This window comes from Trachypithecus francoisi, unplaced genomic scaffold (assembly GCF_009764315.1).
Source record: "Trachypithecus francoisi isolate TF-2019V2 unplaced genomic scaffold, Tfra_2.0 Lachesis_group14, whole genome shotgun sequence".
NCBI classification, from domain to species: domain Eukaryota; kingdom Metazoa; phylum Chordata; class Mammalia; order Primates; family Cercopithecidae; genus Trachypithecus; species Trachypithecus francoisi.
In genome coordinates, this window is record NW_022681459.1 from 38,098,511 (window position 1) to 38,385,103 (window position 286,593).

Below are 286,593 nucleotides of genomic sequence, written 5' to 3' on the forward strand. Positions count from 1 at the left end.
GCCATCATCACTAACTCCTTTGAACTATGAAAAATGGGCTTAGAGAAAGGAAGAGACCCAGAGGGTGCACACTGGAGGTGCTAGAAAAGGCACACTGCCTCCAAACACTGACCAGGCATATTTTACTTCATCTATAGTGACTGGTCACTGATAGCTCCAATCTGGGGTGTAGTGGCTGCTGGACCACACACCACCAGGAGGCTCCCAGGACCAGCATACATGGGGCTTCCTGGCGTTGTCCCAGAGCAGAACTGAGCGAAGGTAAGCTTCAGAGCCTCTTCTTGCCTGCCTGGGTTTCCCTTCAGTGCATACAGCCAGCTTAAGGAGTTAAGTTTGCTGCCCATGCTATCTGCCATGAACCACCCTGAGAACGACAAGCCAAAAGGTGGCTTAACTGGTTGTAGAAAGTATTTTCCTCTTTTTTTTTTTTTTGCAATGATGGGGAAGACAACCACCCTCTTGCTTTTGTCCTACTGTTTCCAACTACGGCCAGTCTGGGAAGGGTGTCTTGTTCCAGCAGGAGGAAAATTTCACCTCTCTTTCTGTTTGGCACTCTTAGGCAGGATCTGCAGGTTGAACTGCAACATGTTCCGACGATCTTTGTCTCTGCGGAGGTTCCTCTAGGTATCAGCAAGAAATATCCGTGTTAGCATCTTAGAGATTTGGCTCACGATAGGCAGAAGGTGCGGGAGGTCTTTAGAGTACATTTAGGATATGCCAAATCCCAAGTTTCACATCTTGCTCTGTGCTTTCACTCTACGGCATCAATAGCTTGGGGGTGTTAGGGGGTAAGTACTTGGGCTTCGCTTAGACTTATATTCCCATGACATATTTTTCATTGAAGTATGTTTACTGGGTCTTATTAGAGTTGCTGAGTTTGCCTCTTTAAGTAATAATACGCAACCTGACTGGACTGTCTACTTAATAAAGTCTGCACACACCAATTACGTGTGGCAACAGGCACGGGTGCACCTTCTTATCCAGCACAAATGCTTTTAGCATACAAGTCTGATGTCCTACCTACTGGTAAACAGAAACACAAACTATTTAAATGCATCCCTGAACCTAGTTCAAGTCTACCTTGGTACCTCTTGTTATGGAACAGTGACCTGAGATTCACCTGAGAAGACCTCTAATATGCTTCCCTCTCTCATGAGGAGTCACAAGGCAGCACTTTTAGGCAGGTGATCGCCAACAGTAACAGCCCCTAGATGGTGGTTGCTGGTTCTTGGCCTACCTGGGCAAATCTCATCCGATTCCGCTGGTAGGCCGTCTTCTGTGTGCGCGCTGTATCCACCAGCTGGAAGCTACTTTCATCCTCCTCGTGGAAATAAGCATATTGACTTCCACCACCAAACTGAGAGGAGTACTTATCTGGAGGCAAAGGTGACGGCAAGTAGTAACTGCACTCACAGACTTCACCAGATACGCATCAGTCTAAAGCCTTGCTATTTCAAGGGTGCTCTTACGACCTGTAGCATTGGCTGGAAGCTTGTTAGACACACAGACTCACAGTCCCACCCCATACCCACTGAATCAGAACCAGCATTTTAACAAGATCCCCAGTGATTCACATGCACACTCAATTTTGAAAAACTCTGGTCTGAAGAACTTTCTAAGCCAAGACTCTGAAGGACTCAAGCTAACCCACTTCACTCTCTGCTTTATTGTGTGAGAATCTGAGGTATTTATTGCTAACCACCATCTCCATTCTCAGGGACCCACGGCAGGTATGTCTAATAGATCACGATATACTTTCTTGCCAATCTCAGCCTCAGCTATCCTAACTTAGTTCTCCAGGCAGCCACCTCCAACTATCTGAAATGGCACAGAGAAAAAAGCCTTTTTATAGTACCAGGATCTTAAAACCAGGGGTTTTAATTTTTTTTTTTTTGAGACAGGGTCTGGCTCTGTCACCAGGCTGGAGTGCAGTGGCATGATCTTGGCTCACTGCAACCTCTGCCTTCTGGGTTCAAGTGATTCTCCTGCCTCAATCTCCCGAGTAGCTGAGATTACAGGCGCATGCTACCATGCCCGGCTAATGTTTTCAACAGGTTTTTAAAAGGGCCCCAAACCCCATTTTAATAGGCTAGACCTCTTTAATGAACAGACTAAGTTTTGGGGGCGAGTTCCAAAAATGTGGTTACTGTTAAAGTCCAGACTACATCCTTAAAAGCTATGAATTATTGTTGCCAGTTCCTTCCCATTCCCAAAAAGCTTTCAGATGAAGGTCATTAGAATAAAGAACAACTTTCCCAAGGCCCTGATTGGGGCATTCAGCCGCAGAAACACTTACTTGTGTACCTCTTATCTTGGTACGTGGCTCCTGTCCAGTCTGCAACCTATGCACAACAAGACAAGACAGAGAATGCACAGGTCAACCAGGCAAGCTTCTGCAGACCCGGAAACCCCTGAAAGCGAGAGGACAGCGTGGGAGAGTCTCAGATTTCGTCCACAACACCTCTCTAAGTGCCCAGCTCTCCTATCACTACACCCAGAGATGATAACCTTTCTCAGCTGCCATCCCTATAAAAAATTCACGAGTTAGGATTTTGAGACAATAAAATGTAAACAGGGACTCGAGAGTAGCAGCCACAGCTACAAAGATTCAGACTCCTGCTGACAGGCAAGTACCTTTCCTAGCCGATCTCCTTTGCTGAACGGCTGGTAGGGCATATCCCGAAACTGCTCGGGAACCGCACAGGGACCCCAGCCGGAGGGGTTGTCCTGGATCACGGGTGTCATGAACTTTGCCATCTTCCAAAACCAAAATCTGAAAAATATAAATCACGTGAGTAGCGGCATGAACGAAGGCCTCAGAGTACAAAAAGCCCTCCATATGAAGCAAAGACATAAATGACAGAATTCAAAAAGCAACACGCAAACTGGAACCCTCAACTGTTGAGCGACTACTACTGTTTGTTAATTATACTGTGAATATGTACTTAAAACTGAGAAGAATGCAAACAAAACTGATCGACCCTATGTCATTAATTTCATGAAACTCTTTCACTGTAACATCTTTAAAAGGAGGCTGTACCTTGTGCTTGACAGCGTGTCATATTGATTGGTAGTTTTTCTTTTTTTGTGTTACACAATGCAAGTGTTTGAAAAAATTCAATGGTGTCACAGATTTGATAAAATGTACTGTTTTTTCAAATATAGTAACCTTGTTTTGGTTCTGAGATGTATCTTCACCAATTCATACAAACTCAACTTCCCTAAGACTTAGTAGTCTTTTTCTTTGTTTTTGGAGACAGAGTCTCACTTTGTCACCTATGCTGGAGTGCAGTGGCATGCAACCTCCGCTTCCTGGGTTCAAGTGATTCTCCTGCCTCAGCCTCCTGAGTAGCTGGGATTACAGGCAAGCGCTGCCTGGCTATTTTTTGTGCTTTTAGTAGAGATGGGGTTTCACCATGTTGTCCAGGTTAGTCTTGAACTCCTGACCTCAAATGATCCTCCCACCTCCGCCTCCCAAAGTGCTGGGATTACAGGCGTGAGCCACCACGTCCAGCCGTCTTAGTCTTTTTCATCTGCAAAACAAACAAGATCCTTGTTTTAAGCACTTTGTAAAATGCCACACAAGTATTCGGACTTGCAAAAGTACATTTATGCATACAGAGTGCTGAGAAAAAAGTATCTTTAAGTATATCCTGAAATTCAATTTTCCTTTCTTATTGTTTCAATTTTCTGCCATCAACGCAAATCCTGTGTGCAGAGCAAGCAGACATAAAGCCAGGCAAAAGAACTGCCAGAAGGCCAAGGAGGTCCCCATAGACCTCAGGCCCAAAGTGGCCATGTCAGATGTTCATGAATACTGCCAGGCACTGTTCTTAGTGGTTACCACTCATTCATTCATTCAATCCTGCCAACAATCCTGTGAGGTAGGAGCCAATGTTATCCGCACTTTCCAGATAAGAAAACCAAAGCATAGAGAAATGAAGAAATTGCCCAAAGTTGAAATGCTAGTTGATGAAAAACGTGAACCAAAGCAGTCTGACTACAGTGTCTGCACTCCACATAACGCTATAGCTCTCTCAGGGGAATTAAAAAACCAGGGCTCTACAGCAGATGGTTGCCTGACACTTCCTATAAAAAAACCTATGCATTTATCTTCCGTTGTAACCTTCTGAAAATGCTTAGAAGGCCTTCACTACACAAATATTTCTCGGAGGCTGGGTGCAGTGGCTCATGCCTGTAATCTTAGCACTTTGAGAGGCCGAAGTGGGCGGATCACGAAGTCAGGAGTTCGAGACCAGCCTGGTCAACATGGTGAAACCTAGTCTCTACTAAAAATACAAAAATTAGCTGGGCATGGTGGTGGATACCTGTAATCCCAGCTACTCAGGAGGCTGAGGCAGGAGAGTCGCTTGAACCTGGGAGGGAGAGGTTGCAGTGAGCCAATATCGTGCCATTGCACTCCAGCCTGGGCAATATAGCAAGACTCCATCTCAAAAAGAAAAAATCCAGTATTTCTTGGAGGCTGGAGAACAATCAAAATAACAGGTATGCTGAACTTAGTCAACTCTCCCCAAAGCCCCATGCTGGGGAGATTGAGGCTTCCTTCAGAGATGACATTTGGGTTACAGCAACACAGAATAAACCTAGAAGCTTCATCTTCCTAATAGGAACTATAGGAAGAGGACAGAAGAAAAAGGGTGGTGGTCTCAGAACAATTCGTATTAAATAAATATTGCTGAGCTCCTACGTGTCAAGAACTATGCCAGATACTTTAACACCATTAACACCCCCTCACTCCCACTTTAGAGGCAAAAATTTGAAGCCCAGCCTAGCCAAGCAGCTGACGTCATCATTTCGAAACAGATTTGATTTCCAGGGGTGCCTGCTGTCAGTCTAGCTTTCTTTCCATTATATTATAGCTGGGCAGCAGCCCGCAAAGATCGGGGATTTGAGACCGTACCTAATAATACCAAAAGTGAGTCTCAAGACACACTTTTAAAAATCGGGTTCTGTCAGAAGCTCAAGAAGGGAAGAGGCCCGAGGCTTGACCTGCATCACCTCTCTGGAAAGCCAGGAGTTTGATACCTTGGCTTTAATACATGGCTTTTTTTTTTTTTTTTAAAGGAGAGCAGAGAGTAACCAGGAGGAGAAACTGAGCTGCTCCGTAAAAACGAAGTAACAGCTGTATTGGTTAGAGGGGCAGGATAGGGAGGCTCCAAGGCACTCAGAAGGGGCTCTGTGGCTGGCAGGCCACTACAGATCATACGCCGTCCATCGCTGAACAGGGGGTGGCGTACCTATCCTAGCCTCCAGTTTCACGAAAAAGGGAAAGTAACCAATGCACTGGGAATTCCTAAGAACAGGGGCCAAACACCGCTCAACCTGGCACCCCTAAGATCCCACTCAAAAAGTCAGGGAGTCTTCGGCCACTTCAGAAAGACCTTGTTGTTACCCCTCCGCCTTAACCCAGATGGGTTAACTGGCAATCAAATTCACCCAGCCCATAGGCAATGAGCAGGGCCTAGGGCCAGGAACCTCACCCACAAGGTCTTGTCCCGCGTCCAGTAGTGTGCAGAACGTGGGGCCCCCGAAAGTGGATTCCTGCCCCGCCCAGCGGAGGAACGGCAACAGCAGGAAGGGACTAAGAGAGGTCTCTTCCGTGAGGCCCCCGAAGGCTGGACCTAGTCCGAGCCGGCTCCAGAGGTCCGCAGGAACCTATGAAACATGCCGCTCACCTGTAACGGCCTCGGCCGGCCGGGATGGCAACAGATGGTGCTATCCGGGCACCGCGTTAGCAGGAGCACTCCAAGAAACCAGAAAAAAAGAAAACATGCGCGCGCAGCGGACGCCGCCGTAAACACGAACGGCGCTGTCGTAAACTGCGCTCCCGCTTCCGCTGGGTTGGGCGGAAGAACTTACGAGCCGTAAAGCGAAGGTCCACCCGGAAATCCGTTACTGCGTTTCGCCAGGCGTCCTTATTAGCCTCTGAGGCGTCGAGGCGCGAGAGATGTGATTGGTACTACGTCAGGCGGTATCCGGGAACACCCAAAGAGGGCGTTCGTCACTGAAACGTGGCGGCCGCGCAATCGAAGCTAGAGGCGGGGAGCGGCTGGCGCCCCTCTGTGTCCCACAATGCTTCGCGGCACGCCTTAACCCCCATGTATCCCACAGTCACCCGCGACTCCCCGCCTGCTCTATCAGCCCGCTTAGTGTGAAGCTCACCGCCGGGAAGGTGGGTCGGGGTCTTCGGCGGACTTTATTGTTACCCCTCCACCTTTATAGTTGTGGAAACTGAGGCTCAGAGGTGCCAAGTGACCTGCCTAGATCAGACTGCTAATTTAGGGTCTAACCGCCAGAGTTCAAACCATACTTACACGATTCTCAAACTTAATTGTAGGACAGGGATTTCTGGAACACTGTTTTTATTTGTTTTTATTTATTGTTTGAGACAGGGTCTCTCTCTGTCGCCCAGGCTAGAATGTGGTGGCAGGATCACGGCTCATTGCACCGTCGACTTCCCAGGTACAAGCGATCCTCCCAGCTCAGCCTCCCGAGTAGCTGGGTTTATACAGGCACACACCACCACGCCTGCCTAAATTTTTGTATTTTTGGTAGAGATGGGGTTTTGTAATGTTGCTCAGGCCGGTTTCAAACTCCTGAGCTCAAGCAGTCCACCCACTGGGACTCCCAAAGGGCTAGGATTACAGGCATGAGCCGCCGTACCCGGCCAGCTAATTATTTTAAAAAATTTTGTAGAGACAGGGTCTCACTATGTTGCCTGGGCTAGTCTTTAACTCCTGGTCTAAAGTGATCCTCTCGCCTTAGAGTACGGATTAGCTGAGGCTACAGGTGCATATCACCATGCCTGGCTAATTTTTTTATTTTTAAATATTTATTTATTTATTTTGAGATGGAGTCTCTGTCATCCAGGCTGGAGTGCAGTGGCGGGATCTCAGCTCACTGCAACCTCTGCCTTCCAGGTTCAAGTGATTCTCTTGCCTCAGCCTCCCAAGTAGCTGGGATTGCAGGCGTGTACCACCATGCCGGACTAATTTTTGTATTTTTAGTAGAGACGGGGTTTCACCATGCTGACCAGGTTCGTCTCGAGCTCCTGACCTCAGGTAATCTACCCACCTCAGCCTCCCAAAGTGCTAGGATTACAGGCGTGAGCCACTGCACCCAGCCACCTGGCTAATTTAAAAAAAAATTTTTGTCCACACGAAGACTCATCATATTGCCAAGGCTGGTCTTGAATTCCTGGGCTTAAGCAGTCCTCCTGCCTCGGCCTCCCAAAGTGCTGGACTTACGGGTGTGAGCCACCACACCTGACCAGGATGGTATTAAAAAAAATTCAGATTGTGGGTCTCACTTGGATAGATTGTACGGATATGTTTATGCTGGAGCCCAGGAGCTCCGCATTAACTGTGATTCCAAAGTGACGACTCACGAACTGCTTTACTGCAGTAGATGACAGTGCTGTCCTCTCAGCAACTCCCAGGCTATGGAGTTCCTCCTGGTGTCTTTCCTTTAGAATTTTAAAAAAATGAAAGATAATCTGAGGGCATGACTTTATTCAAACCTCAGATCCTTTCTACCTGACATAGGTTTTCTTAGCCTCCTAGCATGCCTCCTTTATTAGAAATTATTAGACATATCTGATGTCTAGGCTCTGCCAGTTTTTTTTTTTTTTTTTTTTGGAGACAGGGTCTTGCTCTTTTGCCAGGCTGGAGTGCAATGGCGCCATCTCAGCTCACTGCGACCTCCACCTTCCGGGTTCAAGTGATTCTCCTGCCTCAGCCTCCCGAGTAACTGGGAACACAGGCACATACTACCATGCCTAGCTCATTTTTGTACTTTTAGTAGAGACAGGGTTTCACCAGGTTGGCCAGGATGGTCTCAATGTCTTGACCTTGTGATGTGCCCGCCTTGGCCTCCCAAAGTGCTGGGATTACAGGTGTGAGGCACCGTGCCCACCCAGCTGTGCCACTTTCTAGCTATGTGTGGCCTTCACATTCCTGGCCCTGTTTCCTTATTTGGAAATTGGAGATGATAATTAGAGGGTGCTGTGAGAGTGAAAATAAATGTATGTGAAAGGACCTAGTAATTCCACTTATCATTTGGGTGAACTTGGACAGATTATTCAACCTCTCTCTCTCTTTTTGTTTTGAGACAGAGTCTCGCCGTGTTGCTCAGGTTGGAGTGCAGTGGCATGATCTCAGCTCACTGCAACCTCCACCTCCTGGGTTCAAGCAATTCTCCTGCCTCATTCTCCTGAGTAGCTGGGATTATAGGCGTGTGCCACCACGCCCGCCTGATTTTTTTGTATCTTTAGTAGAGATGGGGTTTCACCATATTGGTCAGGCTGGTCTCAAACTCTTGACCTCGTGATCCACCCACCTCGGCCTCCCAAAGTGCTGGGATTACAGGTGTGAGCCACCGTGCCCCGCAGAATGCTCTCACTTTTTATCCCCATTTCACATCATGCTTGGATACACTCCTGCTGCTCTAGGGTTTCTTCTCTATATGGTAGTCAAAGGAATCTGTCCACAACCTTCTGGTAGCTTCCTATTATATGCTTAGAGGGAAATATGAATATTTTTTTGTGCCCGGTGTGGTCCCTATTTCCCTTTGTTATTTTTTTAATTTTTATTTTTTTGAGATAGGGTCTTGTTCTATTGCTCAGGCTGGAGTGCAGTGATGCGATCATGGCTCACTGCAGTCTTGACCTTCCAGGCTCAAGCAATCCTCCCACCTCAACCTCTTTGAGTAGGTAGGACTAGAGGCTCATGCCACCACTTCTGACTAATTTTTAATTTTTTATAGAAATGGGGTCTCACCATGTTGCCCTGGCTGGTCTTGAACTGCTGGGCTTAAGCCATCCTCTAGCCTTGGCCTCGCAATGTGCTGGGGTTACAGGTATGAGCTACCTCGCCTGGTCACCTGTCTACCTCTAGCCACCATATTCTTCTTGTGCCTTAAATACACCAAGCTTCTTTCTTTTTCTTTTTTCTTTTCTTTTTTGAGACAGAGTCTAGCTTTGTCGCCCAGGCTGGAGTGCAGTGGTGTGATCTTGGCTCACTGCAACCTCTGCCTCTGGGGTTCAAGTGGTTCTCCTGCCTCAGCCTCCCAAGTAGCTGGAACTACAGGTGTGTGCCACCACACCTGGCTAATTTTTGTATTTTTAGTAGAGGTGGAGATTCACCATGTTGGCCAGGCTGGTCTCAAACTCCTGACCTCCAGTGATCCATCCACTTTGACCTCCCAAAGTGCTGGGATTACAGGCGTGAGCCCACCGTGCCTGGCCCACACCAGGCTTCTTTCCATCTCAGCAGGGCCTCTGCACTTGACGTTCTTTCTGCATGGCACACTCTTCCCCCAAATTTTCTGGTGCCTGAATTGGTCTCATCAGCTATGCCTCTGCTCGAGAGTTAACTCCTTATGCAGGTCTTTTCTGACCATCATTTCTGAAATAGGTGATTGTATTAGTCCGTTTTCATGCTGCTAATAAAGGCATACCCCAGACTGGGAAATTTACAAAAGAAAGAGGTTTAATGGACTCACAGTTCCACATGTATGGGGAGGCCTCACAATCATGGCAAAAGGCAAGGAGGAGCAAGTCACGTTTTACATGAATGGTAGCAGGCAAAGAGAGAGAGCTTGTGTAGGGGAACTCCCGCTTTTAAAACCGTCAGATCTTGTAAGACTTATTCACTATCACAAGAACAGTGTGGGAAAGACCTGCCCCATGATCCAATTGCCTCCCACTGGGTCCATCCCACAGCATGTGGGAATTCAAGATGAGATTTGGGTGAGGATACAGTCAAAGCCTATCACTGGCATAGAGTAGGTGCTTAAGTAGGTGTTCATTGACTGAGTTAATGAATAAAATAATCTGGCCAGTGTTTTTTTCTAAAAGTTCCTTGAAATTGCTGTGGACCCTGCCATTCATGCAGGTGGGGAGAAAGAGGCTCAGAGCAGTTGAGTACTTAGCCCAGTGAGTAAATGGTGGAGCCAGGATTTGAAAGCAGTTTTGTGGACTCAGAAGCTTTTACCCCTTACAGGGGTGGTGAGGAAGGCCTTTCCGAGAGGCCAGGGAGGCCCCAGGGCAGAACCATCCAGCCAAGCCCACCCCAAATTCCTGTCCCACAGAAACTAAGAGCGATAATAAAAAGAGAGTTGCAGGGTTGTGTCGCTCCTCCTCTGTCTCTTGCCTGCTCTCTCTAAGGAATTCAGAGTCTTCCCATCTTGAATACCAGCAGCAGCTCCAGAATTTCCCCATGGGACGGGCTTACTGAGAGCCCTCTGGTGAAAGGGGCAGCCCTGGGCTTGCCTGGGAGCTGTGTCTGTGTAACAGGTACCCTGTTTTCGAGAGGATGCAGGTTTGTTGGGGGAGAGCATTCTCGAGACTGTGAGGGGACTGAGCCTGCTCCTAAAGCCATCTCTTTTTTAGTCTCACTCTGCAGTGACAAGATCTCCGCTCACTGTAACCTCTGTCACCCAATTCAAGGGATTCTCCTGCTTCAGACTCCCGAGTAGCTGGGATTACAGGTGCCCGCCACCATGCCCGGCAAATCTTATTTTTGTTTATTTGAGACGGAGTCTTGCCATGTCAGCCAGGCTGGAGTGCAGTGGCGCTATCTCAGCTCACCGCAACTTCCACCTCCTGGGTTTACGCCATTCTGCCTCAGCCTCCCGAGTAGCTGGGACCACAGGTGCCCGCCACCTCGCCTGGCTAGTTTTTTGTATTTTTAGTAGAGATAGGGTTTCACCGTGTCAGCCAGGACGGTCTCAATCTCCTGACCTTGTGATCCGCCCACCTTGGCCTCCCAAAGTGCTGGGATTACAGGCGTGAGCCACCGTGCCTGGTCAAATTTTTGTATTTTTAGTAGAAATGAAGTTTCACAATGTTGATCAGACGGTCTTGAACTCCTGACCTCAGGTGATCCACATGGCTTGGCCTCCGAAAGTGCTGGGATTACAGGCATGAGCCACCGCACCGAAGCCATCTCTTGGCAAAATACTGCTGAGCATTCAGACAGAACAGAATTAGGAGAAAGAGGAGGAACGAGCATCGATTTCTTGAACACTCTGTGCTAGGCACCTCATGCATTTCAATTATTCTAGGCGGTGAGTGAAGAGTTGTTGCCAGAATCTGAAGTGTGTGCTGAGAACTTGGCTAAATGTAGGGTGACCATATAATTTACCATTTAAATTGGGGCACTTTGGGGGTGAGAAAGGGATTACTATCATTAATTATGTCAGATAAAAGGTGTAAACTGGGATCGTCTCACTTAAACTGGGAGGTATGGTCACCCTAGGCAGAAGGGAAATAAAACAGTCATTAACAAATCACACCAAAATTTAGTGGCTTAAAACGACAAGTCTTTTTATTGTATCTCTTAGTTTCTGTGGGTCAGGAATGAGGGGAGTGCTTGGCTGGGTGGTTCTGACCTGGGGTCTCTCATGCATTATAGTTTGGTGTGGGTGAAGCTTCTCTTTCTCTCTCTCTCCATTTAGTCTCAGGGTCACTCTGTGTAGTGAGTCTGTGTGAGGAGTTCAGAGCAAGCACTCTGGCGAGCAAGCTGGAAGCCACATTGCCTTCTGTGATCTAGCCTCAGAAGTTATGTGATATCACTCCCATCCCTGTAACTTGTTGGTTCCAAGTGAGTCACAAGCCTGCCCAGAGTCAAGGGGGAGAGAGGACAGAGACTGAATTTTTTGCTGGGTAAGGCACAAAGTTATGGAAAAAGTATGTGGAGTGGGAGATACTGTCGTGGCCATCTTAGGGGTATGAACTCTGCCATGGATGCAGACTAGCCTTTTCTTTTTCTTTCTTTCTTTTTTTTTTTTTTTTTTTTTGAGACGGAGTCTCGCTCTGTCACCCAGGCTGGAGTACAGTGGCCGAATCTCAGCTCACTGCAAGCTCCGCCTCCTGGGTTTACGCCATTCTCCTGCCTCAGCCTCCCGAATAGCTGGGACTACAGGTGCCCGCCACCATGCCTGGCTAGTTTTTTGTATTTTCTTTTTTTTTTTAGTAGAGACGGGGTTTCACCGTGTTAGCCAGGATGGTCTTGATCTCCTGGCCTCGTGATCCGCCGGTCTCGGCCTCCCAAAGTGCTGGGATTACAGGCTTGAGCCACCGCGCCCGCAGACTGGCCTTTTCTGAGAGTCATCAGTTTGGTTATCTGCAAACATGACTGAAGAGCGTGGGGTACATCAATGCCAGGCAAAGTTTCTGAGGGAGTCTGTCACAGAGGGACAGGCCTGGACTACGATCCTGGTTTATCAAGGGGAACCTGGTCAGTTACCTTGCACCCTCTTTGGAGGAAGAGTGAATGGAAGAGTCCCTCAGTAGAGGACAAATAGGAAGGAGATGGTCACAGAGCCAGGGCTGGCATTGTTCAGGGCACAGGTTCTTGGTTGCTCTGACCCAAGCATCGTCTCCATTTCCTGGGCAACACTGTCCTCCCAAAAGAGAGGGGGCTTCAAGCTGCTCTGTGATAAAGGCTTTTTTTTTTTTTGAGATGGAGTCTGTCGCCCAGGGTGGAGTGCAGTGGTGCAATTTTATCTCATTGCAACCTCTGCCTGCTGGGTTCAAGTGATTCTTGTGGCTCAGCCTCCTGATAACAGGTGCCTACCACCACGCCTGGCTAATTTTTGTGTTTTTAGTAGAGATGGGGTTGCACCGTGTTGGTCAGGCTGATCTCGAATTCCTGAGCTCAAATGGTCTGCCCGCCTCGGCCTCCCAAAAATCTGGGATTACAGGCGTGAGCCACCATGCCCAGCCGATAAATGCTTCTTTTTTTTTTTTTTTTTTTTTTTTTTTTAATTATACTTTAAGTTCTAGGGTACATGTGCATGACGTTTATATCATGTATAACTCCCCAATGCAATCCCTCCCTCCTCCCCCCTCCCCATGATAGGCCCCAGTGTGTGATGTTCCCCTTCCCGAGTCCAAGTGATCTCATTGTTCAGTTCCCACCTATGAGTGAGAACATGCGGTGTTTGGTTTTCTCTTCTTGTGATAGTTTGCTAAGAATGATGGTTTCCAGCTGCATCCATGTCCCTACAAAGGATGCAAATTCATCCTTTTTTATGGCTGCATAGTATTCCGTGGTGTATATGTGCCACATTTTCTTAATCCAGTCTGTCACAGATGGACATTTGGGTTGATTCCAAGTCTTTGCTATTGTGAATAGTGCCGCAATAAACATACGTGTGCATGTGTCTTTGTAGTAGAGTAATTTATAATCCTTTGGGTATATACCCAGTAGTGGGATGGCTGGGTCATATGGTACATCTAGTTCCAGATCCTTGAGGAATCGCCATACTGTTTTCCATAATGGTTGAACTAGTTTACAATCCCACCAACAGTGTAAAAGTGTTCCTATTTCTCCACATCCTCTCCAACACCTGTTGTTTCCTGACTTCTTAATGATTGCCATTCTAACTGGTGTGAGATGGTATCTCATTGTAGTTTTGATTTGCATTTCTCTGATGGCGAGTGATGATGAGCATTTTTTCATGTGTCTGTTGGCTGTATGGATGTCTTCTTTTGAGAAATGTCTGTTCATATCCTTTCCCCACTTTTTGATGGGGTTGTTTGTTTTTTCTTGTATATTTGTTTGAGTTCTTTGTAGATTCTGGATATTAGCCCTTTGTTATATGAGTAGGTTGCAAAAATTTTTTTCCCATTCTGTAGGTTGCCTGTTCACTCTGATGGTAGTTTCTTTAGCTGTGCAAAAGCTCTTTAGTTTAATTAGATCTCATGTGTCAATTTTTGCTTTTGCTGCCGTTGCTTTTGGTGTTTTAGACATGAAGTCCTTGCCCATGCCTATGTCCTGAATGGTACTACCTAGATTTTCTTCTAGGGTTTTTATGGTCTTAGGTCTAACATTTAAGTCTCTAATCCATCTTGAATTAATTTTCGTATAAGGGGTAAGGAAAGGATCCAGTTTCAGCTTTCTACTTATGGCTAGCCAATTTTCCCAGCACCATTTATTAAATAGGGAATCCTTTCCCCATTTCTTGTTTCTCTCAGGTTTGTCAAAGATCAGATGGCTGTAGATGTGTGGTATTATTTCTGAGGACTCTGTTCTGTTCCATTGGTCTATATCTCTGTTGTGGTACCAGTACCATGCTGTTTTGGTTACTGTAGCCTTGTAGTATAGTTTGAAGTCAGGTAGCGTGACGCCTCCAGCTTTGTCCTTTTGACTTAGGATTGTCTTGGCAATGCGGGCTCTTTTTTGGTTCCATATGAACTTTAAAGCAGTTTTTTCCAATTCTGTGAAGAAAGTCATTGGTAGCTTGATGGGGATGGCATTGAATCTATAAATCACCTTGGGCAGTATGGCCATTTTCACGATATTGATTCTTCCTATCCATGAGCATGGTATGTTCTTCCATTTGTTTGTGTCCTCTTTGATTTCACTGAGCAGTGGTTTGTAGTTCTCCTTGAAGAGGTCCTTTACATCCCTTGTAAGCTGGATTCCTAGGTATTTTATTCTCTTTGAAGCAATTGTGAATGGAAGTTCATTCCTGATTTGGCTCTCTGCTTGTCTGTTACTGGTGTATAAGAATGCTTGTGATTTTTGCACATTAATTTTGTATCCTGAGACTTTGCTGAAGTTGCTTATCAGCTTAAGGAGATTTTGGGCTGAGACGATGGGGTTTTCTAAATATACAATCATGTCATCTGCAAACAGGGACAATTTGACTTCTTCTTTTCCTAACTGGATACCCTTGATTGATAAATGCTTCTTAATGCAGTTGTTTATTCTGACTCCCTCCCACCAAGCAGTGCTGTGACACCGTGGATCCTCACGGAACTTGTGCTGTAGGGAAGCCTGTGCTGGTTGGGCTGTAGGAAGTGCTCCATTCTGTTGGTGGGGTATTTACTGTGCTGTCCAATAATAAGTGGATCTTCCGTTATGCGTCAGCCTTGTAAGTTTGGTCAAAGGGAGTCTGCCCCTGCCTTGCGTGCAGATATATCCCGGATATCCTGTGGTGGATTCACCTCGTTGGGACCTGTCAGTGTGGCCAGCCTTTCTTCCAGAGTGGCAACCTGCATTTCCTTGCTTATCTTTTAAGAAGCACCATAGGAATTATCATCCCATTTTACAGATGAGAACACTGAGGCTCAGAAAGGAGGAATTTCTTGCCCCAGGTGGGCCAGCTGGTCGGGATGCAATTGGAATGGAAACGCAGGTGTGGCTGAAACCAAAGCTGGCACTCTCCATGCACAATTCCCAAACCCCCAATGCTCTGAAAAGCTAAAGCTTTTTCATGAGATTGGGGCAAGCATCTGATGGCAAACCTGATATGAATTGGATGTGAGGTTATTTATAGTCTTTATTTAGTCCCACTTAGCGTGAATATCTATACATTTTGCTGCAGAAAAATGAAAGGGTTTATGGAATATTGCTCCAGAGCTCACTGGCATGTCACCCGATATACAGTAGATCCACTTGAAAACCTTTCAGGAAGACAAAGAATTCCAAATTAGAAAGCACATTGAGGCCGGATGTGGTGGCTTCAGCCCTGTAATCCCAGCACTTTGGGAGCCTGAGGCGGGCGGATCACCAGAGGTCAGGAGTTCGAGACCAGCCTGGTCAACATGGTGAAACCCTGTCTCTACTAAAATAGAAAAATTAGCCATGCGTGGTGGTGGGTGCCTGTAATCCCAGCTACTGGGGGAGGCTGAGGCGTGAGACTCGCTTGAACCTGGGAGGCAGGGTTACCTTGAGCCACTGCACTCTGGCCTGGGTGACAGAGTAAAACCATGTCTCAAAATAAATAAAATAAAGTAAATAAATTGATAAAAGCACATTGAGCCGTGAGGATTTCAGATAAGAAATTGTGGGGCTGTTCCTCCTGTACCAAACTTTTCTGTCTCAGTTAGGCAGAGATCACTACCCCCATTTGGCAGATGAGGAAGACTGAGGGCAAGGAACATGGTGTCCCAGGTAGAACGGCAGCCATTTTATCATCCTGTTGGAGGGTGTGCCAGCAGGAAAGGAAGCTTTTGAGTCACCAGCCCACTGTAGCCTCCCAAGAACCTTGCTGTCTCAGCAAAATTTCAGAACTAGAAAACCTGGAAAGATTAAAGCCCCAAAGAATGCCGCAAGTCCCCCGGAAGAAAGGGAGGCTTGCTGTACGTTCCAGTGGTCGGTATTCAAACTCATTTTTTATTTCAGCTGCATATACACTCACCCATCACAGGACCGGTTCTCAGAATAGAGAGGTACCTGTTGAATCATCCACCCTACTTCCTGCCTCGTGTGGGCATGTCTCCAAGTGCTGAGCCATCCGCTTCGCTACCGTGGCCTGAGATATATCAGGATTTGCAGGCCTGGCGACAGGAGACAAAATAGATTCCCATTTCCTTCGGAACCATTTAGCTAGTTTAGAGAGTGTTTGACTGTTTCAATGGGATGAGCAATAACCAGGCCTCTCCTTGGCACCTTCTCTCTGCCCCATATATTTTCTTCTGTTGGAAGCTGGGACTTGGTGTCTTAGGGCCCTTTAAGATAAACACTGATTTTGGCTCAATCTGGCTGCACAGCTGTGGGCTAGTAGGTGCCCCTCTCTGAACCTCAGGTCCCTGCTTTCTGCAGCACAGTGTTGTTCTCAGCTCTGTTTTTTTTTTTTTTTTGAGACAGTCTCACTCTGTTGCCCAGGCTAGAGTGCAGTGGTGCGATTTCAGCTCACTGCAACCTCCATCTCCTGGGTTCAAGCAATTCTCCCTGCCTCAGCCTTCTGAGTAGCTGGGATTACAGGTGCCTGCCACCAGGCCCAGCTGATTTTTGTACGTTTTAGTACAGACAGGGTTTCACCATGTTGGCCAGGCTGGTCTCGAACTCCCGACCTCAGGTGATCCACCCGCCTCAGCCTCCCAAAGTGCGGAGATGACAGCCATGAGCCACTGCGTCAGGTGTCTCATGTCTTCATACCACATGCCTTGGTTCCCACTGCCCTGGCGGGTGCCTGGAGAGACTTGTGGTTGGGGCCGAGTGACTGCAAGGTGATATTTAAGGTGGTCTCCTGAAGCAGTCTGACATCACTGTAATGCAAGCAGACATCTGGGGAGTCAGACTGCCTGAATTTGAATTCCAGTGATTTAAATTTTTACCACTGTTGTGTGACCTTGGGCAAGTCGTGTGACCGTTTGAGCCATAGCTGCTTCATCTGTAAAATAGATGGAATCATAGTATGTACCACTTTAGGAGGGAGGGATAATAGAATTAGGTCAGACTATGTATGTGACATGCTTAAGGTAGTGCCTGGCATGCAAATAAGCCCTTGATATGTGCCAGTGGGGTTCATCTGGTTACCAGAAACTTGGAGGTAGGGGGCGTTGGCTGGGGCAAGATCTTGCAACATTTAAAAAGCAATCACTGGTCACTTGTGAGGTTCCAGGCCCTGGGTTGGCCACTCAGCATTCAGGACGAGACCTTGCCATGCTATCAAGTAACCTAGAGTCTATTTTTTTTTTTCTTAAGATGGAGTTTCACTCTGTCGCCCAGGCTAGAGTGCAATGGCACGATCTCGGCTCACTGCAACCTCCGCCTCTGCATTCAAGCGATTCTCCTGCCTCAGCCTCCCAAGTAGCTGGGATTACAGGTGCCTGCCGCCACACCCGGGTAATTTTTGTATTTTAGTAGAGACGAGGTTTCAACATGTTTGCCAGGCTGGTCTCAAATTCCTGAGCTCAAGTGATCCACACGCCTTGGCCTCCCAAAGTGCTAGGATTAGAGGTGTGAGCCACTGTGCCCGGCCAAATAACTCAGAGTCTGATGGGGCAAGTAGATGTGGCTAATCCAGGGGCTGAATACCTATAAAGTCCTTAAATATATTTTGAGTCTATGTTTAAAAAGCAGATTTCACCTAAAAATCCAGTTTTCTGGCTTCTCTTAAGATCTGGCAACACCAGGCTGGCCTTCCTGTAATATGAGAAGAAGCTGGAGCTGAATAGGAGCTGCCCCCTTGGCCAGGGGCTCTCTACTTTGCCTCAGTCCCCACTACTCCCTATTGCACCAGATTCGACCTTCTTCATAGTCATGCACGTTTGCCACCTGGGCCTGTGGGAGTTTGCTGATAAGTTGCAATGCAACGCTTTGGGTGCTGGGAGAGCATGATGAGCAATAATAACTCAGCCTTGGGCAGTCAGGAAAAGCTTCCCGAGGGAGGCGAAGTCACAGCTGCTTGTCTATAAAACCTGCAGATGCTGCTGAACACCCTCATCTTTGTGGCTCAAGGACATGAATAAAGGACGCAAAGTCAGAGCTCACGAGGAATCTCTGGCAAAAAGCGACTGAGGCCCAGTGACTTGTGTGGGGTCATACAGCCTGCTGATGGCAGAAGTGGGGCTAGAACTAGGATTACCAACCAGCAACATTTCTGGACTACTTTCCCTAGAACCAGGGCTGTCAACCAGAAACAGTTCCGGGCCACTCTACCTCCCCTGTCTCTGGATTCCTCGGGAGTTAGGAGGATACGTACTCTGGAATCTTAGACTTGAGTCCTGCCTCTGCCACTTACTTGCAGTATGACCTCAGTTAAGTCATTTCTTTTCCTTGAACCTCAGTTTCCTCATCTGTAAGGTAGGGCTAAGGATTCTGACCTCAAAGGAGTGTTCTGAGGGCCAAACATTGAGAAAGTGGACAGGGGGCAATCTCAGACATCTCATTAGCTCAAGAGGACTCTAGATACATGAGGGTCATTATGATTGTTGACAAATAGCCACTTCTCCCAACAAATTTTGGCATCATCTGTTTAACAGTGACCTTGAAGGGGAACCATCCCCCACTTTGCCCTTGCCAGTCCCTTAAAGGAGCACACATGGCCTTTGGTCAGGCTAGGACCCTGGAAGGGAGAGCTTTGGGATTCTCTGACTTTGGGTGTGAGCAGGGCCCTGGATGCAGAGCCCAAGGGTTCCCCTCTCCTGGGAGGCTCCAAGGTCACAGCAGGTACTGGGGTAGAGATGGGAAGGAAGCAGAATTTCCTGGGCAAAAGAGGAGAAATGTCAATAATTCTTTTGTTTTCTTCAAGGCACCTACCTGCCTATCAGGGGCTCCCCTTAAATCCCATGTCTGTGGCTGGAACTATTGAGACTCCTCTACTTTGGGGAGGTCCCACTGTCCTGAGTTCAAATCCTGACTTTTCTCCTTATTAGCTGAGTGTGACTTTGGACAAGATTTCAAATTCCTCTAAACTCCAATGTCCTCATCTACAAAATGGGCCTCTTAGAGTACTTATTTGGTAAGGTTTAGTGGGAATTAAGTGAGATTATGTGTGAAAGCGTTTAGCACAGTGCAGAGCTCAGTCAATGCCCGTTATTACTGTGATTGGAAATTAGAATGATTACCACCCATCGTGTTTGTATAACACTTGACCATTTCTAAACTTATGCTTCTCTTAGGCCATTTGATCTATGCAATGACTCTTTGAGGTGGCCAGTGCAGGGATCATGACCTCATTGCATAGATGAGACAACTGGTGCTCAGAGAAGGCAACAGTCTACTCAAGGTCACACAGCTTGAGCATGGCAGAGTGGCAGAGCCAAGTTCAAGTCTTGTTCTTTTGTTTTTTTTGAGACGGAGTCCGGCTCTATTGCCCAGGCTATAGTGTAGTGGCACGATCTTGGCTCACTACAACCTCTGCCTCCCGGGTTCAAGCGATTTCCTGCTAATTTTCGTGTTTTTAGTAGAGACGGGGTTTCACTATGTTGGCCAGGCTGGTCTTGAACTCCTCACCTCAAGTGATCCACCCGCCTCAGCCTCTCAAAGTGCTAGGATTACAGGTGTGAGCCACCACACCTGGCCTCGAGTCTTCTGAGATGAAGAATGAACAGCACTTTCCACAGGGCCAGACCAGACCAGACCAGACCAGGCTTCGACCACGTGGTTGGATTGTTCACCCGGGGCGCTTCATATCTCCCAAAAACTCCTTGATAGAGAAATAATCCAGAATGCTGTTTCAAACCCTTGTTGCCTCTGTTTGTACTCTGAGCCTGTACCACCTCTAGGGACACAGAAACTTCTCCTTGCCCCGTGGTGTCAAACGGACGTTTCCTTGCATTTGTCCTAAACGGATCTCAGCAACCCCCACTGGGTCCATCAAAGCACTCTGCCAGAAGGTCTGTGTGCTCTGCACTGTGGCCATGGGATGGCGCTGTTCCACAACTCATGAAAAATCAGGCCCGGTCCCCGGACTGCATTTCAACGCATCAAGATCATTTAAACACCTACTATGTGCAAGTCACTGTGCCTGCTGCGGGGAGGGCTTCAGTTATTCAATACTGTTATGTTAAGCTATATTAATAATTGCCGTAACAACATCGGTCCAGGTCTTCATAGTTTATTGAGCAATTTACGTGCATTATCTGGTTCTATCTGCAAGTAGTCCTGATGCATTAGATTAGGTGGGTCTTTCCGTCCCACTTGAGGAGGAAACTGAGGCACAGAGGGTGATAGAACTTATGTAAAGGCACGGAGGAGAAAGGCACATGATAGACATTTGATGAATTATAGGTGGTGGATAGAATGAGGCAGACCTAGGCATCTGTCTCCTCCAGGCTGTTACTCATCCATGGGGGCAGGGATTGTATCTTATTTGTCTTTCTGTCCCCCCTCCTAGCACGGCTTCTGATTGAGGGCTTCCGCAGACCTCTGTGGCAGACAGAGGAGAGGCAGGGGGATGCCCTGCAGGCTGCAATGCTGAACAGCTCCTGGAAGGCTCTCTGAGGGTGTGCAGGCTGAGAGAGGCGGCTTCTGGGCTGGAGATTGCAAAGAGAGGAGGTCACTACCTCCACTGTGTAGCATTTGCAGGCCATGAATGGCTCACCATAATTCAGCCCCTGAAGGCGCCAAGTAGCTGAGTGGTCAGGAATGATTCATTCATTCCACAAACGTTTTCTGAGTTCCTGTTACACGCTAAGCATTAGGAATACAGATATGCAAACACAGCCTCTGTCCCCCTGGAGCTTCCAGAGCAGTGGGGGAGATGGAGGGCAAAGAGCTAGCAATGCGGTTTGGTTTGAATTGCCTAGAGGTCTGTACTGAGTGCCACGGGGTAACCAAGTCTAGCAGGCGCAGGGTGAGGGCTACAAGAGGAGGAGACCTTTTGCAGCATTTGAAGGATGAAATGAGTTTGCAGATTACCAGACAAAGAAAGGCGCATGAGGACTGGGGGAAGGAAAGCATCAGGGACAGTGGGGTGTGTATGGGCAGGAGCTGTCAAAGGGCGTCCGTCAGTCATGCGTTTGAGGATGGGTAACAGATGTAGTAGGAAAGACAGTGGGACCAGCAGGGAGGGCCTTGAAAGCTGTATCCTGAGGACTATGAATTGCATCTTGTATTTGTCAGGGAATCACCATGGTGGGAGCTGTGCTAGGAGCTCACAGTTCCATGGAGAAGGTGGGCAAAGAGAGGCCCATCACTCATGTTTACTGAGCCCTGACTATTTCGTGGTGCTAAACACTTCTTGGGGCTGGGTTTACTGTCTGTCTTACAAGGCAGGTACTGTGATCATCCCATTTTATAGACGAGTAAACTGATACTAGGGATGCTGACGTAAGTTTTTCCCAAGGTCATAAAACTGGTACTAGTGGAGTTGGGACTTGTCTTTTTTTTTTTTTTGAGACGAATTCTCACTCTGTTGCCCAGATTGGAGTGCAGTGGCATGATCTTGGCTCACTGCAACCTCTGCCTCCCAGGTTCAAGTGATTTTCCTGTCTCAGCCTCCTGAGTAGCTGGGATTACGAGCACACGCCACCATGTGTGGCTAATTTTAAAATATTTTTTAATAGAGACAGAGTTTCACCATGTTGGTCAGGTTAGTCTTGAACTCCTGACCTCGTGATCCACCCGCCTTGGCCTCCCTCCCTCCCCAGAGGCGACCACTCTTACAATCTCTTGTGTTTTTTATTTTCTAGAGACTTTACCTATTTGTTTTGTAAGAGGTGTTTTATATAGACCCAAGCACAAAAGGCAAGACAAGTGCCTGTTAACTACAGACGTGGGCTTTGGGAAGAGCCAGTGTGGGTTTAGATCTTGACTTTTTTTGAGAGCTTAACAAGTGTCACCATTAAATGATGGTTTGGGCAAAGAGTGGGCAGGCTTGGAGGGTGGGATGAGGATGGCAGGGGCAGGGATGTGGACATCAAGAGGTCTGTGTGCACAAGTGTGACAGTGTGGGCCTGGACTGGGGATGAGGTGATCAGATGGGGACAGGAAATGGGGACCGCCGGGGCCTGGTGAGAGACCAAGCAGGGACGAGGCAGGGCAGAGCGGCTGCTGTGGGGCTGTCATAGCTGGCAGGTGTTTGGCAGGGCAGAAAGCACAGTAAGAGGAAGACAGGTAGCCTGCGGGCTTGGCTTAGGACAGTACCTCTCTAAGGCTCATGCTGACTCTGGAGCAGTTCCAGCCCACCGTGCCATGCACACGAGCCGGGAAGCTAGGTGGACTGGGCCCGGAAGGAGGCCATGGGCTCAGGAGCCCGGGAGGTCTGGCCCCAGTGCCTGGTGGGGATTCTGGACAAACCAGTCCCTCTCCAGGCATCCGTGCAGGTCAGCACCACACGGAAGCCCCCTGTCCCTGTTGGTCTTCACTACGGAACGAGAGGCAGGGAAAGGCTTTGGAGATGCTGAGCTGGGATGCGCCGGGGGCTTGGAATTCCTCCCCAGAGGTTTTCAGGGTGGCATCTGAGCAAGTGTCCACAATGTGCAGAGCTCTCCCAGGCAGGATAGGCACCTGTACATGCTTGCATATGTGTACTTTACATGTTATATGTAATGCAATGTAATACACGTTATTTTGCTTGGTTCTTACTTCCCCTTTTAGAAGCCAGTTGATATATGATGAGTTGTTGTCCTCTCATTCTTTTTGATGCACAAACGGCTCGTTGAGGATCCTTGCGTTGAGTCTATGCCCCAGTTCCTGTAGTCTGTTCGCTTCCTGGCTTCCTGGAAGAACAAGATGCCCCCATCTCCTCTTGTTCTGTCCCTGCCCCACTCCCAGAATCAGCTGTTTTTCGAAGGAGCCCGAGTTTTCTTCCCTGAGAAATGCTATTTGGGTCGGGGACAGGGCGAGAAGTGACAAGCTGTGGGGGAAGCGCCCCGATCTGGGCAATCCCTTTGCTCTTGTGACCTTGAGCAAGTCCCTTGGGGAATTAGGGGACCAGTTGCGTCCTTTCTAGACTCATCTGAGGCCAAGAAGATGTGGGAAGCACTCATCCTGTGTGCCCGGGAGCTGGAATGGCACAGCCCCAGCTCTGCCCCTGTGTGGCTGTGTGATTCTGGGTTCCTTAACCTCTCCGAGCCTCAGTCCTCATCTGTGAGATAGGAATGATACGAGGCCACTCCCTCTTTTTTTTTTTTTTTAGAGACAGGGTCTTACTCTGTTGCCCAGGCTGAAGTGCAATGGCATGATCATAGCTCATTGCAACCTTGAACTCCTGGGTTCAAACGATCCTCCCGACTCAGCCTCTCAAAGTGCTGGGATTACAGGCGTGAGCCACTGCATCTGGCACGTGGACACTTCTGACATATCTCAACTAGGGAAGGTACTCAATAAATGCTAATTCCCTTCTTCCTCCGCTTCATCATTTGACTTCAGTACCCCAGGAAATGAGGACTGGGATATTGAATCGTTTGGGAGAGGAGGAAAGGGGTGTCCAGGGAAAAGGAAGAAATTGGAAAATAGAAGACCATGGAAAAATAAAAAAGGAGGGGTTAATTCAGAATAGGGAAGACGGGCCGGGTGCGGAGGCTCACGCCTGTAATCCCAGCACTTTGGGAAGCTGAGGTGGGCGGACCACGAGGTCAGGAGTTCGAGACCAGCCTGGCCAATATGGTGAAAAATACAAAAATTAGCTGGGCATGGTGGCACTCACCTGTAGTCCCAGCTACTCAGAAGGCGGAGGCAGAAGAATCGCTTGACCCTGGGAGGCAGAGGTTGCAGTGAGCTGAGATGTGCCACTGTACTCCAGCCTGGGTGACAGAGTGAGACTCCATCTCAAAAAAAAAAAAAAAAAAAAAAAGAGTAGAGAAGACTATTTTAATCATCAATAAAGGAAGGCTCTGGCTGCTTGGGGGAGGTTGAGAGCCTCTTGCCATTAGAGGTATGCAAGTAGAGGCGAGGGATTGTGAGCCATACAGATGTATTTGTGAGGACTCTCATTGGTCAGGAGGTAGATTCCTTCACTCAGCAAACTTTGGGAGAGGGCTATCCTTGCCTGGTCCTGTAATGGGGCAGGGGAAGCCAAGGTGAATAGGACACCATCCCTGGCCCCAGAGAGTGCCCAGCCCAGGAAATAAGCTGGTCACTGAGATCCTTATACTCTGCAGTTCTGTGCTTTGAAGCCTCCAAGCCTTGGAGGGAGTTGGCTGGGGATTTTCAGTGTACGCCTTTTGGTATTGATCCACTGGAGTTGGAGCTGGCTGGGAAACGGCAGGAGGAGGACGCCGCAGTGTTATTAGTGCGGAGGACACGCTGTAATCTGTCAGTGTCACCCTGGTTGCAGCTGGCCAGGAACCATCCTGCTGTTAACGCCTCCCTTCCCAGCAGCCATGGAGCACACAACTTGTACAGCACCCCCGAGTGCCTCCACCTCTCCCTGTAGGAGGGAGAGTGTGGGTATTCTTTTCTGCATCTCACTGGCATGAGTCCTCTTCTCCAGTCACACTAATTTATTCAGTGTTTTCCAACACACCTACCTCTGTACCTTCAGTTACCAGAATTCCCTACCAGCGATGGTCACTCCCGTCCATTCAGCCATCCACGTGTGCACCCATCCAATCATCCATCCATCCACCCACCCATCCATTCAATCATCCATCCATTCATCCATCATCCATCCATCCACCCATTCATCCATTCAATCATCCATCCATCCATCCACCCACCCACCCACCTTCCATCCATTCAACTTTGCAATCCGCTTCAGTTCAATTCGATTCAATTCACCTTCATTCAACTCATGAGGTTACTGGGCTTCACCACGTGCCACACACATGTGATAAGTGAGGCATACCTCTGCCTTTAAGGAGCCCATGGGAAGAATCCTCCCTGTTCTCCATGATCAGCTTTCCATCTCACCTCTGTTAATCCTTTGCCAATCCCTTCAACAGAAGCAATGGACTCTGAAGGGCTGTCCTGTGAGGAGAGGTCAGTTCTGGCTTTCATGAATTGCAGAGGACAGAGCTCAGACAAGGAGAGAGGCAAAGGGTGGGGAGGAGGTGAGAGTGAGATGAGCTAGTGGGACGGCGATTTTGGCTCTGTGGAGGGAATTGCTTCCATTTAGCTGTGAGCACTCAGCAGTGTATTGGGGGATGAAGGGAAAGAGAAGGAGGCAAGGAAACCACTATTGGAGAAGTAGGTTAGTGTGGCGGTGAGGAGGTGAGCTCTGCAGCCAATGGACTGCCTGGCTTATTGTCTCAGCTCCACCATATTCCTGCTGTGTGAACATGGGCACATATCTTAACATCTCTGAGCCTCCATGTCTTCATTTGTAAAATGAGGATAATAAGACCTATCTCACAATGTTGCCTTTAGCATTAACACATGAGGTGCTTAAATTAATACGTGGCACAAAGGGAGAGCTTAATAGATTCCAGCTGTGGTTATGACTGCTCCTATTACGTACCAGCTACTATGCCAGGAGCTTTCATTCCGGTGTGTACTCTGGGCTAACCCTGTGCGGGGATTATTGAACCCATTTTGCAGATAAGGAAATGAAGACCCAGGGAAGCTATTTCTTGAGCGCGTCACGCAGCTGGCGAAGGGTGGAGCAGGGCTTCCAATGCAGACCTTTCCAACTCCACTGTCCCTGCTCTCCTGCGTGCCCTTTCCTGCCTTTTCTCAAGGGGTGAGTGTTTTGAGATGCAAAGATTGTAAGACTTCCATCCCAGCTTCTGCTTAAGGCACCCTTTTGGCCTTCTCCAGTTGTAGCCCTGAATTGCTAATTACTGTTTTATGTGTGTTTTCTCTGTTCCCCAGAGACCATGAGATCAAGAAAAAAGATTTTCTTCTCCACGGCAATTGAAGTGTTGACTTTGACAATGAAAGCTACTGAATGTATGACGTTTCCCTTTTGGCCTTGCTTGCCAAGAAGCTTGTGCTTTTTGTCAAACTGTTTCCTTCCCCTTTCCATGGTTTTGGTCTTCTACCTTTGACAGCCTTTTATTCACGTGTCTTTTACTGTAAGCTCTTCTACTCATAGAATAAGCTGAATATTTAAATAGAGATTGAATTGAATGGAAAAGGGTGGGTTACAAATTATAAGTAAATAATTCATTTTATATTTAATTTAATTCATTTATTTACTTTTGAGACAGGATCTCACTCTGTCACCCAGGCTGGAGTGCAATGTTGCCATCTCACTGTAACCTCCGCCTCCTGAGTTTAAGCGATTCTCCCGCCTCAGATTCCCAAGTAGCTGGGATTACAGGCGGCCATGGCTGGCTAATTTTTGTATTTTTAGTAGAGATGGGGTTTCACCATGTTGGCCAGGCTCGTCTCGAACTCCTGACCTCAGGTGATCTGTCCGCCTTGGCCTCCCAAGTACTGGGATTACTGGTGTGAGCCACTGTGCCCAGCCTACAAGTAAATAATTCAAATAAAATCACGAACTTCAGGAAAGAAAAATGCCTTTCTTATATCAGTCTATTGCCACAGTGTTTAGCCCTGAGCCCTGGCTCTGGCTGGGTGAAGTCTGCATGGAAAGCCCAGTGATGATTTTCCCTGTTGTGTCTGGATCGGTGGCTCTCCTTGCACTTACAATATAACCCAAAGGCCTCCCCTTTGGATTAGAGCAGCAGTCCCCAACCTTTTTGGTACCAGGGACCAGTTTCATGGAAGACAATTTTTCCACGTACTGTGGAAAAATTCCCACGTACTGGGTGGGAAACTGTTTCTCCTCAGATCATCAGGCATTAGTTAGAGTCTCATAAGGAACATGCAGCCTAGATCTCGCTCATGCACAGTTCACAGTAGGGCTTACGCTCTTGTGAGAATCTAATGCTGCCGCTGATGTGACAGGAGGTGGAGCTCAGGCGGTAATGCTCCATCACCTGCTGCTCACCTCCTGCTGTGTGGCCCTGGTCCGTGGCCCAGGGACTGGGGACGCCAGGATTAGAGGACTGACCCCTGCCCACCTCTTCCACCTTATCCTGTGTAACTTGTCCCCTTGCTCACCCAGGATAACTACTTGAGTCATCTTTGAGATGTTCTCACAAGCCAGGTGCTTTTCCTACCTCAGAAAAAGAGGCTTTGTGGCTAGGCGTGGTGCCTCACACCTGGAATCCCAGCACTTTGGGAGGCCGAGGCAGGCGGACCACCTGAGGTCAGGAGTTCAAGACCAGCCTGACCAACATGGAGCAACCCGGTCTTTACTAAAAATACAGAATTAGCTGGGAGTCATGGCACGTGCCTGTAATGCCAGCTACTTGGGGAGGCTGAGGCAGAAGAATCGCTTGAACCTGGGAGGCAGAGGTTGTGGTGAACTGAGATTATGTTATTGCACTACAGCCTGGGCAACAAGAGCAAAAACTCTGTCTCAAAAAAAAAAAAAAAGATGAAAAAGGAAAAGAGGCTTTGCGTGTGCTGTTCCCTCTGCCTGGAACCCTCTGCTCTCTCCCATCCCCTGCTTCTGTCTGGCTCATCCTTCTTGTCCTTCAAATTTCTGCTGAAAGTTAGCATCTTACGGAGGCCTCCCCTGACTGCTCTGTCTAAAGGGGTTGTGGTAGCTGGTCTGCAAAGACAGCTCCCAGTGCTTCCTGGCCTCTCCTGTGTATGCTGCTGATCCCATCGAGAAATAGACTCTATTTCTCCTCCTCTTGGAACTGGGCTGGACCCTGGGCCTGCCTTTGGCCAGTGGAATGTGGCAGAGGTAATTTACTGACGTTTCCGAGGCGAAGCCTTCAGATGACTGGCAGCTTCTCCTTCCTGCCACCTGGAACCCAGCTGGTATGCTCTGGGAGGCACATATCACATAGAGAAACACAGCGGGAGAAATGGGGTGTTCAGCTCAACAGCCCAGTTGAACCCCCAGTCAACAGTCAGCATGGACTCCAGCCATGTGCATGAGCCAACTTGACTGCTCCAGCCCAGTTGAGCCCCTGAATGACTGCAGGTCCAGCTAACATCATACAGAACAGAAGAATCACCCAACTGAGCCCGTAGAACTGTGGGAGACAATAAAATGGTATTGTTGTTTTAAGCCACTAAATGTCCAATAATCTAAAGAGAGGTTAATCCCTGATACATTTCTCTCTTTCTCTCTCTCTTTTTTTTTTTTTTTTTTTTTTTTTTTGAGACGGAGTCTCGCTCTGTCGCCCAGGCTGGAGTGCAGTGGCCGGATCTCAGCTCACTGCAAGCTCCGCCTCCCGGGTTTACGCCATTCTCCTGCCTCAGCCTCCCGAGTAGCTGGGACTACAGGCGCCTGCCACCTCGCCCAGCTAGTTTTTTGTATTTTTTTTGGTAGAGACGGAGTTTCACCATGTTAGCCAGGATGGTCTCGATCTCCTGACCTCGTGATCCGCCCACCTCGGCCTCCCAAAGTGCTGGGATTACAGGCTTGAGCCACCGCGCCCGGCCTTTTTTTTTTTTTTTTTTTTTAAAAGAGACAGGTTCTCACTATGTTGCCCAGGCTGGAGTGCAGTAGCTATTCTCAGGTGCAATCATAGCGCACTGCAGCCTCGAACTCCTAGTCTCAAGCGTTCCTCCTGCCTCAGCCTCCTGGATAACTGATATTCTAAAAATCATTGCCCCAATGCACTTACTTCATAGCATTCACAATAATCCATAATTATATAATTATTTGATTCTTAACTTGCTAATTTTCCCTTTTTTCTTTTCTTTTCTTTTCTTTTTTTTTTTTTTGAGACAGAGTCTCGCTCTGTTGCCCAGGCTGGAGTGCAGTGGCGCGGTCTCAGCTCACTGCAACCTCCACCTCCCGGGTTCAAGCGATTCTCCTGTCTCAGCCTCCCAAGTAGCTGGGATTACAGGCATGCACCATCACGCTTGGCTAATTTTTTGTATTTTTAGTAGAGACAGAGTTTCACCATGTTGGCCAGGCTGGTCTCAAACTCCTGACCTCATGATCCATCTGCCTCAGCCTCCCAAAGCACCGGGATTACAGACGTGAGCCACCGTGCCTGGCCAATTTCCCCCTTTCTCCTGTAGCACATGGGTTACAGAAGGCTGGGACCATGTTTGTCTTGATTGCGGTGATCCTCAGCATTGAGCACAGTGAATGGCATGTCGTGGGAGCTGAATGAATGAATGAATGAATGAATACAAGGCATCACAGTGGTCTTGAAGTGTTCCCAGGAGCCAGTGTAACTCTCTGTGGCTGGAGCCCAGGCTGAGATAGCACCAGAAGGGAGATGGGTATGGCCTAAGTCTCAGCTCTCTAGGGCTTTCATGACTCAGAACTGTACGACATTCCCTGACACCACCTGTATAACCCGGACCTCCACACCCCTGCCAGGAAGAATCACCCTTTTCCTTTGCCTTACACACTTCTGCATCCTGCACAGCTCTCCATTAGGGGACCTGGGAGGTCTCTGCGCATGCTCATGTGTATAGATGATGGAGGCAGGACAGAATAATGGATATGAATGAGGGCTCTGGGTGCAGAGACTCCCACCTTTGAACCCCAGTCCACCACATTCTAAGGATATCTTGGTATCATGGCTACAGATATTGAGTGTTCACTCATGTAGGAAGTGCTGTGTAGGTGTGAGCTTACATTACTGTTGCCATGTGCCAGGCACTACACTAACGTCTTGAATTCATTTACTTCATACAACCTTATAAGGTGGTTACTGTTATCATTCCCCTCTTACAAATGAGGCAACTGATGTGTGGATAGCTTGCCCAAAGTTGTGGATCTGAACCCTGCCAATGTGGCTACAGAGCCCACCTTCTTTTTTTTTTGAGACAGGGTCTCTCTCTGTCACCCAGGTTGGAGCGCAGGGATGCAATCATGGCCCACTGTAGCCTTGAACTCCTGGGCTCAAATGACTCTTGCACCTCATCCTCCCAAGTAGCTGGGACTACAGGCATTCACCACCATGCCCAACTAATTTTTGTATTTTTTGTAGAGACAGGGTTTCACCATGTTGCCCAGCCTGGTCTCAAACTCCTGAGCTGGAGCGATCCACCCAGCTTAGCCTCCCAAAGTTCTGAGACTACAGACTTGAGCCACCACACCTGATCCAGAGCCCACCTTCTTAACCCTCACACTACCTCTCTCGTTCTCAAGGTAGAACCCTCGTTCTGCCTCTCTGAGCCTCAGTTTTCATACCTGTAAATGGGATAATAATGCCTGTTTAATAGGGCTATGATACCATGATCTGCCAGTGCCTGACACATTGTAGAATCTCAATAAATCCCAATTTGCTGTGGCAAGATAGATAAACAGACTTCCAACCAGGGAGGGCTTTGCAGGCCTTACTGTGAGGGTGCTAGGGAGCCATGGAAAGTTTTTGAGTAAGACAGTGACATAACAAAGCTGTGGCTTAGCTCCGATCCTACCTTTTCCTGCCTCTTCCTCCTGACCCAACCAACTAGATCTATGCTGCCTGAGGTTGGTATCTGTGTTTCACATCCCTGTCTTACCTCCCCGTGAGGTTCTGAGATTTGAGCTGTTTCAGGGCCGTGACAGGTCATCCCAGGCCTGGAATCAATGGGGTGGGAGGGATATTCTTGGTCTCAGGGGTCTCATCTCAAAGGGCTGCCTCAGAGATCCCGTCTAGGGCCCCATTTCTGTCTCCACCTTCAGCCCTACTGACTGACAGAGGTGCCTGGGTTTCGCATGACTGACTTCATATTCCCCTTGGAATCCCTTCTGCAGCAGGGTGGATGAGGTGAGACAGGCTGGTAACTCGGTGGAAGAGGGAGGAGGGAGAAAAAACAAGGGAGCCAGAGCAGAAGAGAGTGGGAGACAGGGGGACAGAGAGAGAGAGTGTTGGAGAGAGGGAGAGCCAGAGTGAGGGAAAGATGGGCTCACTGCTTCAGGGCGGGGCGCACCTCGTGGCAAAAATGGGCCACCTGACCTTGTGCTGTGTTCCCTTGTTCTGAAAGATATGGTGAGGTCATCTGACCTCGTGCTGTGTTCCCTTGTTCTGATGGATGTTGTGAGTCTGTGTGAGTGCACACACATGCACATGTGGTTGGTGTGTCCACATAGACGTGAGTGTCTGTGACAGCATGTACCCCGTCTGCTGGCCCATGCATGGAAGTGCACAGATGGGTCTCCAAGGACCTAGGGACTAAGCATGTGGAGAACCATGTGGAGTGGCCAACGTACATCCTCAGCCCCAGTATAACCTCCTCCATGTGCCTTGCCCCCCATTCGTTCACCCTCCTCCCTCTGTGGTGGTATTATCACCTTTCTTGGCCAGTCTCTGTTTACCTGTCCCTGTCTCTGCCTCTATTGAGAGCTTCCTGCAGAGAAGTCCAAATCCTTGTCATCCCTGTACTCTTGGGAGCAAGATCAAGGCTTGGTGGGGCAGGTGATCAATAAATGCTGATGACTGATTGAATATATTTGTGTGAATGGATCTACTTCCAGAAGTGTGTGTGGGTGTATGTATGTGCATGCACATGTGCACACATGGGAACATGTATGTGGCCATACACACATGCACATACACTGTGGGGTGTGGATGTGTCTCTAAGATGTCCATGAGTGAGCCTCTGGGCACACACCATGCCCACAGAGGATGTGATGCAGTGATATGCTGGCAAATGTTTAACAACTGGCTCTTCATTGAAAAAATAATAATAATAAGCCCTGGGGCCAGGCAAGGTGGCTCACCCTGTAATCCCAGCACTTTGGGAGTCCAAGGCAGGCGGATCATGAGGTCAAGAGATCGAGACCATCCTGGCCAACACAGTGAAACCCTGTCTCTACTAAAAATACAAAAATTAGCTGAGTGTGGTGGCGCACACCTGTGGTCCCAGCTACTAGGGAGGCTGAGGCAGGAGAATCACTTGAACCTGGGAGGCGAAGGTTGCAGTGAGCCGAGATCGCACCACAGCACTCCAGCTTGGCAACAGAGTGAGACTCCACCTCAAAAAAAAAAAAAAAAAAAAAAAAAGGAAAGGAAAAATAAGCCTTGATTAGCAGCATTTGCCCATTGCTGCAGTGTAAATGTTCCCACCATGGCCGACTTCAAGCTGCTGATGTGGCGTCACGGTATATGGAGTTAGCTGGGAAGGGATACACATAACTAGCTCACATGAGCCCATAGGAGTTAGGAGTTGGCTTCAGTACACGAAGGATTCATGTCTATGGCTGCCCAGCCTGTGGTGGGTGGGGGAGGCAGGGCAAACTTCCTCCGGTGATGGTAATGCTTCTTTCCAGAGCTGTGCCCTGGGGGAGCAGGCAGTTGGTGGCTGCCAGCCAGCTTTCACCGAGTGGCCTCAGAAGTCAGTCTAAACCAATACTCCTTGTTAGGCAGGTCTAGATACTCACCAAGACAGAAGGGCCTTCCCTCACTCCCTGAAGATGCTTTGAAGTTTTTGGATTTGGTGAGGTCAGCATGACTGCAAAGAGGAATTGCTAAGCCTGAAGCATGAATGGAAGAGGGGGAAGGAGGAATGCTTCAAACCTCCATCTGAGGCAGGTGACCAGGGATGCTGGAAGGTCTGGAGGCTTGGGCCTAGTGCCTGCTTGAAGCCGATTCACTGTGCAAGCCTGGACACATCGCTTGCCCTTGCTGGCCTCCAACTTCGACTTTCTTCCATGAAGGGAGAGGTCTTCCGAGCTCCATAGCCTGTAACTGACTCTCCGGGAGTTGGTCCTTAAACTGGGCTCTGAGTGTTAAAATCTACATTCAAAAGCCAGAGAGAGGCTGTGTTGGCCTTAGACAAGAGCAAGAGGGGATCCTACCCTGGCCCTTCTCAGACCAAGCCCTTTCCCACGTGGGGAGGAATTCACAGGCCAAGGCGATGTGCTCACCCCAAGCCCTACCCTCTTCTAGACACTTGTCTGATGCTTGTTAGTTTAGAATTTCTGCTCCAAGAGTCCTGCCAAGCTGGCTTCCAGGGCTAGCTGCCATCTGTCCTCCTGAGGATCTATGTCCTCCTGCCTTAAGCAGTGGTTTTGGGGAAGCTGGGTGTGCAGCCTGGGATGGGTGCCCACTTTGTGGGAGATGCCCTGAACGTGCTGAGTGGAGCTGGAAGTGGGAAAGGAAGAGGGGTGGGTCATGGGCAGGGAGTTGCGGTCGAGGCTTCCAGGGTGGGCTTGCCCCATGCTGCTACTTTAAGGAGCAGAATGCAGAGGAGGTTGAGAATTTTAAATTCAAACCTAACACTTTAGGTTGTCACAAGGACATATTTGCCAGGACAGAGGATAGGCCATATTTTTAAATTTTATTTTATTATCATTTTTTTGAGACAGAGTCTTGGTCTGTCACCCAGGCTGGAGTGCAGTGGTGCCATCTCAGCTCACTGTAACCTCCACCTACTGGGTTCAAGCAATTCTTTGCCTTAGTCTCCTGAGTAGCTTGGATCACAGGCGCCCACCACCACGCTTGGCTAGTTTTTGTATTTTCAGTAGAGATGGGGTTTCACCATCTTGGCCAGGCTGGTCTTGAACTCCTGACCTTGTGATCTACCCTCCTCGGCCTCCCAATGCTGGGATTACAGGCATAAGCCACTGCGCCCGGCTGATAGACCATGTTTTCAAGGTGGTTAGTTTGATGTGCAGCTGTTAAATCTTCAGACTTAAGTTATGGAGCGTGAGCCTCCCTTTCTACTCTTGCCCTGGACCCCACAAGTGTTAGGGGGTGAGGCTAGAGAGGGAGAGATAATTGAGATTGATGGGGGCTTGGTGGTGTGGCCCCAGCCGACTGAGGCTGAGTTGAACAGGAAGTTTTGAACATTGGACCCTTTTAGAGTAGACTTTTCCGGGCCGCGTGGTACAGGGCTTACCTTCTCTTAGGTCTGTGCAGTGTGCAGGTGTCATCTGCTTGCCATCTCCTTTCTCTTGAGCCCCAGGAGAGCTGTACAGTGAGTATGCTTCCCCCCACCACCGCCCGCATCTTAGATAGCGCTGTTATCTTAGACAGCTGTTTCTGGGCATGACAGGTCATCCTTCCAATGGGGCCTTTCTCTGATGTCAAAGGTCACATCCTCCTGTTAGCATCCCATCTTGTCTTTCTCATCTCTTCAAGTTAAGAGAGTCCCAGGGGCCCTCCCTATTCTTCTGCCACTCCATGGCTCCCCTTCTCCCTGAGGAGCACCCCTCTGCAAGGAGCCCCCCTGAGTAAACTGGCAGGGTCATGTCCATTCCAAACTGCACACTTTCAGGGGGAAAATGGAAATGCTGGAGTGTGATTGGGATGTTGAGTAGGGCTGGTTTATTCTAAAAGAGAAAACTCAGGGACGTCATGCTCTCTGTCTTCAAATATCTGAGGGGCTGTCATGCTGAAAAGGGAAGGGATTTATTCAGTGTTGTTGGAGTGTGAAGGAAGAGGTGGATTAAAATTCAGTGTGCAGAGAAGACTTTTGCCAAAGAGTGCTGCTCAGTGCTGGCTGGTGCTATCTTTGGAGGGGGTGAGCCCTCTGTCACTGGAGGCGTGCAAGTATCCCTAAAGGATATTTAATAGGGAACTCATGATCTAGAGGCTGGGGGGACGCCCTACTGCCCAGCATCCAAAGCTCCCATCCCCAAGAATCTGCAGCTTTAGGATTGTTTTAAATAGGATGCCAGGAGTTGGGGAAGGAATTAAAGAAATTCACTGAAGTGAGGACCAAAAGCTATAAAAAAAAATCTTTATTTCATGTACCAGGATTTTTTTTTTTCAGTTTTCTGCTTTTTAAAATTTTTTTTCTGTTAACAGTCTGAAAAAAAAAAAAAAAAGACCCACCAAGAAAATAAATGGAGGTTAGTTTCTTGAACTGGTCTGAGCTGGACATGAGCAATCATCCACACCCTGGGAAGCAACACCCTTGCAGTTCTGGTCCTGGCTCCTTCCCTCTGGACCCCCTAGCCCCCTTCTCAGCCACGATGATGTCACGCCACACCCCAGTGGCTTTCTTCAAGCAGACCCAGAACCCAGGCCTTGCACCACGGAAAGAAGCACTGATTGCCTTCCCAAACGCAATGTTGGAATTCAGAGAATCGGAGCTAGTTTTTCTCTTCAGACAGTACCCACTTGGGTGCTGTTTCCTTGGGGCCTCTCCATTCTCCCTTGGCTCTTGTCCTTGATCCCTTTAGATCTGGAATCTGGCGCGGTGGCGGGCAAGATTGGGGTGGGAGGGGGTAGAGTTGAGTTTCTGCCTAGACTGAGGACAACTTGGTGGTTGTTACCACACCTTGAATTGTCTCCCATCGTTCTGCCCCAGGGCCCATGACCTCCCCATGCACTTCTGGGCTGGGCTGGCCGATGTTCTGCCCTGTGCTGACCTGGAAAAAATAACTTTCCTTTCCCAGGCAAAAGACAGGAAAGGCAGGTGAGATGTGCAAGCTCAAAAAGCCTTGCGAGCCATTCTCTAGAACTCCCCAGAGAGCTCAACCTCAGGAAATGCCAGTGTTAAGAAAGATGCAAACCGAGGGAGACTCGCAGGCAGAGGCAGGGGCCTCACCTTGACCTTCAGTCACCTGGGAGTGACTTGCAGCCTGTTCTGAAATTTCCAGTTCAGGAAAGTTGTTGGATTTCTGACAGTCTGAACTGGCCCTTGTCACTCTGGGGAAGAAAGGGGAGAAACACAGGATGCCCCTGGCCTTTAGTCTGTGGTGCAAGTTTAACTTTTGGGGTTGGTCCTTACACTGGGACAGAACTGCTAAAATTTTCCTCTCCATCCCCTCAGCCTTAAGCCCTCCCAGCAAACCTCAGAGGATCCTCTTTTTCACAGATCCCCAAAGATACTGGGAAAGCTCTGGTGGCAGATCTCTTCTTCCAAGGAAGCCTCCTTAACTCTCCATGATCGCAGCAAGCGGACACAAAGTGAAGAAGGCCTTTGGGGACCTCCATGTCTTTCCCTTCTTTGCCTGAACAGCGTTATGTTTGCTCACATGTGTGTATTTTTGCTTTGACATTGGATGTGGGGCAGGGGTTTGGGGAGCACAGTGAGGAGGTATATGGTGTGTGTGTGTGTGTGTGTCTGAGAGGCTGACTGATGATGAGCCTGGGGGCCTGGTGGCAGCTGTCCTGGTCATCCCTGGCATATCCTTGGGGCAGGTGGCAGATCTGAAGTCACAGATACATAGAGCAAGAATGGGCCTTTAGTTCTTAACTGGGTCAATCCACATGCTTACATTGGGGGAAAATTAAGGCCCAGAGAGGCCATGCAGCAAGGAATTCCGGAATCCAGTCCTGGATTCTAGACGGGTGCCCTTCCCATGCATGCGAGTGGTGTGTGTGTGGGCAGGTGTGTGTGTATGCGTGCATGTGTGTGTTCATGTGTGTGCTGTGTTGGAAGGGCGTGAATGAACGCAAAGGCCAGTGTGGAGTTGTTGTGGTCCATGGCTGTGGAGGGCATGAGTCAATTTCCTTTGAGCCACGCCCCTGGCTATGTATGGGATGGAAGGGTGAAGACTGAGTGTATCCCTGTGAGTGACTGCGGTGCTGGGCTAAGTGGACTGTGTATGTGTGTGTGGACGTGCATGCATGCGTGCGCGTGGGGCGTGTGGTCTCTTTCTTTGTTGGATTCTGTCTTCCCCCATTCACAGCACCTTCCTGGTCTCAGGAAGCCACCTTTCCATCAGAGAGACCTCCTGCAGCTCACTAGGACCTTCCCCTACTCCCTCCAACCTTCAAGCCCAGCTCTCACCTCTCACCACGGTTTTGCTTTGTTTTTGTAAATGGATTTGTATATTCGTTTTCTGTTTTTTTTTTCTTTACAAGTTCCCTGCTAAATTTTAAGTCCCCCACCCCACCCCATTTTTTGTTTTCACAGTTTAAAGCTGGAAAAGAATTAAAAGAAAAATACTATCTGATTTTCTTGCAAGTAAATCCACTTATTTTATATTTACATTTATTTATAGTCTGTGGTTTTTTTATTAAAAAAAAACACCACTTGTTTTTCTTTTTTCTTTTGTAAAAAGAAACCTTTTTGCAGTGTCGTTGTTGAACCCGCTGGGCCCCAAGAGGGCATCAGTGAGTCCAAGGACCCCCAAAGGGTCAATGAACCCCCTTCCCAGGGAACTGGGGGGCTTATGAGTCTGGGGGTCCACCATCACCCCAAGGTCATCAGGTGGCCCTGAGGTGAGGGGTGAGGAGGGAGAGCTGTTTCGTGTCCCCCGGGGGTTGGGCGTCTCCTGACCCCAAGGACAGGAGCTTGGGGACATGACCCCAAGAGGCTCACCCTGAGGACTCCGGGGTTTCCGGCATCTTGGTAAGCCACCGGCAGCCTCCCCTCTCCTTCCCTTTCCTAAAGGCCTAGGAAGTCATCACAGTGGGTTAAGGACCATTAAGGACTGGGAACCTGGGGCCAGGCAAGCCCCAAGTGTACCCCCCTCCAGGCACCCTAACGGAGAGGAGGGACAAGGGCTCGGTCACCTGGAGGCCTACAATTGCCCCATCAATGCTGGGCGGAGCCGGCTCGAGCCCTGAACCTTCCCGGCATTCCTGGGGCACCCACCCAGGGGCTCCAGGGACCTGGCAGTGACTGCAGGCTCACCTGGCCCCGGGGCCCCTGAGTCTCACCCCCCACTCTCCCAGGGAGGCAGGGCCCGCTGGGGGTTAAAGGGAACAGAAAAGTAACTCTCCCGGCGTTAAAAAAAAAAAAAAAAAAAAAAAAAAAAAACCCTGAAAAATACAAAAGACATCCCCTTTCCTTTCTGTTCACATTTTTTTTTTGCTTTAATGTTATCTTGGTTCCCTTTTATTTTTTCATTTAAATTGATTTTTATTAAATGTTAAAATAATGGTACATGGGAAATCATGCATTTTCTTTTAGATTTATTTTCTATTTTTAATTTTTTATCCCTCTCGCTTTTTTTTAGTTTATTTTTCTTCCTTCGTTTATGTTTTCCCACATTTCCTGTTGTTTTGCTTCTTTGTTCCTCTTATATTTTGTTCTTTTTTTTAAAATTTACTTGTTATGTTTTTCTCTTTTTTTGTGGTGTGTGTGTGTGTGTGTGTGTGTTTTGTTTGTTTTTTTGTTTTTTTTCTTTCGCTTTTGGGAGGTCTCCCCGCGGATGGTCTGGGTCCCCCTGCCCCGCCCCGCCCCCGGGGACCGCGCCCTCCTCCCAGCTCGGCCCCGGCGCTGGCGAGGCCCCGCGGTTTTCATACGGGGGTGGTCCGGCGGTTGGCTGTGTTGGAGTGGAGAGAGTCCTTGTTCTCCTTCTGGATACAGTTGTGAACCTGGAGGAAGCTGTTATCCCTGTCGGAGTTGTAGGTGGCGGTGGGCGTGGTGGCGGCCTTCAGGGGATCCCTGCTGAGCGTGTACATGGAGATCTCCGTGGACGGCAGGGTGTTGAAGCCCTTGATACCCACGGGGGAGGCGTCCCTAGAGTGTGAGGGCTCCGTGGAGCGCGAGCTGGAGCGGCTGCGGCGCTGGTAGCGGTAGCGGTAGCTGGGGATGCGGGTGATGGCAGAGGCCTGGAGGTAGTCCGTGGCGCGGGCCGTGGCCCGCAGCTGTTTGTGCCGGTCGATAAACATGTGCACCGCCAGCACCCCGACCATCTCGGCGATGATGAAGGACAGGGCCCCGAAGTAGAAGGACCAGCCGTATGAGTAACTATTCTTTTTGGAGTCGCTCTTGGAGGGGTCTCCGGCATTGGCAGATATGTACACTATGATGCCAATGATGTTACTGAGACCTGCGGGGTGGGGGATCAGAGAGAAGGAGGTTAGTTTCTCAGGAAGTCGGCCACTGGGCAGCCCTAAAGGTCGGGGACAGCTCTGTGGGCCTTCCCGGGTCCGGTGTTTTCATGAACAGGTGGGGCAGTGTAGAGGGACATCTGCCAGCTTCCCGTTAACATTTTCTTTCCATTCAGAGACAGCCACAAGGGAAGCATTGATGGAAACAGACATGGGCAGGGTGGGAGAAGGGAGGCATTTCACAAGGTGCTGAGTAACTAATACTAGATATTGTTCATTGAGTCTTCACTACCTGCTTTCACTGCTTGGTGCTTCTCAAGCAGGAGCAGGGTACAGATGAGGAGACAAACACAGAGAGGTTAAGGAACTTGCTTAAGGCTGCACAGGGCTTTGAAGCTGGTGCAGCAGCGGGTGAAGGCGGGCTCCTGGAGCCAGGCTGCCAGCGTTCAAAGCCTTGGCAAGTTAACCCTGGTTTGAGTTTCCAGATCTGTAGAATGGGAGTCAGGTTAAGCCTTACTCTTTAGGGTCATGGAGAAGGTTAAAAGGGTGAATACATGTGAGTACTCTTAGATGTTGGTGGTTCTTTTTTTTTTTTTTATAGATAGAGTCTTGCTCTGTCACCCAGGCTGGAGTGCAACGGTGTGATCATAGCTCGCTGCAAGTCTCAAACTCCTGGGATCAAGTGATCCTCCCACCTCAGCCTCTCTAGTAGCTGGGATTATGGATGTGCCACCACATCCAGCTGATTAAAAGAAAAAAATTTTTGTAGAGACACGGTCTTGAGGCCTCACTATGTTGCCCAGGCTGGTCTTGAACTCCTGAGCTCAAGCAATCCTCCTGTCTCAGCCTCCCAAAGTGCTGGGATTGCAAGCCTGAGCCACTGCACCCGGCCTGATGTTGGTCATTCCTATTAAATGGCTCAGGCTACACCCAGGTTCTTTTTCTGGCATCTGAAGTGAGTGTGACTCATCTGTCATGTAACTGGGCTCAGACATCTGGATGTGGGTGCCTGCCTGCTCCCACCTGGCTGCAACAGTGAGGGGAGAGTCCACCCTCGGTTTCCAAGGTGAAGCTGAGTATCCCATAGGGGTTGGAACAGTGAGGTACTGGGGTGCCCTCTCTCTAGCCTCCTCATGGGTTTACTTGCACCAGGAGGGAAAAGGGCAAGTGGCAATTGGCCAAGTACCCTGAGAGGAAGCGGGGATTTGGGCCTTTTTCCAAGTGGTGGGAAGAAGATGGGCCACTGGGCCAAGGGATGGGGTATGGGGATGCTCCTGGAGGATTTGGTGGAGGCTCAGGCATTGCTACAGGACCGAAGCCCCCACCACAACCTTTCTCCCCTGCAACACGACCTAGTGCAAGTCCTGGCGATTCCTCTCCTCTCTCCCCATCTCTCTCTGCCAGGCCCTCGTGGCCCCTAAGCACCCAGACCCCAGCCTTCTTCCCAGTGGTAGGCCTGGAGTCCAGCCCACTCAGATCCGTGGCTGTTACCTGCAGACACGAAGAAGATGCCGGCACTCAGGATGATGTTGTGTCGAGTTTTGTAGAACTCGCTGGCTGCAATGCAGAGGCCACCCATGAAAAGCAGAATCACACTCAGGATTGGGAAAATGCTTGAGGCCCTCACGGCACCTGTGGAATACAGAGAGTCAGGGAGAAAGAGAACGGCATGGCTGTGAGACTGAGGCACACAGAGGCAGGTGGGGAGAGCAGCCCCGAGGCGCTGGGGGTTTATGGACACAGCCTTAGAGGAGAGGCTGCTTTGCAATCCCAGGGAGAGACAGACAGCGGGCAAGCCACTGCCCAGCTCACAGCCCTGTAGGAGCTCCCCAGTGCCTCCAGGGCCAAACTCCAGCATGCCATCAGGCACACAGGGCCCTGTGTGACTTGGCTTCTGCCCTCTTCCAGCTCCCACGGCTCCCAGTCCTCATGTTCTCTTTTGTCCCATCACAGCAAACTTCCCATGACATGTCATTTCATGCTGCTGACTTTTGAAATACAGAGCTTCCTACTGGAATGTCTGCCCTGTTCTTCAGTCAGCAAACTCTTCTTCATCCTTCAAAACCCAGCTCGAAGTCCCTTCTTCTGTAAAGCCTTCCCTGACTTCCTTAGGCAAAATGACGAGCTCCCTCGTCTGCGCTTTGGGGCCCTTGGGCACGTTGAGAGGCGGTGTGGTACAGTGGTTAGGTGGAACCACATGGCTTGGATTTGTGTCTGGCTGCAGCATTTATTAGCTGTGCAATAAAAAATGTATCTCACCTCTGTGTGACTCAGTTTCCTCATCTATAAAGCAAGGATGGTAATAATGCCAAGCTCCTATGATTGTTGTGAGGATTAAATGAGTTGGTTTAGATAGGTTTAGATAGGTAGGTTTCTGGCGTCTATAATAAACATTCAACGCATGATATTATAATAAATATTTGTGTATACATATGCTTCCACCAGGAACCATGGGTCATGAGGCAAGGACTGGGACTTTACAAAGAAAACATTTCTTCTCTTTATCCTCTCTGTCCAGCGACACAGTAGGCTGCCGATAGAAGCTCATTAAGTGAATAAATGTGGGGTTGTGGTCCAGAAGGAAGGAACAGGCACATTGCAAAGAAAACAAAGTAAGAAGAGAAACCCTTCCGGATAAGGACTGACAAACAGGACCGGAGAAGAAAAGAATATGGTAATGAAAAGGGAGAAACAGAAGGCGAGGGCCAGGGCTCCTATAGTTGGGGGTGGATGGGGGAAAAGTGGGGCAGGCAGCTAAGGGCAGAGGCCAGGGTTACATGTGTTTGTGGGGGGAGCAGCACCTGAACGAGGACCCAGAGGTGTTGGGGAGCCCTTCACAAAGTGTCTTTACGAAGTAAAACATTTTTTTTTTCTATTCAAATTCAAATAGGCAGCTAGTGACCTCAGGACCCAGCTCTGTGTCCTGGGAGCCATGGGCCAGGCAAGTGGCAGAGCCGGCTTGAGGCAGGGGTGAGGGAAAATATGTCTTTTTTATTATTATTACTTTTTGAGACAGAGTCTCCCCGTCACCCAGGCTGGAGTGCAGTGGGGCCATCTTGGCTCACTGCAACCTCTGCCTCCTGGGTTCAAGTGATTCTCCTGCCTCAGCCTCCCAAGTAGCTGGGATTACAGGCGTGCACCACCATGCCTGGCTAATTTTTGTACTTTTAGTAGAGAAGGGGTTTCACTATGTTGGCCAGGCTGATCTTGAACTCCTGACCTCGTGATCTGCCCACCTTGGCCTACCAAAGTGCTGGGATTACAGGTGTGAGCCACTGTGCCCGGCCAAAGATGTCTTCTTTAAATGTTGCTTAAGTGGCTTCTAAGGAAGTCGAGTCCTGATAAATTACAGGGCGCTTTGGCCAAGCCCAAGGATTGGTCAGGGAGGTTGGTTTTGGAGGGGAAGGTGCCAGGAGTGGAGCTTCCTCTTATCCCCATCCCCGTCCCCACCCCTTTGGGTGGCAGTGTGTTCAAGAAGGATCCGTGAGAAGAGAATTTCTCTATATATAACTGTAGGGATTTTTCTTTTTCTTTTTTAAAATTTATTTTTATTTTTATTTTTTGAGATGGAGTCTTGCTCTGTTGCCCAGGCTGGAGTGTAGTGGTGTGATCTTGGTTCACTGCATTCTCCACCTCCCGGGTTCAAGCGATTCTCCTGCCTCAGTCTCCCAAGTAGCTGGGACTACAGGTGTGCACCATCACACCCAGCTAGTTTTTGTATTTTTAGTAGAGACAGGGTTTTGCCATGTTGACCAGGCTGGTCTTGAACTCCTGAACTCAAGTGGTCTGCCTGCCTCGGCCTCCCAAAGTGCTGGGATTACAGGCATTGAAAGGGGATTTTAGGCAGTTTGCTGAGATGTGTGTGATGTAAAAACCCTTCTTCTGTCCCAGTCATGGATCTGCAGCATAGTCTACGCTGCTCACAAATGCGTGAGTGGGTTGTCTGGGGGGACTTGAAGAAGGGCAGAGCTCTTGGGGCAAAAGAGCTGCGTATAGGGAAGCAGGGGTGGGAGGATGGGGGCCTGAGACGGCTGGGCTACAATGTAGCCTCAGCACCCTCCTTCTCTTGGGCGGGATGGGGTTTCTCCCTCCCCAGACCCAGGGAGGTGTTCTCTCCTTGCAAATCATTGCTAAGACAACACACTGTGTCCTCAACCTGATCCCCCAGCCCAAACACACCCACATCCACACCCATGCATGCACAGACATGCATGACTAAAAAGTCACCTCAACTTGCATCATTATAAGCAAGTGAGGATGGTGAGAGCTTACTGAAAACCCAGGAGAAGAGAGAGAATATTTGTTAAGCATCCACTCTGGGTTGGGTCTTGAGCGGGTACCTAACATATATGATATAATTTCATCCTCATAACAGCCTGGCAGGGTGTGTTTTTTTTTTGCCCCAATTTACAAACAAGAAAACTGAGTTTCAGAGAGAGAAACTCCCCTGCCACCAGCTAGTGAACCAGGATTCATATCCAGACCAGCCCAACTTTGGGAGCACCCTGTAGTCTCCCTAGGTGACTTCCAAGGAGCCCAGAAAGGGTGGGTGCCACAGAGCCTGGAGAACTGGGTTTGGGTCCTAGCTGTGCCACTCACTTGCTGTGTGGCTAAGGCACGTGACTCACCTCCTCTGTTTTTCCCCTGTGTAACATGGGGTATGGACCGTTAGATGGTTTCTTTTTGTTTGTTTGTTTTAGAGAGAGATTCTTGCTCTATACCCCAGGTGGAGTGCAGAGGCATGATCTCGGCTCAGTGCAACCTCCGTCTTCTGGGTTCAAGCAATTCTCCTGCCTGAGCCTCCCAAGCAGCTGGGATTATAGGCACCCGCCACCATGCCTGGCTAATTTTTGTATTTTTAGTAGAGTACAGGTGGGTTTTCGCCATGTTGGCCAGGCTGGTCTCGAACTCCTGACCTCAGGTGATCCACCCGGCCTCCCAAAGTGCCGGGATTACAGGCCTGAGCCACCACGCCCGGCCGTTAGATAGTTTCTAATAGCTCTGCCCTTTCCATGTGGACATGGTCCTGGCCAGCCGCAAAGGGGAATGACAGAAGAAAGAAGGAAAGAAAGAAAGAGGCCGGTATGGTTTCCGAGGGGCAGCAGCAGCAGCAGCTCAGAGGAACAGGCAGAAGAAAGGCTCTGGCCTTCCCCCTCCAAGAAAGTGGGCTCTTCCTACCCACGGGATGCCTGCAGCTGGCCGACCCAATTGTGTCCTCAGAGCAAATGGACTCACAGCAGCCCAGGGCTTGATTTTTCCAGTTGAGCCCCATCCACTGTGGGAACCCGGATGCCCCAGCTGAGCCTTCCTGCCAGCAGGGGGAGGGAGGGTCGGCTGCGGAGGGAGCTGGGATGCATGCGTGTGTGCAGCCAGCGGCCAGGCATGTGTGGACAAGATGGAGGGCGGCAGGAGAGGAGGGAGGGGTCTGCTGTGTTGCAGCCAGCAAAGAGCAATGTGGAGGAATCAGAACGGCTTCAGAAGCCACTAAGGCAGAGTATGACATGCTCTAAATAATGGCCACCAGCGAGGAATACAAACAGAAGCTTCTTCGGCACAGCAGAGCCAGCCCCAAGCTCTGGCCTCTCTTGGAAGAGGCCCCTTTGCCCAGAAAGAAGGCAACAGGCCGGGTGCAGTGGCTCACACCTGTAATCCCAGCACTTTGGGAGGCCGAGGTGGGTGGATCACCTGAATTCAGGAGTTCGAGACCAGCCTGGCTAACATGGTGAAACCCCGTCTCTACTGAAAAAATACAAAAATTAGCTGCGCATGGTGGCGCGTGCCTGTAGTCCCAGCTACTAGGGGGGCTGAGGCAGGAGGATCGCTTGAACTTGGGAGGCGGAGGTTGCAGTGAGCTGAGATTGTGCCACTGCACCCCAGCCTGGGCGACAGAGCAAAACCCCATCTCAAAAAAAAAAAAAAAAAAAAAAGGCAACAGTGGGCAACTAACAAATAGCACCATGCTTAGGCCAACAGACTTGGCAGGGCCCAGATCCAGCTGGGAAGGAAGCTGATTTAGGAGCAAGCAGGGACTCCTACATTGGAGAAGTTTCTTGAAGGAGGTATTTCTGACTGGGTAGTGTCACAAATGGAATGGGGATTTTGGAGTTAGTCACACTTGACTTTGAATCCTGGCTTTGTCACTTATCTACCGTGTGACCCTTGGGCAGGAGTCATTACTGCTCTGAGCCTCAGTTTCCCCATCCTGTGAAATGGGAATAGTAAAAATAATCTCTAGCTTATAGAAATGTTTTAAGGCTTTGCTGCTGCAAGTGCGGCCTGAGGCCCAGCAGCACTGGCATCTAGTTAGAAAGGCAGTCCTGCCAGGCGTGGTGGCTCATGCCTGTAATCCCAGTACTTTGGGAGGCTGAGGCGAGCGGATCACCTGAGGTCAGGAGTTTGAGACCAACCTGGCCACCATGGCGAAACCTTGCTTCTACTAAAAATACAAAATTTAGGCAGGCATGATGGCGGGTGCTTGTAATCCCAGCTACTTGGGAGGCTGAGGCAGGAGAATTGCTTGAACCCGGGAGGCGGAGGTTGCAGTTAACTAAGATTGCGCCACTGCACCCTAACCTGGGTGACAGAGCGAGGCTCCATCTCAGAAAAAAAGAAAAAAAGAAATGCCGCCCCTCAGCTCTTTCCCCCAATTGAGTCATAATCTGCATTTTAATGAGATCACCAGAGCAAGATTTGCATGCATATGAAAGTTTGAGAAGTGCTATTATAAGAATTAAATTGGGGCTGGGCTCGGTGGCTCACCGCTGTAATCCCAGCACTTTGGGAGGGTGAGGCGGGTAGATCACTTGAGGTCAGGAGTTCAAGACCGGCCTGGCTAGTATGGTGAAACCCCTTCTCTACAAAAAATGAAAAAATTAGCTGGGCATGGTGGTACACGCCTGTAGCCCCAGCTACTCGGGGGTGCTGAGGCAGAATAATCAATCACTTGAACGCGGGAGGCGGAGGTTGCAGTGAGCCGAGATCTCACCATTTCACTCCAGCCTGGGCGTCACAGCGAGATTCCATCTCAAGAAGAAAAAAAAAAAGAATTAAACTGGGTCCTACCTTTTACTGGGTCTCACACTAGAAGGTACATAGTAAAAGGTAGCAATTTTTATTTCTGAGGTCCCTCTCCCCGAAATGTCAGTTCAGACATAACTTCCCTATAAATCGTCCTGATTTTCCACAAAGGCAGGCCTGGTCTTGGTGCCAAAATCTATCACAAGGGGCAGAAAATATCTGATTTACTTAATGAACAAATATTTACTGGTCTCCTATGAGTAAGCATATGGCTCTTCACATTACCTGCCAGCATTATGGAGCCCTTCCCCTGTACCAGGCCTTGTTCTAAGAGTGGTATAAGCCTCATACCAACCCCGTGAAGCCATGGGCTTTGGCTTCAAGGAGATAACACATGCCTAAAGCTGACACTGGCAAACTTGTTCTGTAAAGGGAAAGATAGCAAATGTTTTTGTCTTTGCTGGCCATATGGTCTCAGTTACAATTTCTTAACTTTGCAGTTGTAGCACATAAACAGCCATAAACAATATGTAAACAAATGAACGTGGTTGTCTTCCATTAAAACTTTATTTACAAAATCACTTTGGGAGGCCGAGGTGGGTGGATCCCCTGAGGTCAGGTATTCGAGACTAGCCTGGCCAACATGGCGAAACCCCATCTCTACTAAAAATACAAAAATTAGCCGGGGGTGGTAGCGCATGCCTGTAGTCCCAGCTACTCGGGAAGCTGAGGCAGGAGAATCGCTTGAACCCAGGAGGCAGAAGTTGCAGTGAGCTGAGATGGAGCCACTGCACTCCAGCCTGGGCAGTGGGTGACAGAGTGAGTGAGACTCCATCTCAAAAAAAAAAAAAAAAAAAAAATCCGGTGGTGGGCTGGATGGGCTGGATTTGGCCTGCTAGTCATACTTGGCCAGCTATGGCTAAGAGTATACTCTGTATTGGGGAAAAGACCACGTGGTCTGGAGCAGGGAGATGCTTTGCTCTAGGCTAGCTGTGAGTCCAGTGAGCAAATATGGACTAAGTGCCCACGACTGTGCCAGGCCTGGGCTTGGCATGAGAGACATGAAGGGTGCAAAATAGGCCTGGTTCATGTCCTTATAGAGCTTACACTCTCATGAAGGACATGTATGTCATCAGATAATCATACAACCTGGATAACATACTATGAAAGAAAAGTACCTATATGGCACCATGATGGTGTGTGACAGGCTAACGTCACATGTAGACAACTATGTCCATAGAGAGCTTAGAGTATGCCGAGGACCGTTATGAGCACTGCACATACACGAGCTCGTTAGTTCTGATTACAACTCTATGAAGTAAGTACTTTATATTATTTTTATTTTTAAAATTTATTTTAGTTCTACTTGTTGCATTATCTTAAGCAGCGTAATGTTAAGCCTCTGAAATGTGATAGACCTGGATTCAAATCCAACGCTTTTATTTTTTAATTTTTAATTATTATTATTGTTTTTTTGAGACAGAGTCTCGCTCTGCTGCCCAGGCTGGAGAGCAGTGGCGTGATCTCGGCTCACTGTAACCTCCGCCTCCTGGGTTTGAGTGATTCTTGTGTCTCAGCCTCCCAAGTAGCTGAGATTACAGGCCATGTGCCGTCATGCCTGGCTAATTTTTCTATTTTTAGTACAGACGGGATTTCACCATGTTGGCCAGCCTGGTCTCAAACTTCTGGCCTTAAGTGCTCTGCCTGCCAAAGTGCCGGCAGTACGGGCGTGAACCACCACACGTGGCCTGAATAAATACTTTAATTATGCCCATTATACAGAGACCAAACTGAAGCAAGGAGAGTTTAAGCCATTTATCCAAGGTTTGTGAATCCAGGCAGTCTGACTTTAGGGTCTGTGCATCTAACCACTGCATTCCCTTCCCTTCTTTTCAGGCTCTACACTTTACTGCCCTTCAAAGCATCCTCTGAGCTTATGTGGAGATCAGGATGGGCCTCCCTGAGGAAGTGGTGGTGGATCTGACCTCTAGTGAATAAGGAGCAGCTAACCAGGCACAATGAAGGCAGGGCTGTGGGAGGGAAAGCAGCAGGAGCTGGGGTGGAGGAGGCATGACTTGTTCAGACCTAGAAGGAGGCTGGATCACGAGGAGCCAGTGGAGGAGTGTGGGGAGCACTAAAGGAGAGGAGGCAGGCGAGTCCGGGCCACGTGGGACCTCATGGGTTGAGCTAAAGAGCTTAGCTTTATCCCGAGAGCAATGGGAAACTTTAAAGGGCTTAGAACAGGCAGGTTGTCATGATCTGATTTGCATCTTAAGAAGCAAACGGATTATGAAGGGGTCAAGGCTGGCTGCAGGGAAGCATCGAGAAGGCTGCTGCAGCTGACCAGAGAGGAGTGATGCCAGTGCTCGGGCCAGGGTAGGTACAAAGGGCATGGGCAGAGGCAGATGTGTTTGAGAGATGTTTAGGAGGTGAACTGAAGCTTGATGGATGGATATGGGTAGTGAAGAGGGTGGCATTGAGGATAACTTCTGGGTTTCAGACTTGCCAGCTGGGTGGAAAAAACCACTTGGAGGACTGGGAGAAGACCCAGCCTAGCAGTGAGCAGAGAGAAGGGGAGGAGGCTGGGCGTGGTGGCTCATGCCTGTAATCCCAGCACTTTGGAAGACCGAGGCCGGTGGATCACCTGAGGTCAGGAGTTCGAAACCAGTCTGGCCAACATGGTGAAACCCCATCACTACTAAAAAAAAAAAAACAAAAATAGCCGGGGGTGGTGGCGCATCCCTGTAAACCCAGCTACTTGGGAGGCTGAGGCAGGAGAATCGCTTGAACCTGGGAGGTGGAAGTTGCAGTGAGCTGAAATTGCGCCTTTGCACTCCAGCCTGGGCGACAAGAGCGAAGCTCTGTCTCAACAAAACAAAACCAACCAAACAAACAAAAAAAGAGAGTAGAGGAGGAAGATCAAGGTTTGGTTTTGGACATGCTGAGTTTGAGATGCCTTGGGGATGTGCGCATGGAGTGTGGGTGGGGCAGTTGCATGTGCAGACGTGGAGCACAGGGGTGCCATCTGGGTTGAAGCTGTGTCACAGACACTCAGAAGAGCCTGCCCATGGATGAGGAGAGGCTTAGGCCTGAGGCTTGGGGAGCCCCAGTGGTTAAGTGTTCCTGGCCCCCATTTCCTTTTCTGTAGAATGGAGATGAAAATCCTAACTCTATCTACCTTACAGGGTTGCAGGGATTAAGCAGGAGGAGGAATGTGGACGCTTTAGAATATGCAGGATGTCAGTGAACTGTGAGCAATTTATTATTTTCTGTGCTGGTGACAGAAATAAAGAGTATCCTAAGTGCCCAGGAGGCAAGTGACATCTTGCCTCCTGGAAGGGGTGGCCTGAGCTATCCGTTCTTTGCAAATCCGCTTTTTGGCCATACTCCCTAGACAAATCATTTGGTGATCTTGTGCCTTGGTGGGCCCCAGCCTCTGTGGCCATCACGCTGTGACGTGGTGCTTCACGGTGGGCATAGCCGGAGGCCGGGCCAGACAGGGCACGCAGGGCCCCGAGGTTTTCTAACTGTGTCTGGCAGCGGAGGAGGGTGGGCTGGTGGTCAGTGCGGGTGGGGATGTGACGACTAGGGTAGGTCAGGAGACCTGGGCCTGCTGTGCACTCTTTGCCTGGCTCTCCACGGGACCCGAGCGTGTGTTATCCCTCCTCTGCCCTCAGATCTGCACTCTGATGGGGTTGGAGTACATGATCTCTAAGGCCCTGTCCCTCACTGATGGTCCTGTGCTCACTGAGACCTCTCTCCAGGGTCCACACAGCCAGGCCATGCTGCTGCCTTACCTGTTCCCTGTGCGAGTAATGACCTTGAATCAAAATAGTCACCATAATCAGGTATGTAGCGGGGGCAGGTTCCTTATTTTCTGTGCCTAGTGTTAAGCTCTTATCCCATCTGGGCTTTGATTCATCATTAGGATGAATTAGGATCATGAGGATCAATCCCCATTAGAGGATACAGTCTACACTCACAGACCTGCACAGACCTGCTGGGTTGCAAGCAGCTTTCTAGTCTCTTGGGCATCTCTTCTCATCTTCTCCTTCCACGCTGTGCTGGCTGGTGTAGCCAATGGCCGTGAGAAGGGATGCGTTTCAAAAAATACCTGTGTGATGCATGTTTATAGCAGCACAGTTTGCAGTTGCAAAAATGTGGAACCAACCCAAATGCCTATCCATCAATGAGTGGATAAAGACTGTGGTATATATACGGTGGAATACTACTCAGCAATAAAAAGGAATGAACTAATGGTATTTGCAGCAACCTGGGTGAGGTTGGAGACTGTTATTCTAAGTGAAGTAACTCAGGAATGGAAAACCAAACATTGTACGTTCTCGCTCATAAGCGGGAGCTAACCTGTGTGGATGCAAAGGCATAAGAATGATACAATGGACTGGGGATTTAGGGGGAAAGGGTGGGGAGGGGGTGAGGGATAAAAGGCTACAAATTGGGTTCAGTGTATGCTGCTCGGGTGATGGGTGCACCAAAATCTCACAAATCACCACTAAAGAGCTAACTCATGTAACCAACCACCACCTCTTCCCCAACAACCTATGGAAATAGAAAATTAAAAATAAACAAACATAACGCCCAAAATGCCTCTGTGTGTGGGTGTGTGTGAGTATGTGTTTGTGTGTGTGTGTGAGAGAGAGAGACAGACCTCAGAGAAGGAGGAGAACAAAGATGGTGGGTGAGATGGAGAAAGAGAAGTCAAATGCTATGGTTTGGAGCATGGGTTCCAGAGGGAGCCCACTTGGGGTCTCCTCCTGGACCCCCACTGGCTGTGTAACCTCTGTGCCTTGCTTTTCCCATCTGTGTGATAGGGACACTGGTCATCTCACCTTCACAGGGTGGTTGTGAAGATGAATTAAGATAATGTTTCAAGTGTCAGGGCTGGCACATCGTCAAGTGTTCAATGAATGTGTGCTATATATAATAGCACATGAAAAGCATTTTGGGAGCCCAGGGAGCTAACTTGGGGAGTACCATCTGTGCAGGATGCCAGATACGTCCCTGCTTCCTGCTGTCAGTAGAGATTGGTGACCAGTCACACAGGCTCAGGAGAAAGGCTGCCTGAGTCCATCTTCCTAGCTGTGACCTGGTCCCCCGGGGGCCTCGGCTGCCCCCTCTGCCATATGGAGATCACAAGCACACCTAGCTCACAGGATGCTATGAGGAGTAACTGAGTACACACACTTGAAGCGATGAGAATAACGACTGGTACACGAGGAGCACCAGCAAATCGTAGTCATCATTCCAGCGGAGTAAATTGTTGCTGTCTCTGTCATGGGGCTTTGGGTTATCGAGGCCGCTGTTTATTAAAGTGCAGGTTGTGACTCATTACTAGTCACATCAGTGTAGTGGTAGCAACTAGCCCTTAAAGAAATGAACAGGGCCAGGCACGGTGGCGCAAGCCCATAATCCCAGCGCTTTGGGAGGCCAAGACGGGCGGATCACGAGGTCAGGAGATCGAGACCATCCTGGCTAACACGGTGAAACCCCATCTCTACTAAAAAATACAGAAAACTAGCCGGGCGAGGTGGTGGGTCCCTGTAGTCCCAGCTACTCGGGAGGCTGAGGCAGGAGAATGGCATAAACCCGGGAGGCGGAGCTTGCAGTGAGCTGAGATCCGGCCACTGCACTCCAGCCTGGGCGACAGAGCGAGACTCTGTCTCAAAAAAAAAAAAAAAAAAAAAAAAAAAAAAAAGTCGGCCGGGCGCGGTGGCTCAAGCCTGTAATCCCAGCACTTTGGGAGGCCGAGGTGGGAGGATCACGAGGTCAAGGGATTGAGACCATCATGGCCAACATGGTGAAACCCCATCTCTACTAAGAATACAAAAATTCACTGGGCGTGGTGGCATGCACCTGTAGTCCCAGCTACTCAGGAGGCTGAGGCAGGAGACTTGCTTGAACCAGGGAGGTGGAGGTTGCAGTGAGCCGAGATCACGCCACTGCACTCCAACCTGGCGACAGAGTGAGACTCCGTCTCGGAAAAAAAAAAAAAGGAAATGAACTAGGATAGAATAGAAACTGCCGACCAGTGTGCATTCAGGAAGGTGGCTTTTGGTGATCATTTTGCTCTGGTTCTGCAGAGGTGATTGAGTACAAGTGGCAGCTTAGATGTTTCCTCACCATGGGATGGGGTCACAATGGTTTTAGTCACATTGGTTGCGATGACTTCTGGAGATGTCTCTCAGAAGCCCCCTTACGGCAATGCTTTCCAGAAGGGGCCGACAGCACTGGGCAGTGGACAGGTAGCAGGATAATGGACCTGGATAACACTCCCAGGGTGCAGTCCCAGAAAGTGTGCTGGGCTGGGGCAGGTCATTTTCCCTCTTGGGCCTCCATTTTTCCCTCATCTGTAAAATGGGCGGGTGGGGCTGGGTGATCCTAAGGGAGTGTCTCACTCCAGCATTTCAGAAGCTAGGATGATGGGCTGGGTGTGGTAGTTTATGCCTGTAATCCCAGCACTTTGGGAGGCCAAAGCTGGCAGATCACTTGAGGTGAGGAGTTCGAGACCAACCTGGCCAACATGGTGAAACCACGTCTCTACTAAAAAATACAAAAAATTAGCTGGGTGTGGTGGCGTGCGCTTGTAATCCCAGCTACGGAGACAGGAGTATTGCTTGAACCCAGGAGGCGGAGGTTGCAGTGAGCCGAGATGGTACCACTGCACTCCAGCCTGGGTGACAGAGTGAGACTCCATCTCAAAAAAAAAAAAAAAAAGCCGGAATGATGCATCACTACACTTCTAAAACTCTGGGGGGGGTGAGGCCTGGTGGACACCCCTCATGCCGTTCCCCTGGAGCTCTGGGGAGACCTAAAAAAGCACTCTTCACGGGAGGCTCAGAGAAGTTGTGTAACTTGCCAAAGGTCACAGAGTGGAGCACCCCTTGAATTCAGGCCCTTTTATTCTAAGTAACAAACTTGGGACTTGACACCTGGTCTCCCCACACCTCCTTGGCTCATGCTCCCTGGTGGGACTGCAGGAGCTGGGGAGAGAGGGGCAGTGGGGACGAGGGACACTGTCTGAGGCAGGGAAGGGTGACTGTGGCCCAGCTTGATACCCAATATCCTCCTCTGACCTCATTCTGGGAAGAGGGTGAGCATGCCAGCTGCTCTAGGGCGGGCGGTACCTTGTTTATTCACTCAGCAAACCTCTCCTGGGTCTGATCCTGGGAAAGGCCCTGTGCTGAAGGGGGTGGGTGGGTGGGAGGAGGACACTCTATTTGCAGCCACTCCTTGTGGTGTCCTCAAGCTGTTCACAGTCCGTGGGGAGAAGATTCCGTAACAGAAACCAAGATGAAACAGACTGGCATAGAGTGGTCACCTCCCCGCACAGCAGCCTCGTCCTACATTCCCAGCCTCAGAGAAGGGCAGTAATGTTCGCCCCATCTGCCAGCCGGAACTCCTCGCCGTCCACAAGACCTGTCTCTTACTTCCCCAATCCAGGCTGTCAGTAAAAGCTGCCAGCTCGGCTGGGCATGATAGCTCACACCTGTAATCCCAGCACGTTGGGAGGCCGAGGCGGGTGGATCACCTGAGGTTAGGTGACCAACAAGACCGGCCTGACCAACATGGTAAAAACCCGTCTCTACTAAATACAAAAAAATGAGCTGGGCGTGGTGGCAGACACCTGTAATCCCAGCTACTTGGGAGGATGAGGCAGAAGAATCACTTGAACCCAGGAGGTGGAGGTTACAGTGAGCTGAGATCATGCCACTGCACTCCAGCCTGGGCAACAAGAGCAAAACTCTGTCTTTAAAACAAAACAAAACAAAAATAAACAAACAAAAAAACTGCTGGCTGTCATGTCAAATACATCTAGAATCAAACCCCTTCTCAGCCACCTCTCCAGTACCGGGCCTGAGCACCTGCCTTTTGAGCCTGGAGGATAGCCGTGGTCTCCTAGGTGGTCTCCCTCTCCTGCAGAAGCTGGAGTGATACTGGTAGCCTGAACATCAGACCATGCCTGTCCCCTGCTCAGAACCCTCCCATGGTGGTCTCATCTCAGGGGAAAGCAGAGGCTCCTGAATCCTGGTCCCCACCCCTTCTCCCACCTGCCTGCCCCTCGTCTGCTTATCACAGGGTGTCCTGGCTGTTTTGAACCCGCCAGTCTCAGATACTTTGCACTGGCGGTTCCCTCTGCCTGAATGCTCTTCCAGGATATCTGCACCTCCCAAGCACGCCTTCACCTCCTTCAGGCCTTTGCTCCAATGTCACCTTTGCTGCAAGGACTTTCTGACCACCCTGTTGCAAACTGAAACCCTCCCTGGGCGCCCAGCACTCCTCCCTGTTTCCTCTTTGTTCTTTGCACTCATCGCTATGCAATGGGACACAACAGTGAGCACAGATTGTGGTGAATGCCTGCTGCATGCTCACTGGCTCCGGGCAGGTGTGAAGAGCTGTCCAACTCTAACTCCCTTAATCCTCATGGCAATGCTAGGAAGATGACAATGAGCATCGTCCCCACTGCGAGGAAACCGAGGCCCAGGGAGGTTCACCGGGAAGTGGCAGAGCTGGATTTGAAGCCCCGAGTGTGCCAAAGCCTGCCTCCCACTGGTGTCCAAGTTCTGTAAATTCACCCCCCAGATGCCCCTCGCATGGGTCCTCCCTGCCTCGGCTGCCTTCTGCCTCCCTCCTCCGTTCCACTCCTGCTATTGGCTTCCCCCAGGCTGCCTGTCATCATCCTCAGGTGGTCAGTGAATCCCTGGGGAGGTATCAAGTTTAAAGGCAACTGGGCGTACATCTCTTGTGTGTGTTGGGGGGAGCTGAGTGGGGCATTGGCTTTGCAGAGGGCTCACCTCCCTTCCCCCTTCTGTCCACTTCTGGCTCTGGAGTGTGGCCTGGTGATCCACCAGTGGAGGCCTGTCTGTGTCTGTGGCCTATGACATACTCCTTGGAGGGAGTGCGTCAGAGACAGCAGCCAGCCCTGGGCCCCTCACCCCCACCTCCAGCCCCAGGCTCTGAATATGGAGTGGGGAGACCTGACCATACCCCGCAGTCCTGGACTATGAGTGGTCACAATAGAGTGGATTTTGGGGTCTTGCACACAGTAGGTGCTTAATACATGACTGTTGGAGGAAGCCAAATTCCTCTGATTCTTCTTCCCTTACTCCAAATCACAATAGGACAGCTAGGAAATGTCAACTCCTATCTCCTGGACACAACACGCACACATACACACATACACACAACACACACGGACCCACATACACACAGACACGTGCAAACACACAAGTGCTTACACATTCAGACACAGACACTCAGACGCACAGACATGCAGGTACCGGAAGACACGGAACACAGCATAGACTCATGCCCTCATGCACAAAGACAGATGCACGGATGCACGCTTGACATTCAAGAGAAGTCACACCCTGGTCACCACCGCCTCATTCCTCACCACGCTCCTCAATCTTTGGTTAATGAGGGAGGAGGATATGGAGGCCACCACAGCAGACACATTCGATGGGCCCACAGCACTGGTTGGGAGAAACAGTCCAGTCACCATTCATTACTGGATAAGCCAGTGATAGGTGGGGCTAAGTCCATGTTGGTCATGGCTTTATGGAGCCCGGGATGTTGACCAGGGGCTCCTATAGCTGTTTCTCTATCAGTGTGTTTCAGGAGAGGCTGGGGGACTCCTCAGATACTCATAGGCACTGGGGAGTAAGAGTGTCCATTCATTCATTCATTGGTCCATCAGATATTAATTGAGTGCCTTTCTTCTGCCAGGCCCTCCAAGAGGCTGGGAAACCTCTTAAGCTTGGTCTGCTGGCTTGAGCGCAGTGAGCCCCACCGTCCTTTTCACCCCAGGAGATGAGCTCTGAATTGCTGTCCAGCCATGCCCTTCTGGCATTCTCTGTCCTCCCTCTCTGCTCTACATCCCCAGTTCAGCTGGTGTAGCAAGGATGGTGGGAGTTACCCCAGACACGTCACTGGCCACTCTTGCTCAGCCCCCTTTCCTGGAGTGTCCTCATCTCCCTGGCCCCTAAGCCTTCATGGTGTCCTGGAGCTTAGTGTCTGGGCCTCTCCCCTTCTCTCTCTGTGCCACTCCCTTGGTGAGTTCATTGAGTCTCATGGCTTTAAATATCACTTACATGCCAACAACGTGAAAACTCACTATCTCTGGCCAGGACCTCTCCTGTGAACACTGGCCTCAGGTTCATACCGAGCCCATGACATTGCCCCAGGAAGTCCCACAGGCATCTCTAACTGAATATGGCTAATATTGAGCCCTAGTCTCAACCTGTTGCTCCCCCATGGGCACGAGCCTTGGCACCATCCTTGCCTCCTTCCTTTCTCTCAAAAATCCACATTCAGCCTTTCAGAAAATCCTGTGTGCAGCGCCCTGGAAATATTTTCAACATTGATCCTATTTTACCCCCTTCACTGCTACCACTCTGGTTCAAGCTGCCATCACCTCCTGCCTAAATTATAGCAACAGAGTTGTAACTCTTCTGTCAGCTTCTGCCCTCATCCCATTTCAGTCACTTACGAACACAGCAGCCAGAGCCTGTTCAAAAATGAGATGGTGTCGGTCAACCAGAGCAAACCCCCAAATTCTTGCTGCAACCCACAGGGTCCTTGGGACTCTCCACACGTGCTCTTCCTTCGCCCTTCCTTGCTCACTCCATTCTTGTCTTACGGGGCTCAGTCCTGTTCCTCAGATGTTCCAGGCATGCTCCCAAGCTAGGACCTTTGCACTTGCTGTTTGATCTTCTTTTTATTTTTATTTTTTGAAGCAGAGTTTCGCTCTTGTTGTCCAGGCTGGAGTGCAATGGCACAATCTCGGCTCACCGCAACCTCTACCTCCCAGGTTCAAGAGATTTTCCTGCCTCAGCCTCCCAAGTAGCTGGGAATACAGGCATGCACCACCACGCCTGGTTAAAGTTTTTTGATATTTTTAGTAGAGACGGGGTTTCTCTGTATTGGTCAGGCTGGTCTCGAACTCCCGACTGATTTGCTCCAGATGACCACCACAGTAAGTGCCAGAGAACAGGCAAGTAGGCAGGGTAAAAGAAAACTTTATTAACTAGCCAATGTGAAGGAGGGGTGAGGTTCACCAGTCTCCGGCGGTGGAGGCCGAGGAAGTCGCTCTGGCACGTTCTCGGGCGAGGTTCCTAGGTCCGCATAGGAGCAGGGGCGGAGGAAGTTCGTGCCGCGCGCCCACCGGGAGCGGCTTTTATGTCCTGGGCTGGGAGTGGGAGGGCAGTGGGCGAGACATAGGCGGGTCGGGGGCGGGGCGGTAGGCGCGGCTAAGTAGGTTTTGATTTTCTCGGTCCAGTCAGACGTCAGACTGCGCCTGCGCAGTCGACCTGTGTCTTTCCCGGGCGTGGGAAAGTTGACAATGAAGAACCTGGAAATGCGCCGTTTTAGTCCCTTTGTTCTTTTGTTCCCTCCCTCCCTCTGTCCAGACACCAACCTCAGGTGATCCGCCCGCCTTGGCCTCCCAAAGTACTGAGATTACAGGCGCCTGCCACTATGCCCAGCCGCTGTTCATTCTTGATCCCATCCCTACTCTAGAATTCCCCATCCCCTGTCCCTGCTTGATTTTTTTTCCATAAGGCTTATCTCAGTCTAACATATTACATCATTCACTTGTTAGTTTCATTTTTTTGTAGATTGCAAGTACCCTGAGGACCATAACCTCAGTACCTTGAAAAGGACCTGGCATACAGGGGGTCCACTCCAGAAAGATCTGTGGAGTGTATGAATTGCTCACACTTACAAGTGAAGGAAGATGCTACATCTGTTTCATGGACCATGTGACTTCACAGGAAATTTAAGGGGCCCCAGCGATGTGTGTTCCTGGTGTGGCTCAGCTTTGTCCAGTTCTTCATTCTGCAGAGGTCTTGGGTTTAGGAACATTCTGGTGGCTGGATTGTGCCCCATCCAGCTCACACCTCTGCTTTTCCAGGAAGAATTAATTTAGGGTTGGGTGTGGTGCCTCATGCCTGTAAGCCCAGCACTTCGGGAGGCTGAGGTGGGTGGATCACCTGAGGTCGGGAGTTTGAGACCAACCTGGCCAACATGGCGAAATCCCATCTCTACTAAAAATACAAAAATTAGCCAGATGTGGTGGCGGGCGCCTGTAATTCTAGCTACTCAGGAAGCTGAAGCAGGAGAATCGCTTGAACCCAAGAGGCAGAGGTTTCAGTGAGCCAAGATTGCGCCACTGTACTCCAGCCTGGGTGACAGAGCAAGGCTCCGTTTTAAAACAAAACAAAAAAAGAATTAATTGAGCTGTTTGGGAACATCGAAAACAAGCCCCAGGTCCCTTAGGAGATGCTTTACATGGGTTGAAATCTGCTCTTCGGGGAGAAAGAAGAGTTGCTTGACTGCTTCTTCCCTCTCCTTTCACCTCCGTCCCTATCCTGAAATCTGTCCCCTGCCCCATGGCCCATGCTCCATCAGTGGCCACCCCTGCTGCTGTCAGCTCTGTCTCCCAAACATCTTCTTCTTTCTCACCATCACCATGGTTACACTCTGGTTTCCCCCCACCCCCCAACCCCTCAACCTGGGCTCCCTGCCTCCGTTTCCAACCATCACTACCACAGCAGCCAGGCTGACGTGTCTAAATTGGTCATTCCCATCACACTTAGAATGAGAACTGAGGTCTCCCCTGGGTCCCAGGCCCACATGACTGGGTTCCTGTGCTGTCTCTGCTGTAGGACCTCACTCTACCCCTGCACTGGACTCCTGCAGGACCAGCCACACCGCTGATCCTCAAACATGATGCTCTGTGTCTGCTGTAAGGACCCCACTCTTGCTGTTCTCTCTGCCAGCTACTCTTTTCCCTAGAAATCTTACCTGGTTCCCTTTCTTCTGTGGGACCACCTTATCAAAGTGACATGCCTCCAGGACCCACTGGTCCCTCCCCCATCACTCTCCACTCTCCAACTCCTCCCAGACCACTAAGAAACTATCTCAGCTGGGGCTGGGCATGGTGGCTCACGCCTGTAATCCCAACACTTTGGGAGGCCGAGGCAGGCGGATCACCTGAGGTCAGGCATTTAAGACCAGCCTGGCTTACTTGGTGAAACCCCATCTTTACTAAAAATACAAACAATTAGCCAGGCATGGTGGCACATGCATGTAATCCCAGCTACTCGGGAGGCTGAGGCAGGAGAATCACTTGAACCCGGAAAGCAGAGGTTTGGTATCACTTGCACTCCTACCTGGATGAAAGAGCAAGAGACTCCATCTCAACAACAACAACAACAACAACAACAAAACTATCTCAGGGTGCAGCGGGCAGGGAGAGGGTGTGTCACACTTGTTTATTACTTGTTTCTTACACTAGGATATAACCTTCACAAAGGCACTGGCCCTCTTTGTTTGATTTACTCTTGGATCCCCAGGACTGACAATAGTGCTGGCACTCAGTGAGTGCTTAGTAAATATCTCTCGAGTGAATGAATGAATGAATGGGCTCTGGTGCCATCTTCTCTAGGGAACCCTTCTGGAAGGACCTCCTCTGGTCTGGGTTAGGGAACAGGTTCCCTCAGCACCACACGCTTCCTTCTATTCCAGCATGCAGCATAAACATTACGTCTGTAGGTCTCCCTCCAGATGGCTAGCCCTCAGGGAGAGGGGCTGCTTCTGCCCCCTCACAGCCTCCCCTGCGGCAGATGAGCTGTGCAGATGGGTTTGACAGACCTTAACTAGGAGTAGACTCAGGCCTTGCCCACCCCAGATGCAGCTCAGCCCGCCTCCTTGGGCCTAAGCTCTGCACACCTCTGGGAGCCATCTGCCTACCTCTGGCGAATGGGGACCCAGCTGTTTTCCTCTGGAAGCCTGTTGCTTGCATTGTTCTCGGGGCATTAGACTATGATTTACTTGAGTGTTCACATATTCACCTGCCCAGTCACTTCATTGTTGAGTCATCAAAGTGCTTTTTTGGGTCAAATTCCCTGCCATGGCCTTTTCTGGGTGCTTGGGGTGCAGAAATGAATGGGATATAACTCTGCCTTCAAGAAGCTCATAGCTTCTTGGGGATCCCAAGTGTGAACCAGCGAAATTGCAGCAAAGTGTGGTCAGGGTTGAATTGTAGACACATGCAGGGTGCCAGGGAGGCCCCAGAGGAGCTTCTGAATCAGAAGCAGGGGTAGGGAGTGGGGGCAGGGGGAATCCTTCTAGAAAAATCATCCCTGTCTCCCAGCTTCTCTCAAGATCTAGGTTAGAACTTTGTAGAGAATGATAGAAACTCACGTCTTCCAGCTTTAAAAAATTATTTTTGTTGGCCAGGCGCGGTGGCTCAAGCCTGTAATCCCAGCACTTTGGGAGGCCGAGACGGGCGGATCACGAGGTCAGGAGATCGAGACCATCCTGGCTAACATGGTGAAACCCCGTCTCTACTAAAAAATATAAAAAATTAGCCGGGCGAGGTGGCGGGCGCCTGTAGTCCCAGCTACTCGGGAGGCTGAGGCAGGAGAATGGCGTGAACCCGGGAGGCGGAGCTTGCAGTGAGCTGAGATCCGGCCACAGCACTCTAGCCTGGGCGACAGAGCGAGACTCCGTCTCAAAAAAAAAAAAAAAAAAAAAAAAATTATTTTTGTTGTCCAGCCCAGGACTAGCATTTTATAGACCAGGGGTCAGCAAACTATACCAAATGAAGACTGCTGCCTGGTTGTGTAAATCAAGTTAAGCTTCACTGTAACACAGCCACACATATGCCTCCTTATTGTCAGTGGCTACAAGAGCAGAGTTGGGTAAATGGGACAGAGACTATATGGCCCAAAAAGCCTAAAATATTCAACATCTGATCCTTTACAGAAAAAGTTTGCCAACCCCTGTTACAGATGTTCAAAAAATATTGTTGGATTAAGTCAACTCAAATCAGACCTTCAGAATCCTGTGTTGCCAATCTGAGTCCAAGTCTTTTGTCCAGGGACACCAAAATGAACCAAATACTCTATGCTCTATGCTCTTCTTTCTTAAAAACAAGGAAATGGAGGTGTTGAACTGTTAGGAATTGCCACTGAAGAATCCTCTATCTCTTCTTAACAAAAAGCATTCATTGAGCCGTTATAAGGGCAGCAATGAATGAGACAAGTTTCCTGCCCCCAGGCGCTTACTGCCTAGCAGATAAAGCATGACATAATTCAAACTCCACCTGGTGAGTCCTGTGCTCGGGGAGTGTGGCTCCCAGTGTGGGGCTTGGCTTTGCTTGCTGGCTTCCACCTTCTACGTTCAGGCCTCACCTCTGCCACGCAGTGTCTCCCAAGTTGAGCTGTTTTTCCAAGGGCCCTCCCCGCCAGGCTATGCTCTTCTTGGGGCCAGGGACTGTGTCTCCCTCATCCATCTTGGCCTCCCCAGTACTAAGCACAGGATCCAGCACACAGAAGGAGCTCAACCCACATTTACTGCACAGCTGGGCTCCTGCAGCCCCACCCCAGACACAGTCGTAGGTAACAGGTCACCATAACCAAATGGCCTGTTAGGAATTCCAGTTAAAAGCAACGTCTTGAGGGAATTCATAAAAGGAAATGACGAGCAGGGTATGATATTTTTTCCTTTAAAAAAAAGAATCTAAAAATTGCATCGTGTTGCCTCCCTCTCTCTTCCCAGCTGCCTGACTGACTTCGCATTCCACAGGCTTTTCAATGAAACCAGATTCCAGGCTGACCTGAGAGCTGGGCTTGATGTGAGAAGTAATTCTTGAAAGAGACAGGGGCAATCTATATAATAAAATGCCTCCTACATGCTTCATAAAAGTGATCTGAGGGTAATGGCAACCCTTGTGCTGTTGGGGAGGGGAGGTGGAAGGGTCTGGAGCAGAGGCGGGGATGCTCCTGGGAGGAGAGCAAACCTCCTTTTAAAGAGATGGCCTGAGAACCTTTGGCTTTGCTGTCCCAGGCATCAAGGACTCTCAGGCCCTCTCTTGGAAATCCTTTTCTCAGGGAATAGGTAGCCTTGTTAGTTTTTGCTGATACTTGAGACATTTCCTTGGGGCCTCAGACTGCTTTCTCTTGATAATATGTCTCAGGTGGATTTAAGATTGCAGCTGTTACATCAGGATTTAACTTTGACTTACTTGACTTGCGGGGGAAGAAAAAAATCTTTCTCTCTCTCTCTTTTTTTTTTTTTCATTAGAAGTTCCAATCTGGCACTGCCTGGTGGGTTACTTCATCCAATTATTCAAGAAATATTCACTGAGCGCTTATTACATGCCAAGCACTGGGCTGAGAATATAATGGTGAATGCTAGGGTGAGTCCATACCCTAGCAGAGTTGGGAGATGGTTACTCAAATAGTCAAGGACCCCCACAGCAATGATAAAGTACTGTCCTCTGGGAACTCATGCAGAAGGCAGGAAGGACTTCCTGGAGAAGGTGATGTTTTAGCTGAGGTCGACTGAGTAGGAGTTTGCCAGACAAAGACGGGGAGGGAAGGGCGTTGCAGGCAGAGGGAACAGCATGTATGAAGGTCTGCACTCCGGAAAGGAGAGAGACTCAGCTTTTGCCTGCCCTCTGCTGTGATGTGGGCCTCTAGATAGGCCTGGTCCTTGACTCGTGAAGGATGGAAGGGCAGGGCCCACCACCAGGAGGGAGATAAAAACAATTGTGTGCACTCACGGAGGAAATATTCTGCTGTGTCAGCTTCGTAATCTGCATCCTCTGGGAAGTGATCGATTTGCTTGCAGAGACCTTTGAAATTCCCTGCAAAACAAGGGGAGAAGGAGCGCATGAAACATCATCGTTTTGGGGGCGCTTAGGGCCCACCTGCCTCTTCTTGACTTCTGGTTCTTTGGAAACTCACTCAGCCCTCTCCCTCACCCCTGAAGGAAGGTTTCATTTTATCTGTTTGGACATCTGCCTGGTGAATCACAACACACACCCGCAGTACTGCGGAGAGGATCTAAAGCCGATGACTTCAAAACGCTGCCTTCTGTCCCTGCACCCAAGCTTCTGAGGATTAGCGGAGGCTTGACAGCGGTGGAGGCTTGATTCCGGGCTGGGGACTGCCACGGAGGAGGCTGATGAATACTCCTCAGCCCGTCTCTGTGCCCCAGCTTGGCTGGGAGTCACCCTGCATTTTACATGTGAGAAAGCAGCAGATCACTTTCTAAAGGGGACACACCCCACACTGGTGCTGCCAGATGCTGCCACAGCCTTTTAGAAGAGCCTGCAAAACACTTTCCCATCTGCAATTGCACGGAATTCACCAAACCCAGCCGCCAACCGCTCTGAAATAAATATGGGGGTGGGGAGGAGATTGAGCCCCCTGGGGGCTGTACCCTTGGCCAAGTTCTTGAACTACAACTCAATTTGGTTCCACCACAGGCCTGTGAGAGGGGTCTTATCATCCCCATTGTACAGATGAGGAAACTGAGGCTCTGAGAGGCTAAACTATCTGAGTAAGTACTTGTGGCTAGGAAATGATGGAATCAGGGCTCCAACTAGGGTCTTTTGACTCTAAACATTTCCTTGGTGCCCGCTGGGAAAGTGAGAACTGGCCTGGGGCAAATCCCAGCACAGTGTCACAGGCAGGTCCTCCCCTATGTTCACTGATGAGTGAGTGAACTCTTGAATGCAGCCTTTCTAAAAACCGATAAGTAGCATAGACCGTACAATCACCAGAGCAGCGGCTTCCTGACAGTAGAGACTTTGTTTCATTCACCATCTTATCCCCAGCACCAGCATAGGCACATCGAACGTCCTTTAACCTTCTCTGAGTGGAAGAAGAATTGGGTGGGGTGTATGCACAGTGGGTAAGATGCAGGTTGCACAGCCAGACTGCCTGGGTCCAGCTGTGCGTCACTCAGTGTCCTCACCTGAGAGTGGCAATAACAAGAATTCTTCCCTGGCAGATTGTCGTGGAGGTTCACTGAGCTGATGCATGTTGAGTAGTCAGAACAGTGCCTGACACATTTAGGAAGTCCTTGGGGGCATTGACGTGAGAGAGAAATGAAATTTGACTATGTCCAGCCACTGACTTAGTAGCTAGTGTGACCTAATTAATAGAGCCCTCAATACATGCTGGCAATGGTTTCCTTCTACAATCCCGAGACTATGTCTTATAAAGTAGGGGCAGATTCCAGTATGTACTATAGATATTACTCAGGAATTTTACGGTATTACATATACCTTTTTTTTTTTTTTCCTGAAATGGAGTCTCACTCTGTCACCCAGGCTTAAGTGCAATGGCATGATCTCGGCTCACTGCAACCTCTGCCTCCCGAGTTCAAGCGATTCTCCTGCCTCAGCCTCCCAAGTAGCCGGGGTTACAGGCACACACCACCATGACCGGCTAATTTTTGTATTTTAGTAGAGATGGGATTTCACCATATTGGCCAGGCTGGTCCCCCACTCCTGACCTCAAGAGATCTGCCTACTGTGGTCACCAAAAGTGCTGGGATTACAGGCATGAGCCACTGTGCCCAGCCTAGACCTATATTTATGTACAAAATATAGAACTATATATTAGGTTGGTGCAAAAGCAATTGTGGTTTTTGCCATCCAAGTAATAGTGAAACCGTGATTACTTTTGCACCAACCTAATAGTACACAGGCATAGAGTATACAGGGATACTTATCACTACATAGAAATACAAGCATTTTAGGAACTTCTGGCTAGGCTTCATATAATGGAAAAGAGGAACCTCTGTAACTTCCTTTCACACATGAGCTCTCCCTGTACCAAATTCACCAACTTTCTTGAGTTCTACAAGAAAAACAATTCCCCAGAGCATATCGGGACTTCTGGTCGCTTCACTGAAGCTTGGTAGGGCCACTCAAAATGGTCCCATGGGCAGGTGTCTTCTCTGAGTGTTTTGGGTTCCCTGCTTTTTGCTGTTCCCACCCCTCTCCTGTCATGGCCCCTCTGCCCTCCTGCATCTTGGGATGTTAAAAGGAAGCCTTGTCCCCTCCGTAGTACCTTGTTTCCCTAATCCAACCACACACCCTTCTCTGTGGGAAAAGTCTTCATACCAGCTGCTAAGAGGATAACAAATTCTCCCTATTGTTACAATTACGAATCAGTGTATTTGAAAAGCACTTTGCGAAGCACTTTCATATTCTTTCAATTCAATCTGACAAATATTTCAGCAAGCCGGTGCCAGGCATCTTTATAAAGACTCTGTGCAGGAGTGAGGCTCAGAGAGCAGTACTGACATGCCCCGAGGCGTCGCACAAATTGAGGACAGAGCTTAACCCAGAAGGGCCCCAGTTGCATTCTGGTGGGCCACACCCACTCCTGTTCCGGGTGGAAAGGGAGGGATTATGAGGATGGATCATGGAGTCCAAGCTGGGTAAACAGGGAAATGAGGACCTGAAGGGCAAGTGAGGCAGTGCAAAGGCAGGGGTGCGGGGTGGAGCAGGAAAGGCAGTCAATGCTTTTGAATCTGGGGTCGGGGTGGGGTCAAAGCATTATTGAAATGGGGCTGCATGGGAGTGAGCTGCAAGGGTGGCACGTGGTAGCCAGAGAGTGGGATGTAAAAGACAGAGTGGAAGGGGTGCGGGTATTAGAAATGCCAAGGGCAAGGGTAAGACCCCACAGGAACAGGAGCTCACATTCTACAGGGAGCCTGGTGGCTCCTCCGGTGGAAGCCTGGGCCTCACTCATCCTTGGACCACTGGCTCCTAGTACAGTGCCTGGCACAGAAGGAGGGTTCAGGAGATGCTAACAGAGAGGCCGTGTGAGATAACCAGTGGCCCAGACCTCTCCTCGAGGCCTAGACCTGGGTATCCAACTGCCTATTTGACGTCTCTTGGTGGATGTTTTAAAGGCACTGAACGTGAACTCCTGATCTTTCCCTCCTGCCTGGTGCTCTGGAGGCCCCAGTTAGCTCGGCAAATGCTTCTCCAGGGCTTCCTGGTGTAAGCCTGAAACTAGTTGTCAGCGCCGACATCTATCTCTTCCTCCTCCGTGCAGGCTCCATCCATCAGGGTGTCCTGTCTGAGTTAGATCCTTAGTGTCTCAAACTTGCCTGATGCCTCTGAGACAGCACCGCCCACCACCAGGCCACCATCCCTGCTCCCTGGATGGCTGCCGTGGCCTCCCCACTCATCAGTTTGCACCCACTCTTATCCTTCTCTACAAAGCTATGACAGTGATCCTTTGTACATGCAAATCTGATCATGCCACCTCCAGCTCGGAAACACTCCAGCTTCCCAGTGCTCTCGGGGAAAAGCTCAACATCTCTAAGAAAGCCTGACCCCCAACCTCCACCTCTGGCCTCACCTCCCACCTGCCTCCTCCCTCCCTGCGCATCTCTGCCTTCTTTCCTGCCACGCTCCCTCCTACCTCAGGACCTTGGCACATGCATGCTGGTCCTGCTGCCTGAGCGCCCACCATGTCCTCTGTTGTCTCTTTCTCCTAACCTCCCTGTGTGTCCCTGCACTGTGCTACTGGGGTGTCCTCCACTAGCTGGCTAGTGCTGGCTGCTTTGTGTTGGGGGGAGATATTAAGGCCTGTATGCTATTAGTGGGAATGTTCTGGTAGACAGGGAAGAAGGGAGGGACTGGGGGCAGTGGCTCAGGCTTTAGCTTTGGGAAGCTGAGACAGGAGGATCCCTTGAACCCAGGAGTTCAAGACCAGCCTGGGCAACATAGCTTCAAGACCCTATATCTACAAAAAATAAAAACTAATTAGCCAAATGTGGTGGTATGTGTCTGTGGTCCTAGCTTACTTGGGAGGCTGAGGCAGGAGGATCCCTTGAACCCAGGTGTTCGAAGCTGCAGTGAGCTAGGATAGAACCACTGCACTCCAGTCTGGTGACAGAGCAAGACTCTGTCTCGAAAATAAAATCAAAATAAAAAAGTAAAAGAAAGGAGGACAGAAGGGATGACCTGCAGAGATGGGGGTGCAATACAGGTGCACTGTGCAAGGAGACGAGGCCCAGGACCCAGTGCAAGGATGGGTGGTGCTGTGCCAGGAGGGACGGCAGAGCTCGTGGGTGCAGTGCTGGGGATGGGCAGACATGGTGGGAGGGTATAACATTTCTCTTCTGCTTGCTTCTATTTTCCCGACGAAATGGGAAGTAGGAGCATTAACTGAGAAGACGGGTAGGAAGGGTTGGGGATGGGAGGACAGAGGAAGGGAAGCGAGAGTGGGAGGGAGTGGACCAGGCTGTGAAGTATGTGTGTCAGTGGCATGAAGGTCTCTTCTGAGATTCTGTGGCTTTCTCCGGCCACATTCAGGGCGTGGGTGCAGTTAGCTGGAGAGTCGCCTCTAACCAGGAGGAGGTCTGTGAGGTGAGTGCAACAGGGAGAGGGTGGAAAGGGAGGGATTATGAGGATGGATCATTGAGTCCAAGCTGGGTAAACAGGGAAATGAGGACCTGAAGGGCAAGTGAGGCAGTACAAAGGCAGGGGTGTGGGGTGGAGCAGGGAGGGCAGTCAATGCTTTGAACCTTGGGTTGGTGTGGGGTCAAAGCATTATTGAAATGGGAGTGCATGGGAGTGAGCTGCAAGGGTGGCACGTGGTAGCCAGAGAGTGGGGTGTAAAAGACAGAGTTGAGGGGGTGTGGGTATTGGAAATGCCAAGGGCAAGGGTAAGACCCCGAATGAGGCGGCTCGGGACAGGTGGAGGTAGGATGATCTTCAAGTACCCACTGGAAAGGTCATACAAATTAATAGATAAGGCAAAACTACAATGTTCACTCATATATTCTGTATACATCAAGTATATATTAAGCAACTGCCTACCCGGTTAAAATGTGAAGGGCAAATGATTCATCAAATTATTCTAATAAGCCCCAAACCACCGACTGGGTTTTAGAAATGAATGGTATGATCTTTTGATGATGAGGCTGTTATGAGCTAAATGATGGCTTGACTGGATCATGCTTTGACACAGGGAACCATACCAGATGCTCCCTAAACTTCCCTGTTAGAGTAAGGGTCATTCCATCTCGGCGAGTGCAGAATCTTCTCCTAACTTGTCCTCTACTGTTCGACTGGAGGACCTCTCCATGCCCAGCAGCCTCAGGAGGTCAGGGCCAGTAGGAAGACTCTGCTTCTCTTGCCCCCACCCTTGAGGTGGGCCTTGGAGCTCATAGAACCTGAGAACAGAGCTGAGATCTCAACCCAGCCTTGGGCAGCGAGGAGAGGAGATGGAGCCTTGGTCCCAGCCCCTCTCTTCTCTCTGCTGGGCCCAACACAGGAGCCACCCCTGCCCCCAGCCAGCTTCCCTGACATAGTAAGACTGATTGGTACAACAGTATTTCAATATTTAACAATGAGTGAGGCAGCGCTGGCACATCAGGTTGGAGTGAAGGGGTCAAGGCCAGGGACTGGAGGGGCTGCTTGCCTGGTTGTGGAATCTCCAAGGATGATAATGGGAGCAGCACTGGAGGCAGAGGCAATGAGCCAGCGCTCAGCTCCCCAAGGACTGAATGACGGTGGCCATGAGGGAATCAGACAGGTAGGCTGAGATGTGTTTCACAGAGACAGGGAGTTTAGGGAGGAGGCAGGGAAATGGACCGGAAATGTTGATGAGGTCCAGGGAGGCCTGGGATGTGGGCAGTAAAACACTCTCAACAGTGAGAGTTTGCAGGGGCGGTGGTGTCCTTCGGGGAGAGCCAGGTTTCCATTAGAGCAAGGACAGGATGGGGGGATTCTGCTGGCACTGTGACCTAAATTCTAGAAGGTGCCATGGCAAGGATTTAGGAGGGTGGGGGAGTTAGAGATCCAGCCAGATCAGGGGACACATGGCCCTGAGGGATAAGTGATGAGTAGGGAGGAGTGATGGGGGTAAACTGGGATACAGGTCACGGTGAGATTGGTTCCAACGCCTCCGGTGGTGATGAGGCTGTGAGGGTTGGCTGGAGGAGCACAGGGTCTCCAGGAGCACTTGGAGCTCAGTGGGCCCTGGATTCAGTCTGACTAATGGTGGTGCTGGGGAAGGGTGTGGGAGGGGAGGGGGTACTAGCAGCACTCAAGCATTAGAGGTGATTTGAATTTCGTAGGACATCTGCATCAACAGATGTCACTCCAGTAAGAGGAGAGTGGTGAGAGGTGATGAAACGAATGAGATTTCATTTCCCTAAGGCCAGCCTAGGGTTCCACTGTATTTCCTTCTGGTTGGTGGTAATCCACCCTGGGGGTTGTGATGGCTTCAGGCACAGATGGATCCAGGTGCTCCAAAATCTGGAATCTCTCTCCATCTCTGACTTTCCTCCCAGCTGGCTTCATTTCTAGGCATCCTCTCTCCCTATGGTAGAGACTAAGGGTCAAGTGCCTAGCACTGGGATGGTAGCGGAAAATCTAATCTAATCTCTGCCTTTCAGGCTCACATTCTAGGGAGAAAGACAGATGGTACAGAATTTACTAGAGTGCAACACCTCACATGATATATTAGAAGGAGGTATGAGGCCTTATGGCAGCACAATTGTTCAGCTATCATTTATGTAGCACCAACTCTATGCCATGCTTCGTGCAACCTGCTGAAAACACAGAGGGGGAAAAATACACTTTCTGTCCTCAAGGAACTTGCAGTCTATGGTAGCAGACAGAAAACACACGCTGTGGTGTAGAGGATGTGTGTGATGATGGAGGACAGCAGAGCGTGTCTGGGGCACACAGAAGGAAGGCGTGTCCAGGCGTGAGAGTGTGTGGGTGACACAGGTCTCCTGAGGAAGAGCAGGTGCCTGAGCTGACACAAAGTGAAGGAGTCAGCCTGGTGAAGCAGGGAGGGGTCTGTGTGCGTGTGTCTGTGTGTGTGTCTGTGTGTGCATGGGTGTGTCTATGTGTGTGCATGCGTGTGTGTCTGTGCATGTGTATGTATGTTTGTGTGTCTGTGTGTGCATGGATGTGTGTGTGTGTGTGCATGCATGTGTGTCTGTGTGTGCATGGGCGTGTGTGCACGTGCGTGTGTCTGTGTGTGCATGGGTGTGTGTGTGTGCATGGGCGTGTGTGTCTCTCTGCATGTGCGTGTTTGTGTCTGTGTGTGCATGGCTGTGTGTGCATGCTGTGTGTGTGTGCATGGGTGTGTGTGTATGTGTGCATGGGCGTGTGTGTGTGCATATGCGTGTGTGTGTCTGCGTGTGCATGGGTGTGTGTCTGTGTGTGTGCATGGGCGTGTGAGTCTCTGCATGTGCGTGTGTTTGTGTGTCTGTGTGTGCATGGGTGTAGTGTGCATGGGGGGTGTGTGTGTGTACATGGGCATGTGTGTCTGTGTGTGCATGGGCGTGTGTGTCTGTGCATGTGCATGTGTCTGTGTGTGTGTACGTGTCTGTGTGTGTACATAGGTGTGTGTGTGCATGGGTGTATGTTCGTGTGTGTGTGTGCATGTGTGTCTGTGTCTGTATGTGTACGTGTGTGTCTGTGTCTGCATATGTGTGTGTGTGCCTGTGTATGTCTGTGTGTGCGTGTGTTTGTCTCTCTGTGTGTACATGGGTGTGTGTGCACGCATGGGTGTGTGTGTGTCTATGTGTGTGTGTCTGTGTGTGTAGGCGTGATGAGGACGTGGTGGAGGGGTGAGGAGGGCTTTCTAGCAAGAGCAGTCAGGGAAGTGTGGGACACAGGAGGGAACACACTGTCCCCGTGGGTGGGAGAAGGTTTCCTAGAGCAGAGTTGGGAGTAACAGGACTTGAGAGAAGGCCCGAAGCCAGCAGGGTGCGTGCCGGCTCGCCCCTGCTCAAGGGAGCTCATCACCAGTGTCTTCCCAGCTCTTGTTAGCAGTTTGAAATTGAATACGGTTGGCGTATTCACACCGTGGGAACCCACGGCAAATGCTACAAACCAAGGTCCCCACCTCCCACCCAGGGAACTGGTTGTTAAACATTTACCAGCACGCCACTGGATGAAGGGTGATCCTGTGTGAGGGGTCAGCTGGTACAAAGACGTGACAAATTGGTGGGATTGGAGATTTGCAAAAGGACTGGGCCCATCGGAGGGCTGGGTGGGCGAGAGTGAGGGTGGACGATGACTGGAGCGGAGCGCAGGGGTCTCACGCTCCGCTGCCCCCTCGGGAACTGGCTTTGAGCTTCCGGAGGAAAGGGGATGCAGGGAAGACTCTCCCACCAAGGGTTATTCAGCTAAGGGGCTCAACAACCATGACTCTCCATGGAACCCCCATCCCAGAAGAGTGGCAGTGCCCCGCCAACCGCCAAGCCGAGTGAGTAGAGGCCCCACCGAGGCGGAAAGGCCAAGAGCTGCGTGCGCCGTGGGCTGGCACAGTTCTGGCTCCAGGAGTTCACGGTTTCAGGCTGGGAATTGCAGCTTGCAGGTATTAAGTAGTTTAAGAGGAGGTTTCATCAGCTTTGTAAAAAGCACAGTAATATCTCACACCAACTGCTGTCTTGTTTCTTTAGACACAATAAGCTCCTCATAAACCTAGTCATTAGGGGCTGAACAGACTCTGTTTTATTTTCCACATATTCATGAGAAGCTGAAAGAGCAGCTCTGGAGCCAGGAGGGGACACGGTGGAGCGAGCTGAGGCGTGGGGAGGAGGCTAAGAAAATTTTTAAGTGGAGCAAATGAAGGGTTTGGTGGGAGCTGCTTTCTCTGTGTTTTCAACCTTTGCTGCTCCTGGCTTTTTGCTTTCCTGGCAAGACCCTCCCTGACGGCAGGGATTCGGGAGGCCTCAGGGAGGGTGGGCCATGCCTGGCTTGTTTCTGGCTGGAACCCCAGGGCCCTGGGCACAGCGCAGCCACCAGCTTGAGTTGGGTGGTTTGCAACAACAGAACATGTGGCATCCTGTGAGTTTGATCGTTCTCTCGTTCGTTCATTCATTCTTTCAGTGGGTAGTTTCGTTTTTTTTTTTTTTTTTTGGGAAGGAGGGAGGGGAGGAAGGGCTAGGGGTCAAGAAGGGAGGGGGCAGTCTCAATGGCTACTTTCAAATGCCTACTGGGTGCTAGCCACTGGGCAGGGTGAGATGAAGTAAGTGGTCTGTCCTGCTTGCCTGCCATGAATTTGCTCCTTCCATTGACTCTGAGCTCCCACTTCACTGAAGTCCCCAGCACTCAGGAGCTGACCCCAACAATGAGCAATTGCTCATCCAACCTTCAGTTGCATCCTGTCCTGGCTCTCGTCTCCATAGCTACCTCTTTAGTTCTTCTTCTTTTTATTGAGACAGGGTCTTGCTGTGTTGCCCAGGCTGGAGTGCAGTGGTGCAATCATGGCTCACTGCAGCCTTGACCTTCTGGGCTCAAGAGATCTTCCCACCTCAGCCTCCCGGGTAGCTGTGACTACAGGCATGTGTAGTCTAATTTTTGTATTTTTTTGTAGAGAGAGGTCTTGCCATGTTGCCTAGGCTGTTCTTGAGCTCCTGGGCTCAAGTGATCCGCCCTCCTCAGCCACTCAGGGTTCCTTCTTTAGTTTTTCTTTTCTTTCTTTTTTTTTCTGGAGACAGTCTCTCTCTGTTGCCCAGGCTGGAGTGCAATGGCACCATCTCAGCTCACTGCAACCTCCGCCTCCCAGGTTCAAGCAATTCTCCTGCCTTAGCCTCCCAGGTGGCTGGGATTACAGGCACCAGCCATCACCCCTGGCTAATTTTTCATATTTTTAGTAGAGATGGGGTTTCGTCATGTTGGCCAGGCTGGTCTTGAGCTCATGACCTCAGGTGATCCACCTGCCTTGGCCTCCCAAAGTGCTGGGATTACAGGCACGAACCACCATGCTGGGCCCCTTTAGTTCTTTACACGTGATTTGGGGGAGGAGTTTGGGCTCCAGAGTTAGAAAGATCTGGCTTCTAAGCCTGGCTGTGTTACCTAGTAGCTGTATGAATTTGAGCAAGTTATGTGAAAACTGTGCCTCAGTTTCCTTTGCTGTAAGAAGGCAATATCAGTCCTTGCTGAGGGGGTAAGGGGATTAACTCTGAAGACTCAATGAAATAACAGAAGTGAAGGGCCCCAGTGCAGTTCCTAACCCAGAACAGATACTCAACAACGTAGGTCCTCCTTTTTCTTCTTCTTCAAATGACACCTCTTTCAGGAGGCCTTTCTTGATTGCCCTTAGCCGGGAAGACTCTTTCCTCTCCTATGCTCCTTTGCAGTGCTTTTTCAGCATTTTAATGGGCATGGGAAGCCCCTGGGGATCACGTTAAGCCAGGTTCAGATTCGGTGACACTCTGTATTTCTCATGAGTTTGCAGCAGTACCCACGCCGCCAGGCCCCAGTGGGGGGCCACGCTTTGGGTTGGGTAGCGAGGCTGCCAAGCACCTTTTAGCTGCTTTGGTCATATTCTGTTTGTGTATTGTTGTTTGGGAACAAGAAGCTGGAACTCTGTAAGCTCCTTAAGGGCAGCATTTCTTCTAGAGGATTCCCTGAATATATCATATTTTCCTTGATTCTAAGACGTTCACATGCAAATTTCAATGTTTCTGAAATTGAGATGTGTCTTATAATTCATGAGTTCACTTCACTGCAGTGTGTCTCTTTTCCCCCGAAAAATCATTATCACATTGATGGTGTGCCTTTTAATTAATGGTAATGGCTGCCTGACAAAAGTTTATTGAACAAATAAATAAATGAAAGAGTTAGTGTGTGTGGGTGGCCAGGGACTGTACTACACATTTCCATTCACCTAAACAGTTGAGCGTCATGCCAAATATTAGAATCCCTGGGGCACCAGGATCTTTTGCACTTCTCTTATGAAAAACCTGCTTGACTATACCTGGCCAGGCACAGTGTTTCATGCCTGTAATCTCAGCACTTTGGGAGGCTGAGGTGGGCAGATAACCTGAGGTCAGGAGTTCGAGACCCCCCTGGCCAACATGGTGAAACCCCATCTCTACTAAAAATACCAAAATTAGCCAGGCCTGGTGGCAGGGGCCTGTAATCCCAGCTACTCAGGAGGTTGAGACCTGAGAATCGTTTGAATCTGGGAGGCGGAGGTTGCAGTGAGCCGAGATTGTGCCATTGCACTTCAGCCTAGGCGACAAGAGCAAGAATCCACCTCAAAAAACAAACAAACAAACAACCAAGCAAAAAACACCTATTTGACTATTTAACTATATCTGGCTGAGCATGGTAACTCATGCCTGTAATCCCAGCACTTTGGGAGGCCAAGGTGGGCGGGTCACTTGAGATCAGGAGTTCTAGACCAGCCTGGCCAACATGGTGAAACTCGGTCTCTACCCAAAATACAAAAATTAGTTGGGTGTGGTGGCACACACCTGTAGTCCCAGCTACTGGGGAGGCTGAGGTGGGAGAATTGCTTGAACCCAGGAGGTGGAGGTTGCAGTGAGCTAAGATCACGCCACTGCACTCCAGCCTGGGTAACAGAGTGAGACCCTGCCCCCACTCTATATCTATTTGAATATATCAAAATATACATATAGCCCGCAACTCAACAATTCTGCTTAGAAATGTGTGTTGAAGAAACACTTGCATACATGCACACGATGTATGAGAATGTTCATAATAGGCCGGGCGCGGTGGCTCAAGCCTGTAATCCCAGCACTTTGGGAGGCCGAGACGGGCGGATCACGAGGTCAGGAGATCGAGACCATCCTGGCTAACACGGTGAAACCCCGTCTCTACTAAAAATACAAAAATTAGCCGGGCGAGGTGGCGGGCGCCTGTAGTCCCAGCTACTCGGGAGGCTGAGGCAGGAGAATGGCGTGAACCCGGGAGGCGGAGCTTGCAGTGAGCTGAGATCCGGCCACTGCACTCCAGCCTGGGTGACAGAGCAAGACTCCGTCTCAAAAAAAAAAAAAAAAAAAGAGAATGTTCATAATAGCACTGCTCATAACAACAACTAACTGGGAATAGCCCAGATTTCTATTATCAGAAAAATGATAGCAGCTTGTAGTATATTGATGTAATGTAGTATGCAGCAGTGAAAATGAGTGGATTACAGCTACACAAGTCAACCCAGATGAATTCCACAAACATAGCACTGAACAGAAGAAATCAAGCTGCAGAAAAATGCATACGGCGTAATTCCATTTTCACAAAGTTAAAAACATGTACAACTAAGTTATAGATTATTTAGAAATACATGTGTATGTGGCAAAACTATAAAGTCAAGCAAGAAAATGATAAACATCAAGTTTAAGAGTGTTTGTAGCTGGGCGTGGTGGCTCACACCTGTAATCCCCGCACTTTGGGAGGTGGAGGTGGGAGGATCGCTTGAGCCCAGGAGTTCCAACCCAGCCTGGGCAACATGGCCAAATCCTGTCTCTACAAAAAAATAAAAAATTAGCCAAGCATGGTGGTGCACACCTGTAGTCCCAGCTACTCAGGGTGCTGAGGCAGGAGGGCTGCTGGAGCCTGGGAGGTTGAGGTTGCAGTGAGCCATGATCGTGCTACCTCACTCCAGCTTGTGTGACAAAGGAAGACCCTGTCTCAAAGGAAAAAAAAAGAATGTTTTCCTGAGATAGGGTGGGGCACACAACTGCTTCAATGTCCCAGGAATGATCTATTTTTTAACTTGGTGGTGAGTGCATAGGCACTCTTCATTTTATCATTATTCTTTATTCCCTGCTGTCACAGAGGCTGTTTCCAAATATATCTTGTTCTTTTCAAGTTTTCCCTGGACATATGGCTTCCCAGAATGTAGACTTTAGTTCCCAACCTCCCTTGCAGCTAGAGGTGGCCATGTGACAAAGTTTTGACCAATGGGATGCAAGCAGAAATGGTGGGAACGACTTGGGAGGAAAGGCCTTCAGGGCATGGGATGTGCCCTTCTCAGTCCTTTCCTCTTGGCATGTGGACTAAGGAGCTCCAACTGCCATCTTGGTCGATGAGGCAATCTTGAAAATGGAGAGCTGCATGATGGTAGAATAAGATAAAGGGTATCTGAGCCACACTACCATGGAGTGTTATAGCAGTTGTGGACAACTTATCTCCATAGCAGTGCAATGAGAAAGAAATAAACTATCAACTATCTTTATTTTCTTACTTTTAAGTTTTTTAGAGACCAGCTCTTGCTTTGTCACCCAGATGGAGTGTAGTGGCATGATCATAGCTCACTGTGACCTCGAACTCTTGGGCTTAAATGATCCTCCTTCCTCCATCTCCTGAGTAGCTGAGACTACAGGTGCATGCCACCACACCTGTCCTATCTTTTTAATTTTAGGTAAATAAACCAAAAAAAAAAAACCAAAAATAAAATGCACGAAACTTTATAGCCAAACCTAATCCTAATGAACATAATCTGTACAAGTTAAAATAATCTTTAAAAAAGCTTGATTTTTAATTTTTTTTTGATATGGAGTCTTGCTCTGTTGCCAAGGCTGGAGCGCAATGGTGCGATCTCGGCTCACTGAAACCTCTGCCTCCCGGGCTCAAGCGATTCTTGTGCCTCAGCCTCCTGAGTAGTTGGGATTACAGACATGTACCACCAAGCTTCGTTAATTTTTGTATTTTTGGTAGAGACGGAGTTTTACTATGTTGGCCAGGTCTGGAACTCTCAACCTCAGGTGATCTGCCTGCTCTGGCCTCCCTAAGTGCTGAGATTACAGGCATGAACCACCGCTCCCGGCCTAACATTTTTTTTAAGTACATTTTATTGTGTATACTTTAAGGTATACAACATGATGTTGTATGATTACATATATACAGCAAAAGGGTTGCTATAGTGGAAAAAATAAACACATCCATCATCTCACACAGTACTCAGTTTTTCCCTGTGTGGCAGGAGCAGCTATAACCTCATTTAGCAAAAATCCTGAATACAATACACTATTATTAACAATAGTCCCCGGCCGGGCGCGGTGGCTCAAGCCTGTAATCCCAGCACTTTGGGAGGCCGAGACGGGCGGATCACGAGGTCAGATCGAGACCATCCTGGCTAACACGGTGAAACCCCGTCTCTATAAAAAAACTACAAAAAACTAGCCGGGCGAGGTGGCGGCGCCTGTAGTCCCAGCTACTCGGGAGGCTGAGGCAGGAGAATGGCGTGAACCCGGGAGGCGGAGCTTGCAGTGAGCTGAGATCTGGCCACAGAACTCCAGCCTGGGTGACAGAGCGAGACTCCGTCTCAAAAAAAACAAACAAAAAAACAATAGTCCCCATGTTGTACATTAGGGCTCTGGACTTGTTCACCCTATATATTTGCAACTTTGAATCCTTTGACCTATATCTCTCCATTTCTTCCCTCTCACCCCAGATCTTGGTAACCACTGTTTTATTCTCTATCTCTACATACTTGATATTTGACTTTTTTTTTTTTTTTTTTTTTTGGTAAAGATTCCACATGAGTGGGGTCATAAAATAGTTTTCCTTTGTGTCTGGCTTATTTCACTTAGCATATTGTCCTCCAGGTTCATGCACGTTGTGGCAAATGGCTGATCTCTCCCTTTTTAAAGTCTGAATCATAAATAATATTCCATTGTACGTAAACACCATAGTTTCTTTATTCATTCATCCATTGATGGACATCTAGATTGTTTCCATATTTTGGCTATTGTGAGTATTGCTGCAATGAACATGGGAGTGTAGATACCTTTTATTTTATTTTATTTTTTTTGCGGGGACAGGGTCTCCCTTTGTTGCCTAGGCTGGAGTGCAATAGCACAGTCTTGGCTCACTGCAACCTCCGCCTCCTGGGTTCAAGTGATTCTCATGCTTCAGGCTCCCGAGTAGCTGGGATTACAGACGCCTGCCACCACGCCTGGCTAGGTTTTGTATTTTTAGTAGAGAGAGAGTTTTGTCATGTTGGCCAGGCTGGTCTCGAACTTGCGACCTCGTGATCCAAGCGCCTTGGGCTCCCAAAGGGCTGGGATTACAGGCGTGAGCCACCGCACCTGGGGAATGTAAGTATCATTACAAGGTGGTGATTTCATTTCCTTTGGGTATAAACCAGAAGACATATTGCTGGGTCATATGGGAGTTCTATTTTTATTTTTTTTTGAGGAAACTCCATACTATTTTCCACAATGGTGGCATCAACCTACATTACCACTTAACAGTGTGCGAGGATTCCCTTTTCTCCACACCCTCGCCAACACTCGTTATCTTATGTCTTTTGATAATAGTTACCCTAACGGGTGTAAAGTGGTATCTCACAGTCATTTTCATTGGCATTTCCCTGAAGATTAGTAATGCTGAACACTTTCCCATTTACCTATTGGCCTATTTTAATGTCATCTTTGGAGAAATGCCTATTAAAGTCCTTTGCTCATTTTTAAATTGTGTTATACATTTTCTTGCTATTGAGTTGTATCTGTTCTTTATAAATCTTGGATATTGAGACTTTAGTTTAAACAAGAATATATGTTAAAAAAACTCAGATATTAACCCTTATCTAATATATGGTTTGCAAATAATGTTTCCCAATCTGTACGTTGCCCTTTCATTTTGTTGTCTGTTAAAATAATCTTTTATATATATTTATTATTAAACACATTCTAAAATATATATATACACACATACATATGTAATTTTTTTTTTTTTTTTTTGAGACAGATTCTTGCTCTGTCACCCAGGCTGGAGTGCAGTGGTGTGATCTCGACTAGCTGCAAACTTCGCCTCCCAGGTTCAAATAATTCTCTTGCCTCAGCTAACTGAGTAGCTGGGATTACAAGCACCCGCCACCATGCCCGGCTAATTTTTGTATTTTTAGTAGAGACAGGGTTTTGCCATGTTGGCCAGGCTGGTCTTGAACTCCTGACCTCAGGTGATCCACCCGCCTCAGCCTTCCAAAGTGTTGGGATTACAGGCGTGAGCCACTGCGCCCGGCCTACTTCTTCATTATTATTATATCTGTTATGGCGATCTGTGATCAGTGATCTTGGACGTTACCATTGTAATTGTTTTGGATTGCCATGAACTGTACCATATAAGATGGAGAACTTAATTGATAAGTGCTATGCATGTTCTGCCTGTTCCACCAATTGGCCATGTTCCTGTTTCTTTCCCTCTCCTTGGACCTCCCTATTCTCTAAGACACGACAATACTGAAACTAGGGCAATTAAGAACCCTACAATGGCCTCTAAGAGTTTAAGTGAAAGAAAAGGAGAGTTGAACATATCTCACTTTAAATCAAAAGCTAGAAACAATTGAGCTTAGTGAGGAAGGCATGTCATAAACCCAGGCAAGCTGAAAGCTAGGCCTATTATGTCAAACAGTTAGCCAAGATATGAATGCAAAGGGAAAGTGCTTAAAGGAAATTAAAAGTGCTACTCTCTGTGAATGATAAGAAAGTGAAATATATTTGTGGATATGGAGAAACTTTGAGCGGTCTGGATAGATCAAACCAGCCACAACATTCCCTTAAGCCAAAGTCTAATCCAGAGAAAGACCCTAACTCTCTTCAATTGTGTGAAGGCTGAGAGAGGTGAGGAAGCTGCAGAAGAAAAGCTGGAAGCTAGTAGAGTTTGGTTCATGAGGTTTAAGAAAGAAGCTCCTGCATACACTAAAGTGCAAGGTAAAGGGGCAAGTGCTGACGGAGAAGCTGCAACAAATTGTCCAGAAGATCTGGTTAAGATCATTGATGAAGGTGGCCACACTAAACAACAAATTTTCAAGGTAGATGCAACAGCCTTCTATTGGAAGAAGGTGCCAAGGACTTTCGTAGCAAGAGAAGTCAATGGTTGGCTTCAAAGCTTCAAAAGACAGGCTAACTCTCTTGATAGGGGCTAATGCAACTGATGACTTTAAGTTGAAGCCAAGGCTCATTTACCATTCTAAAAATTTTAGAGCCCTTAAGCAATATGCTAAATCTACTCTACCTGTGCTCTATAAATGAGACAAAAAAGCCCAGATACAGCACATCTATTTACAGCAGGATTTACTGAATACTTTAAGCCCACTATTAAGATCTACTGCTCAGAAAGAAGATTTCCAAATATTACTGCTCATTTACCATGCACCTGGTTCCCAAGAGCTCTGATGGAGATGTACAAGGAGATGAATGTTGTTTTCATGCCCGCTAACACAACATCTATTTTGCAGCCCATGGATCAAGAGTCATTTTGACTTTGAAGTCTCATTATTTAAGAAATACATTTTATGTAAATGACGAGTTGATGGGTGCTGACGAGTTGATGGGTGCAGCACACCAACATGGCACAAGTATACATATGTAGCAAACCTTCACATTGTGCACATGTACCCTAGAACTTAAAGTATAATAATAATAAAAAAGAGATACACTTCATAAGGCTATGGCTGCCAGAGACCGTGATTCCTCTGATGGATCTGGGCAAAGGAAATAAAAAATCTTCTGGAAAGGACTCAACATTCTAGATGCCAATAAGAACATTTGTGATTCGTGGGAGGAGGTCAAAATATCAACATTAACAGGAATTTGGAAGCATTGGTTCCTACTCTTATAGATGACTTTGAGGGGTTCAAGATTTCAGAAGAGGAAGTAATTCAGATGTTGTGGAAATAGGAAAACAGCTCGAATTAGAAGTGAAGCCTGAAGATGTGAGTGAATTGCTGCAATCTCATGATAAAACTTGAGTGGATGAGAGGTGGCTTTTTATGGATAAGCAAAGAAAGTGGTTTCTTGAGATGGAATCTATTCCTGGTGCAGATGCTGTGAACATCATTGAAATGACGACAAAGTTTTTAGAAGATGATATAAAGTTAGTTGATAAAACAACAGCAGGGTTTGAGAAGACTGACTCCAACTTTGAAAGAAGTTCAACTGTGGATAAAAAGATATCAAACAGTATCATTTACTATAGAGAAATCTTTTGTGAAAGGAATAATCAATTGATGTGGCAAACTACATTGTTTTCTTAGTTTAAGAAATTGCCACAACCATCCCAGCTTTCAGCAACCACTACCCTGATCAATCGGCAGCTATCAACATCGAGGCAAAACCCTCCACCAGCAAAAAGATGGTGACATGCTGAAGGCTCAGATGATCAGTAGCATTTTTAGCAACAAAATATGTTAAAGTTATGTATGTACATTGTTTTCTTAGACATAATGCTATTGCACACTTAATAGACTACAGTATAGTGTAAACATAACATATTTTTTTTGAGACAGAGTTTCACTGTCACCCAGGCTGGAGTGAAATGGCACAACTGTAGCTCACTGCAGCCTTGACTTCCTGGACTTAAGCAATCCTCCCACCTCAGTCTCCCGAGCAGCTGGGACCACAGATATGTGCCACCACGACTGGCTAACATTTTATCTGTTGAGATGGGGTATCACTACGCTGCCCAGACTGGTCTCAAACTCCTGGACTTAAGTAATCCTCCCGCCTCAGCCTGCCAAAATGTTGGGATTACAGGTGTGAGCCACTGCCCTTGGCCTAACATAACTTTTTTTTTTGAGACAGAGTCTAGCTTTTTTGCCCAGTCTGGAGTGCAGTGGTGTGATCTCAGCTCACTCCAACCTCTGTCTCCTGGGTTCAAGCAATTCTCCTGCCTCAGCCTTCCGAGTAGCTGGGAGTATAGGTGCCCACCACCATGCCCTGCTACTTTTTGTATTTTTAGTAGAGATGGGGTTTCACCATGTTGGCCAGGCTGGTCTTGAACTCCTGGCCTCACGTAATTCACCCACCTCAGCCTCCCAAAGTGCTGGGATTACAGGCATGAGCCACCATGCCCAGCCCCAACATAACTTTTATATGCACTGGGAAACCAAAAAATTTGTGTGACTTACTATGTTATGATATTTGGTTTATTGTGGTGATCCAGAACCCAATCTGCAGTATTTCCCAAGTCTGCCTATCTGCCTGTATGAGAGAGGCAGTGACACTCAGTGTTTAGCTTCGCAGGGTCTGGAGGCTGGCTACCTGAGTCCACATTCTAGTTATGCCACTGAACCTCTGAGCGTCGGCTCCTCTGCTGTAAAACGAGGAGTCAAACTTATAGGATTGTGAGAATTGCATAAAACACTGCATTGAGAGGGCTTAGCATCGTGGCTGTCACCTAGCTCGATAAGAGGTAGGTGTGATTACATTTTGCTGGGCCCCATGGTCGGGGTATAGATAGATCACATAGTCCCTACTTTTAAGAAGCTCACAGACTAGTAGGGGATAGACTGGTGATTACACTCTGCTGTGCCAAGAGAGCCTGCCCAAGGAGCTATGGGAACCGCATGCGCTTAGATCCTATGAAACAGGACTGTTCAAATGACTCTGTCAACCCCAGACTCCCTGGAGTAGGCGGATAATGAATAAACACTGTCATGTGTCAACAGCCCTAAATTCATCTTAAGAGGCCCTGTGGTGTGGTGGCTGTGCCTCTTGCAGGAGAGCGTGGGTCTGAGTTCTCTTTCTATTGTGTATTAACCATGTGTTCTTGGACAAGTTGTTCATCTTTCAGCTCAGTACTTCAGCTCATCCTTGAATTTGTATCAAGTGGCTACTAGGTGTTGGTGTTGAGTAGGTGCCACAGTAGAGAAGGGATCAATACAGACGGATTCCCTGTCCCCCAGAGCTGAGTCTTGAGAGGCCCCTAGACAAATAATTAATGCACACGACCCAGAATGAAACCACAAGGGCAGTGAGGGCATTGGCTGGTCGCCGGGAACAAATGGTCATGAGCCAGGCATGGGGCTAAGCGCTTTACAACAAGCCTGTTGAGGTGGACACTATTAGTCTCCGTATGTTAGAGATATGGAAGTGGAGGGACAGAGGGGTGAAGGAACACCTCTAAAGATTCGTTGCTCGTGTAAGTGGAGGAGCTGGGCTCTGACCCCGGGCAGGAGGTTCTAGGTGGCTGCTGGGCTCCACTGTTAAAGCACAGTACAGGATGCTGGGTAGCAGGGACAGTGCATGGCATAGTCTGGGTACTGGTGGGTTGTCAGGAAGGCTTCCTGGAAGAAGCACCATCTCGGATGAGCCGTGAAGGATAAGTAAAAAATTGGCAGATGAAAGGGAGGGCAGGGAGGTGCTTGAGAGAAGAGCAAGTGAGGGCCAACCAGAGAGAGGACAGGACACTGAGGCCAGAAGTGTCATTTAGAGGACGGAAACCAGATGGTTGGCCTGTGTGTGTGTGTGTGTGTGTGTGTGTATGTGTGTGTGTGTGTATGTCTGGGTGTGTGATGTGTGTCTGTGTGTCTCTGTGTGTGTGTATGTATGTGTGTGTGTATGTCTGGGTGTGTGATGTGTGTCTGTGTGTCTCTGTGTGTGTGTATGTATGTGTGTGTGTATGTCTGGGTGTGTGATGTGTGTCTGTGTGTCTCTGTGTGTGTGTATGTCTGTGTGTGTGTATGTCTGGGTGTGTGATGTGTGTCTGTGTGTCTCTGTGTGTGTGTATGTCTGTGTGTGTAGTGTGTGTGTCTGTAGTGTGTGTGTGTATGTGTATGTATGTGTGTGTATGTGTGTGGTGTGCTGTGTGTATGTGTATGGTGTCTGTGTATGTCTATATGTATATATGTGTGTCTGTGTGTGTGTATATGTGTGGTGTGTGTGTCTGTGTCTGTGTGTCTGTGTGTAGGTATGTGTATTTGTGTACGTCTGTGTGTAGTGTGTGTGTGCTGTGTATGTCTGTGTGTATATGTGTGTGTATGTGTGTGTATATGTGTGTATGTGTATGTCTGTGTGCATATATGTGTGTATGTATGCATGTGTGTGTGTGTGTGTGTCTGTCTGTGTGTGTTTGTGTGTGGTGTGTGTGTGGTGTACCAGTCAGGAGAGACAGCAGCAGTGGTCAGATTATTCAGGATCTAAGAAGCCATTTCGTATATGAACTTACAAGCAATGGGGAGCCACTGAGGGGTTTTAAGCAGGAGATTAATGTGACCAGATTTGTTTGCCCTGGTGGGGCAAGGACTGGAGGGGCAAGACCAGAAGCCACGGGCCCAGATTCCTCCAACGGGTGAAAAATACCTGTGGCCTTTCCTACTTGGCAAAATAGACCTCAATTTTCTAACCACCGTTTTCCCCAAAACTCTCTTGGCCCATTTCTTTTTTTGAGCCAGGGTCTTGCTCTGTCACCCCAGCTGGAGTACAGTGGCACAATCACGGCTCACTGAAGCCTTGCCCTCCCCAGGCTCAAGTGACAGGTGATCCTCCTGTCTCAGCCTCCTGAGTAGCTGGGACTACAGACATGCACCACCATGCTCAGCTAATTTTTGTATTTTTTGTAGAAACAGGGTTTCATCACGTTTCCCAGGCTGGGCTCAAGTGATTCTTCCACCTCTCAGCCTCCCAGAGTGCTGGGATTACAGATGTGAGCCACTGCACCTGGCCCCCTTGGTCCATTTTAATCACATATGTGTATTCAGTTTTGTGGCATAGAGTCAGGCCACAGTGCTCAAACACCACCTACACCATTGACCCATGAGATTGGAAACAGCTCATGCAATGAGGACCCACGGGCCTGGGGATGCCCATGTAGCCACACACCCATTTCCAGGCCAAAGACACCGCCCCCTGCTCAGAAATCTCCAAGATTTCCATTGCCTGTCACATACAACCAGACATCCCCAGCTACATCCAATCAGACCCAAAGCTCTCATTTTCTCAGCTCTGACTCTTCCATCATGCGCTCCCAGCTGAATTAAGCTCTCCTCTCTTCTCCACCTAAAACAACATCCATTTCACTCTGGAGAGCAGTGCTGGAAGCCACGGGTGGTAATGTACAGGTAGACCCGAGACTAGGGTGAGATGTCTAGGGTGCCAAATTTAAGGAGTCCCGTAAGCATCTCCAACTTTGCACCTTGCTTGCTTTACCCTAGTTGGGCCCTGTATAGGGAAGGAGAGGTCAGGTTGATACCTGGGTGAGTGTTGTGTTTTCAGAGCTGCCTCCCAAGGTAGTGAGCTACCTATCACTGGAGGGGTACCAACAGAAGGGGTTCAACTGCCTCTTAGGGATGCTGAAGACAGAATTTCTACAGTAGCTGGGATTCTGAGGTTCCTTCTATCCCTTGGAAGCTGGGATTCTAAGGAGCCTTCCCTGATCCTCACAGCCTGAGCTGCCTCTCGCTCCTTTCATCTCTGCTTTTACTTCTAAGATCACTCAGCTGGCAATTAACCACAGGCTACCCCATGACATCTCTTGTATTGCTGTCTTGTCTTAGTTCAGATTTCACAAGCTTGTGTGTCATTTTCCTAATGGAATTGCATGGAGGACAGGGATTGAACTGAATACTTTCTGTTCTCTCTCTCTCAGTAGATATGGGAGACTTTAAAAATCCTCTCTGTCCCAATGCTTCACATATCACCTGATTTACGCTTCACATCAACCCCTTCAGTAGGTTCTATTAATGAGCCTGTTCCATAGGTGAGAAACTGCAGGCTCATAGAGGTTGATAAATGTTAGCCATTATTTTTAATAGGGACTCAGGACTGATGCTATCAGACTACCTGGGTGTGTATTTGCCTTGGGCAAATTCCTCAACATCTTTTTTTTTTTCAAATGAACCTGATGTTATGAACATATATGTAACCTCTTTGAGCCTCAGTTTCCTTACTGTAAACTGGAATCATATCATTACCTATTTCACAGTTTCTCGTGAGGGTTAACTAAGTTAATCTGTGTGTGAAGCTCTTCGAACAGTACATGCAGTGAGCTCTCAGTACCTGTTAGCTATTGTTAATTATTGTTATTGTTGTTATCACAAGAAGGCCAGGCATGATCAAATCTAGAAGAAGGAGGAACAAAATGTGACTCTCAGGGTTTCTAGGTGACCTGTCACCTGCAGAGCCTCTGGGTTTTCTCAGCACTGTCCCTCACCCCCGGAGACAGGATTCTGCCTCAGAAGCAATTCATGTATATGGATGTGTGGGTCTCTCCTGAGTCTCATCGGCAGGAATCAGCCCCCCAGAGCGTGATCGGGAGGAATCAGCTCCTTAGAGCGTGATCGGGCAGGAATCAGCCCTCCCAGAATGTGATCGGGCAGGGATCAGTCCCCTCAGAGCGTGATCGGGCAGAGATCAGTCCCATCAGAGCGCCACCCAGGGCACGACCAGACAGGAATCAGCCCCTCAGAGCGCGATCGGGAGGAATCAGTCCCCTAGAGCACCCCCTCCAGAGCACGATCAGACAGGAATCAGTGCCCCAGAGCGTGATCAGGACAAATCCGTTCCCCAGAGTGTGATTGGGCAGGAATCAGCCCCCTAGAGCGTGATTGGGAGGAATCAACCCCCTAGAATGTGATCGGGCAGGAATCAGTTTCCCAGAGTGTGATTGGGAGGAATCAGTCTCCCAGAGTGTGACTGGGCAGGAATCAGTCTCTTAGAACGCGATTGGGAGGAATCAGCCCCCCAGAGCGTGATGGTCTCTGGGACAAGTGTAAAGAGTGGTATTGAGACTACGAAGCTGAGGGCAAGAGTTGGTCTTTAATGAGTGATTGACTAACTGAATAAAAACACTTTGGAAGCTTTCTCTGTGCCAGGGAGGCAGATCAGGATAAGAAGGCCAGAATCTTTGCTCTGAAGTCTTCACAGATGAGCGGCAGGGGAGGACAGAGGAGTGGACGCCAGCCTGTCCACAGAGAAGCGGATGAGAAAGCTGGGCTACCTCCCACCACAATCCCCAGGAGTAACGGGGCTCCCGTGGGACAAGGAAAATTACTGAGAGAAGTTGCAGCTGATCTAGACAGCTCAGGGAAGATCAAGGTCAAGGAGGCTGAGTTTTTTCTCTAGTTGTTGCATATGTATGGGAGAGGTGGGGGTTCTTGGGGAGACCGCCAAGGCCTCTGCCACCCTCGCTGAGGAAGAGTGGGCTCAGGGAAGACCCCTAAGGCCACTCCCCACCTCTCTACTCCCCGTGGCTGTGGTCAGTAGTGACTGCTTTAGTTGCCATTGCCATTAATTTGCACTGGGAAGGCAAACACTGCATTCCTGTCATTTAAAACAATGTAGTGTTGTGACACTCTGGAATCTGAAGATAAATGTTTAATAAAAGGATTCAATTTGATATGATGTCGGAACTTAATTAGATCCACAATGCACAGAAGGCTTGGCAAGCCCTTCAATTAGGAGCTACTTAAGTGTTGTGTGGGGATCTGCAGCGCCGTCAAGGGGCTGCAGGGGCTGGGATGGTGTGCCTCCCAGCCTTAAGAGCTGCCCTCTACAGATTCGGGCTCAAGGGCACTGCTTTTTGGCAGTTCTGGTAGAGGTGATGGAGGGTCCTGGCCCATTCTGTGCTTGGAACTCTGCATATGCTAGGATTGTGGCTGCAGCATGTGACCACAGAATGATGCAAATGAACCTGACCTACTTGAGGCTCAGGGCTACGACCCCAGGTCAGGTGCAGAGTCTTCCGAGGCAAACCTTGGACAGGGGGACCCTTTAAGCCCACTTGGCCCAGAGTTCAAGGGCAATGAAGGTCAAGGCTGCCAGGAACTGGTAAACAGCCGTGTTTGTGATCCCGGCCAGGACTGACAGCATGCGGGCGGGGCACTGATATAGCTACATCAATGGTCAAATACGAGTTTATAAAATGCCTGCTGTCCAAGCACCCCCAAATGCCCCTTCTGCCCACTGCTTTGGCCCCTCTGGCCCCTCCACTGAGATCTTTTGAGCCTTCCCAACAACTAAAGTGTGGGAGACTGACCAGTCGCGGGTCTCCAGGCTGTTGTTCCAGCACTGTGGCCAGCATCTGTTCTATCTGGTCAGGACCCAGGCCTCAGCAGTTGTGAAATCTGCTGACCATCACCCCCAATTCCAGCCTGTAAAAAAGCCGTCTCGGGGACAAGGGAGTAGAGACCTGGGACCATGAGTTTCAGCATCAGACTCCATGAATTCAGGAGTGTCAGTGCTGCTGGCTATGAGTTGTGTAGATACCCTGAGCCTCCTCTTTAAACCAGGTCTATAACACTGATGTCAAAACATGGTTGTGAAGATTAAAGAGCATAAATAATGTGGGTGGTTCCAGGGCGTAATGGTAAGCACTTTAGCTGCAGACTCCAGCAATCCAAGTTCAAGTATCAGTAGGACATTTTATTACATATAGAATGTAATGTGTAAGAGTATAATATCTGGAAGAACCAGACTGTGTAGGTTCAAATTTCAGAGCTCCCACTTCCTAGTCATGACCTCGGGTAAGACATGTCACCTCTTGTGCCTTACTTTCCTTATTGGAGGATACAATGGTAAGTATCTGCTGGGGTGTTGGAAGGATAGATCAGCTAATATTTTTAAAGGACTTAGAAAAGTACTTGGTGCATAGTAGGAATTCATTAAAGGTCAGCCATTACTATATTAGTATCATATAAGGTGCCTGGCACATAGTAGATGCTTAATAAATGGTATTGACTACAACCACATTGAGAATAATCTTCTGCTCTGCCTGGGGTAAAAGCCTCTAGCCTCCTAAGTCCCTGAGACCCTTACTAGTTTTCTTCATTGTTTTTACCAGCCAATATCTTCCATACATTCATAGTTTATCGTCCCTGGAAATCTCATAGCTTCTTGGAGGAGAGAGGCCACCTCGTGTGTATGCCTCTTCCCACATCCCTCTCACATGGCCAGCGTCCACCTGGTTATTTGGCTGGTCATACGCTCCACTACGAGCACACAAGACACATCCAAAGAATGTGCTTCCCACGGTCTTCAGCTCTCACTTTCCAAAACATACCCCGTCCACCACCTTCCAGCTATGCTACCACTTATACCACTTAGCAGACACCTGATATGTTTTAGCTCAATGAATGAATGAGAGAACCTAGACCAAAGAAGCATTTTCTCCTAAACTTGGGAGAGGATGCTTTTTACCAGTGGTTTACCTGCTGCAGGTATTTCACTGGTTAGACTTGTCCTTTCCTACTCATACTGTGATTTCCAAAGCGCATTCTGCTGATTCCAGCCCTAGGAGACGCTAAGAGGAGATACAAAATAAAGGGGTTCCACTGGCAAATAAGTTTGGGAAATGCTGAGCAAGGGGAGGTTAAATAAACAGGTTTCCTTACTGCAGGGCTTTTCTATGCCTTTACTATGCTAATTGCATTGTCAAACTCTAATGTGGGAATGTAGTGCTCAATGTTTCCAAAAGTTCATTTCACTACAGACTCTCTCTCTCTCCCTCTCTCTCTCTCTGTGTGTGTGTGTGTGTGTGTTTGTGTGTGTGTGTGTGTGTATGTATGTCTTTCATCTCACAGGGCTATACTCTTTGGATCACTCTTTGGGGAACACTGCAGTAAATGAATCTTGGATTTCACACCTGTACTTTCGTGCACAGCAGGGGGTAATGAAAAAGCAGGATGCAAAGGTTTCTAATGCCTTTCTCCCTCAAGTGCTAGTGTGGGAGGAATTTCTATACATGTCCCTACAGCCAGTGTCTACACATGCCCCTACAGCTTTTGCTATGCCTCGTTGACATGATTTGAGTAATCTGACCACCTGGTTTCTTTCTTGATGTGCCATCTTCCCTTGGTATTTGGGTCCTCAAGGTTGCTTAGTTTTCTTCCTGTTCATTTTCAGACTCCTTTGCAAGGTCCTCTTCCTCTGATTGTCTTCTACCTTTGGTGTTTCTGGGGCTCTCTCTTTGGCTGTCTTCTCTTTTCTTTCTCCATATGTTCCTCGGAGAATCTCATCTCTGGCTTCCATTTTCATTTACATACCGATGACCCACAATTCTATATACAACCCAGTCCTGTCTTCTTTCCCTTGACTTCTTGGTGTGCTGGCTGTACCCCTGTGAATATCCCACAGATATCGGAACCTCAACCTGAACTTAGTGTCCATTTCCCCCATCCTCTTAGGCTCTCTCAATAATAAATCATGCCTTCCTCCAGCCCATTTCCCAAGCTGTAAACCTCGGAGTCATCCTTGATTTCTACCTCTTCATCTCCACTCCCAGTAAATCGCCAATTCTTTAACATGTCTTGAATCTGGACCCCTCCCAATGTTCCCTGAACTCTTAGAACACCCTCCAACCTCCAACTGGCTCCCCTGCTTCCCTCTTCCCCACCACCGATTACTTCCGCTCTATAGTCACTGTGATTTACAAAAGGTGAAATTGGAGCTGCCTCTCCTCGGTGCCTCCCCATTCCTACAGGATGAGGTCCAAACTCTTTGATAAGGTTAACAGGGTCCACCACAATTCGACAGCTGCTTTGCTCTTCAGAAACTACAGCCTGCTCAAAGTCCCAGGACCCATTGAGCTCTCTCCTATCTCTGGACGTTTGCCATGCGCTTCATGGCTGTGCTTCCCAACTCACTTCTCTATCACTTCTCCTCTGTGCCCACCTCTGGATACGCTCTATTGATGCTTTAGTGCTCAGTTTACACATCATTTCCTCGAGGAAGGCTTCCTTGAAGACTGCCCCTTCCCCCACATCACACCAAATCCTAAGCCAGCAGCCCCTTCTGGTTCCCATGGCACCCCATACTCTGGTGTGGCAACATTCCTGGACTACATTGAAAGGCCTGTGGCCTGCTTCCTCACCTGTCTCCTCCACTGGTGTGAAAGCCCCTTGAAGGGCTGCTGCATTTATCATTGTATCCTTAGGCACCCTAAGGACACTTAGCCTGTCCACCCTCTCATGTTTCTGATGCACCCAAGCACCATCCAGTGCCCGGTCAGCACATCCACAGAAAGCAGGCAACCTGAACCTGAACCTGGTGGGAGGGTGGTAGGAGCAGCAAGTGGTGAGGCCTGTGATGCCATAATCAATTTTGTTGGGTTTAATGTAGCTACTGAAAAGCTTGTGGAGGGAAGGGATTGCTCCTATTGACTCAAAGGAGGTTTGGGGTTTTTCTGTGGTTTGCAATGATCCATTTGCTCATTACCAGCTGAGATCTGGAATTGGCAACACTGACATAATGGCTTATGCCCGTGGACCTACTGCACATGGAGAAGGAAGCTTCAGAGTCTGGGGGAAGAAACCATTTCACGTTTTCCAGCTTCTCTTGTCCTTGCCTCATCTCTTGAGTGAGGCCAGACAACAAGGGCCTCTGTCACTATGATGCAGTTTACTTCCTACCTCCCTCTCTAGCAGAGGTCTGCTCTTGGAGAAGGGACTATGTGTGTTTTGTTCACAATGTACCCCACTGCCCAGCCGGGGCCTTGGCTTGCACCAGGTGCCCAGTAAATGTCTGGGGAATAAATGAATTGAATGAATGTATTCGCAGCCATATGTCCACTACAGCATATAAGGCTGCATCTGATTTGGTTGGGAGGGCAAGTGTGTGTACAAGGTTTGTAGTGATTGGCAGGAGTCTCACAGAGAAGACTAGTGAACAAACTGTGCGAACTACTGTCCAGTGGATAGATTTCCTGTATTTCATGGGTACCACATCTGCAGGGCCCTATTCGGTTTAGTCTGTGATGACTACTACACTCAACTGCTGCTCTCCACAATCTGTCTGCTGAGCCACACTGGATTCCTGGTTTCTCCTTCCATACCACAAGCAGACTTCCCCTCTGGGCCTCTTGCACTATGGCTCCCCTGTCTCGAATGCTCTTGCTTTGTAATCACAAGGTGGGCTCCTCATTTATTTAGGACAAAAATGATATGACCATCATCCTCTGTTTCCTCAGCTGGGTTAATTTTCTTCTTATCGCGTACCCTGCATTCATCTTACCACTATCACATTTTTATTTGTTTTTATGTTTACTGTTTGTCCCATTAGAATGGACAACCCACGAGGGCAGGGCTTTGCTCTGCTCACTGTTGCAGCACCAGTGTGTAGACCCATGCCTGGCATGTAGCAGGTGCTCGGTAAATGTTTGTGGAACACTCTGTCTGATTTAGCTTTCTGCTTTCCAAAGAAATAATGTCACAATAGTGTTAGTTAATTAAAAAAATTGGGCCGGGCGCGGTGGCTCAAGCCTGTAATCCCAGCACTTTGGGAGGCTGAGACGGGCGGATCACGAGGTCAGGAGATCGACACCATCCTGGCTAACACGGTGAAACCCCGTCTCTACTAAAAAATACAAAAAAATTAGCCGGGCGAGGTGGCGGGCGCCTGTAGTCCCAGCTACTCGGGAGGCTGAGGCAGGAGAATGGCGTGAACCCGGGAGGCGGAGCTTGCCGTGAGCTGAGATCCGGCCACTGCACTCCAGCCTGGGCGGCAGAGCCAGACTCCGTCTCAAAAAAAAAAAAAATTGTATTAGTTAAAAAAAAAAAAAGAGCTCACAGATACACTGCATGTCAAGGCATGAAAGTGTGTCTATGTTCAAATATTCTCTTATTTATTCCTCACATAATATTATTTGACCACACACGTGATAGATGGAATGTTTATCTCTCCCATTTTTCAAACCCAGGGCTCAGAAAAGTAAAATCATTTGCCCCAAAGACCCTCAATGCAGAAACTTATGTCATTTGACTCCAGATCTCGTGTCCCTTGAGTGACAATGTCCTTGAATTACTTAACTTCTTGTTGCCCTGGTGTCCTCATCTGTGATATGGAGATAAGAAAAGTATAATCCTCCTAGTGTTGTGTGAAGGTCAAATGAGTTAATTCGGTGCAATGCTTAGAGAAGTGCCTGATACATACTAAGAACTCTGTAAATGTTACTTATTATTGTTGAGTCATTTTAATATTGAATTATTATTAAAATCTTCCCTTGTTAGAATTCTATCCTTGAATTTCTGATGCATTTTTCATGCAGCTGGGTTTTAGGTAAGGCATATTAAATACCTGTCTTTCACTATTGGGATTTATCTTGGTAAGGCTGCACTCTATAGTCCAGGGCCTTAACGATTTACTGGATTTTACTGTCTCCAATTGTTGCCATTCACCTGTGTCCCCAGTGAGAGTGTAAGTTCCTGGAAACTAGAGAATATTGCTGATAGAGGTCTGGACAAAGCTTGACTGTTTTTCCTTTTTCATTGAGATCTGTAATCCATCTGGAATTGAGTTGTTGTTTTTTTTTCTTCTGTATGGTGTGAGGCAGGGGTTGAGAGGCATTTTATTCCCTATATGGACCTAGGTGGCCCAACACCATTACATCCTGCTTGTTTGGCTCATAAGGCTCTCTCAGCTTCAACTGTCATCTCCTTTCTCATGATCTATTTGAGTCTTCCATGTTCTTCAAAGCACAATTAAAATCCTGCCTCCTTTACAAAGTCTTTCCTGACTAATGCACTATTCATTTATACCATGATGATCTATTTATTTTCTACTCTATGTTGGGCATTGTGCTAAGCAAAAGGATGCCAGGCACTGGGGAGAATGGTGAATGAATCAGAGACCATGCCTTCCCTCAAGAATCACACAGGCTGGGAGGGGGACAGGCATTGACCAAGTTATGGTGCATGTGGGTGTTGGGAAGGGGAATTCTGGGCTCTTGGAGATGTGTAATTGGGATGTAACCTAATTTGGGTTTTCAATGAAGTCTTTCCCAAGACATCCATGTTGAAACTGAGACCTTGAAGATGACTAGGAACTTGCTAGACCAGGACATGGGGGTGGGGAGCTTGGTATTTCTCCATCTTCCAGTCTTGAAGAGCACTGACATATTTAATATTCTTTCTTCATGTTTCATGTTTATCTATCTGGATAGATGTTCCTTGGGGATTAGGAGCATAAACTATTTTTTAAAAATCCATTACAGAGCCTAGCACAGGACTGAAAGCAAAGTAGGTGTTCTATGTATGTTAGTTCAGAGGACAGGTAAAAGCATTGTGGTCAGTTCAGTCATACTGGCAATGCTGTAATCTGGTCATTTGCTCAGAGGAGGGAACTAAATGAGAGGAAGTATGCCAGCTTTTGGAGGCAGACAGATCTGGTGTAAACCTTAGCTTTGTCACTTACCAGCTATTCATGTTAAGCCAGTTTACTTAATCTGAGTCTGTTTCCTCATCTGAAAAAGATGTATAATCATATCTGCTCCATAGGCTTATTGTAAGTTTAAAAGGAAGAAATCCGGCCAGGCGCGGTGGCTCAAGCCTGTAATCCCAGCACTTTGGGAGGCCGAGACGGGCGGATCACGAGGTCAGGAGATCGAGACCATCCTGGCTAACACTGTGAAACCCCGTCTCTACTAAAAAATAAAAAAAACTAGCCAGGCGAGGTGGCGGGCGCCTGTAGTCCCAGCTACTTGGGAGGCTGAGGCAGGAGAATAGCGTGAACCCGGGAGGCGGAGCTTGCAGTGAGCTGAGATCTGGCCACTGCACTCCAGCCCCTGCGACAGAGTGAGACTCCGTCTCAAAAAAAAATAAAAAATAAAAAAATAAAAGGAAGAAATCCAATAAAATCCTGATCCTGGGCATCTAGTAGGCAGTCAATAAAACATCAATCTCTTTTCCCATCTTAAATTCAAAAGGCAATGTGGTGTGATGGGATGGATATGGGCTTTAGAATCAGATAGCCCAATGACCAAACTCTGACTTCATCACCTCTCTGCTTGACTTCTCTGAGCCTGTTTGTTCACCTGTAGAATGCCATACTAGCTCCTGCATTTGAGGAGCTCTGGGAAAATTAGGTGAGATAAATTGTGTTGAACACCTATCACATTCTAAGGGTTGGTAACCATCAACCCAAACCTTAAAAGTCCTATACGTTTTAGCTACTTGCCAAGAGTATACACACTTGGCAAGCTCTGCAGTATTTACCTGGCCATGGCAGCTGATCAATAAACGTGCAGTATGATTGTCTGATTCTAAGCACCTTCCTGGGTGGAGGTGGAGGGCAGGAGGAGGGACAGGTAGTGAATTCTGAATTGTGTGCTGGTGACACCAGGTGGCTTCTGGATGGCTTCCAGGACTCTGGGTCCAGGACACTGCCAGCCTCTTCTCTGTGACTTTGCTCCACTGGGTTTTGGTGGGACCAACCTCCCCTTTCTTCCCAAGAGGAGCTTGCCACCATATGGTTGCATCTTCATCTGGACTAGAACCTGGGTGAAACCCAGAGGAAAGCAGCCAAGTGTGCCTGCAGGGGCCCCTCAGAGGCAGCTGCTCCTCTGTCACATCCCAGGCTGCAGAGGCTGCCCCAGTCTGCTGCCAGGTCTCCTTGCTTCCCTTACATGAGCGACTGGCTCTCCCCTTCCTGAGGAGACGGGTGGCAGCTGCGTGGCCTAAGTGCCTGCTCTACCTCTCTGCCTCCCTGTTAGCTGCCAGGGCTTGCCTTCCTGTAGTCTTGACAAGTCAGAAAGAATGAAATGGACAGTCAGGCAAGAATTGATGATACTGGATGTGGCTGCTATCCCTGGTCTTGCCTCCACCTTTGAAAGGAAGGAGAGAGACAACAGAATGGCCTGCAGAGGGGAATACAACTTAGAGAAGGGCTGGGCACGGTGGCTCCGCCTGTAATCCCAGCACTTTGGAAGGTTGAGGCGGGCGGATCACAAGGTCAGGAGATCAAGACCATCCTGGCTAACACGGTGAAAACCCGTCTCTACTAAAAATACAAAAAATTAGCCAGATGTGGTGGCGTGTGCCTATAGTCCCAGCTACTTGGTAGGCTGAGGCAGGAGAATCATTTGAACCCAGGAGGCAGAGGTTGCAGTGAGCCGAGATGGCAACACTACCGTCCAGTCTGGGTGACAGAGCAAGACTCTGTCTCAACAAACAAACAAACAAACAAACAAAAAACCGAAAATAAAAACAAAAACAAAACAACAAAAATACCTTAGAGAACAGGGCAAGAAATTAACTTTTAGGGAGTGTCTACTACATGTCTGGCACTTTCCATAGAATAGCTTTTGAAATTCTCACAGCCAAATTGTGTGGCTAATGTTATTATTTATATTCAGATGAGGAAACCGAGACCCAGAAAGGTGAACAGATTGCCCAAGATCGCAGTGTTTCCATGTGGTGGAGGCAGGATTTCAACTCAGTTCTGTTTATCAATCTATGCTCATTCCACTACATTAGGATTTCTCAAACTTGAGTAGTGTAGGGATGCATTAAATGAATATAATTCTCACGGCACCGCAGGATGACAGAGTTTAAAAAACTCTGAGGTTTAAAATGTAAAAACATTATCACGAGGTGCAAATTTCTTATGCTCACGCTTACAGCTCTCAAACAATTGTCAAAATTACCAAGGAAATACAGAGTTGCAATACTAATAGAAGTCAAAGGAACAATGTTGACTGAATGCGATGAGTGATGTTTTGTCAGAATGTCTATTGAGTTCACTATGCTTTGTCCAATATGTACCAAGTGTTGACTCTGTTTGTCTGCTAATTTTTTCACTTTGAATTATCTTAAGACCCTCATACATAAAGACCACTATAATGTCATTTGACATCAGTTGACAGTAGCCCCATCATCCACCTTGCCTCTGTTCTTCTCTCATCACTCAGTGATAATCAAGGCAGTAAAGTTCCTGCCCAGTGATGCTGCCTTTGTGATGTAAAATCAAAGTCTCAATTTGTCCAATAACTTAAGAAGTGAAAGTGTTACTCTGTGAGTCTCACTTTCCACTGACACAGACTGCAAGAGAGAAGTTTAGTCTTCCTAAGGTAAAAGATTTTAATCTGAGGGTCGATTGTTGTCACTTGAAATTTGGACATACATGCCACTCTAGTGGCAGCTGGACATGTTTATCAATCTGTTAAGAGTTAAATGCTGTCACTTGGGGTCATCGCTTTGTGTAAACACAAAGGCAAACTCCAGCACTGAAATGGCGCAGCCGTGCTGGGTTGGAAGGCACCTCTGCAGATCCTTACAAGCCAGTTATGCTTAAGTGGATTTTAAAAGATTATCATCAACTAGAAAACACATTCAAGCGTGTGCATACACACACACAGTGCCTGGACTGCTGAGTCTGGGAAGGACTAATAGACTCTGGGAAATCCTTCCCCATCTTCTGTGACTTCGCTCAGTTTACAACAGAGCAGGCCAGCAAAGACAAGTAATTGGACACCTCACCTTTCAGTACAAATCTTCCAAATCTGTTTGCAGAGGGAAAGTGGCTCAGAGAGGCATTCCTTTCCTGGCATAAGAACTTAAGGCAGGTGGTCCTCTGGGATGCAATTGAATGACTTTCCACTAAGTGATAGCAAAACTCATGCCCCAGAGTGATGCTTGCTGTGCAGAGAGAAATGTGTTCGCATGGATGCGTTTGGAGAAAAAGGATTCTAATGGTTTCTTTTCCTTTCCTTCAAACAAACAATCACCACGTAGAAAATCTCTTCTGCTTCTTTTGTCAGTTCACTTGTTTTGGGATATGGTGGAGTGTTTAAGAGCACAGACTTATGAGTAAGACTCCCCAGATTTGAATTCCAGCAATATTATTGACTGTGGGCCTTGGCCAAGTTACTTAACCTCTCTGCACTTTTTTTTTTTTTTTTTTGCTCATCTGTAAAATGGTGCTAGTGATAATGTGTGACTACCTACTGGGTTTATTATGGAGCTCACGTCAGACACACACATTAAATACTTACCACGGGACCTTGCATCAGAGCGTCTAGAGCCAATGAGAGTCACGTTTGCATTATCTACCAGGTTCTCTCTTGAATCTGGCCTGAGGCCAGTAGGAGCTCAAAAAAGAATAAATATTTACTATTCCAATCCTTATCCTTCAAGGCTGATTTGAGTTGCACCTCCTCTGGGAAGCTTTCCCCACTTCTGCAAATCTAGCGTCAGAGCTGCCAGCACCTAAGCAGCCTGCTCCTGACTGTTAAGTTTGACAGTGCAAGTCTGTCTGTTCCGGTAACAAACTTTGTGTTTAAAACTGTTACATTGTATGAGATGGGAGCAATTCAAGGGCAAAAAAAATGACTTGCTTTTGGATTAAACTTGCTGCCTGGATGAATGACTAATAGATCTCTTACAGGTGTTGAACTCATTCTTGAAACTGCTAAAGAAATCAGGAGAACAGAATGAATTCCATCCCTAATGTCCATAGGTGGTTTTTTATTTAGGAAAACAAAGATTGGCCGGGCGCAGGAGCTCACGCCTGTAATCCCAGCACTTTGGGAGGCCGAGGCAGGCGAATCACCTGAGGTCAGGAGTTCAAAACCAGCCTGGCCCACATGGCAAAACCCTGTCTCTACTAAAAATACAAAAATTTGAGTTCGAGACCAGCCTGATCCACATAGCGAAACCTCATCTCTACCAAAAATACAAAAATTTGCCAGGCGTGGTGGCACATGCCTATAATCTCAGTTACTCGGGAGATTGAAGCATGAAAATCGTTTGAACCCGGGAGGCAGAGGTTGCACTGAGCTGAGATGGTGCCACCGTACTCCAGCCTGGGTGATGAAGTGAGACTTTGCCTCAAAAAAGAAAAAAGAAAAAAAGACAAAGATTAAGTATGAGGTGTGTGTATGCACACACACACACACACTACTGGAGCTTCCCTCTTGCCTTTCTGCTGCATGCACACACAGGCACTGTGATGCATACTCCCCTGTGCTCCCCTCTGTCCTCCCCTGTCAGTGCAGTCTCCTGGGTACAGTGCCTTATTCACCCTGACATCACAGAATTGAAAAGATGCTGGAAATAGTAGTTGCTCAATAAAGGTTTCTTTAACTAGAGCTGCGTTAAAAAGACAATAGGAGCTCCAACCAGTGAAGACAAACTTGCAGGTTTGCAAGACAAACCATACTGTTTTCCAGCAGGTTGGTTCATGTATCTGCCAAGGCCGACAACAATTAAACAACAGGTGACATTTACTGAGTGCTCCCTATCTGCTGCTCAAGGGTTTCTATCTATGATCTCATTTAACCCTCCAAACACCATTACGAAGAAGGCATGGCTCTCATTCCCTGTTTACAGATGAGGAAACTGAGACACAGAGATGTTAGGTGACTTGTGCACGCTTGCTTAGCTAGTCAGTGGAAGGGCAGGATTCAGACCTGGCCAGCTGGCTCAACCGACATTTCCTGAGCCCCCAACTATGTGCTAGGCACATGCTAGGTGTGGCACAATACTTGAAATCGGCAGTTCTCAACTGTTAGTGTGCCACGGAATCTCCCGCAGGGCTTGTGGAAATGCAGACTGCGGGGCCCTATGCCCAGAGTTTCTGATTCAACGGATTTGAGGCAACACCAGAAAATACGCCTTCCTAATAAGTTCCCCAAAGTGCTGAGGTCCAGGGATGGCAACTAGAGATCCATTGGTAGATCTTACTTCCTTACCTTTAGAATAGGAAAGGAGAATTTAGCAATGTATGTAACACAAGCCGTCTTGCGGGAACAGAAGCCAAAATACGCCTGGTGAAAGCAGACATTCGGCTCTGGACCTCCGTGGGGAGGGAGAGAACAATTTTTAGGTTTCTGTTATATGCCAGCCATGCTCTCACACTAAATCACTTAAAACGTGAGACAAGGGCTGGACGTGGTGGCTCATGCCTGTAATCCCAGCACTTTGGAAGGCCGAGGTGGGCGGATCACCTGAGGTCAGGGATTCGAGACCAGCCTGACCAACATGGAGACAACTAGTTTCTACTAATAATACAAAAATTAGCCGGGTGTGGTGGCGCATGCCTGTAATACCAGCTACTTGAGAGGCTGAGGCACGAGAATCGCTTGAACCCATCATGCCATTGCACTCCAGCCTAGGAAACAAGAGCGGATCTCCGTCTAAAGAAAAAAAAAGAAAAAAAAAAAAGAAAAAAAAAACATGGATCTTTTTTTTTTTTGACAGGATCTCACTCTGTCTCCCAGGCTGGAGTGCAGTGGCATGACCTTGGTTCACTGCAACCTCCACCTCCTAGGTTCAAGAGATTCTCCTGCCTCAGCCTACTGAGTAGCTGGGATTACAGGCATGCAAAATGTTTTGTATTTTTAGTAGAGATGGGGTTTCACTGCATTGGCCAGGCTGGTCTCGAACTCCTGACCTCAAGTGATCTGCCTGCCTCAGCCTCCCAAAGTGCTGGGATTAAGGCATGAGCCACCACACCCAGCCCAGAATGTGGATTATTAATGGAGGCATAACTCTGGAGAAGATATGGATGAGATGAGAAGATATGGAAGCATCCATATGCCGAGGCCAGGCAGCCTCGACTAAAACCACAGCTCTGCCCCTTCCTGCCGGTGTAATCTTGGGCATATGGCTTAATTGTCCTGTGCCCAGTTTCCCTCTCTGGGAAATGGGGGAACAGGAATATCTACTCGATTGTGCTCATTGTGGGTACCGAGTGAGTTAGGACAAGAGTGACTGGCCAGAGTCTGCCCCCGTGACTTCATTAGCTGGTAATTGACACAGAAAGACTGAGACTGAAGAGTGAGGGTTGAGCCACTGAAAGGGACTCAGCTGAGTGTCTGGGGGGAATTGCTTAAAAACTGACAATAATGATGATGATGATGACGATGGTAATAAAAATGATAATGATAACTACTATTAGTATAATTCATTAAGACATTTGTGGGCCAGTGTGCAAAATGCTCTACTGCAGAATTTCATTGAATCCTCTCATCATCCCAATTATTATTTCTGCTGTCAGGATGAAGAGAGACTGGGGTTCAGTCTCATTAACCCCAATAATGCTCTGTATGACCTTGGGCAAGTTGTTTGACTTCTCTGGGCCTCCAAGATGGGGTTGGTCTCAAAGTTCTCATGGTACTGACTGCATGCCAGGTACCCCACATCATCCCCCTGAGCGCCCTGAGCCCTGTAGCAAACCTATGAGGTAGGAGGATGCTCTCTTTTCCACATGAGAAAACAGGCACAGAGAGGTCAGGCTGCTTACCTACAGCATCCAGGCTGAGGGTTGGAGCCTGCACTTGAACCCAGGTCTGTCTGACTCCAAAACCTCTGCCAGTGAAGACCAGCCTAAACTGTCTCCCTCCCTGCGTATCTTTCTTTCCGTTTCTTTCCTCTTTCTGAATTCCCAGTTGCCATCTTGCTGGTCCCCCCTCCAAACCTGCCCCTAGTTCTTTGGGAAAGGTCCAATGAACACCTTCAAGGTGGCTTGAATCATCCCCAACCCTAGGGCCTGATTCTGTGACTCTGGGGTGAGATACCCCTTGATTAAGAACCATAGATTAGGCCAGTCACAGTGGTTCACGCCTGTAATCCCAGCAGTTTGGGTGGCTGAGGCAGGTGGATCACAAGGTCAGGAGATCGAGACCATCCTGGCCAACATGGTGAAACCCTGTCTCTACTAAAAATACAAAAATTAGCTGGGCGTGGTGGCGTATGCCTGTAATTCCAGCTACTGGGGAGGCTGAGGTAGGAGAATCGCTTGAACCAGTGAATTGGAGGTTGCAGTGAGCTGAGATTGCGCTGCTGCACTCTAGCCTGGCAACAGATTGAGACTGTGTAAAAAAAAAAAAAAAAGAGAAAAAAAAAAAAAGAGAAAAGAAAAAAGAACCACAGATTAATCCTTGGAGTCCCTTCCAGATGTAACATTCTTTGAGGTTAGGATCCTAACATAAAAAGTGTCAATAAGGGATCTCTGAGGCTCCACCAGGCTTTGTGCAATCCCCGGCAGGGGAATGTAGCACATTTCAAAAATTAAAGTTTATTCTGTATGCAGAGGAGAGAGCACTGGATAGAGAGTCTGAAAACGCAACTTGCTGTGTGACCTTGGACAAGTTGCATCCACTCTCTGGGCCTCATTTCAATTGACGGTTGGATGAGATGGCCTTTCTTCACTCTATAATTTGGTGATCACATTCTGCCTTGAGATTGTATGTCCTCCCACCCACATTCTCTCGTTGGAGGGCAGGGTCCTTCAGGGCAGGGCACTGGTACCCCTTCTTTGCCTTGGTTGGTGTCCCCAGGGTCTCGATAGCACCCTCACAAACTCTGAGTGCAGTAAGTGTTGTCCAATGAATGAACGATGCTTCCAAGTATGTAGTAGGCTGCTTGATTCTGCAAACTGTAATGTATTACATCCAGATCATCACCGATGATAGCAGCTAATCTGGGTTTTTAAAAGGAAACTGTATTATGCTTTGCCTGACTTGATAAAGTAGCTCGGCTTTGGAGAAATCGTGTTTATCTTTAACTGCAGTTTAAAAAAATAATTTTTAGTAAAACCTTCTGAAAGTAATTTGACTGTATGTGCTTTTCTACCTCTAGTCATTTTCTTGGAAAAAAACAAAAAAACAAACAAAAAAGAGAACAAGTGCTACTCAGAAACAGGAAATGCTACTTGGGAATTTAAAGGCACAGGCATGAAAAATTTAGCAGATTGAGCTAGCTACCTTAAAACCTGGTTTTGCATTGACACCTTTTTTCTGTTTGTTTGAGATGGAGTCTCACTCTGTCACCCAGGCTGGCACCCAGGCTGGAGTGACACAATCTCAGCTCACTGCAACCTCCGCCCCCTGGGTTCGAGCAATTCTCCTGCCTCAGCCTCCCGAGTAGCTGAGATTACAGGTGCCTGCCATCATACCCAGCTAATTTTTGTATTTTTAGTAGAGATGGGGTTTCACCATGTTGGCCAGGCGGGTCTCGAACTCCTGACCTGAGATGATCCACCCGCCTCAGCCTCCCAAAGGGCTGGGATTACAGGCTTGAGCCACCACACCCAGCGACACCTTTAAAATTAGTATCAGTTGCAGACTAACTGTGAGCTCAAAATTCTAATCCTATTTCTGATGCTGACTTGTTTTAGTCTCTGAAGGAGTCACTTAAATGCTCGATCCAAGCTTGCTTCTCTGGCAAAGGATGACAGCATCGACCTACCTCATTCTTCACTACTGCTTCTTTTTATTTCCCCTCTCTTTTGAAATAATCATCTGATCCATACCAGTATTTATTTTTATCCTCTTCTTCTTCCTTCCTCTTCCTCCTTCTTCCCTCTCCTCCTCTAATAATTGGACAAAATGTAGGATCGGAGAATAGATACTGTTATGGTTTCATTGGTCTGTTCTCTTCTTTATCAATGAAGACAATATTTATGACATTTTTGTGGATTTCCCTGAAAAGACAAGCTGATAACCTTAAACAACTAGGGGGGAGCTTTTTAAAGAGTTGAGTCATATTTTGGTTTTTGTCTCTTCAATGGTTTGCTTTTGGGAGATTTTCCGGTTCCAATGTTAAAAGGTGTCACTTTACCCAAGCAGAAAAGTCCCAGTTGATTAAGAGTCTGTAGCTATATATGGGGAGATCTTGGCCTCAGTCTTGGCCAGAGGAAAAACTGACAGCTTTAGAGTAAAACAAAGACCCCAAAGATGGTCAGTGTAGTAGGGGGTGACAAGCATTTATTTGGTGCAAGCCGACCTCATTTAATCATGGTATAATCCTGCAAGCTGGTTATCCTCATTTTATAGATGAGGAAAATGAGGCTCAGAGAGGCTCAGTGACTTGGCCAGGGCCATACAGATAGGAAGTGACAGAGCTCTTCTGATGCCAAAGCCTGTTTCTGTCAAAGTCTGTCACTCCTCTGAGGAGGCATCCTGGCATCAGGCTTGAGACAGTAAACTAGAGCCAGATATGAAGAGACTGGGGGATCAGATGCAAGCTCCCCAACTCCCACCCCTCCCGTCCAGGACCTGGGGGAAGGAGGAAGGAGTGGGCAGGGGTGGAGCCTCTGTGCCTGGAATAGTGGGAGGTGAAAGTGGGAACTGGATGAGAGTGGAGATGTGTATGTGTGTGTGTGTGTGTGTGTGTGTGTGTGTGTGTAGAGGGAGAGAAAATGAATGAGAGAATCAGGGTAAATACATAATTAGGTGTTGTTTGCTTTCAAAATGAACATAGCGTTACACTTTATTTGTGATTTTAAAAGCAGGGCATGCTCACGGTAACACATACAGTCTATACAGAAAGGAACAATAAAGAAATAAAAATTGCTTATCAACCCACTAGCTAGAGGTAACGGTGACCCACAGCTGGACTTTGAGTTTTACATTCTCAGGCTTAGCTGCCTTATACTCACCTCAGGCTTGCCTGTTGGCAAGTTGCCATGGAGACCACTCAAAAGCAGTTAGCATGAATGACTTTGATATTTTTTTCTTTCTTTTTTTTTTCTTTTTTAAGAAGCTAGAGTGCAGTGGCACCGTCATAGCTCACTGCAGCCTCGAACTCCTGGACTCAAGCCATCCTCCCGCCTCAGCCTCCCGAGTAGCTGGGACTACAGGCGTGCACCACCATGCCCAGCAATTGACTCTGATTTTCAAATTTTAGACTCACTTGTTACTTCAGGGTAACTGTTGTCACCTGATAACGTCTTTGGTTTTATTTTATCTAGGATGGATTTTAAGGCTAACAAAATATGATTATGTTTTCAAAGTCATGTTTCAAAGATTAAGGTCTTGGAAACATTTCGATATGGTATTAAGAAAAAAGGGAACATAACATTGTGTATACAATATGAACTGAATTCTCAAAATACATATGTACATTCACAGAAAAAAGACAAAGAACTTTCAATATTTCTCCTAAAATGTCATCAATGATGATTTCCAGGCGAGAACGTTATGAATTATTTTAAATCTTCTATATACTTTTCTGTACGTACTCAAGTTTTTATAATAAGCATGTTTTGCTTATACAATCAGAGAATAATGTGTGCTATTTATATAAAGGAATAGATATTTGGGGACGAGATGTTTTTGAAAGGTACACAGTGACTAGCATATGCAGAGAAAAAATAGAGCAAAACATAAAGCCATTTTGCATTGACCTTAATCAACACCCTCGCCCAGATGGATATTAGAGAGGGAGTAAGGGTAACTGGAGGAAGGAATGTTCGTTTGAGTTTCTGAAATATTCTTTTCCTGCAAATGCTTCTGCTCTGCACCATGTGTGGAAACACTAGTTATAATGAGCAAGGGAAAGTTTTTCTCCGTAGAAACCCCAGAAGTCCTCTCTTATTTATACTTAGGGTTCTGCTTTCCTAGTGGAAATTGGTGGTTTTATCCGTGGACATCTGCCAGAAATCAAACAGAAGGGACAGGTAGGAGAAAATGGTCTGTAATTTTGGCTCTAGGGATGTGTGCCATATAATAAATGTCCTCAGCTTGGTGTGTGTTTCTGGTATGAAACTGTCAAGAACTCCCCTAGAAAGCTCTGATTTTTTGGGTTCACTGGCAGGAACGAGTGATCCTGTCATTCCTCCTGGGTGGATACAGTAAGCCCCTCCAACCCCCACTGCTCTTTCCTTTTGAAATGAGGGGCAAAGACAACAATAAAAGCCAAGAATCGTTAAATCTCAGGAGAGAGTGGAGAGGTGAAAGAAGATCTGTTTTATGGTGCACCTTCAATAAAAAAGATTTACAGGTAAGTCATTTTCTCTTCTTTCTAGGCACTCGATTGAGAGGATTCAGGAAACTAAACCCCAGGGAGAGCTTGGTGTAAATAAAAAAAAATCTGACAACTGTCAAAACAAACAGCAACCAATCAGAAATACAATGTTGAGGGAGGCTCCAGTTCCAAAATGATTCAGAGAGGTTCGCTTGTTACAGCGAGAATACGGACTTAGAGGAACATTGGGAGGGAATTAGGATGTTCTTCAAAATCCCAAACTTGGAGACTGATTGAGTGAGATGGGTAAGACGGATCTGATTTTATATCTTAAGGAATAACCAAAGCCTTAAATATTGGTGAAGAATATGCTCATTCTTCATTCATTCATTCATCATTCATTCATTCATTTATTCACTCAATAGGCAGTCACCCAGTGCCTTCCCTGTGCAGGCTGTGAGCAGGTGAAGGAGATGCAGAGTGGAAGGACATAGCCCCATCTCCAGGGAGCTCAGAGCTTGGGGGACGGACCATAACCATAAGGCAGAGTGTAACATACAGTAAGCAGTAAACGCAGGGTGTTATTGTGGGAAATAGAGGAGAGGGGAAAAACTGTGTATGTGTGTGTTTGTGTGTGTGTGTGTGTGTGTGACAGAGAGAGAGAGAGTGAGAGAGAGAGAGAGAGAGAGAGCAGAGGAAGAGAAATGATCAGCAGACCTGATCTTGAAGGATATGAAGGAGTTAGGCAGGTAAAGGGGACCAGGTTGGGAGAAGAATACAAATCAGAGAAGTCATTTGTCCATTCACTCACTTCATTCATTCATTCAGCACATGTATTGAGCTCTTACTGGGTTCCAGGCACAAGTTCCCAAGGTTCCCAAGGACCCAGTGAAGACGATAGAGAAAGTCCCTGCCTTCAGAGAGCTTATATTCTAGGGGAACAGAGAGTGAGCAAGTAAATAAACGAATTCACAAAGAAGAGACTTTTAAATGGTGATGTATCACAAAGCCTACAAGAAACAATTATGGGCCAGGCGCCGTGGCTCAAGCCTGTAATCCCAGCACTTTGGGAGGCCGAGACGGGTGGATCATGAGGTCAGGAGATCGAGACCATCCTGGCTAATATGGTGAAACCCCGTCTCTACTAAAAATACAAAAAACTAGCCGGGCGAGGTGGCGGGCGCCTGTAGTCCCAGCTACTCCGGAGGCTGAGGCAGGAGAATGGCATAAACCCGGGAGGCGGAGCTTGCAGTGAGCTGAGATCCGGCCACCGCACTCCAGCCTGGGTGACAGAGCAAGACTCCGTCTCAAAAAAAAAAAAAAAAAGAAACAATTATGTGATCTTAGGGCATGGGGGCGTAAAGGTGGCCAGGGAGCCCATCTCAGAGAAATCACCTTCCAGGCTGCCCCCTGTGTCAGTCATGCAAAGCCAGGGGAAGTGCATTTTGGGGAGAAGGAACAGCAAGGCTTTTAGGCAGAGACAAACTTGGTGTCGACGAGGACCAGAAGAAGGCAGTGCATGAGGGAGACCATGGGAGGGGGCAATGTGGCCACAGAGGTAAGCAGGAGTCAGATGACATAGCACTGTGGGCTCTGGTGAGGACCTGAAGAATTGTTTGTACGGGGTGGCAGTGGGCAGGTAGACCAGTTGGCCAGGTATTGTGGCAGACCCAGTGGGAAGCCATGATGGCCTGGGTGGAGGTAGAAGCTGTGGAAGTGGACAGGAGATGGCAGTTTGGGATCATGTTCTGGAGGCAGAGTCAACCTTATCCACAGAAGGATTTGATGTCACGGGTGAAGAGAAGAGGAATCAAGGATGACTCTCAGGAATTCTGCCTGAGCACCAGATGCATGGTGACCATTTATCCAGGAGGGGAAGAGGAATTTTGTTTGGAGTCAGGAACAGCAAGCATTTGGGAATCTAATATACCTCAGGATGGCATAAGTCCAGGTTCATGGAAAGAGGTAGGGGATGGCTGGAGAGGCAGGTAGAGGTCATGAAGGACCCTGTTGGCCCCGAGAGAGCTGAACCCAAACCTTGAAGCTTCAGGTAGACCCTGAAGGCCTTTACAAAGCGAAGCAACACTGTCGGGTATTATCTTTGAGACATGAGTTTCCAGTGTAGGTGTTTGCATGGAAGGATGTGGTGGGAAGCAGAGAGATAACATGAATTAAGATGCTGCTGTAATAGCCCAGGCAGAGTTGGTGATAGCCTGAGGAAGGTGGGAGGGAGAGATGTGGACAGATTCTTGAGCTATTTATTTATTGAGACAGAGTCTCACTCTGTCACCCAGGCTGTGTGCAGTGGCACAATCTTGGCTTACTGCAACCTTCGCCTCCCGGGTTCAAGTGATTCTTCTGCCTCAGCCTCCCAAGTAGCTGGGTCTACAGGTGCCCGCCACCACGCCTGGCTAATTTTTGTATTTTTAGTAGAGATGGGGTTTCACTATGTTGGTCAGGCTGGTCTCAAATTCCTGACCTCATGATCCAGTTGCCTTGGACTCCCAAAGTGTTGGGATTACAGGCGTGAGCCACTGCGCCCGGCCCTCTTGAGCTCTTTAATGGGCAAAAGATGCAGGATGCAGCAACGCGGTACACATGTGAGATGAGAGAGGTGAGGACGAGGGAGCTCCTGTTTCCTGGGTTCTGTAAGTTCACAGATGGTGTTTTCATCTACTGCAATTCAGTGGAGGAAGGTGAAGAAGGCGAGTTAAGTTATAGACTCAGATGTAGGAGATGTGGTGTGTCACTTCCCTAGGGTCCATGTGACCCTTTCTCCCTTCTCACAGGACACTGATCTTGTGAAACTACTGCCTCTCAGCCCCCGCCTCTGTGTCAGCAGTGTCCTTCAGGGGAAGCTGGCCCCACCCTCATCCCGGGATGGTCTTCCTGTCCAGGCAGGTAACCTAACCTTGACCAATGATTAGCATGAAAGTGGTCCTGAGAACCACTTGGGCCAAAGAGACAGGAAGAAAGGTTTTGTGGGGCCTTCTGGGAAAGTATCTTCCTTGTTTTTATCTAAAAGCATCCAGAAGTGACCCTCTCTGGTCCTTTGTGGATGTGTGGCCCCAAGGCACTGTCCTGTCTTCTCTCAGCCTCAGGATAGTAAGAAAAACAGGTGAACGAGGTAGGCTGCCCGGTTATGTGAGCAACTTATTATTTATTTATTTACTTTTTACTGTGAAGCCAGTTTGGGTTGTGTTTTCTCACCTGCAACTCAAAGCATCTCAACAGATATGAGGGCCAGCGGGACAACCAGATGGATATTCCAGCAGGGACATGGGCTTTCTGGCTAGGGCTGGACTTCAGGCTAGGGTCTGAGACGGAAAAAGGACTCCAATGCTCGTGCCCTTCTGAGAGTTGGATTCAATAGGAATTGGAATCATTTTCCTATTCAAAGAAAAGTTTTATTTTTAATAAGGAAAGAAGTGGAGTAATGAAAGGAAGAACTTCCTTGAAGAACACGCCACACTGTGTGGTCATGTACAGGGGTGGATTATGGAACCTCTGTAATTACAACTCGAAAGGAGAGATGCTAATCATTAGAGTGATTCAGGCACTGTTCAAAGGGAAGCTGAATGACCTATTTTCTGACTTTTTTTTTTTTTTAAGTGGGAATCCATTTTATGTCGGCTGCCCCAGATGGCCTCTGGAAGACATAGGCTGCTCGGAGGAAAGAAGAGGGGAACTCTGAGGTCTGGCACACGGGAAGACCAAGTCCAGCTTTCACATGTAGGAGCTGCGTGATCCCCCTGGGCCTCATTTGTAAAAAGGAAAAAACAACTGACCGTCCCCCTGCAATCAAGGTGGTCCTGTGAATTAAATTGGGAAATTCATGTAAAGAACGTATGCTATGCCCAGCTAATACTAGGAGATTCCCTCTTTCTCTCTCTCAATCCCTTTTGTCTCCCTGCTTCTCTCTCTCTCTCTCCCCAATTAGTTTTTCACCTCCAGCATCCTCTCATGACTCATGATATGTTTACCAGTGACCTCTGCTTATCAGATCTGATGGTCAGTTATCTGTCCTCATTTTACTTGACCCATCAGTGGCATTTAATTGGTTGCTCACTCCTTCTTTGAACCCCTTTCTCACTTGCCTTCGGGCACCCCATCACTTGGTTCTCTTCCTACCTCACTTGCTACTCATTCTCAGTCTCTTTGTGGATTCCTCCTCATCTTCTAGACCCCTAAATGGTGGAATGCCCAGGTCTTCATCCTCAAACCTCACTTCTCTAGATATCCTTACCCTTCAAGGCTGCTCATCTCAGCCCAAATAAAGCCCAGCATCCTTTTCTGGGCTATAAGACCTTACCCAATCTATCCCCCTTCCCAATCTTCTTTGCCACCTCTCCTACCATTCACCCCTCCAGCTCACCCAATCTACTTGCTGTTTCTGGAAGATGCCAAGCATATTCTCCCTTCAAGCCTCTTTGCTAACTGTTCTCTCTACCTAGAGCCTCACTACCTCACTTCTTCAGGTCTTTGCTCAAATGTCAGAGTGACTCTCCCTAGCCACTCTGCATAACCTCACAACTTCCTACCGGATCATTCTGCATCCTTCTCCTTACTTTATGTGTCTTCAAAGCACATATCAACACCTAACTCATTTTATATTTATTTGTGCATTCACTCTTTCCCCCATCAGAATGCCAGCTCCATCTTCAGATTCTATAACAGTGTTTACCACTAAGGGGGTTCCCAATAACTATGTGTTGAATGAATGCATTCACGGAGGGTAACTGCTATTGTTCTTCCTAATGTCATTATTTTTCTCAACTTTAAGATTCCAGGATTTATGCTTGCAAACCAAGGGGTAGAGCCAGTGACTTCCCAAGATCCCTTTTGGTTTTCCAACCTCTGGATCCATAACACAGCAGATGTAAATTGCTTACATGGGAACGTATCCAAACAGAATTACTGATGCTCAAGGGCTTCAGGACCACCACACTCCTGAACGTCCTAGACTTCCTAAAAAGTCATTCTGAGCAATATGGTTAGACAGCTATTTAGACATGTCTGTTTTGGAGGCAGTTTGACCTATGGTGAGAATGTCAAATGAAACAAAAACATTCTGACATTTTAAGAGCTTAATTTACTCACGATAAAAGGCATAGCATCTGAATATGTCAAGTTTATAAGACGTGGGCTTTAGAACAGGAATATGTACCTCCGTACTGCAAGGGCATGCCCGTGAGTTGATTGACTTGTTAAAGGAGCAAGCCAGTAAGACATTTGAAATAAACGGAGGATGCATCTGCAAAATACATCTGAAAGTTGGTTTTGGTGGATCTGTCGCTCTCACTGCAGTTTGGAGTTGGGTTATATGTGAAATTAAACAGTTGCCAAGATGATTCAAACAGATGCAGCTCAGAGGCCACCCCAGAAGGAGAGGACCCTAGTGATGGTTGCCAGTCAGTAGGATGTGGTGAAAACAGCATAGACTTTCGAGCCATACAGACTTGAGAGTGAATTCTAATTCAGTTGAGTATAAGCTGAGTGACGTCAGGTAAGTTTACTTAGCATCTCTGGGCTTTGCTCCCTATCTTCATGTGGCAGAGACTACTATGAACCACCCAAGGCTGTTTTCTCTATAGTCTAGCACTCAGCCTGACCACATTTCTCAACCTTCCTTGTGGTTGGGTGTGACCACAGGCCTGAGCTCTGACCAGTGGCTGTGAGGAATGGGATGTATGTCACTTCTAAACCTACTCATAAGAGCCTCTCCTAGATAATCTGCCATGATTTTTCTCCTGGTTTGAGGCGGAGGATCATGGTGACTTCGGAAGCTGTGTGTTGGAGACAGTGGAGCTGTATGACTGAAAGGCATATGTTCCCGAATCAATGCTTGGAGGAGAGCTGCCCGTTTTGGACTTAAAGTGAATGAGAAATAAACTTCTATGAATTGAACCACTGTGATTTGGGAGTTTATTTATTATATCAGATACCATTACCCTGATACCTTTGCAAAACAGGGGTAAAATTTTTTGGGGAGGGTTGAAATAGACTTTGTTTTTGGAGTTCCCAGGACAGGTCTGGTCTGGTATGTAGCAGGGGTTTAATAGATTAGCTCTTACTATCCTCTTACTTAGTTAGTTATCTACAGTAATCGTTACATATAGACCTTGTGCCAGGTTTTACTAGGCTCTGCAGAGGATTCAAGAAGTATAAAACATAGTCCCAGATCTCAAAAACTTTTAATGGGGAAGACAATTATCTTTCATGTGTGTATATGTCCTAAAATATCAGGCTTCTGAAGGACAAGATTGGAGTGAATGTCTCTGGGATTAACCATGAGAATTCAGAGGAAGAAGGTCCCTTTGGTTGCCCTAGTTAGGGAAGACTTAATAAATCACCCAGATATTGGAAGAAAGAAGTTACACAGGCCATGATGAAAAATGGTCAATCAAGGTGGGGCGCGGTGGCTCACGCTTGTAATCCCAGCACTTTGGGAGGCTGAGGCGGGCAGATCACGAGGTCAGGAGATCGAGACCATTCTGGCTAACATGGTGAAACCCCGTCTGTACTAAAAATACAAAAAAAATTGGCCAGGCGTGGTGGCGAGTACCTGTAGTCCCAGCTACTTGGGAGGCTGAGGCAGGAGAATGGCGTGAACCAGGGAGGCAGAGCTTGCAGTGAGCTGAGATTGCACCACTGCACTCCAGCCTGGGCAACAGAGCAAGACCTCATCTCAAAAAAAAAAAAAAAAGAAAAGAAAAATGGTCAAAAAAGAATTTCTATTTTATTCTATTCCGGGGAGAATGAGCATATATATTTATTCTCTTAGCAGGTATTCATTGCTAACCACGTTAGTAATGTCAGCTACTTAGACAGTTAACCTAGAATATGGAAAAAATCTATAAATGAGGACAAAGATGCTTGTTACTGGGCCACTTATCGTGTTAAAAGACAGAAACAACTCAAACATCCAATAGTGGGAGAAGGGTTAAGTAAATTATGGTACATCCCTTTGATGTCATCTGTCCCTAAGAAATCCCAGGAAACTGCAGCTTCAGTTAGCACCCCCATATCAGTGACTCCCACATTTATAACTCTGGCCCTGATATCTCCCCTGCAGGGAGTTTCCCGTATCTCCAACTCCCTACAGGTTGTTGCTACTTGACTGTCTCCAATGCACCTCAACCCGAGCTCATGATCCACTCCCTTTCCCATGTCGCTCACTTCCCATCCCTCCAATGTGGTCTTTTCCCAGCATCTCCTGCTCACCATCTCCAGTTGTGAAAGTCAGGATTCTGGGAGTCATCCTGGATGTTTCCCTTTCCCTCATCCTCACATACAATCCATTAGGTCCTAAATATTTTTGAAATCCATCCTCTTCTCTTCATCTCTGCCGCTGCCTCCTTGGCCTAAGTCACTAACTCCTTGCATCTTTTCTCTAGTCAGTTCGAGATCAGATCTGATCATTTCACTCCTGCTGTTTCTCACCCTCAAAACTCTTCAATGACTTCCCACTGCTTTAAGAATAAAAACCAACATTCTTGGCCGGGCGCGGTGGCTCAAGCCTGTAATCCCAGCACTTTGGGAGGCCGAGACGGGCGGATCACGAGGTCAGGAGATCGAGACCATCCTGGCTAACACAGTGAAACCCCGTCTCTACTAAAAATACAAAAAACTAGCCGGGCGAGGTGGCGGCACCTGTAGTCCCAGCTACTCGGGAGGCTGAGGCAGGAGAATGGCGTGAATCCAGGAGGCGGAGCTTGCAGTGAGCTGAGATCCGGCCACTGCACTCCAGCCTGGGTGACAGAGTGAGACTCCATCTCAAAAAAAAAATAAAAAAATAAAAAATAAAAAAAAAACCCAACATTCTTAATGTGGCCCACTGAGTACCTCATTGTCTGAGCCTTGCTTCTCTCTCTATCTTCATCTCATTCTATCCCTTTCTACCTCCTTCTCCATAATCCAGTCCCGGGATGTTGCATAAGCTGTTTCCTCTGCTCAGAATGCACTTTACAAGCCCGTTCCTTTCCCAACCCCCAAATGCACCAGTGTCAGCTTCACACCCACATACCCTCCATTTCTCATAGACTCAACCACCTCAAGGAAGCCCTCCATGATTTTGTGCCTAGATCAGGTTCTGCTGGGACCAGCTTCTGTGGCATACACACAGCCTGGACAGAGGGAAAGGTGGCTCAGGGGTGTTCTAGAGGGTGAGGCAACAGATGTTAAGAAGTTGTCACTGATAATGCAGAGTGGATATTCTACCTTTAAACAACTGAGTCATTGAACTGTACATCATAGATCTGATATTGAATTTGAATCAGGACAAGCCATTCATGCCAAAAATCTACTCTGTGCCAGACACTGTGCTATTTACCCTACTCTCGTAGAACTTTTCATTTATTTAACAAGTCTCAGAAATCTGGGTATCGGGAAAGCAAATCTGTATTGAGGGAGTTTCCATGAATGTCTTCTAATTCCTTGAGAAAGACATTAAATTTTCTGAATCTCAGTTGCAATCACAATCCTTAAAACTGACTGCCCTGTGGTGGTGTGGGCAGGCATTCACAAGGCTAAAATACTTGGAAATCTCAGGCCTTGCTTGTAATGCAGAGAAGGAGCTGGGCTTTGAATCTGACCAGTTAAAAGTGTGGCATTCCCAAGACCCGTACTTGATCTCTCCAGAGGACTTGTGTTATTAAACCAGAGAGCAGAGCAGGTTCTGGCTGGCAAGGACCCAGGGATTAACGTCCAGGGCGTTAACATCATAATTGGGCCAGCCTTGAAGGCAGCAACATCTGCTGTGTGAGGCTCTGGTGCCAGAGCCCATGTTGCACCTCCTGGCTGGCCAGGGCTTTGGTCTTGGGAGGTGGCCGGGGTGGCCTTAAGGCTGCATTTTCTTAGCACATACTCAATAGCCACTGTCAGGTGGTGAAAAGCTCTCATTAGGGCCAAGAAATTGACTTGTGTTCTGGGCTTCTCAGAAAAAAAAAAAGGGGGGACTTATGGGAGAGGCTTTGTGCCTGAAGGTGCCCAGGGACTGGTAATTGAGTTACCATTCAAGTGATGAGAGACCGTGGCCACTGACAAGTATTAGTGGAACGAGGTTGGCAGGCTGTTGCAAGCCTTCCTACCAAGGCCAGCCTGCATTTTCTCTTTGGCATGGAGTATAAGGGGATTCATTTTCTTTAAAAATGTTTACGTAGGCAGTAGAGCCCAGTGATCAGGTGGGCAGCATGGAAGTCGGGCTGTCGGTATCTGGAGACGGCAAAGGGATGTTGAGTTGTTGGGAGGGGCTCATTGCACTCCACACTGTCATATGCATCATCTCATTCAATGACAATGGTCCTGTGGCGGTTGATTCTCGAGGAAACCAAGGCTTTAAGAGGTCAGTGACCTGCCTCAAACCACACAGCCATGAACCATAGATGATGAATTAGAATCTTGTCTGTTTCCTGGCCAGGTGCAGTGGCTCATGCCTGTAATCCCAGGACTTGGGGAGGCCAAGGCAGGCGGATCACTTGAGGTCAGGGGTTGGAGACCAGCCTGGTCAACATGGTGAAACTCCATCTCTACTAAAAATATAAAAATTAGTGGGGCGTGGTGGCGGGCGCCTGTGGTCCCAGCTACTCAGGAGGCCGAGGCAGCAGAATGGCTTGAACCCGGGAGGCAGAAATTGCAGTGAGGCAAGATCGTGCCACTGCACTCCAGCCTGGGCGACGGAGAGAGATTCCATCTCAAAAAAAAAAAAAAAAAAAAAAATCTTATCTGTTTCCAAAGTCTATACTGCCTTTACTCCACTGTGGGTTCATGTGCGGACATGTCTGAGTTATGTCAATATCATCGGTGCTCCATATCCTGCTTCCGAAGGGATCTCGCATCCACCCATTTCTCATCACCACCTGTGACTCAGGTGGCTCCCATCTGGATGACGGCACTGGCCAGTCTCTCTGCCTGTTTCTTGCTTCCTTCTTTGCTCGCACTGCCCACAGACCAGGAGCAGATTGACACGCGTCCCTTCCCTGCTTCACACCCTTCAGAGGCTTCCCATGGCCCTTTGGCTGGAATCCAGAACACTTAATGAGGCCCACGAGGCACTGCATCTTCTGGTTCTACCTGTGTCTCTAGCTCTATCTGCTTCCATTGCCCCTGCTCTTTGCTTTGTCCATGCTGGGCTTCTGGTACTTTCTGGAAGACTCTAAGCTCTTAGTCTTGCACTGGTGCCTTTGCATATGCCATTCCTTCTGCCTGGAACACTCTCTCCTAATTTTTCTCTGGATGACTTCCATTCAACCTTAAATATTTCTCACTTGGAGAGTGTTCCTGGCCCCCCTGTCTAACCATACTCCTCTCTTTAGTGCCCCACACTCTCTTCTTCATTTTTTTAATATTTTGCAAATACATTTCCATTTGTGATATTGTTGACTGTTTTCAGTTTTTCTCCTCCTCTATTTTATGCACTCTTGAAGGTTAAGGACCAGGACAGTTCTGCTTCCCACAATATCCCCAATGTTTCACACACAGTACATTTCCAATAGGCACTTTTTATATTGAATGAATAAATGGTTCTCAAGAACTGTTAGCATTGTCTCTGCAAATGTAAGTGCATGTGAGCATATTTATAGACGCCAGTTCATTATAACTCAGTTTTCATCCATTTATTCATTCATGAGTCATTCCCATCAATATTTACTAAGCACCAACTGGGCGCTGAAGGTGCAAAAGTGACTGAGAAAACGTGCCAGCCCTTCCGTAACTCAGCTGGGGTGGGGTAGATACGTAAGGGCCTGAGCTTCTGAGGCAGGTGTTCCAGGTTGGATCACGGATCCTCAAGTTACTCATCTGTGTGACCTCAGGAAAATCACTTCACTTCTCTGAGCTCTAGATGTTTCCTCTATCAAGTGGAGCTAACCACATCCATCTTGTGGGGCTGTTTTGATGCTATATTGAAATAAAAAGTACATAAAAACAAAGTTCAATAAAGAGATCTTGTTGTTGTTCATGATGATTACTCAAATGGGGCATAAAGGGAAGTTAAGTCAGTTCTTCCTAAGGAGTAGGGGGTTTTAGGGAAGGTCTTATAATTGAGTGCCATGGAGGCATCTGGACAGGAGGGGAAAGCATTTTGGGTAAAAGGAAGGGTGAGAGCAAAGAGGGACTTATGTGTGTCTGGGATTGTGGTATTTTGTGAATTTGTGTCCTCCATTTCTCTCTCTCCATTCAGGGGCACACAGCACCCTCTCTTCTTCCCAGAATGGTTCAGTTTGGCTTTTGGGAATCCCACCTCCTCTGTCCACTCCTCCTTCCTGTGTCATCTCTGTTTGTATCCTCATCCTCTCCATGTAAGCCTGTTCCTCTCGTTACCCCTTTCCCCTCAAAACTGGGAGGGCTGAAGGGTTGGGAACATCTCAGTCATCCATCAAATGAAATTGGGATTTGGCAGCTGTGGTTTCATTAATGACTGCTCAACCTTCTCTCCCCACATCTGGAAGGCTTGTGCCCCAGGATGGATGAGCCAGTGATTCACAGTGAGAGATGTACTGGCTCCCTAGAGACAGATGGGAACCCTGAGGCCCTGTCATCTGTCTCATACCTTGGGCAGGAAGCCCCCATCAACACTTTTTTGAGGAGGGGCCATTTAGGCCCCACAGGGACACTCTCCAGTGTCTCCTGAGTTCCTGTCAATGGGAGTCAGTTTCAATGTGTATCAGCAGCATGAGCCTCAGTCTCCAAGTCCGAAATTCAGCACCACATCAAAAGTGAGCAGCTCTTCAAGGAAGAAATAGTACCATGTCCAAGAGTTGGGACTCTGGGACCCAGACTTCCAGGGTTCATATCCCAGCCCTATCATCCTGGCCAGTTAATATTGCTGTGCCTCAGTTTTCTCATGTGTAGAATGGGAACGAAGATCATGGCTCCTTCACAGGGGTGGTTGTGAGGAATCTTTGCAATGACAAGCGGGAGTGACTCAGAAGCCTGCTGCGTCCACAGAAAAAGCCTGTTAAGTGTTGACAGTCGTTATTTCCTCTTGATGGAACCCTTTCAAAGCAAGGGCTGGAGTGAGATTACGAGGGCCCAGAAAAATCCTCAGCCTCCAAAAATCCTTCTTTCTGCTCTCTGAGGAGCAAGATCCCTTCACGGAGGAGCAGTGCCTCTCTTCGCACGGTCATGGGAAGTTTGTGGCAGGGGCTAGGAGTCGGGCCTCTGCAGCTGGGCAGCCTGCAGGGCTCAAGCTTGGCTGCTTACTAGTCAGCTGGCCTTGGCTGACTGCCTACCCTTTCTGCATCTCGGTTTCCTCACCTGCAGGATGGGAGCCATAAGACCCACTGCAGAAGGTGGGGCCTGAGCCTTCAGCATCACCTTCCCTTACTCACTCCTTCCCAGGTCACTGAAGTTGTCTCCTAAAGGGCCTCTTTGTTTCCACGCTTGTTACTATGCAGCCTGTCCACCCAGCAGCCAGAGCCAGCTTCTGCAAACCCAAGTCAACGAAGGTCGCTGCTTTGCTTAGACCCTCCAGTGGCTCCTGATGTCCCTCAGTGTAGATTCTAGAGTCCCCAATCCCCATCCCAGCCCACAAGCTCTTCTGTGTCTGCTCGCCTCTTCTTTCCTGCTCCCGCCTCCTCCATTTCCCCACCTCATCCACGCTGTCCTCTCCCATCCGTCTCTTTCTTGGGGCACACCAAGGACTCCCAGGACCTACGCATTTGCTGTTCCCTCGACCTGGAGTACTCCCCGCCCCGCCATGCCCTGCCTTCAACATAGCAACATGCCTTTTGGCTCATTTTCTTCAGGGCTCTGTTCAATAACCGCCTCCTCTGAGAAGGCCTCCATGACCACCCTATCTTCTACAGTATCCCTTTCTGTTACTCTCTGTCCCCTTGCCCTGCTTTATTTTTCTGCAGAGCGCTTATCACGACCTGATAAACATTTATGCATTTGTTAGTTGATTGCTTCTTTCTTCCTATTAGTCTGCAGAGCTCACGAGGGGAGGGTCTTTGTCTTTTTTGTCTCTGCTGGATCTCCAGTACCTAGCACAGTGCCTGGCTCAGTGCAGATAGCCAATAGATGTTTCTTGCACAAATAAACAAGTTTTCAGTAGGCAGTAAGGATGAACAATGCTTGTGAAAATGTGCTTGGCCCATGGTAGGTATTTGAAAAATGTTAGTTTTTAATCCCCTCCTTATCAAACTAGAGGGTTCATTTAAAAAGCAAATACCCTTGGGATCGGCAACACATTGACCTTAATTCACACTGCATTCCTATACAAGGAAAAGGTCCAGTTGGAAGGGCAGAGGAAGGCAAGTCAGGGGCCCTGTAGACAAACTTCACTTGCTAAGAAATTTTGTCTCTGGCCAGCTCTGTTTAGGTCTGTGTGTACGACAATTCTCTAGGCAATTGAATTGCATTACCCTTTTCATTCTAATAATATGAACAGAATTCAGATGTGGTATTTGATGATGTCTTGTCTATTGAATGAGTTCAGGACTTGCCTGGCACACGGCAGCAAATTACTGTCAACTTGAGGGCCGCCGAACCTCTGCCAAAGTACCAATATTTCCGTCGAAAATCCTGGTCATTTACAGTTTATGTCTCAAAAATGAATTTTTATTTCATTGGCTTAATCTTTAGCGTTATCAGAACATGTGTTGATTCCCAGGGAGACTTCCAACGTGAGATCCTTCTAACAAGACCAGAGCTGGGAGAGCTCCTGAAGGGAACAAAAGACAAGTGCTCCCTGCCTGGTTGGAATTGCTGTTTGTACGATCCCTGCTGAGAGAGAGAAGAGGGTAGACTGGACTCCTTCCAAAAATCAGAGGGGAAGCTGATTCTGACTTGGGAGGGTATAAAAATCTCAAGGCCAAGGCTGTCAGCTCGAGGGAAGGAGGTTGGGGAGAGAGGGGCATGTATGAGCATCTTTTCCAGTTCTTAAAAACAAATGCCTGGAAATCAGACACACCCAACAATTCTCTGGCCCTGGCACATAGTAAGCACTCAATACATGTTAGTTGAATTCAGCTGGAGAGGGTTTGGAAGCTATGTTAGCTGCTGTGCTCTGGATGGGGATTTGACCAACTCTCTTCCACTCCACCCCCAATGCATTCGTATTGCCTAGTAATCTGTCACAAATACCTAGCAGTGCTGAAGCCTTTGGCTGTGTCAAAGGGAAGGATCCAGCCTTTCCCAGGGGAATTTCCCCATTAGATACATGGTACAGCTCCACCCACACACTGGGTCTCTGAGTCAGAAGGGCATGTTTCTGCTGCAACTAATTTTACTACTGTTGTTTCTATCACATCAGTAAAGCCCTGTTAGCTTTTAGAGAAGGATCTGCACCACTGAGATCTCGAGATTGGTTATTTTGATCATGAGGAATTTTCCTAACCAGTCTCCCTCGCTGCATCCTCATCTGTCCTTAGACATAGGGGAAAGACAGATTACACTGTGAGAAGCATCATCACTGAAACTTCTCCTGCAGCTCGTCTGCCTAGCAAAGACTTGTGTAATCATGGATAATTAGGATAGTGGTAGCAGACAGCCAACCCAGCACCGATGCAAAGCTACTGAGTTAGTGACTGTAGTAAATTTAAGTAAAGAGATTATTTTGAGCATCAGTTATGGGCAGATGTGACAAGTAAGAAGGGGTGTCTAGTGATCTTTTCAAAGCAAGCCATGAAACAGTTGTGTGGTCAGATGATAGAAAGAAATTGGCAAGACAGATCCTTGCTTCCCTCCTTCCTTCCTTCCTTCCTCCCTCCCTTCCTCCTTTGCTTTCCTTCCTTCCTTCTCTCTCTGTCTCTCTCTCTCTCCAATAAATATTTCCTAAGCCCCAGCTCTACACTGTGCACTATCCTAGTCCTTTGGGATATAGCAATGAACAAAATAGACAAAACTCTTTGCTCATTTGGGACTTACATTCTAATGATGTACATCTATCTATCTAACTATCCATCTTGTGCAGTGACCTTAAATTACACAGACAATACAATCGCAAAACAGACGATCAAAGAATATGCCAATCAGAAGGGAGGGTCAGGACCGGAGGAAAAGTAAAGAAACACCAATGGACAGGCCTCAGCATCTTAAAGGGTTTCTAATGCTACTCTGTGCAACCGAAGCTTCCTGACAGCCAAAGCAGAGAAGGAACGTATGTTAGTTACATGAATCTTATTGTTCAGGAAGGGACATCACCACTGTCCCTATTTCTTCTCATGATAAAATGTGTTTTCTAACCATATTACCTTATTTAAGCCTCAGGACAATCTCATGACTCAGTTACCATTATTAGTTCCATTTTACAGATAAAAAAACTGGGGCTTAAAAAAGCTAAGCACCTTGCCCAAGGTTACATCTGGAAAGTGGCAGAGTTGAGAGAAATTTTCAAGCAGTATAAACTCAGAGCTCTGTTCTAAACATGCACTTCAGTGCCCCTGCTACGGGCAAAATGAAAAAGTACCTCATTGGTTCCTGGGTAAAAGCCCAAATGCCCTGGAAGATAGTCTCCTGGCAGGGATCTGGGAAAACATAATAAGAAAGACACACCCATATGCAATGAGAGAACTAAATATTAAGTATAAAGTTCATCTGCTTTTAGGCCCAAGACATCCCAATAGGCCAAGAATGGGAAAACCAGAGCTATGAGGTCCCAGACTCCAGCTGAACCAGGCTAAAACTGGCCTGAAAATCCTACACCTAATTCTGTCATCACAAAAGCACGATCTTTGTAAGAGAAAGGAGGAGCAACACTCCCCATTAGCTTGACGTCTTCCTGTTCTCAGCCTCACCCCTTTATAGCAGAACCTCATTAGGTCTTTGAGAGCTGCTCTATTGTCTTGACCAGTAGTTGAAAGATGCTCTCCAAGGTGCTGAAGCAAGTGGGGCTTATTTTTCTTCTTTTCAGATTGGCTTCTTGCCTCTGACTCACCACTCCTGGTAAATCACATGAGTGTTCTAGCAGACTGTGAAGACAACCTGCATGACCAAGCTGAGAAAATGTGCCAATTTCTAAGCGTTCAAGTTTATTAACAGGTAATGCTAATACTGAGAGGTAGCATGGCTGAATGACTGGCAAATTTCTTAAACTTTCTATGCCTCAGTTTTCTCACCTGTAAAATGGAAATAATCATAATAAAAAATAATACTGACCCCAAAACGAGTTGCTGTGAGAATTAAATGAGCAACTAAGTGCTTAAAACAGCGCCTGGTGAATAAGCGCCATATATGTATTTTTTCTTTTCTTTCTTTCTTTCTTTTTTTTAAAAAGTTGGTTATATTCCTTAAGGCAAAATTGCTTGGTAATGGGGTCATCTCTGGGATAATGAACCTGGCAGAGTTACTTCACGCCATTGGATAAGTGGGGTCCCAGTGGATGCTATGATGACAGATGACACAGAAAACAGTATGTTACTTTCATCCCTCTATCAAATTCACATAACAAGACCAAAGCTTGCACCACATCCAATTCTCTGTTGCATCTCAGAATTCTAAGTCCTTCATTAATGTTCTAAAATGTTGAATTCTGTGTGCTATGCAGTTTTTAAGCAACATCTGTTCATCAACCCCAGAGGTGACAGCGAGTCAGTGTTGGGGGTTGTTCAAAGCATACCCACATCTCTTGGCTCCCTCGCAGCAATGTTAGGGAGTCTAATTAAATACTGTTTGCAAAGCAACCGAGAAATTCTCCAGTGAAAGTTGCTGTAGAAATGCAAGTTTCTGTATTATTATTACACGTGCTTGTAATTGTTTCCAAAGTTTACTTATTGGGCAGGGAAAGGGAGAATATGTTTTCTTCCTTGATGGCAATGGATAATGCTTTGTAGATTGGCATTTATGAATGCTAAATCACTTTATGGAAACATTGTATCTCTAGAGCTACAGGAATCTCATAATGGGAAATGCACATAAAGGGTTTCTTCTTTCACTTTCGCACCCTCCCCTTCATTCAACTCCCATTTCCATAAACAAATGTGAAAAGAAACATTATAAGAAGCAACCATGTGTATCCAAACTTTAAAAGCTCAAATGCATATTTTAATACAAAATTACCTGCATAGAGTCAGACTTTTTTGGATAGCACATCCTTCGCATTAATTTATGCTAAAGATTGAGCAACATTAGGTTGAAATCAAAGCTTGAAACAGATGCAAAGGAAGTTGGGGATAGGCATAAGCTGGAACAATTAAAATTATGTGCTGAGCTCACCCACCTCAAAAGCTATAGAAAATATCAGCTTGACTTGATTTTGTAAAGATTTGTGTGAAATATCTAAGAGCAAGCCTATATCTGGGAAATATCTTTCCATGGTTATATATATATATATTTCTTTTTTTCCCATTTCATGGAGAAATAACTTTTTCATAGGTATAGTTGAGCACTAGCCGAGGAAACTTACTCCCGTCTTTTAATATTTCTCTTTCCTAACTCAAGTTTGAGATAGTGACATTACTCCTGGCATACTGAAAAAAGAAAAGTTCACTGGAATTAAAATTTAACAGTACACAGAGGCAGAACACAAGACCTTGTCTGCTAGCTGTTCAAATGGTGATGAAATCCGAATTAGATAAGAATGCTATCGTTGCTCCTATCTGCAGCTCCTCAGCCAAGTTTTATCTATAGCAGCACAAAAATTGATTTGCAATCAGTTACATTTGTTTTTTAAAATCCCATCAAATCCAAGAAGCCTATTTTAGTCTGTAAAATTGAGCAGATAATTGCCTCCTTTATATGAATAAAATGTAAAACCCGTATCTGGAATAACAGCCATTTTCTTATTCCTCAACAGATGCTTTCGGCTCCAGTCACACCACACCTCCTAGATTTTCTAGTTTTATGCTCTTTTCTTCAGCTTGGGATCCTCATCAGCTCTCCTCCAACCCTTTTCTTCCCCCAGGCTCCCCACAACCCCACCCTCCCAGCTGCAGACATTGAGCTTCTCTTCTCTGGACTCCCATAGTATTTTTTATGTTTTGAGATTTCTCACATAATAATAAATGAAGGAAAGAATAAATGAATGAGCTAGGTCCTGCTTACTTCCTGAGGGCCCCTTACTTAATATTTTCTCATAGCCTGTGGGATGGTAGTCTGATCACAGGGGTAGGCAGTGACATTCTTGATTCAAATCTACAGTCACTGCCAGCCCACAGCTCCAGAGGGCTTTTGTTTCTAGTGGATTAGCCATATTGCAAATGATCAATCAGGCCAATGATTCTGGCATATCTTGATTTTAGGTTCTTATGGATGCTGTCCCTTACAGAGCCGCATCTGTCCTATTCATTTACTTCGCAAAAAAAGCCTGCTTCTCTCTCTCTCTCCTCCCCATCCTGGTCCAGGTCATTGTCATCTCTTATCTGGACACCTGCAGTGACCTCTTCACAGGTCTGCCCTCAGTCTTGCTCCTCAAATTTTTATTGGCATCGTAGCCAGAAAGGTTATTTAAAAATGCAAATATGGGCCAGGTGTGGTGGCTCACACCTGTAATTCCAGCACTTTGGGAGGCCAAGGCAGGTGAATCACCTGAGGTCAAGAGTTTGAGACCAGTCTGGCCAGCATGGTGAAACCCCGTCTCTACTAAAAATATGAAAATTAGATGGGTGTGGTGGTGGGCTCCTATAGTCCCAGCTACTCAGGAGGCTGAGGCAGGAGAATCTCTTGAACTCAGAAGGTGGAGGTTTCAGTGAGCCAAGATCATACCATTGCACTCCAGCCTGGGCAACAGAGCAAAAACTCTGTCTCAAAAGGAAAAAAAAAATGCAAGTCTGATTACGTCAATTCTGAGCATCTTCTGTAGCTACTCCGCCTTTCTTCGTGGTCCATCATTATCTCAATTTGCTGTCCCACCTCAGGACCTTTGCACGCCCTGTTGCCTCTGGCTGGAATGCTCTTTCCTTGCTCCCCTTTTACCTAGTTACCAGGTTACACACTCTCCTAACTCCCTGTGCTTTTCCTTCACAGTGCATAGCACAGTTTGTAGCTGTTGTCGTGTATGTGTCTGTGTGTGTATGTGCACACATGTGCATACGTGTGTATATGTCTAAGCTCCATGAGAGCAGGAACTGCGTTGCTTTCTCTCTACTCTTTCCTCAGTTCTTAGGCTCCTCAGACATGAAGTAAGGATTTAAAAATATTGTTGAAATAATAAATGATTCTTGGATAAATGTCAGATCTTTGTCTAATAAAGCAAGAGCCAGAGGAGAAATGTTTATGCTCAAACATGTATTTTCTGGCTCTTGGGAAGGTGCGCATCAGCCATTTAACAGCGTTGCCCAGCTCAACTACCAGCAAGTCCTTTTCATCAACCTGAGAAATGATGCAATCTTTTACCCAGTATAAATTCAGCCCTTTATAAAATGATTCCATCAAGTCATGGCAAGTGTCCAAGAGAAGCCCATAATGAAATGCAAATAAAAAATTTAAAAAGAGCATATGCTCTGCAAATTAAGCAACAGAAAAAGTAATATCGTATACTGCCAATTCTTTATCAGTGAAATCACCCAGAATTCAACGTGGTAGGTCCTAGACACCCATTGCTCTGGGTAACATGAAATAAACGGCCCTCTCTCGCTAGGTTCCTGCTGGCATTTCTAGCTTGTCTTGCCCTCTGGCCGTCAGTTCTCCTATTCCAGCACAACCTCACTCATAATGCCCAGGCAAGTCTACACTGGGAACATGCGGGGTTGTCTCTGCCTTGAACTATCTACTTTCTGACTTTCCACTCCACCCTTCTATCTGCAGGGCCCCTGAGTGAACATCCATTCATCACTTCCAGCTCAAGTAGCCTTATCCAACAAATATTTCTTTATCTGATTGAAGTTTTGATTTTCCCTTTGCCATCTCAGTAAATGGCCCTGCCATAACCCTCTTTGCTCAAAATGGGAAGCTGGGAATCTTCTTTGCTTTTTTTCTTCTCTCTCCAATACCAATCATATCCCATCCATCAGTGAGTCTTAACACTGTCCCTTTTCTCCAACTCCATCATCCTCATCTTAACCCCTATCTCTAACTCCCTGTGCAAAGGCCTCTCACTTTCTTTTTTTTTTTTTTTTTTTTTTTGAGGCGGAGTCTCGCTCTCTCGCCCGGACTGGAGTGCAGTGGCCAGACAGATCTCAGCTCACTGCAAGCTCCGCCTCCCGGGTTTACGCCATTCTCCTGCCTCAGCCTCCTGAGTAGCTGGGACTACAGGCGCCCGCCACCTCGCCCGGCTAGTTTTTGTATTTTTTAGTAGAGACGGGGTTTCACCGTGTTAGCCAGGATGGTCTCGATCTCCTGACCTCGTGATCCACCCGTCTCGGCCTCCCAAAGTGCTGGGATTACAGGCTTGAGCCACCGCGCCCGGCCAGGCCTCTCACTTTCAACCCTCCCATACATCCTTCTCTCAATGGTCAGTGTCGTCTTCTGAAAGTAAATTAGGTTGTACCTAAAACTCTTCTATGATTTCCCATGTCTCCAAGAAAAATATTCGAACTCCCTTCCATGACCTGGAAAGCCCTAACGAGTTGGCTTTTGCCTTTCTAATTTAGATGCTGCCCTCACTTTGGGTTTTCCCAACTCGGCATCATCACTTTCAGGTGTCTTAATGATGACATGTCCTCCGCTGAGCTCCCAATCTCCCCCAGTCTCAATCTTCTGCCACGGCAGCTCCATCTTTCCAGTGGCTCAGACCAGAAAGCTCAGAGTCACCCTTGACTCTTCTTGCTAATTCACATCCTGCTTCCAGCAAATCCTGACAGCTCTACTTTTTTTTTTCTGTTTTGAAATGGAGTCTCACTCTGTCACCTGGAGGTGAGACTACTGTACTCCAGCCTGGAGTACAGCGGCATAATCTCGACTCACTGCAACCTCCATCTCCCAGATTCAAGCAATTCTCCTGCTTCAGCCTCCCAAGTAGCTGGGATTATAGGCACCTGCCACTATGCCCAGCTAAGTTTTTTGTATTTTTAGTAGATATAGAGTTTCACCATGTTATCTAGGCTAGTCTCAAACTCCTGACCTCATGATTTGCCCGCCTCAGCCAGGGCTGGGATTACAGGCGTGAACAACCGCGCCCGGCCAACAGCTCTACTTTGAAACTGTGATATGGTTTGGCTGTGTCCCCACCCAAATCTCATCTTGAATTGTAGCTCCCATCATTCCCACGTGTTGTGGGAAGGACCCAGTGGGAGGTAACTGAATCATGGCGGTGGGTTTTTCCTGTGCTGTTCTCATGATAGTGAATAAGTCTCACGAGATCTGATGGTTTTACAATGGGCAGTTCCCCTGCACATGCTCTCTTGCCTGCTGCCATGTAAGATGTCCCCTTGCTCTTTTGCCGTGATTTTGAGGTCTCCTCAGCCATGTGGAACTGTGAGTCCATTAAACCTCTTTCCTTGATAAACTACTCAGTCTTGGGTATGTCCAAGATACCCAAGTGTGAGTATGTGTGAGAACAGACTAATACAGACTGTGTCTCAAGAGAACCACTGTCCACTTCTCACTTCTCGTATGACTATCTTCATCCACACCACCACCAACTCCTGCCTGGACAATGGCACTGGCCTCCCCCTTTGCTTTTCTGCTTCTGTACTTGCCCTCTCTTCCCCTGCCACCAACCTCTCTTCACTCAATTCTCAATTCAGCCTCTGGAAGAATGATGCTAAAATACAGGTCAGGTTGGGTCACTTGTCTGCTCAAAAACCTACAGTGACTCCCACCTTACTCAGAGTCAAAGCTAACGTTCTCACAGTGGCCTATAAGGCCCCATGATCTTCCTTCACCCTGATACCTCATTAGTCTCATCATCTACTCCTTTCTGCTTGGCTGGCCTCACTCCAACCACACTGGCCTCCTTGCCATTCTATTTTACTTTTTTTTCTTGAGACAGGATCTTGTTCTGTTGCCCAGGCTGGAGTGCAGTGGTTCGATCATAGCTCACTGTAGCCTCAACCTCCCAAGGCTCAAGAAATCCTCCTGCCTTGGCCTCCCAAGGATAGCTGGGACCACAGACATGCGCCACCACACCCAGCTAATATATATATATTTTAAATAGAGATGGAGGTCTCACTGTGTTGCCCAGTCTGGTCTCAAACTCCTGGGCTCAAGCAATCCTCCCACCTCGGCCTCCCAAAGTGCTGGGATTGCAGGCGTGACCCACTGCACCCAGCCCATTCTATTTATTGCTTTTTTTTTTTTTTTTTTTTTTGTAGAGATGGGGGTCTCACTTTGTTGCCCTGATCTTGAACTGGTCTTGAACTCCTGGCTTCAAGTGATCCTTCCACCCGGGCCTCCCAGAATGCTGGGATTTTAGGCATGAGCCACCGCACCTGGCCCTCTTTGCCACTGTAAAACACAGCAGGCACACTCCTGCCTCAGGGCTTTTGCGTTAGCTGTTTCCTCTACCTGAGGCACCTTTCTCTAGATATCTGCTGTTTATTTTTCTTTAGATATTATTTTCTCATTCATCCCCTTCAGGTATTTATTCAAATGTTACTTTCTTACTAAAGTCTTCCCTGTGCACTCTATATAAAATTGCAAACTTCCCTTCCTAGAAACATTCTAGTCCACTTTCCTGGTTTATTTTTCTCCTCAGTTCTTGTCTCTAGGTAGCATACGGGGCTGGAGTCTAGGCCATACAAACTGTGTGGTCCCATAGACCCTGTGCCATTCCCCACTGGTTACTGCTTTCTTCCCAGGAGCCTAGGATGAAGGTCAAGGTCTTTAGCTCAGTCTCTAGGCCCTGCCTACGTCTGCAGTCCTCCCTCTCTGCAGTGTAGTCTCTCGGGCCTTCTTCTCACCCTGCAAACATGTTTTCTGTTTTTTGCAAGCAAACCCTTCTTCCTCTATTTCCAAAACACCCTTCATCCGCTTTAGGTCTTGCAGGCTCTTTCTGAATCCCTGAATGAAATTTCCCCATGATTCACTGTAAAATGCATCCACATACCTGTTTTCCGTGGATGTTATCACACTAGGTGTTTGGACAAACGGGGGCAAGATGGCGCAGTTCCGGGTTCTTCACCGTCAACTTTCCCGCGCCAGGGAAAGACACGGGTCGACTGCGCAGGCGCAACCCGACCTCCGACGGAGAAGAACCGGAACCCGCCTAGCCACGCCTACCGCCCCGCCCCCGACCCGCCTATGTCCCGCCCACTGCCCTCCCACTCCCGGGCCCAGGACATAAAGGCCGCTCCCACTGGGCGCACGGTGCGAACTTCCTTGGCCCCTCCTCGTAGGCGGGACCCAGGAACCTCGTCCGAGAACGCCGGTGCGAACTTCCTTGGCCCCTCCTCGTACGCGGGACCCAGGAACCTCGTCCGAGAACGCCGGAGCGACTTCGTCGGCCTCCACCGCCGGAGACCGGTGAACCTCGCTCCCTCCTTCACATTGGCTTGTAAATAAAGTTTTTTTTGCCTTGCCTACTTGCCTTTTCTCTGGCATTTGCTCTGGGAGTCGCATTAAAGCAAATCACTAGGGACTATGTGGTTATCAATGTGCTGTTTTGATGGATGACTCTTTTGCTCATGACACTAAGGGCAGAAGGGACCACGCCTATGAATTTTTGCATCCCCAGTTCCCAGCAAGCTGCCACCAGGCACATAACAGGGGCTCAGTAATGTTGCTTGGTGGAGGGAACGTGTGGCAAGACACCCTGTGAGCAATTAATTTAGGTTGGGTCTCCACTGCTCTAGTTAGTTTTCACACCCCTTCCCAAGGAGACAGAAGAGCTCTCAGGGCCATGTTAATAGCATTAGGACTATAGGGCTAAGATGCAAAGTTGCCATCAGAAGACAGTCCCCATGCTGGAGTACCCCTAGGCTGTAGGCAAAGACAGAGATGTTTTGTTTGGCAAATAGAATTGGCCTATACATTGTTGTTGTTATTTTAAAATTCGAGCCAGGTGCGGTGGCTCATGCCTGTAATCCCAACACTTTGGGAGGCTGAGGCAGGTGGATCACCTGATGTCGGGAGTTTGAGACCAACCTGACCAACATGGAGAAATCCCATCTTTACTAAAAATACAAAAATATTAGCCGGGCATGGTGGCATATGCCTGTAATCCCAGCTACTTGGAAAGCTGAGGTAGGAGAATCGCTTGAACCTGGGAAGCTAAGGTTGTGGTGAGCTGAGATCGCGCCATTGCACTCCAGCCTCGGTGACAAGAGAGAAACTCAGTCTCAAAAATAAAAATAAAAAATAAAAATTGGATGAGTTGCTAACATTGAAAAATTGGAAGGTTTCACATAAAACTTTGAATATTTGGCTTCTTTCGAAAAATCAAACCATCTAGCAACCTTAGCACTGCAGTGCCTCAGTTGGCTGCAGCTGACCCGGGGCTGCCTGGGCTGGGACCTGTGTATGCTTCAGTTGCCACATGGGATGCTTGCTCCACCACGCACCTGCCTGGCTGCTCTGGACACCAGAGGCTGTGGTGTCCAGCCTTGGCTTATAGAAACAACAGAGCTGGATGATCTGAAGTAAGAAGAGTTCCAAGGTTGGGAGGGGTCAAGGGAGCCAGTCTGAAGAGGCCAGAGGTGTCTGCAGACAGATGGCTCTGAAATCTCTGGGAACCCTGGCACTGGGTTCCCAACCTGGGACAGTCCCCTGTGTCCAAGCTTGTGGGACCTTCAGGACCAGAAGGGCATGGCCAGGAGATGACTTGAAGAACTACCAGCCCTTTCTTGGAGGTTCTTGATGGTGTAAGATCTCCATGATTCCCACATGATAAGAGAGAGGAAGAGTCCTCTTGAAAACATGACAGACTTTAGATTTTTTTTTTTTTTTGCTACTCCAGTAAGTACAGTGTGTGTGGTGTGTGTGTATGTGTGTGTGTGCGCGTGTGCGTGCGCACACATTTGGGGGGTACTTTCAGAGTTAGAGTTAATTGGTTTCAGAACAAAACAGTAACGCAGCTTTCCTACATGCAAGCACTGTGGACAAAATTCACACCTGACTCAAATAAATTACATTCTCCATATTCTCAAGAGAGTCAATCTTTCTCTTTGAGGAATTTTTTTTATCCCTCTTCAATCTATTTGTACTAAGAATGTGGGTATACTTTATTCCATGTTTCTCCTTCTTCTTGTAGTTGTATGTGTGTGTGTGTGTTTCAAGACAAGGTCTCACTCTGTCACCCGGGCTGGAGTACAGTGGCTTGATCACAGCTCACTGCAGCCTCAACTTCACAGGATCACTTGTGCATGTCACCACGCCTGGTTAATTAATTAAATTTTTTTTTTTTTTGTAGAGACAGAGTATCCCTATGTTGTCCAGCCTGGTCTTGAACTCCTGGGCTCAAGCGATCCTCCTGCCTTGGCCTCCAAAAGTGCTGAAATTACAGGTGTGACCCACTGTGCACAGCCTCTTTTGTAGTTTTAAAGCCCATCCTTATAAGAAGTTCAATTATGACACTGCTCGTTGGCACATATATTTTGAAAGACTGTGGGAAAAGCTGTGTCTCTTAAGACTCAAAAGTCAAAAGCCAGATGTCACAGGCTATTGAGAGGAGCTGTTTTAACTTCAGACTCATAAAAAAAGTTCCAATTTAATTCAGACTTCTATGGTGTCAGAACAATCTTCATCTACAAGAGTTTTGTGAGGATATTCTAGAACTTCCGATTATTACATTTCTTTTCCAGTTATCGAAAACAAGCTCTCAGTTCCTTTAGGCAAATGTTATGGGACATATTCTTGCTATTCCTATCCCAACTTAGTTTTTTGCCAAACTAGTGTCTGAATCTTTGCTTTGCAGACTCAGGAAAAGTGTGGAGAGAAGCAGAGAGGCATTAAAAAAAGGGAAAGGATGATGGAGGAAACCCAAGTCCGTCTTGACTAAGGGGAGCTGTGATTTGGGAGGGGGGAAAAGAGAATGCTGGGGCCAGGCTGGGGAATTTCGGCGTTTGGTGGAGGAGGCTCTAGAAGTGAGAAATGTCTCTGTGGGCTAGAAATTGGGTCCTTTTCAGTGTTCTTATAAGTAGGGTTTGGATTGGAATTCCTTTATAATTATTATTTGACTTCTTCATATGTGACTCTTTGCAGAACTGAGCCACTTGGAGCTCTGTAATTTGTTAGGGTTACACAAATGTAGCCTACTGGGCTTATGGCAAAATAGTTTCTATAAGGAGAATATCAACTTTTCTACCTGAGGTCTTGGTTAAACAATTAAAACCTGGATCACCTCCTTGGGTGAAGCCTTTACTCCTCTAGCAATTAGCTAGCTTGTTGATGTGCCCACCCTAATTTCTTCATAGTTCTATTTTAGTACTTACCCCTCTGTATGCCAGTTTGTTAGTTTATATGTTTGTACCTTCCATGCCACAAGGTTATGCAGAATAGGGACCAATTATGTTTTATTGCCCTTTATAGATTCAGCGCATAGCTAAGACTGAGGCAGCTGGCATACATTAGGTATTTAGTAAATGTTTGCTGAATGAATAAATAAGACTACCAATGGGTGCAGTTCACTTAAGGCTTTCTTTTCTTTCCTTCCTTTCCTTTCCCTTTCCTTCCTTTCCTTTCCCTTCCTTCCTTCCTTCTTTCCTTCCTTCCCTCCTTTCTTCCTTCCCTCCTTTCTTCCTTCCCTCCTTCCCTCCTTCCTTCCTTCCCTCCTTCCCTCCTTCCTTCCTTCCCTCCCTCCCTCCCTCCCTCTCCTTCCTTCCTTCCTTCCTTCCTTCCTTCCTTCCTTCTTCCTTCCTTCTCTCTCTCTCTCTCTCTCTCTCTTTCTTTCTTTCTTTCTTTTCTGACAGTGTTTCACTCTTGTTGCCCAGGCTGGAGTGTGCTGGTGAGATGTTGGCTCACTGCAACCTCCACCACCTGGGTTCAAGTGATTCTCCTGCCTCAGCCTCCAGAGTAGTTGGGATTACAGGTGTGTGCCACCACGTCCAGTTAATTTTTGTATTTTTAGTAGAGACGGGGCTTCACCATGTTGGCCAGGCTGGTCTTGAACTCTTGACCTCAGGTGATCTGCCCTCCTTGGTCTCCCAGAGTGCTGGAATTATAGGCATGAGCCACCGCACCTGGCCCACTTAAGACTTTCAAGTGTCTTCAGGTTCACAACCAAGGGCTACTGAAGACATTCAGATAGTATAGGATGGAACAATCTAATAAACAGACTCACCTTATGACTTCTAGAAACTGATTTAAGTGAGGAAATGCATGTTTCCAAGAAGTCGTATTGGGTCCTTGCAGTTATGGTCCTAATGAATGATTTGGGGAAAGGAAAGACTGTGAATTGGCAAGTTAGTAGAGGATTCTAAGCTGGCCTACAAAGACAGGCTCATTTTTGACTCCCGCCTTTTTCTAATGACCCATATCCAATCAATAAACAAATCCTATTGGCTTCATCTTCAACACACAGCCCGAATCCAACCACTTCTCATCACCACCTTTACCACCCCTAATTCAAGCCACACCTTCTTACACCTGGATGGCTGTAACGGGCTCCTAACTGGTCTCCCTGGTTTCACCCCAGCCCCTACAGTGTGTTCTCTACCCACCAGCCAGAAAATGACTCTCCTCCACTCAAAGTCCTCCAACAGCTCCTATGACGCTCAAAGCAAAAGCCAGTCTTCTCAGTCTGGCCCCTGCTGCCTCCCTGACCTCACCTGCTCCAGGGACTTTGGCCTCCTTGCACCTCCTCAAATGCACCCAGAGTGTTCCTGTTACTCTTGCCTTGAGACTTTGCCCCAGACATGAGCATGGCTCTTTCCTTCACTTCCTTTGGATTTTTCCCAGCGAGGCCTCCTAGGCTTCCCCATTTAAAATGGCGGCTTTCCTGGCCAACGCTGCCTGGCCCCCTTCCTGTTTAATTCTTCTCTGCAGCACTCAGCTCCAGCTGACCTATATTTTGCTTTATTTATTGATTGGTTGTCTGCCTATCTCCAGTAGAATGAGGGCCCTTCATGAGGGCCAGGACTTTTGTTTGCTCTGTCCGTGATTGGATCCCAGTGCCCGGAAGAGCATCTGGCATACAGAAGTGCTGGACAGTGATTTGTGGAGTAAATGCAGACAGCTCTCTCAGGCAGTGGGTGGGTCACCTCCATGTGGCCTCTGATGTTTGCTAGGATCGTACTGGGATAGTTGTGTATATGTGTGAGATGTCTGCAGCTTAATCGTTAAGGATTAACATTGACTTTTTGCCTTCTTCTGGAGAGATCCAGTGGCTCTGGGCATGGAAGGGTAACTGAACAAAGAGAACCCAGGCATCCAAGGAGTGAGACAAGTCTTCAGTTCCACAATGGATAGAAACCAGAGGAAATTATAATTTGTGGTCAGACTTAAGGGTATATAGAATCAGACCTCAAAGGAAAACAGTCCCAGCCCTAGAAAGCTCATGCTACTCCCATGTCAGATAGAGGGGCCTGGCCTGGACTTGGGAGGGCTCTGCCTGGGTGAAGAAGAGGTGTGCATGTTGCTCAGGAGCCCGGCTGGAGGACACTGGGGCTGGAATTGCTTTTATTGGATAAGTCTTCTCTCGATTGAGGAGTTCATCTTAAGAAATTTTGATTCCTATGCTGGATAGGGCTGGACACTGGATTTACACTCTGTGTCTATAATTTTTAAAAACATGTACAGAGTTTTCATTTTTATAAATCTTAGAACTTTTTTTTTTTCTGGACACAATAAGATTGACCTGCAAATGGACAGTGGTGTAATGAGCAAAAGCATCATGAGGTCTGTGTGTTTCCTTTGCTGTGGCTCAGGGAGTGGAGGCTTGTAGTTCCAGAATATTGAGTAGGCACAGAGAGCTCTGGAGCCCCAGGGAGCCAGGCAGGTTGTAAAATCCCAGTGTGGTTATGGTGCTCATAACCACACTGAAAGAAAAACTCAAGTCTCCATTCACTCCCAAGCTCTCCAGAGTGTTTGAGGCTCTAGAGGAGCCCACTGAGACTGTGAAGCGGGCACAGGCTTTGTGTCTTGGGGGATGAGCCTAGAGACTTTTCACTTCTGGGGGTTTGTCCAGTATGTTCCTCTAAGGTTGTCATAATAAGTGCATCATTACCAAGTATTACAGCAGGTACTGGTTTGCATCAGGGCTGCTGACATTGTCTGTGGGCATCGTTAATAAACCAATCTGGGAAACAAATCTGAACAAAGACCTCACAAAGCCACAGGAGTGGAAAAAGAAAAAAAAAAGGCCCATGAACTTGAGTGTGGGCAGGTATAGAGGGAAATTATCCTAGTCTTTATTTGAAGGAAGATTGCCTGGAGCTGTGAACTTCAGACCAAGACAAGAACCCACGATCAAGGCAGATCCTACCTTAGTATTAAGGGAAAGTTCTCCTCTCGCCAACAAGGGCAGGGAATGACAGGCATTAGAGAGGCCATGGGGTCTGGGAGAGGGAAGAGGAGCAGAGAGAAGCGTGCACTGCATGCTGGACTTTTCACACATGAGAACGCCTTACAAATAACTCTCCAGCAGATATTACTATTCTCATTTTCTAGATGAGGATGATACAGCTCAGAAGCTAGGTAATTTACAATCTCAGGGCTTCTAAGTGTTGGGCTAGGATTTAAGCCTGTCTTCCTCATCCATCTCTTTTTTAATTCCTTCCCTCCTTTATTTAACGCATGTGTATCCAGCCCTTGCCCAAGTGCCGGGTACCCTCCAGGGACCAAAACAGGAATGCTCCTGTCCTCAGGGAGATTTCAATCTATGGGCGTGATGACAGTGAACAAAGTAACAAACCATAATGTAATCACAGATGGCAATAGTGCTCTAGGGGGAATAGGCAGGGTGTGGGGACGCGGCAAGAGCGTGGGGGGCAGGGACCCCTTAGGTTGGGTGGTCAGGACTGGCTCCCTGCAGAGACTGAAGATAAGATGGAGCCCGGTATTGGGGTGGGGACAGCCATGATGCCAGGAGGGAGGGAAGGGGTGTGCAGGTTATAGGAGCTGAGGGAGCGCCAGACGGTGGTTCTCCGAAGTGTATGGATGCCCTTTCACTCCAGCATGTGGCTTGGCAAGAGAAGCACTGGAGTCAGAAGAGGAAATACCACATTACGCAGTGGGTAGGAAACCAACGGCCCTTAGAAGTCTAAGACGGTGTGGGCTGAAAATACCAACTGCTTCTCGCTAGGTGTAGGCACAGGCCTGCTGAGAGATTTCTATGACATTATTAAGGGAAAGCGGGAGGGTGGGGGCTCCGTCGTCTTGTGGGTGAGGGCCTGGGTAGCAACCTGTCTTCCCATAGCACAAGCTCCCACCCTGCCAAGTCATAAAAGAGGCTGGGATAGGGCCACGTGGAGTCAGGGAATGCGGAGAGGGCTGTCCCCCATGGCGACCCTGATGCTATTTCTCAGGAAGGGGAAAGGAGAGGAAGGAAGGCATTAACCAGGTCAAAGGCTGCTCTAGTGAACACTGTGCTGTTTCACATGACTTATTTCATGTGGGGAAACTGAGGCTCAGAGAGGCAAATTACCTTGCCCAAGTTCATGAATCCAGTAAGGGTATGCTGTGGAATCTTCCTGGCTTCAAAACCCAGGTTCTCTCCTATAAACCAGGCTGAGGGGCAGCAGATTACCTGGCCCCAGGAAGGATTGGGGCCAAAGAAGCAGGACCTGGGGTGATTCTGGGGCCGGGGGAGAGAGGAGATGGCAAGGGTGGGATGGTGTAGGAACACAGGCACACAGGTGAAATGCTAATGTACTGAGATAGGCTTTGCTTGGGAGATCAGAAAGACCTGCATTCAAATGCCAGCCTGTGCCAACTGCTGGAATTTAGCAGCCAGATGGAACACCTTGAATATCTGCGCAGCCCCTCCCCCAGCCTGCCACCCCCGAGAGGAGGCCCTCACAGCTCCTCTTGCCTCTGGCTGCCTGAGTAAGCAGTCCCCTAGAAGAGCCTGACTCATTCGCCTTGGCTTCCTGCCACCAGAGCTGCAGGGAGGACAGTAGCCCAGTGGCCGGTACCTCCCAGCTTGCACTGACTGCCCAGCCTCCTTTGGGGAGCAGATGGGGACAATCCCCCCACGACTCTGCTCCTGGTACCCGCACAAGCCCGGGCCTCCCAGGTCAGCTGTCATTCCCCGGCACAGACCTGTCCCACCTTCTTGTATGTGGTTCTGTGTTTATGTGTCATCGTCCCTCACTAAGCTGTGAGCTCTTGCAGGGCAGGGATGCCTGAGTCATCTCCCGTCCCCAGTGCTCATGACAGGACTTGGCACCGTGGAGGGGCTGCTCAGCAAATATTTGCTGAATTCCCTTCCAAATCAAACAGGAAATCCCCCTACCCTTGCCGGGGGGCAGTTGCCGGTGGAGCCGGGCCCCTGACCGCGGCTTTTGTGGGCTGCTCACCCGGCTGCAGCCCTCCGGTGCCAGGCGCGTACAGGCATATGTCACATTTCAGCATTGTTTTCCTTCCGATGCTGCTTTCGATTGCTGGTTTTATTCCAGCCCATTCTCACTTTCTGTCTTGGAAAATCACAAGGCAACTCCACGCTGCTCCTGGAATTCTTGCCAATATGATTCAAGAGGAATTGAGCACACGGCGCTGAGCTCCCCCCAACACAAAGACGCTGCTACTTTCAGTGTGGTGGCCTTCCTTCCACCAGCCTGGCCCCCCGCTTTGCCCAGGTGAGGGCGGGGGGCAGCGTGTGTGCTTGGCTGGCTCACCCAGTTCTCACCCACAAAGTGCCCCCAGTGAATAAGCCCAGGGCTGGGAGGTGTGGGTTGTTAGATAAACATGGAAGCAAGGTTGTCCCGTAACAGCCCAGACCCTTCCCTCATCCCAGTCCTCACTCACAACTTACTCTCCTAAAGTTTTTAAAATCATGACTTCTTTCCAGTTTCTTACGAGCTATGTGACTTGGGATGAATGACTTACTCTCCTCTGGCCTCAGTTTCCTCATCTGAAAAATAGAGATGATTGTTACAGGATTAAATGAGATATAGAGGCAGTACCCAGCACAGGGCTGGGTGTACTGTGGGCATTCAGTGACTTCTGGCTGTGATGCTGATGAACTGTGTGTGTGATGAAGTGTGTGTCAGTGCTGGCACACACTTTCTGAGTGCAGGCCTTCGCCGGGAAGCAGGTTCCTTGGTGCTAAGCCCTATTACTGTGAAATCAATCAACTCAGTGCTCAGACCATCCCAGGCACACTGTTTGAGAGCAGGCTTGGATTCAATCTCCTATTGGTCTCTGGAAGAATCCGGAAGTGGAATGGGGAACTGAGGCTGCCATGTACGTCAGAGGCAGTACCCGATGGGGTATAACTCTCTGCAGCTCCTCTGTGCAGGCTGGGGAGCAACATTTACATGCAGGCCCCTGAGATCACATGTTCGATGGAATCATATTTATTTCCTCCTTACTCGGAGATTACACGGTGAAGTGGGAGAAGTGTGGACTTGCCCTCCCATCATGGCCATTTCTGAGTTGAGTGACATAGGACAAATCATCCAACTTCCCTCAAGCTTATGGGACTGGCATGTCAGGAGGTTTGGTGTGGACCTGAGGGTAAGGGGCCCGTGTGGGGCCTAGAGTGTGCAACTGAAAACAGAACCCTGCTCTGCTCCTAAGAGCATCGACCTTATCAAGTGATCCTGTCATCCCAAATCTGTTTTGTTGGAGGCCTCCTTGGTGAAGGGCCACAGTGTCTGAGGCGGAAGGCACAGTAGTTTTTGTAATTGGCTCCACTGCATGTCATCAAATGAAAGGGAAACCGAGACTGACAGTCCCCCAGCTGTGAGGGGACCTCATCCAGAATGTGTCACAGGACAAAACCTCTGGGATTGGAGGCAAGGTGGCCTCATGGGCCTGGGAAGCAGGCTGACTGGATTTGAACAATGTCTCCATCCTCACTCCCATGGGACCTTGGCCAAGCCTCTTAATGCTTTTCTGAGGCTCAGTTTCTTCATCTGGAAAATGGGGCTAGCAATATTCCCTTGAAGGCAGCTTTGTGAGTGTGAGTCAGGTGTGTTGATAACGGTTCTGCTTCCCATGGACTCGTTGCTATTGTTTTTTTTTTTTTAGACGGAGTCTTGCTCTGTCACTCAGGCTGGAGTGCAGTGGCATGATCTCGGCTCACTGCAATCTCCACCACCCGGGTCAAGCAATTCTTCTGTCTCAGGCTCCCTAACAGCTGGGATTACAGGCATGCACCACCAAACCTGGCCAATTTTTTTTTGGTAATTTTAGTAGAGACAGGGTTTTGCCATGTTGGGCAGGTTGGTCTCGAACTCCTGACCTCAGATGATCCGCCTGCCTCATCCTCCCAAAGTGCTGAGATTACAGGTGTGAGCCACTGCACCTGGCTGGCTCATTGCTGTTCTAAGCCATCTTGTGAAGTGGTTACAGTGATCACATCCTTACTTCACAGATGGGGAAACTGAGGTGCAGAGTGGTCAGTGATCTGCTGGTTCATTCACTCCTTCATCCCATTTTCTGACCTGACCCCTGCTCCCTTCTCTTCTCTTATCTGCCACCCACCCACACATTGGAATCATGAAATGATTTACACACATGTCCCCAAACTCACCAGGCTAACTCAGGCTTTTGCCTTTGCATTCCCTCTGCCTGTAAGGTCTGTCTCCTTGTCTTTGCCTGACTCAGCTGTGTGTGTCCTTTAAGGCTCAGCTCAGGTGCCTCCTCCTTCAGGAAGACTTCCCTCCTAAGCACTATTGGTAGGTTCTCCTTTAGCCTGGGCTCACCTATACCTGGGTGTGATCACCTCACAGTAACACCTAACATGGAGTAAACTGACTCCACACTTTCTGTCTCCTGGGCACTGTGCACGCCCCTTACAAACACTCTTTCATTTAGTTTGCCCTACAACTCGCCAACGTAGATGTTATTTTTTTCTGTGTCATGGTTGAGGAGCCAGGATTTGAACTCAGATGAGTCTTTTTTAGCTCTCCATGGGACACCTGTTATGCACTTCTCTTTACTCATCTCTTTTACTGGACCTTGGCGTAGTTATCTCTGTATCACCAGGGCCCTGCACCACACAGGGATTCAAATAATAGTTGTTGAATGAAACCTGAGCACTCAGGATATGTTTCTAGAATAATAAGAGTTAAAAAAAAAGAGAGACAGAACTCAGTGAGGTAGCTCAGGATCCCATCCTCCTCCATGGTTTAAGACAAGTTCTCATCAGGAGCCCCAGTCCTTTGAGAGGAGACCCTTGCCCAAGTCGGTCTACGGGTGGGTGCCCGGTCCAGTGCCTGGCATGGAGGACGTGCTCAGAAAACGTGGATTTGACCAGTAGATGTTTTTCTCCTTTGAGCGTGATCACTTACGCAGTTCTGCTTTTGTGTCAACCAAGACTACTTGGGGACCTCCGAGTCAAAAGTACCCTTTGGTTTTCGCCAAGGGGTACTTCTAGGAAAGGGCCACCTCTACCCTCTATACTGAGGGAAATTGGATTTCTGATGATTGCTGCACACATAAGCAAGCAATAAAATGACAAAGCAATATTAAAGTTCAAGCGCTCAGAATACCCATCTTCTCCAGGCATCCTGAGTTTTTTTTTTTTCTTTTTAGAGCAAAACCCTGTAATACTAATAAATGACAGAGAGAGAAGGATAGAAAAACGACTCTTTCCCTTTGACATGGTGAAGATCACAGGGACTAGAAGGACCTTTAGTCTTTATTAATGCGTCGCGAGGGGGCCTCTCCCACAAGCTGTGGGAAGCAGACATACAAAGAGTTTGCAACGCTCGCAGTCCTCAGCATCCCTGGGCGTCTCAGATGACTGCCTGGTACTGTTCAGAGTCTAGCAGGACCGCGTCATGGGGACCCGCTGTGTCCTGGGCAAGAACAAGGCAGCCCTAACCCAGCTCCCATCTGTGGGGGGCTGGAAGACAGGGAAATTCAGGACACAGGCCTTGATCACATGGGCCTGTTTCTAACCAAGGGCACCGATGCCCTGAAGAGGCTCGGAAGGAACCAGGCTGTCAGTTGCAGGGATGAGCACAAATCATGGCTAAGAGGGGACATCCCTGAGTTCATTAAGGACCGCATCCAATAATGAGCACCTTTGTTTTTATACCTTCCTGCTCCCCTCTGGACCACCTGGCTAAATGCATCTTCCCACCCTTCCTCCCCTATGGCTGGAAATTACATGAGGGTGGCTGGCAAAACCTATATTATGCAAGCCTAATTCCACCGACTTAGTGAGTCAGAAATTGCAAGGTACATACAGGAGAGAGGAACAGGATTGAAGTTTATAGTAAGGATTTAAGAGCCAAGAGGGTCACACACACACACACACACACACACACACAGAATGAGAAATGGAGAGGCATATTTTGACATTTGTCCATTCATCTATCTGCCCATTCATTCATTCAAAAATGCTTATTGATCACCTACTCGATGAGACGCGCTGTTCTAGCCACTGGGGCTCCAGCAGTGAACAGGATGACCAAGGTCTTTGTTTCCCTAAAGCTTACACTCATCCCACTAGAGAGCATCCCTGGGTGCCAGGCCCATCACAGGGTTAATCGCACTAAGGATGCATTGTAATGCAAAGAGGATGGACACCACCCACACCCCTTTCCGGGCGAGGGATCTAAGCGTCAGGGAGATCAACCTGTCCAAGACCTCACACTGGGTTGTGGACCTGGAATCTGAACCTAGATTTGAGGCCGACTCTCTTTCTACTCACTGCTCAAAGCCGACTGACAAACCCGAGCTGAGAGCAGTGGTGCAATCGGGGAGGAAGCATCCAGCTGAAGTGTGCTCAAATAAGGCATCGTCTAATTCGATTATGCTTGCTAGACTGCAATGTAATAAAACAGAGTTTTCATATAAGCATCATCTCCTAATGTTTACAGAACAAGAAAGCAAAATTAAGAGAGGAATTTCCAGGGAAAAAAGCATGTGTTTTAGGCTGATGTAAAGAGAATAGACCCAGAAGAAATTGATTTTTGAGTTTACAACTCAGCTCTGAGGAGGGGATGCCTGGTGGATTGGGAGGGTAGAATCCCATGAAGGGCCAGGCTGGTGCCCAGAGGGAGCTGGTGAGAGTGGGAGGGGCTGCTAGAAGGAACCCAGGATGGAGGAGAGAGGCCGACAGGGAGAGGCTTGTTGAAAGGAAAGAGGGCTGGTGAAGGCAGCCCACAAAAGACTTGGGTAGCCTGTAGGATTTATTTCCTGCACCTCCTTGCTCCTCTCCAAGCCTCCAGCTTCTCTTCCCAGTGTCTACTTTTCACAAGCAGCCAGAATGACTTTTCTAGCAAACCAGAGCCTGATGATGAGTGTGTGGGCCCTGGAGCCAAGCTGCCTGGGTTTGAAGCCTGCTCTGCTCCTTCCTATGTTGTGTGACCCTGGGCAGTTACCTAACCCTTCTAGACGTCCCTTTCCTCATCTCCAAGTGGGGATTGAAGTAGTGCCAGATTCACAGGCTTGTCACGAGGATTGATGACCAGCGTACATGAAGGAAGTACACAGTGCCTGGCACATAGCAAATGCTCAGTTAGCGTGAGTTAGAATGAATTGCTTTCATTATTTTAAATCTGCTCAGATGACTCCCGCTTTTAAAACCCATGAGTGCAAAACCCAACAACTCAACACAAAAATGGGCACACAATGTGAACAGACATTTTTCCAAGGAAGGTGCTAGTTAAAATGACCAATAAGCAAGCACATGAAAAGATGCTTAATATCATTAATCATTAAGGAAAGGCAAGTCAATACCACAGTGAGATACCACTTCACTCCCATGGGATGGTAGCTATCAAAACAACAACAACAACAAAAAACAAACAAAAAAAAAACAAGAAAGTAACAAGTGTTGGTGAGAATGTGGAGAAATTAGAACTCTTGTGCTCTGTTGGTGAGAATGCAAAATGGTACGGCCACTGTTAAAAATAGAATTACCACATGATGCAGCCATTCCACTTCTGGGTATCTACCCAAAAGAATTGAAACCTGGGTCTCAAAGAGATATTTGTATAACTATGTTCATGGTGGCATTACTCACAATAGCTAAAACCCAGTAGCAACCTGTGTCTGTCAACAGATGAATGGATCAGCAAAATTGGGTATATACATATGGTGGAATATTATTCAGCCTTCAAAAGGAAGGCTGTTATGTGCTATACCGTGGATGAAACTTGAGGACATTATGCTAAGTGAAATAAGCCAGACAAAAAGATAAACACTGTTGGGTGCAGTGGCTCAAACCTGTAATCCTAGCACTTTTGGAGGCTGATGTGGGAGGCTCACTTTAGCCTAGGAATTTGAGACCAGCCTGGGAAACATAGTAAGATCTCATCTCTACAAATAACGGAAAAAATTAGCTGGGTAAATAGTGGCGTGCACCTTTGGTCCCAGTCACTTAGAAGGCTGAGGTGGGAGGATTGTTTAAGCCCAGGTGGTTGAGGCTGCAGTGAGCTGTGATCATGCCGCTGCACTTCAGCCTGGGTAACAGCAAAACCCAGTCTAAAAAAAGAAAAAAAAAAAGATAAATACTGTACGATTCAACTTATATGAGGTCCGCAGAATAGTGACAATCATAGAGACAGAATACAGAAGCATGGTTGCCAGGGGCCGAGGGGCAGAAGGGAATGAGGCGTCATTGTTTGATGGGGACAAATTTGTAGCTTTACAAAATGAGAAGAGTTCTGCAGATAGGTGGTGGTGATGGTTGCACATAAAGGTATCTAATGCCACAGGACTCTACACTTATAGATTACTGAGATGGTAAAAGCTATGTTACATGTATTTTACCACAATAAAAAATAGAAAAAAAAAAATAAAACCAGCAAGCCTATGAGTGGAGGCTCTTCACTGCCTTCAGAGGGAACCACACTTCCTAACTTCCTAGCTTGGCATACAAGGTCTCTGTGGCTCTTCTAGCTTCTCTATCACGATCACCTCTCTCCTTCCTGTCCCCCACTAGACCGGATGGCCCACTTCCCCTGCCAGCACGTTACTCTTTCATATTCCAGGCCTTGCTGTTCCTTCTTTCTCTGCAAGAACTGCTCCCCAACCACCCCACTTGACCCACATGCAACATGGGATCATCTTTTTTTTTTTTTGAGATAGAGTCTTGCTCTGTCACCCAGGCTAGAGTGCAGTGGCGCAATCTCAGCTCACTGCAACCCCCACCTCCAGGGTTCAAGCAATTCTCCTGCCTCAGCCTCCCGAGTAGCTGGGATTATAGGCACCCGCCATGACGCCCGGCTAAGATGGGGTTTCACCATGTTGGCCAGGCTGGCCTCGAATTTCTGACCTCAGCCTTCCAAAGTCGCGTGAGTGACTGTGCCCAGCCGGGATCCACTTTTAAGATACTGCTCCCACCTCGGAGAGAACTTTCCTCAACCTTTTCCACCCTGGAACTTACCACTTCCTCTTTTGTGCTGCACTGAGCCCCTCTCTGAATTTTGGCCCTAACCCCTCTCGATTTTATGCTCTGAGCTATTTATACAACTGTTCAGCCCCCTGGACAGTGAGCGCCCATGTCTTGTGCTTTGTGACCACCCCTACTCCAGGCCAGCCCAGTACTTTGCACCGAGCTTCAGTGAGTAGCTGCTGAATGGATTTGGCTCTCAGAAAAGAGGAAGTGCAGGCTGGATGGGGACTTATGACCTGTTATGATTACAAAGTAAGCATATGCCTAGGTGATGGGAGATATGGAACCCACACGGAACCTTGAAAGGCCTTTTGGTTTATTTCCCTGGTGACAAACCCTTTGAGACAAAGAGCCTGGGGAGGGAAAGCTACATTTCGCCTTCATGTCGCCTCTGAACAGAGAGGCATAAAGCAAGGGTTCGTGTTTCTCCTTCGAGAAATTAGGTCACTGGGTGTCGTTAAGTGTGCCTGACAGAGCTATGCTAATCAGTTCTCTTCTGGCCTAAATATCTGGTAATTATCTTGGTTTTTCGCTTTGCCAGACTTGGCTTCCTAAAACAGTTCATCCACGCTGTTACTTCTCGGCTCAAAATCTTCAAGGATAATGTTCACCACCACCATCAAACAGCAAGCACGCCCCACTCTTGCCTCATGCTGAGCACTGTTCTAAACATTTTACCTGCATGAACTCTTCAGACACCGCCACAGTCTCTGAGGCAGGTGATACGATTAGGTCCAGTTCAGAGGGGAGCGGAGGGAATGGAGGCTCACTGCTTCCGGGGCCTGCAGCTCCACATCCTGACGCCTCTGCCGGGCTCTCGGCCCCTCTCTCCCTCCTTATCCTTGTTTCTGACTCCTGGCTGTCAGTCCTCACCCTGATCATGCACGACCCGTGCCTCCCAGGACAAGCCAGAGCTGTAGGCCATCCAGGGTCCCTGCCTTCTCCCGTGTACCTCCCCATCTCTATTAGCCTGGGTTCTCCAGAGAAACTGAACCAATAGGATATATATAGAGAGATATAAGTGGAGACTTATTACAGGAATTGGCTCATGCTATTAGGGAGGGCAAGAAGTCCCACAATATGCCATCTGCACGCTGGAGAACAAGAAAGCTGGTGGTGCAATTTGGTCTGAGATCAAAGGCCTGAGAACTAGGGGAGTGAATTTTATTTTATTTTTTTTGAGATAGGGTCTTGCACTGTTGCCCAGGCTGGAGTGCAGTGGCACAATCACCACTCACTGCAACTTCAACCCCCGGGGCTCAAGCAATCCTCTTGCCTCAGACTCCAGAGTAGCTGGGACTACAGGTGCACACCACCCCTCCTGGCTAAATTTAAATTTTGTGTGTGTGTGTGTGTGTGTTTTTTTGGTAGAGGCAGGGTTTTACCATGTTGCCCAGGCTGGTCTCGAACTCCTGAGCTCAAGTGATCCACCTGTCTTGGCCTCCCAAAGTGCTGGAATTACAGGCGTGAGCCACCGGGCCCAGCCGGGTGTAAGTATTGGTCTGAGTTCAAAGGGCGAGAACCAGGAGCACCCCTGTCAGAGGGCAGGAGAAGACGGATGTCCCAGCTCAAACGGAGAGGGTGAATTTGCCCTTCTTTAACCTTTCTGTTCTATCTGGGCCATCAGTGGATTGGATGATGCCTGCCCACATTGGTGAGGGCAGGCCTTCTTTTCTTAGCCTGCTGATTCAAATGCTAATGTCTTCCGGAAGTGCCCTCCCAGACACACCCAGAAATAATGTTCTACCAGCGATCTGGGTTTCCTTTAGCCCAGTCGAGTTGACACATATATTTAACCATCACACCGCCCACCCTAGAATGCCTGCCTGCGTCAGTTCTGTATCTCCCAGGCATCCTTGAAGGCATAGCTTGTGTCTAGATTCTGCCAGAAAGTCCTCTCTGAGGCCGGACGCAGTGGCTCACTCCTGTAATCCCAGCACTTTGGGAGGCTGAGGCGGGTGGATTACCTGAGGTCAAGAGTTCGAGACCAGCCTGGCCAACATGGTGACACCCCATCTCTACTAAAAATACAACAACAACAAAAAATTAGCCAGGCATGGTGGTGGGTGCCTATAATCCCAGCTACTTGGGAGGCTCAGGCAGGAGAATCACTTGAACCCAGGAGGCGGAGGTTGCAGTGAGCCAAGATCGTGCCACTGAACTCCAGCCTGGGTGACAAGAGTGAAAGTGTGTCTCAAAACAAAAACAAAAACAAAAACATCCTCTCTGAACTCCTAATGCACTTGGAGTTCAGACCACCCGCTTGAATGTTTGGCTTCTCAGTGATTGTGTGTTTGTGCATGTACACGCATGAGTGTGTGTGCTCATGTCAACACTCTTTCCAGAGTTATTCATTTTTCTTTTTTCTTCATTAAAATTCTCTCTCTCTCTCTCTTTCTTTTTGAGACAGGGTCTCACTCTGTTGCCCAGACTGGAGTGCAAAGGCGAGATCTCAGCTCACTGCAACCTCTGTCTCTCGGGTTCAAGCAATTCTCCTGTCTCAGCCTCCCGAGTAGCTGGGATTACAGGTACCCACTACCACGCCCAGTGAATTTTTGTATTTTTAGGAGAGATGGGGTTTTTTCATGTTGGCCAGGCTGGTCTCAATCTCCTGACCTCAAGGTGATCCACCTGCCTTGGCCTCCTAAATGCTGGGATTACAGGTGTGAGCCACCATGCCCGGCTTCTTTCCATATTTAGATTATGAACGATTTGAATGCCAGGATCTAACCCTCTCTTTCTGTGCCTCAGCCCTGATTTAACTAACTATAAGATTCCCCTTACAAACGTCATTCATTTAAAACATCAACAGCAGACATCTAGTAAACTTTTTACTGGGTGCCAGCTACGGTGAGCAGCGTTGGGTGCTGGGCTAGATGCAGATGGACAGCTGGCTAAAGGGCAAATATGAAAAGAGAATTAAGGAAGAACCAATAAATGAGGGCCAGTTCATTTTTTGATACCCAAGGATCCACCATCCCAACTTTTAGGACCTAAGAAGTTGTGCTGTTAATTACAAACAAAATGAAATATCAGATATAAATATAGATGGTAGCTTAGCATCTTCGGGCTGATTGACTTGTTCGGAGGGGTCTACTTTAGAATTTGTATCTTTATAACCTGACAGTCTCTCTGGGCTATTACATAAATAATGATTATCATGATAGCCAAAAAATCGAGCTTTTGCGGTAAGCTTTACTTAAAATGTATTTAACATTGCACCTCCAGGGCAGTGTTCTAGAAGCCAGGAAGGCGCTCTGGCAGGGCTTTTTGTTTGTTGTTTGTTTGTTTGAGACAGGGTCTCTCTGTTGCCCAGGCTGGGTGCAGAGGCATGACCTTGGCTGACTGCAACCTCAACCTCCTGGGCTCAAGCAATCCTCCCACCTCAGTTCCTCAAGTAGCTGGGACTACAGGGGATACCATCACACCCTGCTAAGTTTTTAAGTTAGCCTCATCATACCTAGTTCTCTGAAGGAGAAACTGAGGCTCAGAGAATGAAAATCATCTGTTAAAGGGCAAGGAAGTCAGAATTGCAGGCCAGGTCCAAAGTCTATATTCTTTTTTTTTTTTTTTTTTGAGACGGAGTCTCGTTCTGTCACCAGGCTGGAGTGCAGTGGTGTGATCTCGGCTCACTGCAACCTCTGCCTCCTGGGTTCAAGTGATTCTCGAGCTTAAGCCTCCTGAGTAGCTGGGATTGCAGGCATGCACCACCACACCCAACTAATTTTTGTATTTTTGGTAGAGACGGGGTTTCACCATGTTGGCCAGGCTGATCTTGAACTCCTGACTTCATGATTCGCCCGTCTTGACCTCTGAAAGTGCTGGGATTACAGGCGTGGGCCACTGCGCCTAGCCAATCTCTTTATTTCCGAAGTTCTAAAATTATATACTTAGAAAGAAATGCTTTAACCTTGCAGTAATACATTCTCTTTAAGGTCAGGAATAAATAAGTAAAAATTAATCTGACAATCTCAAAGCAGGTTGAAAAATATCACCCTGCACTCTCCTTGGATTTGTCTCCCAGAATTGTTCCACTCATTGACAGCTCATTGGCTTAAATAATTCATCCCCTTTCGTGAGGCCTATTGCTTCAAATTGGTATTTGCTTGATGAGGGCTGTGACTGATGGGTGATTGCAAGCTGAAATGTTCCACCATACAAGCAGAGAGAGAGGCTCGAAACGGTTACCCCGTGTTTTAAGGCAAATCTGGGCGTTAGGATCTCATTCTTCTGCAAAGCACCAAATCACCAGCAAATAATTTTTTGGGTATTCTGACCATCTGTGCATTCCTGACCTTCCTATTGACCGAAGGGAGAGGGTTGACCACGTTTCCTGGGACACCTGGAGACATCTGTGTTCTAAGTTACAGGTCTGGCTGGAAGCTGCATGCTACAAGCGTCTGCATGGGGCCTCTGCCTCCTTGATCTCTGTGGCAGAGCTTCCGTCTCCTTTTCAGGCAGCCCAACGTTTGGGGACCCAGATCTCTTTCTGTCAAAGGGGGACAGTTTGCTAGGAAGAAAAATGGCCAGCCTTTGAGAAGAGAAGAGAGAAGAGGTATATTCTTGGGGATAAGAGGTTAGAGATTAGGACTGAGGATAGGAGCAGGTAAGACAGGGGTAACTTTCAGCAAAAGGCAATAAAGAAAGGGAAGAAGAAACACATTGCATTCTCAGACAGGGTAAAGACATCTCCTCAGACCCATGGCAAGAGGTGAACATGGACCGTGGTGTGCCAGGGTTGCTACAGTTACACAGATTGGGAAGCCAGGAAGGGGCCTTGGTGGAGCTACCTTTTATTTTTTTTCTTTTTTTGAGACAGGGTCTCTCTGTTACCCAGGCTGGAGTGCAGAGGTGTGACCTTGGCTCACTGCAGCCTCAACCTCCTGGGCTCAAGTGATCTTCTCACCTTAGCCCTTCAAGTAGCTGGGGCTACAGGCGCACACCACCACACCTGGCTAATCTAAAATTTTTATAGAGACTTGGTCTCACTTTGTTGCTCAGCCTGGTCTTAATCTCTTGAACTCAAGCAGTCCTCCTGCATTGGCCTCCCAAAGTGTTGGGATTACAGGCATGAGTCACTGTGAATAGGGGTGGGAGGGAAGGCCAGGAGCGAGAGGAAACCGGGAAACCACAGGCACTGAGGTTTCTCACACAGGCTGACTTCAATGAGGCTTTTGCTGAGAGCAACTACTCTAATGAGCTGGGTCTTAGGAAGTCGGATTCCCTAGCTTCTCAGAGTGACTTTGAACCTGGGAGCAATTTCCGTTCTCCTCCAGTTCTCAGTTCACGAAGTCGGTTCTCCTTCTCCAGGATCCCTGCAAAGCCCATTCTTCCCAAGGCATCACAAACCACCACTGGACACGATTCAACTCTCCACATAAACACCCCACCCAGGCCCACTGAATCCCAATCTGTACTTTAGTCACATGCCAGCTGATTTGTGCATCCCAAAGTTTGAGAAGCAAACGAGAACTGGAAGCTCCTTGGGCTAAGGACAGCATCTGCCTTGTAGCTGTTTCCATCTCTGGGCACAGGGATGAGCCCATCATAGGACTTGCACAGTCACATGTTGAAGGAGGCCGGGTGCAGTGGCTCCCACCTGTAACCTCAGCATGTTGGGAGTCCATGGCAAGTGGATTGCTTGAGTCCAACAGTCTGAGATCAGCCTGGGCAACATGGCAAAACTCCATCTCTACAAAAAACGCTGGGCATGATGTTGCATGCCTGCAGTCCCAGCTACTCAGGAGGCTGAGATGTGAAGATCACTTGAACCCAGGAAGTAGAGGCTGCAGTGAGTCATGATTGTGCCACTGTACTCTAGCCTAGGTGACAGAGTGAGACCCTGTCTCCAAAAATAAAAAACCAAAATGTGTTGAAGGAGTGAAGGAATGAATCTCCCAGAAAGCAGACAGCGAGGCGGGGAATGGGTCCAGTAAAAGAGAAGAAGGCAATTGATCAAGCTGAGTAGGCAGCAAGGATTAGGAAAAGATGGAAAAGACTGGAAATCGAATTCTCTGAACTCTAATAACATCAGAACTATCAGTAAACCTTCTTTGTGGATGGTAGCTTGCCTATGAAGAAAACACCTCGCAGAACATGCACATTGATCTCTTTTATGAATTCTTAAATGTTGTGGAAATGGCACCTCCATGGAATGGCTATTTCAGCGCAAAGCACCATCAGGGGCACCGCAGGCAGGAGAGGTAGCAGGAGAGAGGACAAGGAGGAGGTCTGGGCAGTGTATGCTGGCGGGGAGCGAGAAGAGGGGCCTGCCCCTTCGCCACACTCACTGCTGCTGAGAGCCAGAGGGGGCCACCGCAAGTGGGAGAGAGGGGTTTCGGCCTCTCTCTTCAGAGGTTCCTGCCTTGATACAAGGCCCTCACATGGGCAGAGCACTTTACAGTTTACAAAGTACTTTACAGTTTATGAAGCACTTGACAGTTTATGAAGCATGAGTTATCACGAGTCAGCTCTACTCGTCACTTCCAGGAAGTGACAACACTCAGGCAGGCAGGAGAGGCGGCAACATGCTTCAGGTGTGGGGGTGCGCCCTCAAGTGAGGGTGGCCGGGGTGATTTGGTAACGGGGTCCCCTGTGAATCTCTCTCGATAGCACGCAATCGCTGGTGGGCCACGGGCAGCCATCCCTCCCTCATGATCAAGTAAGACACAGGCCTGGTGGTGCCCATGCTTGGCCAAGTCAGCCCTGGCCATTGAAGAGATTGCCTAGTTGGGCCCCTACCCCACTGATGGCTGCAGGCTGATGCTGGTCCCGGCTGACAGTGCCATGTGGTGGGCTCAGAGCCAGCCTGCCCTCTTGGCTCCACCGCCTCTGAGAAGAGACAGGGGTGACCACGGGAAACTGACTTCACCTCTCCCACCTCCCACTTCCTCAGCATGGATTGGAGATAAACTCATTCCATTCTCATTTAATTCTTAAAACACACTGTTTTTTGCTTGCTTTTTTATTTTTTTGAGACAGTCTCCCTCTGTCACCCAGGCTGGAGTGCAGTGGCGTGATCTTGGCTCACTGTAACCTCCACCTCCTGGGCTCAAGTGATTCTCCTGCCTCAGCCTCCTGAGTAGCTGCAATTACAGGCATGCACCACCACACTCAGCTAATTTTTGTATTTTTAGTAGAGACAGAATTTCACCATATTGGCCAGGCTGGTCTCGAATTCCTGAGCTCAAGCAATCCGCCTGCCTTACCTCCCAAAGTGTTGGGATTACAGGTGTGAGCCACCACGCCTAGCCCACACCTGTTGACGAAGACTCTTTTTATCCCGATTTTATAGATGAGGAAACTGAGATCTAATGCAGAGCATTGAAAGAACTGGATTGAACACAGGCAGTTTGAGTCCCGAGACCCTGTTCTTACCCACTGTGCTATGCCACCAGGAAGAGTCCCAGCTCTCTGCTAATTGACTGTGTCCTTGAGTAAGTTACTGAATCTTCGTGGGCCTCTGTTTTCTCATCTGTAAAGTAAGTTTGATGATAGTACCTGCCTCAAAGGATTGTTGTGAAGATTAACATGAGATGACAAAAGTAAATCATTAGAATAATGTCTGGCACATAGTAAGTGTTCAATAAATCCTGCCTCATTATTCACAGGGTTAGTGAGAGCATTAAACAAGGTAATTTATTTATTTATTTATTTAGCGTGCTTATGAAGTTTTATGAGTTCTTTTTTAATTTATTTTTTAAAAGTAATTAATTAATTTTTTATTATACTTTAAGTTCTAGGGTACATGTGCACAACGTGCAGGTTTGTTACATATGTATACATGTGCCATGTTGGTGTGCTGTACCCATTAACTCATCATTTACATTAGATAGTCAGGAAACAACAGGTGCTAGAGAGGATGTGGAGAAATAGGAACACTTTTACGCTGTTGGTGGGACTGTAAACTAGTTCAATCATTGTGGAAGACAGTGTGGCGATTCCTCAAGGATCTAAACAAGGTAATTTATTACTTTTTGAGACAGGGTCTCACTCTGTCGCCCAGGCCTAGTGCAGTAGTGTGATCATGGCTCACTGCAACCTCGACCTCTCAGGCTCAGGCGATCCTCCCACCTCAACTTTCAGAGTAGCTGGGACTACAGGTATGTACCACCATGCCCAGCTTTTTTTTTTTTTTTTTTTTTTTGTAGAGATGCAGTCTCACTATGTTGCCCAGACTGGTCTTGAACTCCTGGACACAAGTGATCCTCCCGCCTCGGTCCCCAAAGTGATGGGATTGCAGGCATGAGCCACCATGCCTGGCTTAAATAAGGTAATTTATGGGGTGGGCGACCAATTATAAAAAAATGTAAGTACTTTCCCCTCTTCTCCTTTCCTGATCCAACATTCAAGCTCTGGTCAGTTTCCAAAGCCCAGTAGGAGTGGATTCCATCCTGCAATACACATAGACCTCCTTTTATGTCGATTTTTTCTCAAAGAACTGGGAGTACTTCCAAGATGGCAAGTCTTATATGGGTAACGGTCCTTGGAACTATGTCCCATTCAACAGCCACAGAGCCTGCTGGGCTATGTTAAATTTCCAATGTCACCGCACCGGGGGATGGCATGGCCTGTCCTGGCAGTGTCAGGGCACTGGAGGGCCCAGCTCACAGCTCCTCATCGCTGTGCCTCTCTCCTGCCTCCAGCCTGTTAACCTGTTATCGTAATATCCCGCTTTCATCCCTTCTCATTTTCTGTAGGGAGGTATTGAGAAAGATAGAGAAGGAAGAAAAGAAAGGCTGATTTTACTATTCAAGTACTACCACCAGTGACAGCAACTAGAATAACAATAGCAAAGTGATTATAGCACCCTCTGTTCAACAGGCTCCACCATGACAGCCCTGCCTGTGCTATGGTATTGAAGCCTCATGATGAGCCTATGAGGTTAGCATGGCTGCCATCCTGAATTTGTAGAGGGGAAGTAGATTTGCGGCCACAGGGCTGGTGAGAGGTGATGCTTATCCCAGTCACACCTGGCCAGTGTGACATCAAAGCCTCCTGTGTGGTCCCACCCCACCCCTCGTGGAGCAGGCTCCCCACAGCACTGTCTCTTAGGAGGGCCAGCCTCCCAAATATCCCAAATATCTCTTGGGGGTATTTGCTGCCCCGACATGGGTTTTCACAGACACATTTGATCTTGCCGTCTCTGTAGCTGTGACCACACACGCGTGCTTTGCACTTTGACCTTTCTTTCTTTTTTTTTTTTTTGAGGCGGAGTCTCGCTCTGTCGCCCGGACTGGAGTGCAGTGGCCGGATCTCAGCTCACTGCAAGCTCCGCCTCCCGGGTTCACGCCATTCTCCTGTCTCAGCCTCCCAAGTAGCTGGGACTACAGGCACCCGCCACCTCGCCCAGCTAGTTTTTTTTGTATTTTTAGTAGAGACGGGGTTTCACCGTGTTAGCCAGGATGGTCTCGATCTCCTGACCTCGTGATCCGCCCGTCTCGGCCTCCCAAAGTGCTGGGATTACAAGCTTGAACCACCGCGCCCAGCCTGACCTTTCTTTCAGTACCAGTGACTCAGAAGTCCCTCTAAACCTGAATCTTACCGGTGGCAGAAGATCATTCTCTGGTTGGAACCATGGCCCTCTCTTTAGGAGAGTGGAACTTGCCACCTGGAACTAATGCAAATGACTACCATCGATGGCGTACCCAGGATGCAGCACATAGCCCGGTTTAGGATCTCAGTTAAGTGCATCATCACTCATTTTGCAAATGAGAAATAGGAGACTCAGAGACGCTAAACAACTGGCCTAAGGTCACCAGCTGGCTCCTGTGTTAACTCGTTCAATTCTCAGAGCCACCCTGCGAAGCACAGGGCTTGGAGTCCATACTACCTTCCTTGTGAGGCTGCTGTGAGGCTCAACTTGCTACAGCTTTGCTGGCTGTGGCTCACTGTGAAAATGTCAGCATTTTCCTCTTCCTCTGTTTTACAGAGGTTCAGAGAGGTTAAGGGCCTTGACCAAGGTCACAATGCTCAGAAGCAGAAGACACAGACAGCCTCTAGCCCAGATTCTCTGCCTCCATATCCGGAGCTGTTCCCTCTACCCCACTGCCTGGGAACATCTGCTGGATCAGCCTCAGCGAATGCCCTGGAAAAATGGCAGGGACCTAATTTCCCTGAGCTGCCTGATGGAGCTTGCCTCTCTTTCTGCTTCTTCTAATATTGTGTGTGTGTGTGTGTGTCTGTGTGTGTTTCAAAAATCTTTTGTCAGCAGCAAATTCATCTGAAATTGCAGGAAGAATAATACTTCGGTGTCACCTTTACTCTTCTCTGGTTCTAACAATCTTACGGTATCAAACAGTCCCTGCTTCAGAGGAAAAATAATAATGAATGACTTAAAATAACTCTGCTGAAGAAAATGAAGGTTTGATTTGAATTGCAGAGGGAACGACTCCCTTTTAGCACCCCCTCTCTTCATTTCCTGGAGAAGGCTTTCAGAATCTGCAAGATCCTTCTGCACTCAAAGATTCTGAGCGTCAAGAAAAACCAGGGCCAAATTATTTGATCTGAAAGTATATTTATCCCCATCATTCCAAAATACCACCAAATATCACCTAAGGAATAGGAAGCATTGGTGTGTCCGTCTCTATCTCGGGTCCACGGGAAAGGATACGGTTTCCCCACCACTGCATTGCCTGGATGGGTGTCTTCCTCTGGGGCAGGTCAGAGAGGTTCATATGCTACAGAAGCCTATTAAAAGCTTATCTCATTAATCACAGTGATTCATGCCAATAAAAAGGAATTTTTGGGAGAATGCGGATTTAACCCATGTGGCCTTATTGGATCAGATTCATTATAACTCCATGCCTAGGTTTCCAAAGGAGATAGCAGGTCACAAGTGTATGCTTCAACAGAAACCCTCCTTAACCCACATGGGCATAAACGAAGCTGAAATTACCAGAGAAATACACACTGGCATGTGCTGAGCCTGTGGTGCCGTTCAACCAAATAAAGTTCCATGGTTTAATACATTTCTCCGTAGAGTGTCACAGCAGACAAGATTGTGAATTGCACATTCCATTTTTGCTCTTTGAGAATGGTTCTATTTAACCAAGTACCCAACAGGAGTTCAGCTGATTAATAAAAGTACATTCTTTTTTAGTATAATTTTGAGTATTGTTGTGGTTTGACTGACCCATGATCGCACAGATTTCAACAAAGCCAGCTTGGAAGCTGCTAAAATGAACTTACTACTCAGCCTTTATTTACAAAATGTATTTTGAGGCTTCAAGTCTTGCAGTGATGCCAGTGGTCTCAAAGGAGAGAGAATTGGTATTGAATCTGGTGGTATGCTGAAACTCCAAGGGGGGGCAGTTGCTCACCAGTCTGGCTTTCTAGGTAAAATGAGGCCACATAAAGTGATGGAATGGTTATCTTCCCAAATGCCAATTTGTGTTGGCTTGCAAAGTGCTGAAGAATGAATGACACTCCGTCCTGGCTGAGATTTATGTCACACAATTTGGGGTAGGAGGAGGAAAGCCTATTTTCAGTCTAATGTTACAAGGGACAAGTCAATGGAATTGGGAGGAAATGGCCGGAACCCAGTAGCTCAGTTTTTAACCCCAGGGTGAATCAAAGCAGCTTCCCTGTTCCCCTTCCCCTCTGACCTTAGGGATCAGCCCACTCTCTCCATTACCTTCTACTACCCTCTCTCTACACACATTCACATTTGACCCAATTCCCCCTTCTAACCAAAGACACAATTCGACCCAATTCTCAAGCCTTCTCCCCCACAGTTCTGACCCAATTCTCTCATCATTTCCACAAAGACGTGACCCAATTTGCCTCCATCCTTCCCCCGGCACATGCGATAACATTCCCCCTACAGCTCCCACACTATGGATATGACCTCATTTCCACCTCCATGCCAGTCACTCACACCTGTTCCCCCTCCATTTCTCCACGATGGCCAGGAGCCACCATGGTTACCTTCTCTTCTTGCAGTTAGGACACCACTCCCTTCTCTAAAAACGCCAAGGACACAGCCTCCCTTCTGCAGTAGCCTCTTCTTTCCCCAGGTATATTCACAGGGATTTGACCTAATTTTCCCACTTCTCAAACCCTACTTGGCTCATCGATCTCTTTGCACATCATCTTCCCAAGGACACGTGGTTTGTGTCTTTGCTGGAATGTCAAGCCCTCTGAGACAGCCTATGCTCCCAGTCAACGCTGGCAGCATAGTACTGAGTAGGTAGTTACTGCAGCCCCTGGCATGGCCAGAGGAAACTTCACACTTGGCTGTGCCTTAACTGATACTCAGTTATTAGGTTATTATTTAAAGAAATCATTTTGTTGGCAGCTGATCTGCCAGCATTTTGGATTCTCTCTTTCTCTTTCTTCTTTCTTTCTCCCTTCCTTCCTTCCTTCCTTTCTCTCTCTCTCTCTCTCTCTCTCTTTCTTTCTTTCTTTCTTTCTTCCTTCCTTCCTTCCTTCCTCTCTCTCTTTCCTTTTTTCCTTTTCCTTTTTCAAAAAAGGAAGCGCAATGACTTCTGGTGAAGTGTGGTAGGGCTGTCAGTCAGGGGCTAAAGTCCTTTATATAAAAACATGGGCAGGAGCGAACACACCGGCCGCTGAATGCTGCCCTCAGTACGTCAGTAGGGCTCCTGGAGAGGTTATAGGAGATGGCTCTCTGAGGGCTCTTCATTCACGGTTGCTACCTAATTAAAAAATAAATATGTTTCAATTATCACAAATGATTTTTATTTAGCCACTAGGAACCAGATCACAATCAGTTATGCATTTTATGAAAGCTACTAAACAGTTTTCAGGTGAAAGGGCATTAAGTTCTATCAACGTTGGGGACTGATTTGGGTGAATAGCCTTGGAAGCGATTGGTTGAGGGAAGACTGGAGAGGGCTTTTGTAGCCTTGCCCTTGTTTTTGTAACTGTTCCTCCCTAGGCCACTGCCCACTTATGTGTGATGGAGAAAGAGCCCACTCCACCACTCCAGCTCTCCCTGTCCTCTGAACTTGGCTGAGTTTGGATGACACTCAGGGTAGAACTCAGTTAGAAATAATTGTTGTTTTGAAAAATTCAGAATTTTTCTCTAAAATGAAGTAATACACGTTAAAGGTTTTGGATACTGTGTTCCAGATGGTAGTGATGATGACAATCCCTGTTATCACCACAAGCACCATCTCTGCCGCCACCATCTTCATCACCACCACCTGCATCACAATTGTTATCATCACCATCAGCACCACTTTCATGATCACCACCACCTGCACCATGGCTATAATTACTACCACCACCACCACTACCACCACCACCATCATCACCACTACCACTACCACTACCACCATCATCACCATTACCACCGTCACTACCACCACCATCACCATCATCACCACCATCACCTTCATCACCACCATCATCACCATTACCACCGTCACTACCACCACCATCACCATCATCACCACCACCACCTTCATCACCACCATCATCACCATTACCACTGTCACTACCACCACCATCACCATCATCACCACCACCACCTTCATCACCACCATCACCACTACCACCACCACCACCATCACCACAACCATTAGTACCACTACCTCCACCACCATTACCAGCATCAGCATTGCTGCTACTACCACCACTACCAAAACCACCATCACCACCATCACCACTACCACCACCACCATCACCACTATCATCACCACCATCACCACCCCCACCCCCACCCCCACCACCACCACCTTCATCACCACCATCTTTATCACAATCATTATCACCATCAATCACAGCCACCTTCATGATTACTGCCACCTGCATCATGGTTACAATTACTACCACCACCATCAGCACCACCTTCATGATCACCACCACCTGCATCATGGTTACAATTACTACCACTACCATCAGCACCACCTTCATGATCACCACCACCTGCATCATGGCTATGATTATTACCACCACCACCACCACCATCACCATCACTACCACTACCACCACCACCACCACTACCACTACCACCACCGTCACCATCATCACCACCACCAGCAGCACACCTGAAAAACCCTGATTCTGGCCTTTATCTCTCAAATTCTTTTCTTTTTCTGTCAACTTCTTTATTTATACATTTATCCATTAAAAAGAATGAGAATGAAAAATAGAAAAATTATTCCTTTTCATTATTTTAAGAATTTGTATCTTTTTCATGCATGAGAGGCTAAAGATCTATCAATCATCTATCCATCTGTCTGTCTATTAATTGATTGATCATTTTCTTTTGCTTGTTGGTTGTATTTCCATGGCTCTTCCCTTTTAGTTTGTCTTCATCCCTCCACCTTCTTTCAGTTGGTTTAGCGCTTGGGACCTAAAAGTAACTGATGCAGCACTTTAGAATATGGAGAATGCTTCCAAGCCCTCACAGAGACTGGACCTTTCCTACCTGGTGATAGCATGGAGAAGAGCAACTACATGATTTTATCTCTTTGTGGGAAAAGGGGTACATCTTTTTATTCAGAGTCAAAAGTTTTTAAAAAGGAAGAAGACAGGAAATCTGAATCTTTGGTCAGCACCTGGCGCTTTAGCATAATGATCTGCACATTGTTGACATCCTGTAAATGCTTACTGAATTAAATTTGAGCATCAGCCTTTGGGCAGGAACATAATTAAATCCATTTTTTGGGGGGGGTGGCAGCCACTTTTATTCCAAATATCTTTTTGGGTTACAGATCTTTTTTTTTTTTGAGACGGAGTCTCACTCTGTTGCCCAGGCTGGAGTGCAGTGGTCGGATCTCAGCTCACTGCAAGCTCCGCCTCCCAGGTTTACGCCATTCTCCTGCCTCAGCCTCCCATGGGTTACATTTTTAATTTCTCCCACCCTTTCCTTTTGTCTCTTATCAAAACTCATGACACTGATGCTGAAGTAAAGTTGACCATTTGTGTTCGGAATCCATTGGATGGACTAGGGTTTAAATCCCTGCACCACCAATGACTGACCTGAAAAAAAAAATATCTTGACTTCTTTTGGCCTTAGTTCTCTCACCCTGTATGGCAGGGTGGTTGTGGGAATTGAATGAAAAAATGACTACACAGTAGATCCCAGGGGATCCAGCCCATGGTAGCTGGATGCATGGCATGTGTATGTTTCCCGTAGATAATTACCTCCCCCACTCTCTATTGGGTCCATTTCTGGTACAGCCAAAGGATGCCAAGGCTGCATGCTCTCAGGGACCAACTCCCCCTCTACCATCAGCCCATCTTCATGATGCTCAGCCATTAGGAGACTCAGAGAATTGAACTGGGGAAGTATAACAGCAAACCGGGAGGCAGAATTCCTGTGTGAATTTCTGTTCCTTTACACACTGCATGAATGCTACGAGACAGCTCATTTCTAAGCTGCGGAGGGTTCCCACAGCTTGGCTGAGACTTGGGGGAGAAGACGCAGGGCTTGAAGGCCCTTGCAGGAGTGCAGCCAGTGAAGAGAGGGAGTCCCAAAAAACCTGACTCCCACCTCTACCCCTGTTAGCTGTGGGACTCTGGCAAATCGCTTAATCTCTCAGCGCCTCCGTTTCCTCCTCTGCAGAATGAGGATAAGAAGCCTAAAACAGATTTTGCATGGTGGTTGTGAGGATAAAATAAAACCTTTGGCATACAGGAGGGTGCTCAATAGGTAGTGTTTTTCTTCCTTTCCTTCCCTCTCCATCCTCTCCTTCTTTTCAAACACTTCCTTTGTATCTTGTATTCCACCCCCCTCCCAGCTTTTTCCCAGGTTTCTTGAATCAAATTTTCAGATATGCTGGCTACTCAATGGTGGCTTGTATACAACCTGAAGTTCTTAGGAGGATGGACACTAAAGAATCCAATAAGTGATAAACGTTAGACTGCATAAACAAGAATAATAACAACACAATTATTTGGGATCATTATTAAATCGTGAGACCAAATGAAGCCAACATAATCAGAACTGAATCGAAAGTCAGTAGAGAGTCACACCCTCTAATTTGTTTGAAGATGCCACCCTGGTTTATTACTGATGCTCAATCATACAGTTATTTAAAGGACATCCGGACTGACAATACTAATAATGGTGACAAATCTTCCCGGCATGGACGGCTCTCACTTTCTTTTAATTGAAGGGAAGCTATGGAAGTGTTTTCCTTCATTTAAAAAAAATCTTCCTTTTTTTTTTTTTCCTCAGGCCATCTGTCTGGCTATTAAAATCCCATCAGCTTCATTGCGAGAACACTTACTTCCCCCAGGCCTGCCATCCCAAAGGGGGCTCTTACAGTCAACTAGCTCATGATCGCTCCGGGCCTTCCAAAGGGAAAGTGCATTTGCTCTCAGCGCTTCCTTTGCAGCATCCCGTCTTTCTTTCCTGGCATCTCATTGCTGCATAGACAAGATATTCTGTGATTTATTTCCAGGGCCCCACATTAATACCCAGAAATTAGTTTATATCCGTAACTATGTGTTAATTCATTCAACTGTATAAGAAGTAGCTATGCCTCTTCTCAGCAGTTTAGGGTCTAACAAGACAGTGCTGGATCTCCCAAATAAACACTCTTGGGTCAAAGTGCAATACTTCGGGATTAGATGATGGTGGATGAAGTCCTTGGATCTAAGAGACTGAGTCAGGACTAAGAGTCAGAAAGGAAATGCCTGCATTCTCTCTGACCCAGCACCTGGGTTCCTCAAACCTTACACTATTTCTCTTAGGCTTGTGAGTCACATTATCCCATCCCTTCCTATATACCCCCAATCCTTTTTGTCCTTATTGTGATGGGAGACAGTCATTCCTGTTATGACAAAACTGCCTTTCCTCTCACACCCAGGTATGATCATTATGGAGAAATCCCACAGCTTCCTCCAAGCAAGTACTTCTTCCTACCAGAGGTAAATCCTATGCTTGGAAGGCTCTAGGGTGGAGAAAGAAATTCCTTTCCTGCTGATTGACAGGGAGAGCTAATTCCTCTTGTTCTGATGGTATCTTGAGAGGGGGCATCTCCTGAACACCCTGGAGGAAACCAAAGGGAAAATCCTCCAGTACAAATCAGTGTGTCAACAAGGGAGGCAGCATCTCTCTTTCTCTCTCTCTCTCTCCCCCCCCTCCCCACCCCCCAGCTATCATCCACACCACCATCCTTTCTAGATGGAGGAATGGGCCAAATTGTAACTAAGAACCAAGGGCTCCCGATGCCTCAGAAAGGCCCTTGGATTCCAGGCGACTTCTGTGAATTGGCCTCTGACCTTCTTTTCACTTTGTATGCCACTGTCTCTTTTATCACCTAAAGAAAAAAGCTGATGAGCAATGGAGCTGAAGAGCCACCTATCTCCATGTCTTTCAAACATGGTTTATCAGTAGGAACGATGCTTTTGCAAAGTGAATGGTGGGCCATTGTGGTATCTGAGATGAATTTAGGCGCTGTAGGGATGAACATTTAAATAGGTTTAAGCTGAGTATTTTGAAGGCGTGTTAAAAATATAACTAGTGAATCGAACCAGTGGTTTCTTGCTTAGGATGAAGCTCGATTTAAACAGGGGATTGATTTAAAGATACGTGTTTGAGGCTGTGTGCAGTAGCTCACACCTGTAATCCCCAAAATTTGGGAGGCCGAGGTGGGTGGATCTCTTGAGCTCAGGAGTTTGAGATCAGCCTGGGTAGTGTGGCGAAACCCCATCTCTACAAAAATACAAAAAAAAATTAGCCAGTGTGATGGTGCACCCCTGTAGTCTTAGCTCCTCAGGAGGCTCAAGTAGTAGGATCCCTTCAGCCCAGTAGGTCAAGGCTGCAGTGAGCCAAGATTGTGCCACTGCACTCCAGTCTGGGCAATAGAGCGAGACCCTGTCTCAAAAGAAAAAAAAAAGTAAAAAAAGATATGTGTTTGATTAATAACAGCATGGGTGGTGGATTTAAAACAACAGCACTATCTTTTGATTTAAAATAACAGCACTATCTTTTGGGTCTCCACTCGGTATGCAAGTCCTTTATACAGATTTTATTTTAATTTTTATAACACACTGCTTGAGAAGCATTTTTATTTCTGTTTTTGTGCGTGTGTGTGGCGGACAGGAAATGGTGGTTCAGAGAGGTGAAGCACCCGGCCCCAGGCGGCAGAGCGAGTCAGGATTCAAACCCAGGCCTGTCTGATGCTCAAATCGGGCTCTTTCTGCTGGATCACGCTGCCCAATCAATCTGGGAAGAAAGTAGGGCAGGAAGTGGTTGGGTTCTAGGGAAAATCTATTGGTCCTGGGCTGCGGTGGTGTGTGGTCCTGCCCTCTGAGGCTCTGGCCTGTAATTTTAGCCTAGGCTCCAGCCACAAGCTTTGTGGCTTCCTCACATCACTCAGTCCACAAATATCCATGCCCCGCCTGGTTTCTCTGTGTCTCACAGAGCTCTCCCTGGGCAGCGCTTCTGGGGGCGGCAGGGGGTGTCTCTCCCAGCCTGGAGGCGGGTAGGCCTCTCTCTGCATCCTGCTGCTGTTCCTCTTCGTTCTGACCAACTGTCGTGGACCCTCTGGGCTCCAGCATTCCATCTGCTCTGAGAGGGGCCCGCCCGCGCCCAGGCGGCTTCCATCTCTCCCGGGGAGCCTCTGCCAGCCTTCTCACGCTCTCTCCCCACCCTGTGCCACCTCGCTATGCTCAGCTTCTGCCCACCGTCATCCTTTCCACCAACCCACCTCTGGCTCCCATCCTCTTGTGGTCTGCAAAGCCACTGACTTAGACCCGGGGTGGCAGCTGGCTTCATTTACCCCCGTTGCTCTGCCCCCACCTCACCCACACCACGCCTTCTGCCTCTGGCCACGTCCTGGTAACACTGGTGTCAGGCACCTCTGCTGCCGAGGCCCATTGGGAAGCCCCAGAGGCACAATGTTCTCAAGCCGGAAGACAGGCCCTTTGAAACAGACCTTTCCGGCCGGGTTCTTATGTTCTTCTGTGAACTTAGTCCTCAGGGGAAGGATTCCGCTGTTCCGGCACCGAGGCTGGGAGAGCCGCCTACCCTAGAAGCGGCTGATTCCACTGGAAGCCAAGGCACAAACTAATGTGTTCCTCCCTTCCTCCGTCCATCTTTCCATCCTTTCTCCTTTTCTTCTTTTGTTCATGATTACTATCATTATTTTTGCTGAGATCCTACTATGTGCCAGGCCCTGCCTTAGCTATTTAATTCCCACTGAATGGACTATCCGCATTTATTCACCAAGTGTGTGAGGTGTGCCAGGCACTGTGCCGGGCAGCCGGTCACAGAGGTAAATGTGACACCATCCCTGTCTTAAGGGCTTTGCCACCTGGTTGAGGAGACAGAGACTTGAAAACAGAGAAGCATAAGGAAGTGTCCGCATCTTTGCCGGCATCTGAACTGGGAGAGGCTGCAAATGTCTGAGGGTGGAGCCCTTTGGCTTTAGAGGCCAGCAGGAGAAAGGGGAGAGTGGCCACCACTCCTGGCATGGATGGGCCCCTGTCTAATCCCTTCACCATGTCAAAACGGACACCAAGGCATACCGAGACAACAGCAACAGCTCGCTGCCACAACCCTCCCCAGATATAAAGGCGCATCTCTAAGCAGATGACCCTGTCACAGGGCAAGTCCAGAAGAAGGAAAAACCTCCCTTTCTCAGTGCTATTTCAGGCTTCTCTTTGGCCAAATCCTGCTGCTCTTTCATGCGGAAGGGCCCTTGGGTTTGAAGACTTTGTGGGACAGATAGGGAAGCCCAGAGCTCCCCTAAAGGTATCAGCTGGGATGTAATGGGGAGGAAGGCAGATAAACAGACACAGGCTTGCAATGGTCCTGCCTCCCAGAGGTAGGGATTTTATCCACCCTCAGAGAGGCAGCAGCAGGGACTGTGTCCCGGAGGGAATGTTGCGGTGGTAGAATGGCACAGTGCCTTCCATCTCACAATTATGAGTAAGCTGCTACTATGTGCTAGGCACCGTGTCGGGTGCTGGAGACCCCACACTACTTGCTGCCTGGGACCCGGGCACATGGGTTCTAGTCCCTGCACTGCCACTTGCTGACTCTGTGGCATAACCAAGTCCCTTCCTTTTTGGGCCTCATGTTCTTCAAAGTCAAGGTGAGGATTTGGACTTAGATGAGCCCTGTGGAGTCGCCGCTAGTCAACTTCCCTCTCTCCTTTTCCCATAGCCACAGAAACTCGAGTTTTCCTCCAGTCATGTGGCCACCTAGAATAAAGGTTACCTTTTCCAGATTTTCCTGTAGGTAATGTGTGGCCATGTAGCAAACTTCTGCCCAGTGAAGCTAAGGCAAAAATGTTGTGTGATACCTTCCAGGAAGCCTCCTTAGGAGCCAGGTGACCGGTGCCCTTTTCCCTTGTCTTTTTGTGCCATCCTCCACCTTGATCCATGGGGTGTGAAGGCAGTGGCTGGAGCTCTGGCAGCCCTACTTGACTGTGAGGTTGAAGGATCCACTGTGGGGGTGATGGAGTGGGGAGCGGGCAGGGGTCTGCATTGTTAACTGGTTTGTGGAGCCTCCAGACCAGCCTTGTACTTTGTACTTGTACTTGTACAAAACCCCCACATTTGTTTACTTGAAAGAAAGAAACTTCTTGCTTTGTTTAAGCCACTGCTAATTTTATTTTTCTGTTACTTATCATCAGATCTAATCTTTCTTGATACAATCTCTAAAAATCTCTTCCAGGTGTACTATTCCAAGGTTGTGACACTAGGTTGTGAACAAACTCTTTGTCTTATTTAAACCACCGTGAGTTTTATTTTTCTGTGACTTATGGTCAAATTGAATCCTTCCTGGTACAAGCTCTAAAGTCTTTTCCAGGTGTGCTGTTCTGAGCTTGTGGCATTAGGGGAGTCCTTTGGGTAGTCACTCCCTGTGGTTGGCAGAATAACAGCCTCCCAAAGATGCCCATATCCCAATTCCTGTAACCTGTGAGCGCACCACATTGCATGGGAAAAGGGATTAAGGTTGCAGATGGAATTAAGGCTGCTAATCAGCAGACTGTAAGAGAGGGAGATTATCCTGGATTATCTGGGCGGGCACGTGGTAATCCCCAGGGCCCTTAGGTGTGAGGGGGGAAGCAGGAGAATCACGAGAAGGACTCTGTTCAACAACTCTGGCTGTGAGGATAGAGGAAGCAGCTACAGGCCAGGGAAGGAGGCAGCCTCTAGGAGCTAGAAATGGCCAGCAAGTAGATTCTTCCAAGGCCCTCTGGAAGGGACACAGCCCTGCCCACACCTTGATTCTAGCCCAGTGAGACCCAGGTTAGACTTCCAACATCCAGAACCGTCAGATAATAGGTTTTTGTTGTTTTAAGCACTAAGTTCATGTAATTTATTACAGCAGCAATAGGAAACATGCACTCCCACTATTGCCTAACGGGTAAAATGAGAATCCTAACACCCATGTTATAGAGTGCCATGCACCTAGGGAAGGTGACAGACATGTGGTCCTCAGCTCAAGGCCCAGCACACAGGAAACTCTCAAACAGTAGCTCTCGGGGAAAATCACTGTTTCTTCTTATACATCTGGTCACCTCCTTTAACCTTAAATGATAATATTAGCTGAAATGGGGTGGGTGCAGTGGCTCACATCTTGTAATCCCAGCACTTTGGGAGATCGAAGTGAGAGGATCGATTGAGCCCAGCAATTTGAGACCAGGCTTGACAACATAGCAAGGTCCCATCTCTTAAAAAAAAAAAAAAATTAGCTCAGTGTGGTAGTGCACACCTGTAGTCCCAGCTACCCATGAGGCTGAGGTAGGAGGATCGCTTGAACCCAGCAGTTTGAGGCTGCAGTGACCCATGATTGTACCACTGCATTACAGCCTGAGTGACAGAGTGAGACTCTGTCAAAAAAAAAAAAAAAAAAAAAGTAGCTGAAATGAAATGGACTGATAGAGGTGCTGGGACTGAACTAATGACTTTCCCAGATCTGTGCACTCTGAATTTATTTGGTGCCTGGGAAGAAGGTGGTTATCCTCATGGTAGAGGCAAAGAAACGGGCCCAGCCCGCCAGTGGCAGGGGTGGGATTTAGATCCTTGTCTGCCAGAACCCACTGGTCATGCTCTGAAGCCTTGCATCTCAAACTGTGGTCTGCAGACCTGTGGCATCAACCTCATCTGGGCACCAGAAACGGAGTCTCAGCGTCTACCTGGAGCCCCAAATCAGTATCTGCATTTCAGCAAGATCCCCAGGTGATCTGTGTACACATTAAAATTTGAAGGTGCTGCTCTAGACCAAGTGCTCTGCTCTCTCCTTAACCTCATCCTTTTGGGAACAGTCTTGGGTGATTCCATTTTCTTCATCTGCTTTGGGCCTATCTCCTTTGTCCTACTGTTGGTGAACTCCTATTCATCCTGCAGAACCCACTGCAGAGGGCACGGCCTTTAGGACCTCTTTCCTGACCTCCTTAAATAAAGTTGCTCTCTTTTCTCCCCTTTACTTGTGCCTTCATCAAGTCCCTGAGCTCACTGGTAATGGTTTTGGTATCTGCCTGTCTCTTCTAGGCTTTGGTCTCCTTCAGAGTGGGGGCGTGTCTTCTTTCACCCAAAAAACATTTACTAAGCACCTACTGTGTGCCAGGCACTGCTCTCAGTCCCTGGGCTATGGCAAGTCAGTAAGACAGACAAGGACCCTGATCTCATGGAGCTCACATTCCAATTAGAAATAATACATACAGTAGACAAACAAATTCAGAGAGCATAAAATCCAACAAAGAAATGAAAATCGGCAAGAGAGACCGGGAAGAGGAAGGGCAGACTCCCTTCGGCAGCTGATTTGTTTCTGTGATCTGTGAACTAGCACAGAGCCTGGCTTACATTAAACATTCAAAAATTATCAAGTTAAATCAGGTCTGACCATTCTCTGAGATTCAAATGACAGGTCTTTAAGTTAATATTCTTTCTGGGCAATTACTGGGCAATTTTTCCTACCCAGAAAATGAAAATTTCTCTCTTCTCCAGGAAGCCTTCCAAGGTAGAAATGAGAAGTAGTAAATCTCTCCGTCCTGCAGCAGGTCTCCCTCCCATCTCTCTGCAGCCAGCACCAACAGCGTGGCCTGTCGCCTTGGCACCTGGCAGTCTGTTATTGAATAAAACATGCCACGTGGCTGGTCACCACAACAGGGTGTGTTTCCCGAACTGGGGTCAAGGTCAGAAAATGTCAGCCTCTGAAAGGGAAGCTGCCAGGGTGGCCTAAAATGGGTGAGCATCTCTCTCTTTAAAAGCAACAACTCACCCTGGGGAGGTTCTTTAAAAGGGAGTAGATGAGGCTAGCCTTCCACCTGAATCTTATCAGCAGGCCCTGCTCAGGAATGTGGGATATTGATGCATTTATTTACAGATGCATGGCTTTCTTCTTCCCTCTGTCTGTGTGAGCTGCTACACCCTGTCTGCGCTGCTGTCGTTTTAGTTCTGTCTTCAGCTGTCAAAAGACAAAGACTCTACCTCTAATTTGCCACAGGCGTAGAGGAGGATTTGCAAACTTGGACGCCTACAGAGGCCACGCAACGGCCACGCACGGTGGAGCGGAGCAGCCATGTAAGCCACGTAAGACACTCGGGAGCGGTGGGGACTTGGGGGGAAGTGCAAGGCACCTGCTACACGGAACAGACATCTGCTGCCCAGATCTTGCTGATGGCTGCCAAGCAGGGATAGGGCTCAGGGTTACACAAATCTTTATGTTTTTTTTCCCAAGGGAACCAAAAATGTGGATTTTTATGAGAAAGTTTTCCATATGTAGAACATTTGAGGGCCAAGCACAACTCACTTGCCAATCAACTGCTAGTGTCATAAATAATAAACACACCACTGGTAATGACAGCACCCGACATTTGTCAAATGCTCGCTGTGTGCCGGCGCCTCGGTAAGCACTCTATGTGGAGCATCCCACCAAAATTTCACAAGCAATTCGGGAGGCAGACACAATGATTATCCCCGTTTTACACGTGAAAAATAGACTTAGGCTATATTGCTTGTCCAAGGGAGCATAGCTCATAAGTGACAGGGGTGGGATTTGAACCCAGGCTGTCAGATGTGAGCTGACATGAACTCCAGGCCTGGCTGGGAGAGAATGCATCTTTATAACAATGATGACGATGATGGGAAAAATCTGAGATTAAATATGCATCATAATCCCACATGTCAAGCTTTTTTCTGTATTCACTCACTCATTCATTCAGCAAACACTGAGCAATCTCACCATATAATCATCCCTTTGTGATGAGGTCTCTGCTCAATCTCATCCCTCGTTACTAACACCTTCCCCTACCTCTTCTCCCATACCTGGTTCTCCCACAATAGTATAAACCTCAAGTGGTCCCCTAAACACTTCATGCTTGTTCACACCTCTTCCTAGGACAGCACCTGGTACATGGTAGTAACTTGGCAAATTTTGTTGAAGAAATAGATGAGGGAACTCATGGTCTAGAGGAAGACACAGGAATGGAAACAAGCAACATAAGAGGTATTAGATGCTGGGATCTGGAGGGAGCTGACCCCAGGTGGGAGGGAGCAGGGTGGGAGGCAGCAGGGAGAGGTGACAACTTCACTAAGTCCTGGAGACAAAGTAGGATGTGGCTGGGAAAGGGGTCTTTTGGCAGAAGGCAGGGGAGAGGGAGTATCTGTATTTACTTCTCCGCCTTCACAAACTGCAAGGAGACCGATGTCCTTGCATTTTGAAGGACCTTCTGTTTTCAAAGCAGTGAGGAAATCTGGCAGCCCCTTAACTTTTCCCCGCTCTGCCCTGGGTGAGGAGCATATCCTAATCTAAGCTCAAAATGCTGAAGACTTCATCATGCCAGGGAGTACAAACAGCCTTTCTCTTCAGCATTGCCCTCAACGTCTGAAAGAAATGTATTCATAGACTTGGGGGCCAACGGAAAATGAAAGATATAATTAGTGTCACAGAAGGCTGTACACAGGTTTTGAGGTTGGACAGGCTGGGGTTGGAATCCCAGCTCTGCCATTTGCTGTGTGACCTGGGGCAAGTTACTTAACATCTCTGAGCCTCTTAAGATGGGATTAATGGGTATCACAGCACATATCTTCAGAATTGTGAGGATTAATTAAGAGCCTCTGGAGAGCATCTAAAACAGTGCTTAGCACAAAGGAAACGCTCAATGAATGAATACTTATTATTATTGTTGTTAGTATTAGTACTGAAGTTATGGCAGAACAGTTGTTTTGCAGGATTACCTACTCTGCAAACATGGTAGAGGAAAACTGGAGACAAGCGCTATCAACACTAGGGAAAATTCAGGAAGGAGAAAGGATAAAATGTGTCCCTTATCAGAGATAGAGAGATCCAGGTTGGGGGAAAATATGATAGAAAAGAGTGCATACATCCTTTAAGCAGAGAAAATGAGGGAAGAGAGCCATGGGGCAAAACTGGGATAAGAATCGGTCTAGGGGTTGGCAGTGGCTGGTCTCCAGTGAGTTTTGCCTGGTGCAAGGTCAGAGAGGCTGGCACTGGGGCATTGAAGTTGCATGATGGAGGGGGTGGCAAAACAAGGGGTGGATTCTTCGTACAACGAGGCTCCAGCAACCACGCACCTGGGATCTTGTACCTGACCCCTGGCATGCTTGTTAGCAGAAGAAAGGCTACCCAAGGTCAAAGAAGTTTAGGAGAGAGTGAATGAATATAGTGAATGAATATGTCAATAATGGGATGGCACTCTGCAAAGGCAAACCCAGGGCTGCTAAGTAAGTGCCTCTGGGCCCAGAGGTAACTAACAAGGATTGCAATCCAGAGAAAAGATGACTGCTTCCCAGCAGGCAGTGACTTATCAGCTTTTATGGCAAAGCTGGGGCCCAGGAGGCACCCCAGAGGACCTCCCAGGTTGCAGGGGAAACACTTGCTTGTTATCAAGGGTTTTTCAGCATGTGATTTCAGCCAAGCTTAGGAGAAAAGACTGGTCAATGGATGCCTGGAGTTTTTGTTTAAAAGCCCATCTCCTTCACCAGGTGGGCAACTCCCTGAGGCCAGGCCCCATCTCTTTATTCGTTCATTTGACACCTAGCTCCCAAGCACTTTCTTAGTGCCAGACATTAGACAAGACTTTGGGGAGATGGCGATGGACAAGGCAGACATGGTCCCTGCCCTCATGGGGCTTCCAGTCTTACAGGGGGACTCAGGTCAGAAACATGTATGTGCTAAAAAAATAAAAACAGAAAGTTAAAAAAGAAGCCAGGCACAGTGGCTCACGCCTGTAATCCCAGCACTTTGGGAGGCCAAGGTGGGTGGCTCGCCTGAAGTCAGGAGTTCAAGACCAGCCTGGCCAACATGACAAAACCCCGTCTCTACTAAAAATACAAAAATTAGATAAGCATGGTGGCATGTACCTGTAATCCCAGCTACTCGGGAGGCTGAGGCACAATAATCGCTTGAACCCAGGAGATGGAGGCTGCAGTGAGCCGAGATTGCACCACTACACTCCAGCCTGGGCAACAGAGCGAGACTCTGTCTAAAAAAAAAGAAAAATAATGTTAAAGAGGGGGACAGGACTGGGGGGGCTACTGTAGACAGGGTGGTCAGGAAGGCTCCTTGAGAAGGTGATATTTGAATAGAGGCTTTCTGTAGCCACATATTTGTAATGGCAGGGCCTAGCACATAGTAGTGTTTAGTCATGTTGTTATGCTGGGAAATGAGAAGAGAAGGGGAGACAGGACGTGTCTCTATTGTACATCACTTACAATCTCCCTTCTCCCCTTTACTCTCTGTTTACTACGTCTAACTTAGTGCAAGTCACCTGGTCACTGTAACCACCTTGTCACCTGCTCAGCAAGTCTCACCAGCCCAACCCACTCCTCATCCCATCCATTAAGCCCTCAACAACCAGTGACCTAGACAGTGGAAAAGCCAGTTGTGATGATCCTACCTGGCTTCCTACCTTTCTGGGCCTCCCTTTTCTTTCATGCTGAAACACAAATGTCTCCGTGAGGCATTTTTGTGCCTTTGGGGTCATATCGATGCTGCCTTCCAGCCTCTTCCCTCTCTGCTTTCTACCTTCCATGGGACCATTGGCATTGCCCATGCCCAACACATGGGCATCTGTTTCTGCACATGCGGTTCCTGCTGTCTGAAGTGCTCTTTCTTTCCTTAGCTTGCTCACCCGTACTTTGCATCCTTGAGAACTCAGTCCTCCCTGGCATCCCTTCCTCCCCGATCCCTGTGCTCCCAGAATCCCCTGTATGTACATTTCATGCTCTGCAGTTATCATCGTCTGTTCACTGGGGTATCTCCTCTACTAGACTAAATTCCTTGAGGGCAGAGATTGAGTCTTTCAACTCTATCCTAGAGTCCCACACAGTACCTGGCAAATACTCGGGAACAGTTGTTGGAAAAGAGCAATCATCACCCTTTTCCTCCTCAAGCAAGTTGCTGGTAAGGCCACATTCTGCTCTATGCTGCTTCCTGAGTCACGGGGCAGGCACCAGCTGCATGCTGGAGAAATCCTCTGGGCTCTCTTAGCACCCTGCCTACGTTTCTTCCTGCTAGCAAGATAGCTGACTGTCTTCTTTTGATTCTAAGGCATGTATTTTAAGTTGCAAGATTTTTGAAATTAGAGTGTATTTTATAATTAATGTGGAACATTAAATTTGTCGCCCTCTGCCCTGAAGGCTGTTTTTTGGTAGATAGGTCATTTTACAATTGGCTGTGTCTTAGAACTGAGCGAATATGGAACTGGGAGAATAAAGCCTTTTATGTACCCAGGAGAAAGGACTGGGGGCTGGCTAGGCCGTCGCAGTTCACCGGCAATCCCACAGCTGGTGACACGCATTTCCTAGCATTGGGGAGCACAGTTAACATCTCTCTTATTCCTATTTTCAAAAAGTCTGGTGTTATAACTGAGCCTCATTCAAATTGCCGCTGAAATCCCCAATAATCCTAACTGATTGTAAAAGATGCCAAGAATCTCTCTGAATCTGTGGGAGGGTAATAAGGAGAGGTGGCACTAGGCTATGGGGCTGTCTCAAATGTCTAGGATGAAACAGCACTGTTTTGCAAGGTTCTTATTCTTTAGGGTCCCTGCTAGGCCTCCCCTGGAGGGTCTTGGAAGCGGGGTTAGGAACTTGTTCACCACTGCCTACCTAGGTTTCACACAGGGTGGGCATCCACTATCAACACATTTTTAAATTTAGTTGATTGAAAGTTATTTGAGTCTATTTCCACCCTTTTCTGAACTGTCATGGGTAGTTGAGAAGCCTAAGAAACCACTGTATTCAGATCGGTGTGGAAGCAAAAGCAGCATGGCAAAGAAGGAAAGGAGCCAGGCACAGTGGCTCACGCCTGTAATCCCAGCACTTGGGGAGGCCGAGGTCGGAGGGTCACTTGAAGTCAGGAGTTTGAGACCAGCCTGTCCAACATAGTGACACCCAATCTCTAGAAGAAACTTAAAAATAAGCCAGGTGCAGGGTCGGGCGCAGTGGCTCACACCTGTAATCCCAGCACTTTGGGAGGCCAAGGCGGGTGGATCACGAGGTCAGGAGATCGAGACAAACATGACGAACACTGTGAAACCCCGTCTCTACTAAAAATGCAAAAAAAAAAAAAATATATATATATATATAGCTGGGCGTGGTGGCGGGCTCCTGTGGTCCCAGCTACTCAGGAGACTGAGGCAGAAGAATGGCGTGAACCTGGGAGGCGGAGCGTGCAGTGAGTGGAGATCACACCACTGCACTCTAGCCTGGGCAACAGAGTGAGACTCCATCTTAAAAAAAGAAAAAAAAAAAATGAGCCAGGTGTGGTGACTTGTGCCTGTCATCTCAGCTACTCCAAAGACTGGGGCGGGAGATCACTTGAGCCCTGGAGTTCAAGGCTGCAGTGAGCTATGATCATGCCACTGCGCTTTAGCCTGGGTGAAAGAGTGAGACTCTGCTTCTTAAAAAAAGAAAAAAAAAAAAGGCAGAAAGAAAGGAAAAAAAAAAGGGAACAGCTGCTCCAATCCTTACAACAACTATAAAGGCAGGTATTTTTATCCCCATTCTGTAAAGTAAGTATAAGTCACAGAGACAGAATCGACTAACCCAAGGTCATACAGCTTATAAGCAAGAAGCCAAAAAACATAACAGAATGCGACGCTTTAATAAGACTAACAAAGCCCTTTAGGTCCTGACCACTTCCACTTGCCCCTCCCACCCCATCCAGCATCACCTCCCTGCCACTCCCCCACCCCCCACCCCTCTTAGTTTCCTATCCACCCTGGCGTTCTCTCCGTACTAGTCTCATTCCTTCCTCACCCATCTCTGGACATGCTGCCCTCCAACCTGGAATGTGCTTTCTTCGTCTTTTCACCTGGGTTAACTCCTATTCATCCTTCAGATCTTCACTCCCATCTCACCTCCTCAGGGAAGCCTTCCCTGGTTAGCTACAATCCCAGTATTGTGAGCTCACGTCTCATGCATCTCCTGTGAATAGCGCTTATCAGAGCTGTAATTTATATATATGTGAGATTATGTGAATTGGGATTCAAATGATGTGAATCGGAGTTCTCCAAGGGCAGTGACCCTGAAGGATGCTGCTTCCTATGATGTCCTCACCTCCTGGCCTAGTGCTTGGTGCTTTACAGGGGCTCGTGAAAGATTTCACCAATAAAATAAATGAGTGAAGGAATTGCCCCATCTCTGGCTGTGAGCTAACCTGGAAACTTACAATGCCTATTGCATTTGAATATGGGTTTTTGACCAAAATACTTATATTTGAGGTTAAAAGGAGACATTATATTTTGATAACATATTTCTTGCATTATCAGTCTGGATCTATTATCTTCTCCTCCTATCAACCTGAAAGTGAACACTCAAGAGAAGCTCTCCCCCAGGATCTGTGACAGACACTTTAGATGGTGTGGAGGGAGGAAGGTGTGGCCAGGATCTATTTAGAGGACTTGTACCCCTGGCACTTCCTTCTCAGTCATTTATTTTCTCCCCAAGCACTTTTTGTTTCCATTATCTTTTTTATTATTGTCCTTTATGCATTCAGTCATTCTCCCTCTCTCTCTTTCTCTCCATCTCTCTCTCCCTCCTTCTATCCATCCCTCTTTTCTCTCACTCCTTCCTCTGTATTAAGTTCATTATTTATTTTTTAGAATGTTAAAAAAAAATAATGCTTTGGCCACCACAGCTCATCATGCAGGAAAAATAATCCTTTGGCAATATGGAGGGACCACCCTTTCTGAACACCCACACTGTAGCAGGCAGTAGTCATGGGTTCATTCATTAACAAGGTAGACTGACTTCTTGCACTGTCATGGTTGCTGTGGGCACAGCAATGAGCAGAACAGATGAAAATCCCTGCCCTCATGGAGCTGACAGTCTAGTGGTGAGAGACAGACACCACATATAATGAGTAGAGGACAGAGCGTGCTACAAGGCAGTAAGTACTCTGTACAAATAAAACAGCAAAGGGGGATGGATGAGGAGTGTAGGTGGAGATTGCTGATTGCAATTTCAAATAAGGTGGTCTGAGAAAAGGGAGGACAGACATCCACTCATTTAATCCCTAAGCCAGCAACTGCCCTTTGAGGAGGAGATTATGCCTCCTTTTTTTCCAGATAAGGAATTTGAGGGTTAGAGGGGTTGAGTAGCTTGCCCCAGATCACACAAGGCTGCAGTGCAGGAAACAAACCCAGGTCTGTGTGGCATCAGTTCTTTCAACGAGACCACAAAAACTTCATCTGAAAACTTCGGTGAGTTACGTAGGATGTAAATTTGCTATTTTCTGAAAATGCTTGAAAACATAAACCCATTTACACTGAGGACATCTCCCAAATGAAAGGACAAAATAAAAAGGCACATGGTGAGTGTGGCCTGAAGTTCAGGGTTAGAAATTGACTGCTGCATTTCCTTAGACTCAGCTACTCAGCTCACAGGCGGTGTGGACCAGGGCACAGTTGTCGTCACCCTGAAAGGTGCAAAGCGGCTCAAGATGGCAGCTAGGAGGGAGGAGTATGCACGGGAGTGACTGGGTTGGGACTCATTCTTCCTGAGATGCTCAGATTGAGTGCTCAGTGAGGGATGCTCAACAAAATGCAGACTGGATAGAACAGTGTTTATTAGTGAATATAAGTGGGAGGCCACCTTGGCTCGGGTCTACTGCCCAGAGCCCTCTGGAGGCTTTCAGAGTGCACAGGATAGGGGGACAACGTAGCTCGATGAGTCATAAGGAACCTAGATTCAAGTTCTGGCTCAGCCACTGCCTGCCACATGACTTTGGTGTGTTGTTCACACCTGTGAGCCTCATTCAGCTCACCTGGAAAGGGGAAGCAAGGGCGGGGAGTGTGGTGTGAACTGACCAGGACTCCAGGTAGAGGAGTCAGGTTTGGCTAACATGGTGAGAATGGCTAGGAATGCTAGGCCTCGCTGTACGGAAAAGCTACTGATTAGAACCAAAGCCTGAGGGAAAGTTGTCAGGGTTCTTTGAATTGGATGGGAGGTTTGTGAAAGAGTAGAAGGTTCTACCGGAGCTAAGCAGGGGTGGCCAATTCTAAGGCCTCCTCTCTGCTCAGAGGTGTCTGTTCTAGGGAATATTGATTTCACACTGAACTTTGGTATACTTTAAAAGCAGAAAAGGGAAGAAAATCAATTGATTATTTTTTTTTTCTTTCCTATAGAGGCTGTGTGCATGGACCATTTTTCTTTACCTTTCCTTGAGTAATTTGCCTTCACTATAGCCAATTAGGAGCTGTGCAACCTCAATGACTGACTCCTTTTGAATTCACTTATCTTATAATAGTGAATTCATGACTCATTATTATTCTTATAAAAAAAGAAGTTCCAGGAAGAACAAACAAATCATTCTGACTTCTGCACCCCCTTCTCTCCCTCTCTCCTTTCTCTCCCTTTCTCCTTCTCCCTTTCTCCTCACTCTCCTCCCTCTTTCTCTCTCTCTCTTGATCACTTGGTTGTCACATGTCCTTATGATGTTTGCATTCATCTCGGTAATTTTAAGAATTTCTGCATCAATCCGTTGATAAATATTTCTTATGCACTTCCTGTGTGCAAAGTACCTAAAGAAAGTCAAATTATCTTGGGAATTATGGAGCAATACTTGTGCAGTGTGAAGACCTGTTAGTACCCTCCAGATTCAGCCCACCCATGCTAGAAGGCAAGTGTGTCTGGGAAAGGCTATTGGCTTTCCTAAAATAAAAGATGCATCCTTTTTCTTTTTCTGCAGAATAAGAGACCCATGGCTGAGCTGAGTGTGGAGCACTGTATCACCTCGCAGGCCATCATGAACTTGGAAAAGACAATTTGAGACCATTGAGATACTTCTTGCTCAAAGAGAGCAAGGATGTAGAGTGGCTGGCAGAGCCCCCATGAGCAAGCATCCTGGTGGGGGCAAGACAGGAGAAGCCACTGATGGATGAGGAGCTGAGATAGTCAGCAGAGGGAATCTGACAGCCTGGACAGAGAGTAAGATTTCTGTTCTGCCTCACAGTGAGGCGAAATGGACAGAGGGGGAGAGAAAACACGGAGTTTGCTTCCTCTGTGGACCACATTATGCCCGCTGTTGGCTCCACCTCTGCAGGTCTGGAAATCCTTTGGGGGAGCCACAGAGCTAGGACAGAAGGGAGGAAGGCGTAGGAGAGACTAAGCACCAAGAGTGAATTTCTTGCTGTCCCTGGAGACGATGTTTCCTTTAGGTGACAACAGAGGTTAATATCCTGAGCAGCAAGTCACCAGCAGCCTCGAGACACCTTGCTTGAACAAGCTGTTTTAGCGTCTTGTTGTAGATTTCATTGAACTCTTCTCTGAGAATAATTCTCTGAGCCAATTCATCTCTCCATGCAGAGATTCTTAATTCAGCTTTCTTGAAAAGTTCACGAACTTCTATCACTCTCCACCTACCTGTATCCACATACACACTGTCCTCTCCCACCCACGCTCCTCAAATCCCCCTGAGGACACCAGCCTGCTAGGGATTTCAAGTTCACACACACAGACTATTCAGTCTGCAGAGGGAGAAAATAAGGGTGGTGGTTTTTCCCCTGGCCCTTCTCCCCCTCCCCCTGTGCCTGTCCCTAACAGGTGGTCATGTCTCTTCTCATTCTTCAGCAGACTAGTTAATTTCAAAAGCAGCCTTAGAGGCAAGGACTTTTTTTTTTTTTCTAGTCTTATTTTCATCAAGAGGTGAACGAAAATAATCACCTCGAGAGACAAAAAGCACTAATGAAAACCAGAGAGCAAAAGAGATCAGAGGAAGACAGGGTTGGTTTTCATCTGGAGTCATTAGCGGCATCTTAGAAAGAAGACGTGAATTCTGTTTGCAACTTCTGTGGATTGGGCAGAAAATACAGATCAAGTGGTTAAGGGGTGGGGGGTGGGGGGATCTTTTTTGAAAGTCCAATTTTTCACACACACAGAAAAACACAAGTTGAGGGAACCCAAAGCACTAACAACTTGATCTCCATAGAAAGCAACCCCATTCTGAGTGCTCATAAAAGCAAACAGACTGCCAACCCCCAAGGACTGTCTACGCCAACTTCCAGAAACAACTGAACTTACAGCCTTTGGAGATCAGTGCAGTCTTTGAAAATAAGAGGCTTACAGTCTCCAAACCACTTCCTAAGTGGCCAAGGCCCATCTTCCTAAGGTGGTCCCAGGCCTGCAAAGCTCAAGTTGACAGAGGCTTTGGAAATTAAAGGCCAGGTCAAAAGCAGGCCTGGAGCTCCAGCCCTTCCTGCCCCGGCCATGGCTACAAGTGGAAAGGGAGTATCATCCCTGAGGAGAGCCTGGCAGTGCCCCACAGTACTGCCGCGGGGCAGCGAGGCCCCAATGGGGAGTGTGGCCCAACCTACAGTGCCTGTGCACATCATACAATCCTTGGGAAGTGTTGCAATTCTAACCCTTTACAGACGATTCAGGGAGAGAGGGATTGTGCAGCTTGGAGAGAAAGTTGAAGGGGGTGGGCAGCACATTTGGGGATGTGGACATCAAACAGATGGAATTTTAATGAAAATATTTAAGCCTTTTTAATGCATGAGTGATATAAAACTACCTCAAGTCTGTTTGCCTTCTGGGAATTACACAATGTTTAAAAGATCACAATATTAAGAATTTGGAAATAAAATGCAGATTTAGAAAAGTATATTTATGGCAACCCACCCATTTCTGGGTGTATTTACACTAAAACAATGTCTTGTCTCTCCTCTACTCTCTTGGCTACCTATCTCCCTCCATCCATCTAACTAAACTCCAAGGAAAGCAAACTGCCACTATGATCATTTCCCTAAAGCGGTCCTCATTCACTTTGCTTTTCTTCTCTTTTGGAATAAAAGTCTGTCATAAATGTTTAATTAAATAGAAGTCTTCCCACTGTTAATGACTAGCTGTATGAAAGGCTTTTCATTTTTTTAAGGAGGGGGTGTGTGTGTGCGTGTGTTTAAAACAGTCCCTATTAATTTCTTGATATTGATTCTCTGGCTGGGGAAGAGCATATAGTATTCAGCATAGAGCTCCTCTGCAGAATATGTTAAAGGCAGCAGTTTGGATTGAGAAAGGGCACCAAATGCAGTATGCGTCAAATAGACCATCGCTCAATGAAGTCACTTAGCTATTCAAAACATGTTCAGCCATCACTCAACCGTTTGCACCAAGAATGTTGGGAGGGGGGCATGGGATTTGTGCTTGTTCCCAGATATAATCATTTCCCAAAGAGTGGCTTTTGCTCAGTTTGGGTCAGACCCTGGGGCCACATCAGTTTCTCCCTCACCCATCCATTTCTCTCTCTTCTCCCCCATCCCCTGGTCTCAACTCCTTGCATCACCATCCCATGTCGAGCTTAACAAACAATCCTGCAGTCCCTGCTTCCCGACGCTGCCTCAGACGGCCTCCAGTATTGGTTCATATCAGAAGCAAAGCACATAAGCCTTTTTTTTTTTCCCCACATGGAAGCATATGTATCTTTCTGTGCTCGTCTTTCTATGGGTGGCTGTAGCTTGCACACACAGACATATATAGCCATTCAAATGCAGTCCCTCATATTAAAGTCTGTTGCCAAATGCAGGATGGATGACCCACAGGAGGAGTTTTTTTCTGTGCTTATTAATGTGTCCCAGAAGTACATGCCTTCATCCATAGCCTGATCCCCCAGCCTTTACACTGTGGTGGCACCTGTGCTCACAGCACAGACACACATGCCTCAACACTCCGCAAGATCAAGGCAAACAGCTGACACCCCCACTCCCCCCTCAACCTCCCCATGCCCTCGCCTCCCTCCCTCTCTGCCTGCCTGCACAATGTCTGATTCTCAAGCCGGCTGCAATGCTGACTCTACTAGCTTCTGGCTAACAGACATGTCACTCTGTGGAAGCCTAACCCACAAGTGAATTGCTGTTTATTAGAACTTGGGCTTGTTTCCTGTGAGAGACGTATGTATTTTTAGACTTTGTAAACGTTAAAACACACAAATACACACACGCAGCCAGCCACCTCGAACGATCTGTGTGGCTCATAGACATTACGAAATGCTCTTGAACTCAGCTTGAGATCCTGGAATAATTAGGATTTACCACATAAGGATTCTTAGAAACAACATATTCTTTTTTTTAAATAAGGAGATTTGCAGATGGTGATGCATCTAGGACTTTTGGGGAGTAAGGAAAAGAGGAGGGAAAAGGGAAGAGCATTTTTGAATTCTTCATTGCGAAAAGAGAAACAGCACAGACAGAAGCAATTATTTTACCCTCTCATAGATGGCAATGCTAAATCGGATGGTAAATCCTAATGACTCCAAAGCAGGCAGAACACCTTTGACTTTTAAAGACAATCTCTTGTCGTTTTCACCATGTCATAGATTATTCCATTGAGGATGTTTGAGGGGAAGAGGGGTGGTGGAGGCAAGGGAGTAGAGTATGGGTTTTGCTTATTGATTTTTTTTTCCCTCTGAAACTAACCCAACCAACCTTGATCGGTGGTGGAAGGAGTGAACTAAGAAAATGGTGGAATGTAAAGGGGACTTATTTGGAGGAGGGTGGGGGGGGAGTGAAAGGGGAGGGGTGGGGTGGAGAGGGGGGAGGAGATGTGAAGTCAAATACCTTCTAGGCAGCAGGTTCTCCATAATCCGGAATGGGTCATAACTTCCTCGTTCTTTTTGCTGGTTTCATTCTCACTGACACTTTTGGTCTTGCAAACCCCTCTGGAGTAGAGCCAATAGTCGGTTCCCACAGCTATGGTCATCAGGCTGAAGGCAGCGAAAGCACCAACGGTGGTTAAAAGCATTTGAACACCTCGATCAAACAGCCCCATAATTCTTCATTATATAAACACCCAACCGACTTCTGGTTCTCGGGAGAGTGTGTGTGAGGGTGCAAGTACTAAAGCCAAAAATAAATAAATAAATAAAAATAAAAATTATTCCACTACTAATATAATGGCTATATGTATGAATAGAGAATATGGAGAGTTATAAAAAAAGGGAGGTAAGAAAGCTCACGGAAAAGAGTGTAAATTATAAAGATCACACGGGAAGAGGCTTGCCTTTTGAGATCAGAAACTGTTCCAGTTGCAGTGTTTTTTTTTAAAAAAAAAAAAAAGAAAAAATAAAAAGACACCCCCCACCCCCCCAAGTGAGATGCCTTAATCTCTTTTTCTAAAATTCTGGTCTCCAGTTTCCATATGTGATAGCTAATTTGGAGATGGCTTCCACAGTGAACCAGGGAACAGCCGAATTCTCAACACCATTTCTCATGGTCGGGACCTAGACAGTTAGAGATTGTAAGAGCCGAGATGCAACCTTCGGTCTTCGTTCTCGGCTCTGCGGCCTGCGCCATGAAAATCCTTTGCTTCGCCAGTTCTCTTCCTTGGGGGGTCTCGGCGCTTTCGTTTCAGACCAGACTTCCCAGTATTCTGTAAGCCCTTGAGCTCAGCTGCACAGGTGCAGGGGTCTCGCTTTCCATGGTTTTGCCCGGGCAGCAGCGGCGGCGGCGGCAGGGCGGGCAGAAGCGGCGGCGGCGGCGGCGGCGGCGGCGGCAGGACGAGCGGCGGTGGCGCTTATTGTTGTTGGTGGCGGGGGTAGTGTTGGCGAAGTGGGGGAGAGAGGGGGTTTCTCCCGGAGAATCGAGGCGGGTTTCCCTCCCGCTATCTGCAAAGCTCCTGGAAACGAGGGAGCCGGCGTCTTGCTGCAGGGTGGGCCGCGCGCCTGCCCCCCACTCGCTGCCGGCTGGGCCCCCGCGGAGGCGCTCCCACCTACTGCATTACGGGTGGTGCTGAACCGGACAGCTCCCTGCGCCGCCCGCTCCGCGCGCTCCCCGGCTCCCAGGGCCGCCCTCCAGGAGGGGGGCGCGGGCCAGAGTCCTCCCTCCCCGGGGCAGCAAGGCCAGCGCAGAGCGGGGGCCGCCTTTCCTCTTTTTACCCCTCTCCCAAATCCTAAAATGAGCGCTCTCCTGGGCTCCCGGGGCTTACAGGAAGGCGTAGCTAGAGATAGCTCGCTCGCTCGCTCGCTCTCTCTCTCTCTCTCTCTCTCCTTCCCTCCCCCCTTGGTGTTTCTTCCAGCTCAGCCTCCTTCTCATTCCATCTCTACGTGCCCAGAGCTTCAAATACAACCCTCCCATCACAGTCAGACGGGCACAAAACTTCAACGAGCCGTTTCTCTGCCTGGAAGCGGCGAACATGTAACCTGGACGGGTAATTACAAACACGTCTTTACGTGTTTTTTAAATCATTGTTTTCACTTTTCTTTGCTGGGGATTTATTTTGTTGGTCCGTTAGCTGTATCTTCTTTCGGTTTTCCTCTCTCCTCTCTGTCTCTCTCTGGCTTACCAGGGGGTGAGCATTGCTCTGTCTGTGTCTCTGTAGTTTTCCGTGAAATTCCAAATCTTGCTTCTATAAGCAGACATTTTGGAAAGATTATTCGTGGAAAAGGGTGCAAAAGGGCGACTCGTAGCTGGGGCTTGAGTAACGATTTTCATTTCAAGGATAAACATGTTCTCAGGGGAAGTGGGTGAAATGTGAATCCTTCTAAGTATCCTAAGTCATTCATAAACTGGTTTGGAAGAGATAAAAAATCTTCCTTCTATGAACACTGGAACACCGAAACCCTCCCCTCTTCCTCAGAAGAATCATTGTGGGTTAATTACAGTGTCGCCTCTCATTTCTCTTATGTGCAACTTTTCCTTAATGTGACCTCTGGTAGAAAGAAGCACATTAATTCCTGCTGCTACAGTTTACATTGTTTTCTCTGATCACTTTTATAGTTAAGTGAGTGAGAGCACATGAGGCACGATGGGGGTGCATGTTTTTGATATTTTGTGTGTGTGTGTGTGTGTGTCGGTGGGGGGAGGGGATCCTGGAGAGGATGTGAGTATGATGAGTCAATTGAGGCAGGGGGAGTTGAGATGTGTCAATCCCATAACTCAATTATTCAATACTTTCTTCTCTCTCCCTCTACTTTTTTTCTTGAGATTATTTGCTTGACAATTTCTCAGTGATGTGGTGATTATCAGAGAGTATATAAAAGATGAGTGAACTAAAAACTGTCTTTCTTTGGTGTAAAGTCCATTGCCTAACTTCCTTCTCTCAGCTCATAGTTGGTCTGCAGGTATGACCAGTGTATTCTTTTTGACAGAAAAACTACCTGTTTCTTCATCCAGCACAAAACTTCCTTTCTCCCACTCTGTTCTTTTCTCAAAAGGGAAAGGCTCCTATGAGGGGCAGTTGCTGTTCTTCTGGTATCTGGGAGAGGTTCCTGGTGTCTGGAGAACAGAACCAAGGTTTCTGCAACCTCTGCTAAGGTACCTTTGGGGTACAACAAGAGATCTATTTTCAGACTGAAGACTTCTCCACTTTGGTTTCTTGTCCTGTGAGGATGGGGATGGGTATTGGAACGGGGAGGGCTGATCTGCTGATCCCATACAGCAGGGAACCTAGCAAGTTCAACCAGTGGCTCAGGTGGCTGATTTTCAAGGCTTCTGTCCTTGAAGCAAAGGTGAGGGGCAGGCACCAAGTCCTCTTAGATAGGTTAGGCCTTTTGAGGGGAGTGGAGAGAAGCTTGGGGGTAGTCACATGAGCCAAAGAGGCTTGCCCTCACTTATTGCTGTCACCTTGGTTGTCTTTGACCTGTCCAAAAATCCCTTTAGACTGCAGATAGAGCCCTTCTTCTCATCTCCCTCCCCCTTTCAGACCAACCCTTGAAGGTTTTGCTCAAAAGAAAAAACTGTAACAGAGGCTCAGAAGCTTCTGTTTGTCCACAGAATCTGCTAATATCTTAGCCACTGACAGTGGTTGAAGCTTTGGCACCATTTGATTAATCTTCTGGTCAGGTGATCATTGAGAAAAGGGAAAGGGGTGGGGGAGGAAAGCAACAGCTTTTAGGCTTCCAGCATGGACAGTGCAGAGACTACCAGAGACAGAATGGGCCTGGGGCACAACTTGACTCTGCTCAGTAACGGCATAGCTCCAAACAAGTTAAGTTCCTAGAGCCTCAGTCTTACCATATGTTAAATGGCCACTTTAGCACCTACCTCTTCCTTTCTGAAGCTCCTCCCAGCTACTCCCTGCTTTTCACCACCAAGCCACCCATCCTATTCAGACTTCCACCATTGTACATATAGCACATAATTGTGTGTGTGTTGTTTCTTTTACTGATTTGAAAGCTCTTTGAGGTCAACAGCTGTGTCTTGTTCACTGTTATATCTTTGGGACCTGGAGTATAGCTTTATACATAGTAGACACTTGATGAACAATGGCTGGAGTGATCACAGTAAGGGTTAAATGGTAGATGTGAAGTGCCTGACACATAGTAGGCACTCAATAAGTGTGGGTTTTCTCTCATTTCTCCTCCCCTCTTTTACATCCAAATTGGCCTCCTCCTCCTCCTTCTCTTCTTCTTCTCCTCCTCCTCCCTCCTCCTCCTTGTCCTCCTCCTCCTCCTCTTCTCCCTCTTCCTCTCCCTCTCCCTCTTCCTCTCCTCTCCTTCTCCTTCTCCTTCCCCTTCCCCTTCCCCTTCCCCTTCTCCTTCTCTTTCTTCTTCTTCTCTTCTTCTTCCTCCTCTTCTTCTTCCTCATGGCGTCTCCCTGTATCACCCAGGCTGGGGTGCAGTGGCGTGATCTTGGCTCACCCACAACCTCCACCTCCTGGGTTCAAGCAATTCCCCTGTCTCAGCATCCTGAGTGACTGAGATTATGGATGCCTGCCACCATGCCTGGCTAATTTTTGTATTTTTAGTACAGCCAGGATTTCACTATGTTGGCTAGGCTGGTCTTCCCAATCTAGTTCTTCTTCTTAGGTTCCTTCTGCTGACCAGGCAAGGCTACCTGGGAAGAGCTGGCTTGTTACAAACCCCGTTGGATGGTTGGGACGCACCAGGCACACTTAGTACTTAGTAGCTGCTAAATGGATGCTCTTAGGGGGGCAGCTTTGTATGCCTGCATTTGGTTACTTGGGAAGGGCTTAGAGGAAATTAGCTGAAATGCCACAGGCCAATTTTGAGTTGCTGCTTTGATGTAGTGAAAATAACATGGTATTTGGGCGCAGCAGACCTGGCCTTGAAGCACAAAGCTGCCATTTCCTCACATTTGACCTTGGACAGTCATTTAATCTCTCTGGAAATTTGTCTCTTTGTCTGTCTAGAAGGACCACAGATATGAGCATTATGGTGTGACTGTCAGTGTTACATGTTAATAGCAATGTGAAAAGCTATCATTTGTTGGGCATTTGCTATGTGCCAGGCACTGACCTAAGTGGAATCCCACAATGATCCTATGAGATAGGTGTCATAATTATTCCCATTTTACAGATGAGGAGACTGAGTCACATAATGGTTTAACTATCTGGCATAAGGTTCCCCAGACAGTAAGTGGCAGAGCTGGGAATCTAGTCCAGCAGCTTGGCTTGAAAGCCCCTGTCTTAACTGCTATGTCTTGACCCAAGATATGAACTTTCTGAGTAAGGGTATTGCACTGAGGCTATTTACTTCTCATCCACAGATCTGCCAAGCATTTGTGGAGTAACTCCTAGGAGCCAGGCATTTTCACACAGATTCTCACACATAACTCCCCAACAATCCTGCAAATGCATATTAATAACTTTTCCTATAGGGAGAGTAAACAGAGGCTCAGAGAAGTCATCTATCAAGTTGCAAGGTCATATTTCAAGGAAATGTAACAGCAGATATTTGGACACTGCACTGCTTCAAGTTCTACTTCCTATAGATCCAGAGTTTATTCATTCAAAGAATTGAGCACCTACTGCTTGTGAGATACCATGCTAATTCCTGGTGATGGTGAGCAGGACAAACATAGCCCCTGCCTCCAAGAACCTACAGACAAGCAAGAGGAGTATACAGGTGAAGAATGACCACATCGAAGTAAAGAAAATAATGCAAAGGATATTGTGAGGCCATGGGGCAGGGAGACCAAACTCAACCTTAGGGACTGAAGGACGTCTTCCCTGAGGACAGGATATTTAAACTGAGGTGCAGGAATGAGAAAGAGGTACCTAGGCCAAGCTGGGGGTGGTTAGAGGGTGCAAGGGAAGCTTAGAAGAGGAACATTTCAGACTGGGAGAATAGTTTGTGCAAAGGTTCAGAAGTGTGAGTAAGGTGATTGGCCAGTTTCAGGGGAAAAATACTAAGCATGGCCGATCCCAAGACAATAATAGGAAATGTGTTAGGCCAAGCACCTGGAGACCATGGAGGGGAGGTTGGAGGATGAGCAACAACCTGGAAGAAGCTGGTGGGATATGGAAGGAGAGAATCAACCCTGGAGGCAGGAAGACAGTGGGAGACAGGAAGGCAGTTGCTGCTGAGCTCTAAGCAAGAAGTGATGGTGGCTTGGACCAGCACAATGGCAATGGGATGGGGAAAAGTGAAGGTAATCGGGATATTTGGGAAGACATTGATGACTATTGATGTTCATTACTGAGATGGGCAACTGCGAGGCAGGAACAGGTTGCGGTGTGTTGGCGGGGAGGGTGGCGGGGGATGATGCAGGAAGGTGGGGAAAGTCAAGAATTCTGCTTCGGCCATGTATCTAGTTTTGCTACATTCTATTGCCTCTTCACTTCCTGCTCCCAGCCTCTATCTTCTTGGCATGTGAATTAATTAATTAGCAATGTAAAGAACTCACGCAATTACATTATAGTCCCACTGGACTGTAGGCCTCATGAAGAAAGAGATTTGGGCTGTTCACATTGTATTTCCAACACTTGGAACAGAACCTAGCACACAGTAGGTGTTCAATCAAAATGAATATCTTTCTTGCTCTAACATTTCAAATGCATGTCTTCTCTGTGTCAGGCCCTGTGCTGAAGTACAAGGGATGCAGATGGGGTTAAAATATCATGATCAGAGAGATTGGCAAGTACACAGCTGACCCAGGGCATACTGACCAGCCTGGGAGAGGGGTGGGTGTCTGTCTTTCCCCACTGCGTGTGCCCACAGTCCCTGTGTTCATCCTCTTGTGGCACTTCCGTGTTTTGAATTGCTGTTTTGTGTCTGAACTTGTCTGGTGCATTGGTTTTCACAGCTGTCAGTTCCCACAGCTAAGCAAGCCTGCTCTGCTCTCTCGGGCCACAGAGCTGGTACGTGGTAGGTCTGCAATGTTTATTTGATGAATACATGGACATAATGAAGACATGGGCTGTGGAAGTCCAGGGCAGGAAGTATTCACTTCTGTCTTGCAGTGTCTCAGAAGGCTTTGGGGACAAGCTGACCCTCAAAGACCAGGGGAAAAGATCACAACTGGTGGAGGAACAGAGGAGGGCATTCCCAGCGTGGCAATCACATGTACAAGTACAAAGAGGCGTGAAGCCGCATGAGGGACCTCCAGGAGGTTGGTGTGACTGATGGCGGTGGACAGGAAGGCTGGAGCCCAATCCGGAGAGACTGCTGTGCCTGGAGTTAGGGACCATCCATCGGCATTGCTGTCCTGGGGTCCTCGTCCCGCCAGAAGCAAAGTGGGAAGAGAACAGGCTGTGGCATCAGAAGGCCCTTGGTTTGAATCTCAGCTCTCTGCTGCTTATGCTCCATGACCTGAGGCAGTGATTCCACCCCTCTGAGCCTCAGCTCTTCCTCACTTGTAAATGGTGACTCAGTTTGTTCTTCTCGTAGGCCCTTTGCACTTGCTGCTTCCCCTGCAGGAATGCTTGTTCGAGTCTTAGCTTCCATATCACCTCCAGGGCAGCAGTGCTGGTCACTCTGGATGACACTGGCCTGCTTTGTTTTCATGATCACAGCTTCACATTCTCTTGTTTATCATCTGAAATCTCTCCCTGCCCACCCACCTCCCCCAGGACATCAGACGATATCTATCTTGTTCATTGCAGTATCCCCAGTGCCTAGAAAGTGCCTGGAACTGCATAGATGCTCAGGGACTATTTTTGGGATGTATGAATAAGGTTATGATTGTTGGGATTAAGCAAGGGAAACCCTATTTATGTATTTGGAAGATAGGAGGAGCAGGTCTCTAGAAGCCCCTGAACGTTGGTGGGTGAGTGGGACTTGGGGAAATGAGGGTGCCCTGAGTGGATGATGGGGTACGTGCAGGAGTGAGGCAGAGTGAGGGTCAGACTTGGGGAGGTGGCACTGGCCTGGTGCCACCCGCCCTGCTCCCCCACGGCCTGCTCTTCTGTCCCAGGCCACAGAGTTGCTCAGCCCCAAGCTGGAGTACCCCATGCAGAGAGGTCTAGATGGGGCTGTTGGCCCCGGGGCTGGGAGGGAAGGAGATGCAGTGAGGTGGCAGGTTTTACTCCTTACATCTGGGAGCTGCCCAGGAAATCTCAGGGAGCCCCTGATTCTGATGCCAAAGGGGGCTGGGGTTGTGGGCAGAGTGGGGCTGGCCAATCTTGGAAAGTGGGGTGTGTTGAAGGGGAGTGATTAGCTCTGAGCCTGGTGAGAACTGAAAACAGAAACCCTGGGTATAGCCATGTCCAGAACAAGAATCCCGAGAGAAGTCACTTTCCCACCCAGGACAGGACTGTCACCCCCAAGAGAGTCCTGAGCCACCGAGCACGCTAGCCTTTCACCCCACCACCCCCGGACTCGCATGGGATTTCCCCCAAAACTAAACTACAGCAAATAAAATTCTAATAGCAAACTAATCACAAAGTTACAGTTTAGAAAAAGAATGAAATAAAAAATGTGCACATAAAGATGCAGAGGAATAGCAAGAAGAAGAATATGAGCTGGCCGGGCGTGGTGGCTCACACCTGTAATCCCAACACTTTGGGAGACCGAGGCCGGCAGATCGCTTGAGGTCAGGAGTTTGAGACCAGCCTGGCCAACATGGTGAAACACCGTTTTTACTAAAAATAAAAAAATTAGCCAGGCATAGTGGTGCGTGACTGTAATCCCAGCTACTCGGGAGGCTGAGGCGGGGGAATCACTTGAATCCGGGTGGTGGAGGTTGCAATGAGCCAATGTGCCATTGCACTCTAGCCTGGGTGGACAGAGTGAGGCTCTTTTTCCAAAAAAAAAAAAAGATTGTGAAAGGACGGGGCAGGAAGCAGGGCCATTTCCAGCGACTTTTAAGGGAGTGGCCATCCAATGGTGGAGGGAGACAGTGAGATGCACGCAACCTACTTGGGCAAGCAAGATTGGGAGGGGACACAGAACAGTCCTGCATGGCCTAGCGACCAGCCTCAGCCCCTCACAGCTCCACTCTCCTGCCCTTCCTCCCTCCAGCCAAACCAGCCTCCCTCTGTCCCTGGATCCTGGTCCCTTGCCCACTCAGGGCGTTGACATCACTGTCTCTCTGCCTTGGCCACGCATCTCTTGGCACCGGGCTCATGCCCTTTTTCCCACAGGTGTCTGTTCCGAAAGGCCCAACTGACCACCCAATAAAGCCTGCCCCACTCCCCATCATTGCAAATTCTCTGTCTGCTGAAGTTTTATCAGCCCTTAGCAGCAGCCCTCACCTCCCATAGATTTTTATTTTCTTACTTATAGTGCAAGGATAGGGCCTGGCTATGTTACTGCTTCCCTGCCTCGCACATGGAATCTGGCACACAGTAAATATGTGAGGCTCAATGTGGCAAATACATGTGGACTGAATGGGAAAACCCCTGGGTCAGGAGGGTGAGAAGTGGAAGCAAAGCAGGAAGAGGAGGAAAGAAAGGGAATGACCCGGTTGGAGTATCCCAGGAGGGCTGGCCTAGAACTCTGCACAGGGAGGACAAAGGGGTCTTCGGGAGAAGACAATGGATGGCTTCAGAGGTCCCTGGGCAGAGTGGAACCTGGAGAGGTGACAAGGAAAGAAAAGAAGGGGACTTCTTTCCATGTGGATTTCAGCAGATCAAGGAGGAGGTGTCCCCAGGATTGCTGGGGACAGGGCTGGGTGCCATGCAGGCTGGGGAGGGGCTCCTGGGGGTCAGGGTCCAGTCTGATGCTGGCCAGCATCATGGCCTCAAGTGACAACAGCCCAAGATCTCACTGGCCCTGTCTGGAAAATGGGGGCAGCATCACCTGCCTTGAGGTGCTGTTCTGATAATTAAATAAAATAATGTAGAGAAAGTACTTCCTGCACCTACTCCATAGTAAGCCCTAAATAAATATTAGCTACGTGTTGAGCTCCTACTGGGTGTTATGTGCTTTGAATAAATACCAAAAGAAAGAAACAGACATAACCCTGCTCAGAAGCAGTCACTCTCAAGTGGAGCGAGACCTGCAGGCAGAGCTCAATATAATGTGGGCAACAGGATGGGGAGAGGGCGGAGGGAGGCACACTGGGTAACACACCCTGTAGTGAACAGGGAATGCCACCTGGGTATTCAGGAAGGGCTTCCAGGAGCTGGGACAGCTGCTCCGGGTCTTGAAGGATAAGTGGAAGACTCAGAGACCGAGAAGGCTAGGGAAAGGTTTTTTAGACAAAGGGAATAGTAGACCCAGCCTATATGGGGCATGAAATAGTTATTCAACAAAAGTTAGTGCCAAGGGCAGTGGCTCACATCTATAATCCCAGAGCTTTGGGAGGCTGAGGCAGGAGGATTGCTTGGGGCCAGAAATTGGATACTAGCCTGGAAAACAGTGAGACCCCATTTCTATAAAAAACATTTAAAAATTAGCCAGATGTGGCTCATGCCTATAGTCCCAGTTACTGGGGAGGCTGAAGTGGAAGGATCATCTGAGCCCAGGAGTTTGAGGATGCAGTGAACTGCACTTGAGCTTCGGCGACAGAGCAAGACCTCATGTCTTAAAATTTTTTTTTTTTTTTTTAAATTAAAAAGCCCCATAAGTTTGTCGAGCACCTAACATCAGTGAACAGGACTGGCGTACGTACTCCCTGCCTCTAGGAACATTGGAACATACATTCCCAGGAGGCAGCCACTAAGTAATTGACTACACGATTGATTGATAGTTTAATTGTAATTGTGGTAAGTGCATTGTGCATTTGTGGGAGCTACAGGTAATTCTGTTTCTCCAAAGTGCTAGGAGGAAACTGGCAGAGATCAGCTAGAAAGGGAGGAGGGGCCTGATCAGGGGATGCCTTCAATCCAGCTTAGTGCCTACTATGTGCTAAGCTCTGTGCAGTGGATACAAAGATAAACAAAACTAAGTCAGTCACTGGCAGGAACCAATGACCAAATGCAGCATGATCAAGGAGGTCCATGGGGTGGGTGACGGGGACATGGCAGGGAGGGCTTCATGGAGGAGGTGACCTTTCCCCTTCCTGCAGTTGAATAGCAGTCCAACAGCCTGCTGTCCTGCCTTTTAAGGAACAGGGCTTCCTGACCCTGCAGGCTTAGAGAATCACTAGTCACATCTGAGGGTGGCTCAATAGCAAAGGATTCTGAGCCTGGTGGAGTTTCTTTTTAGGCGTCTGGTGCACGTGAAGGAGGTGTTGGTATCATACAGAGGTATAGACCCAAAGAGCAGTAGGTGAGAGGACCAACAGGTTGCTCCTGTGTCCAAGGGCTCGAGAAATGCTGGCTCTGTCCCACTCTCCCAAGCTTGGGACAGGTTACTGTACCTCTCTTCGACTTTTCGCTCATCTGTAAAACGGGCGTGATGGTGGAGTCATGGGGCTGCTTTCGTCATGGGGATTGAATGGGATCTTCTTCTGGGAAATTTTCATAACGAGTGCTTTGTCTGTGCTGCCAAGTGCACCACCAATTCCATAAATGTGGCTGACCTGGCTCCTTACACAGGAGGTCAAAATCACCAAGGTATCTGAGCATCTATAAGCTGTGGTCCAGCACCACATTCTGAAAACAGGTCTGATTAGGAACAAACTGTAATGGGTAGACAAGGACCCCATCTCCTGGCCCCTGATAGGTTTTGCAGAATGTCAAGTTCCTCTTTTCCTAAAATAGCTTCCTCTTCAACAACCTACGGGTGCCTGAGTCCCTCTGTTGATATCAGTCGGGCTATCTGACACGTTCGTGGGTAGTCTTATCTGGGCCAAGTAACCTACTATGTGCTAACACGTCAACTCACTCCAAGGGCCTGCTTGGAATTCAGAACCCACTGCCATGCAGAGGGACATGGGGGGGTCTTCCACAGGCACCCAGGGGTGGATCCCTGGCCCCCAGACTGGGATAGGCTTGCTGTCCTAGCTAGGTTCCCTCACCCTCTTCCCCGGGTCCTCACCTCCTGTCCTGCAAATACTGTTTTGTCATCTTTCCTAAGAAGCCTCAAGTTCTGAACGATGGGGTCCTTGTGCCTTGTAGTTGTCATTCTGCCCTTTGTATCTTGCAGTGTTTGGCACAGAACAGGGCCTGAAGACACACAGCTTGTTGATAAATGTGGGGTTGGGGTAAGTTAGACAGAAGAGGAGGAAAATTGATAGTAAGAGCATATGCTCTTCAACAGCAAGAAATCCTTGTTGACCACCTGGTTACCACGACACTTGGGGAGAATGGCTGTGTGCTTGGTATAATTCACGTCATATGAACTCATTTAATCTTTATAGTGAGTCCTCAGGGGAAGTTCTGTCATGTCTCTCATTTTTCAGAGGGGGAACCTGAGGCACAGAGAGGGTAAGCAATTTGCCCAAGGTCACACAGCTAATATGTGAATAGATATATGTGTGCAATTTATAGGCAGAGCTGTAATTTACACACAGCTCTGCCTGTTGGCAAAGTCCTACCCAGTACATGATCAGGGCCCCAGAGTGGGGAGAGACTCTGCGGGTTAGTTGACTCCCCCACTTCCACTTACTCAGAGTGGCAAGTAGGTGTCTGCCGAGCCCTGGACTTCTTCCCAGCTCCTTGCTGAGCTTCAGGGCTTATGCCTAGGCCTGCTGTTGATGCTAAGGGGACTATATTTACCTGTGGAGGCCAAACTGAGTGGAGTAGTGGAAAGAACTTGGAGTCTGGAGCCAGAAGACTGGGTTAGAGTGACCTTGAGGAAGATGCCTCCCCCTCATGGAGCCTCATTTCTTCATCTGGAAAATGGGAAAAATAATAATGACTTCTCAGTATAGAATTCATGAATTTACATCAAGGACCTACGACTCTATGGTACACAGAGAATGCTCAAGAAAGGTGTGAGATTGTAGTATTTCCCTGCTTAGAACCTTTGATGACGTCTACACACAGCTTGTGAGATCTGACCTTCAATCTCATCCATCACCTTCCTCCCCTACTCCCACAGAGTTCCAGCTACACTCCTCTTGTTTCTCTGAACAAGCCAGGTCCTTTTGTGCTATGCATTCTCCCATGAAATCATTTTGTCTTTATACATAGATACATACGTAGATAATCTGCAGAAGGACATAATCGAGGTGAAGTCATACCTGTTAGTCCCTTTTCAGCCTTGCTTTTTTTCTCTTTTGCTTGTCTCTTTCCTCTTTATGTATATCCCTCTCCCATCTCCGTACCCATGTTAACAACCGATATATCTCTACACGTACAAGCAACCATAAACAAAATAGACACGCAGATCATCTTCACACGTAAACACACCTGCGCATATCCAGATGCACACTCACGTACTGGACCATTCTTTTACAGAATGGGATTATATGAGGCACCCTTTCTGTGTGTTGCTTTACTCATTCAAACACCGCCACTCGTGGGAATCACTCCAAGTCAGCCTCTGTAGCTCTAATTCATTCTTTTAATGGCAGAATCATTTTTCAAAGTGAGGAACCACTATAATTTCTTCATCTGGTCTTCCATTGACAGACGTTCACTTTATTTCCAGTTTTTTTTTTCCCTCTGCTATAAGCAGTGCTGCAGTAAGCCTCCTTGTACGTACATCCTTCTAACTGGATATTTTATTTTGATGGAATAGATTCCCAGGAGGGGGACTGCTCAATTGAAGAGCCTATGTATTTTTTATTTTAGTCAATGTTGCCAGATTGCCTTCCAAAAGTGCTGTAACACTTTGCGTTTCCTCCAACAATTCATGAGCTCTTTCCTACGGTTTCCCAGCATCCATTCCAGCAACAGGTGTTAGCATTATTTTTAATTTTTGCCTCTCTAGTAGGGGCAAAGTGAAATCTCAGTTAGTGGCCTATACAATAGTGAGTTTGTGCATATTGTTGTATGCTTGTTAGCCATTTAGATTTGTGCTACGTCTTGCCTATTTTTATCCTTTGCCTAACTCCTTGTTCATTGCTTATCAGTTTGTAACAGCTCTTTGCATATATAGATATTAACATTTAGTTTTATATCTGTGTTGCAAATATTTTTATGCTTAAATCTTCTGTTTTTATATCAATGTTGTGAATATCTATTGCCAGAAAAGTAATTTTTATGTAGTAAAATATGTCTTTCTTTAAAAATATGACTCTCTTGGTGTTTTGAAAAAATGCTCTGAGATCACCCTTGTCATTTCCTGCATTTTCTTCCAAGATATTTATTATTTTAATGCTGGGGGCTGTTAACTGTTTAATCCATCTGGGGGTTTATTTATGTGTGTGATTGTAAGAGGAGGTTTCAACTTTTTTACAAAAGCTAGCTGGTTGTGCTGGCAATGATTAATAAAACAGTTGCTCCTTTTCCAGCAGAATTGAAATACTATCTCTGCCATGTATTAAATTCTCAGCACCATTCAGATTTGATTATAGCGGTCTTAATATGTTCTGATCTCTAATAAGCCAAGTTCTTCCCCCATATTCTTCTCTTTCACAGGATCTGGTTGTTCCTGGCTCTGCATTCTTCTACATGAACTTTGAGCTGGTTTTATTCAGTGGTGTCTTATATCACCCCTGGATCCCAGTGCCTGAGATGGGGCCAAACATTCAGCAGAGGAGCAGGAGATGTTTGTTGAATCTTGTTGATGCTCTTATACCTCCCCAGTGCCTCCTATCCCCCCACCCCCAGGATTATAGGATATTAAATAGTAAACAAACCAAAGATAATATGAAAGTGTGTACATAGCAGACAAATCTAACTGAATGGAGGAAGCTTCAGACGCCTTTAATGCAAAGAGAGAAGTCACTCCTGTATTCAACACATATTTATTGAGCATCTACCATATGCTAGACCTTATTCTTGGGCCTGGGGATATAGCAGAGGCCAAGAGAGACAAAAGCTCAATTTCAAGGTGTGACAATGGTAACGTGTTAATTATTTTTTGGTGAGACAATGATATTGTGGTTATGTTTAAAATAAAGAACCCTCAGCTAAATGCAGTGACTTAACGCCTGTAATCTCAGCAGTTTGGGAGACCAAGGCCAGAGGATTGCCTGAGCCCAGGAGTTCAAGGCCAGCCTGGGCAATACAGTGAGACCCCATCTCTACAAAAATTACAAAAAAAAAATTAGCTGGGCACAGTAACATGTACCTCTAGTCCCCACTACTTGGGAGGCTGAGGCAGGAGGATCTCTTCATCCCAGGGGTTTGAGGCTGCAGTGAGCTATGATCATGCCACTCTACTCCAGCCTGGGCAATAGAGTGAGACCCTGTCTCTACAGAATAAATAAAATAAAATAAAAAGTCTTTACCTTTTAGAGATACTTCCTGAAATATTTACAGGTAAAATTTTGTAAAGTCTGTAAGTTGTTTCTAAATAACCTAAAGTTGGGGGAAATGGATGAAAATACAGATGAAACACAATTGACCATTGACCATAAATTGGCAATTATGGAAACTCAGCAATGGGAAAATAGGGATTTATTATACAGGTGAGTATCCCTTAAACAAAAAATGCCTGGGACCAGAAGTGTTTCAAATTCAGAGTTTTCGGATTTTGGAATATTTGTATATCATAATGAGGTATCTTGGGGATGGGATCAAAACATGAACTCAAAACATGAAAATCATTTATGTTTCATATGTACCTTATAGACATAGCCCAAAGATGATGTTAGGCAACATTTTACATAATTTTGTGCATGAAACATAGTTCATGTATTTTGAGGTCAGGTGTGGAATTTTCCACTTGCGGCATCCTGTTGGTGCTCAAAAAGTTTTGGAGTTTGGAATATTCTGGATTTCAGATTTTCAGATCAAGAATGCTCCACGTGTACTGTTTTCTCTACTTCTGTCTGTATTGGAAATATTCCATGATAAAAACAGTTTTAGAAATGCATACAGAGCTTACTATGTTCCAGGCATTGTTCTAAGTGCCTTATGTCCGTTCATTCATCAAATCTTCAAAACGGCCCTAGGAGGAGGGTATCATCATCCCAGTCTTACAGATGAGAAAAGTGAGGCCCCATGAGATCCAGTCACTTGCCCAGGGTTAGTCTCAGTGAGTGAGTGGCAGAGCTCCCTGGCCCCGTGGCCTTCCTCTCAAACACCATGTCCTACTGTCTTTCCCATCTCCTACTTATTCTAGTGAGCCTGCAAATGGACAGCTAAATGAGATGGGATTCTTTTTTTTTTTTCAGATGGAGTCTCGCTCTGTTGCCCGGGCTGGAGTGCAGTGGTCCCATCTCGGCTCACTGCAACTTCCGCCTCCAGGGTTCAAGAGATTCTCCTGCCTCAGCCTCCCGAGTAGCTGGGACTACAGGCGCACACCACCATGCCCGGCTAATTTTTTGTATTTTGGTAGAGATGGGGTTTCACCGTGTTAGCCAGGATGGTCTCGATCTCCTGACCTCGTGATCCGCCCGCCTCGGCCTCCCAAAGTGCTGGGATTACAGGCGTGAGTCACCACGCCCAGTCAAGATGGGATTCTTTCATAAAGCAGGAAGGACTATGAAAGATACAGAAGGTACAAAACGGAGAGAGAAAGGCTGGTAGTGGGAGAAGGTGAGACTGAGAGTGAAGAGATGGTGTCCTTTTTTGGGTGAGGTGATCAGAGAAGACCCCTCCAAGGAGCTGAGACCTGCACGGATATATGGGAAAGATGTTCAGACAGAGAGGCTGGCCAGTGCTGTCTCTGAGCTTGAACCAGAAGGGATCACAGTGGACAAGGATGAAACCTGTTTGGGCACAGCGGCAGGCCCCAGATCTCACTGTAGACTGTTATGAGGTGTTTTAGGTTCAAAAAAAGTGAACCGAGCCATCTCAGTAAGATCATAATGATTTATTGGATTTATAAGCTCTATGATCATTTAAATACATTTACCTACATTTTGTGGTGCTAAATTCATCTATAACAGAGGAGTAATTTAATTCTGAAGCCAAATTAACTGCTCTTTGCCTTCTCGCAAAGTCACCCACTCTTGATTTTTTTTTGCATAACTTAATTCAATTTTTCTGCTCTTGCTACATTTTCTTCAGCTCCTACACATTTTTTGGGAGGTGGTTATAATGTTGTTATCTTATTATTAGTCACTAACCAGGAATAATTCACTTTTCCAATTGATCTATGCTGCTTATAAAATGCCATATCAACTGGAAGCACAGTCTGGTTAGTGAGTTCTGAGAGCCAGTTTAGACAGATCACTGTGTGTGGGACAGGCTGGGCCCAGGCGATGATGACCTCTGATGAGCTGAATTTACCTGTGGTCAAATGGTCCAGGTGTCGGAAGAGCATCCACAAGCCAGATTCTCAAGGGTGCAGCAGGGGTACCTGATTGTGTCCAATTCATGTTGTGTGCTGAATATTTTACACAGTTCCTGCTAGTCTGCATTTGTCCTAAATAAATTTCTGACAATGTCAAGTTCAATGGATTCTCTAGATAAAATGTTCCTGACTACCATGTTTCCCTTGAAAAGATGGCTGGCTACACATGTACATCTGTAGTGTAGCCTTCACACACACCACACTTATTTGGGTAAAGTAGAAGTGTGTATGTGCGGCTCAATAGATCCTTCTGCCATCGTGACTTAAGCCTGGGGAGTGTTAATTGTGGATGAATGGGGTTTTGGGGCATAAGCAATTGCTTGGTTCACGTTATGGTAGTATCAGCCCTGAAACTGTGTACTGGGAGAAGAGAATGAGGACGGAGCATTAGGTGAACTAAAAGGAGAGGCTATAAACTGAAGTTTATTCTTTGGGTAAGAGCAAGCCAAATTTATTCATGAATGGCTGTTCCTGGCCTTTGCTTTCCTGCTGTCATCTAATCAGGTTTTCCTCATTCTTGATGAGTTTTTTGAGACGAACTTAGGGATACAGAATCAAAAAGAAAGGGGGAGAAAGAAATGGACAAGAAGTACTCTACTTAGGGTTCAGGAGAAGTTTTTCAGGGTGTTGGAAGAAAGGGTAGGAGAACCATAGGGGTGACGAGGGAGGCAAGTGGGAATAGAAATTGTAAAAGATATCGCTACAAATAATCTCTGATCCGTAGAGTAACCTAGTGGGCTTTGCATGTGGCTTTGACCAGTCATTGGCCCTTCTGGATCTCCTCATCTCCCCATCTCTCAGAACTTGGACCCCAGGAAGCCAAAGGGCCTTTCTAGTGCTCACATTCAGATGTCAAATGGCATCCTCAAACTATGCTTGGTCCAGGACTCTGGAGAGATCTGGGTTCCTATTGACTCAGAAAATTACTCAGTATTATTTTGTCTGGAGTAAGCCTCATCCCTCTTCTGCGCCTTGATTACTCTATTGGCTCAGCAAGGACACTGAAAGAAGCACAGGGGACTCACAACATGATATTCTCGAAGTTGGGTTTCTTTTTTTCTTTTTTGAGACAGAGTCTCGCTTTGTCTCCCAGACTGGAGTGCAGTGGCAAGGTCATGGCTCACTGCAGCCTCAACCTTCCGGTCTCAAGTGGATCCTCCCATCTCAACCTACCAACTAGCTGGAACTACAGGCACATGTTCCCACGCTCGGCTCACTTTTAATTTTTTTTTTTTTTTGAGACAGGGTTTTGCCATGTTGCTCAGGCTGGTCTCAAACTCCTGGGCTCAGGCGATCCTCCCACCTCAGCCTCCTGAAGTGCTGGGATTACAGGCATGAGCCACCCTGCTCCGTCCAAAGTTATTTTAATAAAGGAATTCCATGGTGCAGGGTAGACAGCTTCCTTCCATCTCTCGTATGTAAACTACCTCCTATTCTTGTTCTCCTTTACTGCTGAACCACTGTCTCCTTCTCTCCACCTCAGGAGGCTGGATGGGGACACATTCCATGAGCGACATCTTACCAGAGGGTGGCCATGAGCTTCATCATGTTCCGCAACTGTTAATGACCACTGGCGCTGGCCCTGCTGCTCTCTGAACTCCTCTCTATGGAACTGTGCCCCTTCTCTGGGAAGAGTCCTTGAAGCTCTACTGAGAGCGAAACCTCTTCTTTCAGCTCATGTCAATCTTGGGATTTTCCCAACATGTTCGGATTCTGGCTTGGAGGTGCTAACTGCTGTTGACTTGGGACATAAACCAAGCCATTATTTGCCTCTTTTGGTTAGTTATGTTAACAAGCTTTCGAGACTTGTTCTTTAAGATTCCCAACCCCTATTGTATGATGATAGGTGCTGGAACCAGACTGGTTGGGTTCAAATTTTTGCTGTCGCTAACTGGCTTTGTGAACACATGTCAGTTACTAAATCTCCTCATGCCTCAGTTTTAAACATATGTAAACAAGGAGTTCTAGTAGCACCTGTGGGTCTTAGTCAGTTATTGCTACAGAGCAAACCACCCCCAGACTTAGTAACATCAACAACTACTACTGTTTTTTTCATTCATGCATCTGGAGAGAGGTTGGGGAGGAGGAGGCTTGGGTTTGGCTTATCTAGGTAGGGCTTGCTAGGCTTGGCTCTGAGCTATGGATTAAGCACAGGTCTTCTCCATTTGTCTTTCATCTTCTTTGGGCCACTGGCTACATAAGGCATGTTCTCATGGCAAAGAGGAGAATTAAAGGGAAGTCCTATTGGCCAAAGCAGGTCAATAGGAGAGAGAAGCGTACGCCCCTAGGGAGAGACAGAGGGGAGTGAATTTTTGTTGAACAATTATCCCAACTACCACATTGTTGTGATAGTTAAATGATTTAATAACTTTAACAGGCTAATAACAGTACCTGGCATGGAGTAAGCATTCAATAAATAACAAACATTGGTAGTGATAGTATCAGTACTAGTGGTAATATTAATATTGGCATTTTAATAGTATATGCACACCTCAGGTACTCTTTTCAGAATATACATTCACACTAAAGTGTAAATGTCTGCTAGTATAACACAGACCTCAAATGTGTATGTTTAACAGAAGCAGTTAAGCCAAAGAGGTGAATGCGTAAGGGTAGATTTTGGAGACTCAGCAAAATCTAATGATGAAGAAAGGGGGTTCTGGAGTAAGCCAAATTTGGATCAAAATGCAAACTCTGCCACTTTTTTTGCTGAGTGACCATGGGCCAGTTTTTCACCCTCTCGGTGCCTCGTAGGGTAGTATGAATCTGATAAGCTGTTGTAAGCAAAGCAAGTCAGAAAGCGCCTGGCCCGTAGCAAAGCCAGTAAACACCCATGGGTAAAAAGGTCTGGAGTGGAGGGAGGAGGCAGCAGAAGCCTCTCATAGAACCCCAAACCTTGCCAGCAGGTGGTGAGCTCACCTCTGCCCATGGGTCTTTCCAGTAAAGTTCATTAAGCACCTACTACGAGCAGGCATACGCTATGGAACCACAGATTCACTTCCGCTCAATCCACTCATTTCCACAGTTCACTTGCCTCATAGTAAATCTGGTGGCAAGTGAGTTCCACTGGATCTTAGATACAGTTATTAAAATTAAAATTAAAATGGCCACACGAGGGTTCTGTGGCAAAGCAAGTTTAAGAACCTGCACTAAACAGCTGAACAGGTTCTATGGCTGCGGGACTTCCAGCCTTGCCTCGGCTCCTGTGCCTGATACTCTCCCAGAGAGCGAGGTGGAAGGCAGGTTTCCAGACTTAAGTGACCACAGAACCCAAAAATCTGGAACCTGACTTTGGGAAACAGTGCTCTAATTTCTTAGCATCTCTCCACCCCCACCCCTCTTTGCACTGTTACCTGCAGGCATTGCTTTCCACCTTGCTGGTCCCCATGGCCCCATACCTGGTCCCTCCCCTCCCTCAGGAAGTGCAGTAAGCTTTCCAAGCTTGCATCCTTCACCCGGGTGGCACACTGTCCACCCCACAGGATGAGGGGCTCTGTGCCTGCTGTTTTCTGGTTTCTTTCTGTGGGATGTCTTCTTCCTCCCCTGCCTGGCGAATCCTGTTCATCCTCCATGCCTCTGCCCCTTTCAGGCAGCCTCCTGCTGTCCTGGTCTGGGATCAAAGCCCCTTTTCAGATCCTCTTGGCCTCCACAGTGTTGCTCTCTCATACCTAATTACTGGCTGGCATCTGTGAGCTTCCTGCTGTCTCCTTCCCCTCCTATTTTGACTGCCTTGAGGTGGGGGCAGCAGTGCAGCCCTGTGGTTAAGCTTTTTTTTTTTTGAGATGGAGTCTCGCTCTGTCACCCAGGCTGGAGTGCAGTGGCCGGATCTCAGCTCACTGCAAGCTCCGCCTCCCAGGTTTACACCATTCTCCCGCCTCAGCCTCCCGAGTAGCTGGAACTACAGGCGCCCGCCACCTCGCCCGCTAGTCTTTTGTATTTTTAGTAGAGACGGGGTTTCACCGTGTTAGCCAGGATGGTCTCGATCTCCTGACCTCGTGATCCGCCCGTCTCGGCCTCCCAAAGTGCTGGGATTACAGGCTTGAGCCACCGCACCCGGCCTTTTTTTTTTTTTTTTTTTTTTTTTTACAGAGTCTTGTTCTGTCGCCCAGGCTGGAGTGCAGTGGTGCCATCTTGGCTCACTGCAACCTCCACCTCCAGGATTCAAGCAATTCTCCTGTCTCAGCCTCCTGAGTAGCTGGGGTTACAGGTGTGCATCACCACGCCTGGCTAATTGTTTTGTATTTTTAGTAGAGACGGGGTTTCACCATGTTGGTCAGCCTGGTTCTGAACTCCTGACCTCGTGATCCACCCGCCTCAGCCTCCCAAAGTGCTGGGATTACAGGCTTGAGCCACTGAGCCCGGTCAACCCCATGGTGAAGCTTACATGACTGTAGGGGGCTTCAGCTCCTGTGTGACTCTGGGCACCTGCCTGTGCTTTGGTGTTCTGCTCTGTGAAATGAGAATAACAATTGTAGCGCCTCATAGGATGCCATGTGGAGGGAGAAGCAGCCTTTCTCTCCATTTCCTGCTTTCCTTATGTGGGGAGGTAGCAGCATGAAATGGAAGGGGCTCAGACCTGGAGCCTGGGTTTGAATGCCGCTGTGAGACAAAGGGCGAATGACTTCGCCTCCTGAAACCTCTGCTTCCTTCTCCAAACTATGGAATGCCTCCATTTCCATTTCTATTGCATGGGGTTGAACTAAAAATCTGAGGCTGTGCATCTATAGGAGCTAACAGAGTAGGTACTTAATAAATATTTGGAAAGAAACATATAGACTTGCACTCAGCACCACAGACCTACGACAGGCAACCCGCTGGGCTCCCTGAAAGCCTCAATGGGGAGGCATTTAGAGGACAGGTGAGTCTATTGCTTCATTTCACAGATGAGGAAAAGGATGCCCAGAGACGGCCAGGACTCACCCAAGGGTACACAGCAAGTAGGGGTTAGTAGATCTTAGATAAGAGCCCAGGTCTTCCTGACTTTCAGTCCAGGGAGATTTCAGACCCTCTAGACGGGACTCAAGACATCTTGGGTTTGGAGAGCCTACCGGGATAGTAAAGCACAAAAAAGGCCAGTCACAGTGGCACATGCCTGCAATCCCAGCACTTCGGGAGGCTGAGGCAGGAGGATCACTTGATCCAGGAGTTGAAGGCCAGCTTAGGCAACAAAGTGAGACCCCCATCTCTACAAAAAAATGAGAAACATATTACCTGGGTGCGGTAGTATGTGCACGTAGTTCCAGCTACTTGAGAGGCTGAGGCAGGAGGATCCCTTGAGCCCAGGGATCTGAGGCTGTAGCGAGCAATGATTGCATCACTGCAATCCAGCCTGGGCAACATAGCAAGATCTTGTTTCAGTCAATTAATCAATCTATAGATAAAACCACACAGATAGCAAAAGAATGGGAGTGTAACTATTTCTGACAATGCCTTACACTAACTGGCTTTAATTTTAAAATGGTCAGATACATTCTTTTTTCCTTTTGAGACAGGGTCTCACTCTGTCACCCAGGCTGGAGTGCAATGGTGTGATCATAGCTCACTGCAGCCTCAACCTCCCAGGTTCAAGCAATCCTCCCACCTCAGCTTCCCAAGTAGCTAGGACTACAGGCATGCACCACTACACCTGGCTAATTGATTTTTATTTTTGTAGAGATGGTGGTCTTGCTAATGTTGCCCATGTTGGTCTCGAACTCCTGGCCTCAAGTGATCCTCCTTCCTCAGTCTCGCAAAGTGCTGAAATTACAGGTGTGAGCCACCATGCCTGGCCTAATTTCTTCAGTGTTTCAGTTGTCTTGAGATCTGCAGTATCCCCTTTGCTTTCAGCTTAGCCTGAGCATGATTTGAGGGTCATTTACCTCCAGATGCAAGTGTCCGGCAGGCACCCCCCTACCCTGTGGCACAGTCCTGTGTGGACAGCTCTTTTGGGCTTGGGCCTGCTCCTCTTGGTCAGGTGTGGTGGTGAAGGGAGATACAGAGAAGCCACATTCCCTGGGCCATTTTCTGGATGGGGCACAATGCTCTGTGCTTGCCCCCACACCAGCTAGAGGTTGAGGGGGCTTCCTTGGGGTCTGAGTCCCAGGATCACCATGCACCAAGCCATATGACCTTGGGAAAGCCCACCTGCTCCCAGGCCTCAGTTTGCTCATCTGTCAAATGGAAGGGATGCTGGCCTTTCTGTCAGTGGTGTTGTGGGGATAGGATAGAAGGAGATAAGGCATTTGGGGCACTTCGCAGAGCACATGGTAATCAGAGTCATCAGTATTGTTTCCTTTAATTGCAAGTCCTAAAATCAGGATCCAAGGGACCCCAAAGACACACCCAAGGTCTTTGGCCTCAACTGGGAACGGTTGTGTTACCCCTTTCTCTCACTCTCGTGGGCCTCATGGCTCATCTCCATGCTGGGGCATTCTTTGGGCATTGCGAAAGGCACAGCGTTACTCCCTGGCATTTGCAAAAGTGCCTGGCATGGGTGTGGCATTTCACTGTGTATAAGTCCCTTCCTCTGCCCAGTCCATACCTAGCCCTCACATACCTCTAGCACTTTACAGTTTATATTCATACAGCCTCTGCCAGGCTTAGGATGACGACCCTTGGTTTGCAGAGCACACAGAGGCCCGGAGAGCCACAGGGAGCCCAGGGAGCCACGCGGGCCCCAGGCTTTGCCTCTGGGCAGCCCGGCGGGCGGTGGTGCAATTCTGGCTCGGCTCCAGTCCCCTCGGGCTCTACCTCCTTGTGCTCCCTCTGTGTCCTGCGGAAGATGAAGTCTTCCTGAACGAGGCTCGGGAACGCTGCCACTGTTCAATGAGCTAATGGTGAAATTGGAAACTCAAGGGCTGGAGGCAGAGAATAAAAAAAAGACAAGCTTTGATTCACGGGCAGCAGGATGAGTGAATGGGGAAGACTCATCCTGCGGTCATCAGAGGAAATGCCTGGGTGGCACGTCCTTTGTCCTTCTAGCAAAGTCTCTCCTGGAGAGGGGAAGGTCATGCAGGTGGCAAGCTCAGTGCCCGGTGGCAGCCGAAACCGGGACGGGGAGGCGAGGGGGTGGGCTTGGGGCAGACAGACCTGGGCCCCAATCCCAGCACTGCTGCAATAGCAACCGTGCCACCCTCACCTGGGAAGCAGGGTGATGGTGTGTGTTACCTCAGGGGTCCCCTAAGTAGAGTAAGTTAGAAGCTGGGCACAAAATAGATGTTCACAAAATAAAAACCCCTGGAAGCTTCTCTAGTAGGCCAAAGTGGAGACAATCTACTATCTTCTTAGAAGGGGGGTTAAAATCTATCAGCTGCCGCCTCTGGTCCTGAGTGAGTGATTGAGCCATTTCGATAGCCCTGGTCTGATTTCTGGTGTGGGGTAGTCAGCTGGAGTCAAGAGAAGGTTTCTAGAGGTAATCACTCACATTACCTTTAGAATGAGCCATTGGGCCCAACAGAGAGAGGGAAAGGGTAACAACCATTCCCAGTTTGAGGTCAAAGACCCTGGGTGTGTCTTTGATGTCCCTTGGATCCCTGGTTTTAGGAGTTGCAATGAAAGGAAACGATACTGATGACTGTGATTACCATGTGCTCTGCTTTGGTTTTAAAATGATCAAATACATTCTTTTTTTCCTTTTGAGACAGGGTCTCACTCTGTCACCCAGGCTGGAGTGCAAAGGTATGATCATAGCTCACTGCAGCCTCAACTTCCCAGGCTCCAGAGATCCTCCCACCTCAGCCTCCCAAGTAGCTAGGACTACAGGTATGCGCCACTACACCCGGCTAATTGATTTTTATTTCTGTAGAGATGGGGGTCTTGCTAAGGCTGTCCAGGTTGGTCTCGAACTCCTGGCCTCAAGTGATCCTCCTGCCTTGGCCTCACAATGCTTTATCTCCTTCTATCCTAGCCCTGAAACACCACTGACAGAAATGCCAGCATCCCTTCCATTTGACAGATGAGCAAACTGAGGCCTGGGAGCAGGTGGCTTTCCCAAGGTCACATGGCTTGAGGCATGGTGATCCTGGGACTCAGACCCCAAGGGAGCCCCTTAGTCTCTAGGTAATCACACACATGTCTAGCAGGTTACCATGTGTATTCTCACGTGGTCTCTCTAATTTCTTCACATGGTCTCATTGAGCTGGGTGTTATGATCGCTGCAGGTGAGGTCACTGGGATCTGTGGGGCAGAGACTTGTCCAGGTCACACAGCTTGCAGATGATAGCACTTGGCCTCCAGTCTGGAGCTCCTGCCTCCAGTTCCTTGGTGCCTTCTCATACTGCATCTTAATTTGGGAGGAAATGGAGTTGCCTGGGAGAAGGGGAGGAATGAAATTAGAATGTTAGCAGGAGAATGTTATTGTGCCTTGAACAGTTTTAGAAATTCCTCCAGATCCTTCAGACCAGTGAACTCACCTGCAGACACACTTTGTGATAGAAAGGCAATAGGCTGCAGCGAGAAAGTCTCCGACTCACCTGTTTTTTTGTTTAAACTTCAGATTCCCAAATCAATAGAGGCTTCCTCCGTGTGCTGAGAGGACGCCAAGCAAGCTTCCCAGCCTGGAACTGGGAGATAATAGTAATTAATGGAGCCTGTTTGTGTGAGGAACCTCAGCTTGTGAGGTAAACAGGAAAAGATTCTGTTCTGTTTTTTTTTTTTTCTAATAACTGATCCCCTGTGCTCTGCTGAGCTTCGTTTTTCTTGTTTCCCAGGCACTTTTAGTTATTAAAAATAACAATCTCGTTATGGTTAGTAAGACTCAATCCTGTTCATTTCGAAATGGCAATCTTATATGAAATTGGGTGCTTCCCTCTGGAGTATGTGTGTGTGTCTGTGCCTGTATGAGCATGTTCATATGTGTATGTGTGCCTGTGCGTGTGTGGGTAGTGTGTGCACGTATATGTGTGCATGCATGTGTGTGTGGGCAAGTACATATGTGTATGTGTGCCTGTGCATGTGTGGGCAGTGTGTGCATGCACATGTATGCATGCATGTGTATATGTGTGTGCATGTGTGCATATGGACATGTACATACGTGTATGTGTACATGTGTTTGTGTGGGCGTGTGTGCATGTACATGTGTGCATGCATGTGTATGTGTGTATGAATGTGTGCATATGGGCATGTACATATGTATATGTGTACATATGTTTGTGTGGGCACGTGTGCATGTACACGTGCACATGTACACGTGCAATGCATGTGTATGTGTGTGCCTGTGTGCATGTGTGCATACATATGTGTATGTGTGTCTGTGAGGGAGTAGTGTGCACATGTGTGCACATATGTATAGGTGCGTGTGCACGTGTGTGGGCATGTTCATATGTGTATGTGTGCCTTGCGTGTGGGGTAGTGTGTGCACGTATATGTGTGCATGCATGTGTGTGTGGGCAAGTACATATGTGTATGTGTGCCTGTGCATGTGTGGGCAGTGTGTGCATGCACATGTATGCATGCATGTGTATATGTGTGTGCATGTGTGCATATGGACATGTACATACGTGTATGTGTACATGTGTTTGTGTGGGCGTGTGTGCATGTACATGTGTGCATGCATGTGTATGTGTGTATGAATGTGTGCATATGGGCATGTACATATGTATATGTGTACATATGTTTGTGTGGGCACGTGTGCATGTACACGTGCACATGTACACGTGCAATGCATGTGTATGTGTGTGCCTGTGTGCATGTGTGCATACATATGTGTATGTGTGTCTGTGAGGGAGTAGTGTGCACATGTGTGCACATATGTATAGGTGCGTGTGCACGTGTGTGGGCATGTTCATATGTGTATGTGTGCCTTGCGTGTGTGGGTAGTGTGTGCATGTACATGTGTGCATGCGTATGTATGTGTGTGCATGTGTGCATGTGTGCATGTACATATGTGTATGTTTGCATTGCTTGTGTGGCCACTGTGCTTATGTATGTGCATGTGTGAGCAGTGTGTGTATATGTGTGCATGCATGATCACGTACATATGTGTATGTGTGCATGTGCTTGTGTGGGCAGTGCATGCTTATGTACATGCATGTGTGAGTAGTGTGTGCATGTACACATGAGCATTCATGTGCATGTGCATGTGCAGGTACATATGTATATGTGTACCTGTGCTTGTTTGGGCCGTGTGTGCTTATGTACATGCATGTGTGGGCAGTGTATGCATGCACATGTGTGCACGCATTAAGTGTGTGTGTGTGTGTGCACGTGTACAAGCATGCATGTGCAGTTCTTGGGATCTTGGAAGATGCAGCTCTGGCTCAAATTCTCCCTTTTTATCCCAATTCTCTCAGACAAGTGGGACAGCTCTGACTCCCAGAGCCCCTGATCTTGACAGCAGGGTGGACCTTGGCTTAAGTCCATACCACCTACTGTGATGTACACCCAAGCCATAGGAAACATGTGAGTCCTTGCCACACCAGACAGCAGTCACCCTCCTCTCTGCCCTACCATCTTCACTGTTGCTTTCTCCACGCACCACGGGGTTGTTAAAACCTGGTGGCTCAGGGCACATTGCAGGCTTAATGGCTCAGAGTGGTTGGAGACATGCTCATGGTTCCTGACCTGGGGAGGGGCAGGTGAGATTAGGTGTCAGGCGCTCCTGGTCTCATAGAAAGACAGTGAGGCACTCTGCCTGCTTCCCTCAACACCTCTCTTGCATCTCTCCCTGGTAAATGCTGGCCTATCGGTTTGGTGTCTCTTGTCGCTGGAGCTAAGGGAAATCCTAGGACTCCAAGAAGGAGACCTTCTTTGAGATGGCTCTGTAGGATTTAGTAACTTTGTTCTTCCCAGTGAAACTTTAGAGCCCCTTCAGAGCCCTTTCAGAGGGAGGCTGGGGTGGAAGGAGCCCCCAGGACCTCCCGGCATCCTGTTACATGCAGTCCTATTCACAGAGCCCCTGGACAGTGCCTTCTCAGGACGCTCACCACAGGTTTCATAACCCTCATTTTACAGATGAGAAAGCGAAGGCTCAGAGACACAAAAGAACTTGTCCAAGGTTACATGGGCAGCTAGTGGCAGAATCGGGATTTGGATCTGGGTCTGCCTGTCTTCAGAGACCCAGGAGTCATGGACGTTTGCTGTTTAGGGTCACCCAGAGTCTATTCCTCCTCCTTCTGGTTCCAGTACCCTAATGTCTTTTAGAGCCATCACTTCTTCCCCATGGGGTGCAGTCTTGGGGTCCAGTCCGTTAAGGCCCCCTGCCCTCCCATAGACACTGACCCAAACTGAGCTCATCAGACCCTCTGTCCTGGACCCCGAGCCAGGAACAGAGAGCAACAGGGACAAGCACCCCATCCCCAAAGAGAGAGAAGCAAACAGCAAATAGCAGTCATTCCAGCCCTGGACCGATGAGCCCGTTGAGTAGCTCCAGCTTTCCAGGCTTGGGAGCTGCTGCAGTTCCTGCCCATTTTCAGGTCTGGGTTTTCAGATTCCACTCAGTGGGCTAGCCAATATCCTCCAAATAAATCACCCCACCCCTATTTTATCTATTTATTTATTTATAGATGGGAAGTGTTGCTCTGTTGCCCAGGCTAGAGTGCAGTGATGTGATCATAGCTCACTCCTACTTCAAACTCCTGGGCTCAAGCAATCTTCCTGCCTCAGCCGTCCTGAGTAGCTGGGGCTACAAGCATGCAGCACCATAGCTAGCGAATTAAAAAACTTTATTATTATTTTTTTCAATGTTCCCAGGGCTGGTCTTGAATTCCTGGCCTCAAGTGATCCTCCCACCTCGGTCTCCCAAAGCATTGGGATTACAGGCATGAGCCACCACACCCGGCCTCCCCATTTTGTTTACTTCAGTCAGCCACAGCTGGTTTCCATTGTTTGCAATAAAATAATCCTCTCTGGTACTCTGGTACCCTAAGCGTGGTGTTGGGGGATCCTGCTCTTTGCCTGCTGGGAACCCCTCTGTTCTCTGTGTATTGATGAATTATGACATTGAAGGCACTCAGAACAGGGCCTGGCTTTCAACAAATGACTCTGTCATTCTTATTACTGTTCTCGTCTTGGGCTCCAGTTCACGTCGAGGTCCAGGCTGGGGTGTGTGGCCAGGTCTGGCCCTCCCAGGCCTTGGGGCTGTTGGGATCCCCACGAAGCCTGAGCTGACAAGTCTTGGTTTGCTTCCTACCAGGCAGATGCTCGTGCAGCGTCAGATGGGCACTCACCACAGCTGGCATTAATTGACCATGTGACCGCCTGGCAGCTGCCACCTATGCTGTGTTCCAGGGGCACCAGCCAGGAAGGGCTGGACTCGCCATCCTCCCCAACTGGTGTTATGAAGTGTGACGATCGTTATTGTTCTGAGCACCTATGATGTGCCCGGCCCTTTAACGATAGTAAGGGCAATCCTAATCATAAAAGCCACAGCATCAAACATTGTCACAGTTTGTTTTTGTCACAGTTTGTTTTTCCCGGCATTCTTATGGGGAGGCGTGTGCCCATTTTATGGATGAATAAATTGAGGCCGAGGGACATTGCTGGGAAAACATGGAAGGTGCTTGGGTTCCAGTTGGTGTCTCAACGTTAGCAGTAGCGCTGGCTGGTTTCTTTAGATTTACTTCAAGGTAAACATGAAAGTATTTGATTTTCTAAGACAGCACAGCTTGATCGACATGAGAAACACACACACTCCTATTAATATGGCTTTGATCATGCTCTTTACAAAATATTCCTGGCTCTATTTTATTACAGGGCCTTCACCTCCCCCCTGTGTCGTGTCTGGATTCTTGGGGACAAATGGGAACATCCTCACTCATGCTGGCTATGCACCGATGACTCCCAGATTTCTGGTTTTTTGTTTGTTTGTGCTTTGTTTCTTTTTGAGACAGTTTCATTCTTGTCGCCCAGACCAGAGTGCAATGGCGCAATCTCAGCTCACTGTCACCTCCGCCTCCCGGGTTCAAGTGATTCTCTTTCCTCAGCCTCCCAAGTAGTAGGATTACAGGCATGCGCCACCATACCCAGCTAATTTTGTATTATTAGTAGAGATGGGGTTTCACCATGTTGGCCAGGCTGGTTTCGAACTCCTAACCTCAAATGATCTGACTGCCTCAGCTTCTCAAAGTGCTGGGATTACAGGCATGAGCCACTGCGCCCTGCCAACTCCCGGATTTCTATCTCCAGTACAGCCGGTTCCTGCATCCTAGGCTGGCTTCTCCAACAGCCTTCTTGACACCTCACTGGGATGGCTGGAAGACACATTAAGCCCCATACATCCATACTCTTGGGCTCCCTCTCTCCCTGATCCTGCTTCTCCCATAACTTCCTTCACCTCACAGGCTGGCAACTCCATCTTCCTTACGCTCAGTCCAAAGCCCTGCAGTCATCCTTGGCTTCCTCTCTTGCTCACTCACCCACATCTCATCCATTAGGAAATCAAGCATGGGTCACCTCTTTGCCTTCTACCACCTCCACCCTGGTCTGAGCCACCATCCTTTCTTGCCTGGATTACCCCATTATCTTCCTACCCTGCTGCCAGCTCCTATACTGGCCCCACCTTCATCCCTTCCCCATGCAGAGACTGGATGATCCTTTGAAGACAAGAGTCAGACTGTGTCCCCTATCTGCTGAAGCCTGGGTGACTTCCATTTTGCTCAGGGTAAAAGCCAAAGGTATAAGGGCCCCCAGGACCCTCCTGATCTGGCCTCAGGTCCCACAGCACTCTTCTGCCTGCTCTGCTCAGCCACACTGGTCCCTTGCTGTCACCCCCCATGCCAGGCTGCCTCTTGCCACAGGGCCTTTGCACCGGCTGCTCCCTCCTCCCTCTCACTATGCATACAGTTCACTTCCTCATCTCCTGCGAGTCTGCTCAGTGAGCTCCTTCTTCCCTGACCACACTAAGATTGCATTGTCCACATCTCACACCCCAAACCCTTCCTCTCCCTCAGGCTGTCCCGCTTTTTCTTTGTTTCATAGCAAGTGTCACCTTCTGATACCCTTATTGAAGGATTTCACTTAAGTATCTACTTTAGGAGAACTTCCTGAAGGTGATTTATGATTACTATTTGTTGTCTGACTTATGTCAGCTCCCCCGGGGTGAAATTCTTTGCCTGTTTTGTCCCCACATGTCACAAACTTCTGGAGCATTGCCTTGCACGCAGTGAACACCCTGTGGATGAATCCCCAATAGTTTTCCTTGGATCCTCAAATTTCTCCCTGACACTGGAGCCACAGAGCATCATTTCATGCCCTTGTACACAGCATCATTAGAATCTGCAGAAAACAAAAATGACCCTGCAGTGGAAGCTGCTGGCTCGGCTGTTGTTCTCACCTTTGGGCTCCACCCATGCCAAAGCCCTTATAGGCTCCTGCTCTGTCACACCTCAGGGCCTTTGCACATGCTGTACCTCTTTCTGCCTAGTGGACTCTTGGTTGTCATTCTGATAAGGTGTCGCCTCTTCCCTGAGGCCCTCTAGGACACTCCCACCCTCTTCAGTCCTGGGAAACACTTAATCCCTCTTCCTTTCCTGCAGTGACATACCTATGGCATTTCTCAGTGTGTGGGTCCCAGTGTCCCCCTGAGTCATGGCTCTGTGTCCATTGCACCATCAGATTGTGGGCTCCTTGAGGGCAGAGGCTGGGCTCTTGCTCTGTGTCCTGACCTGGCCTGGGGTTTGGTACAGGGCAGGTGCCCAGTCAGTGTTTGAGGGGAGGACAGAGTAAATCTGACACAAGCCAGGAGATAACAAAGGTGGTTGTGAAGACCCTTTCAAGGTCACTGGCTGGTGGGGAATGAAACTGTCTTATTATTTGATCATTTATTTATACTCTATTTTCAAATAGGATTGGAGACAGCCTGAGATGAAAGGCATAGATATGGCAAAAATGAAGCTCTGCGTCTTGAGTGCCTCCTCCTCCTCCTGGTTCTTCCTTCCTGGCTATAAACATGCCCCAGTCTCTGTCTTCTTAACAAAAGTGCCCTGAACCCTCCAGCAGCTCTATGGCCCTCTGCAGCCCAGGCTTTCAAACCAGGCCTGCAGCCATTGTCTATGCTCAGACCCATTTTCTGAAGCTGGAGCCATCTTATTTCTGCCCCATCCCCCAAGTAAATCCATCTTAGCCGGGGCATCGGGTACTTCTATGTTACTAATACAACAGACACATTCAGATCTAAGTCACTGGAGTTCTGGGTAGCCTCGGGCATTTCGACCCCTCTTCCCTTCTCCAACCCCTTGTTTCCCTTGGCTGATGTGATGCCACATTCTTGAGGTCCCTCCTAACTCTCTGGTTTCTCCTTCCCACCTCCCATCCTCTGCTCATCCCATAAACATCTATGAGCCTTGGGACTCCCTCTCTCAACCCTTCTCTTTGGGAGGCCAAGGCAGGAGTATCATTTGAGCCCAGGAGTTCGAGAGCAGCCTGGGCAACCTAGCAAGACACTGTCTCTACAAAAAAATTAAAATTTAAAAATTAGCCAGGTGTGGTAGTGCACATCTGTAGTCCCAGCTACTCGGGAGGCCGAGGTGGTAGAATCTCTTGAGCCTGGTAAGTCGAGTGTGGCAATATGTCATGATGGCACCACTGCACTCTAGTCTGGGTGACAGAGTGAGACTCACCCCTGTAATCCCAGCACTTTGGGAGGCCGAGGCAGGCAGATCACCTGAGGTTGGGAGTTGAAGACCAGCCTGGCCAACATGTCAAGACCCCATCTCTACTAAAAATACAAAATTAGCCTGGCGTGGTGGCACATGCCTGTAATCCCAGCTACTCGGGAGGCTGAGGCAGGAGAATCACTTGAACGAACCCAGGAGGTAGAGGTTGTGGTGAGCTGAGATTGTGCTTTTGCACTCCAGCCTGGGCAACAAGAGCGAAACTCCCTCAAAAAAAAAAAAAAAAAAAGAAGAAAAGAAAATGTTGAGCTCTTGGCAGTTTGTGAATTCCTCTCTCTTGACCTTGGGACAGCAGCGTGATTGTGACCATTTGACAGATGAGAAAACTGAGTCTTCAAGAGGTTACAGTGGTTTGCACAACATGACTCATTTAGCAAGTGCTGGCTCTGGACTGTGAGCCCAGGTGTTCCAATTCCCAGGCCCTGCCTCCTTCCTTTCGGTGATATGGTCTTAAGAGAGTTAAAGAAGTGGGTCGAGAGAGCTCAGAAATAAGCCACTGGGCGTTTGAAGTGTGCATGCTTCGGGCTTCCTCTTTCTTGTTGTGCTTTTATTGAAATTTTGCAATCTTAAGCTTCCTAAGTCTTGGTTTCCTGACCTGTGAGATGGGAACGATGACCTCCTGCCCCTTCCTGGGCTACTGTGACGTTTAAACGATGGTGGATGTAAAGCACTTAAGAAAACTTCTGGCACACAGTAGGTGATCAATCAATGTCAGTCCTCCTTCCCTTTGAAGAGGACCAAGGGTCCAGCCTGTCTGGCTTGGAAAGCTGGTGACATATGCCCACTGTCATGCAGTTGACTGTGGGTGATGAATTTGACCATCAGCCCTGCTGCAGCCCCAGCACAGGCTCTGAGAGCCAGCCAGAAGGCTGAGTCAGTTCTCTGGGTGAGTTCCTATGCTCTGGCCACGAATTTATGGAGGAGGATCCAGTCACACAGCTGCCTTCTGGCCGGGATGTCCCTGCACATTCCCTAGCAGCAAGGCCACCCTGAGAACATGGCTTGCGATGGTGTCTGATTCCATCTCCTTCTAGCCACATCTCCAACTCCTGGGTTCAGCCAACTGGCAGGTATTTCCTGGACTCAGGAAATGTGAGAGAAGGAAGCCTGTCCCTGCCCACCTAGAATTTCCTTATCAGCATCATCATTTGTCTGTGCTCTCATGGGACCTCACAACAGAGTTTCAAGGTGGGTGGCATGCCCTTCCTCTGGACAGATGAAGAAAAGGATGCTCAGAGAGGTAGGGTGACTACCCCTCGGTGATAGGATGGTGAGCGGACAGGCTCCCCCAACCCTGCTCTTGTCCAATGTGAGCACAGATTCAGGGTCAATGACAGCCAAGTGAATTGAGCCTGCATCCCTTGATGACCAGAGCGAGCCAAGCCCCCTTCTCTCCTCTTGCTACTGAATGGACTTTATGTAAGGGAGAGAGGAATTTGTATTGCGTTAAGCCCCTGAGCTTTGGGGGTTTATCTGTTTCTAGAATTACCCAAACTAGTCCTGGTGGTAACTGCAGAATGAAAAGAGAATTGCTCAGGAAAACTGTGTCGGGTGAGAAAGAAAGGGTGAGGGAGGGAGTCCCAAGGCTCGAAGATGTTTCTGGGATGAGCAGAGGACGGGAGGTGGGAGGTAGAAGTCAGAGAGGTGGAAGGGACCTCAAGAGTGTGGTGTCCAGGAGAAGCAAAGAGTCCAGGAGCCACTGCACCTGGCTAGCATTTTCTCTGTTTAAGCTGCTGCAATCTCCCACTCAGATGCTCCTTAGGGGTCCTCTATGGCTTACTCTGTTCTTCTGCAGTCTATTCTCTTCACAGAGGCCAAAGGAAGTTTTTGAAACAGAAATCAGATCATGGTACTCCCTTGCTCGAACTGTTAAATGGGTTCACGGCCGGGCGCGGTGGCTCAAGCCTGTAAACCCAGCACTTTGGGAGGCCGAGACGGGCGGATCACAAGGTCAGGAGATCGAGACCATCCTGGCTAACCCGGTGAAACCCCGTCTCTACTAAAAAATACAAAAAACTAGCCGGGCGAGGTGGCGGGCGCCTGTAGTCCCAGTTACTTGGGAGGCTGAGGCAGGAGAATGGCGTGAACCCAAAAGGCGAGTTTGCAGTGAGCTGAGATCTGGCCACTGCACTCCAGTTTGGGCAACAGAGCGAGACTCCATCTCAAAAAAAAAAAAAAAAAAAAATGGGTTCACATGCATTCCTGACACCCTGTCCCTTAGCTTCTTTTCAGCCCCTGGCCACCTTTTCACCTTTTTGTCACCCTATGCTTCTTCTTCTTTTTTTTTTTGAGATGGAGTCTCACACTGTTACCTGGGCTGGAGTGCAATCACGCGATCTCGGCTCATTGCAACCTCTGCTTCCCAGGTTCAAGTAATTCTTCTGCCTCAGCCTCCCGAGTAGCTGGGATTACAGGCACCCACCACCATGCCCAGCTAATTTTTTATATTTTTAGTAGAGATGGGGTTTTACTATGTTGGCCAGGCTGGTCTTGAACTCCTGACCTCGTGATCCGCCCACCTCGGCCTCCCAAAGTGCTGAGATTACAGGTGTAAGCCATCGTGCCTGGTCCACCCTGTGCTTTTTCTTGTTCCAAGGCCTTTGTACATGCTCTCTATTCTGCTTGGAACATACCTATCTCTTGCTCTTCAACTGGACAACACCTCATCCTGCTTCAGATTGCAAGAGACATATCACTTTCTCAGAAATGCATCTTTCTGCTCCTCTATCTAAATTAGGATCCCTAGGTTTCTCTCCTACAGCATGCCATCTCTTTCACTCTGCATGATTTGCCATTGCATTTTTACTTGTTTGTTTTTTAATGTCTGTCTCCCTCTTAGAATGTAAGCTTTGTGAGGGCAGGCACCACATCTGCTTTGCTCACTGTCAAGTCCCCATCCCCAGCACAGTGCCTGGCACCAAAAGGGCACTCAACACTTTTGGTGGAACGAGCAGAGGTGTTTGCTGCTGTTTCCCCAGCGTGCCTGATCCTGCCATTCCATTCTTATGCTAGAAAGGGTGCAGCCCCAGGATCCAGCGTGTAGGAAGGAGAAGTGCCTTCATGAAGGCCCCTCCTGAGTTCCCAGGTCCCAAGGAGGTGCAGGAGGAGGGAGGGCCTCTTGCACCAGCCCTTTGGTTCCAGAAGAGCAGCCGGCCTGTCTCCCTTGCCTGCCACAGTCCCAACTTCCCCTAGACAGCACCGAGGCCACCTCTGCAAAACTGGGCCCCAGATGACAAGGTTCTCCTCTCACCGGGACCACTGGGACACAGCGCGACAACTGACCTATATTAATCACAAGTGCTATTTGCCGTCTTGGTCCCCTCCCAGCCAGCATCAAACCCCACCCTGCACAAGCACTTCCATCTATCCAAGGACGTTGTAAAAATAAAATGATCACAACCCGGCCCTCGGGGAGCCTCGGCCTTACAGTGTGTCCTGCTCTGAGGCGGACAACATTCACAACCCAGTTTGAGGAGGAAAAGCAGAGAGAAGGAGGAAAAAACAAGAGGGGAATTTGTAGAGGGGAAGAGGGTAAGGCAGATACTCAAGAACTTGAAGGCACGAGGGCAGATGAGATGAGAAAGAGAGAGACAAAGTGGCAAAGAAGAGGAATGAGAGCAACATACGGAGAGAAGAAAAATTAGCAAAAGAGCCCAGGGGAGATATCAGGGAGCAGGACTAGAATTCTAACAAGAACAGTGGAAGCATTATAAAGAACATTAAAGAGTCCTGGAAGGAAATTGGTTAAAAGGAGAAGAATGGGATGAAGGGAAGAAAATAAATGACAAGCAAATAAAACGGACTCTTCTGCTCGCCCCCTAAATGAGATCGGGCTGTTTGCTGAAAATAGAAGCAGAGGAAGTGAAACAACCCAGGAATAAACCAAGGCTGAAGGCTGGACAGTTGGGAAGGAAGGGATGATGGGTAAGACAGAAAGCAATTCGAGGCAAACCCAAGTGACAGCTGGGGGTGGGGGCGGTTGGACGATGACTGGACCAGCCCTTGAAAGCTGGTTGGTGTTCTAGCCATGGGCCAGGCATGTCCAGTCCTCAGAGGCCTGGCTCTGAGGCAAACTCTTTCCCGGACTCCACACCTGCCCTGCTCTGCCCTGCCCTGCCCTGCTGGGAGTTTTCAGTCCCAGGAGGGTGGCTGCTGGTTGCTCAGGAACAAACTGTTCTTCTAAGGCCCAGGTCAAACCCATTGACTCCATTGCCTCTTCTTCAACCATGCCCTCAGAGGCTCTTGGGCAGCCAAGGGTTCTGTCTGGGAACGTATAGTCTCTCCCGGGTCCATCCTGGAGATGCACATTTGGACAAATGCACGTTTGGACATTTTGTCTCCAAATGTGCCATAAAAGAAGTCAGCGCACTAAAAATTGCCATCCTTCTGTCTCCCTTCACTAATTCACTATTCAACAAGGTTTAACTGAGCACTTCGTATGAGCCAGGACTCCGGTGAATAAGACAAAGTCCCTGACCTGCAACACTTCGAGTTCTTCTTTCCTCCCATCTTTGCCTCCTTCCTTCTTTTTGGCTCATATTCACCCCTCCAGTGTATCAGTTATTCTTGCTGCATTGCGAACCACCCCAAACTTACTGGGTGCAAACCAACACCAATTATTTGTGATTACATCTCTCATGCATCGGCGGTTGACTGGGCTCAGTCATGTAGTTCTCACCAGGGTCTTTCACTCGGTCACAGTTAGATGGGGGCTGAGGGCTAGGGGCTGGGGCTGAAGCTGGTTTGACGACCTCCTCCCTCATGTGTCTGGTGGCTGGGAGCTCACCTGGAGCTGACAGCTGAAGCTCCTAAGTGTCCATCACCATGTGTTCTGGCTCCTTTACTGCATGGTGACTGGGTTCTAAGGGGTTGTAGTGCCTTTTCCGACCTACTGTCGGAAGTCACATAGTGTTGCTGCTGTTGTATTCTATTCGGAGTACTGCTCTGCTCCAAGATAGTCATAGAGATCCATCCAGGTTGAAGGGGAGGGGACACAGACCCCACCTCCTGATGGAGGAGTGGCAGTGTTCCTTGCAGGACGAGTATGTGGGAGCATCTTTGGAAAATACCATCTGCCGCAATTTGCCTTCTGGCCACAGCTATTCACGATGATTCATACCCACCCCTGTTATGAGCTGAACTGTATCTCCCCAAAAGTTCATATGTTGAAGCCCTAATCTCAGTACCTTAGAATGTGACTGTATTTGAAGACAGGTTCATTAAGGAGGTGATTAAATGACAATGAGGTCATTATCATGAGCCCTAATCCAAAATGACTGTTGTCCTTATTAAAAAAGACTGGGACACAGACACACACAGAAGGAAGACTGTGGGAAGACACAGGGAGGAAGCAGCCGACTCTAAGCCAGAGAGAGACCTCAGAAGAAACCAACCCTGCTGACACCTTGATCTTGGACTTCCAGCCTCCAGAACAGCGAGAGAATAAATTCCTGTTTGTTAAGCCACGCAGGCTGTGGAATTTTGCTATGGCAGCCCTAGCAGATGAATACATGCCCCTCATGCAAAACTTGTTCTTTCCTTCCCCTCAAGATCTGTATGGCATCTGCTCAAAGGCCAAGATCCAGTCAGGTGCAGGTAGGAATGCATCTCCTCAGATGGCGTTTCTTGGGTACAGCTCCTTGAGTGCCACTCCATTCAATAGGAAGACCTGTGAGCTAAAGAAGTGAGTTATCTGCCCTCCTACTCCTACTCCACAATGGTGGGTCAGGCACAGGAAAGCTATTAACACCAAAGGCACCCCTAAACTAAAAGCGGAGGAGCAGGAGACACACAGGAGTCACTGGTCCAGAGCAATTCTGAAATCCATCTGGCTCAAGTTCCATCCTTCCTTCAGGACTTGACGAAATCTCTGCGGCTCCATGTGCAGAGAAGCAACAGGACTTATCAGCAAGAGTGTAGGCTTTGAGGCCAAATAGTCCGTGTTCAAATCCTGCTCTGTCAATAAGAGAAGCTAAAAAAATGAGCTATTATTTTCTCATGTTGCCAGTTCCTGGAATAGTCCTCAGTCCAACTGCCTGGGAAAGATTCCCTACATGGCTTTTTACTCTGGCCTCTGGGCTCTTGGTTCTTTCCTCTGGACCACCCTTGGGTTTCCATAAAAAGTGTCCAGTGTTGGCAGCTGAGCAGTTTTTCTTAACCTGCTTTCTGTCCATGGAGATTTTATGGTCCAAAGTCTCCCTTTTCATTTGGTGCCCTCTCTAACCCTTTAATTCAAAGCCGAAACAGGCCCTTTAAAAATTGTATAGGTTTCTTATCTTATGAGTCAATTTATAATCCCTTCCATTAGACAAAAGTCATACCCACAAATCTCTTTTTCACCTTGGGCTCTTGGCAAGGCTGCCTTTATGATTCTTAGAAGCTCTATTATTTAACAGAAAGGGTCTTCAACATATGCTGTTAAGATCCTTAGAAGGCCTTTGTCTGCTTGAAAAGGTCTATGAGGCACCACCTTAAATCTTTCTAAGGTCTTAATAAAAGGCTTTATAGTTATGTCCTTGGATTCATCTTGAAACTATTTTCCTATTAATGACCCTGGCTTTAATCTTTGCCTGGAAGCCATTTCTTATTTGGAGAAGGAAGAAAGTTTTCAAACCAAGGAAGTCTTGGTTCCTTTATATTTAATAGTTCATTTTTTAGCTTCTCTTATTGACAGAGCAGGATTTGAACACAGGACTATTTGGCCTCAAAGCCTGCACTCTTGCTGATAGGTCCTGTTGCTTCTCTGCACATGGAGCCAGCAGGGATTTCATCAAGTCCTGAAGGAAGGATGGGACTTGAGCAGGTAGAAGAAGGGAGGGCATGGCAGGCAGGGATGCCACATGGATGAAGACACAGAAATGGTAGGAAATGCAAGGTGCATTAGGAGACAGAGGCAGCCAAGTGCACGATCCCTTTCCATCCCTCTCTCCCTTGTTTTGTCCTTCACACATTCGATTCCTACTTCCATTCCCTTATGACCACTGTTTATGTGCTTTTGTAGCACAAGCCCTCTGATATCTTCCACACTACACTCCACCCTTCGACCGGTTGGCTCACGCGAGTTCCATCTTCCCTGAGAATGCCTTTCCTCATCTTGTCCACCTGGAGCATGACTTACTTATCTGTCAAGGCCCAAGATGACTGTCACCTCCTCTGTGACATTCCATATGAGTTGGGATATTCTAATGGTTATAACAACAATGCCAAATGCCTCAGTGTCTTAACACAAGAGTTTTAGTTCTCACTCAGTTGAATGAGAGTTGGCTGTGGTGAGGCAGGTGGGCTCTGCTCCCCAGTTACATGAGGTTCCTTCTGTCCAGTGGCCCCACCGTCCCGTAGCACAGAAGTTTGCAAACAATGACCCGTTTTTGTAAATAAAGTTTTATTGAGACTCAGCCTCACTCATTCAGTTACACGGGCTGCTTTAGCATTTTGATGGTAGAGTTGAGTAGCTGCGACAGAGACTGTGTGGCCCAGAAAACAGAACATTTGCCCTTGAGTGTTTACAGAAGAGGTGTGCTGATACTTGCTCGGGGGTTGGTAAGTCTGGAAAGAGAGTGTGTGGAGACTCCTCTGGGAGTGATGCTGCACATCACTTCTTCCCACACTCCACTGGTCACAGAAGGTCACATGACCCCAGCAGGCTACAAGGAGGCTGGGAAATGTAGTCTTCCTGGATGCTCAGGAGGAAAATGAAGCAGGTCCCACAGACACATAGCCTTGTCTGTCCATTTACTTCGTAAATAGCTACTGAGGTTGATCGTGGTGGCTCACGCCTGTAATCCCAACACTCTGGGAGGCTGAGGCAGGCAGATCGCTTGAGTCCAGGAGTTTGAGACCAGCCTGGGCAACATGGCAAAACCCCATCTCTGTGAAAATACAAAAAATTGGCTGGGTGTGATGACACCTGCCTGTAGTCCCAGCTACTCGAGAGACTGAGGTGAGAGGATCACCTAAGCCCGGGAGGTCGAGACTGCAGCGAGCCGAGACCATACCACTGCACTCCAGCCTGGGTGACAGGAGTGAGACCCCATCTCAAAATAAATAAATACATAATTTTTTAAAAAAAACTACCTAGTTCATAATGGCTCTAGTCTGGAATTCACCTCTTTGTGTTCTTTTCAGTTTGTTCCCCCGCTGATCCTCAGATTCCTCTCTCTCCACTCCACCAGTGCCTGATCCAGCCCTCCCTGCGTGCTGACACTGGGCTCTACCCCAGACACGTCTTCGTTAGCAAAACAGACCCAGCCTGTGCCTTCATGGAGCTCCTGGTCCAGCGGGAGAGACAGGCAACAAGCAAAGCATCACAACCAGCCATGCAAACACATGTAAAGTGGCAACTGCGATGATGAAATGCTCCGAGAGAAAAGGGGCAGAGGCCAGACGTGGTGTCTCATGCCTGTAATCCCAGCACTTTGGGAGGCCGAGGTGGGTGGATCACTTGAGGTCAGGAGTTCGAGACCAGCCTAACCAACATGCTGAAACCCCGTCTCTACTAAAAATACAAAAATTAGCCAGGCATAGTGGCAGGCGACTGTAATCGCAGCTATTTGAGAGGCTGAGACAGGAGAATCGCTTGAACCCGGGAGGCGGAGGTTGCAGTGAACCAAGATTTCACTGCTGCACTCCAGCTTGGGCAACAGAGCAAGACTCAAAAAGAAGAAAAGGAAAAAGAAAAGGGGCAGAGTCAGAGCTCTGAGCACATCTAAGGGGCAGAGACCTGATTTAAACCAGTGGTGCCAGGAATGCTTCGCAGAGGAGGTGACATTCGGGTTGTGAGCTGAAGAGTAACTCATTCACCAGGTGGAGAGAAGCTGGGCAGAGGAGGGGCAGGCAGGGGCAACAGCCTGGGCAAAGGCCCTGAGGTGCGAGGAAACATAGTGACTGTATCCTTAATCATCACAGGCCCTTATTATTATTATAATCCAGCTGAGGCTCAGCAAATACTTACTAGGTGCCAGACAGCATGATAAGCACTTTCATTGGAGCAACACTGTGAAAACGAAGCAAACAAAAGCAGAGGCTGTTAATGTCCTGCCCATATTCCTTCAGCCCACCGCAGGGGCACCCTGAAGACAGTTCTCTGCTTACTGCCAGCGTCTTGGGTCACTCTGCAGGCCTGAGAGGCTCAGGATGGGAGTGCTGGGAGTTGAAGCTTCCCCTCACCAATGACGGATGGGAGCTGGAGGGTAAATACTCCAGCTTCCTTGCCCTGTGGCTGGCAGATCTGAGGCGTCTCCTGCTAATGCTGCCTCTCAGAGGCCCCCAGTGTTCCTCGCAGGGGTACCCCCATAGCAGTGCACACCCTGTCTCACTTCTCCACTCCTCCATGCTACTTTTGGGGCAATCTCCAAAATAAACTACTTGTTCCTGAACACTTATCTCAGGGTCTGTCTTTGGAGGAAACAAAACTAAGAAACTGTAGCAGGACGAGCCACAGACAAAACTCCTCAGACATTGAGTTAAAGAAGGAATGGCTTTATTCGGCCGGGGGCATCGGCAAGACTCCTGTCTCAACAGCTGAGATCCTGGAGTGAGCAATTCCTGTCCCTTTGAAGGGCTCACAGCTCTAAGGGGGTGTGTGTGAGAGGGTCGTGATCAATTGAGCACGCAGGGGATACGTGACTGGGGGCTGCATGAGCCGCATGCACCGGTAATTAGATCGGAACAAAACAAGATAGGGATTTTCACAGTGCATTTCTATACAATGCCTGTAATCTATAGATAACAGAACCGATTAGGTCAGGGGTTCATCTTTAACTACCAGGCCCAGGGTGTGGCCCCGGGCTGTCTGCCTGTGAATTTCTTTTCTGCCTTTCAGTTTTTACTTCTTCTTTCTTTGGAGGCAGAAATTGGGCATGAGATGATATGAGGGGTGGTCTCCTCCCTTAAAACTATTAAGCATCTATTAAGAACTATTAAGTATCCCATTTGCTGGATGAAGGAACTGAGGCGCAAAAAGTTAACACAGAGTAGCCAGGAAAAACAAAACCAAAGGAAGGTCTTTGAAATGAAAGTGCCAAAAATGTGTGTGTGTGTGTGTGTGTGTGTGTGTGTGTGTATGTGTGTGACACAGAGAGTCTGGGGATGTGGGGGCCGGGGGCAGTGAGGCAAGATGAGGCTGGTGAGGTGGGTGCACACCAGGGCAAGGATTTGGGTGACTAACCCAGGGGCACAGGAGGCCTCTGAAAGCTTTAGACAGGCAGGGTGACATGCTATGTTGTGAGGACACAGGTACCCTGGAGACCTCAGCGAACCTAGATTTAAAGGTCCAAGCAGATGTAAGGAGGTGATTAGGAGCCTTTGGTGGTCATTCTAGGGGGCCCTGGGGACCTGCCAGGCAGGGACCACCGAGGGACACTGCCTGCCTCTGTCCCTCCCCTCCCCAAACCCCTTCCCCTTTCTCTTAGGTCACCGAGACCCTTGACACTCCTACCCCAGGGTCTCTGGCCTGGGGAGGGTCTGGGCTGGGGAGTCAGGAACTCCCTGCTGCCTGTCCAGGCTGGCAGCTGCAGCAAGAAGGCCAGCCAGACCTCCTGACCAGCAGCCGGCCAGGTCCCAGAGGCGAGCACGTGGCTGTGCGGGTGCCACTGTCTGCCCCAGTGCCCTGAGCTCGCCGCACTGCCAAGCAGATGGCCTTGTAAGTGAGTGCGATCAGAACGGGGTCAGGAGGGTCTGCTGGTCCCAACTTCTCCTCCGCCTCTGCTGGGCTCCACTGCCTTGGCCGCTGTCCTGGAGGTGTTGACCAGCTTGACTGGCCAGGGGCGCCGTGCAGCCAGGTGTGGTGAAGTATGGCGTGATGTGACCCAGGCGTCCAGTCATGCAGGGTGCAGGGGACATGGATCCTGGGGGAAAGTGGTAGGAGCGTGGCAAGGGGCATTGGCCACCCTGCAGTCACCTCGGGTCGCCCCTGACTGCACACTGAACCCCTGAGTGTGTGGCTTGTGGTGTCAGCAGGACTGGCGTCCCTAGGGAGGAGCAGAAGGGAACTGGAACTTGCTGGGGGCCTACTATGTGCCTGGTCCTCAGTAGGTGCTTCCTTGGGTTATTACTGGCCCCTTGCCCCACTTCAGAAGCCCTCCCTCCACCCTTCCTGGGGGCCTTTTTCTCCAACCCTGCAGGCTAGGGGTTCCAGCTGCCCCGGTTCACAGTGTTTATGACCTGGATCTTCCTTGTACCCTGGGACAGGCCCTGCAGGACAGCAGTTTCCCTGCAGGCCTTTCCTCCAGCATCCCCAGCCGCAGGGTCCTTCCTGGGCGCCTGCTTGTCTGCTTGAGCTGCTTCTTTGTGAGCAAATGAACACAGGGTCTATGCGAGTCCCACTCCCCGCATGCTAGAGTACTCAGCTGCACCTTTTTGAATGTCAGCTTCCTCATCTGTAAAATGGGCAAAATCACTCAAACAGGCCGAGTGCAGTGGCTCATGCCTGTAATCCCAGCACTTTGGGAGGCTGAGGCAGGCAGATCACCTGAAGTCAGGAGTTCGAGACGAGCCTGGCCAACATAGGGAAACCCTGTCTCTACTAAAAGTACAAAAATTAGCCGGGTGCTAATTTTTGCACCACTGCACTCCAGCTTGGGTGACAGAGTGAGACTTTGTCTAAAAAAAAAAAAAAAAAAAAGTCACTCCCACCTTGAAAGGTTGTTGTGAGGATTAAAGGAGATGAAGGAGGTGAAAGCCTGGCACAGAGGAAGTGCTGATCAGAGGCACACTGCCAGCTGTGTGGCTGGGGCAAGTCTCTGCGCCTCTCTGAGCCTCCCTGCCTCAGCCCTGAAGTAGCCCTGCCCTGCCCTGCACAAGGAAGGGAGGGAGAGAAGGGAAGCTGACATGGTGTGTGAGCTGCGAGGGTTGTGCACGGGGACAGCTTGGGCCTGTATCTTCCCATCCATGCGATTTGAGGTTTGGGTAGGTGGAGGCGTCTCCCAGCTCCACCTAGCACTAGCAGTCCAGGGATCTTGGAGCTCCCCCTGACCCACGTGGCTCTCTCTCCCTCCATCACTCACCTTTCTTTGGGCCTTTGCACTGCTTTTGCAGCCCGTGGGTGGAGGCTGGTGCTGGGTCAGTCTTGCATGAGGCCCCAAGGCTGCCCATGCGGTGTGGGGGAGGAGTGGGATCCCCCCTTACCTCAAGGCTTAGCCCTGGGCAACACCCCCATATCCTGGTGTCTGCCTTTCTTTTGGGAGTTGGGAGTCCCAGAGCGTGCAAGAGAAGGGAACATGTGGCAACTCCAGAAGGGTGAGGACAGAGAAGGAGGCTCTGCTGAGAGCTCTTGCTGCAGGCTGGGGACTGCTGTAGCCACCCCTTCTGAAATGCAGCGAGAGCAGCCACCCTGGCCAGGCCCCCACTGTGTGCCCAGCACGCTCCCATGGCACATCTCACCTTCACAGTGGCCCAGCAAGGGAGGAGCAACCATCCCATTTTACAGATGGGGAAGCTGAGGTTCAGATAGGCTCGCCCAAGGTAATCCCCAAGTGTGTCTGGCTGCTTCCACCATTCCACCGGCTGCTGTTATAGAATCAATGGTCAAGCCGGCCACAGTGGCACGCACCTGTGATCTCAGCTGCTCGGGAGGCTGAGGCAGGAGGATTGTTTGAGGCCAGGAGTTCAAGACCAGCCTGGGCAACATAGCGAGACTTGGTCTCTTAAAAAAAAAAAAAAAAAACATAGCGAGTGAGAGAGAGAGAATCAGTGGTCTTTTCCAACCTCCCATTTTCCGGAGGTAGTGAAACCCCAGGGAGTGGCAGGGTCATAACAGCAGCAATGGTGGAGTGAGGACTCCAGTGGAGCCTGCATCCCTCCTCCACCCCTCCCTCTCGGTCGTCTGCAGCTGTTTATGGACGTTCTCCTTGTGCAGGCGCGGTTCCCATCCTGAGTTCCAATCTGACTCTGTCCCACACCACACGCCTCCTGGAGTGCTCATCACACGGTGGCCAAGGTGTGTGTGGGGCTGTCCCTGAAGGGTGGTGGACAGAGGTCCAAGCTAAAGCACAGGTCTCTCAGGCCAGCCAAGGAGGTCCTGGAGAGGCTGCTGGGGGGTCAGAGAGCACAGGTTCCCCTCACTGCCCCAGGCCAGTCCTGCACCTCGCTGAGCCTTGGTGCTCTGTAACTGTCTCATGAGTGAAGGCATGAATGAGGGAAACTGTGGGGACCCCCCTCCCTTAACTCCATCTCCAAAATTACATCACCTGCTCCCTCAACCAAAACCCTTCAGCGGCCTCCTCCTGCACTTCAGGTAACTCCCAAGCCCTGGCTGGGCTTCTGATCCTTCTTCTTTTTTATTTTATTATTTTATTTTGTTTATTTTATGTTTTTGAGATGGAGTCTTACCCTGTTACCCAGGCTGGAGTGTAGTGGCACAATCCCAGCTCACTGCAACCTCCGCCTCTCAGGTTCAAGCTATTCTCCTGCCTCAGCCTCCCTCCCAAGTAGCTGGGATTACAGGCATAAGCCACCACGCCTGACTAATTTTTGTGTTTTTAATAGAGTTGGGGTAGGCCGGGCGCGGTGGCTCAAGCCTGTAATCCCAGCACTTTGGGAGGCCGAGACGGGCGGATCACGAGGTCAGGAGATCGAGACCATCCTGGCTAACACTGTGAAACCCCGTCTCTACTAAAAAATACAAAAAACTAGCCGGGCGACGTGGCGGGCGCCTATAGTCCCAGCTACTCGGGAGGCTGAGGCAGGAGAATGTCGTGAACCCGGAAGGCGGAGCTTGCAGTGAGCTGAGATCCGGCCACTGCACTCCAGCCCGGGCGACAGAGCGAGACTCCGTCTCAAAAAAAGAAAAAAAAAAAAAAATAGAGTTGGGGTTTCACCATGTTGGCCAAGTTGGTCTCGAACTCTTGACTTCCAGTGATTCACCCGCCTCAGCCTCACAAAGTGCTGGGATTAGAGGTGTGAGCCACTGCACCTGGCCACAAAGCCTCTTCTCCCCATGCTCCCTTCACTCACAGTGCCCAGGAGTTCTGGCCTTTTGCCGGCCATGCTCCTCTGCTGCAGGACCATCAAATATGCTATTTCCTCTGGCTAATATACAACTCCCCGTTCACTGCCTGACTCCTGCTCCTTCATGTCTCCACAGACAGGCTTCTCCTGGACACCTCCTCCCTGCTAAGACTCCTTTGGAATCTTGTTTAGAGGGTTCTGGTATTTTCTTTCCAGTGATTTTTACAACCTGTGGTTCTCTACGGGATTGTGAACTGGCTTATTGTCTCTCTCCCTCACCAGCGTGTGTGCTCCATGGAGCAAGGAGTAGGAGGCTCATCTGCCCTGTCCAGCCCTTAAGCCTCCGCACCTAGAGCGGGGCCTGGCCTGTGGCTGGTGCTCAAAAAGCCAGGGCCTGTTGAGACACACGGGCTCTGTGCCGAGGCTGCTCCTTAAACGCTTCTTGCCTGCACGCTGTGTGTGGAAAGCCAAAGAAGTGAGAGACATGAGGACTCCAGGGATTGCTAGCCCACTCATGTCATGCCAGAGGCCCCAAGGCAAAGGCCTTCCCAGCCAGGGCAAGAGATGGACCAGGCTCAGGCCTCCTAGCCCCCGTTGGGCCTCTCTGCAGTCCTCTCTGGGGCCATGGCTGGCCACTCTTCCCAGGGGTCACTCACCGGGGATCCAGGCCTCCCTGTCCCAGAGCTCCTTTGTTTGGACGAAGGGTGAGGAGCAGAAGATTTCACACCCTGGGATTATCCAGGATAGGATGACAGCAGCAGCAGCAACTAAAACAATAGCGTGAGTGGTAAGTGTTCTACCCAGCAGGGGCTGGGGCGTCTGCAGCTATCGCTGGGCTGTGAACCCTCAGCAAACATCTGAAATAGGTGATGTTACGGCCCAGAGAGGTGACATGACTTGTCCAAGGCCACTCAGTGAGGTAGAGGCTGAGCAAAGACTCGCACCCAGAGGCTGTGTGATTGCAAAGCCTTGGGTGCCACGTGCAGATGAAACCGCCCCACGTTGCTTCTCGACCGTCACCACCTTCTGCCCTGAGATCAGCAAGCACTTGCGGGGAGGCGGTTGGGAAGGGCCTGACCTTCCTCTGGAGGTTTCCTGAGATTCACAGAGTCTGACGGCGGCTGTGGCATGGCTAGGAGCCCGCACTGGGGAATGCAGGTCATGGGCCCATTGTGTCCTCAGCTGTAATGTAAAACTGTGGCCTTGGCTTCCTGGGGTGGCTGTGAAGGTTGAGTGAGAGGAAACACGCTGGAAGAGGCTTTGGGGGAGATTTGGGGACCATATTGGGGCTCACAGGGATTAAGCCCCTGCTTGTGCCTTGCGTTCAGCTCACCCCTGGGCAAGGTGGCTGCTGTGGGAATCTGCAATGAGGCAATGAGCCAGGAGGCAAAAAAAGACTCACAGATGTCGAGAAGGAGCCCGAGGTCACAAGAAGAAGCCAGGTGCCATGTCATCTGTCTCGGGTGCGTTTTCCTCTTTTGCGAAGTGGGACACAAACATCCACTTCAAAAAGTTGCCATGTGAAATAAAATCAAGATACAGTGCATGAACCGCTGAATTTTTGAAAATAATAGGATACTTGTTCATACAACTTTCTTCTTTGCTGAAAAACTTCCTTTTATACTGCAAGAATCCACCATGATCTAGAGCCTACATGCCTTAAACAATTTTTTAATTGATATATCATAGTTGTGCATATTTTGGGGGGGTATATGTGATATGTTGACTGTCTGCTTTTAATTTAAGTGCCATCTGATAAATGATATGGCGACCAGGGGATTTCTGGACTTGGCACTATGAACTCAGTACGGTCCTTATCTCAGGGTATTTGATGTTTACTGTTGGAATGGCTTGGTCAACTGAAAATTAGGTCATTTGGGCCAGGCTCAGTGGCTCACACCTGTAATCCCAGCACTTTGGGAGGCCAAGGCGGGCGGATCGCCTGAGGTCAGGAGTTCGAGACCAGCCTGGCCAACATGATGAAACTCCGTCTCTACTAAAAATAGAAAAATTAGCCAGGTGTGGTGGCACGCGCCTGTAATCCCAGCTACTCAGGAGACTGAGGCAGGTGAATGGCTTGAACTCAGGAGGTGGAGGTTGCAGTGAGCCGAGATTGCGCCATTGCACTCCACTCCAGCCTGGGCAACAAGAGTGAGACTTCATCTCAAAAAAAAAAAAAAGAAAAAGAAGAAGAAAATTAGGTCATTTTTATCCATGGACTAGTTCTTTTTTGGGTACTTGTAATCAACATATAAATATACTAGTGTGAACCGGAGAGGATACATTGAAGGTAAGCAATGCATCATGGAGTCCATCCAAGAGTGAACCTCCAACTTAGCACAGGCCGTAGGGCTAGAACCAGTCTGTTCTCTATTTTTGTGTGTAGCTCCATGCTTCAAATGTATCTTAATTTTATTTGCTTTTCTCAAATCTGAAATAAATTTTAGTTTTTAACTATAGCCATACACACACACACACACACACACACACACACACACACACAACAGCAGCCGCCACAGCACGGTCAGTGCTCCCACACACGGGTCTCCTTCCCATCCTCTCTCTGTCCTTAGTGAGGTTCCAGTGCAGAAAGCACCCTGACCTTTGATGGTAGAGATCCTTGCTCCTAGTGGGATTCTACAACCCTCAGAACAACAGGGTCCCCCTGGACTGTGAGCACAGTAGACCAGCTCTTTCTTGGGATTTTAAGAAAACAGACAAGCTTCGCGCACAGCTGGGTTGCAGCAGTTTTTTCTTTTCCTTCTTTTTTTGCCTTCAGCCGTGGCAGCCTGCTCCTGATTTCTCTGGAAAGGCAGCTCCTAATTAGAATGGATCGAAGAGTCTTTGCTTCAGCTTTGTTCTCGGTCTCGACTGAATCGTTGCTTTAGGGCTTAATCTGGTGCAGCCGCTGGTTGGCTGATACCCTTGGTTCTCTGAGCTCCTCTCTGGCTCGGGCAGCCTGGCACCCAGGGGGCACCGAGAGCTCTGCAGTGTCACTCTGCCCCCTCTCACTCCAGCCCTCTCTTCCTTCTCTCTTTTTCTCTCCACCTGCCTTCTCTCTCTCTAATTTCCTTTCATTGACGACCCAGGGCTGTCCAGGGTGCCAGTACCCACTGGTAGGAGTGTAAACTGGTACAATTTATCTGGAGGGCAATTTGTCAAATACTATTAAAAGCTTTTTTAAAAGAAGTACGTAGACTTTGACTTGGAAAGTCCCTTTCCAGGAATGTGTGTCCTGCAGAAATAATTGGACAGGGGTCCACAGATATGTGCAAGGGGACACTGTCCTTGGCAGTTTTCCTGGGTGACCACCTGGAAACCTGGTGTCCTTCAATGGGAAATCATTATGCATGCGTCATGTAATAAACCAACTGCAAAAGAACCTTTGGGGCTAAGTCAGGGAAATATGAATGTGGACTGAGCAGTAGATGCTCCTGGAGAATTACTGTTAATTTTATGTGGCGTGATAATGGCCTTGTGGTTGGTTTAGAGGCAGTGACTGGAAGGCTGGTATTTGGTTTAAATGATTGTAACCACCACCATCATGGCAGGGGAGCAGGACGGATCAAGTGTGGCAGGCTCTTGGAAGTTCTGAATCTGGCTGTCAGGCAAATGAGCGTTTATCACGTTGTTCTGTTTTTGTGTAGGTTTTAAAATTCTCACGATTTACAAAGAAATAAAATGAAGATGTAAAATCATATATATATATGATTATATATATAATGGTATATATATACACATATATTTTGAGACAGTCTTGCTTACTGTAACCTCCCCATCCTGGGTTCAAGAGATTCTCCTGCCTCAGCCTCCTGAGTAGCTGGGATTACAGCTGCCCACCACCATGCCTGGCTAACTTTTGTATTTTTGGTAGAGACAGGGTTTCACCATGTTCGCCAGGCTCATCTCGAACTCTTGACCACAAGTGATCCGCCCACCTCGGCCTCTCAATATGTTGGGGTTACAAGTGTGAGCCACTGCACCTGGCCTAAAATCATATTTTCTGACCTGAAATAATATCCTCCAGATATTGTTAAATGAAAAGAGATAAGTTCCAAATAGTATATATGGCATTATGACATTTTGTTTTTGGCTTCAAAATATGTACATATTTTTACATGCAGAGGAGAAAGGGAGGAGGTGCACATGCCTGGATGTGACGATGGCTATCTCTGAATAGTAGGATTTGAATATTTTCTTTTTTTTTTTTTTTTTTTTTGAGGCGGAGTCTCGCTCTGTCGCCCGGGCTGGAGTGCAGTGGCCGGATCTCAGCTCACTGCAAGCTCCGCCTCCCGGGTTCACGCCATTCTCCTGCCTCAGCCTCCCGAGTAGCTGGGACTACAGGCGCCCGCCACCTCGCCCGGCTAGTTTTTTGTATTTTTAGTAGAGACGGGGTTTCACCGTGTTAGCCAGGATGGTCTCGATCTCCTGACCTCGTGATCCGCCCGTCTCGGCCTCCCAAAGTGCTGGGATTACAGGCTTGAGCCACCGCGCCCGGCCCGGATTTGAATATTTTCTACTTTCTTCTTTATGCTTTTTAGTAACACTTTTTTTTTTTTTTTTTTGCAATAAGCACACACTATTTTCATGCTCATAAAAAAGCCATAGTTACTACAGATGATTTGGAAATCACCTATGAGGCACTGAATGTGTACTATATATCATACCTTCTAAAAGGAGGTTTTATGTATTTCTGTCCACCCACAAAAACTGGTGAGGTTAGTGGTATTATTCCAATTTCATAAATAAGAAAATTGAGGATCAGAGAGGGTCAGTGCTTTGTCGAAGGGCACACCACTGCAATCCTAATTCTACTCTTCTGGTATGAGCCAGTGCTCTAAACCTTGGCTGCATCCAGAGGGTCTACAGGGGGTATCAGCTGTAGTCCCTGCCCTCTAGATGGTGACCCTGTCTTTGCTCTCCTAGTCTCTTGCCCCCATTCTCTTCTCTGGTCATTCCTCTCTGCCCCCCCGGAACCAGTTACACAACGGCTTTGGTGAAAATGCACTTTCCCCCTCAGATCACAGGTGAAACTTGAAAGCTGCCCGTTCAATATTTTCTCCTAATGAGCCTTCCTAGCCTTGTTGCCTTTTTAGAATGGAAACAAGTTCTTAGCTACCGTGCTCCTCATATTCATCAGCTCTGTTTGCTGGCAGGGCAGAAGAATGAACGGGCATCGTATACCTAAACATCATACGATCTACAGAGGTCTGGCCAGCCCGAGTTCTTAATCCTGGCTCCATCACTGACAGTTTGCAACCGGGAGAAGTCACTCTCTCTGTGTTTTCTCTATCTCTAAAGCAAATAAAGGATACCACACTTTAAAAATCAATTGGTGTTCTGAACAAAAAGGATGGGTGTGTGAAATGAGGACAACTCTAAGGAGCTGAAAATACATTTCCCCAATTTTTGCAAATGCTGGAGATGGTGCAAGCCTTGTCTTCCTTACCCCTTGTCCCACCTTACCGCTTGTCCCCATCAGCTCTCAGTTTCCTTACCTCCAGGCACCCTCTCTCTCACTCAACCCTCCAATTCCTCCAGGCTGATCTTTCCACAGCAAAAATCCAGGTGAGCCACTTCTAATAATGGCTCTCCACTCCCTTCTGGAAAAAGTCCAACTCCTCTGCTCTGGGTACAAAGAGCTCCATGTTCTTGCTTCATCCTTGTCTCTGACCTCACCTGCTGGGCACCCCTCTCTCCCCAAACCCTACAATGCACACAGTTCCCCAAGAAGGCCTCCAGCTTCATGCACCAGGGCCTTTGCCTATGCTTCCTTTTGTCTGGAATTCTCTTCCCTGGCTAACATCAGGTATTTCCCTGCAAGGTCCCTGGAAACTCTTCCTAGGTAGCAGACCTGGAGCTCCTTCAGGCCACTTCCTCAGTCCTCTCTGATTTCCAATGCAGGGCAGGATCCTGGACAGAGATGAATGCTGGAATAGGAAGCACAGGTGCAAAAACCAAAGGTTTCCCTCCGCATCTCCAGGATGGGCACCAATCGTCCAGTAGATGTGGCTTAGTGTAAATTTCAGTTCCCATCCTGGGATCAATCGAATCTGTGCTTCTTGCCACTCCAGTTTGGGCCAGGAAGTTTTTAGTATTCCATTTTTAAAAACACAACATTTTAGCACCAAAATGAATGCATTTTATTTATAGACACTGAAGCAGGTTGCCTCCTGCCCCCAACTCTCCTTCCAGAAGACAGTCTATCCTATGCATGTTTCCCAGATATGGAAAACTACAGGGCTCCTTTCACAGCAGAAATAGCGTCCAGGAAACCCACCTGGCGGGTTGCTCCTACCCCATCCACATCTGAATGGACAGGGCAGGGAAGGGCCTGGGTGTCACAGAGGCAGTGCTTTGGAACTGAGCAACTGTTTCTGAACACCCATCCCAAATGCAACTGGCCCCACAGTGTGTCCACCCTCCCAGTCACCTGGGCTTCCCCGCCCTCTGTGGCTGAATCAGGTGATGTCAAGAGGCAGCCAAAAAGATGCTGCGGAATGGCCAGCCCAGAGCCATGGAAGGTGACAAGAGGCCAGATCCCGGGCCAAACCGCTCTTACAGAAGGCAAGAATTGTAGAGGACAACAAACAGAACCTTCTTCTGAGATCCTAAAGGAGACAGAGAAGGTGGTTCCTCTAACTTCCCTCAGGATTTGAAAGATCAACCCTTTTTGGGTTCCACTGGAGTTTAGAAATCCAGAGTCAGCTCCTCTTTCTTCTCCATGGATTGCAGGTGACTCTAGGGGCAGGTCTGCGTCTCTGGTGTCCCTCCACACCTCCCACACTCATTGGACTTTACTGAGGTTCAGTGCTGGGCACCAGGGAAAGAAAGTGCTCCACCTCTGAGGAGGCACTGGTGAGCCAACCACGCCTAGAGGGTGCCAGGTGCCCTGACCCTCAAATCCTGCTTAAATGTCACCTTCCAAGTAAGGTCTTCCCGACTTCCGCATTTTAATATTGCAGCCCCCGCCCTGGCATGTCCTCTGCACTCCTCTGCTCTATTGCCACCTAATAGACTGCAAAATTTACCTGTTCAATCGATCACCTCTCTCACCCCCCCTAGAACCTAAGCACCCTTAGGGGAGACAAATCCCCAGGATCTAGAACAGGGATCGGCACATAGTAGGTGCTCAGCAAATGCTTGATCCAAGCATTTATTCAGCAAATGCCTTCATTCAGGAATAAAATCTGCAAATGCAGCATGCATTTTGTCAATGTTTGCTCATTGAGAGTGGGGTCTTTAGGTAAGTGAAGTAATTAATAGCCACTTGTTAGGTTCCCAAATAGTGCTGGGCACTGTGAGGATATAAAAGCTCTGATGTCCAGCTGGGCACGGTGGCTCATGCCTGTAATCCCAGCACTTTGGGAGGCAGAGGCGGGTGGATCACCTGAGGTCAGTTGTTCGGGACCAGCCTGGCCAACATGGCGAAACCCCATCCCTACTAAAAAATACAAAAACTAGTCAGACATGGTGGTGCGTGTCTGTAATCCCAGCTACTCGGGAGGCTGAGGCCGGAGAATCACTTGAACCTGGGAGGCTGAGGTTGTGGTGGGCCAAGATCGCACCATTGCACTCCAGCCTGGGTGACAGAACGAGACTCTCAAAAAAAACCTCTGATGTCCATCCACCACTGGCTTCCTGTTGCCTTTGGAATAAAATAGAAATTCCTCCCACTGTGGCCCCTGCCTACCTCACCTCCCTCTGCTTCTCCAGCACACACCAGGATATGTCTTCATCAGCCTTAAGTTCCTCTATGTTCCAAGCTTATTCGTGCCTCAGGGCCTTTGCACTTGCTGACCTTGTTGCTGGATCTCAGTGCGAATGTCCCTTCTTCTCATAGTCCTTCCTGTCCCCCCCAAACCAGTTACCCCACAAATCAACACCCATCTCAGCTCTGTTTTGTCATCTGCACTGCCTGAAATTATCTTGATCATTTGTTTACTCATAGAACCAGTTTATTGGAGAATCTCAAATCCATGGGCTCTGAAACAAAACCATTTTACTTTTTCCTAATTACTTTTTTCCATCAAGGTCTGCAGAGGTCCCCTTCCTGCTGGGTCTTCCTAGCAGGCTGATCCCGACATGTTTCAGACCATCCTAGTCACTGAAAGGCAGGCCAGGTCAGCTCAAACTCCCGAAGTGTTTGTTCAAATCTCTTTTCCAGAAGAGTGGGGAGGGGAGCAATATCTTTTCTTCCTCTCTCTGGAGTAACTTGAAACAGAGGGGTCAGGAAGGAGCCGTGTGTCTTCTGCACAGGCCTCCTCTGGGTCCAGTTGCATCTGTTGTTATCTCCGTGGTGGTGGGGGGTGGCGGAAGTGCCTGGTCGTTTTGGGGCTGAGCCTCCTCTGTTGCTGCGGTCTCCTCAGGAAAGGGCAGCCATATTCCCCTCCAGCCCTGCCAGTGGAAGAGGCCCCCTGCCTTTTTCCAGGTGGGAAACAGCTTCCTTTGTCAGTACCTGTCTGGCCGGCCACATGACTCCACTCCATGTGGGTCCTTCTAGGAGCCCTCCATGGAACACCTGTGCCGCCCTTCCAGATGCGGTCCTTGCTTTTCCTGCTCCTGGTGCAGGCTTCTCCCCAAGCCTCACCCCACGGAACGCCTCCGAGAGGGGACCAAACAGCTCTGGGGATGTGTGCTGAGCTTCCCAAGGGCGCCCTTGCCACCCTGTGCTGCAGCTGGCACCAGGTTCCTGCAGCTCAGAGAGCATCCGACTGGGGTGCCGTGCCAGCCTCCTCTTCCTGGCAGCATCCTGTCTCAGGAGGATCCTCTTGGGCCTCCTTCCCTTGGTGGGGCAAGGGGGTGACATGGGGGCACCCACTCACCAACACAGTGGTCACCCTCACTCCCGTCTCTCTTGACCATTCCAATCTTATACAGACAGGGAGGAGCAGGGAGCAGGGGGATGCGGGGCTCACAGCAGCAGGACCAATTCTTCCATCTCTACTAGGGCCATGGGGAGGGGGGCTGGCCCTAAGCTTCCATATCTCTTTAGGAGGTGGTTTACTTAGCATCTTTGTCCACAGCTGTGGCCCTGGTAACCAATTCTGGGGCAACTGAAAATGCACCCGCTGCATCCCTTTAGTTATGGTGAGCCTTCCCTTTCAGGACATGTGGCACAAAACCAGCAGCCTGGCTGCTAGTGCCTAGGAAAATACCCAGCAAACGGTAGGCCCTTGGTAATGACTTGCTGAAGGTGTGACGCGGCCGCTACAGTGGCTTCATGTTGAGTAACAGGAAGAGAAGGGGGATGCGAGAGCCTGACCTTGGCTGACACCGTGTGTGCAGATGCCCTGCACATCCATTACTTCACTTCTCACAGTGACCTTGAGAGGCAGCCTAACCCCCACCTGCTCCCAGCCAAGCTCGGAAGGAGGCAGAAGAGGATGGCAGCTGGGAGCCGGGCTCTGGCATCCATGATCCTGGCTCGGCCACCCCTTGGCTAAGTGTCCTAATTCTCTGACTCTAGCTCCTCATTTGTAAAAGGGGGATGGTGAGACTCTGCCCTGTAAGGACTAAATTAGCGAATATATGACATGTGCTTAGCTCATGTAGAGACATGGCAGGTCGTAAATAGGAACCAGGGCAATTTCCATCATTATCATTGGGACAGGCCCAGGTCGGTCCACCCCAATGCAGGCACTCTCTGCATGACGCCCCTCGCTCCCCTGGAGGGAGAGTAATGAAGTCCTCTGGGGCATGGGGGCTGAAAGAAGCCGAGACCCCTGGGGGAAGGTGACAGTCAGGGAAGGCCTTGGATGCCAGACCTTGGCCGGCAGCCTGATGTAAAAGGCGATGAGGCACCTCTGTGGGTCTTTAATCAGGGCAGTGAGATGATGAAAGTGGTGTTTTAGAAGATTAATCTGGCAGCAGAGACAGGATGGAGAACAGTCAAGCTCAGTGCAAACGATGATGCGGGTTGCCCAGCTCCCCGAGGAAGGCGGGAGCCCTGGCCTTCCTGCACTCAGCCTTCCCTACAGCCATAGAGGCCGGGCCCTCCACCAAGCGACAGGCACCAAGGGAGGCCGGCAGAGGGCACTGTTCTGCCGGTGACAGGATCCACCTCCAGGGAGGTCTGGCATCTGGCTAGCCAGGAGCAGGCAGCAGAATGGACTCTGTCAGCATAAGGAGGGGGCCATCAGCCCCGTCTCAGCCTCGGGACAGGTTCTGAGCTGGGCATTTCAGCTGTGGGAAACTGTAAGCAAACGCTGGGCCAGGCCCTTTCAAAACCCACCGTGGGCTTCGCTTTTGCCGTGGGAGGCCCTTTAGGGAGCCGGTGCGCCCTGCCACGCAGAGTGGGCAGGACCACCCCCTCGAGCAAGGCGACGTCCCAAAGCACCAGCCTCACAGCAGGGAGGGCCAGGGTCCCCAGTGGGGTTCCCGGCTGCCCTGGAACCGGCAGTGACGCAGTGGCCAAAGTGTACGGTGGAACTAGGGCCACCCATGCCAAGAGTGAAAGGAGCTGCTGCTTCGACATTTTCTCCTCATTTTATTTAAAGCCATCATTATACATTAAAAGTGCAGAGGTCATTCTGTCTTCTCCAGTTGTGCAGCACGATCTGCTCCAGCTGTTCACGCCAGCGCCCGGAAAACCTCCACCTTCTCCCGGTACAACTGGTGGAACTGCTTGGCCAGGCAGTGGAAAGGGGCTTCGAAGTTTTCCATCTCCTTCTGGAAAGACAGTTTAAAAAGTTGGCGGTGTTACTTTTAGAAGGGTCAGAGGGCCAGCACTCACTCCATGCTTCCCTCATTCAGGGGCTACCTACTTTCCACCTCATTTTATCCTCACACCCTTTGGGGTAGCCACTTTCATGGATGCCAGTTTTACAAGAAGGAAACTCAGATGGATTCGGGAAACTCAGAGATGAAGGTACCTTGCAGGACGCCACACACTTTGTGAATGGTGGAGCTGGGGCCTGAACCCACGTCTGTTTCTACAAAGCCTGTGCTTTTAGTTGTAGTCACTGTTATGTGTGATGAGATGTGAAAATGAGACCTTTCCTCTCTTAGTTTTGACTGAGGCTCAAAACGCCAAAGCAAAATACCAGGCAACCAGGAGCCCCCCACCCTGAAGAAGAGCTAGACAGCACGGGGCACCCTCTTCCTAGGCTGGTGCTGGACCCAGGCCTGGGAGGAATGGAGGTGAGGTGGCGGCTGGGCAAGCCAGGAGAGGGCTGCCAACGAGACGGCCTCGCTGCCTCCTTTGTCAAGCTAAACGGCTGCAGTGGCACTTCCCTGGACCAGCGGGGACCAAGTGGCGCCAGCCTGGTGCTGTCTTAAGGGGCCTCGGCTGGAACCACCTCAGGGAGGGTGATGGATCCCAAAAAGAATGAACAGCCAGGAACTGGGGCTGCAGGACGGGTGAGGGGGCACCACCTATGAGAAGCAGCCTACAGGTGAGACAGCGCCACTGATGGGGTGGGGAGGGGCATCTCAGAGGTGCCCACGGGGCACCAGCCGGATCCACCCAGCAGGTATGGAGCGGGCCACGACAGACCCCAACAAACACGCTGCACTACTGGCCCCGGTCTCTCCCTCCCGAAGACTGTGAGAGGAGGTGCGAATTTAAATGAAGTTCAGAATTTTGACAATCACCCAGGGCTGGGCACTTCATACCTGAAATCATGACTATTTTTGTGACTAAAGGGGCCGAAAAGGATTTTTGTTACCTGAGAGAGAAAAGAGAAGTTAAGGAACTTGCCCTAGATTTTATCTAAGGGGTGGAGAAAATGGGCCCCTCCAGGTGCACAGGGACAGGCTGGAGGCGAAAGGAAATGGCAGCGTCTCACTTCACAGCCACTCTCGCTCTGTGGGTACACGTGAGCATTCAAAAACTTTTTCAGAAACAAGCTGGCAGAAAAAGGAATGTACCACTTTCAAGACAGTAGCTCAAGCTATGAATGCACTAAGGACCTGTTTTGAGACGATCCCTGGCAGCTGGCAAAAGTGCAACCTTGAGAAGAGGCCGTGAAATATCCCCAGCGAAACAGAAGGATTTCCAAACTGAAGAACACTGCAGAAGGCATCAAGTGCAGTGCCTTCGCTGCACAGGTGAGTCGTCTGAGGCCCAGCAGGTGAAGTGGCCCAGCTGGTTGGTGCGGAGCCCAGCCCAGCATCCAGATTCTCTGATTTGGGAAGAGCTGCCTTTCCTCGAGGCCAGCTGGGATGAGAGAAATGTGCGAAGGAAACCAGGTCCCTTGGAGAAAGCTACCTGGGCTTTCTAGCCAGGGAAAGCCTAAGCGAATAAAACAGTTGGCCAAGAGGAAAGACAGTGGTGGCAATGCTGAGAGAGTGCGGAGGGAAGAGTGGAGAGTTTGCAGCCCAGACGAACATTTACAGTAAGCGCCCAACAGCCAAGGACTTGAAGGCCATCAACCTCCAGCTGGACATGAGAGCAAGAATTCAGTACATCCTGCCGGGCCCTGCTGTTTGTGCAGAGCACAAGGTCCCAGGCAATGCCAGCGTCGGGGTAAAACACTGCTTCCGTCAAAAGCAGAGTTAAGAGTGGAATGGAAAAAGACTGAGGCCTGCATAGCGCACGCACGGGGATTTCTAAATGGATTTGAAAACACTCAAAAACGCAATCTTGGGAGATCTCAACATAAAAAGGAAGGAATTCACTGCAGGTGAGCCTCAATAGACACCACGGCATGCTTCTGAAATAGAAGGAAATTGAACTATTTTCCAAATACGTGAAGAGGGTTGCCAATGACAGGAATCCTTTTGTCTGACCACGAATCATCATCTCGCTTGCACAGTCCGGACAGCTGTGGAGTAGGTCTGTTTAGAGTGAGGGATTCTCAGGGCAGGTTCAGGCTCGTGTTCAGCCTGGCCTAGAATTGGGTTCTGCAGAGTCCCAAAGCAGGCTCTGCGGGAGGCCAGGGTACCCCTTCTAGAAAACCCAAGTTTTCCAGCTGGACAGGCCTGACCCCTAGTCCCGTTTCTAGCCCTTGTTTAACTGTGCGACCAGGGAAAGCTACACAACTTTTCTGAGTCTGTCATCTGTACAACACAGGAGTGTTACAATGTAGGGCTGTTATGAGGCCTAAACAAATAAAGTGTGCAAAACACCTAGCACACAGTAGGCCCTCAACGAACGTTACTTCCCCACTCCTCGCTTGCCTGGGAGGGCAGTGATCACCGTGGACTGTTCTTGCACTTGTCTGTAGGGACCTTCTCTGGGTCGGCAGGATGGTCACTGCGGCATTTAGGCAGAGGAGAGAAGGAGACGGGCTTGGCATCAGGCCTTGGCTGCGTCTCAAGCTGCGTTTGGTTATATTTCCTTTTTAATTACAGCTTTCTTAACCGAGCTGCCAGTGGTGCTTCTGTGAGCCTCAACTCAGGGGGGACTAGTTAACTTGCACAGATAATAGCAAGTGCTTACTGCAGCCTCTTCAAGCGTAGTTTATACCCACCCACTTCAACACCTGAATAGAGTTTAACTGGTAGCCCACTGGCCTTTGGTGACTCATGTTTTGGAGGTTGGGGTGGGTTTTAATTTCTGAGTTCTATCAAGTGTTCCCGGGAATATGGAATATTGGGGTGTGGGGACAATTTCACAAATGAATGGAGGAAGGGGGAATACTGAAATCCTGTTTGCTAGGGCACTACCGCCTACTGCTTTGCGCAAAGGTGTGCTGCAGAAAAGATGAGGAACTTGCTGTACAGGAAAAGCTGACTTGGACTTCATTAATTTAGCATTTGTGATAATTGGACCAGAGGCAAGGGTGATATTTACCTCTGCACAAGCCATGAATACAAGGATTTAGTAAGTAATAACAGTATAAACAAGATTCTAGGGGCAACATTTATACTTTAAGAAAGCTAACATCTACTGAGTGTTTACCAGGCGCCAGACTTTGTGATCCGTGTTTTATATGCACCATATTACTTGATTCTCATATTTATTACTCAGTGAGGGATGTATTTTATTATCCTCATTTTACAGGCCTGAGGCACCAACAGGTGAAATAACATGTCCAAGTTCCCACAGCAAGTTCTCCTGCTCTCCATGGGAGTCAGGGTGCCTGCCTTTACCACTGTAAAGGAAGCATGCTGCGTTGAGGGGATTTTATAAGCTTGGACAGCAGCACTGGTCAAGGTTCCTAGAAGCAACAGCGCAAGTGCCTAGAGCCAAAGTCAAGCTGGGGCAGCAGATGACCTCCAGAACATTAACCAGCCCATGTGAAGACGATCTCCAGAACATTAACCAGCCCATGTGAAGATGACCTCCAGAACATTAACCAGCCCATGTGAAGATGACCTCCAGAACATTAACCAGCCCATGTGAAGACGATCTCCAGAATATTAACCAGCCCATGTGAAGATGACCTCCAGAACATTAACCAGCCCATGTGAAGATGACCTCCAGAACATTAACCAGCCCATGTGAAGACAATCTCCAGAACATTAACCAGCCAATGCGAAGACGATCTCTAGAACATTAACCAGCCCATGACTCTTTTGAGGGCCACAGAATCAGGTCTAAAGGCCACAAGGTGAGGGCCAAGTTACGACCATGACTGTGCCAGGCCTGGTGGTCTCCCCAGCTAGCAACCCTGGCAAGGGGCAGGGCAACCAACACCCCGGCCCCTGCTGGCTCTGAGATGGATGTCTGGGGCCACTCCTGCTCCTAGAGGGCAGGTCATCACTTCATGCCCTTCCTAGTGGAGTCTCACGTGAGGGATCTGATTGGTGCAGCCTGGGTCACATGCCTGCATCTTGGCCTCAGGGAGGATGGGACTTTAAAACTCCCAAACACAGGAAGCAGGTTCCTCAGTGCTGGACAGCTAAAATCATGATACATGAGGTTGGTGCAAAAGTAATTGCAGCTTTTGCCATGAAAAGTGTACTGAAGATGGTGATAACAAATCACTTGCTTTTTCTACTTAATGAGGTCTTCTGATCTTTTAACTGGCAGGCACTTTGTGGCCTGGAGTCACCCTGGGGCTGCAGCAAGGTGAGGATGGGAAGCACTGATGGGAATTAGAGGCCACAAGTCCTAGTCCTGGCTCCAGCCTTCACTAATCATGGGACTTTGGACAAGTCACTTGAGCAGCTCAACACTGGAATGGGAACCGTGAGACCAACTTCTGGTTCACAGGCCTGATTGTGAGGGCCACAGGAAACAATGTTCCAGCAACATCTGAACCCAGAATACTGCATGCAAACGTCAAGGGTCATGATCACCACATACAATGCACTTCTGTTTCTTACTAGTTGAGATACATCTTTTCCCAGGGTTGGCTGGCTAATCTGCCTTCCTGTTATGTCTGAGCGGCTACTGCTGTACTGAGAAGAGATCTTGGGCTAAGCATGTAAACATCAGTTCCAAATGAGACTCTGCCTATGGTGGAGTAACAGCTCCCTGCACGTGAGGTCATGTGCAAGACCGCTGCCAGCAGAGGCCCACTCCAGGCTTGGCGACGAGGCAAACGGAGATACTCACCACGGATGTTTCAAAACATTCCAGGCCTTGGCCCAGCGCCCATGCCCGGGCCTCAGCTGAGTCCACTGCTCGCCTGCCGACCAGGTCTGTCTTGTTCCCAACTAAAACACCTACTCAGAAGAAACAACCAAAATATGACACTTCACTGTCACAGTCTGGAAGGACAGCGGGCGAGATGAGAGCACTATTTTTGAGGGGTGTAAAGAGCTGCCCAACTCAAGCTGGTGAGACCCCACAGGGAAAGCCAGGGGTCTCTCGTGCTGGCCCCGAGGGCCACAGACAGGTGGGCTTTGCTTTTCATGCATAGCTTCTGCTAGATCTTTTTTCTAGACCTCATGTATATCTGTCTCCCTTGCCTCCTTAAAGGGCTGCAAATGCGTGAAGGCAAGGGCCAAATTTATGTGAGCCTTGTAATAATTCCTAGCACATGGAGCAAACTGTAAACTGGTCATTAATACTAATCTAAGGACTCGGCTTGGAGTCAGGGATTCAGAGGTAATTTAGTTCAGCTCCCAGCTGCATCAGCTGCAGCTAATTTTTGAGCCTGTCTCTGGAGATCACTTTCCCCGGTCTATAATGAGGAGAATTTGTTGATCTCACATAGGGACGAAAAATAAACTGATTTAAAGCATTCAGCAGTGACAACAGGACTTGAATGTTTACTTGTACCCCATATACAAGAGAAAATTAGGAACTCTTCCCTGGGGTTAGCTTTCTGGAATTAACAACTGATATTACAGCACCCTCCCCTTATTGAGTCTCCCCACAGCCCTGCCAGGTGCGTGTCCTCATTCCCATTTCCTAGACTGGGAGAGGTGTGTGTGGTGACTCACCGAGGTTGGCATGGCTGCTAAGCAGCAGGGCCAGTGTATGCCTTAGGCCATCAAAGTCAAAGCCCAGGGCCCCTTCTCCACCCACAGCCACCTCTGCAATGCCCTTGTGCTCTTGAACCGAAGGACAGAGATGCCTCTGGGAAACATGGGTGTCTGCAGCTCGTACCTGGGAGAGACATGCCTGGAGCCTGGGCCCGAGCCTTCTCCAGCCACTTGCTGCAGTTGTTGAAGGACTGTTCACTGGTCACATCATAGACGAGACATAAGACATTGGGACTCTCCCACTGTGCAAGAGGGACAGAATGAGCATGGGTCAGTAACAGGAAAAGTGACTTCAAGGCTGGGAGACAACTTGGCCCTCCAAGGGAAAGGATATGGGGAATAGAGGGAAACAGAAAACTATAAGGGGGACAGGAGTCAGAAGACAGCCACACCCACAGAAGTCAAACAATTTCCCCAAAGGAATGAACAGGGGGCCCCGTTCAGTGGCAGGAGGCAGGGCTGGGGGGGTACCGCCAAGGACGAGAGCTCATGTCTGGGCCAGGCTCTGCTGGGCACTTCTGCACCTCACTGTGAGGCCTCCCAACTCGGTAGTGTCTGAATATTTCCACTTTGTAGCTGAAGAAACCGAATTCAGGGAGGCTAAGTGACTTGTCCAGGCCTGACAGGCTTTAAAAACAATGACAACGATGACAGAGATGGGGGACGACTGAGGTCTTCTCTACCCAGAAATCTGCTTTCACCTGTGGCTGGCCTCGTTCAGTCATTCTCCACTCATTCTTATCGAGAGCCCACCACCATGCAAGTTATGTTTCTGTGCTTTCCAGCCCTGAAAGAAGATTCTTCTTCATTAGCCAGCCCTGGGAGCTTGTTTGCTTGCATCTTCCTAATAAGAGCTGGCTTTTTAAAATGCAGAGGGCATTTTCTGCTTCTCTTGCCATCCCTGCCTCAGCCTAATCCAAACCACATCGACAACTGGACAGGGCTCCATGACCCAATTAAGAGCCAAGACTACACTCTCGGGGGCTGTCACCTTCAGGGGCTGCTCAGAGTCCTGGGACGTCCTGCTGCCTACTCCTGGACATAGGATGGCCCCGTACAGGCTGCGGGTGCGCACCCTGGTGCTTGTGACTCTTGGTCATGCCCTGGTTTCTGGATCCCCCAACCTTGCACAATTAGGACCTGGTTTATTTCTGGGGTGTCAGTAACCTTACAGGATACAGAGGATAATCCTTTTCCCTCCAGATTGAATTCCCTTTCGGATCCTTGGAAGGCCAGCCCAGAGTCCATTCTGGAGGGCTCCTCTTCACCCTATAAGGCTGTGCTGGCTCCTGGCAGTGTCCAGGATGGGAGGACTGTGAACTAAACGGATGACTCTTGATGAACTAAACTGATTAACTCTTGAACTCCTGCTAGAACACACTGAACTCTGTTACATGCATGCAGGAGACACCTCAGCATGGTTTTAACTCAAGAAACCCTCCTTCTTCCAGGCTTCAGTGAGGGGATCCTGGGGAGGCCTGGCATCAAGTTAAAGCCAGAGTGGGTGAACCGGGAGTCAGGGCTGGCTGGAGGGAAGGGTGTGAGCTGACGGGTGGCACATGGCCTGATTTGCCCAAATACATCTTCCCTTCTACTGGGCATGGCAGCCCCAGTGCCAGGCCATGCACACAGTAGGCAATTGGGGTGAACATCATGAACCGATGCATGAAGCCAACCCTGTATGAAATCACTATCATTAGATCTACTTCTCTTAGGCGACAAAAAAAAAAGGGGCAGAAAACAGTTTCCATGAAAATGTGGCTGTTCTTGGAAAGGCAGGGGAGGGCTCTGGAGAACTCAAACCTTCTCATTAGCTCGCTGGCCCGGATTAGTGAGACTGTTACCATGGAAGGTACAGCAAACGGATCCTGCGAGGCTGGTGGGACGGGGGTGGATGGGGCATGGTGAGCCCTGGGCAGCAGCAGGGGCATTTCCCGGAGCAAACCCCAGTGGAACAGCAGAAAGTGAGCCTCATTCTAGGCTGAGGCCTCTACAGCACTTCCCAGAGGGGAAGGAGGCAGTCTGTACTGTCCTGGGAGGTAGGCGACACCATCTGAAAGGACACCATCAGGAGGGTGTTGCTCTAAAGGAGGGGGGCCTCACAGGGGGAGGGCTGCAAGGATCGAGCCGCAAGGCTCTTGGCCCATTGGATCCTGGGCACCCCGGAGCTGGGGCCCGGGCAGTCACGCGCATCAGCCGCTCCTTCTTGCCAAGTAGCCACGAGTCCTGGGCTGGGAGGAACGCCCCTTAAAGAGGAACGCCATGGGAGCTTCCCAACAGCACAGTGCAGGGAAACTGCTGTGTGAGCACTGTCAGGGGCCAACGTTTTGGCAGGAGGTGGTGATGGTCAGGAAAAAACCATGTGCTACTTGCCAATTTATCCAGCATTTCTGAAAACAGCTCCTTGCCAGCAGAGTCGAAAATGAAGAGTTCCTACAATCAGAAAAGCAAGAAAGTCTCCACATGGAAAAACCACAAGCTACGAGTCAGTGGTATCACTCTCAGCTCACACTAGGCTTGTCTTAGGGGTGAAATATAGGCACCCACAAATTCATACATGCTCTGTCCTTTCTCCTAGGCACGAGAGAAGATGATGGGGAAAGGAGCGAACTCCAGAGTCTTAGAGAGGCGGTACGACGGGTTCTCGCACCAACCAGCACTTTCTGTGTAGAATCTCACCTCTTGTAACCCTGAATGCAAAAATACCAGGAACAAGCTGACTTCCCACCTGGCAGAACAGAATGTTAAACAGGCCGGCGAGCGCTCTGGTTTCCAAAAGGTCATTCTGCACTTTGTTAACCAAATTGATTTTCAAATCTTAGAACAATTCTTTCTAAAGGAGGTCGCTGAGTAGGCCTGGGGAAGGTGTTTAAAGTAGGACATTCTGTCACCCTTCTGGGATGGCTAAGGAGTGATGCAGACAGACGGTGCGGGATGACCCTTCCTGCCCTGTCCAATCTTTCCCCAGCTCATGTGAGAGCCCCTAGGGCTACTCCCCTAGGAAATCACCCCTCGGCTCCCCGCCAAGCTCCCTCCTGGCACTGGGTATTTCCTGGCTGGCCTCTGATCCCCAGCGTATGCCATCTGAACATCAGTGCCACGGTCTGTTTTGCATATTGGTTACCTGGGCACTCACCTTTCTCTTCATCAGAAGTACTTACACTTTTTTTTTTTTTTCTCAGACCTTTTTAGGAATCTGGTGAAAGCTACAAACCCTCTCTCTGGAAAAGTACACACAAACATAACATCTTGCAATCCACTTTCAAGAGTCCCAGGTTCCCATACAGAGACTCAAGAACCTTGATAGTAGAGAACAAGTTCTTTGAGGGCCAGGCCCATATCCTAGTCCTCCTTCCTTCCTCCTCCACCTCCTCAGTCCCTCCCCCAAATGCTTCCCGATTCTATTCCGAAATGCTCAGACAAGTCCAGGCCACAGCCTTGTACTACATCTCTCCTAGGGAGGGTGGTGTGACTATAGAGACCCTGGGCCCAGCTGGGGGAGCCCTGAGTTCCCTTGGGTAAAGGCATCACTCACCACACTGTCTCCCGTGTCAGGAACTGGCACTGTCTTCACCACCAAATCCATTCCTGTTGTCTGCCGAGGAACACCAAGAATGTTAGCATTGAGGGCCCCCAAAGCGGGAGCCTGTTACAGGAGGACACACAAGCACCCCGATCCCAGGGGGGCTATCTCCAGTGGAAGGGTTTGTTCTGGTCTCGTTCTGGTAAGAAGCAGCTCAGTGTGCAGAAGTCAGAGAGGACCCACTAGTCCTCTCCACCTCCCTGCCCTGACATGAGCTGCTATGCATGGTGGCCAAGTTGCTTGTGGCCAGTCTGCTCTGTAGCCGACCTCTCACCCTGGGCTAGTGGAAAAAAACGATCTCTACATGGCCCTCCGAGCAGCCTCTCATCAGCTGTCTTAAGGCTTCTTCAAGGAACTTCGCAGTCACTCACTCACGGTGAACGGAGCACTTCTCTTTAAGCTGTGGCCAGGTCTCAACTCCCCAGCTCACCAGGGTGTAGCTCTTCTGGAAATGGGCTCCGTCACTGCGGAAGATCTGCGTCAGGGCGGTCTTGCCCACTGCTGGGTCTCCTGTGAGGTCAGAAAAGAAGAAAAAGAATGCCTCAGTTCTCATCCAACTTGAGAATCTCTCGCTGCAGAACATTAGTCTAGAAACCAAAAACTTCAGTGAGTTTTGAGAGATGTACTTGCCTCTCACAGGAACTTGTTCTGAGGCCGTGGGCAGGGAACAGGTCTGTGAGACTGATCTGCAAACCTCACAGCAGCCAGAGCACATTCCTGCATGGCTAAGCCTTTTATCCATGGGAACTGACCCAGAAGGTAACAGAGCTTACGGAGGGCTTTGGGGCCCTGGAAACGGAACTGACGCTCTTCCACTGAAACACGCCCCATGGGGAAAAGCTGTCACTTCCAAACTGGAATTTACTTTGAAGTCTTGAAGGTAAAGAAGTGTGACTGGCACTGACAGGCAGACTCACCTGTCAACTGACCCAATCTGGGTTGACAGCTTCCACCTGAATACTATTTTGGGTGGGGGCTCAGGGATGGAAGGGTCTCTGCATTTGTGGGAAGCAAGAAGTCTGAGGCTATGTTCATCATCCTGAAATCTCTTTCCAAATGCTATGCTCCGTCTCCATGGCGGAGTGCCCGCCTGTGACCCGAGGATTCATCTTCCCAGGGGCCTCTCCACCAATTCTATCTGCAATAGCAGGCACCTCCTCCAAGCTCGTCTCTCACCTACTGGCTTTATCTCCCTCTCCTCTGCTGGTCAACAGCCCCAGAAACTGGTCCCTCAGAACTAAAGGTTTATGTCACAGTTTTCGATCTCAGACCTAAGCCTTTCACAAGATGGCTGGGCGCCACTTAATCGAGCACTCCTCCTGTGCCCGTCACAGGTGCTGGAAGCTCTCCCTGCCCGTCTTTAATTCCCCTTTGCCCTCCCCATTTTCCCTCCCATGACTCTGCTGAGCCTCCTTTGATGCCAATGGTTTCCATGTTCTACCTCTTTTCCTCCCGAGTCTTACATGGACTTGCACTCCACCGTCCAGGCCCTGGCAGAACATGTGCTTTCGGCTTCTCATCCTCTGGATGCTTAACAAAATCAGCACCGCACTCCGCGGCTTCCAACTCACATCACTTGGTACCATCTCTTCACCTTTGCTTCCCACTTTACAGTCGGCTTCAACACTTCTTTCCTCAACTTCTCGACAGTCTGCTACTGTTCACTTTTCAGTTTTGACTTTTCCCACCTATAATTTTCTCTTGTAAGACAATTATTTCAATGCTTGTGCCATTTCATTTTATGTGAACTCCTCCAGGTTTGAGTGAGCTATTCAGGTCCTGCTTTTCTATTTGTCATCACTCCTTAGAAGGGAACCAACAAGTGCTGAGCCCCCCTCACGGACCTGTTCACACAATCCCATTCATTCCTTCCCCGCCAAGGTATCATTAACCTCACCTGACAGATGAAGAGACTGAGGCTCAGAGAGGCTGGGTAACTTGCCCGGGATTCCAACCTCATGCTCTTCCCAGGCCTTGCTCCTCTCCTAGAGCTCAGGGACCACTTCTGATCCTTTTCTTGTTTTGAGATGGAGTCTCTGTCACGCAGGCTGGAGTGCGGTGGCGTGATCTCGGCTCGCTGCAACCTCTGCCTCCCAGGTTCAAGTGATTGTCCTGCCTTAGCCTCCCGAGTAGCTAGGACTACAGGTGCTCACCACCACGCCCAGCTAATTTTTGTATTTTTAGTATAGACGGGGTTTCACCATGTTGGCCAGCCTGGTTGCAAACTCTTGACCTCGGGTGATCTGCCTGCCTCTGCCTCCCAAAGTGCTGGGATTACAGGCATGAGTTCTGACCCATTTTTAATGCTGCCCCTCCAGGCCCTCCTCACCGCAGCCTTCCATGACATCTGGGGCAACTACAGCCTAGACCGTCACGGGGTACCCGTCCATCTCGGAGCAAACAGAGCACGTCGCTTTCCTTCCTTGGGCCCTGACTGCGCCCGCCCTCCCGACTCCAGTTCTGCTCCTGAATCCAGCTGGAAATCGGCTCCTCCTGCTTATGAGATTCCTCACAGATTTGTTCTGGTTAATTTCATAAATCTTTCCTCTGACTGTCAGTCACAGTCACCAACACTTACAGGAAACTGCCTGTGTTGGCTATGAGGGCTCAGAAGCACAGGGAGGTGAAATAACTGATAAACACATTTGCAGAGCAACAGGATGACAAGTGCAAATTCAAATAGCACAAACTGAGAAGCAAGGCGTCTGGGGAGCATCGAGGAAAGAAATGAATGAGAGGGTTCACTGGGGAAGGAGGCTTCCCTGGGGGCAAGGGCTGGGCCTGGGGGTGACAGCAGGCAGGGCTCTGCAGGACAGAGAGGATGACGTCTGCAAGGGCACGATGCGAGGTCACCTGTGACCTCACAGTTGCCAAGGCCGATGGCCTTTTCTTGGTTCTCATCCTCCTTGATGTCTCTGAAGGATGTGAGTCAGCCTGAAGCGACCCCTTCCTTCCCGAGTCCGGTCCCCATGGCCTCAGTGACCCTGCCCTGGCCTGGGTCTCCTGCCATCTGCCTGCCCCATGCCCCTGAGTGTAGGCATTCCCATAGGCCTGTCCTCGGTAGCACTCTGCTCCCAGTCCACTCCATCCCACTGACTCTTGTCACCTTGAAAGAAGGCAGGCTCTCCCTCCCAATCTTTGTCTATATATCCAAAAACCCGTGTGCGTTGTCAGTTGCCATTAGAATGAAGGATCTTCCTCCAACCTCAGTCTGTCTACGGCCAAGCTCTGTCATGCCCTGGTCCTGAGTGGGTCATCCCCCTCGCCCATGCTTTCTGTTCGTGATGCCATCATGTATTTTCATCGTCCCCAGATTCAACAGGTCACCTCTGACTGCTCCTCCTCCTCCCTCCCGTCTCCAGGCAGCCTCCCTTACATTCCTCACATCCTTGGCTGAGTCTCAGCCCACCTCTGCTCGGCCCTCCCTGCTGACCCCGCCCCAGTTAGCTCAGACCTCACTGCCGGGTTTCTGTCTCAGCCTCAAGTCCTTCCGTGGTGTGCTGGGGAGGGGGCCTCTGCAGACATGTTTCTCCCTTGCTAGGAACTTCCTGTTAGGCTTTGCCAATGGGAGTTCTGGAAGAAGAGGGGAAGGCCGGCATCAGGGGAGAGGACATGCTCTTCCCGCCTGCTTCTCCTTTTTCTTAGCACTACCCTGGGCCTGCACCCCAGCAGCACTAACTGCTTCCTGTCTTGGTTTTTTCTGTGTGTATGTGTTTCCCTACTCCCAGACCAGCCTTATTGCTGTCCCCAGAGGAACCAGCACCAGTGGGCAGTGCCCTCTTCTCAGAGATCCACACCTCGGCTCCCAGGGCCCCTCCTCCCTGCTTCTGGGCTGAGAGCCCCACATGCTTCCCTCTGCTTCCCCAGCCCGAGAGGCGGTGCTCCTTCCTGCAGTTACTACCCGTGCTGCCTCAGTCTCCCCCTTTTCCTCTTCCAGTCCTCCAGCACCTGTGTCATTAACATCCTACTGAAATCCTCACCATTGAAATGCCGAATAGAGTTGCTGGTTTTTGCCTGGCCCCTGACTTATGTAGTCCTTGGTACCGGGAGTGGTCTTAAAACACAGACCCTCCAGGATGGTTTGGAACTGGTTTGGTGTGTCTTGCCCTGAACACAGGGATGGGCTCCTCCCAGGGGGAAATGGGTCCTAGTGTTCTGTGGCATGTGCTGGAGTCACGCGGCGGGTGACTGAACTCCTGAGGTGCTGGCACCAGCCAGGCAGGGCCCCTTCTTCAGGGGTCCGGATCCCAGCTCCCTGGGGCTCTTCAAGCTTCTGACACCCCTGACCTCTGCCCGCCACTCTGTATCATCTCAGTGCTGCCTTCTTGTTTCCTCAGTTCTCCAACGCCTGATGAACCAATTCCATATATTAAAATGTCTCTGCTGAAATGACGACTGCGTTTTCTGTCTTCCTGACTGTGCCTTAACTGAAAACACTTCTTTCCTCTTCTTTTTCTCTCCCAGCTCTAATCCGCCCAGAGCGTGGCATCAACAGATGGACCCTCATAACACAGTGCCTCCATCTTGGCAAACCTTCACACAAACCCCACTGAGGATTCCTTCACGGCCTACTCATCTCCGCAGTCAGCCTTAACCTACCTTCCCACTCTCTCCCCAACAATCCCTTACCCCAAATCTGGGCTCTGCATTCCTGTTCTCCCAGTCCCTGAAAATTCCTCAAGGCCACTGCCTTCCAGGTACCCCTAGACCAAATTCAAATCCTGTCCATTCTCTGCAAGGAAATCTCAGGTAATACCCTTTCTGCACAGCCTCTGAAGGCCATCTCTCCCTCCTTCGTCTTTATCCATGTGGCTAATGTGGATCATTGCTCAGTGGCAGTGCAAGATGTGACGTCAGAGCAACCCTCCCAGGAGGCTCTATTACCATCTCCATGTATATCAAGAGGCAGAATATCACGGTACTTAAGGGCACAGACTGTGAAGCCAGACTCCAGCTCCATCACTTTCTAGCTGTGTGACTTTAAATCAGTTAGTTAACCTCTCTGTGCCTCAGTTGCAACATGTATAACATAGGATAATCATAGCACCTACCTTGCAGAATTGTTATGAGGATTAAATGGGTTAGTATGTACAATGCCTGGCATAGATAAGTACTATTTAAGTGTTTTTTTTTTAAAGTAAATAAAATATAGATCAATGTCAAATGTTGTTTTCTCTCTTCTCCAGAACCAGAACAAGCAGCAGCTGTGCCTTGTATTTCTCCGCATCTGGCACACAAAGGGCATTTGCTTTGTGTTCGCTCTGTTAGAACTTATCACGTGCATCTTAGTTCTTCCTTGAATGCAACTGCTTCATGCTTGCATGCCCACTGCACCTTGCACGGTGACTCAGACACAGCAGGTGCCCAGTGAGTATCTGTTCAACGCATCAACACTTGAACTGAACATCAGGTCCTTCAATGACTAGTTATGTGAGAGAAAAAACAGAAAAACTCAGTTTCAGCAGTAGGGCTGTGGGTCATGGATGGAAAAATAAAACCAATGGTGTGTGTGTGGCGGGGGTGGGTGGGGGGTGTCAAAGGGGGTTGATTTCTGGGCTGAGGTCTTTCGGTCCCTGGGAACTTTCAAGAGGAAATGCTGTGGAAGCCTTGAAAAGAGGCTGCAGATTGAGGTGCAGGCTGGAGTTCAGGAGCCATTAACTAGGCAGTGGCTGCACTCAGGTGAGAGAACTGCCCAAGGGAGTTGGGGTAAAGAAGGGCACAAAGAGGCCGGGCACAGTGGGTGGCTCATGCCTGTAATCCCAGCATTTTGGGAGGCTGAGGCGGGCGGTTCACTTGAGGTCTGGAGTTCGAGACCAGCCTGACCAACATGGCGAAACCCCATCTCTACTAAAAATACAAAAATTAACTGGGCATGGTGGCGTGTGCCTGTAACCCCAGCTGCGTGGGAGGCTGAGTCAGGAGGCGGAAGTTGCGGTGAGCTAAGATTGTGCACCATTGCACTCCAGCCTGGGAGACAGAGTGAAATTACGCCAAAAGAAAAAAAAAAAAAGGGCCGGGCGCAGTGGCTCATGCCTGTAATCCCAGCACTTTGGGAGGCTGAGGCGGACGGATCACCTGAGGTCAGGATTTCAAGACCAGCCTGGCTAACATGGTGAAACCCCGTCTCCACTAAAAAATACAAAAAATTAGCTGGGCATGGTGGCGGGCGCCTGTAATCCCAGCTACTCGGGAGGCTGAGGCAGGAGAATCGCTTGAACCCGGGAGGCAGAGGTTGCAGTGAGCTGAGATTGTGCCATTGCACTCCAGCTTGGGCTACGAGAGTGAAATTCCATCTTAAAAAAAAAAAAAAAGGCACAGAGGAGCAGAGCTTGAGGACAGTGTAGCTTAGGCGAAAGCCCTGGAAATCAGACTAGGACCCAGGGTCTGCATCATACCGCTCTGCCGCTTCCAGCTCTGTGACCCAAGGCAAACGTTCTCATTTTTCTGGGCCTCAGTTGCCTCATCTGTAAATGAAGATGGCAATAAGACCAATTCTCCAGGGTTGCTATGAGGATTCAGTGAGACCATCTGTACTGAGGGTCTAGCACAGAGCTGATGCACCCAAAGTGCTCATTAAGTTAGTTCCATGATGAAAACCGAATTTAAAAAGAACACAGAGAGAAGCCCATTTAAAACAAAATGTAACTTCAGAAAATAATGTTCTCACCTTATCCATAAGGAAATTGAAGCTCAAAAAAGTGCTTTGTCCAAGATGACACAGCCAATAAGAGGGAACAGGCAAAATTACTTTTGTTACACAACACTGCCTCCTCTGGTGTTCTGGAAACTGGAGACACTCCTGAGAACCATTAATTTCTTTTGCTCCAGTATGATTCAGTTACTACTGTCAGTCATCTTTCTGTGTGACCCTTTTATTTTCAAATTATAAAAGCCATTAAAAATATCATAATTTATTCTCAGTCTGGAAGAGGGGAATTTTTTAAAAAAGAAATCTTTTTCTCTATATAATTTCTCACCACTTCTTTCCTGAGCTGGCCAGGGAAGCCTGGAAAGGTCACAGGTTTGAACAGAAACATGAGTTAAGAGTTTTGGAGTTGGGCAGATCGAGGGGCCGAAATCCTGTCTAGGAGCTTCACTAGGGGTTGACCTTGGCTGACATCTCTCAGTGCCTCAGTAAGATCAGAACCATCCAGTACCTGGCCAGGCGCGGTGGCGCATGCCTGCAATCCCAACACTTTGCGAGGCTGAGAAGGGCGGATCGCCTGAGGTCAGAAGTTCGAGACCAGTCTGGCCAACATGGTGAAACCCCGTCTCTACTAAAAATACAAAAAAAAAAAAAAAAAAAATTAGCCGGGCATGGTGGTGCGTGCCTGTAATCCCAGCTACTCGGAGACTGAGCAGAGGAATTGCTTGAACCAGGGAGGTGGAGGTTGCAGTAAGCCGAGATCGCGCCACTGCCCTCCAACCTGGATGACAGCGTGAGACTCTGTCTCAAAAAAAAAAAAAAAAAAAAAAAAAGAACAATCCAGTACCTAGCCCAGTGTGCTATGGTGAGACGATTACATGAAATATGTGTGCCTCACATGCAGTAAGGACTCAGTAACATGCACATGTGTTTCGTAGTCTATAATCCAAGCTATTGTTTTTCTAAATGCGCAGAGTGATACAAGGGGCACACTACAAATGTGCATGCCATATATTCATCCATTCTGAAAGTATTTATTGAGTACCCACTATGTTCCAGGCATTGTTCTGGATGCTTGGGATGTATCAGTCAACAAAACAAAGATTCCTGCCTTTGGGAGTCTCAACATTTATGCCCTTCTTGGAGAGGGGCAGCACAGTAACTTTGGGTCTTAAAGACAATACACAAGTGCCTTTTGCAAACTCTGGTCACTACACGCAGGTCACCGTTATCAGAGGGGGTGAGGTCAGGGAAAAAAAATTCCATAGTAAAGACTACCAAAGTCACTGATGCCTAACTTTGGGGTACAGTAAATGTTTAGCTAAAGCACTCAAGGTTTGCTTAAGTTTTGTTTGTTTTGTTTTAATAAGTCTGCTCCTCCAGAGTTTTAACCAGTGATTTTGTAACGAGTCGGCTCAACTGGTAAAGGTGGTCTCAGAGTATGTGACAGGGAGCAGGGGAAAATCCACTGGAGCTGCGAAGTGCTCTGGCAGATCATTCTTCCGCGCCTAATGTAACTTACTGTATCAGTAATTGCAGTAACTCGCCTTTGGCAGAGAGAAAGGAAAAGAGGGTAGGCAATTTGGGTGAACAAAAGCTTTGGATGAATTATGAAGGCTCTGGACTCCAGAGACCACCGTATTCAAGCGCAAATTTTCAGACTCACCTGCCAGGATGCATTTGGCTGCCAGCTTCACCATGGTAACCAACACTCCCGCGAGCCGTACCCAGAGCACAAGAGCAGCTGCTAGAGGCGCGGGTGGGTGGGCTTCGGGCCCTGGGCTGGCCTGGGACGGGAAGGTGGGGAGGGCTGATCTCAAGGGCCAGTGGCCGCGACGGGACTGGGGATGACCGAGCCCGGCCCTTCTGGGCTGAGGGCGAAAATCGGGCGCTGGGGGCGGGTAGGCAGGGGAGGGCTCCAGGTGGGTCCGGCTCGAGGCCCGACACGGCAGTCTGAAAAGGTGCAAGAGAGCGGACACGGTCTGTGCTCCCCGCCCAGCCCCTCAGCACAGCCCTACCCAGCGGGATCAGGGAAAGACGACTCTGCTCTCCTCCGGCCACAAGTACAGTACCTAACGCACTCTCTAGGTAACCATAGCCCACCTGCCCCGCCTCCTCCTCCTGGCTGACCCTCGATTGGCTGCCGCCAAAAGCTCTCACCCTCGAGGGCTCGCAAAAATCCAATGGGAGTAAGGAGTTGGGATAACAGCCTTTTCTTGAGATGCAACTCGTAGGATTATCTGTTCTTCAAGTCCATTCTGCTTGACGAGTGGTTGGTATTGACGTCTGTCAGCTTTATATCCCGCCCCCGCTGCGCTCCAGAGTCCCGAGATAAAGAAGTCTCCACGTCAAGCAGCCAGAAGCGGTGATAAAAGAAGCTTCCTGATTGGTCAGCGCCTGGCTTGACCCGTCTTCGGGTTGAATGGGGATTCGCCACTCCCGCTGTCCTTCTAGAAGTGGGTTCGCCTACAATGGGGCAGGTTGGGCGCTAGACTGTCTGGAATGGCGCCTGCGCAGTGGGCCAGGCCGCGGCAGTAGAGGCCGTTCTGACTTCGTTTGACTTCGCAGCGGTTCTGGCGGCTTTCCCGGTTCCCGGATTCTGCACAACGCGGCTATTACAGTGCATCGAGAAGTTCAGTCCTTGCCCCGCATCCCGCAGGGAAATCTAATCTTAAAAGCCCAAAAATGTTATAAGCGTTAAAATCTAAAATATGAAGGTGTTTAAAGTGATGTTTGTGAACAAAGGGAGAACAAGTACACTTCGATGGGGCTGAGTCGTGAGACTCGGAAACTTGAGGTCGCATTTTCCTCTTAGTCCATTTACTCTCTGCAAAAGGAGAATGCATCACTTACCTTGTTGCCCGTCACCCAGGGAAGCTCTCTGTACGCGTTTACTGGGTCGGGGGTGCCTCTTTCACGTGGTTGGGGGTCAAAGACCCAAATCACTGCCATCTCCCTGACCTGGGCAAGTCATCTCATCCCTCAGCCTCTCAGGATGGGCCTAGGAGAACCTGCCTCATGGGGTGGTTGTGGGGATGGAAGGAGAGAAACCTATAAGTGCCTGGGACATAGTAGGTGCATACGTGATTGTGGGGTGGATGGGAGAGCGGAAGCTTATCTGGACAGATTTGGTTTATCATCACTGTCATTGGTTGGCCGAAGGTACCCCCTGTTGTCACTCTTTTGGAGCCCCTGGGATCTCTGATGGCTGATGCTGAAGGGAAGAGCAGCCTCTCGGCAAAGGTGCCTGCGTGAAAGTTCCACATTCCCTCCAGACGCCTAGAACATTCCACCTCTCTGCCACTCTCCATCTCAGGGCGGCCGCCAGCCTTGTGCTGGGGAATAAACACACACTCTATGAATGACTGATGGTTTCAGCCGCAAATCCGGAGTAAATGCAAGTTGTCTGAAATGTTCTTTCCTTGGAATTCATTCCTGGTGTTACAGCAAAGGTCTGTTTCTCCTTCATTCTCCGTAACTGCTTTTCTTCTTTGGTGACATCACGTGAGTCTGTCTCAGACACCCCAGATCCGGTGAGCAAAAAGTCTCTTTCTGATCTTCTGCCTGCCTCTTGCCAGCTCCCCTCCAGGTCAACCTGTTCACCATGAGTGACCCTGTTAATCCCGTAAGGGGCCCCATTCAGTGCCTCACCCTCCTGAGGCAGCTCCACTTAGCTAAGACACAGACACACATCGGGGCAGCCTCTGAAGCCTCGGTTCCTTCATTTTGCAAGGTGGGTAATGACAGAGCAGGGGCATCGCCAACTTGGAGAAGCGCCGCCATTTTAAAGTTCCCCTTGATCAAAAACTGCCTAAATCCAACCCAAAGGGCATCAACCTAAGGGCTAATGTCAAAATGACCATAAACCACAAATGACATCTTCAATCAGAAACGTTCCAACCCTAAGATAAACGGCTCCCCCCTCCTCCACCAGAAACATGCAACCCCATAAGCCCTCTTGGTGACTCCAACAGATGCTCATGTTGAGAACTGCTTTTCTTAGCCAATGCCAGAACCCACCTTTATCTACTCTGTTGGACCATTTTACTGTTTCTCAAGCTCTTTGGGAACGTTCCCACCTCAGGGTCTTTGTATGCACTGTTCCCAATGAAGCTGTATGATTTTCCTTCATGATATTCGGATCTCAGCTCAAATGTCATGCCTTCGGGGAGCCCTCCCAAACACACAATTTAAGCATTGCCCCCAATCTGTCAGTCTCAATCTCCTTGACTTACTTTACTTTCTTTGTAGCGTTCACTACTGCCAGAGATTACACAGTCTGTCCCTCTGTATCCGCGGGGCATTGGTAACCACGGATATAAAAATCCAGGGCTACTCAAGTTCCCTATGTAAAATGGTGTAATATTTGCACAAAACCTACACACATCCTCCTGTATACTTTAAGTCACCTCTAGATTACTTCCAGTAACTAATAAAATGGAAATACTATGGAAATATTGGTATACTGTATTTTATTTGTATTATTTTTTATTTTTTTTTCTTTTCCCCAAATGTTTGCAATGTGCAGTTGGTTGAATCCAGAGATGTGGAACCAGTGGATGCAGAGGGCCACCTATATTCCATATTTATTAGTTTATTTGTATGGTATCTGTCGCCCTCCACCAGAAGGTAATCGTCATGAGAACCAACACTTGGTCTCTTTTGTTCACCCAGTATCAGGACAGTCCCCAGCATGGTGAGGCACCCAGTAAATACTTTTGAATGAATGAATGACTCTCATAGACTTTACCCTTCCGGTTGTGTATTCATTCATTCAATAAGCACCAACTCTTGAATACCAATTTTTGGGCAGGCAATGGGCTTACTGCTGGGAGGTGTGCAATGACCATTCATATGGGGTGAGCTGATCCTGGGTCCTCTCTCACCCCCAGCCTGCACCCCTAGTTACACCCATATGTTCTGTGGAAGAGGAAGGGTTAACAGTCCTGCTTCCCAAAGCCAGGGACTAGACTGTTGGGGTTGATTCCTGGGGCTTGGGGTAAGAGGGGAGTGGAGGGGCAGCTGCTGACAAGTTGTTCCCAGGAATTGTTCGGTCATCCTGGGGCTGAACACGTTCAGACATCCCTGAAGAGCAGCATGCGGATGAGCCGTGGCTTCCTGCTGGGGACAACAGCAACATTCCACGCACAGCGCCAGGGCCGATCGTCCCCACTGCAGGGCCCAAGCCCCTTCGCCACTGTGCCGTGACAGCCAGGGGGTTCTCCTTCTGCCTGGGCCCCGTCACAGCCCTGTCATTCATAGGGTGTAGTAGCAGAATTGTTGGATGCAATCCAACAGTTGGGTAAATAGGAGGTTTAGGGGAAATTAAATAATTGAGAGTTATTCTGCATGAATTCTCAAGAAGAATACCTTTCACACATTAAAGCAGATTTGCTCAAATGTCCTCATGTCAGAGGCAATGCCAAAAAGAGAGTGCTAGTAGATTTGTAGAAATTTTATATATATAGAGATTAGGGTTTCCCTACCTTGGCACTATTGACATTTAGGGGTGAAGTATTCTTAGTTATGGGGGCTGTCCTGAGCAATATAGATGTTTGACAGCATCTCTGTCCTCTGCCCACTAGATGCCAGAGCAAGCTCCCTTGCTGAGACCACCAAAATTGTCCCTGGACATTGCCAAATGTCCCCTGGGGGGCAAAATCTTCCATGGATGAGAAGCACTGATTTAGATGTATGAACCCACTGAATAAAGGATATTGATTTTGCACTTGAAATCTGCAAGACCATGGGAATCGGGCTTCCTGGGCTCGAATCCTTGTCTTGCCACCTCTCCTCTGTGTCTCAGTCTCCTCCCATCTGCTCCGGTAGGCGCTTTGAGGCTTAGGAGAGTCGTCACATGCAAGGGGTCCCCAGCACGCCTGACATGTGGTGAGACTCAGGGAACAGCCACTGCGGTGGCCATGACTCCCTGGAGGGGCATTTATAATGCGGTGGTGCAGTTCTGTTTTACAGTTTCCTATAATGCACTGTCGCATCTGGTGCACTGCCTTCACTTGGTAATGACCTTTGCTGTTCTTTTTTCCACTGTTCACGTGGGCCTGGTTGTTTATGTCTTCGCTGATGCAGTGCTTGGCGGTGGCCATCTCAATAAAGGGCAGAGGAAATGGGACTGACTCACCTTCTGTGCGCCCGGAATGCAAAGTGGAGGCCTGAGCTGTGGCCTCGGCGGGGCACGGAGACCGCGATGTCCTGATTCTGTCAGCAGGGGGCAGCAGCAGCCGGGAAAATACCTGCTGTAGGAGGGCGGGAGGGCTGACGCCTTTTGATTTACTTTGCTGCCGCCTTTATTTAAAGTTGAGCAAACCACCCCTCCGGAGGCCCCCTTTCACAGCCCGAGATACCCCATCTGCAGAAGCCAAGAGCTGCTTTTCCAGAACGTGCCACGTTAGTACATCTCTGTCCATTTGCTAGCCAACTGAGAATGAGAGGCTGAGACATCCCACGGGTGCCTCCCTTTGAGGCACGGTGCTTTGATTTACATCCCAGAGCCCAGAGCTCCTGAGTCCTGCTGGCGGGTACTTCTCGCACCTGCCGCCGTCCCTCACTGCCCACTTTCCACACTCCACACATAAAGCCTGTGTGGTTATGTTCAGGGAGGGCCAAGGAATTCCGGGTGCCTCAGGCTGGAGCTATGTCAAATTCTGCTAGAGGCAAAGTTGCGTGGGTCCCTGACTCTCTACCCTTTTATTCCCTTCCCCAGTGCCCACTCCATATAACATCCTGTAGCTGCACGACAGAGTGCCCTTCCCAGACCAGCCCTCCCCCGGTCGCTGCACCCACCACGCTCAGGGCCCATCTTAGTTAATTCCTCACCTCATGCCCGTGGAAACCTAACAACCCAGTTTCATTCTCGCATCATGCCCTGGAATGCGCCGTAGACACCCTGGGTTCCATTTTCCACCCAGTGGCCAGCATCGTCTTTTAAAAATCTTAATTTAGGATAGGTAATCTCACCCCAAAGCCTAACATTTAAAAGAGAAAATCTACAGAGAACGTCCCCTCCGTCCCGCCCCTGACAGTTGCTTGTGTACCCTTTCGGAGAAATTTTACATATATCCCAGCACAAAAGTGCATACACATTATTATTATTATTTTTGTTTTATTTATTTATTTTGTGTTTGAGACGGAGTCTTGCTCTGTTTCCCAGGCTGCAGTGCAGTGGCGCCATCTCGGCTCACTGTGACTCCCTCTGCCGGGTTCAAGCAATTCCCCTGCCTCAGCCTCCCAAGTAGCTGGGACTACAGGTGCCCTCCACCACCTCTGGCTAATTTTTTGTATTTTTAGTAGAGACGGGGTTTCACCGTGTTAACCAGAATGGTCTCGATCTCCTGACTGCAGGTGATCCGCCAGCCTCGGCCTCCCAAAGTGCTGGGATTACAGGTGTGAACCACCGCACCTGGCCGCATACACATTCTCATTCTTTCTCTCCTTCTTCCCTCTGCAAATAGAAGCCAGCAGCCACACTCCAGCATTTTGCTTTTCCATCTAATGTGCTTTGGAGTGGCCCCATGTCTGTACTCAAAGTGCCCCTCGGTCTTTTGTGTGGCTGAGCCCCATTCCACTGTAAAAAGTGACGCTTCTAAATATCATCACATTTCCACTGAAAGTCCCCCAAAGGCTTCCCACTGTGCTTGGGGGAAAGTCCACCTTCCCCACGGAGCTGTCAGGCCTGGTGAGAGGGCAGCACCTCCTCCCTGGCCGGTTTCATCTTCCCAGCAGCCGGCTCTCTGCATCCTCACGCTCAAGTTGCCTGTTCTGCTTCAGGGCCTTCGCTTTGCTACCCTCACTAATCTAGTTAACTCCTGTATGCCTTTCTCAGCTCAAACATAATTTGCCCTCCACATCCTGCACACTCTGGACACCAGTGGCAGTCACCACCACTTGTCATTACTGACGGGGCACACCATGCAGGCTCTAGAGCCAGCCAGACCCCTGGGGTTCAAATCCCAGCTCCACCGCTTCCTTATTGTGTGACCTTGGGCAGCTGACTACACTTCTCTGTCCCTGTTTCCTCCCATGTGGAATGGGAGCATGAATAGATTCCTGGTCTTCGGGTTTTGTAGTGGGGATTAAATGACTGGCCAGAGCAAACCTCTTCTACCAACTGGTGCAAATCTTTGAGGGAGGACCATGTGTCCTTGGCAGCCGTCATATCCCGGTGCCTGGTTGATAGTAGGAATTCTGTAAATATGAGTCAGAAAGACTGCACTTTAGTGTGGGTCTCTGCAGGAATCATTGTCTTAACCCACTGGTTCTCAAACTGAGCCGCTCGTGATACTAGTTAATAACACGGTAATAATAACAGCCAGGCCGGGTGCAGTGGCTCAGGCCTATAATCCCAGCACTTTGGGAGGCTGACGTGGGTGGATCACCTGAGGTCAGGAGTTCGAGACCAGCCTGACCAATATAGTGAAACCCCGTCTCTGCTAAAAATACAAAAATTTGCTGAGTGTGGTGGCAGGCGCTTGTAGTCCCAGCTACTCGGGAGGCTGAGGCAGGAGAATCGCTTGAACCCAGGAGGTGGAGGTTGTAGTGAGCTGAGATCGCGCCACTGCACTCCTGCCTGGGTGACAAGTGAGACTGTCTAAAAAAAAAAAAAAAAAAAAATCACTCATAGCTGGGTGGTCAAGTCCAATGGCGGGCTTTAGGACAGGGGACACTTTGCACTTACTATGTGGCAGGTCTGGAATAAGCACTTAAGCCTCATGGTAACTGCATGAAGTGGGGACTATCATTATGCCCATTCTACAGATGAGGAAACTGAGACACAGGGAAGTTTAGCAATATACTAGCCATGAACCCACCTTCTTAGCCACTGGCCGCACTATCTCTGATGGAACGTCTCTGCAGAGGTGGCACAGCCTCTCCTTCCTCCTGCCATTCCTTTGGCTTGCTTGGAGATCCCTCTTCTCCTGCTTCTCTTCCTGCTCTTCCCCGCTCCGCTGGGCTTTCTCCCATACCTTGGAGGCTTCTTTGCTCCCTGCTCCTGAGGCGGCTCCCCTAGGGCTCATCCTGACCCTTCCTTCCCTCCAGGGGCTTCCTGGTAAGCACTTTCTCTGTGACTTGACAGATAGCAGGCCACTTGATATGGCTGGGCTTGGGACAGTAATACCTGTAACCTCCCTCTTCTTTGAAGAGTTACCACAAGGGTCAAAACTGACACCACGAAGTGCCTGAGACATGCTTTGCAAGCTGTTAAATGCTGGACAAAGGTAACAGCTGTCATGGCTACCATGATCAGCTCTGTTCAGAGGCTGGTTCCCTTATCCTCTCCTCCAAATATTTTTGGCACAAGTTGTCAAGCACCCAAATGTGGCATCTGGGAGCTGGAATTCAGCAGCCTTCTAACAGGTTGTGAAAATATCCATTAGATGTTCAGGCTACAAAGCTGGTGGGGGGGTGGGTGCCTTTCTCCAATGGAACTGCAGGGGAAACACAGGTTGGCCGAGAGAAGAGCGTTATCTGACTGAGCCAGTGGGGCAGGACTCCAGGCTGCCTCCTGAGCCTCTTGGAGCTGTAAACAGGAGTGATTGTTTTGGCAGGAGGCATCCCACTGTCAAAGAGGACGCTGATGAGATGCAAAGCAACCACCTGAGGGTGGTGTGCCCAGTGGTACGAGCACCCAGTAGAGGGACAGGAGGGCAGACATTTACGTCAACAGATCTGAGTTTAAAGTCTAAGCACATCTGTGGCCCACTCTCAGTATCCCCATCTCTCTTGCTGGGAAAGATTTTGAACATCCTACCAACTTAATCATTGTTGAGGAAAACACAGTTTTGGGATATGCCGAGCTGGAGAGTAGGTTCTGAATTGTGTAAAATACTCCCCGACTGCTGGACTTCACCTGGTCTGGTAACTCTTACTTGGGCTCCATCCATTTTCCGGAGGAGGAAACTGAGGCTCAGCTAAATGCACCAAATGGCACGTGGACATGAAATAGCTAATAAGAAGGACTGAGACGAGAACTGAAATCTTCTCTCTCCAAACCTGACCCCCTTGGCTTACTGGCTGGGTGACCTCGGGAGAGCTCGTGAACTTCTCTGAGCTTCTGTTTCCTTATCTGTAAAGTGAGGCTGATGTTAAGACCTATCCCGGAGAGCTGTGAGGGTTAAATGGGATTCTATACAGAAACCACTTGCCCCAGCCGAAGAGTAAACACTGGGTAATGCTCCCTGTTATTACTACTTTAGGGCACACAGTTGTTACATAAATAGAGGAGTGGATGAATAAATAAAAACACTCTTATCTCTACCAGGGACTGGAAGCTTTCTTTGTAAGAAGTCCATGACGTGTAGGCAATTTCCTTTTGATGACAATGAAATGCCCACTGAAGCAGTTTATGGTGGCAGAAGAATTGGGCCTGGCTTCCTCTGTGATTCACATTCTTGAAGATCTTTCCAAATGCAGAGAAAGGGCTGGCCCCAGATCATCTGAGATGGGTCTCTCTGGTGATGCTGACAAGGTGACGTTTTGGATGATTATGCAAGAAACCTTCCAAGAACTGACCCTCTGCTGCAGCAAAAAGCTTTGAATTTTGCAAAACTGTCGGAGCATAGCAATTTCTCATCTGGCGCTGGCTCACCCAGTGAGATCTGCAGGCATCCCAGAATTGTCTCTGAAACACCCCGCCCAGCCCATTGCCCTCCGCTCACTCCTCGAGAATGAACAGATGTGAGCGCTAGAGGAGAGGGTGACAAGTGGCCCGAGACCTGGAGAAGCCAGGGTGGTAAGAGCAGGGCGCAGGCTTCTTGCTGGAGCGAATCCAAGGTGGCCCCGCAGGCTCCCTGCTGAATACAGAGAGCATCAGAGCACACTCTGTTTCCACAGCACGATGTTCAAGGGCCTGGTCCCCTTCCACATTCACTCTGGGCTGCAGAGAGCTGGCTGCTTTCTAGTTTGTGTCCCTGAATACTGCACGTGCATCGGGACTGGGGTGCAAATAACCCCACAGGATAGACCAGTTTAGCTAGGGCTCTGGGATTACATAAACCACATATAATCCCCAACTCCAACACTGTCTTGGTAGGGCTTCCCCAGGAGCCGACCCACAGCAAGGACTAGAGTACAAGTGGTTTATTGTAAAGTGACTCCCAAAGCACCTCCAGGGGAGTGGACAAGTGAGAGAGGGAGAAGGAGGAAGGCAGAAGGGGGAACTAATGAACCCACCACCACCACCTGTGGTCTACAGAGGTTCAGGCCTGCCCAGCCTCAGGAGACTGCCTGGAGCTGACCTCAGATCATCCTGGTAGAGGGGAGGAAGCTGGTGTGTTCTGATCCAGCTCACTGTTCTGTGTTGGTCGAGGGCTGCGTGGGGCACTGCTCTCGGGCACTTCTGCCTTGGCCTGTGCAGGGGCTGAGTGGGCTCCCACAGCCCTTGGACAAGAGGCTTAGGTCTTCAGGGTGAGGGGGATGGGGGTGCAGGCCCCCCAGTATCTGGGATACGAGATCCATCACTCAGGCTTGCATGGAAAGTATGCTCAACGGAGGAAGTGCTCAAGGCATGAGGCGATTACTATTACAGTCTGCTACTCATGTGTCTGGAAGGGCCTCTTGGTGCTGACTAAAATAACACAGAGTAGCAGCAACAAAAGGGAGACAGTGGGGAACAGAGAACAGCCCTGTGAGGGAGGTGTGATTATGACCTGTAAGAGTTAAAGAAAGAGGAAAGAAACATGAAAAGTGGCTCAACAGTTGAATGCAAGTTTATTTTGGAGGATGAACCTTAGAGGGGCTTCTGGCCGATTTTGGTTAGGAGCACTCTCTCTTACACAAACTAAGAGTATTAAGGGTTTAAGAGCAAGAGCATTGTGGAACTTTCCAGAGAGATAGTAAACACTTATATGGTGAATTCTGTTCCCCTTCACTTCATGGACCCAAGGGCCTTCTATACATTTCTGTGACTGAAAGTCAGTTGAATGACTGAGAGTCAGTAGGTTTAAGGTGGTCAGAGAATTTTGGAGCCATGGGGGCTCCTGAGCAATTTGAGTTCTCCCATCTCTGAGCAGCTCTAATAGCCACAGCTGGCCTATGTTGAGCACAGACTTAATGCTGACCTTTTTTTTCTTTCTTTCTCTCTTTCTTTTCTTTTCTGTTTTTCTTTTTCTTTTTCTTTTTCTTTTTTTTGAGACAGAGTTTCACTCTTGTTGCCCAGGCTGGAGTGCAATGGCGTGATCTTGGCTCACTGCAACCTCCGCCTCCTGGGTTCAAGTGATTTTCCTTCTCAGCCTCCCAAGTAGCTGGGATTACAGGCATGCGCCACCACGCCTAGCAAAATTTTGTATTTTTAGTAGAGACGGTGTTTCACCATGTTGGCCAGGCTGGTCTCAAACTCCTGATCTCGGGAGATCTGCCTGCCTCAGCCTCCCAAAGTGCTGGGATTACAGGCATGAGCCACTGCACCCAGTTGGTCCTTTTCTTGCTTAACGTAAGAACGATTTGTCTTTCAAATACCCAACTTAGATGCCACGTCTTCTATGGTACTTTTTAATTTTTTATTTTTTTTAGAGACATGGGATCTCCCGATGTTGCCCAGGCTGGACTCAAACTCGTGGGCTCATGCGATCCTCCCACCTCTGCCTCTGGAGGAGCTGGGTCTACAGGTGGATGCCAACGTACCCTGTATGGCATCTTTTTCTGCCTGTATTGGTTCCTCAGGGCTGTTGCAACAAGTTACTATAAACTAGGTGACTTAAAAGGACAGGGATTTATTCTTCCATGTTTCTGGAGGCCAGCAGTCTGAGATCCAGGCATCAGCAGGCCCCCTGTGAAGGCTCTGGGAACACTCTCTCCTTGCCTCTTCCGGCTGCTGGTCTCTGGCTGTGGCAGCATCACCCCAGCCTCTGCCTCCACCTCTGCCTTCACTGGGCTTTCTTCTCTGGGCCTCTGCCTGTCTTCTCATTTTCTGTCTCTTTTAAGGACACCTGTCATTGGATTTAGGGCCCACCCTAATCCAGGATCTCATCTCGTGATCCTTACCTTAATTACATCTGCAAAGACCCTTATATCTGAATAAGGGCACAATCCGAGGCTCCAGAGGACCTATCTTTTGGGGAGTGCTATTCAACCCACTACACTACGTGTTGTAAATTTTCTTTGATTTCTACAGCATTGGTTAGAATTAAGACTGTTTCAGGTACAAACGGGCCTGTTTTCCTCCTGTCACAGGCACTCTTTTTCGTTGTTGTTGTTTTTGTTTGTTTTTTGAGACGGAGTCTCGCTCTGTCGCCGGGGCTGGGGTGCAGTGGCGCGATCTCGGCTCACTGCAACCTCTGCCTCCTGGGTTCAAACGATTCTCCTACCTCAGCCTCCTGAGTAGCTGGGATTACAGGTGTGCACCATCACACCTGGCTAATTTTTGTATTTTTAGTAGAGATGGGTTTCACCATGTTGGCCAGGCTGGTCTCGAACTCCTGGGCTCAAGTGATCTGCCCACCTCGGCCTCCCAAAGTGCTGGGATTATGGGCACGAGCCGCCCTTAGGCTGGCAGCTTGCACGCCAGTGGGAGGGCTTTAAGGAGCCATCAGGGACCCAGGCTTCTCTTGGACTTCTAATGCCACCGTCATCAGCTACAATTTTAGTTTCTGTGGTTGTAAGAAGGCAGCTCCATCTCTGGACACCAAGGCTGCATCCTAGGCATGGCAAAGGAGGAAGGCCAAGGCCAGAGGCTAAGAGGTTCTGCTTCTCCAGAAGCTTCCGTGCAAACCCCACCCAGGGTTGTCTGTGGACACCGATAGACCAAAACCGCGTCTTCTGATCAGGGGAATATTTTCCACAGGGCACATTGCTGCCCTGCCTCTAAATGGGTTTCTGATGGAAAGAAAGGTGAGAATTAGTGGTGAGTGGGCAACAGTGATGATCACTGGGTAATCATATATAATGTCACCAATGAAAAATTAAACTCCACAGCATATGCATGTCCCCAGGTCACTACAGAAGAGCCTCAGTATTTTAAAGGACACGCGATAGTATATTTGTGGATGCCCATCATGTTTCTCAACCTCTGCCCTTCCTGCGTTGCCGCAGCCAGTCACCTGTCTGCACGCCACCGCCTGTCTGCACGCCGTCGCCTGTCTGCACGCTGCCGTCTGTCTACACACTGCTGCCTGACCCTGAGGGAGGCTGGGGTCTGGTGTGGGCACTAAGGTATGCCCAGAGGAGCGGCATCAGGAGCAGCAGCTGGTGGTGATGCCACCACTAGGAGACACCATCAGAGCCAGGAGGTGGCAGGCACACTGCAGGGACAGCCGCCCAGGCAGAGCAGCCCACAGGAGGGACGTGAACTGCAAACTCATCTCCTCTGAACCCAGTGACATCAGCCCATTAGAGCCTTAACTCTGCTGGCATTCTGAACCCTGGGTCAGGTCAGGAAGCAGAAAATAAAAATGGCCTGGAAACTTTTCTGCCTCTTTAGGAAGTGACACTTTCTTTGGATCCATCCATGTGACACCTGTGCTCAGTAGATATCTGGTGAATGATTGATTCAACAAGGTAACAAGGAGCCAGCAGGAGGCTAAATGGGTTTTTAATGACCTGTAAATCATCTCAGATCACAGCATCTCCGAGTTGGGAGGAGCATGTTGTCTAGGGGACATGTTGTCTCATCTCTGTTTGCATGCCTCTCATGTCGGGATGCTCACTGCCTTGCAGAACAGCCGGTCTTACTGCTCCGCAGCTCTGAGGGTAGACAGGGCTTCCTCAGGTTTAGTCAAGAGCCATTGCCTTCTCAATCTCACTAGTTGGTCCTGATTTTGTGCCCACAGAATCACAAAAAATAAACCCAGTTCCTCTTCAGACTCCACTCCCTGCCCCTAATTATAGAAAGGCATAATTTTCTCCGTATGCAGGTGCTTTGCTTTCCGTTTTGCTTTGTTTTCTGTGTTTATTTACTCAACAAAGCTGTATTAAGCACCTCCTTTGTGCCAGGGACTGTATGAAGTGCTGGGGTTACAATAGTGAAAAATTCCAGTTCGCAGGAAACCTAAGAACCAAACGGGGAAGATGGGTGAGGACAATGATGGTTGCGGTGAAATTCACATGACACACAATTAACCATTTTAAAGTGTACAAGTCAGTGGCATTCAGCGTGTTCACAATCTTGTGTAACCACCAACTCTGGCTTCAAAACTTGTCACCATCCCAGAATGTACCCATTAAATAATCACTCCCCATTCTCTGCTTCCCGATCTCCTGGAAACCACTAATGTGTCTTCTCTCTCTGCGGACTAACCTATTCTGGATATTTCAAATGTTTATTTATTTACTTGTTTTATTTATTTATTTTTTGAAGACAAAGTCTCGCTCTGTCGCCAGGCTGGAGTGCAATGGCACGATCTCGGCTCACTGCAACCTCCGCCTCCTGGGTTCAAGCGATTCTCTTGCCTCAACCTCCCTAGTAGCTGGGACTACAGGCATAAGCCACCACACCCAGTGAATTTTTGTATTTTTAGGAGAGATGGGTTTCATCATGTTGGCCAGGCTGGTCTCGAACTCCTGACCTCAAGTGATCCACCCCCCCCCTCGGACTCCCAAAGTGCTGGGATTACAGGTGTGAGTCACTGCTCTCAACCCTGGATATTTCATATAAAAGGAATCTTCTACCATGTCATCTTTTGTGGCTGACTTCTTTCACGTAGCATATTGTTTTCAAGGTTTACCCAAGTTGTAGCATGTATCAGTACTTTATTCTTTTTGCCGAGACGGGTGGATCACGAGGTCAGGAGATCGAGACCATCCTGGCTAACACGGTGAAACCCCGTCTCTACTAAAAATACAAAAAACTAGCCGGGCGAGGTGGCGGGCGCCTGTAGTCCCAGCTACTCGGGAGGCTGAGGCAGGAGAATGGCGTGAACCCGGAGGCGGAGCTTGCAGTGAGCTGAGATCCGGCCACTGCACTCCAGCCCGGGCAACAGAGCGAGACTCCGTCTCAAAAAAAAAAAAAAAAATTCCATTGTATGGTATGTCACATTTTGATTTTCCATTCATCCATTGATGGATATGTGGGTTGCTTTCACCTTTGGCTATTATGAATAATTGTTGCTATAAATATTTGTATACAAGCCCAGGCCCGGTGGCTTACGTCTGTAATCCCAGTGCTTTGGGAGGTCAAGGCTGGTGGATCACCTGAAGTCAGGAGTTCGAGACCAGACTGGCTAACACGGTGAAACCCTGTCTCTACTAAAAATACAAAAATCAGCTGGGCCTGATGGTGGTGATGCCTGTAATCCCAGCTACTCGGGAGGCTGAGGCAGGAGAATCGCTTGAACCCAGGAGGCAGAGGTTGCAGTGAGCAGAGATCGTATCATTGCACTCCAGCATGGGTGACAGAGCAAGACTCTGTCTCAAAAAAACAAAAACAAACCAAAAATATTTGTATCTAAGTTTCTGTGTGGATTTTTTTTTTTTTTTTGAGATGGAGTCTCGCTCTGCCACCCAGGCTGGAGTGCAGTGGCCAGATCTCAGCTCACTGCAAGCTCCGCCTCCCGGGTTTACGCCATTCTCCTGCCTCAGCCTCCGGAGTAGCTGGGACTACAGGCGCCCGCCACCTCACCTGGCTAGTTTTTTGTATTTTTTAGTAGAGACGGGGTTTCACCGTGTTAGCCATGTTAGTCTCGATCTTCTGACCTCGTGATCCGCCCGCCTTGGCCTCCCAAAGGATGTTTTTTCATTTCTCTTGGATATGCACATAGGAATGGAATTTCTGGAACATAGAGAAACTCATGTCCCAGAAACTTGAGTCCTTTTTTTTTTTTTTTTGAGACAGAGTCTCGCTCTGTTGCCCAGGCTGGAGTGCAGTGGTGCGGTCTCAGCTCACTGCAATCTCCACCTCCCGGGTTCAAGCGATTCTCCTGCCTCAGTCTCCTGAGTAGCTGGGACTAAAGGTGTGTGCCACCACACCTGGCTAATTTTTTGTATTTTTGGTAGAGACGGGGTTTCACCATGTTAGCCAGGATGGTCTCTATCTCCTGACGTGATCCGCCCGCCTTGGCCTCCCAAAGTGCTGGGATTACAGGCGCGAGCCACTGCCCCTGGCATTTTAACTTTTTAAGAAATGGCCAAACTGTTTTTCACAGTGACTGCACCACTTTATGCTGTGACCAGCAATATATGAGGGTACCAATTTCTCAGCATCTTTGCCAATACTTCTTATTTTCATGTTTTTGGATGGTAGCCATCCTGGTGAGTGTACAGGCACCTCATTGTGATTTTGCTGTGCATCTCCTTAATTGCAAATGGTGCTGAGCATCTTCTCACATGCCTGGTGGCCATTTGTGTATCATGTTTGGAGAAATGTCTTTTCAAGTCCTTTGCCCACTTTTTAATTGGGTTGCATGATGGTAAGTTTTATGTGTCAAATTGACTGGGCCATGGGGTGCCCAGATGTTTGATGAAACATTCTCCCGGGTGATTCTGTGAGGGTGTTTGGAGATGAGTTCATATTTAAATTAACTGAATAAAGTGATTGCCCTCCTTAATGTGAGCGAGACTCATCCAATTAGTTTAAGGCCTGAATGGAGCAAAAAGGCTGACCCTCCTCCAAGGAAAAGAAAATTTCTTTCACTGCCTTCAGCCTGGGACGTTGGCTTTTTTCCTGCCTCTGGACTCAGAAGCTACACCATCAGCTCTCTCAGGCCTCCAGCTTGCCGATTCATCCTGCAGATGCTGGGTCTTGTTCATCTCCCTCATTGTGTAAGTCAGTTCCTTACAATAAATTTTTTTAAAAAGTAGATGGAGTTTTGCTCTTGTTGCCCAGGCTGGAATGCAATGGTATGGTCTCGGCTGACTGTAACCTCCGCCTCCCGGGTTTAAGTGATTCTCCTGCCTCAGCCTCCTGAGTAGCTGGGATTATAGGTCTGTGCCACCACACACAGCTAATTTTGTATTTTTAGTAGAGACAGGGTTTCTCCATGTTGGTCAGGCTGGTCTCAAACTTCCAACCTCAGGTGATCCACTCACTTCAGCCTCCCAAAGTACTGGGATTATAGGCGTGAGCCACCGCGCCTGGCCACAAATCTTTTTATGCACTACATACATGTGTGTATACACACACATGCACACGTACATATACAAGTTGAGAACTCTCAGATCTGAAAAATCCGAAATCTGAAATGCTCCAAAATTGGAAACTTTTTGAGAGTCATTGTAATGCTCATTGGAGCAGTTTGAATTTTGAATTTTTGGATTTGGAGTGCTCAGTCAGTAAGTATAATGCAAATACTTCACAACCCAAAACAATCCAAAATATTTCTGCTTCCAAGCATTTTGGATAAGGGATACCCAACCTGTGCACCTGTGCATGCACACACACACACACACATCCTATTCTGCTTCTCTGGAAGACTCTAATACAGGTGGTTTATCTTTTGGTTGTTGAGGTACAGGCGTTCTTTATATCTTTGGGATACTAAATCCTTACCAGATGTAGGATTCACAGCTATTTTGGTCCCTTTGAGAAGACAGATGCTTAGAGAGGCAATGAATATGAAGTGGAGTTGGGGGGCAGAAAGCACAGGGCAGGAGTCCCTCAGCACAGATGCTCCCAAGAGTAGGCTTAGCTGGCTGATGTATCGTGGAGCCCATTGCACCTGGCACTGAGTAGGTTCTCAACAAAGAGTTGTGGGTAAAAATGAGCAAGTAGACTTGGATGTTGGGTGGGAATAAACAAGGCTTCCCGGAGGGAGCCTCATTGAAGCTGAAGCCTGAGTCTGGTGTAGCAATGAGCCAGGCAGGGGAGGAATAGTGATGTGGCCGAAGGAATAGCTTATGTGAAGGCCCAGAGGAAAGGGAGGACATGGCAGTTTTGAGGAATGGCACATTTTATGTAGTTGAAGCAGAGGATGCAGGGAATGAACGTAGGGTTGCAGGGCTAAGTGGAGGAGGTGAGAGAGAAGAACGCAGGAGAGTAGCGAGAAAAGGGGAAACGTGAAGTTGGAAGGGGTCAGACATGAAGGGTTTTGTGGGCTGTGAAGGAGTTTGGGGCTCTCTGAGAAAGAGGGAGGAAGAACAAAGCCATGAAGGGTTCAGGAATGAGTGGCAGCCATAAGAAGGCCCAGTGCTCTCAGGCCCCTGGGAGGATGCAGAGGAAGCTGACTCCTCCAGGCTCCTTGCAGTTCAAATTCTGGCTCTGTCCCCCATCAGGCAAAAAGTGGGGTCAAACAAATGGATTAAAAAAGCTACTTAAGCTGCATTTTGTCATCTGTATGACAGGGGCCATGAGGAGCCTGTGGGTTCTAGAGACAAACTAAAGGATTGTGTCCTAAGTCCCTGAATTTGACCCTCACCAGATCCCAAATAAAGGACACAGAAAGGACCCATTCCTGTGAATGACTTCTCTGAGGAGGTACAGGGAGAGGGGAAACTGAGGGAGGGCAAGGCAACTGAGAATGGAAATTGAGGGGGGGCCTTTTGTGGCACAGTTTGGGGTCCAGGCGGGCTGCCCAGGCCTTCCTCCTCCGGCGGCACCGAGGCAGGAGGATAAGAAGGGAACCAAGAATACCAGGCCTATGTCCCATTTGCTGAACCGCCTCTTGTAAACAGTCTTCTGGGTCTAAATAAACCAACATCAGATTCACCCAATTTGAATCTTCCTAGACTAATGTGTCTGAATGGCCGCAGATGCCTTGGGGACGGGAATCTTTATTGGGAAGGCAGAGAGGGAAAGAGGCTGAATGCTTTGAGAAGTGATTGCTTCGATGAAGTCATCCTTCTAAAGTGTTTAGCTGTGTCGGGCACGAGTAGGCACTCAGAAATTATTTGTCAAGTCAGTGAATACATGCTTGCAATTTTCACTTTTATTGGCTGTGTGGTTTGGGCAAGTTGCCTAACCTCTCTGAACCTTCCTGTATAAAACAGACAGACATCTCTTCCTTGGATGGCTACAGTGTGGATTAAGATACAGTGCCTTAGTCCATTTGGACTGCTATAACAAATACCTTAGACTGGGTGATTTGTAAACAACAGAAATTTATTGCTCACAGTTCTGGAGGCTGGGAAGTCCAAGATCAGGGTGCTGGAAGCCTCGGTGTCTGGTGAGGGCTCCTGCTTCACAGATGGCTCCCTGTTGCTATAGCCTCACATGGTGAAAGGGCAAAGGGCTAAGAGCCTCCCTCAGGGCTCCTGTATGAGGGCACTCATCCCATCCATGAGGGTTCCACTCCTATGACCCATCACCTCCCAAATGCCCCACCTTCTAATACCATCGCCTTGAGAGTTGGGTTTTGACTGTAAATTTTGGAGGGACACAAACCTTCAGACCATAGCAGATGGTATATGCAAAGTGTCCAGCAAGAAGGAGGAAGATGCAGATTTGGAATCCAGCTCTGTCCAGCTCCAGAGCTACAGCCCAGCACAGTAATATTACCCAGGGTCATGGTTGATAGCAGAGGGCAGCTCAATCTTGACTTTCCCACCCATCCTTTCTCTCTGTGGAGTCTTTGTTCTGATGCTCCTGGCTCTTCCTTCTCCCCTGAGTCCCCTGTCTCCTAGCTCGGGGACCAGGGCTAGCAGATCCAGGGATCCAGTGATCATTTACCACTCGATGAAGCTGGGCCCTCCCAGCTCTTATTAAAACCACTCAGAGACAGATTGATTTGGGGCCCTTCCTCCGGCCTGATATTTCTCCTTCCTGCTCCCAGCCTCTCAGACAAAAAGGTGTAGAGATAAGCAGCGAGCTTCCTCTGACCATGACAATGAAGCGAAGGAGCTGCATTCAACAGATGAGAAAACCCAGAGGCGGCTGGTGGTGCAGGTGTCAGGGTGGGGGTGGCTGGAGACTGAGGAACTGGAGCCCAGTGATACCGGGCCACAGAGGGCTATGCTGGGCAGGGAGGACTTCCTGTCATGCCTGCATTCCTTACTGAGTTAGCAGCTCCCTGTGGATGGCACCATGGCAGGGGTGGCACAGCAGGGGCCAGGGGCCAAGCCCCGTTCTGCTCTGCACTGCTGTATGGCTTTGAGTGAGTCACAAGCCACGTTGGGCCTTTATGACCACATCTGCATCAGGATGGGTGAAGCCCAGCATCTTTTTGATGCCAGGTTCTAGGATTTAGCAGGACCCCTGCAGATGTGCCCTGCTCTCAGGCATTGTGTGGTCTTTGGGAGAGGTGGACGGAAATCAGATTGTCACATATTGCTTTTTTTTTTTTTTTTCATTTCACGTACAGGAGTCATGCAGGGGCTCTAACCTCAGTTGGGGGTGATGCTCCAGAGTAGATTCCTGAGGATGAAGAGGATTGAGCCAGGGAAAGGGGGATTGGGGAGGACAGGGAGGCAGAATGGGCCAGGCTGAGGGAGAAGGGCTGGGATGGAGGCTGGGTCATGCCCTTAGGCAGGAACTCTGTGTTTGGCTCTGGGATTTGAGTCTATAGATTGGGCAGTAGCTGGAAAGATTTAAGCAGAACAATGTGATTTGATCTATGTTTTGGAAAGAGCCCTTGGGCTCTGGGTGGAGAAGGGAGAGGGAAGGGGAGAGGAGGCCAGGAGACAGGCTGAGGACCACTGCAGTGGTTCACGGACACAAGGGCAGTCCCACCAGTGTCTCCCAGAGACGGGGAGAAGCCAGCGCCCTTGACACAGTGAAGGCTGCAGTGTAGAAAGAAGCCAAACCCGTGTTACAGACACTGACTGGATATTAGTCGCGTTTGAACAGATGCCCGTGTCTGAACTGGAGACTCTTTACAAATGGGAGACCCAGGCTGCCAGGCTCCTCTATGTCAGGCCCAATCCCACCCGTGATAGGGCCCAGATTCAGTTGGTGGCCAAGGGCAAGAGAAATGGCTGGGTGGAGCACGACGTGGGAGTCAGGAGGAAGAGGGCTTGGCGAATGACTGCTGGGGTCAGCAAGGCGGTCCCTTGTCATTTCACCTCCCCCGCCACACTCCTGTGCTCCCCTCCAACCCCTGCTCCACAAGATGCCCACCGCTGTCACCCTGCGCTGTGCACAGTGGTATGTTGAGTCATTAAGCCCTGCATTTAATTCCAGCTCTGCCTCTTGCTGGCTGTGTGTCCCCAGAGGGCCTTGGCTTTCTTGCCTGTAAAGGGGGTAATGGTAGTGCTTATTGCCGAGGCTTGTTGAAAGGAGGAAATGAGATGTCGTGGTTTAGTAAATAGAACCCTCCCACCTCCAAGGTGGCCGCCATTACTGCTGCCTCTGTTATCCTGCAGCAACAGCACAGGGGCCCTGAGCCCTTGCAGGGAAGCCATTTCCTCCTTGACCTTCCCAGGCCCCAGGCAGAGTCTTTTCAAAATAGGGTCCTGGAGCCAATGCCCTGCATCCCCCAAGAGGTCAAAGGGCCATGCTCTCAGATGCGTGGCTGCCGCGCCATTTGGTGCCCTGAGTCTGAATTGCATGGTGTGGGCTGTCGTGCAGGTGCAGAACAAGAGGCACTGAGGCCACTCCAGGCCGGCGGGCAGCTGTCACTGTCGTCCTGACCTGCCTGTCCTCTCACAGGGCTCTGACCTGGTTTCTGGGTGAAATGCTCCAGCTCTCCAGCCCCCACCCCTTCGCCTGCATTCCACACAGACCAGCATGGGGTGGGCCCTCTTCCTCTTCCCCAACCCTACCTCGGTGTCCAGAGTTGGGCCCTCTGAGACCCCACATGAAGACCCAAGTCTGCATTGGTCCTGACTGTTGTCACAAGCATGTGTGTGTACCAGTGCCCTCATGCCTGCCCACGTGCACGTGCATATTCCCACTCCCATGCCCATTACCACGTTCTCCACCTCTGGCTCACAAGCCACCTTTATGCAGGCCCTGGCACCTGGCTGAGCCCCTGGCAGGGCAGCCCTTTGGGGTTTGCTGCTGTGTTGACCCAGTTCCCAGTGTTGGCCTTGAGTCCCCTCCCAGGCCTAGGACTGCTTGCTCTGAGCCTGGCTACCACCCTGGATGGATGCCTGCCCATCCCTGCCCCTCAGCCTGGGTCCTGATGGGTTGTCTGCCCCAGGCTGGGCCCTCAGGGAGAGGCTTCCTGACAGCCCTGCCTAAGGGCAACACCTCAGAGAGCAGGGGAGGTGCAGGGCATGGGGTCTGGTGAGAGAGAGACTACCACTCCAATGCCCCATCCCCACCCAGGGAAATCTAAAATAACTTCCCCAAGGCTGTCTTGGGGAACAGCAGAAGTCATTCTGTAGGCCATGTTCACCCCCAGCATCAGTCCCCACTTTTCATTTCCTCAGGGGTGCCCCTCTCCCACCCTCAGGCCACAAGCCTTGTGTGTGACTAACACCACCTGTCTCCAATCAGGATCCCTCCTCCCAGCCTCTGTGTCTGACTCAGGAAGGCACACAGGCTCTGGAGGTGATGCTGGGGTTGGGGTCCTTGATCCTCCCCGTGGTTGCCGTGTGACTTTTAAATTCTACGTGCCTTAGTTTCCTCATCTATACAAGGGATGTAATAATAGCACGCATTTCATAGGGCTGTTGTGCAGATGGAATCCTGTAAAGGACTCAGCACAGAGTACGTGCTCAGTAAATGTTAGTTACTAGTATTAATGGGACTTAATCTGGGGCCTTCTGAGAGAGCGTTTGGGAACAAGAAGTTCTTTTTTTTTTTTGCTGGTAATGCTGAATGTTCACCTTGAGCTGTTGTGGGAATCTTGCCATCATGAAGGCAGAGCTCTCCTGATAACAAATTCAGCACAAAGGAAAGCAGTACTCAGAGAGAGGAAAAGAGGGACTTAGTCCTGACGATATCACTTGAGTCCCTTGATCCAGCTGTTCCTGAAGACCTACCCCTAACTATTCAGGCACATAAGCCAATCAAGTCCTTTGTTTCCTTCTTTTTTAGCTTAAGTTACTTGAGTTGGGGTTCTGTGATTTGTAATAAAAAGTCTTAATGGTATTCATCCATCTATGTGTCTATCCATCCATCCACCCACTCATCCATTCATTCGTCCATCCATCCATCCATCCATCCATCCATCCATCCATCCATCTGTCCATCCATCCATCCATCTATCCATCCATCCATCCATCCATTTGTTCATCCATCCATCCATCCATTCATCCATCCATTCATCCATCCATCCCCCCACCCATCCACCCATTCATCCATCCATCCATTCACCCACTCATCCATCCATTTACCCATCTGCCCACCCATCTACCCATCCATCCATCCATTTATCTATTTATCCATCCATCCATCCACCCACCCATTCATCCATCCATTCTTCCACCCACCCATTCATCCATCCATTCACCCACTCATCCATCCATTTACCCATCTGCCCACCCATCTACCCATCCATCCATCCATCTATCTATTTATCCATCCATCCATCCACACACCCATCCACCCACCCATCTATCCATCCACTCATCCATCCATCCATCCACCCACCCATCCACCCATCCATCCACACACCCATCTACCCATCCACCTGTCCACCCACCCACCCACCCATTCATCCATCCATCCATCCATTTACCCATCCACCCACCCATCTACCCATCCATCCATCATCTATCTATCCATCCATCCATCCATCCATCCAGCCACCCAACCACCTACTCAACCATGGACCTGCATTCAAACCCCAACACTAACAAATCCTATCTTTGTGGGCTTAGGCACATCACTTCCCCTCTCTGAGACTTAGTTTTTTAGAGAATGGGAGTTTCATCACCTACCTTATGGGGTGATGTTAGGGAGTAAGTGGGTAACCTCTGTAGAGTGCCATGCTTAGTACCTAGTGCAAAAAAGAGGCTGTTCCCTTCCATTCTCTCCTATCACATCTTTTCTAACTGTTGAAATCTGGCCCCCACCCCCTGCCCGGATGCATCTGGAAAGCCAATGCCTGACTAGGCCTGAGTCTTCCTCAGCAAGCAGAGTCTGACTGGTACAACCTTTATTGCTTCTCCAGCATTTTCCAGAAGAATGGTGTCATTAGAGGGCCACAGGGGATGGGTGGAGTAAAAAATAACATAAACAAACTGAACAGAAACGCAGGAGGGTGGCAAGAGGGGCTGAGATGGAGTGTTCAGGGCAGAGAGGTGGAAGACCTGGGGCAGTCAGTGCTTCTTAGCTTTCAGCCACCAGAGTGGAGAATTCTGCAGAAGAAAATGACAAAGGAAAGTGAGTCAGAGGCTGGAATGTAAGAGAGACTGTCCACACCTGACTGCAGGGCCCTGGGCGGTGCTTTCTCTGGGTTCTTGCTTCTGCTGCAGGAGCCCCAGAGTGTGCGTGTGAGAATGAATGAATGAATAAATGAATGAGTGGGCAGATGAGTGAAGTGAGGTGGAACATGATGGGCCTACCATATCTTTTGCTTCACCATGTCATGCCACACGCAAAATCAATAATAATAACTACAATAATAACAATAGCATTAATAATAATAGTTTTCTGAATGCTTATCATATGCCAGGCACTATTCGAAACACTTTATATGCAATATCTCATTTGACTCTGACAATAATCCTATCTGGTGCATTTTGTCATTGTTCCTGTTCTACAGATGAAGAAACTGAGGCTCAGGGTCCAGTAATATTTCTGGACTTCTCTGCTGTTTTTCTCCCCAGCAGATGAGTGAGGACAAGGAGTTGGCTGCCATATGCCACTACATGTCTCTGAGATGCCATATCACAGCCTGGTGGAGAGTGTGGGGTGTCAGGCAAGTTCCTATCACCCTAGAAAATGCAGTGTTGTCTTGGCTGGGCACAGTGGCTCACGCCTGTAATCCCAGCACTTTGAGAGACTGAGGCAGGTGAATCACTTGAGGTCAGGAGTTTGAGACCAGCCTGGCCAACATGGTAAAACCCTGTATCTACTAAAAATGCAAAAATTAGCTGGGTGTGGTGGTGGGTGCCTGTAATCCCAGCTACTCCAAAGGCTGAGGCAGGAGAATTGCTTGAACCCAGAAGGTGGAGGTTGCAGTGAGCTGAGATTGTGCCACTGCACTTCACCCTGGGCAACAGAATGAGACTCCGTCTCAAAACAAAACAACAACAAAAAAAGAAAGAAAGGAAGGAAGGAAGGAAGGAAGGAAGAGAGAGAGAAAGAGAAAGAAAGAAAGAAAGAAAAAATAAAATGCAGTGTTGTGATGTGGGGAGAGCACAGGCTGGGGATTGAAAGTGAGGGCTTCCAGGCCTAGTCTGGCCCTATTTGCTGGAAAATGTATCTCTCTGGGTTTTGGTTTCCTCATCTGTCAGTGGAGTGAAGAGAGGGGCCAGTAATAATTCCTTGGGAAAGACAAATAAAAAGCTGGTCATGAAATGGCTTCAAAAAGGCCACAAAAAGTATCTGGGACTCATTTGAGGTGAGCTGCGTCCTCCCTGGACTTTGTATGGAATACAAATGTAAAATCCCACCTATGCAGTTTCTTAGTTTGCATCATTGTACTGTGGTTATGTAAAGTGTTAACATCGGGGGAGCTGGGTGAAGGCTGTACAGGACTCTCTGTACTATCATTGCAATATTTCTGTACATCCACAATTATTTCAAAATAAAAAAAGTGAAAAAACACACACACACAAAACCAAACCAACACATGCTGTATTGCAGAAATAACCTGGCTCTGGGCTGGGCACGGTGGCTCACCCCTGTAATCCCAACACTTTGGGAGGCCGAGGCAGGTGGATCACGAGGTCAAGAGATTGAGACCATCCTGGCCAACATGGTGAAACCCTGTCTCTACTAAAAATACAAAAATTAGCTGGACGTGGTGGCGTGTGCCTGTAGTCCCAGCTACTTGGGAGGCTGAGGCAGGAGAATCGCTTGAACCCAGGAGGTGGAGGTTGCAGTGAGCCGTGACTATGCCACTGCACTCCAACCTGGTGACAGAGTGAGACTCTGTCTCAATCAATCAATCAATCAATCAATAACCTGGCACTGCCGCTGGCCAGATGAAGGGATACATAACATAGCTAGGTGCCTCACCTTTCTGAGGTTTGACTTAGGAAATAGACACCATGCTCTCCTGTCCCTAGGGTGTCCTAGGATAGGAAAGGTGGGTGACCTGGATATGGGGGATGCAGAGCGGGACTGAGAGTGAGGGTCCACCAGCTGGTCTTGAAATCCCCAGGCTCTCTGGCCGAGTGGTAACAGCAGTACCAAGGATGCAGTATCAAATAAATACAAAAACAACAAACACTTGTACAGAATCCCTCCCACAGGGCAGATGTGAAAGTGCTTGCTTTCTCAGCCGGGAGTCTGTGATCTTCCAGGACCTTGGTGGGGCAGGTGGTTATTTTGAGATGTCTTTTATTGGTAGTACTTTTATTAATTATAGCTAGTAACTAACATTTATTGAATGCCAATGTGGGAAGCATTTTGCATATATTATCTCACTGAATCCTCATGACTACTCCATGAGAGACATACCTTTGCCTGTATTTTACAGATGGGGAAACAAACTGAGGCTCGAAAGTTAAGCAGCTTGACCATGGTCACACAGCAGACATGATTCAAGCTAGAAATGCTTTTAGGCTTCCTTCTTCATCCCAGTAGTTTCTCACCTACTTTGACCTAGGTATAGAGTGACGCATGTCCCAGCTCAAATATCACCACCCCATCTCATTAGTCCTTTTTTATTTACTTCATAGTCCTTGGCACTCTCTGAAATGATCTTCTTTATGCACTTATTTTTGTTGGTCTCCCCCTACTAGAATACAAACTCTGGAGGGCAGGGGAGCCTCTTTCTCATTCACTGCTCTCCTGGCAGCCACAGTGTTCCTGGCACACAGTAGGTGCTCATAAATAAGCGCTGGATGGATGGATGGACAGATGGAGGGAGGGATAGTGGGAGGGATGGATGGAGGAGTAGACGGATGGAGGGATGAATGGATGGATGGATGGATGGATGGATGGATGAGGAGTTGGTGGATGGATGGAGGGAGGGAGAGAAGGATGAATGGATGGATGGATAGATGGAGGAAGGACGGATGGATGGATGGATGGATGGATGGATGGATGAGATGGCTCATGAGTCCTTCCTAAGGTTCAACAAGCTCTGACTTACTTCATATAATTCACAGGACAGTCTGGGAGGATTCTAATTTTATAGATGGGGAAATGGAGGCTGGGAAGGTGAGGTGTCAGGGTCATGTGGAAAACAAGAGCCAGAGCCAGGACTTGGCCTCCGGCCTCAGGAACCCCCTACATGAATGTGGAGAGGCTACATCTGAGAGGGCTAGAGTCCCGGCTCAGGCAGAAGCATGAGCCCTCTCCAACTTAAACCTGTCATTTCAACCAGCACTGGCATTCCCTGTTTGGGGACACTGAGTTTCTCTGTCCTGGGATAAAGGATGCATGAGCCTGTCTGCCATCGCCTGCTCGTGGAGAGATTGTCAAGAGGGGAAGCTGGTCCTCTCTGTGCTCCAGACTGCACTGACCCCTTCATCCTCACTCTAGAAATTATGGGCTGTCAGGCTACTCATCGGTAAAGAGCCCGTTGATCACCTTCACACTAGATGGGATTTGGTGCAGCGGGTGTGACTGTGGCCCGGGGACACCAATGAGGGACTCTCCAGTGAAGGAAAGTCAGGCATTTTGGAATCAGACTTTGGGAGGTACTTTGGAGCTGTGGGGTTTTTGAAAGCCTCTTAAATCAGCCCCTCTGCCCACCTTGCAATCTATTCTGAAACAGCCAGGACATCACAATAGCCACATGCGCTGGCCTTCAGCAGAGAACACGGAATTCTAATTTTATCCCCTCAGAACCTTCAACAGGCGACTTTGTAGATAAATTGAGGGCAGGAACCACCTCTTCCGTGCCTTTCATGTCTGCCTCAGGGCTGAGCTCTTAGGAGCCAGTCAATTAACTAACAGGTCTCCTAGCCAAACCCTTCCTCTAAAATGCCCAGGTCTCTCCTTAAAGAAAAACAAATAACTGGCTGGGTGCGTTGGCTCATGCCTGTAATCCCAGCACTTTGGGAGGCCAAGGTGGGCAGATCACAAGGTCAGGAGTTCGAGACCAGCCTGACCAACATGGTGAAACTCCATCTCTACTAAAAATACAAAAGTTAGCCAGGCACGGTGGCGTGCACCTGTAATCCCAGGTACTCAGGAGGCTGAGGCACGAGAATGGTTTGAAGATGGAGATTGCAGTGAGATGAGATCACACCACCGCACTCCAGCCTGGGTGACACAGCGAGACTCTGTCTCAAAAAAAAAAACAAAACAAAAAACCCCACAAACAAAGATCCCGTAAACTCTAGGTCAGCTTAACTGGCAGTAGGTAGGATCCCAGGATGGCGAATGTAGCTTTGAACCATCGAGTTCTAGTCTTGGCACTGCCATCTGCTGCTGTCCTTGGACAACACACCTTATCCTCCCTGGTCCTGGTTTTCTTCTGAGTGAGTGTCAGGTCTAGAAGACGCCTTTCCGGCTGTCACATGGTGTTTGGAGCAAGCAAGCTGGGGGTAACACCCAGCTCCCATTTCTTGTTCCTGTGGCCTTCAATTAGATGCTTCGCCTCACCTGTCAAATGGAGCTCGTGATAGTACCTACTTCCTTAAGTTGTTCAGAGGAGCCAGCACCAAAGCTCTTGGTCACAGGCCTGATGCACAGCAAGCTCTCAGTATCCGGTGATGTTGCAACCAAAGTGTTTCTATACCTCAAGCCACTTTGAAACCAAACCTATAAACGCCTCGCTACTGCCCGGCAGAAGCAGCAGGCTCTAAATGGTACTGTAACTGGTAATTGTTAGCATCATTGTTGTTCATGTTGCCATTGTTTGTCTCTAGGATTCCAGCATTTCCTGCCTCCACCCTGGCACCTACCTACAACCGTCCAGCAACCCTGGACCTACGTCTGAATCTTGTTCCATCACTACCTGGCTAGGTGGCCATCAGTCACTACTTTAGCTCTCTGAAGCTTAGTTTTCTCATTTGTAAAGTGGGTATAATAATGCCTGTTTAGATAGCTATTAGAAAGACTAGATGGGGTAACACAACTGGCACATAGTAACTTCTAAGTGTTAGTTCCACCTCCCTTGTGGATCTCCCCAGCACAACCGACACAGGTTGGAGCTTTGACATAACATTAACCATGAAAGTCCTGAAACTAAGCAGGGCAAGGAAGATATAAACAGAGGGCATGGAAAACCTAAAGAGCAACCAGCTAACCTGGTACAAGTTTCCAATCCATCTATCCCATCAGAGCTAGCATCCCACCTCTGGCACACCCATCCATGGCAACTTAGTTCCTGATCCTCAGTTTCCTCACCTATAAAATGGGGATACTGTGACTATCTCCTTATAGGGTTATGGTAAGGGCTCCAGGAGATAATGGAGAAGGAGTACCCAGCACAGTGCCTGGCACACAGTGGGAATGTGACTAAATCAACTCTTAATGTTGACAGGTAGAAGAGACAGTCTTCCTTTGGAGGCATCCAGAATCGTCATTCTCTTCTAAGACATGCAAGTTCAGCAGTACCTTTGCAGGCTAGAACCTCGCCCAACCCCCTCTGGGGACAGCTCCCAGATGTCATCATTGTCCAATCAGAAAGAGACGAGGGAGGTAGACGGTAGGGATGGGGGTGGGAGGGAGGCAGCAGAGGAAGGATCAGAGGACTAGAGGATTCTGTTCTTTTCTTTCCCTTAGGAAACCGAAATTAGCCTAATTAGGTCTGCCCTAGTCCAAGGCTGTGGGGATTGGACAAATTTAGAAGCTATTGACAGGTGAGATCAGCACACACTGATGGCCCAAAGCGAAACTGAGCCGGCCATTGAGTCAGCGGCTGGAAGGCTCTTTCCCTCCCTCTGTCGTGATGACCGTGATGACCGGGATGAAGGAGCTGGCCTCCTGGTTTATCACCTCGCCTCTAAATAGCTCCCGGGCTCGGTTTCTTATAAATTGGTATCTCAAACAGGGATCACCTTCCCATCCCGGAGAACTGGGAGGCAGAGTCACTCCGGGTCAAGCCAGACAGCCACAAGGAGGCCGCGTCAACAGTTCTGCGGCTCACTCTGTGCTAGGCACCGCCCGGTGTGTTACTCCACCTCATCCTCATCGGCTCTCTTTTCTTTATTTTATTTACAGAGAAACTGAGGCTGAGTGTCACTCAGCTAGAAAGATTCTAACAGGTGTGGCTGGGGCCAGGGTGCGTCTCTTCCTCAAAGGTTGGAGTTAAATGGCCCCACATTCTAACTCAAGCTGCAACCCCCAGAGGCAGGAGAGGGATGCATGGAGGGCAATGTCTTTTTCCACCAAGCAGCTGCTCCCTTTCACAGAAGGCCAGTTACGTAAGGAAGACTGCTTCCTCTCCCCTTGCTAAATCTTTTCTAGTGCAGCATAAGGCCAGAGCTAGGGAAAGTCCACACGGGAATAAAAGAAGCAGCTTGCTAAGCACAGAAGCCATTTATAACTAAAACGTCTCAGCTCAGCTTAGGGGAGGGAGTGGTGGAGTCAGGAGACCCGGGTCCCATTGGGCCAAGGACTTGCTATGTGACTTTGGCACTTACTGTCTACGGGGCCTTGGTTTTCACGTCTCTCAGTGGGGATCACAGTGTCCCCTAGACCTCACTGAGCTGGTACCAGGGTGCAATGAGATGGGACAAAGCATAGTGCACCTTAGGGCTCTGCCCTCAAACCCTGGGCTGGCCTTGATATGAGCATCTTGTCCTACTTAGAAATCAAATCACCATAGAGGCCGGAGGGCTAGAATGACAGGGAGACGCGCAAATTCTCCTTCTATCCCTCTCTCACTTTTCTCCTGCTTTAGACTCCATTTCATTTCTGTTGAGGATTGAGATTCCACCACTTTCCAAAGGTTTTAGGTGGGTTACAAGCAAAGCATTCCCATAAAATAAGAGGAAAGGAATCATTTCCAGAACATTCCCTTCATTGGAGCAACAACCCTGTGAGGTGAGTATTTTTCTCCCCACTTCCCAGGTGTGGGAATGGATGTCCTGAAAGAGGAAAAGATACAGCCATTCCCACGGCTGATGCCCAGCGTTTGGCTTTCTAATTTCTGCCTGACTCAGGGCCTCCACCACAGCCCAAGGCCTTACGCTATCGCTCCCTCTCACAGTAAATAGGCTACTTAAAGATAAAAGAGAACAGATTTTGCCAGAGGGAAGCAGAAAAGGCAAATTCCTTCAGGCACGGGAGTGGGTGGCGGTGGGGGGCTGCAAGGTTAGACAATAATGATGACTACGTTTCAGCAACAGAAGCAAAATGCAAACCCCAGACTCTTGAGTCTAGACACGCTTAAAGCAGAGGGCAGTGGATCCATCACCGGCAATGGGTTTCGGGAAGAATGTAACTAGGACTGCGTGCAGGCACGTGTGCGCGTGGGGCGTGCGGATCTTCTCTGCAGCAAGATATTAGGAGTCAAGGTTTGAAGAGGGCCCCGAGGCTTCACAGCAAGTCGCTCTGCTTCCCTGGGCCTCAGTTTCCTTGTATGTATCAGTACTAAAGATATCTTGTAGAGCTGTTGGGAGGTTTGCATGAGTTAAAAGAGGTAAGGCCTGTGTGCAGCACTTGGCACACAGGAAGTGGGAACGGATGCTAACCTCGATTCCTGTTGGTCGGCCCATTCTGTGGGGGCAGGCATTGAGTTTGGAAGGCCCAGGCTGGGGACACATGCCCATGTGAGGCAGGATGACAGAGGGTCCTGGCTGGACCACTGTGCCTCAGTCCTAGCTCTGCTACAGAGAGACCCTGGGCATGTCACTTCTCGCGATGCCTCAGCTTCTTCACTTGCAAAATGGGGATAGTGATGGCATCTACTTTCTAGGATTATTGTAAGGCAGTGGTCCTGTAAGTGTGGTTCGCCAGATCATTAGCACCATCTGCTAACTTGTTAGAAATGCAAAAGTGTGGGCTCCACCTAAGAAATCAGAAACTCCTGGGTCTGGCACAGCCATCTGTGTTGTCAAAGGCCCTCCAGGTGATGCTGACACCGACTCCCAGCTGGAGACCCGTTGTGAAGGTGAAGTATTTGAAAAGGCACCTGCCACATAGTCTGCATTGTCTGCTTTTTATGCCTGGGCTTTGCAACTGCAAGTGCTTTAACAAAGATTATTTTGGCACCCTTCACCTCTTTTTCTAGCTTCTCTTTCCTTTTCAGCCTTAAGCCCCTCCCCATATCAGCCCTGCGCCAGCCTTTTAGGGTGGCCTTTGAGAATCAATCAACCACATCTATAAAAGCCTTTGAGTTTCCTGGAAGTAGTTGCCTCAGAGACAGGAATGCAAAGGGTTATTATTAGAACTTTGTCTTCCTACCCCCTCCCTTCAATACAGGATCTTTAAGAACCTGGTAAATATCACTCACCTTCAGAAGGACGAACAGAGCAGGGAAGAGAGGTAGTCCCTGGTTTGGGGCTCTCCCAGCACCTGCTACAGACAAGTCCTCACAGATCCCCAACCTCAACTTGCAGATCATCTCCCCCTACATACAGCAGTTGTGCATCCTCATCACTGCACAGTGCTGCCCAGAGCTGAGCACTTGTTCATTTCATTCATTCATTCATTCAACCAATACACTTTTCTTGTTCTCTCACTATGGGCCAGGCCCTGTGCTAGGTGCTGGGATTAGAACTGAACAAAACAAAGTTCCTGTTCAGCGGATCTGACATCCTAGTGGAGGAGAAAGAAATAGGCAATAAGTCAATCAATAAAATCATCTTATCATAAACTAAACTATGAATGAATGAATGAATGAAGCAGGCAGCACAGGTCATGTGCTTTGGAGCTCAACAGACCTGACTTCAGACCTTGATCTTTACTCTTCCTAGCCTAAAGGGTTTATGCAAGCCCTTAGTCTCTCTGAGCCTCAGTGTGCCTATCTATAAAATAGGAATCATAGTAGTATACATTTCAGAGATAGCTAGGAAGATTAAATGAGGGAAATGCTAAGCACAGTGCCTGGCATGTATTGAGTGCTCTATGAAGTTAGATGCTATTGCCATCGTCATTCAAGGTCACACAGCTGAGCCAAAATACTGAAGTGGTCCTCTGTGTAGACATTTATCCACTGGGACATCTGTGAAATCCCAGGGCTGGAATGTACCCCAGTAATTGGCTAGTTATACGCCCCATGGTTTTTTTTTTTTTTTTTTTTTGGCGGAGTCTTGCTCTGTTGCCCAGGCTGGAGTGCAATGGTGTGACCTCGGCTCCCTGCAACCTCCACCTCCCAGGTTCAAGTGATTCTGCTGCCTCAGCCTCCTGAGTAGCTGGGATTACAGGCATGTGCCACCACACCCGGCTAATTTTTTTATTTTTAGTACAGACAGGGTTTTGCCATGTTGGTCACGCTGGTCTCGAACTCCTGACCTTGTGATCCACCTGCCTTGGCCTCTCAAAGTGCTGGGATTACAAGTGTGAGCCACCACGCCCGGCTTGCCTCATGGTTTTAAAGATGAGGTACTTTATGGTCAGAAGGGCTCTCTGGGACATGCCCCAGATCCTACCAGGAGCTGAAGGCATCTTCCAGCTATAGGTGGGGCTTGGGCCCTCTGGCCTTAAGAGAGAGTGACAGCAAAGCAGAGTATCTGAAACAGAATGTCCTGGGCCCCAAAAAGGCTCTGCTTCCCATCTCACCACCTATTGGACATCATTGCACCCACCCTTCCTGCGTTAGGGGGTTGGGAGTGAGGAAGGGGGCGTCTGCATCTTCCCACCTCAAAAGCATGAGGTGTGGGGCCCCAGTGCCTCAGGGTGGCCTGTGCTCATTGTCTATTTTATGTGTTGCCTATGAGTTCAATGGAGGCTGCACAGGTGGGCCTGGACCACGCTTTTAGGTTTGAATCCTGGCCCTGGCACTTGCTGGCAGCATGACCTTGCACTCACTTCCTGGGCTGCCCTTTCTACATCTGCACTTATGTCCTCTGTCATCCCAAGGTCAAATGAGGTAACCAAACCCAGCACTGGGCTGGACACACATGACATGCCCAGCTAATAAGTCTTTCCTCCCATTCTTGGCAAAGCAATCTTCTTGCCCCTTTCTGAACATACCCTACAGTTTCCAGCTGATGCCAATGCCTTGCCTGGACCCCACTCCCTCTGTCCCCTACAGCCTGTGGCATAGCCTCCGAGTCTGCACAAAATGCCTGATGCCTGCACCTCTGCCTCTGGCTGGC

At 48.5% G+C, this 286,593-nt stretch overlaps 4 protein-coding genes and 1 long non-coding RNA gene across 9 annotated transcripts in view; 1 reads left to right on the forward strand and 4 right to left on the reverse strand.

The window, feature by feature from the left end:
* Positions 1 to 6,055, reverse strand: part of EIF3D (eukaryotic translation initiation factor 3 subunit D) — an 18,300-nt gene extending 12,245 nt beyond the window's left edge. Inside the window, exons 1-6 of one of the 3 annotated variants that reach the window (XM_033232836.1) lie at positions 5,697 to 5,822; positions 3,448 to 3,533; positions 2,635 to 2,773; positions 2,297 to 2,342; positions 1,238 to 1,374; positions 535 to 620 (exon numbers count right to left, since the gene is read on the reverse strand). In XM_033232836.1, coding sequence (XP_033088727.1) covers positions 535 to 620; positions 1,238 to 1,374; positions 2,297 to 2,342; positions 2,635 to 2,757 — 392 coding nt within the window. In that variant the 5' untranslated portion in view covers positions 2,758 to 2,773; positions 3,448 to 3,533; positions 5,697 to 5,822. Of the gene's footprint in view, positions 1 to 534; positions 621 to 1,237; positions 1,375 to 2,296; positions 2,343 to 2,634; positions 2,774 to 3,447; positions 3,534 to 5,696 lie in introns of all 3 variants that reach the window. The other 2 variants (XM_033232834.1, XM_033232835.1) reach the window with 2 other exon arrangements.
* An 11,489-nt stretch (positions 6,056 to 17,544) lies between these two features.
* On the forward strand, positions 17,545 to 26,267 carry LOC117095964. Its single transcript, XR_004442267.1, has 3 exons — positions 17,545 to 17,603; positions 25,686 to 25,827; positions 25,959 to 26,267. It is a non-coding gene; the product is annotated as an uncharacterized LOC117095964 (long non-coding RNA).
* A 10,064-nt stretch (positions 26,268 to 36,331) lies between these two features.
* CACNG2 (calcium voltage-gated channel auxiliary subunit gamma 2) lies at positions 36,332 to 180,054 on the reverse strand. Its single transcript, XM_033232837.1, has 4 exons — positions 178,669 to 180,054; positions 62,352 to 62,435; positions 40,235 to 40,375; positions 36,332 to 38,742 (listed from the first exon to the last, which is right to left on the reverse strand). Exons 1-4 carry the CDS (start codon positions 178,877 to 178,879, stop codon positions 38,207 to 38,209), a joined length of 972 nt encoding a protein of 323 aa, XP_033088728.1. The 5' UTR covers positions 178,880 to 180,054; the 3' UTR covers positions 36,332 to 38,206.
* A 55,416-nt stretch (positions 180,055 to 235,470) lies between these two features.
* On the reverse strand, positions 235,471 to 253,674 carry IFT27 (intraflagellar transport 27). Of its 3 annotated transcripts, none has more exons than XM_033232840.1 (7): positions 253,220 to 253,674; positions 245,338 to 245,417; positions 244,860 to 244,919; positions 243,698 to 243,757; positions 241,449 to 241,566; positions 240,450 to 240,559; positions 235,471 to 235,672 (listed from the first exon to the last, which is right to left on the reverse strand). In XM_033232840.1, exons 1-7 carry the CDS (start codon positions 253,251 to 253,253, stop codon positions 235,574 to 235,576), a joined length of 561 nt encoding a protein of 186 aa, XP_033088731.1. In that variant the 5' UTR covers positions 253,254 to 253,674; the 3' UTR covers positions 235,471 to 235,573. The 3 variants fall into 3 exon arrangements, with proteins under 3 accessions (XP_033088731.1, XP_033088729.1, XP_033088730.1); XM_033232838.1 differs by lacking the exon at positions 253,220 to 253,674 and adding an exon at positions 245,538 to 248,465; XM_033232839.1 differs by lacking the exons at positions 243,698 to 243,757; positions 253,220 to 253,674 and adding an exon at positions 245,538 to 248,471.
* A 22,725-nt stretch (positions 253,675 to 276,399) lies between these two features.
* Positions 276,400 to 286,593, reverse strand: part of PVALB (parvalbumin) — an 18,765-nt gene continuing 8,571 nt past the window's right edge. Inside the window, exon 5 of the mRNA XM_033232841.1 lies at positions 276,400 to 276,618. Within this exon, the coding sequence (XP_033088732.1) occupies positions 276,590 to 276,618 (29 nt within the window). The 3' untranslated portion in view covers positions 276,400 to 276,589. The remainder of the gene's footprint in view (positions 276,619 to 286,593) is intronic.

Excerpts from the sequence above, each read along its gene's own strand:
- IFT27 (XM_033232838.1), bottom strand. The coding sequence starts at position 245,649 with ATGGATAAAAGGCTTAGCCATGCAGGAATGTGCTCTGGCTGCTGTGAG. Across the intron at positions 241,567-243,697 it reads CAGAAATGCTGGATAAATTG|TGGGAGAGTCCCAATGTCTT; the intron begins GCAAGTAGCACA and ends CCTCTTGCACAG. Across the intron at positions 235,673-240,449 it reads AATGTTTTGAAACATCCGTG|AAGGAGATGGAAAACTTCGA; the intron begins GTGAGTATCTCC and ends CTGTCTTTCCAG.
- CACNG2 (XM_033232837.1), bottom strand. The coding sequence starts at position 178,879 with ATGGGGCTGTTTGATCGAGGTGTTCAAATGCTTTTAACCACCGTTGGT. Across the intron at positions 62,436-178,668 it reads GAGAACCTGCTGCCTAGAAG|GGAATTTCAAAGGTCTCTGC; the intron begins GTATTTGACTTC and ends CTTGTTTTGCAG. Across the intron at positions 40,376-62,351 it reads CACAGCAGAATATTTCCTCC|GTGCCGTGAGGGCCTCAAGC; the intron begins GTGAGTGCACAC and ends TGTATTCCACAG.